The sequence below is a fragment of the Macaca nemestrina genome, chromosome 7 (assembly GCF_043159975.1).
Source record: "Macaca nemestrina isolate mMacNem1 chromosome 7, mMacNem.hap1, whole genome shotgun sequence".
Taxonomy (NCBI): domain Eukaryota; kingdom Metazoa; phylum Chordata; class Mammalia; order Primates; family Cercopithecidae; genus Macaca; species Macaca nemestrina.
The window spans coordinates 101967361-102214810 of record NC_092131.1 but is presented as its reverse complement, the minus strand read 5'-3'; the positions used below and the strand labels follow the sequence as shown (position 1 = coordinate 102214810).

General features: G+C 46.2%; 7 protein-coding genes, 1 non-coding gene and 2 pseudogenes across 25 annotated transcripts; 5 read left to right on the top strand and 5 right to left on the bottom strand.

Moving 5' to 3' along the window:
• Positions 1 to 39029: 39029 nt before the first annotated feature.
• LOC105488324 (TOPBP1 interacting checkpoint and replication regulator) lies at positions 39030 to 93892 on the top strand. Of its 2 annotated transcripts, none has more exons than XM_011752266.3 (22): positions 39030 to 39802; positions 46546 to 46825; positions 48167 to 48408; positions 49593 to 49827; positions 56209 to 56338; positions 58929 to 59068; positions 59896 to 60114; positions 64501 to 64652; positions 65807 to 65907; positions 66523 to 66616; positions 66714 to 66793; positions 66964 to 67203; positions 68009 to 68105; positions 72234 to 72291; positions 74285 to 74431; positions 81860 to 81950; positions 83775 to 83833; positions 85657 to 85791; positions 87305 to 87462; positions 89530 to 91690; positions 91840 to 91965; positions 92860 to 93892. In XM_011752266.3, exons 1-22 carry the CDS (start codon positions 39149 to 39151, stop codon positions 92988 to 92990), a joined length of 5730 nt encoding a protein of 1909 aa, XP_011750568.2. In that variant the 5' UTR covers positions 39030 to 39148; the 3' UTR covers positions 92991 to 93892. The 2 variants fall into 2 exon arrangements, with proteins under 2 accessions (XP_011750568.2, XP_011750569.2); XM_011752267.3 differs by having other exon boundaries at positions 39044 to 39802; positions 48170 to 48408.
• Positions 93893 to 94066: 174 nt separating this feature from the next.
• Positions 94067 to 115385, bottom strand: LOC105488325 (kinesin family member 7). 5 transcript variants are annotated; one of them, XM_011752269.3, is made up of 20 exons: positions 115081 to 115385; positions 112628 to 112979; positions 109759 to 109959; positions 108993 to 109386; positions 108273 to 108792; positions 107622 to 107738; positions 106837 to 107064; positions 105890 to 106026; positions 105333 to 105448; positions 105011 to 105163; positions 102884 to 102904; positions 102209 to 102411; positions 99648 to 99845; positions 99111 to 99236; positions 98790 to 98966; positions 97438 to 97653; positions 96218 to 96424; positions 95310 to 95508; positions 94882 to 95028; positions 94067 to 94663 (listed from the first exon to the last, which is right to left on the bottom strand). In XM_011752269.3, exons 2-20 carry the CDS (start codon positions 112953 to 112955, stop codon positions 94296 to 94298), a joined length of 4056 nt encoding a protein of 1351 aa, XP_011750571.2. In that variant the 5' UTR covers positions 112956 to 112979; positions 115081 to 115385; the 3' UTR covers positions 94067 to 94295. The 5 variants fall into 5 exon arrangements, with proteins under 5 accessions (XP_011750571.2, XP_024650673.2, XP_024650674.2 ...); XM_024794905.2 differs by having other exon boundaries at positions 105011 to 105160; XM_024794906.2 differs by having other exon boundaries at positions 105890 to 106023.
• An 8567-nt stretch (positions 115386 to 123952) lies between these two features.
• LOC105488321 (perilipin 1) lies at positions 123953 to 150654 on the bottom strand. 5 transcript variants are annotated; one of them, XM_011752251.3, is made up of 9 exons: positions 150520 to 150654; positions 137233 to 137291; positions 133072 to 133276; positions 131350 to 131432; positions 129872 to 130136; positions 129386 to 129558; positions 127493 to 127684; positions 126830 to 127075; positions 123953 to 125830 (listed from the first exon to the last, which is right to left on the bottom strand). In XM_011752251.3, the coding sequence occupies exons 2-9, from the start codon at positions 137275 to 137277 to the stop codon at positions 125471 to 125473; spliced, it is 1569 nt and encodes a 522-aa protein (XP_011750553.1). In that variant the 5' UTR covers positions 137278 to 137291; positions 150520 to 150654; the 3' UTR covers positions 123953 to 125470. The 5 variants fall into 5 exon arrangements, with proteins under 5 accessions (XP_011750553.1, XP_011750550.1, XP_070956788.1 ...); XM_011752248.3 differs by lacking the exon at positions 150520 to 150654 and adding an exon at positions 146366 to 146473; XM_071100687.1 differs by lacking the exon at positions 150520 to 150654 and adding an exon at positions 139272 to 139447.
• LOC105488322 (peroxisomal biogenesis factor 11 alpha) lies at positions 139465 to 150752 on the bottom strand. Of its 2 annotated transcripts, XM_011752252.3 has the most exons (3): positions 150520 to 150752; positions 146366 to 146481; positions 139465 to 143865 (listed from the first exon to the last, which is right to left on the bottom strand). In XM_011752252.3, the coding sequence occupies exons 1-3, from the start codon at positions 150720 to 150722 to the stop codon at positions 143294 to 143296; spliced, it is 891 nt and encodes a 296-aa protein (XP_011750554.2). In that variant the 5' UTR covers positions 150723 to 150752; the 3' UTR covers positions 139465 to 143293. The 2 variants fall into 2 exon arrangements, with proteins under 2 accessions (XP_011750554.2, XP_011750555.2); XM_011752253.2 differs by lacking the exon at positions 146366 to 146481 and having other exon boundaries at positions 150520 to 150603.
• On the bottom strand, positions 146488 to 150511 carry LOC139364380 (large ribosomal subunit protein eL42-like; annotated as a pseudogene).
• On the top strand, positions 150685 to 202737 carry LOC105488323 (WD repeat domain 93). Of its 7 annotated transcripts, none has more exons than XR_011626158.1 (17): positions 150685 to 150800; positions 160398 to 160739; positions 161928 to 162120; positions 164544 to 164608; positions 171265 to 171343; positions 174474 to 174589; positions 176449 to 176487; positions 181407 to 181491; positions 186841 to 187012; positions 188695 to 188765; positions 189347 to 189433; positions 191130 to 191249; positions 192689 to 192902; positions 195192 to 195255; positions 196983 to 197139; positions 197517 to 197638; positions 202161 to 202737. XR_011626158.1 is itself a non-coding variant. In XM_071100686.1 (17 exons), exons 2-17 carry the CDS (start codon positions 160437 to 160439, stop codon positions 202276 to 202278), a joined length of 2010 nt encoding a protein of 669 aa, XP_070956787.1. In that variant the 5' UTR covers positions 150685 to 150800; positions 160398 to 160436; the 3' UTR covers positions 202279 to 202735. The 7 variants fall into 7 exon arrangements, 5 of the variants coding, with proteins under 5 accessions (XP_070956787.1, XP_024650672.2, XP_070956785.1 ...); XR_011626159.1 differs by having other exon boundaries at positions 202146 to 202266; XM_071100686.1 differs by having other exon boundaries at positions 192773 to 192902; positions 197443 to 197638; positions 202146 to 202735.
• Positions 173717 to 173823, top strand: LOC112427808 (U6 spliceosomal RNA). The gene has a single exon (XR_003019549.1). It is a non-coding gene; the product is annotated as a U6 spliceosomal RNA (small nuclear RNA).
• A 9436-nt stretch (positions 202738 to 212173) lies between the features above and the next one.
• On the bottom strand, positions 212174 to 213556 carry LOC105488320 (mesoderm posterior bHLH transcription factor 1). Of its 2 annotated transcripts, none has more exons than XM_011752246.2 (2): positions 212803 to 213556; positions 212174 to 212530 (listed from the first exon to the last, which is right to left on the bottom strand). In XM_011752246.2, exons 1-2 carry the CDS (start codon positions 213535 to 213537, stop codon positions 212447 to 212449), a joined length of 819 nt encoding a protein of 272 aa, XP_011750548.1. In that variant the 5' UTR covers positions 213538 to 213556; the 3' UTR covers positions 212174 to 212446. The 2 variants fall into 2 exon arrangements, with proteins under 2 accessions (XP_011750548.1, XP_070956791.1); XM_071100690.1 differs by having other exon boundaries at positions 212830 to 213552.
• Positions 213557 to 213610: 54 nt separating this feature from the next.
• Positions 213611 to 216096, top strand: LOC139364020 (large ribosomal subunit protein uL15m pseudogene; annotated as a pseudogene).
• A 24280-nt stretch (positions 216097 to 240376) lies between these two features.
• On the top strand, positions 240377 to 243627 carry LOC105488319 (mesoderm posterior bHLH transcription factor 2). Its single transcript, XM_011752245.3, has 2 exons — positions 240377 to 241228; positions 242009 to 243627. Exons 1-2 carry the CDS (start codon positions 240377 to 240379, stop codon positions 242276 to 242278), a joined length of 1122 nt encoding a protein of 373 aa, XP_011750547.2. The 3' UTR covers positions 242279 to 243627.
• The last annotated feature ends 3823 nt before the right edge of the window (positions 243628 to 247450 follow it).

The window sequence follows — 247450 nt, the reverse complement described above, 5'->3', positions numbered from 1 at the left end:
TTACCACACTTTATCCAATCATTCATTAATGGACACTTAGATAGATTCCATATCTTTGCTATCATAAATAGTGCTGGGATAAACATATAAGTGCAGGTATCTTTTTAATTTCTTTTCCTTTGAGTAGAAGCCCAGTAGTGGGATTGTTGGATTAAATGTAGTTCTATTTTTAGTTATTTGAGAAATCTTCTTCATACTGTTTTCCATAGAGGTTGTACTAGTATGCATTCTCACCAAGAATGTAAGAGTTCCCTTTTCTTTATATTCTCAACATCTGTTTTTTTGTTTTGTTTTGTTTTGTTTTTGTTTTTGTTTTGTCTCTTTAGTAATAGCCTTTCTGACTGGTGTAAGATGATATCCCATTGTGGTTTTAATTTGCATTTCTCTGGTGACTGCTGATGTTGAACATTTTTCCATATCCATAGCCAACCTATTGTTGTAATTCACCATAGCTCTAACTGGAATGTTGGTTGACACTTATGATAAGGAGAAAGATAAAATGAAATGACAACGACATATGTGTATAAGTCTGTTTTCATGCTGCTGATAAAGACTGACACAAGACCGGGAAGAAAAAGAGGTTTAATGGACTTACTATTCCACATGGCTGAGGAGGCCTCACAATCATGGTGGAAGGCAAGGAGGAGCAAGTCACATCTTACATGGATGGCACCAGGCAAAGACAGCTTGTTCAGAGAAACTCCCAGTTTTAAAACCATCCGATCTTGTGAGACTTACTCACTATCACAAGAACAGTATGGGAAAGACCCGCCCCCACGATTCAACTATGTCCCAACACGTGGGAATTGTGGGAGGTATAAGATGAGATTTTGGTGGGGACACAGCCAAACCATATCATTCTGCCCCTGGCCCCTTCCAAATCTCATGTCTTCACATTTCTTTTTTTTTTTTTTTTTTTTTTGAGACGGAGTTTTGCTCTGTCACCCAGGCTGGAGTGCAGTGGCCGGATCTCAGCTCACTGCAAGCTCTGCCTCCTGGGTTTATGCCATTCTCCTGCCTCAGCCTCCCGAGTAGCTGGGACTACAGCTGCCCGCCACCTTGCCTGGCTAGTTTTTTTGTATTTTTTAGTAGAGACGGGGTTTCACTGTGTTAGGCAGGATGGTCTCGATCTCCTGACTTCGTGATCCACCTGCCTCAGCCTCCCAAAGTGCTGGGATTACAGGCTTGAGCCACCGCACCCGGCATGTCTTCACATTTCAAAATCAATCATGCCTTCCCAACAGTCCCCCAAAGTCTTAACTCATTTCAGCATTAACTCAAAAGTCCACAGTCCAAAGTCCCATCGGAGACATGGCCAGTCCCTTCTACCTATGAACTTGTAAAATCAAAGGCAAGTTAATTCCTAGATATAGATACAAATGGGGTACAGGCACTGGGTAAATACTGCTGTTCCAAATGGGAGAAATTGGCCAAAAGAAAGGGACCACAGGCCCCATATAAGTCCAAAATCCAGCTGGGCAGTCAAAGCTCTAAAATGATCTCCTTTGACTCCATGTCTTACATCTAAGTCACAGTGATGCAAGAGGTAGAGGTGAGTTCTCATGGTCTTGGGCAGCTACACCCCTGTGGCTTTGCAGGGTACAGCCTACCTCCTGGCTGCTTTCATGGGCTGGCATTCAGTGTCTGTGGCTTTTCCAGGCACACAGTGCAAGCTGTCAGTGGATCTACCATTCTGGGGTCTGGAGGACAATGGCCCTCTTCTTACAGCTCCACTAGGTGGTTCCCCAGTAGGGACTCTGTGTGGCAGCTTCAACCCCACATTTCCCTTCTGCACTGCCCCAGCAGAGGTTCTCCATGAAAGCTCCACCCTGCAGCAAACTTTTGCCTGGACATCCAGACATTCTGATACATCCTCTGAAATCTAGGCAGAGGTTCCCAAACCTCAATTCTTGACTTCTGTGCACCCACAGGCTCAACACCACATGGAAGCTGCCAACACTTAGGACTTGCACCCTCTGAAGCCATGGCCTGAGCTATACCTTGGCCCCTTTTAGTCAGAGCTGGAATGGCTGGATGCAGAGCACCAAGTCCCTATACTGCACACAGCATGGGGATCCTAGGCCCAGCCCACAGAACCATTTTTCCTCCTGGGCCTCTGGGCTTGTGATGGGAGAAGCTGCTATGAAGACCTCTGACATGACCTGGTGACATTTTCCCCATTGTCTTGGGGATTAACATTCGACTCCCCATTACTTACACAAATTTCTGCAACCAGCTTGAATTTCTTCTCAGAAAATGGGACTTCCTTTTCTATTGTATTGTCAGGCTGCAAATTTTCTGAACTTTTATGCTCTGCTTCACTTATAAAACTGAATGCCTTTAACGGCACCCAAGTCACCTCTTGAATGCTTTGATGCTTAGAAACTTCTTCCACCAGATACCCTAAATCATCTCTCTCAAGTTCAAAGTTCCACAAATCTCTAGGGCAGGGACAAAATGCCACAAGTCTCTTTGCTAAAGCATAACAAGAGTCACCTTTGCTCCAGTTCCCAACAAGCTCCTCATCTCCATCTGAGATCACCTCAGCCTGGACCTTGTTGTTCATATCACTATTACCATTTTTGTCAAAGTCATTCAACAGGTATCTAGGAAGTTCCAAAATTTCCCACATTTTCCTGTCTTCTCCTGAGCCCTCCAAACTATTCCAACCTCTGCCTGTTACCCAGTTCCAAAGTCACTTTCACATTTTCAGGTACCTACAGCAGTACCTTATTGGTACCAATAGAGCAGTACTCTATTGGTATCAATTTACTGCATTAGTCCATTTTCATGCTGCTGATAAAGACATACCTGAGACTGGGAAGAAAAAGAGGTTTAATGGACTTACAGTTCCACATGGCTAGGGAGGCCTCACAATCATGGTGAAGGGCAAAGGGGAACAAGTCACATCTTACATGGATGGCGGCAGGCAAAGAGAGAGCTTGTGCAGGGAAACTCCCATTTTTGAAACCACTGGATCTCATGAGATGTGGGAATTATGAGATCCCAACATGTGGGAATTATGAGATCTACAAGATGAGATTTGGGTGGGGACACAGAGCCAAACCATATCAATATGTTAGAACTTCATTCATTCATCAATAATGTGATTTGCTTATTTGGTGAATCAGATAATAATTTTCATATACTGGATAACTATTTCCTTGATTTGCTGTGCTATTCAAATGTAATGACTATAGACACAACAGAACTTTAATTTTAATTTGAATTACTAACATTTTTTCCATCACTTTCTTAAGTCTAGACAATCAGTAAAACAATAAACCATGCCATGGTTTATAGCATTTGCTGATTTCCATGCTGTAAATATTTCCACCATGGCTGATTTCAAGCTGCCAACATGATGTCACTGAACATGAAGTTGGGAACAGATGCACAATAACCATTATTAGTATCTCCATCACTCTATAGACCCCTATAAAGAAATATCAAGCAGATTTGAAAAATAACCAAATCGATTTTTATACCTAACCAAAACAGTTAAGTAAAAAATACCTTGGATGACCATGAGGAAGTAGACAAATCCAGAAAGTAGACATAATACACTTTCCTGGTTTAATCAAAAAGCCAATGTCCAAAAAAGGGGGGACTGGGGAAAGAGGAGGGATGATCCTAAATTAAAAGAAATTTAAGGATAAAACAACAAAATACAGTGTGTGGTCCTTGGCTGGATCCTTGTTTGAAAATCTAGCCATCAAAGCTATTTTGGAAGGCCAGGCACAGTGGCTCATGCCTGTAATCCCAGCACTTTGGGAGGCCGAGGTAGGCAGATCACTTGAGGTCAGGAGTTCGAGACCAGTCTGACCAACATGGTAAAATGCTTTCTCTACAAAAATACAAAAATTAGCTGCCCATGGTGGTGTCCGCCTGTAATCCCAGCTACTCGGGGGGCTGAGGCAGGAGAATCACTTGAATGCAGGAGGCGGAGGTTGCAGTGAGCCAAGATTACACCACTGCACTCTAGCCTGGGTGACAGAGTGAGGCCCTGTCTCAAAAAAACAAAATAAAAAAAGCAACAACAAAAAAAGAAAAACCCAAACAAACAAACAAAGCTATTTTGGAGATGACTGGATACATTTGAATGGACTGGACATTAGACAGTATTTAAGAATTATTGTTAATTTAATTAAGTGTGATAATTATATTGGGTTATTTAGGAGAGTGTTCTTTCTTAAAAGAGATACATACTGAAGTACTTAATAGTCTAGTATTTATTTTAATATAGTTCAGCAAAAATATATATATAAATGTAACAAATATGGCAAAACATTAAATTACTTGAATTTAGGTTACAAGAATGTAGGTCACAATCCTTTTCTATATATTGTATGTTTGAAATTTTCTATAATTGAAAAAAGATTTTTGGGCCGGGCACAGTGGCTCATGCCTGTAATCCCAGCACTTTGGGTGGGAGGCTGAGGTGGCAAATCACCTGAGGTCAGGAGTTCGAGACCAGCTTGGCCAACATGGTGAAACCCCATCTCTACTAAAAATATAAAAATGAGCCACACATGGTGGTGAGGGCCTGTAATCCCAGCTACTTGGCAGACTGAGGCAGGAGAATTGCTTGAACCCAAGAAGCAGAAGTTGTAATGAACCGAGATCATGTCACTGCACTCCAGCCTGGTGACAGAGTGAGAGTCTGTCTCAAAAAAAAAAAAAAAAAAAAAAAAAAGACGAAAGAAAGAAAAAGAAAAGAAAAAAGATTTTTCAACAGGGAATAATTTAAATTAGTTAGCTTTTTTTCTTTTGCTTTGTGTGTGTGTGTGTGCAAATGACCAGGTAAGAAATATTTTAGGCTTCATGGGTGATATAGATTTCTGTCACATATTATTTGGTTTTCTTTACAATGCTTTACAAATTTAAAAAACATTCTTAGCTCAAAGACCGTATAAAAACAGGCCAGGTATGGTGGCTCACACCTGTAAGCCAAGCACTTTGGGAGGTCAAAACAGGTAGATGACTTGAGCCCAGGAGTTTGAGACCATCCTGGGCCAACATGGTGAAACTCCACCTCTACAAAAAGCACAAAAATTAGCTGAGCATGGTGGCACATGCCTGTAGTCCCAGCTACTCAGAAGGCTGAGAGGTGGGAGGATATCTTGAGCGCAGGGGGTCAGGGCTGCAATGAGCTGTGATTGTGCCACTGCACTCCAGCCTGGTTGATAAAGACCATGTCTCAAAACAAACAAAAAAAAAAACCTAAAAACAAGCTACGTGCCAGATTTGGCTCATAAGATATAATTTGCCAACCTGTTTCAAATTTAAGATTAGATATAGTAGAAGAAAGAATTAGTGAATTGAAAATACGGAGCTGAAGAAAATACAACAAATACAGCCCAGAAAGACAGTGAGATGAAAAATACTAAAAAGAGGATAAAAAATATTAAGAGATACAGTGAAAAGTCTCAACTACATAAAATCATGGTTTCAATGGGAAATAAGTAATGAAATAGGAAAAAAGGTAATATGCAGAGATGATGGCTTAGAATGCTCTAGAATTGTTCAAAGATACTAATCCTCAAATTCAGGAAGTCCAGTGAATCCTAGGCAGGATAAACGAAAATAAATCCAAACTCAGGTACCTCACAGCAAAACTATAACACAAACACAAGAGTCAGAGAGATAGAATCCAAAAAGCAACTGGAGAGAAACACAGGTCACCTACAAATAAATAGCAATTAGACTGATGGCTGATTTCTCAACAGCAACAACTGAAACCAGAAGAGAGTAGAATAATATCTTTGCTGTCCTAAGAGAAAACAGCTGTCAAGATTCCATGTCTTTCAAGAATAGTGAAATAAAATCATTTTCAGACCAACACAAACAGAGCGTGCTATAAAAAAAAATTATTATTAAAGAAAATTTAAATAATGTACTTCAGTAGATGGAAGAATCGAGATAGAAAAAGAAATGGGACTGGGAAAGTGGCTCACGCTTGAGTCCCAACATTTTGGGAGGCCAAGGCAGGGGGATCACTTGAGCCCAAGAGTTCAAGACCAGCCTAGGCAACATGGCGAGACCCAGTCTCTACAAAAAATTTTTAAAACTTAGCTGAGCATAGTGTTGCACACCTATAGTCCCAGGTACTCGGGAGGCTGAGGTGGGAGGGTTGCCTGAACCTTGGGAGGTGGAGGCTACAGTAAGCCATGTTTGTACAATGCACTCCAGCCTGGGTGACAGAGTGAGAGAAGAAAGAAAAAGACAGAAAGGAAAGAAGGAAGGAAGGAAGGAAGGAAGGAAGGAAGGAAGGAAGGAAGGAAGGAAGGAAGGAAGGAAGGAAGGAAGGAAAGGAGGGAGGGAGGGAGGGAGGGAGGGAGGGAGGGAGGGAAAAGGAAGAGAAAGAAAGAGAAGGAAAGGAAGAAAGAGGGAGAGAGAAAGAAGGAAAGGAAAGGGGAAACGGAAAGGAGGAAGGAAGGAAGGAAGGGGGGAAGGAGAAAAAGAAATAGTGAGCAAAGATGTTGGCAAATACGTGAATAAGATTAAGTTTATATTGTCCTTACAAAAATATTAAATACTATTAAATCTGTGTGTGTGTGACATGGGAAACAGCTCAAATGCTGTGGGAGAATACCATAATAGTCAGGGACGTGTGACTGGCATTAAAGCATTCTAAGGTTCCTATATTATTTGGGAGGAATGTACAGATATTGATTGACTTTTGGCTTCATTATGTTAGGTATGCATGTTAAAGAAAAAGCTAGGGACAGAAGGTAGAATAGTAGTTACCAGGGATTGGGGAAGGAGAGTTACTTCTTAATGGGTACTGAGTTTCAGTTTGGGATGATGAAAAAGTTCTGGAGATGGATAGTGGTGACAATTGCACAACAATGTGAATGTATTTAACAACACTGAATTAAACTCCTAAAAAATGATTAAAATTGTAACTTTTGTGTTATATATATTTTACCACAATAAAAAAATAAAGAGCTAGGGTAACCACTAAAAGACTAGACATAAACCATATAAATTCCAAACAAGTAGGAGCGTTGGGGGAATGAAATAAAAAGTTTTTAAAAATCAAAAGAAAACAAGAAAGGAGGTAAAGTTGAGAGGCAGTCACAGTTAACAGCATAATGCTTAGGGAGGCATGTATAGTGGTTCACAGATAGAGAAAATCAGGGAAATGAGTGACCCAGAATTCAGAAGAGTGATGAGGGGCTGGGCGCAGTGGCTCACACCTGTAATCCTAGCACTTTGGGCGGCTGAGGCAGGCAAATCACCTGAGGTCAGGAGTTCGAGACCAGCCTGGCCAACATAGTAGGTGAAATCCTGTCTCTACTAAAAATACAAAAATTAGCCAGGCGCGGTGGCACGCCTGTAGTTCCAGCAACTCGGGAGGCTGAGGCAGTAGAATCACTTGAACCTGGGAGGCAGAGGTTGCAGTGAGCCAAGATCGTGCCACTGCACTCCAGCATGGGTGACTGAGCCAGACTGTCTCAAAAAACAAAACAGGCCGGGCACGGTGGCTCACGCCTGTAATCCCAGCACTCTGGGAGGCTGAGGCGGTCAGATCATGAGGTCAGGAGATCAAGACCGTCCTGGCTAATGTGGTGAAAGCCCGTCTCTATTAAAAATTCAAAAAAATTAGCTGGACATAGTGGCGGGCACCTGTAGTCCCAGCTACTCAGGAGGCTGAGGCAAGAGAATGGCGTGAACCCAGCAGGCGGAGCTTGCAGTGAGCCGAGATTGCACCACTGCACTCCAGCCTGGGCAACAGAGCGAGATTCCATCTCAAACAAAACAAAACAAAACAAAAAAAGAATGGTGGGGAGGGAGGGGTGTGGAATCACGTGAGGGGGACACACAGTGGCTTCTAGGGCACTGGTAACTTCATTTTTAAAGCTGGATGGTGAGTGTATAGGTACTCATTCTATTATTTTTCTTTAAAACTGTTCAGTTTTTAATATATTTTATATGTATGAAATATTATATAATTACACTCATAACTTTCTTAAGAAAGAAGGAAAACATCATTGTAAAGAAGGTGTTAAAATTAAACTCTACAGAGGACTAGGGGTGAGCAATGCGGGGCACCAGCTTCAGTGCTGACGTCTGCAGCTGAAGGATGATTTAAACCTAGCCTGTTTTGTTCTCTCCCCTTTGGTTCTCCCTGAATGGGGATAGTGTCTTCTCTGTTTTCTTATCCTTTAGTGCCTTCTTTATGGTTAAGGTAGGGCTGTCACAAGCCTCCCTCCCTGGTTTGTTTTGTCGTCTTCTACTTTTTCATGACTTTTGTGACAACCAACAGGTGGCTAACATCCTGCAGGTATTAGTTCAAGGTCAGCACTGTCTGGTGACCTCTGCTTCACCTTGATCTTCAGAGGTTTGACAGTCTCCTCACAGGATTAGCAGTTACGTGGCTTGGAGGCTCTCCATCTTCCCTGTATTTATTACATAGAATATAACTCTGGTGTGTGGATAATGGACAATGGGGAAGACACAGTACAGCTAATAATTACAATGAATACTCATTTATTCTGCGTAAGCACTCTCGACACATAATCTCATTTAATCCTCACAGCAACTCCATGAGCTGACTAGTATTTTCATTCTTGATTAACACATAAAGAAACTGAGTCTCAGCCAGGCGCGGTGGCTCACTCCTATAATCCCAGCACTTTGGGAGCCAAGGAGGGTGGATCATGAGGTCAGGAGTTCAAGACCAGCCTGCGCAAGATGGTAAAACCCTGTCTCTAATAAAAATACAAAAATTAGCCAGGCATGGTGGTGGGCGCCTGTAATCCCAGCTACTCGGGAGGCTGAGGCAGAGAATTGCTTGAACCTGTGAGGTGGAGGTTGCAGTGAGCTGAGATCACACCACTGCACTCCAGCCTGGACCACAGAGTGAGACTCCATCTCAAAAATAAATAAATAAATGAATGAATAAAAAAGAAAAGAAACTGAGTCACAAAGAGGTTAAGTGAACTGTATACCTGGTCACAGGAGAGCCAAGCCACCTCACTAAGACGTCAGGTTCCTTGAGTGCCTGTGGCTGCTTGTCTAGGTGAACACCCAGAGGGCCATTGCAAACCCTTGAGAAGACTGAGAAAAGACTTGTCTCGTGTTCACAGGAAGTCCAGAGAAAAGTCCTCATCCACCAAGACCTTCTCAGAGTGAAAAGCTCACTTGGGAATTATGATACAATTCTACAAACTCACTTTCCATTTTGCCTCTTACCTTTATGAGCAATTAGGCAATTAGGAGCATGGGAATGAGATGGTGTGAATTTGGGCAAGTCACTTAACTTCTCTACCTCATTTAAATGGAGATAATGGTACTTACCTCATGGAGTTATTATAAAAATAAAATGTTAATATATGTGTAGTTCTTAGAACAGTGCTTGGCATACAGTAATCACTATACGTTGACTGTCATTATTAGTAGTAAATTATTATTAATCTGTAGTCCAAGTGACCCCAGGGACTCCTCCTGAGTTTTGGATGGCTGGGTTGCTGGGTTGTCTCCACATGAGCCTGGGGGATTAAGTTCCATGTTCGAATCCCAGAGGAAGGCAGGAAGGTGGGCAGACCCAGGCAGTTAAGAAGGAGATTGGGGTGGGTGAGCTGAAAATGCAACTGAGTAAGGACAGTGGAAGTCTTCCTCTTTCCACTCACTCATTGCGTGCTGTGAGTAGCCCCTGGGCTGATGAAAGGGGGCTCTGAGGTGGATGTTTCATCCCGATTGGTACCAGTACAGATGAGTCAGAGAGCATCGTTTAGACCAGGCGCTGTGGCTCACACTAGTAATCCCAGCACTTTGGGAAGCCAAGGCGGAAATTTTTTATTTACAATTTTTTTTTTTAAATGAGAGAGAACATTGTTTAGACATGGCTGCTATATATCATGTGGCTAATTGATTTGATAATTCCCATGTATTCTTTCTCAATACCAGAATTTGTGGTGTGGCTTTCTTATTTCTTTTTTCTCTGGGAGTCTTGGGAATCAAAGGAACATAGAGTCCCAAGAGCAAGGTGATATTAATCCATTAAGCTCTGGGAGCATTGTGAAAGAAGTATTCATCACAGGAGATTCTTGAGTTTCAAAAGGACCCAAAGGGAACATCTCATAATCTGGCTTGGAAGAAGTTCAGTTCTCATTTGCCCTATCTGATTAGCAAGACTAACTCTTCCTTGTCAAGAAACATGAATCAAATGCTTAACGTCAAGGTAGACAAGACAAGGCTCTTTTTTTCCTTTTGAGACGGAATATCGCTTTGTCGCCCAGGCTGAAGTGCAGTGGCGCAGTCTCGGCTCACTGCCACCTCCAGCTCCCGGGTTCAAGCGATTCTTGTGCCTCGGCCTCCCAAGTAGCTGAGACTACAGGTATGCACCACCACGCTCGGCTAATTTTTTTTTTTTTTTTTTTTTTTTTTTTTTTTTAGTAGAGACGGGTTTCACTGTGTTGGCCAGACTAGTCTTGAACTCCTGACCTCAAGTAATCCACCTGCCTCGGCCACCCAAAGTGCTGGGATTACAGGCGTGAGCCGTTGCACCCGGCCAAGACAAGGCTCTTTTTGGAGATTTCACTAAGATGACAACAGCTTCCTCTTTCAGCACCTTCCTTGCTGATGCCTTCCCAGCACCCTGGGCCTCCACATCTCAGTGGGGGCTGACTCTCAAAATGACCAGGTTTGGGGGAAGTAGAGAGCTGGCTTCCAGGCTATGTTATCTCCTTCATTCTTCACAGTAAGAGGCCTAGAGAGATTAAGTGGCAAATCACTCAGAGTTTTTGGCTGCAAACAACAGAACCTACTCTGGCAAGTTAAGCACAAAAGGCTTTTTTGTGCCTCTCAAGGAATCTCTGTGAAGGCAGAGGTCAGGCTTGACAGCTGTGACAAGGCAGAGCCACTATGAGGAAACAACTCCGCTACCCGTGGGCCATGCTGCCCCTCATGTGGTGGATGCAGGGCTCCACATGCCACCATGCAACCCTGCCACAGCTGCCTTCAGAGTCTGAGTACTTCTGCCACCACCCAGTCAAAACCACTCTTACTTCCCAAATCCTAGGCTCCAAGGTTGCATCTGATTGGTGCAGAGCAGGTCACATGTCTGTGCCCTAGCTGCAAAGGAAGCTGGGAAAGTAAGTTTCCGGTTCCTACTCCCGGGAGGCACAGACTCAAAATGTGAAGGACTCCCTAAAAGAAGAAGAGTGTGCATGGGCAGCCAAGAATAATGATAAATGTTCACATATATCAGCTACCTAAAATCACATGACTGAGACACACCACAGAGCAAACCACACTACCCTGAGAAAGGCCTCGGGGTACTAACCTGCTGCCTGGGACAGAACCCACCTGCATCCCCTCAAGTTCTCATTCAGCCGCAGGAGTCATCAGCATAAAGCTGGTCCCTCCTTCTTACCAGGGGCCTTCCTTCTTCATGTATTCTGGAAGCAATGGCTTCATTGTTGCTTTTATGTTTTATTGGGCCTTTTTAGGCAAACTGAGTGAAGTGGGCAGAGGAGAACTGCTGGGGACCAGAGGGGACCTGAAGGAGCAGTCACTGCTCAGGGCCAGATGTTTCCATTTGAAAATGTGGGCCCAACAGCCAGGTACTCTGATTTTTCTGGAGAAGCCAGGCATCTGGCCAGGCATTCTCAATATGACATCTCCAGATTTTTTTTTTTTTTTTTTTTTTTTTTTTTTTTTTTTTTTTTTTGAGACGAAGTCTCACTCTGTCGCCCAGGCTGGAGTGCAGTGGCCAAATCTCAGCTCACTGCAAGCTCCGCCTTCCGGGTTCACGCCATTCTCCTGCCTCAGCCTCCCGAGTAGCTGGGACTACAGGCGCCTGCCACCTTGCCTGGCTAGCTTTTTGTATTTTTTAGTAGAGACGGGTTTCACTGTGTTAGCCAGGATGGTCTCGATCTCCTGACCTCGTGATCCGCCCACCAGATTTTTTTAATGTTTGAGCAAATTTACCATTGAGCAAATATTATTCTTTTTAAAAATGTTTTAATATGAAAAACTTCAAACATATAGAAAAGTAGAGTGAATACTATAATGAACACCCATCATCCAAATATACTCATTACTCAAATTTAACAGTTTTAACATTTTGCCATATTTTTTATCTATTTTTTTCTGCTTAAGTTTTTAAAGTGACAACATCAAAGGAGCTATTAAAATGTTTTCGTCCTTAAATACTTCAGTAGGCATCTTTTCAAAGTTACCATAACACTTAAAAAAATCAACACATTTCTTATTATCATCTAATACCTTGTTCTTACACAAATTTCTTTTGCTGCCCTAAAAATGACTTCTTTAGATGGTTTATTCAAAGCAGAATCCAACTATGGACCAAGAATTGGATTCGGTTATCACGTAACTTATGTGTCTTTAATCTCAAGGAATCCCCACTGGTTTTGTTTTGTAGGGTGTGTGTGTGTGTGTGTGTGTGTGTGTTTTAACACTGATTTGAAGAACCCACGCTGGTGTCTAGTTGAATTGTTCTGTCTATATATCTGACTCTTTCATTGTGGTGTCACTTAACATGTTCCATATCCCTTGCATTTCCTACAAACTGGAAGTTAGATTTAAAGTCTGGATTGATCTCAGGTTAATATTTTGGGAAGAATATATCCCAGGTGATGTGGACTGCCTAATTCATCACCTTGGAAAGTACAGGATGTCATCCTACTAACATTAATGCTAAGATGGTGGACACAATTCCCTCCAGTATAACTGTATTTTCTTCCTTAATCCAGTCATTTTCCCCCCAGAAACTTTTTACCTAATGGTTTTAACATCCATTGATACTCCTTGCCTGAATCAATTATTTCATTAGGATTAGGGATTGCAAGATGGTGTTTTTCTTTTTTTTTTTCTTTTTTTTTTTTTTTGAGACAAGGTCTCACTCTTTCGTCCAGGCTGGAGTGTGGTGGTTCAATCACAGCTCAATGCAACCTCAAACTCCTGGGCTCAACAATCCTCCTGCCCCAGCCTCCCAAGTAGCTGGGATTACCGGCACATACCACCACGCCTGGCTAAATGTTTAAAATTTTAGTAGAGACAGGGTCTTACTATGTTGCCTAGGCTGGTCTCAAACTCCTGGGCTCAAGCAATCCTGCTTAGGCCTCCCAAAGTGCTGGGATTACAGATGTGAGCCCCCATACCCAGCCTATAATCTATTTTTAAAATTGGGCACATACCCACTGGGAAATAAACATTGTCAGGAACTACAAAACAGGCTTCATAGAGGTTAACTCTGGGTGATGATTTTAATTTATTCAATTCGCTTATCCATATTTTCTAAATTTTCTGTGATAAGCAAGTATTAGCTTTTAGTAAGAAATACAGGTAAATGTGGATGGTTATATATATATATGTATGTGTATGTGTGGGTGTGTATGAATGTAATCAGGATAAACACGCAAGGACACTCAATGAATAAACATAACAGGTAAGGATAAAAGAACTGGGCTGCCCCAGGACCACACCCATGAGGTCACAGACGCTCAGATGAGAGGACGCTAGGCCTGTAGGTGCCTGTGGGGACAATGCCACCTACTCAGCAACTCTGACTTGTGCAGTATTCTCTGTCATCTTCAAATGGATGTGTCTGTGCTAAAAACCAACAATGCTGACCACACTTCCTACACCACTCAGTTCTCACACTAAGTGCACTAATTGCCCATCCCAACTGGCCCTTAGCTGAATGAATCAAATTATCTTCATATTTGACTTGAAATCTTTTCCAACCAACCCTGTCCCCACCTCAACCCCTGCCAGTATGGCAAGAGCAGCTCAGGCTGGACCCAGGCCATTCTCGGGTTAAATGTACAGTCACCCAACTTGGCAGTAAAAGCCAATGGGCCGGGGACAGGGTGATACAGGCAATTACCTGGGAGGGTCCCCTTGGCCTGATGCTTGGTTCCCAGCCCTGGCTCTATGGACACCACCCCAGCTCTGTTCCCCTCTACTTCCCCAGGGGCTTGGATAAAAGGCTTCCCTTTCCATGCCTCCACCAGCTCCAAACCAAAGTCGGCCTCTGCACAGGTGTCTGCTGGGGAGAGCGTGGGGCTTCTAAGCTTGAGTCCCCTTCGGCTGCCAGCACTTGGGGAATGCTGACAAATTTGTCCTCCGAAGGCTACGTCTTTGGGATCCATGCCTTTCCCTTTTTCTTCTCCTTTCACAAATTTTCCTCCCCAGTGAAAACTGAAGTGCAATTATTTCAGGTCACTCCCCCTTCAAAATATTCTCTGGTCTCCCAGCTTCCAGAGAATAAAGATAAAGCCCAGACTCCTGAGCTAGGCAGTTACAGAACCACAACCCACCCACAGCACAGCTTCCCACCCTTATCTCCCACTCTGCCCCACGTGAATGCCTATGCTCAACTCAGCTTCCCACCTCCTTGCTTCTGTCCACACTGCTCTTTCTGCTTGGAACACCCTCCCACAATGCTACCTACAAAAATCCCAAGTCCTGTCTATCCTTCAAAGCTCTGCTCAAACCTCACCTGTCCTTGAGGCATTGCTGGACATTCCTTGTTCCTTCATTAAAGTGCTCACCTCTGTCTGCTTTGTGTTATGATCTAGATGATAAACTCCCAGAGTCATGGTTCTCAACCAAAGTATCTTCCCCATGGATGAGTTTGAGGTAATTTTAAAGTGTAGCATGAGTAATTTGTTACACAATGTTGACTTAAAATCTGCCACTTAGGCTGGGTGCAGTGGCTCACGCCTGTAATCCCAGCACTTTGGGAGGCCGAAGCAGGCGGATCACCTGAGGTCGGGAGTTCAAGACCAGCCTGATCAACATGGAGAAACCCTATCTCTACTAAAAATACAAAATTAGCTGGGCATAGTGGCACATGCCTATAATCCCAGTTACTGGGAGGCTGAGGCAGGAGAATTGCTTGAACCCGGGAGGCAAAGGTTTCGGTGAGCCGAGATCGTGCCATTGCACTCCAGCCTGGGTAACGAGAGTGAAACTCCATCTCAAAAACAAAAACAAAAACAAAAGCAGAAACAAACAAACAAAACAACAAACAAATCTACCACTTACTATCGAGTGACCTTAAACAAGTTATGTGACCTCTCTGAACTTCAGTTTCTCACCTCTGAAAGGTTGTGAAGATTAAATGAGACTGGGTGCGGTGGCTCACACCTGTAATCCCGGCACTTTGGGGGGCCAAGATGGGAGGATTGCTTCAGGCTAGATTCGAGACCAGCCTGGGCAACATAGCAAGACTCCATCTCTACAAAAAAATACAAAAAATTAGTCAGACGTGGTGATGCACACCTGTTGTCCCGGCTACTTGAGAGATTGGGAGGCTAAGACAGGAGGGTCACTTGAGACCAGGAGTTTGAGGTTAAAGTGAGCTATGATTATGCCACTGCACTTTAGCCTAGGCAACAGAATGAGACACTGTCTCTAAACAAACAAACAAACAAAAATATCCATTCTCTCTTGTTTCCTTACTAACAGAAGCCTGATTTCTTTTTAAGATGACAATGTACCCAGACAAAATATTCAACTTTCTAGACTCCTTTGCAGCTGTGGGTGGCCATGTGACACAGTTCTGCTAAGTAGAAATGATCTAGAAATTTCTGGGACAGCTTTTGCTTGCTTTATTTATTTATTTATTTATTTATTTATTTTTGAGGCAAGGTCTCTCTCTTTCACCTAGGCTGGAGTGCCGTGGCACAAACACAGCTCACTGTAGCCTTGACCTTTCGGGCTCAAGGGATCCTCCTGCCACAGGGTCCCATGTAGCTGAGACCGCAGGTGCATGCCATAACACCTGGCTATTTCTTTATTTTCTGTAGAGAGGGGATATCACTTTGTTGCCCACGCTGGTCTCAAACTCCTGACCTCAAGTGATCCTTCCGCCTCAGCCTCCCAAAGGCTGGGGTTACAGGCGTGAGCTACTACACCCGGTCAGCTTTTTGGTTTCTTAATACAGGTGCCACCACTTCCTCCGTCTTCTCTTTCCTCCTTACTTTTGCCTTCTTCCTCTGTGGAGCACAGACATGAAGCTGGAGGTGAAGTAGTCACTTAGTGACCACACAGAGGGTAAAGCCAAATGGCAAGGACCCTGGAATGGAAAGACAGTGGCCTGAAACATTCAGGACATCGTGGAAATGCTACTCCCACACTGGATTGCCTTCCTTTAAACCTCTTGCTATGCAAAAAAAAAACAAACAAACTCGGAATTGGTAAAGCCACTGTTGATGTTTATTTACATAAAGTTGAGTGTTTTCATAAGTGTATGGAAAGTCTAGTTAAGATTCTTGGCTGATGTTGGAGTGATTGCAGAGGGGCAGGAAGGTGGGTAAAGGAGGATGAAAGGGACCAAGGTGAGGCCAGAGGCAGAGGTGGAGGCAGCCCTGAGATACTGCCACAGGGTCCTGCTGCCCGGACAGGAGGATTGTGGTTTTTTTGTTTTTTTGTTTTTTTGTTTTTTGTTTTTGAGATGGGGTTTCACCCTTGCTTCCCAGGCTGGAGTGCAATGGTGCGATCTCGGCTCACTGCAACCTCCGCTCACAAGCAATTCTCCTGCCTCAGCCTCCCGAGCAGCTGGGACTACAGGCCTGCACCACTACGCACAGTTAATTTTTGTATTTTTAGTAGAGGCGGGGGTCTCACCATGTTGGCCAGGATGGTCTCGAACTCCTGGCCTCAAGTGATTCACCCACCTCAGCCTCCCAAAGTGCTGGGATTACAGGTGTAAGCCACCACGCCTGGCCGAGGTTTGAGTTTTATACCTAGGGGAATTTTTCTCTAAGCAATTCATCTTGTTGTTTAAGTAGGATAATGTGGAGTTGCTCATTGGCATATAAAGTTACTAATAATATAATTTTAAGTTTAAAAAGTCAAATTATGAAATAATAAACATACTATGCTCCTATTTTAAAAGAATAGCTACATACACAGATATATACATCAAAATGTGAATAGCAGTAGAATTATGGATGATATTTTATTTGTAACTGTGTGATCTGAAATTTTAAATAATAGCATTTATTTGATTTCTTATTTTCTGATTTAAAAAATATTTCTATTTTGAAAATAATCCAGTAGACTGTAAAATGCCTTTTTTCCCCACTTGAACAATTAATTTGAGCAGACAATATTTCACTGGACAATACTAGAAGCAAGCAACCTAGATTTCTGGTCTCAAGTTCCTGAGCCCAAGTGATCCTCCTGCCTCAGCCTCCCAAGGTGCTGGAATTACAGGCATGAGCCACTGTGCTAGACTCAACCTGAATTTCTGAATGCAAATCAGAAATATTTGCATTCTGAATATATTCATCTTGATGCTATTTCTGAATAAAGAGGGCCTCTAACAAAATGATGATCAGGATACCCTCATTTCTGTATAAAATTTATTATTTTACTTTTATGTCCATTTGCAGCCCTTCTCAAAGGATCCTGGATAAATATGGCTTATGTGTGCAAGCTAGAGTTGAAGGACCTTAGGGGCAGAGGGACTTGAGGGGAAGCAATTTCTACCTTTACGGAAATGAGGGTGCTATCACTAAAAGAAAAGGACGAATGCTGCGCATTATGACAATAAGTGTGCACTGTGGTGACAGTGACCAAGTCATCCAATGCCTGTCTCCACCTTAGTCTCCTCAGATGTTAAAAATAACCACAATGTACCTCATAATATTATTCTAACAATTACACGAGATAATTAATGCAATGCTCCTCGAATCTTTTTTTTCCCAAAGTTCATGTTATGGTTGAATGGTGTCCCCTGAGAAGCTCAAGTCCTAACCCCCAGTACTCATGAATGAGACCTTATTTGGAAATAGTCTCTACCTGTAGAGATGACCACTATCAAAGTAATCAAATTAAAATGAGGTCATCAGGGTGGGTTCTACTCCAATATGACTGGTATCCTTACAAAAAGGGGAATTTGATAAAGACACATATGCGTATGTTCATTGCAGTACTATTCACAAAAGCAAAGACATGGAATCAACCCAGATGCCCATAAATGATAGGCTGGATAAAGAAAATGTGGTACGTATACACCATGGAATACTACGCAGCCATGAAAAGGAATGAGATCATATCTTTTGCAGGGACATGGATGGAGCTGGGAGCTGTTATCCTCAGCAAACTACTGCAGAAACAAAAAACCAAACACCACATATTCATAATTCTAAGTGAGAGCTGAATGATGAGAACACATGGACACAAGGGTTGTGGGGAACAACACACTCAGGCCTGTCGGTAGGGGTAGGGGGAAGGGCAGCATCAGGACAAATAGCTAATGGATGCTTGCTTCATACCTAGGTGATGGGTTGATCTGTGCAGCAAACCACCATGGCAAACGTTTACCTATGTAACACATCTGCACATCCTGCACAGGTACCCCAGAACTTAAAATAAAAGTTGAAGAAAAAAAACGGTGGGAGGCTGGGCACGGTGGCTCACACCTGTAATCCCAGCACTTTGGGAGGCCGAGACGGACAGATAACCTGAGGTCAGGAGTTCGAGACCAGCCTGACTAATATGATGAAACCTTGTCTCTACTAAAAATAAAAAAATTAGCCAGGCATGGTGGCATGCACCGTAATCCCAGCTACTCGGGGGGCTGAGACAGGAGAACCGCTTGAATCTGGGAGGCAGAGGTTGCAGTGAGCCGAGATCGCGCCACTGCACTCCAGCCTGGGCAATAAGAGTGAAACTCCGTCTCAAAAAAAAAAAAAAAAAAGGTGGGAATTTGACAGAGACAGAAGACATGCAGAGGGAAGAGGATGTGAACACACACAGGGAGAAGCTGGCCAGGGGGCTGCAGCAATGCAACTACAGGCCAAGAAACACTAGGAGGGCCAGCACCAGAATCTAGAAGAGGCAGGGAGAGGGTCCCTCCTGTGCCATCAGGGGAGCATGGTTCTGCCAACACTGATTTCACGTCTAGCCTCTAGACTTGTGAGAGGATAAATTGCTGCTGTTTTAGGCCACTTAGTCTTGGGGACTTTGTTGAGGCAGTTCAGGGACACTAATACAGTGTGGCCCTAGGAACAAGAGAAAGTGAGGATAACTCTCAGGGGTCGAAGGGCATGCCCCAAGCAGTCCACAAGGAACACAGTGTGTCTTTGAAGTTCATTGTCTGAAAACCTTGTTGCATTCAATTCAGGAAGGCAGTATTTCCACTCTTTATGGTATGAAACGATGAGTCAGAGAGTTAGTCCACCAAGGGGCAGACTCCAGTCACAGGGGTTTCCTTTTGTTCCCTTTATCCTCTGCCTAAGACAATACTCAAGATATTCACATATTAACCACCCTGTTTTTTCAGCTTCTACGGATACAATAGTGTCTTTCAAATGTCTGAATAGTCCAGCGGGCTGTGGTGGTGTGCACCTATAGTCCCATCTACTTCAGAGGCTGAGGAAGGACAATTGCTTGTGCCCAGGAGTTTGAGACTAGCCTGGGCAATATAGCAATACCCTGTTTCTAAAACAGAACAAAACAAAACAAAACAAAACAAACAAACAAACAAAAAACAAAACAAAACAAAACTCTGAGGAGTCTAGATCTCTACTTATTTCATCTCAATCTTAGGATGTGGACACAGAATTTTGTGTGCCAACCTTCAGCCATGTTGCACACATTAAGGCAGCTGCTTTAAAGGGGAGAGGTGACCTGACCTATTTTATTACTTCTTCCTGGGCAGAAACTATGGGCCTTAGTGACATCCAAATAACCAACCATAACTTGTTTACATCTTTCAGACAAGTGCAGTGGGCAGCCCTCTTGAGTCTGTTAAAGTAGCAAACAGGTAGAATTTCTGGCCACAGAGAGAGAGAGAGACCACACATCAGGCACAGTTTGCTAGCTCATTTGATTCCCAAGAGAAAGGAAGGAAAAAAAAATCAGTAATGGTAGATAAGTGTGGGGAACAGGAGGTGCTTTAGGCCAAACTTATTCAAGGGTCTGCTGAAACACTCCTGTTCTAGCATGGAAAAGTCACATAAATTTTACGTGCTACTCCATGATATAGCAATATATCTTTTCTCAACATTTTTAAATAGAAAATTTTAAACATAATGATTCTACAGTCAAAATTCCTACACCCATCACCCAGATTGTACTATTAATTTTTACTATGTTTGCTACATCTCATCTCTATCCATCCATCAATCCACTTTATTTTTTTTATGGATCCCAAAGTCTATTGCAGACATCAACACCCTTTCCCCTGATTACTTCAGCATGCCTTTCATTAACTAGAGTTCAGTATTTGTTTAATTTTTTTTTTTATATGGAGTCTTGCTCTGTCACTCAGGCTACAGTGCAATGGCGTGATCTCAGCTCACTGCAACCTCCGTCTCTTGGGTTCAAGAGGTTCTCCTGACTCAGTCTCTTGAGCAGCTGGGATTACAGGTGCACGCCACTACACCTGGCTAATTTTTGTATTCTCAGTAGAGACGGGGTTTCACCATTGGCCAAACTGGTCTCAAACTCCTGACCTCATGATCTGCCCACCTCAGCCTCCCAAAGTGCTGGGATTACAGGCATGAGCCACCTCACCCAACCGCGTTTAATTTTTTGAGGTGAAATTCATAAGCAAAAAAATGCAGCATCTTAAGTGCAACTTTTCCAAATTTTGACAAATGAATAAACCGGTGCAACCCAATCCCTACCAAGATATAGAACAGTACCAAACCCCATGACCATTACCTCCTGCCTCTTCCTAGTCAATCCCTGCCCCACCTGCCAGACAAAGACACTTTTGTAATTCTTGTCCACCATAGGTTAGATTTGCCTGTTCTGGAACTTTATATAAATTGAATTATACCGAATATATTCTTTTGTGTAAGGCTCCCTTCACTAAACGTAGTGATTTTGAGAATCACCTATGTTACCACATGTATCTGTAGTTTGATCTTTTTTTATTCTGAGTAATATTTCATTGTGTGACTCTAGCACTGTTACCCATTTTCCTATTATTGATGCACATCTGGGCTGTTTCCAGTTTGGGGCTATTATGAATAAGGTTGCCATAAACATTCTTGTACGTGAAGTATACTCCCAATGTTGTGTGATCACCACCACCATCCATCCCATATCATAGTTTCATCTCACAAAACACTTTTCATCTGACCCTACACTTTTGAATAATGAATTCAAAATGGATCCTCCAGCCCTTTATTCTCAAACCACTTGGCAGCCCTAGAATTCACAGCGTGATAGAAATCTTTGCTTATGCTCATTAGCTGGTCCAGGTCTCACTGGTTTAGCCCAGCTCAAGGTTGTAAACTGTAGGTCCACAGTCCTGAAGGGGACAGTGTGGCTTCCTTGAGGGGTGGGGCCTCAGCTGCAGCCCTCCTCTCTGCTCTGGTCAAGGCTCTATCAGGAAGGTTGCAATCCTGCTCACTCCCCAAAACTGAAATTGAGGTCTCCATTCCTTCTTATTCCTCCACCTGGGTCCTCGCAGCTCCCCTGAACCTCTACAAGCCCCTCTGAGTGTTGTGTTTGTAGTGAGGAGAATTTGAGCTCCTTCCTCAAAAGTGAGGCTACCCCTCATTGGGCGGAGCCAGAGGCTGATGGCCATGAGGGTGTGGCCTGCTCCCACCCTGGCTACCACACTCTGGTTCTTTGTAGCATAACTAGGATTCAGAGAAGGTGTTTGATTTTATACAGAGTTTCAGCCTGAGTCTGTGTTAGCCCCATCTCCTGATGGGCTCCCGTGAGGAGACTGGGCGGCCTCCCCAGGGGACCTGCCTTTTGTCCTTGGGTTTCTGGATCAGTGAATGGACACAGTGTTCCAGATCATTCTCACAGGTGAGGGGTTTCTGGGCTCAGTGCAGTCCTGATAAGACAGGCCTGGGCCACACCTCGCTGGCTGCAGCCACGGCTCAGCTCCCCTGGCTAGAAAAAGGAGGGCCGGTCCCACAGAGGTCTGGGGTTACACTGGTCTGTAGACACTGTTTGGCCAGGGAGTACTACTGGGGTAGGAGGGGGTGGAGCTTGAGGAAGAGCATAGGGTCCCAGGCCTCAGGCTAGCAGGGGTCAGATAGATAACAGGGCACCTCTCTGACCACTTCTGTACCCCAGTCCACCCTCCACAGCATCTCTGAACCACAGCCCTGTCCCCTGCCCTGTAGTCAGTAGAGGGACCACTTCATCAGCTGTGTGATGCCTAGCAACGTATCCTTTCTGAGCTATGAAAACAGGGACTTAAAAAAGTACTCATCCAGAAGATTTTTTGGAGGATCAAATACAAACGCTCCTCAGCACAATGCCAGGGACTCAGAAAGTGTGTGGTCAACTTTATTTTCCTGTTGCTTTCTTCTCTATAACAGCTTTTCACAAATTGCTCTGGCTTTACGAAGGAAGCTAGGCAAGCTGGAAGATCCCGGAAGCAGAAGGAAAGCCGCTCCTGTCTCTTCATGCCCAGAAATACTGCCACAAATGGAAGGCTTCCCCCACAGACCACTAGGTACCACTGGAGTCCTGAGACCCTGAGCAGAATGGATGCTGTAGAGGAAAATCAACGTCCCCAGGAGACCTGCCCCTTAGCTAGACCCGCCAAGGACACATGTTCTTCAAGACTCCCTGCCCAGCTGCAGCAAGAGTGGTCCAGATCCCTTGGTTGCTTTTATAAAGGAGGAGAAGGATATTTTTGTCATCATCACCCTCAAATAGAAACAAGAGTCTTAGAACAAGGGAGCCGTTTACTCACATGCCCAGACCCCTCCCCCAGTCCAGTTTAATTAGAATTTCTGGGGATGGGGCCAGCTTTGGGTATTTTTTTAATGTCCCTAGGTACTTCTAATGTGTAACTAGAGTTAAGAATGACTGGTCTAGTCCAACCTTCTCACTGTAGGGATAAAAACACACAGGGGGGAAAACAGCCCTAGAAAGGTTAAAAGAAATAAAATATTTAAAGTGACAGACTATAGCGCAAAGTACGTGCCTAAAAGATGGACGCCGTTATCATGTCACTATTTCTAATACTGCCCCAGACAGGGCTGGTTTCATGGACATGTGACATGTATCATGGCATAAGCTCGCATGCTTTGCAGGCACCTGTGCTTCATTTCCTGCTCTGATGTTGCCATCTTGAAATTCTTAATTTTTAAACAAGGGGTCCTGCATTTTCACTTTGCACTGGCCCCAGATCACACAGCTCTTATACACAGAGTAGAAAGATGGCTCAGGGCCACTCCTGTCTCTTCATGCCCAGAAATACTGCCACAAATGGATGACTTCCCCCAGAGACCACCAGATACCACTGGAGTCCTGAGACCCTGGGCAGAATGGATGCTATAGAAAAACATCAATGTACCCAGGAGACCTGCCCCAGGGCTCAGGGCTCGGAGGCTGCAGGGTGTGGGGCAGGGAGGGCTGGATGCAGCTTCCCCTGCCCATGTCCCCTAGCCTGGCTCTCTACTGCCACAATGCTGGGCCCTCCATTGCCTAAGGAGCTCCCTTCTCCTGTCTATTGTATCAGGGAGGAGGCTGTCCCTGCATCTCCTGGGGGAAGCAGTGTAGACTGGTGGAAAGAGACTGGGATCAGTCAGGCCTGGGTCATACCTTCAGCACTCCCTCTTATTGGCTATGAGAGGTCCTCTGAGCCTCAGTTCCTCATGTGTAAAAGGGAGGAAGTAGGCCGGGCACGGTGGCTCACGCCTGTAATCCCAGCACTTTGGGAGGCTGAGGCGGACGGATCGCCTGAGGTCGGGAGTTTGAGATCAGCCTGGCCAAAATGGAGAAACCCCGTCTCTACTAAAAATACAAAATTAGCCGGGCATGGTGGCGCATGCCTGTAATCCCAGCTACTTGGGAGGCTGAGGCAGGAGAATCACTTGAACCCGGGAGGCGGAGGTTGTGGTGAGCCGAGATCGTGCCATTGCACTCCAGCCTGGGCAACAAGAGTGGAACTCCATCTCAAAAAAAAAAAAAAAAAAAAAAGGAAGAAATAATGCCTGCCTTGCAGAACCACTGTGAGGAGAACCCAGCATATCATGACTGTCCCACCAGATACTGGAAATACGTGAATTCTCTTCCCTTTACAGGGAAGAGGGAGAAGCATCTTTCTCCAAAAGAATGGGGCCCCAGTGTTCCAGGTGCAGCCTGGACAAAGGACCCAGGATCCTTTGTCTCCCCGGGAGGCTCAACTACAATCAGTTCCCAGGCTTCTGCTTTGCTTGTGAAAACTAAGGATAGGCAGTTCTAGGGAAAGGTTTAATTCCAGAGTGGCATGCAGCTTCCGAGCTCTTTGTAAAAGGGTTGTTGCTGCTGCCCTCTAGTGGTAACTTGTCTGTATCTGCACAAATTCCTAACTTGCTTTGGATAAATAATAAATACTTAATAACATACTACAACTCAATTTAAAAAATAATGTATTGAGTCTCTACTCTGTTAAGAACTAGGGATACAAAGACAAATAAAACACAGTTCTTTCCTTCTAAGAATTCACAGTTTAGAAAATGAGGCAAACTCTTAAAGAGATTGCTTGAATATAACCCAAGGTGGTAAGGTTTTTTCTTTTTTTTTGCCCAAAGGAGATAAGTTTTAATAAAAACAATGATTCCCACAACTTCTGTTTCCACACAAAATGGATTCCTATTGTTCCCATTATGTAAAGCTAAAAATTCTTGAATATCATATATAATAAACATAAGAAGACTCTGAAGGTTGAGGGGAAAGGAGACTGGCTGGGGAACTTGCGACCCAGGGAAAGATACGGCAGTGAGTTCTCTGAGTTTTCCTTTTCTTTTCTTTTCTTTTCTTGACGCAGGGTCTCATTCTTTTGCCCAGGCTGGAGTGCAGTGATGTAATCATGGCTCACTGCAGCCTCAACTTTCTAGACCCAAGCAATTCTCCCACCTCAGCGTCCCCAGGAGCTGGGACCACAGGCATGTGCTAATATATTTTAGTTTTTATTTATTTATTTATTTATTTATTTATTTATTTATTTATTGAGATGGAGTTTCACTCTTGTTGCCCAGGCTAGAGTGCAATGGCACATGATCTCGGCTCATTGCAACCTCTGCCTCCTGGGTTCAAGCAATTCTCCTGCCTCAGCCTCCTGAGTGGCTGAGATTACAGGTGCCTGCCACCATGCCTAGCTAATTTTTTGTATTTTTTTTTTTTTTTTAGTAGATACGGGGTTTCACCATGTTGGCCAAGCTGGTCTCAAACTCCTGACCTCAGGTGATCCACCTGCCTCGGCCTCCCAAAGGGCTGGGATTACAGGCGTGAGCCACAGCACCCATATTTTTTGTAGTGATGAGGTCTCATTCCGTTGCCTAGGCTGGTCTCGAACTTCTGGGCTCAAGTGCTCCTCCCACCTCAGCCTCCCAAAGTGCTGAGATTCTGGTGTGAGCCATGGCACCCAGACTCTAGGTTTTAATTTTGTCTTAATTATATCTTAACTGGATCCTGGAGAAGCTGACAACTTAATACAACAATGGACACAGACAAAAGAAGCCCCAAGAAGGGCTGCTCTCGAGTCAAGCGACCAGGAAAGGAGCAGCCTAGCAAGACAGAAACTTTTAGACAATAATCACTCTAGTGCAGCCAAACTCCACAGAGTAAACATATGGTGGAAAAGCTGAGTGGGAGCCTGGACTTCCACCCTCGCACAGCTGTAATGAGGCAGCCCCTTCTTCTGCCAGGGTGGTGTCAGAGAAGGCTAAGTGGAAGGCTGAGGCTATTATCTCCATCCAGTGGCAATGAGGCCCAGCCCCTGCAAAGTCAGTGGAGGCCACTTGGGGAACCTGGACTTCCACATCCATCTGAAGGTTAGGATGCCCTCTCCCTCCCTGCTGGGGCAGTGGCAGAGGAGGCCTGGTGGAGAGCCAGGACTTTAACCACCACCAAGTAAGAACGAGGCACCCCTCTTTCTCCCTGCCTGGAGATGATCAGAGAAGGCAAAGTGGGAAGCTGGAAGTCCGTCCACCTCTCTGTGTAAGGAGGTTCCCCTACTCGTGGTGTCAGTGGAGGCCCCATGGGGCCAGGCAGAAATGGCACAGTATTTTCAAATATTGTTTTGAGAACTGTTTTGTGTCTAGAAGTTTTATGTCAAGAATTCTACATCCAGTGAAAATATCCTTCAGGAATAAAGGAAAAATTAAGGCATTCTCAAGTGAAGGAAAACTAAAAGAGTTCATCACCCCCAGATACCTACTTCCTAAGAGAATGGTTACACGGGCCGGGCGTGGTGCCTCATGCCTGTAATCCCAGCACTTTGGGAGGCAGAGGCAGGTGGATCACTTGAGGTCAGGAGTTCAAAAATAGCCTGACCAACATGGTGAAACCCTGTCTCTACTAAAAATACAAAAATAAGCTTGGCATGGTGGCACACACCTGTAATCCCAGCTGTCTGGGAGGCTGAAGCAGGAGAATCACTTGAACGCGGGAGGCAGATGTTATGGTGAGCCCAGATCGTGCCATTGCTCTCTAGCCTGGGCAACAAGAATGAAACTCCCATCTCAAAAAAAAAAAAAAAAAAAAAGTAAAAGAAAAAGAATGGTTAAAAGAAGACTGTACAACAGAAAGGAAATAATGAAAGAAGGAATCTCAGAACATCAGGAAAGAAGAAAGAACAATGGGGAGAGTAAAAATATGGTCAATACAATAAGCTTTCCTTCTCTTCTTGAGTATTCTAAATTATGTTTGATGGTTGAAGCAAAAATTGTAATATTGCCTAATGTGGTTATCAATATTTGTAAAGTAAATATTTAAGACAATTATAAGTGGGAGAGGATAAAGAGACTTAAAAGGAGGCAAGTTTGCTTTCTTTCTCTCTCTTTTTTTTTTTTTTTTTGAGACAGAGTCTTGCTCTGTTGCCCAGGCTGAAGTACAGTGGTGTGATCTCAGCTCACTGCAATCTCCACCTCCTGGGCTCAAGTGATTCTCCTGCCTCAGACTCCTGAGTAGCTGAGACTACAGGCATGCACCACCACACCCGGCTAATTTTTATATTTTTAGTAAAGATGGGGGTTTCACCATGTTGGCCAAGCTGGTTTCCAACTCCTGACCTCAAGTGCTCCACCTGCCTCAGCCTCCCAAAGTGCTAGGATTACAGACATGAGCCACCACACCTGGCCAAAAGGAGGCACGCTTTCTGTACTTTACTATACTTCACCAGGAGACCATGATAAGGTATATGTACATAATGAATACTTAGATAAAATACTAAAAGAAAACTATACAAAAGAAATACATTTAAAAACACAATTGATAAATCAAAATGGATCTTTTTTTTAAAGTTCAAGTAACCTGGAGGTAAGCAAGGGGTAAAGAAAGAGAAAAAAATCAGAACAACAAACAATAAAATGGCAGACTTAAGTTCTAATATACAATAATTACCTTAAATGTAAATAGTTTCAATATATCAAAAGACAGATTGGTAGAAAAGATTTTTTAAAAATATATGACACAATATGTCATTTACAAGAAACTCTCCTCAGATATAATAATGTATGTAGGCTGACAGTAAAAAGATGAAAAATGATGCAAGCATCTTAATTCTAAATTAACAAAGTATAGCTATGTTAATATCAGATAAAGCACTTCAAAGCAAATCACCAGGTCTAGAAATGGATACTGCAGAATGATAAAGGGTCAATCTACCAAGAATACAAAGATACACAACAATTCTAAATTTGTATGCACCAAACAACAGAGCTCTAAAAATATATGAAGCAAAACTGATAGAGCTGAAAGGAGAAATAGGCAAATCCACAATTATAGTTGGAGACTTCAACATCTCTCTCAACAATTGATAAAACAGCTATACAGAAAATCAAAATATAGGCCGAGAGCGGTGGCTCAGGCCTGAAAGCCCAGCACTTTGGGAGGCAGGTAGATCATTTGAGGTCAGGATTTGGAGACCAGCCTGGCCAACATGGTGAAACCCCATCTCTACTAAAAATACAAAAATTAGCCGGGCATGGTGGCGGGCACCTGTAATCCCAGCTACTCGGGAGGCTGAGGTAGGAGAATTGCTTGAACCTGGGAGGTGGAGGTTGCAGTGAGCCGAGACTGCGCCATTGCACTCCAGCCTGGGTGACAGAGCAAGATTCCATCTCAAAAGAAAAGAAAAGAAAAGAAAAGAAAATCCTCAAAATCAAAATATAGAACTCAAAAACACCACTAATGAAGAGGATCTAATTGACATTTATAGACGAACACTCCACCTCACAGCAGCAGAATACACATTATTTTCAAGTGCCCACGGAACATTATACCAAGATATACCATATCCTGGGCCATAAAATGAACCTCAATAAATTTTAAAAAAAACTGAACTCATGCAGTATGTATTCACCAACCACAGTGGAATAAAACCAGAAATCATTAACAGAAAGATAACAGGGAAATCTCCAAACACTTGAAAACTAAACACACTTCTAAACAATCCTAGGGTCAAAAGAGGAAGTCTCAAGGGAAATTTTTTTAATGGAACTGCATGAAAATGAAAATAGAATGTGTGAAAATTTGTGAGACACAACTAAAGCAGCGCTAAGAAGAAAATACATGGCACTAAATTCATACATTAGAAAGGAGGAAAAATCAGGTGCTAGGCGTGGTGGCTTACGCCTGTAATCCTAGCACTTTGGGAGGCTGAGATGGGCAGATCACTTGAGCTCAGAAATTTGAGACCAGCCTGGGCAACATAATGAAATCCCATCTCTACAAAAAATGCAAAAAAAGTAGCTGAGCGTGGTGGCACAAGCCTGTAATTTCAGCTATTCAGGAGGCTGAAGCACAAGAATCGCCTGAGCCCAGGAGGCAGAGGTTTCAGAGAGCTGAGATCGCACCACTACACTCCAGCCTAGGCAACAGAGCCAGAACCTGTCTCAAAAATAAAATAAAATAAAATAAAATAAAATAAAATAAAATAAAATAAAAGAGGAAAAAATATATATACATATACATGTGTGTGTGTATATATTTTTTCCTCCTTTATGTGTGTGTGTGTGTGTGTGTGTGTGTGTGTGTATAAAAAATACCATATACAATTGTTTTAAAAGAGAAATATTTTGTAATCCCAGCACTTTGGGAGGCTGAGGCAGGAGGATCACGGGGTCAGAAGATCGAGACCATCCTAGCTAACATAGTGAAACCCAGTCTCTACTAAAAAATACAAAAAATTAGCCAGGCGTGGCAGTGTGCACCTGTAGTCCCAGCTACTAAGGAGGCTGAGGCAGGAGAATCACTTGAACCTGGGAGGCGGAGGTTGCAGTGAGCCAAGATTGCACCACTGCACTCCAGCCTGGGCGACAGAGTGAGACTGTCTCAAAAAAAAAAAAAGTATTTTAGATACAAATCTAGCAAAACATGTACATAACTTGTATGTTGAAAACTACAAAACACTGAAAAAATATCCAGAAGACCTAACTAAATGAAGAGATACACATGTTCTCATACTGGGAGGATCATAGTAAAGATGTCAATTCTCCCCAGATTGAGTTGTAATCTAGATATAGATAAGCTTATTCTAAAATTTATATAGAAAGACAAAGGAACTAGGATAGCTGAAACGATTTTGAACAACAAAGTAATAAAGTGCTAGGAATCGTGCTCCCTGCTTTTAAGATTTATTACACAGCTACGGTAATCAAGACTGTGTGGTACTGGCAGAAAAACAGACATATAGGTCAGTGAACTAGCATTAAAAACCTAGAAATAGGCCATACAAATATGCTCAATTGATTTTTTTCTAGCTTGAAGATTTTTTATTATAATAAATACAGATAATATAAAACTGACCATTTTAATCATTGTATTTCTTTTTATTATATTATATATACATATTTTTACTTTTTTTACACATAGGAACATTTTAACCATTTTATTTACTTATTTATTTTTATTTTTTATTTTTATTTTACTATTATTATTATTATTATCTGAGATGGAGGCTCGCTCTTGTTGCCCAGGCTGGAGTGCAGTGGCGCGATCTTGGCTCACTGCAATCTCCACCTCCCGGGTTCAAACAATTTTCCTGCCTCAGTCTTCTGAGTAGCTGGGATTACAGGTGCCCAACCACACCTGGCTAACTTTTGTAGTTTTAGTAGAGACGGGGTTTCTCCATGTTGGCCAGGCTGGTCTCAAACTCCTGACCTCAGGGGTGATCCACCCACCTTTGCCTCCCAAAGTTCTGGGATTACAGGTGTAAGCCACCGTGCCCGGTCTATTTTTTTTTTTTTTTTTTTTTTTTTTTTGAGATGGAGTCTCGCTCTGTTGCCCTGGCTGGAGTGCAGTGGCACAGTCTCGGCTCACTGCAACCTCCACCTCCCGGGTTCAAGTGATTCTCCTGCTTCAGCCTCCTGAGTAGCTAGGACTACAGGCATGTGCCACCACACCTGGCTAATTTTTGTATTTTTAGTAGAGATGGGGTTTCACCAAGTTGGCCAGGCTGGTCTCAAACTTCTGACCTCAGGTCATCTGCCCACCTCAGCTTCCCAAAGTGCTGGGATTACAGGCGTGAGCCACCACGCTTGGTCTGATTTTTAAATAAAAGTAAAAAAGCAATTCATGGAAGGAAGGATGGATAATCTTTTCAACCAATGGTGATGGACCATAGATATCCATAACAAAAAAAGAGAGGGAGAGAGAGAAACTTGATCTGTAATTAAAATTCAAAAGTTAAAAAGAAAAACAACCAATCCATGTTATCAGCCAACCCATATCAATCTAACACATATCAATCTCACAACCCATATCAATCTCTTGTTGGAACAAGGACTGAACATGTGCAACAAACACTATCATGTACGGGGTGGAAGAAGAGGAAGAAAACTACACTCGCTGGGCCACAGCATACCAAGATCCTGGCAGGGAGATATTTTGAGCTCCCTTGATCTGAGGGTACTTTTTACCCCTGAAGAGGCCAGTTTCTGCTCTCTGATCATAGCTATCCATGCCAGATCCTCAGTTTTTCCTTATCTTGTCTGACTTCATTTGTAGGGCCATTAGGGGTTATGGCTTTCTGGGGATCTTACCATCTATTACACCCTACGTGGGATTCTGGTGGTCCAAGGTCATTATTTTTATGCAAACAAAGATGCTTTTTCTCAGTTCAAGCTTTGTAGCTTTGTGAGTTTTCCAGTGTACACACACACACACACACATATAGACACACAGAGAGACCATTTAAAAATCTATTTGATTGCATTTAGCTCCAAGCGTAATTAAACCTCTCCTCAACTCATTCTGGCTATTCTTTCTTTTTTTCATCTTAATTAAAATATCTTGAGTTTATTAGTTGTCTAGGACAAAACACACACCCCCTGCCACACTTTTTTTTTTTTTCCTGGAGCAGTTTAGCCAACTGAAAACAATTTCAATCCAATCACTATGTAAACCGAAGATGTGAGAGCCATACTCAGGTTCAATTTTGCTTTTTTACAAATATGCTTTTCAGGGGTAGAAAGTCCATGCTGTTAGACTGTTCTTAAATTTTTCCATTAGAAAAATGCCATAGGAATGCAGAAAAGGGTGTGGTAATTCCGCCTGGGGAATTCAGGAAGAGCGAGAGAGAAGCTACAGCCAGGCGCCTCAACACAGCCAGGGCCTTTCTCATGGCTGCCTGGCCAACTCACCTTCCACTCTCTGTAGAAGCTACTTTTAACCTTCTCCTCTTTCCCCCAACTCCCACCCCTCCAACTCCCTGCTCACTCAGTCTTGCCTCCTTCCTCAGAGAAAGTTAAAACTATCAGATTGGGACACCCTCAAGCTCAGGTCATCCTCCTCATGTAGATTTTTAACCCCTTACAGCTCTGCATATCCATAAGCTGAGCCCATCTCCCACCCTTCCTCAGCCTCCCTAGGGTGTCTTCTGGAATTTGCAGTGCACCCTTACACAAACCCCATGTACCCTCGCCTTCACTCTGAGTATTCCCTTCACCTTCTTGCCTGTAGGAAAACTGGCTGATGCCTGCAGGCAACACTTCCCCTATGGCCTCCTCAAATGAGGGCTATTTTCCCTCTCTTGCTCCTCATTCCAGTTGGCCTGCGATAGGGGTAGCTGTCCTCCCTTCCGGTCCTCCATAAACCCCCAGCCTTTTTGAATCAATTGACATTAGGCCACACCCTGCCTCTTTGTTACAGTCCTCTTCAGATCTCTTCCTCATTCACGGAGTATTCTGGTCACGGCTAACGGTGTCTCTCTGCCACTGTCCCATCATCATTCTTCATACCTTCCTAGCACCCTGGGATCTGTGCAAATGATCTATCCAACACCTCAACTCCCAGCATGACAATCTCCCACAATGTCCCAGCCTCCCTTGCAGCTAGGAGTAGCCATGTGTCCCATTTCAGTCAAATGGGATGGAAGTCAAAATCCGAAAGGAGGGGTGGTTTCTGTGAAAGCATTGCCTTGCAGGGTGTATGCAGCCTCCCTGGGTTAATGAGCATGTGTAAATGGGAGGAGGACAGCACAGTCACTGGCCCTGACATGACTGAACCAATGACCCCACACCAGCAGCCACCTATCTCCAATCTACTTCAGCCACTCTGGTCCAATTTCCTGCCCTTGTAAAAGAATTCCTAATAATTTCTCATCAATACCACCTCTCCCTGGCTTCCATCCTCAAGCCACTCACCCTCATCTTTTCACCCCTGTTCCTGCCCAAATCCTAGTGTGTCTAAGGCTGCTAGTTATTCCTCAATATACATTCTCCCCTTCTGTCTTTTGTAACAGAACCCTAAAACTGTCACAGAGCCCACCCTGGACCCAGCTACTGCACTGCCACAGTCCTCTTTCTCCCCAATGCTGTTTTTCTATCAGCAGCTTTTCATTTAATCTCTGTCATTTCCAACCAAGTACAAACACACTGCAACGTCTCCTGCAATGTTCTGATGTTAACAAAACGTCAAAAACCCTTTCCTAAACTCCTCATGTCCCCTAGCTACCACCTCATTTCTCAGCTCTCCTTTTTATATTTAAAAAAAAAAAAAAAAAAAAAAAGCTCTGCTCAAGAGAGTGGCCTGTCCTCATTGCCTTCCTCTCCTCACACCCCCTCTGCCAGTGTCCTGATTCCTGGATGCCCGCCATTCCAGCAGAACTCCTCTTGTCAAAGCAATCTAGTGCCTGTCACCTTGCCCAACCCAACAGTCCATTCTCAACCTTCATTATTTCCCACCTCACAGCAGCCTGTGGCAGAGGGAATCATGCCCTGTGTTCCTCTGCTGCTTCCTCCTTTAATCATGGAGAATATTGAACGTGTACGGAAGGAGAGAGCATGACGCTGAGCGCAGTGGCTCTGCCTGTAATCCCAGCAGTTTGGGAGGCCGAGGTGGGTGGATCACCTGAGGTCAGGAGTTCGAGACCAGCCTGGCCAACATGGTGAAACCCCATCTCCACTAAAAATACAAAAGTTAGCTGGGCCTGGTGGCAGCGCCTGTAATCCCAGCTACATACCCAGAAGGCTGAGGCAGGAGAATTGCTTGAACCCCGGAGACAGGGGTTGCAGTGAGCCGAGATCTCGCCATTGCACTCCAGCCTGGGCGACAAGAGCAAAACTCCGTCTCAAAAAAAAGAAAAAAAAAAGCAGTGTGTGGTGGCTCACACCTGTAATCCCAGCACTTTGGGAGGCCAAGGCAGGCGGATCACGAGGTCAGGAGATCAAGACAATCTTTGTTAACACGGTGAAACCCCTTCTCTACTAAAAATACAAAAAATTAGCCAGGGATGGTGGTGCGCACCCATAATCCCAGCTACTCGGGAAGCTGAGGCAGGAGAATCTGAGGCAGAAATCCGGGAGGCAGAGGTAGTGGTGAACCAAGATCACGCCACTGCACTCCAGCCTGGTGCCCGAGAAAGACTCCATCTCAAAAAAAAAAAAAAAAAAAAAAAAAGGGAGGAGAGAGCATGAAACAATGAGCCTCACATACACACCACTCAGCCCAACCACCTCCAACCCACGCTAGGGAAGTCCTGCCCAGACTCACCTCTGCATCTTCCCCTCCCTATTGTTTGGAGGGAAATCCTAGATACTACATCATTTTGTTGGTAAAATATTTCAGCATTTCTAAAAGATAACTTTTAAAAATGTAAACAACTCTCTCATTCTTTTTCTCCCAGTTTCATTTTTAATTTTTTCTATATCTCTATTACTTATTTATAATTTCAACTTTTATTTTAGATTCACGGGGTACATGTGCAGGTTTGTTACCTGGGTATATTATGTGATGCTTATTTTTGGGGTACAATTGATCCCATCACCCAGATAGTGAGCATAGTACCTAATAGTTTTTCAACCTTTACTCCCCTCATTCCTTCCCCTCTTTAGTAGTCCCCACTGTCTGGTATTGCCATCTTTATGTCCATGAGTATCCAGTGTTTAGCTCCACTTATAAGTGAGAGCCTGTGGTATTTGGGTTTCTGTTCCTGCATTAATTGGCTTAAGATAATGGCCTCCAGCTGCATCCATGTTGTTACAAACGACATGATTTTGTGCTTTTTATGGCTGCATAGTATTCCACCCCCTCGTTCTGGAAACCCATTTTTCACTGGATTAACATTCACCTAATTCTCCTGATTTTAGTATTTTAGTCCTTTGGGGCTGCTATAACAAGATACCATAAACTGAGTGGCTTATCAACAACAACATTTTTTTTTTTTTCTCACAATCTGGAAGCTGGAAGTCCAGGATTAAGGTACCAACAGACTTGGTGCCTGGAGAGGGACCACTTTCCAGTTCATAGAGGTTTCTAGCTGTGTCCTTACATAGTGGGTGGAGCAAACGAGCTCCCTTAAGTCTATTTTTTTTTTTTTTGAGGCAGGATCTTGCTCTGTTGCCCAGGCTGGAATGAGGTGGTGCAATCATGACTCACTGCCCCGACTTCCTGTACTCAAGTGATCCTCTTATCTCAGCCTCCAAACTAGCTGGGACCACAGGCATGTGCCACCACTCCTAGCTAGTTTTTTTTTTTTATTATTTTTGCATAAACAGGGTCTTGCTCTGTTGTCTAGGCTGGCCTCCAAGTCCTAGGCTCAAGCAATCCTCCCACCTTGGCCTCCCAAAGTGCTAGGATGATAGGCATGAGCCACCGAACCTTGCGCCTATTGTAAGGGCACTAATCCCATTCATGAGGGCTCTGCCTTTCAGACCTAATTACCTCCCAGAGGCCCCACCTCCTAATACTATTACCTTGGTAATTAAGTTTCAACATATGAATTCTAGGGGACCACAAACATTCCGACCATAGCATCCTCCTACCCAAGTGGCCACTCCTCTTGCCAACCTCTTATCCAGGCTTGGGGCTTTCAATGACAGCTGAGTACTCATCCCTTTCAAATTATCTCTGTGCCTCAATTTCTCCCCAGAGCTCCAGGTTCATTATCTTTTTGTTGTTGTTGTTGTTGTTGTTGTTGTTTTTTAGATGGAGTCTTTCTCTGTCACCCAGGCTGAGTGCAGTGGTGCAGTCTTGGCTCACTGCAACCTCTGCTGCCCAGGTTCAAGTGATTCTCGTGCCTTAGCCACCCAAGCAGCTGGGATTACAGGCATGAGCCACCATGCCTGGCTAATTTTTGTATTTTTAGTAAAGACAGGGTTTCACCATGTTGGCCAGGCTGGTCTTGAACTCCTGGCCTCAAGTGATCCACTGGCCTCAGTCTCCCAAAGTGTTGGGCTTAGAGGCATGAGCCACTGTGCCTGGCCCAGGCTCATATATCTAACTGCACACACACCTGGCATCTCTGCTTGGAGTCCATTAGGCATCTTCAAACTAACATGGGTTAACTAGAACCTTTGATATTCTGCACCCTCCTTCCCATCACTTCCTCACTGAGTCTTCTCCACCCTTCATTCCATTTTCAGCCCGAAGCCTAGAAGTCATTATTCTGTTCTGCAGTCTGTTTGCAAGTTATGTCACTTCTACATTCAAAATATTATATATCCAGAATTCAACCATGGTTCACCATATCCATCACTTGTACCAAAGCCACCATCATAAGCAGACCAGTGGTTTCCATATTTATTTGGCATTTTCCCTGATGAAGACTTTATGTAATTTGAAATATGTAGAAATAGAAGCTGACCCTGCACCCCTAATATATGTATATTTACTAACTGGCAAATTATATGTAGATACCTATTAATATGTATTATAAAACATAAAAGAGAAATTTATAAAGGGTGACCTAAAGAGAAAATAGACAGTTTTTAAATGTCTTGCTAATTGTGATAGCTTCATACTATCATTTTACCTAACATCTCAAGGCACAATATACACTTAGGTAAGGTTTGTGATTAATTATAATAAAAATACACATTTCAAATAGCCTTTTTATTAATTCCACATTTCACTTGGACACAAGTGTAAGATTTGATCAAATTCTCTTTTTTAATCTTAAAGTGTGGCTAACAAAGATCTCATACTAGGAAAACGAGAATGTCAGATCCACCATTTTCATGTGATTTGCTTGTGATTGTATTGTTAATATTAATAATATGACTTCCAATATATGACTTCTTAGCAGGAATCTTGTAAAGCCACTTGTTCTTTTCTTCTTCTTTTTTATTTTTGAGACGGAGTTTCACCCTTGTTGCCCAGGCTGGAGTATAATGGTGCAATCTTGGCTCATTGCAACTGTGTCCTCCCAAAAAGATATGTTGAGGTCCTATCCCCCAACATCCCCCAGCATGTGATCTTATTTGAAAATAGGGTCTTGTAGAAGTAAGCAAGTTAAAATAAAGTCATTAGGGTGGGCCCTAATCCAACATGACTGGTGTCTTTATAAAAGGGAAGTTTGGACACCGAGACCGACATGCACAAAGGGAACATGATGGGAGGAGACACAGGAAGAACATCAAGAATTGCCAGCAAACATCAGAAGCTAGAAGAGTCAAGGAAGGATTCTGCCCTAGAGCCATGGGGGCTGGAGGGGAGCAAGTGCATGCCAACACTTTGATTTTGGACATCAAGCATTCAGAACTGTGAGACAATTTTTGGGTTTGATCCTTTGTTACGGCAGGCAGCCCTAGAAAACTCAAACAAAAGAGAAAATTGTTGTACATGAGGCAGTAATTGTTGAGGACTTTGACTGGAGAAGCCAAGGCACATAAAGGAAGTTGTAGCCGAAGCACATAAAGGAAGTTGTTCTGTTTCCAAGTGGAAACAGAATTGCTCAACAAGCAGAATTCAGTGGTGTGGAGTATTGGATCAGTCTCCTTAAACACATATTCAGGTAACTGACCTTTATTCTTGGTCTCTTCTTCTTTCCAAATACCATATTCCATTGATCCTAGAAGCACATATCACATCTCTGAAATCAGCCTGACTGTTGGCCAGCGAAAGGAAGTGTAAAAAAGTTTAAAAAAAAAAATCACATGGAGAGACAATCACAGACAACTTGTGGTACACAATATTATATTAACAATTTAAAAATATGCATATAAATGCATTTCTATCTATATATAACTTCTATCTATATGATTATCTATCTACATATACTTTTTTTTTGTATTTTTTTTTTTTTAGTAGAGACAAGGCTTCACCATATTAGCCAGGATGGTCTCGATCTCCTGACCTGGTGATCCGCCCGCCTCAGCCTCCCAAAGTGCTGGGATTACAGGCGTGAACCACCATGCCCGGCCTATCTATATATAATTATATATATTCTATCTATATAGCTATATATAATTTCTAACTATAATGCAAATCTACATATAATTTATATCTATATATATGTAGATATCTATATATATATGTAGATATCTAAATATATGTAGATAGAAAAGTTAGGGAATTCACTGCAGGTGCTGTTTGAGGTCCACTTTTTAAACCTAACATTACATAATAAAACACTATTTTAAGAAGCCGCACCAGGCCGGGCGTGGTGGCTCACGCCTGTAATCCCAGCACTTTGGGAGGCCAAGGCGGGTGGATCATGAGGTCAGCAGATCGAGACCATCCTGGCCAACATGGTGAAACTCCGTCTCTACTAAAAATACAAAAATTAGTCTGGCCTGGTGGCGTGCGCCTGTTGTCCTAGCCACTCAGGAGATCAGGAGGCTGAGGCAGGAAGATCGCTTGAACCCGGGAGGTGGAGGTTGCAGTGAGCCGAGATTGTGCCACTGCACTACAGCCTGGGCGATGGAGAAAGACTCCGTCTCAAAAAAGAAAAAAAAAAAAAAAAAGGAGCTGCACGATGTTCCCCTTGGGCGTGTACCACACCTTATTTAACCATTCCCAAACTGTTTCCATTTTTTTCTGATGTTAAATAAACTCTAAGATGTACAGACGTCTTTTATCTGGCTCTCCGATTACTTTCTGCAGATAAACTCCTAGAAGTTACTGGCGCAAAGGGAGTGAACCTTTAATTTTTTTTGAGACAGAGTCTCGCTCTGTAGCCCAGGCTGGAGTGCAGTGGCGCGATCTCGACCACGGCTCACTGCAAGCTCCGCCTGCCGGGTTCACGCCATTCTCCTGCCTCAGCCTCCTGAGTAGCTGGGACTACAGGCGCCCGCCACCGCGCCCGGCTAATTTTTTGTATTTTTAGTAGAGACGGGGTTTCACCATGGTATCGATCTCCTGATGTCGTGATCCGCCCGCCTCTGCCTCCCAAAGTGTTGGGATTACAAGCGTGAGCCACCGCGCCCGGCCGAACCTTTAATTTTTAATAAAATTTTTTAAATTACAGAAAATTAAAGCCGTAGTCGTCGGATTCTACTTCATAGACGGTCCACAGAGATTTCAACCAGTTCGGTTGAAACCATCCCAAATTCCCTCCCCGCACTAAGTTTTCCTCGGTCTTGGGAAACGTGGCCCGGCAGTCCGCACTCACGAGTGCGCACAAACGCGGGCCTCTTTCCAATGGGGAAACTTCTTGACACGCCCCCGAGGCGCCACCTCTTTAAAATTTAAAACGAAGGCCCAGGCCAATGAATGCTAAGCGTCTCTCGAAACACAGAGACCCGCCCACCATCACTCCCTTCACCAATCAGACTGAAGTTTTCTCCACTGCCCCTCCAATCACCGCCAAAAATGGAAGTTGCTCCCATAACTTACGTAAGGCAAGCAGCCAATAGGAGCTAACCTTGGAAACTAGCTCCGCCAATAGCAGCAGCTCCTGAAGAGCGCGGGAGCCTTTCGATCAGTGTCCCAAAGGAAAGCAGTGAATGGCGCTGGTTCCCTGAAGGAAGGGACTAAGGGACGGTGGTACGGGCCCGGACCGGGGCCCCGGGGCGGCGGCACGGCCGATATGGCATGCTGTCACAAAGTAATGCTGCTGCTCGACACCGCGGGCGGCGCCGCTCGCCACAGCCGGGTCCGGCGGGCCGCCCTGCGCCTCCTCACCTACCTGAGTTGCCGATTCGGCCTGGCCAGGGTCCACTGGGCCTTCAAGTTCTTTGACTCGCAGGGGGCGCGGAGCCGGCCGTCCCGCGTGTCTGACTTCCGCGAGCTGGGGGCTCGCTCGTGGGAGGACTTTGAGGAGGAGCTGGAGGCCAGGCTCGAGGATCGCGCCCACCTGCCCGGCCCGGCGCCCAGGGCCACCCACACGCACGGCGCCCTGATGGAGACGCTGCTAGACTACCAGTGGGACCGGCCCGAGATCACGTCGCCCACGAAGCCGATCCTGCGGAGCAGCGGGAGGAGACTGCTGGACGTGGAGAGCGAGGCCAAGGAGGCCGAGGCCGCGCTCGGGGGCTTGGTGAACGCCGTCTTCCTCCTGGCCCCCTGTCCGCACTCGCAGAGGGAGCTGCTGCAGTTCGTGTCTGGGTGCGAGGCCCAGGCCCAGCGCCTGCCGCCCACCCCTAAGCAGGTGATGGAGAAGTTGTTGCCCAAAAGAGTCCAGGAAGTCATGGTCGCCCGAAAAATCACCTTCTACTGGGTGGATACCACCGAATGGTCTAAGGTAAGGAAGGTTACAGTCGTCTCAGCGTGCGCGGTGCGTTCCTCGCTAACCAGAACTTGGCAGCGTCCTTAGAGCAGCCACAGACCCGGAATGAGACTAACATGACTATGGCTCCCTTCGGAAGGAAATAAGTAAATAGGGACAGTTTCCACAACAAAATGGGTAGTTCCTCATTACCTACTGTTTAAGACCCCTCACTATTTGGGCCCTACCTGCCTTCCCAGACTTGATTTTCCTACACACTACATCTACTCTAGCATATTAAAGTCCAGTCTAGAAAATCAACAGGTCTGGACCGCTTGTTTTGTGTTATGTGTGTTCTTCAATCTGCCTGGAATGCCAGTTCTCACTCTTCCAGGCCAGTCCTAACTTCACTTACCCTTTAACGCTTCCCCCAGTGACAACTGCTCAGTCCAGCGTCTGAATTGCTATACACATTTTTGTGTGGCACTTAACCCTTTCTCCATATGTTTTGATTGTGCACATCTCTCACTCTCCATCTAGTCTAAAAATACCTCAGAGGCAGGCAGCAGGTTTTAACACAATACCCAGATGTGTGAGTGTGTATATATGTGAGTGTGTATATATGTATATATGTGTATACATGTGTGTGTATACATATGCATGTATATATGTGTGTGTGTGTGTGTTTTGAGATAATCTATGTCGCTCAGGCTGGAATGCAGTGTCACAATCTCGCCTCACTGCAACCTCCACCTCCCGGGTTCAAGCGATTCTCGTGCCTCAGCCTCCCAAGTAGCTGAGACTACAGGCCCACGCCACCATGCCCAAGTAATTTTTTTGTATTTTTAGTAGAGACCAGGTTTCATGCTGCCCAGGCTGGTCTCGAACTCCTGGCCTCAGGCAATCCGCCTGCCTTGGCCTCCTGAAGTGCCAGGATTATAGGTGTGAGCCACCATGCCCAGCCACCCAGATGTGTATTAAACATTGTAGGTGTTCAGTCAGTATTTGCTGACTAAATGAGTAAATACTTGCAAACTTAAAGTCTTACATGGCTAATTTGGATTTTTGTTGAAGCCGTGAGGGCCCCTGCTCCTGTTAAGTGCTAGGATAAGTATATATTTTTGCCTTCATCCTTCTCCTCATTGCATTTCATTTAGTCAACAAATGTACATTGAGAAGCCAGTAACATTGAGTGCCTACCACACTGTTTGAGCTGCTGGGGACATATTAGCCAAAGCAGGGAACAGATTAAACAGATAAGCAAGTGACAATTTCAAATCATGCTCTGGAGAAAATAAAACGGGGTGAGAGGATGGGAGTAGAAGGAGGTGGTTATTGTATATAGGGTGATAGTCAGGGAAGGCTTTTTTTTTTTTTTTTGGAGACAGAGTCTTGCTTTGTCACCCAGACTGGAGTTGCAGTGGCACGATCTCGGCTCACTGCAACCTCTACCTTCTGGGTTCAAGCAATTCTCCTGCCTCAGCCTCCCAAGTAGCTGGGATTACAAGCGGGTGCCACCATGCCTGGCTAATTTTTTTGTATTTTTAGTAGAGACGGGGTTTCACCATGCTGCCCACCCTGGTCTCAAACTCCTGTGCTCAGGCAATCCGCCAACCTCAGCCTCCCAAAGTGCTGGGATTACAGGCGTGAGCCACTGCGCCCAGCAGGGAAGGCCTTTTTGAGCAGATAATTGAATGGTGAAGGAGGAGGAACTCAAAGGTAGGTAAAGAACATTCCAGGTGAAGAGATGAGCAGGTGTAAGGATTTCAGCTGGAAATGAACTTCGTTTGTTTCAGAAACAAAAAGGCAAGGAGTGCTGAGACCTAGTAGGCAAGGGGAGCAGTGTGAGAGGAAGTCAGAAAGCAGGAGAGGCCGACCTGTAGGGCCAAGGTCAAAAATGTGGATTTTGTTCTAATTAATTAATGGGAAGTCTTTGGAATGTGGTTTAACCAGGTGAAAGATGCCATTCCACTTAATGGAAATACATGTCACTAACCCAGGAGTGAGTTAAATTGCAAGATTACAGATGGAAAATGAGCAAGTATTTAAATAATGATATGGTGTGTTAACATTTTCAAAGTGCCTTCACATACAAAGCCCGAAAAAGGCGTGGCAAATGCAAAATAAGGCAGCAGTGGTTTGTCAAGAAAAGGAAAGGACAAGAAGTGTTTAAGGAGATGATAAACATTTATGGGGAAAAGAATCTTAGAAATATTAAAATTTAAGGCAGCCAGTCAAGCCTTAGACACAGTATACAACACATTGCTCAGTTTGAAACAATTCATATCACATCAAAAACTTTCTTCTGGAATTGTATTTTGTTAAATATTGGCTAGAAATAAGTTAGATGGGGCTTGATGGGTCTTGGAGATTCTTTGTCTCGCTTTTTTTCTCTTTAATCTCTCTCTGTTTTTTTTTTTTTTTTTTTTTTTTTTTTTTTTTTTTTTTTTTTGAATAGCATTGAAATAAGTGGGTTGACTGGATATTTTTAAAGATCCCTTCCAGGTCTGACATACCGTCGACTGAGGGGATGGGTCTTCTCTGAGGCTTCCCTTCTTACATCTGCTGTTTCCCCTAAGAAAATGCCCATCAGACACTCTTAAGCTTTTCTGGAATTTTCTTCTGCTGAAGATCTAGCATTTCCTATTCAAAAACCTGCCCAGCCATGCTGGGCAAAAGGAAGGTTTAGGCTGTGTCCTTGGGGAGTGCTCCGTCCAGGAGTGGGCAAAAGGGAAGAAGAGAAAATCCAGGTTCTGCCTTGGGGAGCGCACAGTTTGGGAAGTATAACTGGGAGAAACAGAACTTGCACTTACATTGGAGGCGGAGGGATCCAAGCGCATAAAACAGGATATCATATTTTCTAAGATACAGGATAGAATAGAGGATAAGAGACCTCTGACACATTTTCAACTTTACACCTTAGATTTATTCAACACATATTTGTTCCATACCTGCCAGGTATGCTAAGGAATCAAATAGATGTAGTCCCTGCTCTCTTGGAGCTTATAGTCTAGTGGACATTTACAGATCCCCAAATTTGAAACTACCACTAGGACGTGTCTGTCACTTATCCTATAATATACATACGAATGAAAAATGTGACCATACTCTGTAGTATACTGTTCATATTTTTGTTTTTGTTTTGTTTTGTTTGAGACAGTCTTGCTCTGTTGTCCAGGCTGGAGTGCAATGGCGCAATGTGGGCTCACCGCAACCTCTGCCTCCCGGGTTCAAGTGATTCTCCTGCCTCAGCCTCCCGAGTAGCTGGGATTACAGGCACGTGCCACCACGTCCGGCTAATTTTTGTATTTTTAGTAGAGACAGGGTTTCACCATCTTGGTCAGGCTGGTCTCGAGCTCCTGACCTCGGGTGATCCACCCCACCTCGGACTCCCAAAGTGCTGGGAGTACAGGCTGTTATTTTTTTTTAATCACATGTTTTGCTATGGTTTGAATATCTCTCCCCTCCAAAACTCATGGAGTAATGGGTGTCATGGGAGTGGGACTGATGGCTTTATAAAAAGAGGAAGAAAGTGTTGAGCTCACTTGCTCAGTGCTTTGCCCTGTGCTGCCTTGGGATTCTGCAGAGTCCCCACCAGCAGGAAGGCCTTTGCAAAGTGCAGCGCCCTGGCCTTGGACTTCTCAGCCTCCATAACTGTAAGAAATAAATTCCTTTTCTTTTCTTTCTTTTTTTTTTTTTTTTTTTTTTTTGAGACGGAGTCTTGCTCTGTCGCCCAGGCTGGAGTGCAGTGGCCAGATCTCAGCTCACTGCAAGCTCTGCCTCCCGGGTTTACGCCATTCTCCTGCCTCGGCCTCCCGAGTAGCTGGGACTACAGGCGCCCGCCACCTCGCCCGGCTAGTTTTTTTGTATTTTTTAGTAGAGACGGGGTTTCACCGTGTTCGCCAGGATGGTCTCGATCTCCTGACCTCGTGATCCGCCCGCCTCGGCCTCCCAAAGTGCTGGGATTACAGGCTTGAGCCACCGCGCCCGGCCAAATTCCTTTTCTTTACAAATTACCTAGTTTCAGCTATTCTGTTATAAGCAACATTAAACAGACTAAGGCATGCACACATTACCTTTCATAGAAACTTAATGTCCTTTTCAACACTTACTACAGTTACATCTTCTCCCCCCACCCCCGCCCCCCAAGACAGAGTTTCGTTCTTGTCACCTAGGCTGGAGTGCAGTGGTGCGATCTGGGCTCATTGCAACCTCCGCCTCCCAGGTTCGAGCGATTCTCCTGCCTCAGCCTCCCCAATAGCTGGGATTACAGGCACCGACCACCACACCCAGCTAATTTTTGTATTTTTAGTAGAGATGGGTTTTCACACTGTTGACTAGGCTGGTCTTGAACTCCTGACCTCAGGTGATCCACCTGCCTTGTGGATCAAAGTGAGGGGTGCTCCACCACCAGCCATAAAGTTACATCTTAACCTTTCATTTCATTAGCAGGGTTTTTTTGTTTGTTTTCCCGGCTGGTCTTCTGGCTGAAACAATTTCAACAAAATTTTTGCGTCCCTTTGGCAGCAAATCCTAATCAGGATCTATGGCGTCTGAACTAGGTTATCATTCTCTCCATAGCAGTGAACACAGATATAGATACATGGATGGTAACAGCACATACTAATTAATTGGTTAATCTAATACAGCATTTTCCAGATTGATACGCATAACTGAAACAAAAGTTTAGATAGATTAGAAGGTAATGTGCTCCAGTACATTGTTTATCTTCGTTACATGGGATCTTTTTTTGTGTGTGTTTAATGCTGATCATAAACCACTCAATTAATCCATCAGAGAATCTATCAAAGTCCACCAGATGGTCATGATCCAAATTTTAAAAGCAGTCTAGGCCAGGGCTAGTGGTTCATACCGGTAACCCCAGCTTTGGAAGGCTGAGACAGGAGGATCTCTTGTACCCAGGAGTTTGAGACCAACCTGGGCAACATGGTGAGACCCCATCTCTACAAAAAATACAAAAGTTAGCCAGATGTGGTGGCATATGCCTGTACTCCCGGCTACTTACTCAGGAGGCTGGGGCGAGAGGATTGCTTGAGTCCAGAAAGTTAAGGCTACAGTGAGCCATGTTCATGCCACTGTACTCCAGCCTGGGCAACAGAGCAAGACCCTGTCTCAAAAAATAAAAATAAATGAAAGCAGTCTATTCAGAACAGTCCTGGGTTCTTGGACTGGTCCATCATTGCCTTGCTGTGACCATGGATGATACCCTGCTTGTCTTTGAACTTGACTATAATAGGAAGTTTGGGAATGACCTAGTTGACGTTCAAGACCCTTCTAGTTCTAATTCCTCACATTCACATAGCAGTTTATAGTTTATAATTGTTAACTGGCATGATGAGCATATTCTAAGGGGTGTGCTCCTCCTTCATATTCATAGTAACTGAATATTGTTGTTATACTGTGATGCCATGTTAAATATTTTATGTTGGTACTGTTTTATTCACCCCACCCCTCACTTCAAGATCCTAGACATGGCACGTAGAGGTTGCTCAATAAAAGTTTGTTGAAAGAAGGTTGACTGAAGAGTCAGCTGTGTGTGAAGGAGTGAAGCAGGGCTTTTACAAAGAAAGCAGGATTTGAGCCAGATACAGAAATGTAATAACCATTCAGTTGGTGAAGAAGGAAGGGGAGGCACAGGAAATATAAATCAGCAAAAACAGGGAAGCCTTAAAATATGGCATGTTCAGGAAATAGCAAATGGTTCAATATGTCTAGAAGGAGTGGGAATGGATGAGGGGTAGAAGATAATGTGTACCAAAAGCTGGTTTAGGGTTGGATTGTGAAGGGCTTTGTGATTATGCTGAAGAGTTACTTTATTCTGGAGGCAGTGGGAAGCCTTTCAGAATTTCAGAGAAGTAGCATGATTAGAGAAGTGATTTGGAAGAATACTTAGAGCACCATGGAGGAACGATTAGAGGCAGAGCACAGACTTTACAGGCTATGGTAAGGGTTAGGGCAAAAGACACGACGAGGCCTCAGTTTGTCTGGCCTCTGCACAGGGCTGTGGGTGGGCAAGTCAGAGCAATGGCCACCATCTAGGGGAGGTGCTCCTGCCTCACTCCCATGACACCTGGCCATTATTGTATTGTGCTGTATAGGACATAATTATTTTTATTAATAGGCTGGGCACAGTGGCTCACGCCTGTAGTCCTAGAACTTTGGGAGGCTGAGGCAGGCAGATCACTTGAGGTCAGGAGTTCAAGACCAGCCTGACCAACATGGTGAAACCCCGTCTCTACTAAAAATACAACAATTAGGCGAGCACGGTGGCACATTTCTGTAATCCCAGATACTTGGGAGGCTGAGACAAGAGAATCGCTTGAACCTGAGAGATGGAGGTTCCAGTGAGCCGAGATCATGCCACTGCACTCCAGCCTGGGTGACAGATCAAGACTCTGACTCAAAAAAAAAAAAGTTATTTTTGTTAAAGTATAATGGTTCTATGTTCCTTCTAACATTTTATAATCTATACCCAGTGATTTGTGTCACTTCTTTCTGTTCCTTGACAAAAAATGTAAATGAGGTACTATTTTTACTAAATGAATGCTTTCTTAAAGGCATAGTAGGTAGTAATTTGTTCTGGTGCTGCACAGTAGCTTGATGCTGACCATTATTTTTGTTTAGCTCAGCAAATACATTGGTTGTGTAATTCGACCCTTTAATATTGGTTTCAGCTTTACTTTCTCCTGATTTCCTTTACTTTTATTTATGAATGCCTAATGTGTAGTAACCTAAGGTTGTTTGTCATTTTATTTGAGATGTGGGAATCCCCAGACCACCTTGGATACTGGACTGTTTGTGAACTGCTCCACCATGGAGGTGGCACTGTCTTGCCATCTGAATCTTTCAGCTGGGATTTTGCTAAAGCTGGGGAAATGCTGCTCAGGAGTGAAATAAAGCTGTCAAGTGAACCTCATCTCTCTCCGTGGATTTCAATGCTGCCAACTGATGCCACTTTAAACCGTTTGCTCTATAATTCTCCTGAGTATGAGGCCTTGTTTCCACGGATGGAAGGAATCTTATTTCTCCCTGTTGAAGGTAAGCAAATAATATTTTAAGGTTTTTATGGTAAATCTCAGTTACATTAATTTCTTCAAAGAAGCTTTTTAACTTCTTTGGCATTTCTCACAGCCCAGGCACTCAATGAATGCTTGTCATGAAAGAATTAGAAGACATCAAGGCAAAATCAGAGATACTGTAGGAAAGATTTGAACTCTAATTCAGTACAACTGCCAGCCTGTGTACAAAAAAAACAAGTGAATGATTAATTTAAAAGTTTACCAGCTATTCCCAAAGCAGGGTAATATTATTCAGGTGCCCAAGCACATGGGTATAATATTTCATTGTCTCATAGAGGAGATTGATAAATTGAAGACCATAGAGAAACAATGGTCAACTAAAAGAAGAAATAAATTAGTCTACAGAAACCCAGAATGATGCCTGTTACCAGGAAAAGCAAACATGTTGGAATCTTCATTAAATTTGTTTCACCTTATGATTTGCTATATGGTAAATTTCATTTCTGAATACACTGTATAGTCACAGAAATAATACTGCATAGAGATATATACATAAAACTGTGTGGTACATTATGTGCAGTTTAAGGAATTTTCAAGAGTAGTTTTGTTTATGTAATTTCATTACACAGTCTTTAGAATTTAACCTCCTCATAAGATATGATGCACTGTACTTTATGGATTTAAGAAGTGGTATCTTCTTTCTCATAAGTAGTAAACATTGCTTGAATACTTATTTCTTTTCTTTTTCTTTTTTCTTTTTTTTTTTTTTAAGACAAGGTCTTGCTCTATCACCCAGGCTGGAGTGCAGTGGTACGATCATAGCTCAGATCGCAGCTCACTGCAGCCTTGACCTCCTGGGCTCAAGGGATCTTCCCACCTCGGCCTCCCAAGTAGCTGGGACTACAGGCCTGAGCCACCACACCTTGCTCATTTTTGTATTTTTTGTAGAGATGGGGTTTCGCCATGTTGCCCAGGCTGGTCTTTAACTCACTGACCTCAAGTGATCCTCTGGCCTTGGCCTCCCAAAGTGCTGAGATTACAGGCATAAGCCACCATGCCTGGCCTTCAATACTTATTTCTAAGTCATAATTTCTGAGAAGTTCTGCCATTACATATTGCCTTTGTAATTCCATTTGTTTATAGCTTTTTCTATAGAGCTAAATGAACTTGCTGTGATGGCGTGGCAGTAGAATAAGGGTTGAAGTGTTCAACTAAGTGACAGTATCTCAACTGGCAACTTGATTTTCTTCTTATTGTTAATAAATCTCTTTTTAGTATGTATTCCTTATATTTGAATTTTAATCTTTTTTTCTTTTTAATTTTAATTTGGCATTCTGGTCTAATTAATCTTTATTTCTAGCAGGCAAAGAGATTCAGGAAACATGGACAGTCACCCTAGAGCCCTTGGCCATGCATCAGAGACATTTTCAGAAACCAGTCAGAATTTTTCTAAAAGGCTCTGTGGCCCAGTGGTCTCTCCCAACGAGCAGCACTTTGGGCACCGACAGCTGGATGCTACAAAGTCCAGAGGAGAGCACAGCAACTCAAAGGCTGTTATTTCAGCAGCTGGTAAGCAGGCTGACTGCTGAAGAGTTACACCTGGTAGGTATCCTCAACACGGGAAGTTATTCTTGTCTAACAACATACTGGTAAAGTGAAATAAGTGTGTTTATAAATGCCTTACACAATATAGTCTTAGTAAAACTGATTATGCTTTTGCAAATAATATTGTCGACATTATAGTATCATGACAGCAATGCTCATTAGAGAAGAAATAACTTATAAAATTGCATGTATCAAGAATCCAATTAAGTTAAATTATATTCCCATAGGGAAGAAGGCAGTTGGCCAGATGGAGTGCTTATGTTAGGGTAGTAATGTGATGAGTGATTTCTCATTATTTTTTAAGTATTCTGTTATATATTTACTACTTTTATATAAGTATTTAAGAAAAAGCTGCTACACAGTAAAATTAGGTATAATAGTATAGTAGTTGTGTAACTATATACAATGCAATATAATTGTCTGTGTAACTCAGTAGTTGGACAGTAGTTACACAAATGTAGAAATGTCTTCTGAAAAGGAACATATACATATCCAGATTTGATTTAACGGTGATTATTATTTTTAAACTACCAGCGAATTCCTTACCTTACTTTGTCTTTTGCCTTTATACTCTCAGGAGGGGTCTCTTTTCTGGTTCCCATTGTAAAATATTCTGGAGAAAAATAGAGTAGTCTTTGGACAGATGCTGTTCTAAGAGTTGTGTGCTCTGAGGAAAAGAGCACTGGGTTTGGGAGTCGGTGATCTGGATTAGGTCTCAGCTCTGCTGCCTACTGTATGTCTGGATAAATCTCTCAAGTGGTATTTCTGCCTCATGGTTAAGTACATGGGTTTCAAAGTCACATATGCTTGGCATCTTCTCTTACCAAGTAGGTGGCTTTAACAGGTTACTTCTGCCTCAGCCTCAATCCCTCCTTTATAAAATGGGGATAATAATTATTTTACCTCAGGACGATTGTGAGGATTCAGTGAGCACATAGTAAATACCTAGTAAATATTCCTGGTAATGTCAGGTTTTACTTATTTGTAAGTAGAAATATTAGGACTCTGTGATTAATAAATTCCCTTCTACCTCTAATAATTATCAAATCTATCTCTTTTTTTTTCATAGTTTTCACATTAATAATCATTGGGAAAATGGTTATTCTGTCTTTTAGTACACTACATTCTTCTTTAGGCATATTGACAATAATATTCTCAACTAATTAGAACTTCTCACATAGGTTGCTGATGTGGACCCTGGTGAAGGCTGGCCCCCCATCACTGGAGTTATTTCCCCGCTCTCTGCCAATGCTACAATCCTCACTGTGTTCCGCACCAAGGAGGCTGAATTTCAACGACATGTTCTCCAAACAGCTGTGACTGACAGCCCCCGGGACACAGCTTCCCTTTTCTCAGATGTTGTGGATGGTATATTGAATCAGACTCATGATTCACTTGCAGATACTGCTTCTGCTGGTAAGCTCCTAAACCAGTAACTAACATAGTCTAGGGTGGTTTGCAGTCTTTTCCAGCATCGGGACTTTTTCACTGTGCAGTTAGTAAAACCCCAATATGTTATAACACAGATAAAAGAAAGCTACAATACTTCAGGCAGTTTAAATCATTATTGTTTATAGAATTCCTTAAGTACTTCTGAGGAGGCTGCAGGTTCCATGAAACCAGTCTGAAATCGAAGTCATGGTTTTTAATATATTTAATAAATACTGCATATAAAACTGTTGTGATTCTATCTACCCTGCATTGCATTGTTACTACTGGCATTGCAACTAAATGCATTGTTACTACTAAATCTACCTAGCATAAATAAGGTTTGTATCATATTAGTATTACAAACTTTATTTATACTAGGTAGATTTAAATGTCAACTTGATATTTCTTTAATTCATTCATTTATTCAACAGATTTGAGTACCTGCTGTATGTCAGGCACTGTTTGAGGTACTGGGACTATATTAGAGAACAATATGGACAAAGATATCTTCCCATGGAGCTGACTATCTAGTCAGGGGAGACAAAACAGTAAGTCAGGAAAATTACAGTTTATTCTAAAGAGACAAAAGTTATAGTAGTAAAGCAGGAACAAAGGAATGGGGTGTGTTAGGGTAGGGAGGGTTGCAATTTTAAGTAGGGTGGTCAGGGAAGGCCTTGCTGAAAAAATAATATTTGAGCAAAGGCATGAAGGAAGTGATGGCAAGGAGTTGCTGGTAGAGGCAATAGCGAGTGCCAAGGCTCAGAAGGGTGTTAGAGGAGTTGCAGGGAAGCCTGTGGCTGTGGTGAAAGGAGCAAGGAGAGAGTAGGAGGGGGTGAGGTCAGAGAGCCAGCAGCAGACTAAACAGCAGCAGAGAGCCAGCAGCAGGGCTTTACAGGTACTGAAAAGACTTTGGCTTCTACTATGAGTGAGAGAGGAAGCCTTTGGAGATTTTCTGCAGTGACATGATCTGACTTATGTTTTCACAGCATTACTCTGGCTGCCATATTGAGGCAAGGATAGAACCAGTCAGAAATATTGCAATAATCCAGGCAAGAGATGGTGGGAAATGCAGGTAGTTGGAAGTAGTTGTAGCTCTTGGATATATTTTGAAGGTAAAGCCAGCAAAATTTGCTGTTAGATTAAACGTGTAGGGTGAGCTATAGAGAAATTGAAAATGATTCCAGAGACTTTTGGCCTAAGTTACTGGTAGAAAGTAGTTTCCTTCTGAGATGGGGAAGGCTGTGGGAGAACCAGGGGCTGGGGTGGTGAGGACTGGAGGGTTTGTTTTGGGCATGGTAAGTCTGAGTTGTTCATTAGACATCCACACATGGTATTGAGTAGGCATCAACTATGCATGTTTGTGTTTGGGAGATTTGTTTGGACTAGAGATGATGGGAGTCATCAGTGATGTTTAAAGCCATGAGATGGGTTAAGATCACCATGGGGGTGGGCATAGATGGGAAAGAGAAGGGGACTAAGGACTAACCCCTGCATCCCAACGTTAAGCAGTCTGGGGGATGAGGAGAGAGAAACCACAAAGGAGACAAAAGGGGGACAGTCACTGAGGTAAAGAACACCCAGATTGTGGTACCCTGGAAGCCAAGTGAAGAGAGGAAGTGCTTGACTGGGTTATTTACTACTGATAGGCCAAGGAAGATGAAGGCTGGGAGCTGACATTCAACTGAGCAGTGTGGATGCTCGTGATACCATCACAACGTGATGGTTGTGATATCAGTTTTGGTGGAATTGTGAGGGTAGAAATGTGAGTGGGAGTAGGTTCAGGAGAGACTGAAAAGAGGAAAACAGCAAGTACAGACAATTTTTTGTAGTAGTTTTGATCTAAAAGATATTAGAGTAATGAAAACAGTGGCTACAGAGGGAAGAAGGGTCAAGGTTTTTGGTTTTGATTTTTAGAAATAATAATAGCCTGCTTGCATGCTGATGAGATAATATGGTAAAAATTAATGCAGGGGATAGAGAGAATTGTTGGTTAGAGGGCTTCGAGGAAGCGCAAGTGGAGGGGTTGGTCTTGGGAACAAGCACAGTTCATCTGTGACAACTGGGGGAAGGCAAAAATATAAGGGCTGGGGTGCCGAGGTGAGTGATGTTGGTGTGAGTGTATGGGGTTCTCTTCTGATTGCTTCAGGTTTTTTAGTGAGTTAGGAAGTGACATCATCAGCTGAAAATGAAGACTTAAGGAGATGCTGGAGGCTGAGGAGAGAGGGGAGAAGGAAGTGGCTGGTGAGAGGGTGAAGATAGCAGGAAGGTGGAAGGTTGCTGGGATGGTCGTGAAGGTAAAGTGAGATCCCTCTATGGGCTTGCCTTCCTCCAACCACATTCACCAGCTGGCACAGCTGCAGAGTAGGCAGGGAGCTGGATTAACCAGGATTGGGATTTTCCCAAATGAGGGCGGTAAAGCTAGAGAGGGGTCAGGGATTCAAAGGTGTGAACGGGAAGAGATTTAGGATTTGTCCATGGAACAAGGCAGGGTAAGGAGGAAAGTGAGGACAACAAGGACAGGCGATCAGATAAGTGGGTTGTAGGGGTCTCAGGATTTCTGGAGCCAATGTGCTCAAAGGAGAGAGTTAAAAAATAGATGGAGGTGGTCAGAGTGGGGTGCTTGAGATCATAGACAGTGGTGACCAGGAGGAGAGAGTGACTGAAGGATGGCAATGCACCGGGGCACCAGAAGCGAGGAATTCAAGGGGACAAAGGCCACAGTGTTGGTAGCATCAAATGTGTGTATTGAAATAATCCAGAGTTAAGACTAAATAGTACTGGAGAGACTGATGGTGGTGAGTCGGGAGCTAACAGTCTTTGAGGAGTAAGGGGGAGTGATCCAGGCTTGTTAGATGACTATGAGAGTATAGGCTTTGATGTGAGACTCAAAGCTGGGTTTTTGTCATTATTTTCAGCAGGTAGAGGGAAAATGATCTGGAAGAGGCAAGGAGGATACCAGCCCACCTCAGGGCCAAGTCGAAGAAGAGCTTTGTGGGGGAGCAGTCAGCTCTCTCCAGCGCTGCAGGGGAAACAGTGTGTTCAGGGCAGGAGAAGATGGAATTGAGGATATAGGGGATTTTGCTGATGAGGGTTAGTGAGTTCCAGAGGGCAGGGTGGGAGGATTTTATGTGTGGAAGGGCTGGGCCGAGGTGACAGGATGGGAGACGGAAGGAGCAGTGAGGAGATTCCAGTGGGCAGACTGGAGCGACCTAGGGGTCTAGGGCTTCGCATGATGGGAAAAAGCAGCTATCAAGGGGATCATGAGATTAATTCCTGGTGGTTTCAATGCAGCTAATGGTGCTGAACCTGTGAGTTTGGGGGGTAAGAAGTGTGGGTGTTTGGCCCACCCACACTCCTGCCCATGTAGGCGTGGAGACTACAAGGAGGGCATCTAACTCCGAGGGCCTAGGGCTCCCTCCAAAGTCCTGCCTGGGAGGCCAGTGGAGGGTGGCCTTGTTTTTAGCGTTGGGCTCCTGTTTGGCATTTGCTGGAAGAGGTGCAGGTAACTCTGTGAGGGGCACTCTCTCTCCATGCAGAGGGAGGCTTGAGACTTGGAGGCCTGAGGCAGGTATTTCTGGCCTTTCTCCCCTAATCCAGCATACAATGACTTGAGAAGAAACTATCATGTCATATTTATTCTCATAGACCTTTACTGCCCTTGTCTGAATTTTGTAATATAACAGCAGATGCAATTATAGGCATTTATGCTGTCATGTGATGTGAAGTTTCTTTTGCTTGTTTAAAAAATTCTACACAATCTTACACTAAAAATAATAGCTTTGGGAGAACTACAGTTGGGACAGACTTCTCAAAATCTTTGGCAGTGATAAAAACTAAGGCAATCCTGGGTGGGGGGACACGTGCCTGTAATCCCAGCTCCTCGGGAGGCTGAAGCAGGAAGATTGCTTGAGCCCAGGAGTCCAAGACCAGCCGGGCAACATAGCAAGACCTTGTCTCAATTAAAAACAACAAAAAAAGTGCAATCCTAATAAAAATTATAGTTTGATTAAAAGACACATTAAATTCATAATAAGTAAACTCCATAATAAATATACCTTATCCCTTAAAAGAAAGGTGAAGATGGCATGATGAAAGGGTTGAGGCTGTGGTATTATGGAGACAGGGGCCAATGACAATGATAGGGAACTGCATCATAAGCACTTCCAGGAAAGTGCATGTGGCCAAACAGCCAAGGAGAAGAACACGAGTTGAAAGGGCGTAGTTGGCTGGGCATGGTGGCTCATGCCTGTAATCCCAGCACTTTGGGAGGCTAAGGCTGGCGGATCACGAGGTCAGGAGATCGAGACCATCCTGGCTAACATGGTGAAAGCCCATCTCTACTAAAAATACAAAAAATTAGCCGGGCGTGGTGGCGGGCGCCTGTAGTCCCTGCTACTCTGGAGGCTGAGGCAGGAGAATGGCGTGAAGCCAGGAGGCGGAGCTTGCAGTGAGCCGAGATTGCTCACTGCACTCCAGCCTGGGCAACAGTGAGACTCCATCTCAAAAAAAAAAGAAAGGGTGTAGTGTACAGCACTGTGCTCCTCTGGCTGTTTGTATTTAGTTGTGTTTGTGCACTTTGAATTCAGCTGCTGCTACTTGGTGGTATAAAATAATAGCACATTAGGAATGATCACATAACCAAAGCAACATAATATTTTGTACTAATGTCACTACCTTACTTATCAATTGTGTGTAGGCTATTTGTAGAAAGTTTTGTATTGTAGAACAGACTGTATCTTAACTATGTATATAGTCTTGGAAGCAGCTCAGAAAACTGTATTTTGGAATTTGGTAAAGGAAGAACTGCAGTATTTTACAAGTTCTCTGCTGTAGCATGGCCCAGTTTCTTCCAGGTTATAAATCAGTGTGCCAGCTTGTTGTCCAGTCTCCCCACCATGCTCCATCTGGGTGAGATCCTATTCCTGCATTAGAACCTAGCCCAAATACTGCATTCTCCATGAGACCTTCCTTGCCCATCTAGACAGAGTTAGCATATGCTAACATTTATACATATCTCCATGACTTCACAAGAGTGGACCTACTCTTCCTATCCTGGGAGCTCCTTTCGAAGTAGGCATTGTATTTATCTCTGAATTCTCTCACTGAAAGAAGGCCTAAAACTTGGTTGTCTCAATAAGTTTGAATACATTTTAAATATTTGGGTTTTTTTCCCCAAGACTTCATTAATGTCTAACATTTCATTTGTCTAGGGTCTTAGATGGACCTCTCAGAATCACAGAGTTCACTGAAATTTCTGTTACTGTTCCCCCAACCACCTCCTCCATCAGGCTTATTTTAAGAGAACCTTCTACCCTTACACTCCCCAACGCAGAGCCACATCTTCCTATTTCCAATTTACCTACTCAGTGCAACAGAATTGTGATATTCTGCAGTTTTGTTACTGTATATTTATTATTGTACAAAGCCATTTTTTTTTTTTTTTTTTTTTTGAGACTGAGTCTCGCTCTTTGCCCAGGCTGGAGTGCAGTGGCGTGATCTTGGCTCACCGCAACCTCCGCCTCCCGGGTTCAAGCTTCTCCTGCCTCAGCCTCCTGAATAGCTGGGAATACAGGCACCTGCCACCACACCCAGCTAATTTTTGCACTTTTAGTAGAGACGGGGCTTTGCCATGTTGGCCAGGCTGGTCTCAAACGCCTGACCTCAGGTGATCCACCCACCTCGGCCTCCCAAAGTGCTGGGATTACAGGCGTGAGCCACTGTGCGCAACCGTACAAAGCCATTTTTAAGAACAGGACTAAGCGCGGTGGCTCAGGCCTATAATTCCAGCACTTTGGGAGGCCAAGGCAGGCGGATCACCTGAGGTCAGGAGTTTGAGACCAACCTGACCAACATGGAGAAACCCTGTCTTTACTAAAAATACAAAATTAGCCGGGTGTGGTGGCACATGTCTGTAATCCCAGCTACTCAGGAGGCTAAGGCAGGAGAATTGCCTGAACCCGGGAGGCGGAGGTTGCAGCTCATGAGCCGAGATCATGCCACTGCACTCCAGCCTGGGCAAGAAGAGTGAAACTCTGTTTCAAAAAAATAAATAAATAAATAGAAGAACAATATATATTTTTAACCTGGTTAGAGGAACATTTCAGAAATAAGATGAGAGGATTTATAGCCAGTAATAACAAAAGATTTTAAATTGTATCTGTATGTTTTTCAGTAGCATTTTTTATTTACCACATAGGCCTGTAGCAGTTTGTGGTGCCAGAGAACAAATGTTAGCCGGAGAACAAATGCACTTTGTATGTCCTTTGGAGGGATGCAGTCAGTCCAGGGGAAGAGCAAGTGCTTAGAATTCTCTGCTTTGGTTCTTACGCGGTTTCCTCTCCTGCCTCTGTTCCTTTGCTCCAATAGCTTCTCCTGTTCCAGAGTGGGCCCAGCAGGAACTTGGCCACACCACTCCCTGGAGTCCAGCTGTTGTGGAAAAGTGGTTTCCTTTCTGTAACATCCGTGGTGCTAGTTCCAATTTGATGGAGTCATTTGGGTAAAACTTTTTTATATCTCTGAGTATTAATTATTAAAATCAATGTTCATTTATCTGCATTTTTTTCTTAACAGGCCACATTCTCTGAGTACAGTCTAATAGTATTAAAAACTAATTACAAAGATAAAATACTCTCATACTTAGTATATATTGTGAGAGTATGTTAGATAATATGTTAACAATATATAAACATATACATGCTAAAAATTCTTTAAAATTTACCAAAGTAATTCGTCTAGTTAAATATAAACACTCCCTTATATTATGAAAGTGAGAAAATATTTATAACTAAGTATCAACGCAAATAGAAAACAGCAAATTTGAATAATGCAGCTGAATTTATACTTAAAGAAGTATTTGCAGACTATTTTTGTAAAGAAAAATGTTAGTAATCAATTACTAAGAATCCAACATGAGAAGTAAACAAGAGAGTAACCTCCACCCTACAAAAGAAGGAAAGCAATGAAGATAAGAACAGAAATAAATTAAATAGTAAACAAATAAATGTAAGTGATCAAGAGAAACAAAAGATGGTTATTTGAAAAGCCAAATAAAATAATCTATAGCAAGATCAAGCAATTAAAAGACAAACAATATTAGAAATGTAAACGATACGGCAGAAATTCAACCTATTATTATTATTATTTTTATTTTATTTTTTTTTTTTTTGAGACGGAGTCTCGCTCTGCCGCCCAGGCTGGAGTGCAGTGGCCGGATCTCAGCTCACTGCAAGCTCCGCCTCCCGGGTTCACGCCATTCTCCTGCCTCAGCCTCCCGAGTAGTTGGGACTACAGGCGCCCGCCACCGCGCCCGGCTAGTTTTTTGTATTTTTTAGTAGAGACGGGGTTTCACCGTGTTAGCCAGGATGGTCTCGATCTCCTGACCTCGTGATCCGCCCGTCTCGGCCTCCCAAAGTGCTGGGATTACAGGCTTGAGCCACCGCGCCCGGCCTCAACCTATTATTAAGAGGTATGGTTGACATTTTCTCCACACAGATATCCATTCAATTGTTCCAACACCATTTGCTAAAAGACTATCTTTTCCCAGTAATTACCATGGCACCTTATGAAAAATCAACTGGCCACCTTTGTGCAGATTGATTTCTAGACAGAATACAGTCCAGAAACTATGTTAATACGACATTATCTTCAATATTGCGTTACAGCAATACCATATACTGTAACTTTATAGCACTAGTCACTAAATCAGGTAGTATAAGTCCTCTAAACTTTGGTTTTGTTTTTTTAGAATTTTTTTTGGTTATTTTAGATACTTCGCATTTTCATATAAACTTCAGAAACAGCTTGTCAGTTTCCACGCACACACAAGTCTGTTAAAGCTCTAGGAGTACATTGAATCGTAGATAAATTTGGAAAGAACTGACATCTTAACAATGTTGAGTCATCCGATCCATGAACGGATGGTGCAGCTATCCATTTATTTAGGTCTCTCTTTAATCTCCCTCAGTGTTTTGTAGTTTTTAATGTACAAATGTGGCCCATGTTTTTTTTTTTTTGTAATTATCTCTAAGTATTGTTATAAGGTGTAAATATTGAAGTGTTTGAAGATAGTATGATTGTCTTTATGGAAAATCCAGGCCCGACATGGTGGCTCACACCTGCAACCCCAGTACTTTGGGAAGCCAAGGCCAGCAGACATGTGAGGCCTGGGGTTCAAGACCAGCCTGACCAACATGGTGAAACCCCGTCTCTACTAAAAATACAAAAAAATTAGCCCGGCATGGTGGCACATGTCTGTAATCCCAGCTACTTGGGAGGCTGAGGCACAAGATTCACTTGAATCCAGGAGGTGGAGGTTGCAGCGAGCCAAGATCGTGCCACTGCACTCCAAGATGGGCGACAGAGCACCAGCACACTTAGGGAGGATTAACCTGCTTCATATTGGCTGTATGGATGAAACCGATAGACCCAGCACGTATTCCACCCTGTAATATCTGTTCAACTAATGTCACCGTAACTTTCTTCCACTTTTTAATCAGCTATATCAGATAATGGAAGGTATTAAAATACAAATAACACATTTTGAATGTTGTGCCATTTTCATAATTTCGTTAATGACATATTTAGCTCTAGGTGGAAAAGCATTTAATAACTAATCACCCCTCCTGCCTGCCCTACTTCCTCCTCTTCTCATCAATCCCAAATTAGTTTATTACAATGTGAAAGAATTATTCGAAGTCATTGCAATACTTACTACAATGTATTAACATCATTTTTTACTTTGATATATGGAAACTGAGTAAAAAATAACTATGGAAACCTGAAGTGAAATAGTTGCCATAATTAGACTTGTACCCTAATTCATGAAGAATCCTATTAATAAAAGTCAATATTATATGTAATAGTTAATGGTTTTGTAAACAAGACAGCTTTGGTTCCTGCATTCGTTCAAATCAAAAATGAGAGGAGAGACATTTTCTCTCCTAAGAAAATATATTTTTGAAGGCATCTTGTGGGGACATCTTTTGGTTAGCTTTTTAGAGGACAGTGGGTATTTCAGTGTTGTTTATTTCTAAAGCATTTTGCAAAATTAGAATTTTGATTTTATTCTAGACATCTTGACTTTACAGGTCGTTACAGGCTGCCTCAGCTAATAAGGAAGAGTCTTCCAAAACTGAAGGTGAATTAACACATTGCCTTGCCGAGCTCTACCAGAGAAAATCTCGTGAAGAATCCACCATAACTCATCAAGAAGACAGCAAAAAGAAACGTATGCACCTAGAAGGGCTGTTTCTTAAGGCATTGTTTTCTGAGACTACATTTTAAAAGATTGGCATTTCCTGAAATGAGGTTGAAATGGTAACTAAATAAAGAAGGGCAAATTTTTATAATTAAATTTTAAAATAATTACATTAGTTCAATAGTGATTTTTTAAAAATCACCCAGTCTTATCTGTCTAACGAATAAACCATCTTCATTTTTAATTATGATAGAAATTCAAATACAACTTTGTGTTCTGCTTATAAGTATTTTTTCTTTTGCTATCTTGCCTTTTTAGATATTATTCCACCTCATTAACTAAAGTTACAAAATTCTCAGGTTGAACATTTAGATTGCTTTCAGTTTTCATCATTATAAATAATACTGTAGTATACATTATGCATATAATTTGTTTTTTAAGTAATTACCTTAGCAGAAGTTTCCAGGAACCAGTTACTGTGTCAGGGTATGAAAACTGGCTCTTTATGTAGATTGCTAAATTGTCATTCAGAAAAGTTTCATCACCATTTTTGGTGGCCATTGGGTAACAACAAAATAAGTCTGTTTGGCATTTGCCTTATGGGAAAACCATCCATTGAGATGTTTAGTTCCAATCCAATCACATAGAGATGTTTAGTTCCTAAACTTTGGTTAAAAGAAAGGTTCTTTTTCTACCCTGTGTGTGGGCAGAAAGAGATGCAAGTATTTCCTAATTCAAATCATTGTGGAGGGATATGCTTCATTTTGATATTCTTTCACAGTAATCTGAATTAAAGTAGTTCTTGATTCCACAGAAGTGGAAGGCAATTTACTTTCCCTCCTCTGATGTTTTGGTAGGAGGTGTCCCTCGTACTCCAGTGAGACAGAAGATGAATACCATGTGCCGTTCCTTAAAGATGTTGAATGTTGCAAGGCTGAATGTGAAGGCCCAGAAGTTACATCCAGATGGCAGTCCGGATGTGGCTGGGGAGAAAGGAACCCAAAAGATACCCAGTGGGAGAACAGTAGATAAATTGGAAGATAGAGGAAGAACACTAAGAAGTTCTAAACCTAAAGGTATTCCTCTTAGTCTGTAATTTACTCTTTTATACTCCTCTTTTTTAAAAATAAATTTTAATCATAAATCAAAATTTTAATCATAAATTTTAATCATAAATCAAAATTTAGTCATAGTTTATTGACTATCTGCTACATGCCCAAAAAGGTGTTATGATGAATACAATAAATAATAAGATAATGTCCTATTCTTAGATTTATGATCTAGCTACAAAGATAAAACAAATGAACTAATAAACAAATACACATATATATGTGTGTATATATGTGTGTGTGTGTGTATATATATATGTGTGTGTGTATATATATGTGTGTGTGTGTGTATATATATATATAAAATGAACTAATAGAACTAAGAAGAGAGCCAAAAGTCTAAAACAGAAAATACAAGCCCATTTGGGAAGTAAAGTCTAGAGTAGGAGTTCAGACAGGGAAGATAAGGGCTGGATAAGCTGTGAAGGCTTCTAGGAACCACTGGAGTCCAAGCTAGACTTCCAAGAATGGGCAGAGTTAGAAGACAGAAAGATAAAAGAGCATTCCAGGTGGAGAATTAGCATAAGCAAAGTCACAAAGAAGAAGGCCCATGGCTTGGGCATAGGACAAATGGTTAAAGAAGTTTTACATTTGTGAATAAAGGGAGAAGAAAAAGGGTTTATGAGTAATCTAGGGCTAGGTTATTGACATCTTTCAAAGGTGGGAATAATTTAATCCAGCAGCTTCTATTTTCCTATTTTTTTCTTTCCTTTTTAAAAAAAATAATAAATTGAATTGTGCTGTGTTTCGATGTCATCTCTGAGTTCTTTTGAAAATTCTGGAGTGGGCCAGGCACAATGGCTCACGCCTGTAATCCCAGCACTTTGGGAGGCCGAGGCGGGCAGATCACAAGGTCAGGAGTTCGAGACCAGCCTGCCCAATTTGATGAAACTCCATCTCTACTGGAAATACAAAAATTAGCCAGGCGTGGTGGTGCGCACCTGTAGTCCCAGCTACTTGGAAGGCTGAGGCAAGCGAATCGCTTGAACCTGGGAGGTGGAGGTTGTGGTGAGCCGAGATTGCGCCACTGCACTCCAGCCTGAGAGACAGAGCAAGACTGTCTCAAAAGAAAAAAAAAAGAAAGAAAGAAAATTCTGGAGTGTAAGTTTTATGCTCCTTTAAAGATTTTTTTTTTTCCTGTGGAATGTGAGAGCCATAGATGATAATCAGTTTGAATAAGGCAGAACACCTTTAGTGGGCTAGTAAAAGTGTGTGAAATGTGGTTGATACATGCAAGGGAAGGCAGAAACAACAGTACTGAAGACAGTGTGGTGGGAACATAATTTCTGGACTAGATTTTGTCCAGAAATAGACCTGCACAATAGTGGGCAAATGATTTTTGACAAAGATGCCCCAGTACTTCCGTAAGAAAGAGATAATCTTTTCAATAAATGATGCTGGAACAACTAGATACCTTTATGGAAACAAATTAGACCTTACTTTTAATAGTATTTTGAATTCCTGCTATTTTATGTCTAATATTTATGCCTTCTGTCTCTTTCTCTTTAATTGCTCAATCTTGCTATAGAATTTTGTTTTATTTCGCTTTTCTTTTTTTTGTTTTTTGAGACAGAGTTTTGCTCTTTTTGCCCAGGCTGGAGTACAATGGCACGATCTTGGCTCACTGCAACCTCTTCCTCCCAGGTTCAAGCAATTCTCCTGTCTCAGCCTCCCTAGTAGCTGAGATTACAGGAGCATGCCACTACACCCAGCTAATTTTTGTATTTTTAGTAGAGATGGGGTTTTATCATATTGGTCAGGCTGGTCTCGAACTCCTAACAGGTGATCAGCCTGCCTCGGCCTCCTAAAGTGCTGGGATTCTAAGTGTGAGCCACCGTGTCCGGCATTATTTGACTTTTCAAAGAACCATCTTTTGTTTCTGTTTATTGCTGCTGTTGCATTGTCTATTCATTTCTGTTCTTTATGATTACCTTTCTGCCTTTATTTTTGGGGTTTACTCTCTCATAGTACTTAATGTGTTGGACCCTTAGCTAGTTAATTGTTTTTAATTTATCTGCTTTACAAAATAATCACTTAAGTCTAAAGTCTGTACATTTTCTCTTTAAGTGTAACTAACTAACTGCATTATATATTTGCTATTTTCTATTTTCATTGATACTTATCTATAAGTATTTTCTGACATCCATAATATAAGGAAGTGTTTTATAATTAGCTTTGAATATTTTTGGACTCTGCTCAATGTGGTCTGTAAGATTGATTCTTTAATATTTGCTGAAACTGACCTAATGTTTGGTCAAGTTTTGTTAATATTCTATGTGCACTTGAAAATAATGTGTATTCTCTAATTGTTGAATATCTGGTTTTATACACGTCCGTACATTTTTTCTGCCGCTTTTATCTATTACTAAGATGATTGTATTAGTCTTCCACTATTATATTGTCTTTGCTCCTTTGTCAAAGATCTGTTGAGGCCAGGTGCAGTGACTCACGCTTGTAATCTCAGCACTTTGGGAGGCCAAGGGGGTCAGATCACCTAAGGTCAGGAGTTCGAGATTAGCCTGGCCAACATGGTGAAACCCTGTCTCTACTAAAAATACAAAAATTAGCCAGGCATGGTGGCAGGCGCCTATAGTCCCAGCTACTTGGGGTTACTGAGGCATGAGAGTTGCTTGATCCCAGGAGACAGAGGTTGCAGTGAGCTGAGATTGCGCCCCTGCACTCCAGCCTGGGTGACGGAGCAAGACTCTGTCTCAAAAAAAAAAAAAAAATCAGTTTACTATATTTATGTAGGTCTATTTCCAGGCTCTCCTGTTACATTGATCTCTCTATTCTTTTGCTAATACCACACAAACTGTCTTGATTACTGTAGCTTTATAGTAAGTCCTGAAGTTTGGTACCATCAGTCCTCAAACTTTGTTTTTCTCCTTCAATATTGAGTTAGTTATTCTGGATCTTTTACCTCTTCATATAAACTTTAGAATCAGTTTGTCAATATGCAGAAAATAACTAATTTGATAGGGATTGCATAGAATCTATAAATCAAATTGGGAATCTGAAATCTTGACAGTATTGAGTCTTTCTTGCTGTGAATATGGAATATCTCTCCACTTATTTAGTTCTTTGATTTCGTTCACAGAATTTTGTGGTTTTCCCTATATAGACCTTATACAAATTTTGTTAGATTTAATACCTGGGTATTTCATATTTAGGGGGGTGCTAATTTAAATGGTAATGTGTTTTTAATTTTAAATTCTGCTTGTATATTGCTGGTATATGGGAAAGCAATGGACTTTTATGTATTAATCTTGTATCCTGCAAATTTGCTATGATCACTTGTTAGTTCCAGGAGTTTTATTGTTTGTTCTTTCAGATTTTCTAATCATGTCATATCACCAAAGACAGTTTTATTTCTTCCTACCTTTAAATTTTTTGTTTATTTGTTTGTTTTGAGACGGAGTTTCGTTCTTGTTGCCCAGGCTGGAGTGCAATGGTGCGATCTCGGCTCACTGCAACCTCTGCCTCCCGGGTTCAAGCCATTCTCCTGTCTCAGCCTCCTGAGTAGCTGGGATTACAGGCGCGTGCCACTACACCTGGGTAATTTTTGGTATTTTTAGTAGAGAAGGGGTTTCACCATGTTGGCCAGACAAGTCTTGAACTCCTGACCTCAGGTGATTCGCCTGCCTCGGCCTCCCAAACTGCTGGGATTACAGGCATGAGCCACCACGCCTGGCCTCCTACCTTTAAATTGTTAACACTTACACTTGGTATACAGAGCCTTAAAAATTAATCACTTGGCTGGGCATGGTGGCTCATGCCTGTAATCCCAGCACTTTGGGAGGCCAAGGCGGGCAGATGGCTTGAGTTCAGGAGTTCAAGACCAGCCTGGGCAACATGATGAAACCCTGTCTTTACCAAAAATACAGAAAATTAGCTAGGTGTGATGGCACATGCTTGTGGTCCCAGCTACTCTAGAGGCTGAGGTGGGAAGATCACTTGAGCCTGCCTGGGAGGCGGAAGTGGTGGTGAGCCGAGATTGTGTCATTGCACTCCAGCCTGGGTGACAGAGTGAGACCTTGTCTCAAATAAAATAAAATTAAGTTAATCACTTGTCTTTGTACTTTCTCAATGTCTGGACTATTGACATTTTAGAGCAGATAATTCTTTGTTGTGGGGCTGTCCTATGCAATGTAGGATGTTTAACAGCATCCCTGGCTTCTACATACTAGATGCCAGCAGCCACCTTCGCCCCCACCGCCATCAGTCTTGACAATCCAGACATAGCCAAATGTTCCCTGCAAGGAAATATTTTCCCCAGTGGACAACTACTGGCCTAAATAATACACGGACTTGAGCAAGATTTGATTAATCCATTTTATTTTATTTTTTTCACAGATTTTAAAACCGAGGAAGAGCTACTATCATATATATGTGAAAATTACCAAAAGACTGTGGCCACAGGAGAAATCATGTTGAATGCATGTGCTCGAAACATGATCTCAACCATTAAAATGTTCCTAAAATCAAAAGGCACCAAGGAATTAGAAGTAAGAGAATCCGAATATTGTTGTTTGTCATAGATGTAGTGGTTGGTTGGTTGTTTGTTGGTGGATTTGGTTAATGTGTTGGAAAATGTCTGTTATGCCATACGTGATTCAAAAATGGTAAGATGAGTAAGGGAGTAAGTACAATTCCAGATCTCAGAAGGTGGATATGGTGAACTGGTAAGGCAAAAATCAAAGAGATGGGGTGAGCGGGGATAATTACATATAATTGTCTCCTAATGAAAAGCCTTTCCTCATGTGAGCTATATGTTAGCTGCATGATTAAGCCAGTGGTTTTTAACCCTGGCTATACTTTAGAATCACCTACAACATTTAAAAAATATGTATATGCCGACTGGCCGCAGTGGCTCACACCTGTAATCCCAGAACTTTGGGAGGCCAGGGTGGGCAGATCACAAGGTTGGGAGTTTGACACCAGCCTGGCCAACATGGTGAAACCCCGTCTCTACTAAAAATACAAAAATTAGCTGGATGTGGTGGTGGGCACCTGTAATCCCAGCTACTTGGGAGGCTGAGGCAGGAGAATCGTTTTAACCCGGGAGGTGGAGGTTGCAGTGAGGCAAGATCGTGCCATTGCACTCCAGACTAGGCAACAGGGTGAGACTCCATCAAAAAAAAAATAATAATAAAATAAATAAATAAATAAAATATATAGATATAGATAGATATAGATGCCTTGCTCTCTCCAGACGAACTGAAACAGATCTCTGGGGTTGGTACTTTTAAAAAGCCCCCTGGATAATTCTTTGGCACTGGGAGTGTTACAAACCACTGTTTTTAGACCATGTTGTTTTATTCATGTTCAGTGGCCATCACAGAGCTCCTCTAAAGCAAACAGGAGGATTTGTTTATAATACTTAGGTTTCTTAATCACTGCTTTGTGGAACATTTCTTTTAAGACACTTTATTTAGGGCAGGCCTGTTTTATCCATGCCCACTAGCTCTCAAAAGAACTTTTTTACCATGTTCTTTTTAAAGATAGAAGAAGATTCATGTCACTTTTTCATTCAAATGAAAGAATAGAGAAGTTTATAAGGGAATGTATTTCCCTTCTTAGGGCTTTAGTCAACCGTGAAAGAAATTAGAAATAATGACAAGTAACACTATTCTCCTATGTAATAATTTTGTATTTTTAGATGAACTGCCTGAATCAAGTAAAAAGTAATCTCTTAAAAACTAGCAAAAGTCTTCGACAGAATCTAGGAAAAAAACTGGATAAGGAAGACAAAGTTAGAGAGTAAGTAACTACCGTTTTTTAAAAATCATCTCTCCAAAACAAAGCTGTGAGATTAGCTTGTATCAGTTTAAAATAGATTGTTTGTGACACGGTGGCTCATGCCTGTAATCCTAGCACCTTGGGAAGCCAAAGCAGGAGGATTGCTTGAAGCCAGGAATTTGAGGCCATCCTGGGCAATATAGTGAGACCATGTCTCTACCAAAAAAATTTTTTTAATTAGGTGAGCATGGTGGTGTATACCTGTAGCCCTAGCTACTTGGGAGGCTAAAGCTGGAGGATTGTTTGAGCCCAGGAATTCAAGACTACTGTGAGCTATGATCCCAGTACTGCACTCTAGCCTGGGCAACAGAGCAAGACCCTGTTGCAGAAAAAAAAAAAAAAAAAAAAAGATTACCAATTGCATGAAGATGCTTTTGTAGCCAATTCTTTTTGATGTTATAATATGCAGCTTGAATCACCTATTTATCTAATAACTTTATCAGTTTTTAGAAAAGGCACTGGCTTTTCTCCTTTTTGATTGTTGTTTCTTATATAAATAGATCTATGCTTAAGGAAGGAGCTTTTCGTTTAGTGACATCCAAAGTAGATATGACCAAGTTTTTTTTTTCTCTCAAGGTGCCAGCTTCAGGTATTTCTTCGTTTGGAGATGTGTCTGCAATGCCCTTCAATAAATGAAAGTACAGATGATATGGAACAAGTAGTGGAGGAGGCAAGTATATAGCTTCGTGCCATTAAAATAAGCCCTAGATGCTTTGAGCTTCCCTGCAGAGGGCATCTATCTAGTAATGTTCTAAAATCTCCTTCAGGTGACAGATTTGCTGCGCATGGTATGTTTAACTGAGGATTCAGCGTATCTAGCTGAGTTTCTGGAGGAAATTTTGAGATTGTAAGTTTGATGATTACTAACTTAACTTTAAAATCGTTTTGTCAATACCTACATATGGTGTTGTCTCTGAATTTTGGAGTTGTAAGGACTACTTCTTAGGCTGGGTGAGGGAGGGAATAGAGAGGGTAAGATGGTAACTCTGTTCCATATTCAATCAATCTATTCCACAGGTATATTGACTCTATCCCAAAGACACTTGGAAATCTTTACAACAGCCTAGGGTTTGTGATTCCTCAGAAGCTGGCTGGTGTCCTTCCTACAGATTTTTTCAGTGATGACTCCATGACACAAGAGAACAAATCACCACTTCTTTCTGTGCCTTTTTTGTCAAGTGCTCATAGATCAGTGTCAGGCAGCCCTGAATCTGATGAACTGGAGGAACTTCGTACCAGATCAGCCAAGAAAAGAAGGTAAGAGCTCAAAGAATCAAAGGAATTATTTGCACTGTTATAGTTCTGATAAAAGATGTGTTTAAACCACAGTCCAGTCATATTTGTCCATATAATTTGTTGAACTAATAGCTGCCCTTATGTCTGACCAACTATATAGAAGCCAACTATTAGAGCTCCTAATAGGAGCATCTGACAATCTTTATATTATCTAGGAAATATATAGTCATGTTTTGCTTAACAACAGGGATACATCCTGATAAATGCGTTGTTAGGCAATTTTTGTTGTACTAACATCAGAGTGTGCCTACCAAAACCTAGATAGTATATGTTTTTTCGAATGGAAAAGCTAATGTTCCAGCATTGTTACTGAAGAGCAGTCATTTCCCCTACTTGATCTGTAATGCCAATATCAAGTGTCATATATTAGGTTTCTGAATAGGCTCCATTATAACCTATGGGACCTTTGTCATATATGCAGTTCGTCATTGAAGGAAACGTTGCGTGACTGTATAGTGTTTATTTCGTATTTCACAAAGCCTTCTTTACTGTCCACAGGAGGTCTCCAGGAACTAGGCCTTTTATGAAATAAGCTTAGAGTTTTAGCTTTTAAAATTTTCCTTGATGCTTTTCATTGTTCATAACTAGTTGAATTTGTTACTTTTGAAAATTCTGGGGTGACTTGTTTTATTATAAATCCAGAACAACCTTAAGATAACTGGCTTTTATTTAAACCATATTTTATTTCACTTAGACTCTAGTTCCATTTGAATTTAACTATATATAACCTCTATCTAGATGTATTGACTATTTCTATTTTTAAAAGGAAAAATGCATTAATAAGACATAAAAGCATTGCTGAGGTTTCACAGAATCTTCGACAAATTGAAATTCCTAAAGTGTCAAAGAGAACTACGAAAAAGGTAAGTAATCCTTCCAGTTTGAGATGACACAGTAAATAAGAATAAAAAGGCAGTGTCCCTACTTTTAGGAAAATGAACTTTGGAGGATACAGAAATAATATTAAATATTTTTATGAATGTGTATAAAACTATAATCCAAGGAATAGGAAAATATAAACTTGTTAAGAGATTAACAGTTTTACTGAAGAGTGTGATATTTAGAGGTAATGTGAGGAAAAACGGTGAGTAAAAGTTAGGAATGAATTAATTCAAAATCTTTAATGTAGATAAGAAAACTCATAAAACAATAACTAAAATAAGCAAAGCGGTCGCTGGAAGAGAATATATAATCGTAATAGGACTTCGGTTGCATACCAGAAGGTGCTTTTCCATATGTTGTGTTTTACTTCAATAACAAATTTAGGCCAGGCACAGAGGCTCACACCTATAATCCCAGCACTTTGGGAGTCAGAGGAGGGAGGATACTTTGACACCAAGAATTTGAGACCAGCCTGGACAACATAGCGAGAACTTGTCTCTACAAAAAATAAAATTAAAAAAAAAATTAGCCAGGCATGGTGGCACATGCCTATAGGCCCAGCTATTCAGGAGTCTAAGGCAGGGAGATCACTTGAGCCCAGGAGGTCAAGGCTGCAATGAGCTATGATCGTGCCACTGCACTGCAGCCTGGGTAACAGAGCAAGACTTCATGTCTTTTAAGTGAATGAATGAATGAATGAATGAATGAATAATAAGTTTTTTGAAAAAAAAGATGATGACGGTCATGGAGCCGGGAGGTAGAGTAGTCCCCCCTTATCTGCAGAAGATATGTTCCAAGACCCCCAGTGGATGCCTGAAACCACAGGTAGTACTGAACCCTATATATAGTACTGTTTTTTCCTATGCATGCATAAGTTCAATTTACAAATTAGGCACAGTAAGAGATTAACAACAACAATAATAAAATAGAATAATTATAGCAATATAATATAATAAAAGTTATGTGAATGTGGTCTCCCTCTCAAAATATCTTAATTGTACTATATTCACCCATTTTGGGGCCATGGTTGACTATGGGAAACTGAAACCGTGGAAAGTGAAATCACAGATAACGGGGTACTATTGTTGTTTTTTTTCGTGGCAGTTGATATAAGGACTTGAGGTTTTTATTGGTTGAAAAAAAAATAAACCTAGCTGGAATTTGTTTACTGAGTAGAATTAATGTCTTGCTAAGGAAAAAAGGGACTAAAAATACAATGAAACTTTTCAACTGCACGAACTATCTGAGAAGAGTTAAAATTTAATGAGAACTATCTTTAGAAGCATTAATTATTATAATAGTGGTTTGTTGATATTTGTAGCTATCCTTGGGAATTGGAGGTGGGATTTCTTTTAACGGGTTAATGGTGTTCATTTTCTTATACTTTAACTGTGAATAAAATGCAAATCTTACATATCTCACAATCCTTATTGAAGATTGGAAAATTCAAAACTGAATGGCCAAAAGTTGCCAGGCCTTTATTCTCACTAGATTTCATAATGATTTGCAGATCTTTCTAGCACACTTTGAAACTTTTGTTTTAGATTACACAAGATAGTTTTCTTCTCTAAGATCAGAATTACGACTGGGCACAGTGGTTCGTGCCTATAATCCCAGAACTTTGGGAGGCCAACGCAGGAGGAATCACTTGAGCCCAGGAGTTGGAGACCAGCCTAGGCAACATAGTGAGACCTTGCCTCCACAAAAAATTTAAAAATTAGGTATGGTGGCGCACTCCTGTAGTCCCAGCCACTCGGGAGGCTGAGGTTGGAGGATCGCTTGAGCCTGGGAGTTTGAAGCTGCAGTGAGCTATGATCAAGCCACTGCACTCCAGCCTGGGTTACAGAGAGAGACTCTGTCCAAAAAAAAAAAATTTTGAGGTCAGGATTTGATTGTAGTTAGTAACGTTTTTTTATGTCAAAGTTGGTACCATAGATAAGTGACAGTTGTTGAACTGAAAGGACCAGATATTACATTTTTAAAAGAATAAATCTCAGTTCTCCGAACGATCAATATAGTTAACTCGGGAAGCAGTGAACTTACAACTCAAGTGTAGATATGTAGTATTAATTACATTAATGTATATTAATTTCTTTTATGCATCTTAACTCCAGAAGAGCACAATGATTTAAAAAAAAGAAGTTTGATCCTGCCCTAATACCTCCAGGACATACTCTCCTAGTTTTTCATTCAATTACATGGATTAACAAGGGTTGACAAACTTTCTCTGTAAAGGGCCAGATAGTAGATGTTTTAGCCTTTGCAGGCCATACGTCTCTGCAACATCTATTCAGTTCTCCTGCTCTAGTGGGAAAGCAGCCACAGGCATTATGGAAAGAAACGAGCATGACTGTGTTTCAGTAAAAACTTTATTTTCAAAAATAAGAGGTGGTTCATATTTGGTCTATACACTGTAGTTTACTAACCCCTGGATAGGAAATTGGATGTATGACTGTTTTTTTTTTGTTTTTTGTTTTTTGTTTTTGAGACGGAGTCTTGCTCTGTCACCCAGGCTGGAGTGCAGTGGCCGGATCTCAGCTAACTGCAAGCTCCGCCTCCCGGGTTTACGCCATTCTCCTGCCTCAGCCTCCCGAGTAGCTGGGACTACAGGCGCCCGCCACCTCGCCCGGCTAGTTTTTTTTTTGTATTTTTCAGTAGAGACGGGGTTTCACCGTGTTAGCCGGGATCGTCTCTCCATCTCCTGACCTCGTGATCCGCCCGTCTCGGCCTCCCATCTCTCTCTGTCGCCCAGGCTGGAGTGCAGTGGCACAATCTCAGCTCACTGCAAGCTCCACCTCCCAGGTTTATGCCATTCTCCTGCCTCAGCCTCCCGAGTAGCTGGGACTACAGGCGTGCGCCACCATGCCCGGCTAATTTTTTGTATTTTTTAGTAGAGATGAAGTTTCACCGTGTTAGCCAGGATGGTCTCGATCTCCTGACCTCGTGATCCACCCACCTCGACCTCCCAAAGTGCTGGGATTACAGGCATGAGCCACTGTGCCCGGCCGGATGTATGACATGTTTTTACAATTACAGTTTATCTCTTTAAAAGAGTTATTAATCAATATAAATAAGAATGATCACATCTCATTTCTTATCAACAAGACCTTGGTTATATCACTGAGACCATTTTTTAAGTTTCTGCCCATATGTGGTGGCTTCTTCAATTATTACGATGAATTGAAAAAACAAAAAATCTTTAAAAAAAAAACAATTTCCTTGTTTCGATGCATCTGAGGTTTAGACTCTTGAATCTTCTACTGTAATAGCAAGTAAATAGCAGTCTGATAAAGAAATGTTTCTGAGAGTATAGCCACCCTCTAATTAATGTATATGGCTTTTCCTTTCTTAGGTAAAAAGGTATACATGATTATCATTAAAACATATAAAGTTAAAAGTTAGGGTGTTCCTTCTCCATCCATTCATCAGAAGTAATCACTGATGATAGTTTGTTGTGTATATTTCCAGGCCCTTTTCTATATGTACCAATAACACCAAAGATTTCTGCAGATCCATTATAGACATATATATAAATGATATAACTTAGAATACTTAATATTTTCCGTTTTCTTCCCTATCACAGATCTCTATGTTAGTACAGGTTGAGTATCTCTTACCCAAAATGCTTAGGAGCAGAAATGTTTCCAATCTCAGATATTTTTGGATTTTGAAACAATTGCATTACATGTACTTACTGGTTAGCATCCCACATCCAGAAGTCCAAAATGCTCCAATGAGTGTTTCCTTTGAGTGTCGTGTTGGCACTCAGGAAGTTTTGGATTTTGGAGCATATTGGATTTTCAGATTAGGGATGCTCAACCATATATAGAGAGGTCTTCCTTCCTTATTCTTGTAAGGTCCGCATTGGATGGGTGTGTAATTTATTTAACTGTTTCATTTTTTGTGGGCATGTATAGTGTTTTTTATTTTATATTATTACTATATAGTGCAGCAGTGTTTTTGGAACATTTCTGTGGTACATTTTATTATTTCTACTATGGATTCCTATAAATGAATTGCAAGAGTCAAAGGGTTCATGTGAAATCTTTATTCTTTTATTTCAATGAATGCCTATTTAAATTTTCTTTCTGGATTTTCTCATGTTTCAGGAGAACTCTCACCCTGCTCCCCAGCAGCCTTCCCAGCCAGTGAAAGATACAGTGCAAGGTATATTGTTTTCTCAGTGTATATATTTATTCACTAGAATGACAACTTTATTTTTATTGTATGTATTTAAGCAGCTGCTTACAAGTGTAAATTAAGGCATTGTATGATTGTTAGCTAATAAAGTATGTCCAAATACCATGGACATGGTCCCCTAGGAATAGTCTCAAAATACTGTATTTTGCAAAATAACTGGTCTGAAATCTTTAAAAAAAAAAAAAAAAAAAAAAAAATTATCATGAAAGCCGGAAGAAAGGAAAAAGAAAAGAGGCAGTGAAACTGTTTTAGATGAATGGAGTTTAAGCATGACAGCTAAATGCATTCCATGATCCCTGCTTGGCTCTTAAATTTAGGGGAAAAAATACTAGAAAGGATATTATTGAGACAACTAGAGAAATCTGAAGAAGCGATGTATGCTAGATAATATTGTATCAATGTTAAAGATATTTTGAGTGTAATAATGTCATTGGGGTTATGGAAGAGAACATCCTTGTTTTTAGGAGATACATGCTGACCTTTAGGAAGTGAACAGTTGCGATGTTTGCAACTTACTCTCCAGTGTTTAGGGGAATAATGTACATATAGAGAGAAGGAAGGAGAAAACAAATATTGTCAGTTGGTGAAGTTTATTGATGGGCATATGTTTAATTTTATTATTTGAAAATTTCTATAGATATTAAACTTTTCAAAACATTGGGAAAATAGAGAATAACAAACCAAATTTGGCTTTCAGGTCATAAATCAATTTCACCAACAGCCTAAGTTAGGTAACAGGAACTCTTATAATGGAGATGGGGAAACAATTTTTAAAACTTTGGTGTGTGTTATTGATGTCCTTAATAACCTTAATATGAACCTTTATGTCATTGATGGGTAAACACAAGGGTTGCTCCCAGTTTGTGGATGCTAGATTATTTGGTGTGGGTTTAAATGATTAATCTTTGAAGAATTCACCCTTGGTGAATTTTTGAACCACTTCCACCAGGCTATCTTAAGATTAAGGTATCGTCTGGCTAGATTTGCCAAGTACTTCTTGACTTTTCAGCTATTTTTTCTAACTTTGAGTCTAGATGATCAGAACTTTCATGCTTTGGAGTCAAGAATAAAATTTAAAATGTCCCAGCAGCTTAGTAAAGTAGTCCAAAGAAGAAGAAAGAAACCTGTAGAACTGAAAAGAACAGTTCTCTGCTCAATGCTGAGCTGAATACACAGCAGCAAAAAGGTCCAAAATGAGAAGAATAATCATAACATGGGATATATTAAAAGGATCATGACCTCTGTTAGCCATCCTCTTACTTAAGAATTATGTCCATTTTACAATGAGTAAAGTTTCTAACTTACTAAGTGGTGTGGGCCTTCCTCATGTTCCTGAAGTTAGATTTAAATTGAATTCGTAATGGAATACTACAAACCACTGTATACCAACACTTTGGATAACCTAGATGAAATGGACAAACTCCTAGAAAGATACAAACTACTAAAAACAGACTCAAGAAGAAATAGAAAATCAGAGTAGATCTATAACACGTAAAAAGTTTGAATTAGTTATCAAAAAACTACTCACAAAGAAATGCCCAGGAGTAGAAGGTTTCACTGCTGAATTCTATCTAGCCTTTAAAAAAGAAATTAGCACTAGCATTTATTATGGTCAACTGATATTTAGGGTACCAAGACAATTTGATGGAGAATGAATAGTCTTTTGCACAAATGATGCTGAGACAACTGGATATCCACATGCAAAAGAATGACATTGTACCCCCTACCTCATGCAAAATAACGTATAAAATTTTTTTAAATTTGCAAAAGTAGATATTTTTAATGCATTATGGGAATATACTATTTAAGGAAACCTTATTAGCATATGTGACGATAGCAATCTGTAGAGTAGTTTCCTTAAGAAGCTTCTCTGTTTTGGTTATCTTTCTTTTCTCAGATATGGCATTAATTGATGATAATCTTTGGCTTTTTCTTTTTCTTTTTTTTTTTATGCTTTCAGAAGTGACCAAAGTACGAAGAAATCTTTTCAACCAGGAATTGCGTTCCCCTTCAAAGAGATCACTAAAGCGGGGATTGCCTAGAAGCCATTCTGTGTCAGCTGTGGAAGGTCTAGAGGATAAACTTGACAACTTCAAGAAGAACAAAGGTACCACATTTCAGAATAGCTAGGAAAAAGGAAAAGGTTATTCTGTAAGATTGGTAGTAATGTATTGTCTTTCTTTCCTGATTTAGTAATTTGAGTCTTCTTCCCTCTTTTTTCTTTTAGTCTAGCTAAAGGTTTGTCAATTTTGTTAATCTATTTTTATTTATTTATTTTTTTTGAGACAGGGTCTTCCTCTATCACCCAGGTTGGAGTGCAGTGGCATAATCTCGGCTCACTGCAGCCTCCACCTCCCAGGCTCAAGTGATTCTCCCACCTCAGCCTCCTAAGTAGCTGGGACTACAGGTGTACACCACCACACCCAGCTAATTTTTTGTATTTTTTTGTAGAGATGGAGTCTCATCATGTTGCCCAGGCTAGTCTCAAACTCCAAGCTCAAATGATCTGCCCTCCTCGGCCTCCCACAGTTGCTGGGATTATAGGCATGAGCCACCACACCCAGTCAATTTTGTTAATCTTTTCAAAGAATTTACTTTGGTTTATTGATTCTTCTCTATTGGTTTTCTTTGTCTTTTTTTTTTTGAGACAGAATCTCTCTCACTCTGTCTCCTGGGCTGGAGTGCAGTGGCGTGATCTCGCCTTACTGCAACCTCTGCCTCCCAGGTTCAAGCGCTTCTCCTGCCTCAGCCTCTCCAGTAGCTGGGATTATAGGCATGCGCCACCACGCCCGGCTAATTTTTGTATTTTTAGTAGAGACAGGGTTTCACCATGTTGAGCAGGCTGGTCTCCAACTCCTGACCTCAAGTGATCTGCCCACTTCAGCCTCCCAAAGTGCTGAGACAGGTGTGAGCTACCACGTCTAGCCTCTGTTGGTTTTCTAATCTCAGTTTCATTTTTTTCCCCCTCTATTGGCTTTGGTTTTTGTTTGCTATTTTTCTACTTTTTTAAGGTGAAGTTTAAGCTATTGATTTGAGATCTTTTTTAATAAAGCACTGCTTTAGGCATATCCTATAAATTTTGATATGATTTGTTTTTGTTTTCATCATCTCAAGATATTTTCGAATTTCCCTTGTGATTTCTTCTTTGATCCATTGGTTATTTCGGAGTGCATTAATTTCCACATACATGTATTTCCTAAATTCTCTTCTCTATTCTAGTTTCATTCTATTGTTGTAAAACATACTTTGTATGATTTCAGTCTTTTGAAACTTGAGACTTATTTTATGGCTTAACATTTGGTCTACTCTAGAGAATGTTTAATGTGTGCTTGAGAAGAATATGAAAGATTCTGTAGATGTGTGTTTGGTCTAGTTGATTTATGGTATTATTCAAGTCTTCTGTTTCCTTGTTGAGCTTCTGTTTTATTGTTTATTCATTATTCAAAGTGGCATATTAAAGTCTCCAGCTATTACTGTTGAATTGTTTATTTCTCCCTTCAGTTCTGTCAATTTCTGCTTCTTGTATTTTGAGACTCTGTTCTTAGGTATATATGTTAATAATTATTATGTCTTCTTGATCAATTAAACTTCTTACCAGTAGGTAATGTACTTTGTCTTTTGTAACCTTTCTTAGCTTACGGTCTGTTTTGTCTGACAATAATACAGCTCCCCACTCACCAGCTCTTTTGCATAGGATATCTTTCATTGTCCTTTTACTTTCAACCTTAGTGTCTTTGTATCTAAATTAAATATCTTATAGACCTCATAGAATTGGATCATGTTTTTTTAATCCATTCCGCCTATCTCTGCTTTTCAATTGCAGTGCTTAATCCACTTCTATGAATGTAATTACTAATAAGGAACAACTGTCATTTTCTGTGTTTTATGCCTTTTTGTTTCTCAATTCCTCAATTCCTGTTTTTTGTATTTAGCTGATTTTTTGTAGTGTACTAGTTTAATTCTCTTCTTTCTTTTTCTGTATATTTTTAAGTTGTTTTCTCAGTGGTTACCTTGGAGATCACAATTAGCATCTTAAGCTTAAATGAACCTGGCTTTATGAATAAAGCCAACCTCTTTTCAATAATATACACTCTGCTACTATATATTTCTGTCTCTCCTTCTTTATATTGTTGTAGACTGCATCTTTATACATTGTGTACCTGTTAATACAGACTTAAATTATATAGGATTAAAAAAAAAAACCAAAATTACCATAATGCTGGCTTTTATATTTATCTATGTAGTTACCTTTACCATTGCTTTTTATTTCTTCTTGTGGCTTTGAGTTATTGTCTAGTACCTTTCATTTTAGTTTTTCTTATAGGGTAAGTCTACTGATTATGAACTCCCTCAGCTTTTATCTGTTTGGAAATGTCTTACTTTCGACTTTATTCCTGAAGGACGTAGAATTTTTGGTTGACAGTTTTTTTTTCCCCCTTCAGAACTTCAAATGTGACATCCACTGCCTTCTGGTCTCCCAAATTTCTCATGAGAAATCAACTATTAATCTTATTAAGCTGCTTCTCTATTGCTGCTTTCCAGATTCTCTCTTTGTCCTTGGGTTTCAACACTTCAACTACAATGTGTCTCAGTGTGAATCTCTTTGAGTTTATTCTGCTTGGAGTTCATGGAACTTCTTGGATGTATATGTTCATGTCTTTCATCAGATTTTGGAAGCTTTTAACCATTATTTCTTCAAAAAATTTTCTGCTGCTTTTGGTCTCATTTCCTCGTTGGACTCACATGATGTATGTGTTGGTACACTTGACAGTGTCCTACAGGTCCCTCAGACTTTGTTCTTTTTTTTTAATTGTTTTTTCTTTCTGCTTAGGCTGGATAATTTCAATTACCTTATCTTCAAGTTCACTGATTCTTCTGCCAGCTCAAATCTGTGGTTGACCCATCTAGTTAATTTTTTCATTTCAGCTCCAGAACTTCTACTGGATTCATTTTTATCATTTCTATTGCTTTATTGATATTCTCATTTTGTTCATACATTATTTTCCTGATTTCCATTAGTTTCTTAATATATGGTTTAAGTGAGCTCGTTGTGTGTATTTAGAGAGGTTGATTTAACATCCTTGATTAGTAATTCCAATGTCTTGGCTTCCTTAGTGACGGTTTCTGCCAAATTCTCTTTTCTGGTAAATAGGCCATACTTTCCTGCTTCTTTGTATACTTTGTAATTTTTTGTTGAGGACTAGTTATTAGGGATATTATAATGTGGTAACTGCGTGGAGGTCAGATTCTGTCACCCCTCAGGGATTCCTATTCTTTGCTTATTAAGGACTTCAGCTATTCATTTGTGCCTTCTCCGAACTATTTGTGTAAAGTATGTATACCTTGTTACGTGTGGTCACTGAAGTTTCTGTCTTTTATCTCTGTGGTCAGCCAATGACCTAAGAAGGATTTCCTTAAATGTCTGATTCAAGAAAGGAGTGGGGGGAAGGTGTGTCTGTCCCTTAATCTTCTGATAATTGGGAGAAACCCACTGTAGCCTAAGACAGCTAAAACCAAGGCAGTGTGTGCACTGCTCCTACAGGAATCTGCCTGATTGACCAAAGCATGTAACCCCCAATTTTTGGAGGACCAGGTCCTCACTGTCTGCCCTAGCACCAACCAGCTGCTCCTGGAATGTGGGCTGCTATCCCAATAGCTACAGCAGGGCTGAGTTCACGCACATGCACATCATTCCCTTCCTAAAGATCAGCAGCCTCTCCCATCATCAAGCACTTCCCAGATTATTAACAAGTATTCAGTCAAGTTCAGAGGTTCCAAAATAGTGAATTCTGATCTTTTTTTCTAGTTTACTAGTTATTTTGGTTGAGGGACTGACTCCTAGAGCTTTCTTCTCCATCAACCTCACTCCCCCTGGAGATTACAATTATGATATTAACTTATAACAGCCTAGTTCTCATTGATACCAATTTAACTTTGATAGTTTATAAAAACTTTGCTATTGTGTAGTTCTGACTATCCCTTCTTAGTTCTATATTGTCATGCAAATTACATCTATACATTGGATGCCCATCAACACTGATTTATAATCATTACTCTGTCTTTTAAATAACAGGTGGGAACAGTTACAAATAAAAAACACTTTTATAATGTTTTTCTTGTATAGTTACCTTTACCAGTGCTGTTTAACTCTTTATGTGGATTTGAGTTACCCTAGTGCCCTTTCCTTTCAGCCCATAGGACTCCTTTTACTATTATTTATAGGGTAGGTCTGCTGATGACAAATTCTGTTTTATGTTGTTTCAATCTGAGAATGTGCTGATTTCTTCTTCATTTTTGAAGAATACTTTTATTGGGTATAGAATTCCTGGTTGACAGTCTTTTTTCTCTCAGTACTTTGAGTATGTCATCACACTGCCTTTTGTCCTTTGTTTCTGACGAGAAAGCAGCTGCTAATCTCATCAAGGATCTATACACAATGAATAGCTGCTCTCTGACTCCTTTCAAGATCTTCTCTTTTTCACTTTTGATAGTTTGATTATGATTTGTCTGGGTTTGGGTCTCTTTCACTTTATTCTACTTGTATTGAGTTTCTTAGATGTGTAGTGTCTTTCATCAGATTTGGGTCATTTTTAGTGAATATTTATTCAAATATTCTTTCTACCTCTTCCTTTCTATCCTTTCCTTCTGGACTTCTGGTATGTGTGTGTTGTTGCGCTTGATGATGTCACAAGTGTCTGAAGCTCTGTTCATTTTTCTTCATTCTTTTGTCTTTATTTTCCTTAGACTGGATTATCTCAATTAACCTGTCTTCAAATTTGTTGACTCTTTCTTCTGCCACCTCAAATCTACTTTTCATTTTTGTTATACTTTTTAACTCTAGAATTTCTATTTGCTTTTTTTTTTTTTTTTTTTTTTAACGATTTCCGTCTGTTGATATTCTGTTTGGCAAGTCATTGGACTCATGTTTTAGATCTTTAGATATGATTTTCTTTAGTTATTTGAACGTATTTAAAACAGCTGATTTAAAGTCTTGTTCTAATAAGTTCAATGTCTGGACTTTTCTCAGGGACAGATTCTATTGCTGATTTGTTTTTTTCCCTGTGAATGGGCCATACTTTTGTGTTTTGTTTCTTTGCATGACTCATAATTTTGTTGACAACTGGATTTGTTTTATATTATTTTATTTTATTTTATTTTATTTATTTATTTTTTGAGATGGAGTCTTGCTCTGTCACTCAGGCTGGAGTGCAGTGGTATAATCTCGGCTCACTGTAGCCTCAACCTCCCTGGCTTCCTGGCTTAAGCAATCCTCCCACCCCCTTGGCCTTCCAAGTAGCTAGCAGGACTAAGGCATACACCACCACTCTTGGCTAATTTTTGTATTTTTTTGTAAAGATGTAGGTTTCACCACGTTGGCCAGGCTTGTCTTGAACTCCTGAACTCAAGCAATCCGCCTGCCTCAGCCTCCCAAAGTTCTGGGATTACAGGCATGAGCCACTGCACCCAGCATGGATATTTTAAACAATATAATGAGGCAGCTCTAACAATCAGACCCACCCCACCCCTGCCAGGATTTGTTGTTGTTTTTGCTTAGTGACTTTTCTGAACTATTTGTTTAAATTTTGTATTCTTTGTCATGTGTGGCCACTAAAGCCTCTGCTCAGTTGTCTTAGTGGTCAGCTAATGATTGGACAGAGATTTCCTTAAATGCCTGGAACCCATAAGTTTCACAGCCCCTGCTGAGGGGCTCTTTGTGTGTTGGGTCATGCCTTCAACACTCAGCCAGGCAGTTTAGAATTCCACTTCACTTTCTGTTTTGCCAGAGCCTCAAGGTTAGCCATAGGTGGCAGCTTACAGGCTTCTCAAGTCTATCCTTGGCACATGCACAGTGCTACACATGTGTGTGGACTTTTGGATGCCTAAGAATGTCGTCAGAGGTTTGCAAAGTCCCCTGTGATGTCTCATTCCCCAATTTTCCCAGTTAAACTTTTGGCCAGCTTGTTATTGCACCAAATGTTACCACCACCCCAGGCAGCTGTGACATTTAACAGTTGCTGCTGATTGTTTTCAGTAAATGCTGTCAGGGAAAAAGGTGGTTGACCTGTTCTGATTCAGGTCAAATCAAGACAAGCCTCGATTTGAGTAGGATTCTACAGGGAACTGCCTGACAGGTTAATGGATGACAGTTAACTGATAATGGAATTTTGGAGGAGCTCCAGCCCCATTCTGCCCTGTCCAGAGGCTGCTGGGCTGTTGGTTTTCACTGTGATTATGGGCAGTTGATTTTTAAAGCTAGGGGGAAGGGGTGGGGACTAAGGCAAGTTAAAGCTTCCTGAGATTCAACCATTTTTCTTGAACAAATACACCCTAGATTGTTGCAAACCTTTAGTTAATGTTCAGAGTTCTGGAAAAGTTGATTTTTGACCATTTTTCCCAGTGATCTCTGTTCCTTTATGGAGGAGAGTGTTCAGAGGTCCTTACCTCACCATTCTTACTGGCATCACTCTTCTTTACAAGTCATTTTAAGCTCACTTTAAAATCAGTCCTCTCATAAGTAGCTTGGCTGCCTACTCTGCTGAGAAATTTTGTGCCACCTAGGTTTATCTTAATAATTAACATTTATGTGGCATATCAGCATTTTCACATATTTCATTTAATCATAAATATTAGAACCACCAATTAGGTGTTAGTCTTAACAAGTGAGCAGTTTTCATTTTTTCAGAATTGCTTATGAGATAAAATTTTTTATTTATATTGTCCTTTTTTTTTTTTGAGATGGAGTCTCCCTCTGTCGCCCAGGCTGGAGTGCAGTGGCATGATCTTGGCACACTACAACCTCTGCCTCCTGGATTCAAGTGATTCTCCTGCCTCAACCTCCCAAGTAACTGGGCTTATAGGCACATGCCACCTCGCCTAGTTAATTTTTGTATGTTTAGTAGAGACAGGCTTTCACCATGTTGGCCAGGCTGGTCTTGAACTCCTGACCTCAAGTGATCCGCCCTTGTTAGCCTCCCAAAGTGCTGAGGTTACAGGCATGAGCCATTGTGTCCAGCCTATATTTAGATTGTCTTATGTCTTTTTTTTTGGAGATGGAGTCCAGCTCTATCACCCAGGCTGGAGTGCAGTGGCGTGATCTCGGCTCACTGCAAGTTCCACCTCCTGGGTTCACGCCATTCTCCTGCCTCAGCCTCCCCAGCAGCTGGGACTACAGGTGCCTGCCACCACGTCCGGCTAATATTTTTGTATTTTTAGTAGAGATGGGGTTTCACCGTGTTAGCCAGGATGATCTCGATCTCCTGACCTCATGATCCACCTGCCTCGGCCTCCCAAAGTGCTGGGATTACAGGCGTGAGCCACCATGCCCAGCCCTTATGTCATTTTTTAATCTCTAATAGTGCTGACAAACTTCTATCATGTTGAGTCCTGTAACCACAGAACTTAGCCCAAAGACCATTAAGATCCTCTCCAGCTAGGTAATAAGCCATACAGAAGTTCAAACTGCTCCCTTGGCCTTACTGCTGCTTCTTGATGAGGTTAAATGAAATTTATGATTTAAGCTGTTTTTACATTTTAGGTTATCACAAACTGCTGACTAAGAGTGTGGCCGAGACTCCAGTGCATAAGCAGATCTCCAAAAGGCTGTTGCATAGACAAATCAAGGGCAGGTGAGTGACATCCCCATCCAGGCTTCTTCATACACCCACACCACCTCAAAGCGACCTTGTGGGCCACTACTTGGCTTCTCTTGACCTTCATGATTTAAATCTTAACTATGCTGCTTAAAACCAAAGAGCAGTCTATAAGCTCTCCATGGTAGCAGGAGAACCATATAAAATGTACACTTGTCTGGCCTCAATTATTTTGAGATTTATCCATGTTGCTGCATGCAATAGTTCATCCTGTTTTATTGCTGAGAAGTGTTTCATGGAATAGATACTCCACGGTTTTTAAATCCATTCATCTGTGAACATGGGGAAGGTGCAAGTCTGGGATCCCAAATCGGCCTTTGCTGACAGAGGTGTAGGTGGGGCTGCAGTTTTTTCTGCAGCGATTGGTTGGAGTAGGGCAATTACTGTCTCAAAGTTTTCTGTCTTGCTTGGCTGACCCTTTCCTAGTTCTTTGGCTTGAGAGCGCTCCTTCCTTGGGGCATCTGTAGTCTGCTCCTGGTATACCTGAGTTGTCAGCTTCTCTGGCACCCAGTCTAGGGGTGTAGGCAGCAAACAGGGGTGTAGGCAGCAAACAGAAAACCCAGGGAGTTCACTGCCCTCCTCAGTCCCAAAGTCCCCAGCCAGGCTGCCTTCTTCTCTCTGCCTTTCAGAATTGTCTTCTGCTCATTGTATAGATAATATCATGGGTTTTTAGCTTGATTTCAAGGATAATAGAAGCACACCTACTTCATTTTGTCAGGAACCCATCTTGACATTATTTGTATTTGGATTTTACACACTTGTGAAGTTTATAGGTTAAATTGCAAAAAGTGAAATTGGTGGGTCAGAGGCATATATATTTTTAATTAAATTTTTTATAAAGTCCTTGACACATTGGCAGATATTAAGGCTCTTAAACAGAAACTTGAATGTTGGTGCTCATTACTATGATAGTCTGATAGTTTAGTATAAGTTTTTAATACATTAATGGGGTTTATAGTTCTGATGTTGTAAAATTGCTTTCCAAAAAAAAAACAAAAGCAAAACAAAGCCACATTCTAACCATCTCACTCTTTTTGAGTCAGAGTCTCGCTCTGTCACTCAGGCTGGAGTGCAGTGGCACAATCCCAGCTCACTGCAACCTCTGCCTCCCGGGTTCAAGCGATTCACCTACCTCAGCCTCCAGAGTAGCTGGAACTACAGGTGTGAGCCACCGCACCCAGCTGATTTTCTTTTTTTTTCTTTTTTTTTTTTTTTTTGAGACTGAGTCTTGCTCTGTCACCAGGCTGGAGTGCAGTGGCACGATCCCGGCTCACTGCAACCTCTGCCTCCCAGGTTCAAGCGATTCTTCTGCCTTAGCCTCCCAAGTAGCTGGGACTACAGGTGCACGCCACCATGCCCAGCTAATTTTTGTATGTAGAGATGGGGTTTCACCATGTTGGCCAGTCTGGTCTCGAACTCCTGACCTCAAGTGATCTGCCCGTTCAAGTGATTCTTCTGCCTCAGCCTCCCAAGTAGCTGGGACTACAGGTGCACACCACCACGCCCAGCTAATTTTTGTATGTAGAGATGGGGTTTCACCATGTTGGCCAGGCTGGTCTCGAACTCCTGACCTCAAGTGATCTGCCCATCTGAGCCTCCCAAGGTGCTGGGATTACAGGCGTGAGGCACTGTGGCCAGCCTTCTGCTTGGCAATAATCACGTATGAGAGCCCTTTTCCAGCACTGGTGTTATCAGACCCCTTGATCTTTGTGATCTTGTTAAGTGAGAAGCTGCCTTTCTCCTTAATAAGTGTTAATTACAAGTGGTAGGGAATAATCCTTGTGCATGTGGTTCCTCGAGGTCCTCTGATCCTGGTCCTGATATTGGTGTTGTTGAAGAGTCCCCTGAAAAAGGAGATGGTAAGTGTTATCTCTTTTTGTTTTTAATGCAATCTACCCAGCTTCTATGAAAACCTTTTTGCATGTATTGTTACTTGGCATATCCTAAGATATTTTACAGAAATTGTGACGGCTCTGAGTCCACAATGCAGCTCAGTAAATATTTATAAGTGAATGTTCTTTTACATAGAAGGTAGTGAGAGAATTCCTGGAAAAGAAATATTTTTTTTACACAATAGATATGAAATTCAGGATGAGGGCTAAACTGTGTTATACAAAGTACTATGACTTATTTTATTTTTATTTTTTATTATTATTATTATTTTTTGAGACGGAGTCTCGCTCTGTCGCCCAGGCTGGAGTGCAGTGGCGTGATCTCGGCTTGCTGCAAGCTTCGCCTCCCAGGTTCATGCCATTCTCCTGCCTCAACCTCCAGAGTAGCTGGGACTACAGGCCCCCGCCACTGCGCCCGGCTAATTTTTTGTATTTTTAGTAGATATGGGGTTTCACCATGGTCTCGATCTCCTGACCTCGTGATCCACCCGCCTCGGCCTCCCAAAGTGCTGGGATTTCAGGCTTGAGCCACTGTGCCTGGTGACTTATTTTAAAAGTATATATAGCTTTTTTGGAGCTTTTCACTACATATTTTTGCAAGAAGGCAGGGAAATTCTTTATGGGGGAGTGTCTTTTCTGAGACATTATCTTTGCTGCTGCACCTTATATATCTGTGTATTCCATGCTCCCAACACACAGTGCCTGGCACATAGCAGGTGATCAGTAAGCACATGTTGAATGAGGGTGAGCAGCAGGTGTGGTGGTTCGTGCCTATAATCCCAGCACTTTGGGAAGCCAAGTGGGGAGGATCACTGGCCAGGAGTTTGAGACCATCTTAGGCAACACAGCAAGATGCTGTCTCTATAAAAAATTTTTTAAAAATCAGCTGGGCGTGTTGGCATACTCCTGTGGTCCCAGCTCCTTGGGAGACTGAGGTGAGAGGATCTCTTGAGCCCAGGAGTTCAAGGCTGCAGTGAGCTATGATCATGCCTCTGCATTCCAGCCTAGAAACAGAGCAAGACTATGTCTCTAAAAAATAAAATAATAAAAATATACCTGATGAAGGAGGGGTTTTAAAAAAACTAACTTCTAAGTTGCTCAAATAATTCACATTTATTGTGGAAAAATCAGGAAATATAGAGAAGCCAAAAATTTTAAATCACTTGGTAATTCCACAACTCAGAAATACTCTAACATTTTAGCATATACTCTTACTGCTATTATTTCTATACAAATGCATGTAACATATACATATGAAACCTAACATAAATACTTGTTTTCGCCCTACACCATTCTTTTTTTTTTTTTTTTTTTTTTTTTTTCGATGAGACGGACTCTTGCTCTGTCACCCAGGCTGGAGTGCAGTGGCATGATCTCTGCTCACTGCAACCTCCACCTCCCAGGTTCAAGTGATTCTCCTGCCACAGCCTCCCAAGTAGCTGGGGTTACAGGTGCCCACCACCATACCTGGTTAATTTTTGTATTTTTAGTAGAGACAGGGTTTCACCATGTTGGTCAGGGTGGCTACACCATTCTTAAGGTGGAAGTAAATAAGACTTCTGAAGGTGATAGTCTAGTGGGTCAGTGTTTTTTTAATACCTTGTTGGGACCGTGTATCAAACCCCTCTTAGTTTTTTAAGAGACACTTCACAAGTCTCTTAAAGCTAATAGCTTGTTGAATTTCCATCTTATATGTGGTACTATGTAAATTTTGCCCGTTTTTGGACAACATGAGAAAATGTCAAGCTTGTAGTTCTCTTTGGTTACTTACTGTGGTTCTGATTTTACAGAAATAAGTTTGAGACGAAGTCCTCGAATCAAGCAGTTGTCATTTAGCAGGACACATTCTGCCTCCTTCTATTCTGTATCTCAGCCGAAGTCTCGAAGTGTGCAAAGAGTCCACTCTTTCCAGCAAGATAAGTCAGGTAACATACGGGCCCCTCTGCCTTCACAAGTCCGTGCTGACTTGGTGGGAAGTGTTTTTGGGAAAAGAAGCGTGAAATTTGGCATTTTCTTTCTTGACGTTGGAGAAGTAGAATAGGTATGTCTAGTTGAGGTTCAGGGTGATGACTAGATGAACAGTCCATGACCTTTGTAATCAGTCATCCCTTGGACTCCTATAGCTGGTCATCCATGCTATCGTTATAGGTAGTTCGTTTATTCAAAAGGAACCTACCCATAATTTCCCATATGGACAGATCCTACACATCAGTATCTTAAGTGAAAGGTGATATCTCTGTTTATGTTCTTCATTCTTCTATCCATGGTTAGCTTGCTAATAGATTTGTGTTTCTTATTTTATCTTTTTTTGAGACAAGGTCTCACTCTGTCACCCAGGCTGGAGTGCAGTGGCACGAACACAGCTCACTGTAGCCTCAACCGCCCAGGCTCAGGTGATCCTCCCACCTTAGCCTCCCAGGGAGCTGGGACTACAGCTGTGCACCACCACACCCAGCTAATTTTTTGTGTTTTTAGTAAAGACTGGGTTTTACCATGTTGCCCAGGCTGGTCTTGAACTGCTGGGGTCAAGTTATCCACTTGCCTCGGCCAACAAGATATGTATTTTTATATTTACATATTAAATTATTTCAGTTGTCTACATTTTCTAACATAGGAACTGGGGTTAATATGTAGTCTTACCAAAATTCAAAAAGGCAGCAGTTATTGCAGTTGCTGACATAATTAGGTGGGATTTTCCCCTGAGTTGCTCTCAAAAATTGTTGCCTTCTTTCTTTTATGAACTGACTGGGTTTTTCTTATGTTTTGTTTGTTTGTTTGTTTGTTGAGATGGAGTCTCACTCTGTCACCCAGGCTGAAGTGCAGTGGCGCGATCTTGGCTCACTTCAAGCTCTGCCTCCCAGGTTCATGCCATTCACCTGCCTCAGCCTCCTGAGTAGCTGGGACTACAGGTGCCCATCACCACTCCCAGCTAATTTTTTTGTATTTTAGTAGAGACAGGGTTTCACTGTGTTATCCAGGATGGTCTCAATCTCCTGACCTAGTGATCTGCCTGCCTTAGCCTCCCAAAGTGCTGGGATTACAGGCGTGAGCCACCGCACCTGGCCTTGTTTGTTTGTTTTTGAGATGGAGTTTCGCTCTTGTTGCCTAGGCTGGAGTGCAATGGCGCAATCTCGTCTCACTGCAACCTCCACCTCCTGGGTTCAAGCAGTTCTCCTGCCTCAGCCTCCTGAGTAGCTGGGATTACAGGCCCCTGCCACCATGCCCGGCTAATTTTTTGTATTTTTAGTAGACATGGGTTTCGCTATGTTGGCCAGGCTGGTCTCGAACTCCAGACCAGACCTCAGGCCATCCACCTGCCTCAGCCTCCCAAAGTGCTGGGATTACAGGCATGAGCCACCGTGTCTAGCTGGCTGTTTTAATAGTATTGGAAGAACAGGAATTGAGAAAGAATTAAATGTTGCTGTTTTTGACTTGCAGACCAAAGAGAAAATTCTCCAGTCCAAAGTATTCGGTCTCCCAAGAGTCTTCTTTTTGGGGCAATGTCTGAGATGATCAGCCCCTCAGAAAAGGGTTCAGCTCGAATGAAAAAGCGTTCAAGAAATACTTTGGATTCGGAGGTACCTGCAGCTTACCAGGTATAATGTTTCTGTAACGTTTGAAATAATATAATCTCCTGGAACACAGAGACATGGCCAAGGAATTCAGAATCCATTAGGGAAAAGAAAGCGGGTGATCTCTAGATAATACTACAGATTGGAGGTGATTGGGTGGAGCCACATGAATGATTATTAGATATGTGGGAACTTCAAGCAGCAGGTTTGACTGAAGCCATGGTGGGGACGGTGGAGGAGGAGATAGAGAGGATCTCATCTATTCTCTTGGCTTTGTCTACTATTTATATTATATACTACACAGATATCTTTCTGGAGTGTGTGACACTCATCTTTTCCATTTGATTGCCCACTCCATCCAGTCACCAACATTAGAAACCTGGAGTCATCCTTTTCCCTCTCCCCAGGCATAGCCAATCAGTCGAGTCCTGCCCATTTTATTTACAAACTGACTCTTTTTTTTTTTTTTTTTTTTTTTTTGAGATAGAGTCTCTTTTGCACGGGCTGGAATGCAGTGGCATGATCTCGGCTCACTGCAACCTCTGCCTCCCAGTTCAAGCGATTTTCCTGCCTCAGCCTCCTAAGTAGCTGGGATTACAGGCGCCCACCACAACGCCCAGCTAATTTTTGTACTTTTAGTAGAGACGGGGTTTCACCATGTTGGCCAGGCTGGTCTTGAACTCCTGACCTCAAGTGATCCACCCACCTCGGCCTCCCAAAGTGCTGGGATTACAGGCGTGAGCCACCACGCCCAGCCTACAAACTGACTCTTGTACCCACCCCCTCTTCTCCCTGCCTGCAATTCCTACCCTAATTCAGGTCTTCCTGGAACACTTCAACAGGCTTTTCCCTCTCAAAGGGAAATCCTCCGCCCAGAGGTCAGAGTGATCTTTCTGAAACTTTCCTCTCAGTTTGCTTAAAATGTTCACTTTGCCTAAAGCTCTATAGACTCCCCATCCGCTAAAGCAAGGTTTTAAGTTTTCCTAAATGGAACTCTTGGGTTCAAAAATAATCACCTTTGTTTGGAAACTCAATAAATTGCTTGGAGGTTGGGAAAGACATAGAGCTCTGGAGAAGGGTTTGAAAACCACAGATCTACACAACCAAGATCAGTCTCCTCCGCCAGGCAGACAGGGTCTTCCGTGGTCTGTTCCCTCTGGCCTCACCCCTTCCCGCTCCACCTTCCCAGCAACATCAGGCTGGGTGCCAGTCCACACAGCCGCTGCTTTTCACTTCCAGACCTTCGCTGGTATTGTTTTCTATGCCTAAAGGCCCCCACCACCCCACCCACTTCTCCTGTGTTTGCCTTCCCCTGCTGACACACATGCTTGAAGATCTGATCCAGGCCAGGTTAGGCAGCCCTTCTTTGTGCTCTATGATGCGCCTTGCATGTCTCTGTCACTGCGCCAGCCACATTGTATTTTCACCTGTGTATGCCCCACTGAACAGGAAATGCCAACTAGATTGGGAGTCTCCTGACAGGATGAAGAAAGGTTGTAGGAAAGATAAGCATTGATCTCCTTACCTGTTGGAGCTTTTCACTACATATTTTTGCAAGAAGGCAGGGAAATTTTTTACTGGGGAGTGTCTTTTCTGAGACATTATCTTTGCTGCTGCACCTTATATATCTGTGTATTCCATGCCCCCAACACACAGTGCCTGGCACATAGCAGGTGATCAGTAAGCACATGTTGAATGAGGGTGAGTATCAGATGAGGTGGCTTCTAGAGGCTGCTTAAGGCAAAGATCAGAAATAGCTGCCTCATCTGAAAAGAAGGAAGAGCTAGAGAGTAGCTGCAGTGGTAGAATGATTCCATTAGAGGCAAAAAGCATGGTTTAGCAATATGTAGATTATTAAAATTGTTCTTAGGACAAACTAAACTTGGATAGTGTTTGGTCCTAGAAAAAGTGGACAAGTAAAATCTGAGTCATGTTTTGGAGAGGGAAGCGGGTCACTGTTTGAGATTTCCATCTTTAGACCATTCCTTTGGCTGACTATAAATCTCCCGTTTGGTCTTAGAGATTACTAAAACACTTCAGAGATCATGAGTTATAATATTCAAGGACTGAAATAAGCATTTCTCTTTTCAGACTCCCAAGAAGAGTCACCAGAAATCTCTGAGCTTTTCTAAAACTACACCAAGAAGGTTCTCTCATACACCACAAACTCCACTGCATACTCCAGAAAGGCTGCAGAAGTCCCCTGCAAAAATGACCCCTACAAAGCAGGCAACTTTTAAGGAGTACTTAAAAGACTCCTCCTCACCCGGCCATGACTCACTATTGGATTCAAAAATTACTCCTCAAAAACGATGCACCCAGGCAGGAGAAGGTACCTCTCTTGAAACGAAGACACCAAGAACAACTAAGAGGCAAGGTACTCAGCCGCCTGGGTTTTTGCCAAATTGTACTTGGCCACATTCAATGAGTTCCAGTCCAGAAAGCCCCTCCTGTCCAGCCCCACCAACTTCATCGACTGCCCAGCCCAGGAGAGAGTGTCTGACTCCCATCAGAGACCCTCTCAGAACACCTCCGAGAGCAGCAGCCTTCATGGGCACGCCTCAGAATCAAACACACCAACAGCCCCATGTCCTCAGAGCTGCTCAGGCAGAGGAACCAGCCCAGAAACTACAGGATAAAGCTATCAAAACCCCAAAAAGACTAGGGAATTCAACTGTGACTTCTTCCCCACCTGTTACGCTAAAGAAACTATTTACCTCTCCTTTATGTGATGTTTCCAAGAAGAGTCCATTTAGGAAATCTAAAATAGAGTCTCCTTCACCAGAAGAACTGGATTGGAAAGAGCCCCAGATGTCACCCAGTGTAACTGCATCTCTCTCCTGCCCTGTTCCCTCAACTCCCCCTAAACTCTCACAGAGAGCTACATTGGACACTGTCCCTCCTCCGCCTCCTTCTAAAGTTGGGAAACGGTGTAGAAAGACCTCTGATCCCAGAAGGAGCATCCTGGAGTGTCAGCCTGATGCCTCCGCTACTCCTGTTGGCACAGCTGACAGTCCAGCTGCCCCCACAGACTCTAGAGATGACCAGAAGGGACTGAGCCTCTCTCAGTCTCCTCCTGAAAGACAGAGCTACCCAGGCCCTGGTCTCAGGAGTGACTGGCATGCATCCTCTCCTTTGCTCATTACAAGTGACACAGAGCATCTCACTCTCCTCAGTGAAGCCGAACACCGTGGCATTGGTAACTTGAAAAGTAATGTCTCATCAGTGGAAGAGGGTGAGGGGCTAAGGACAGCAGATGCTGAGGAGAAGTCTTCTCTGTCTCACCCTGGGATTCCCCCATCTCCTCCTTCCTGTGGGCCCGGCTCTCCTCTGATGCCTTCCTGTGACATGCACTGTACCATAGACGGGAGACAGTGCCAGGCTTCAGCACAACTAGACAACCTGTCGGCATCAGCTTGGCATTCCACAGACTCTGCCAGCCCACAGACCTATGAGGTTGAGCTGGAGATGCAAGCTTCTGGTCTTCCCAAACTTCGAATTAAAAAGATAGACCCCAGCTCTTCGTTAGAGGCTGAGCCCCTCAGCAAGGAGGAGAGCTCTCTGGGAGAGGAGAGCTTCCTCCCTGCCCTCAGCATGCCCAGGGCCAGCAGGTCCTTAAGCAAACCTGAACCCACCTATGTGTCACCCCCCTGCCCTCGCCTCTCCCACAGCACGCCTGGCAAGAGCGGGGGACAAACCTACATCTGCCAGGCCTGCACCCCCACCCACGGCCCTTCTAGTACCCCCTCTCCATTTCAGACAGATGGGGTTCCTTGGACACCATCCCCCAAGCACAGTGGGAAGACAACTCCAGACATAATTAAAGACTGGCCCAGGAGGAAGAGGGCGGTGGGCTGTGGCACCGGCTCCTCTTCTGGGAGGGGTGAGGTCAGTGCAGACCTTCCTGGGAGCCTGTCACTGCTGGAGTCAGAGGGCAAGGACCACAGCCTCGAACTCAGCATCCACAAGACGCCCATCTTGGAGGATTTCGAGCTCGAGGGAGTGTGCCAGCTCCCAGACCAGTCACCTCCCAGGAACGGCATGCCTAAGGCTGAGGAAGCTTCCTCCTGGGGACAGTTTGGGTTGAGTTCCAGGAAGAGAGTCCTGTTGGCCAAGGAAGAAGCTGACTGTGGAGCCAAAAGGATCTGTGACCTGAGAGAAGATTCAGAAGTTAATAAGAGTAAAGAGAGGTCTCCAAGTTGGAGTGCATGGCAGCTCCCCTCCACGGGAGATGATGAGGTGTTTGTTTCCGGTGAGTTTGTTTTTGAAACCCACTTACCTCATGGTTTCTTTTGGTCAGAGTGCTTGACAAGGAGGCACTTGGGAGTTGCTTCTTGGGAGGCCTGGTCTTCCGGGTTGGGGGTCTGGGGATGCTGCTCTTACCATGTGGGTTCTCTTTAGGCTCCACCCCACCTCCCAGCTGTGCCGTACAGAGCTGCCTCTCTGCCAGTGCCCTTCAAGCTCTGACCCAGTCTCCACTGCTGTTCCAGGGGAAAACACCTTCTTCTCAGAGCAAAGACTCCAGAGGTAATATTTATTGAAAGTCTAGGACCCTTTCTTGTGGGAGACTCTGAATTCATCAGAGTTGCCAGGCAGCTTGATTCTAGAGGAGCTCTGGAGAGTGCAAAGTGTGGGATAGGTGACTTCGTGCCTACAGTGTCATGTGTGCCCTTTCCAGAGAAACTCCACATTAGAACTTGTGTGCATGTGAACAGAAGCCCCCTCAAAATCCTACTAAAATTCCTTGGTCCTCTTGAAGATGGTGATAGTTGTGGGCTTGCCGCAACATACTGTTCATCTGTAGTCTAAGAATCTGAACAGGAAGGTGTTCTGAGCAGCATGAGTCATAGGCCTGTTTAGAGCTAGTTCCCCACAGCGGGTTTATCCCCATGTTCTGTACATTCGGTGGGACACAGTACTGACTGTAGTTATAATCAGCCTTCAGACTCTAGGATTCCCCTTCCCCTTCCAAATCCTATTCCCAAAAGAACAGGATTTGGCCTGTTAACTGCCCTGGTTAGCAATGTTGCTTTCTGCTGCTAGAATCAAAGGGGGAGTGCAGGAGGAGGGGACCTTCGGTGGTTCAGTTCCCTCAAGACCATGGTATAAATCATGCAAAACAGCATAACCCCAGAGATCTGAGACCTAGAAAGAATGTACAGAATATTAACCTGAGGGAATTCAAACCACAGGTACTTTGCATTTTCAGAGCTGCTTCTTGCTGCCAGCACAGTGCATAGCTGTTAAAGGCAGGAGCCTTCTAAAAAGTGTAGGTACCATTTCTGCAGGACGAGCGAACCTCCAAGCAGTGCTGATTTTCTTAAAGTCTGTTTTTGTGTGTAACCCTCTGCAATTTAAGCCCATTTTTTTGATTCGGTCCTCAGTGACTCCTGCCTGCTAAGCCTTTCTACCTTCTTCTAGATGAGGATGTGGATGTACTTCCCTCCACTGTAGAAGACTCTCCTTTCAGTCGCGCATTCTTCAGGAGGCGCCCCATCAGCAGAACTTACACACGGAAGAAGCTCATGGGAACCTGGCTGGAGGACTTATAGCCACAAACACTACTGAGCCCAAAAGATGAAGGAGTCAGCCAGGACCCTATGGGTATAAAGAAGTTGGAGGCCTGGTCCCAAGCCTCTTTTGCCATGGTCAGTGTTCAGATTGCCATTAGAATGCCTTAGGGTTTTCTAATTCCCCTCATGGATCCAATCCATCTCCTGGCCCTGCCCCTTGTTGGGGAAGTTGCAGGAGGAGAGGTGGATGGCAATGTAGTTGGTGCTATAACTCAGGCAGCCTGGGAGTCAGGAAGCCAGACAAGGAATCTCATTCCAGCCCCACCCCAACCATGGCCTTGGCAAGTCAGGGGGCCACTCTGCCTCATTTATGCAAATGGAGAAAGGAGCCCTCCCTGGGGTCCCTTGAGCTGCTATAAGGCCGAGCTGCTGCAACACAGGCAGCGCTTTGTAAACTGTGAAGCCATATATGTGAAACTGAAGAGTGTATTGGGCAGCAGAAGCTGTTTTTTGCCTTCCCTGTGTAACAATAAAATCATCTCTAGTGACTGAGCACTCAGTACGTTTACGTTTAATGTTGGGCCTGAGGTTAACTGTGACCTTGGTCCAGCTCGAGTGGCTTCTGGAGCAGCCACATTTCAAGGACTGTCCAAGAGTCAGCCAGTTCATGGCACAGGCCTCGCCCATTTCCCACTCCTGGGGAGACCATCACCTGGCTCGCCATTTCCACCGAGAGTGCCCCACAGACCCGCTGGACCAGCCTGCTGCCGGGTCCTGGCCAGGGGTCTGGCTGACTCTGAACTCTGTCTCCAGAAAGCATTCAAGCCTATTGTGTTCCCAAATCTGATTCCTCCTATTGTCTTGTAAATCAAACTCTAAGTGAAAACTTCCCATTTCTCCCTTCAGAGATTTTATTAAATGTTTTTTTAAGATCCTAAAAATGTGCTACGTCTCCCAGTTTCCCCTATATACATAAGACCATTTAAACCACAACCTGGTTGCCACCGACCCTTTCATGATGATTCTTGGCCAAACCACAGAACTACAAGCACATCCATTTACGCCTGAAACCAGAATTGTCCTGAGACTCGAGCAAGACACAAGGCAGGCGGCAATTGGGTACCACAGCTTTAAGGAAGTAAGTGGTGGGAATTTGCATATTTTTTATAATGAGGGTCCAGTTCTTTTGGGCCATGACCCAAATTTGTTGATCCCAACGAGTGTAGAGATGAGGGCCTGGATTTAGGGTGTGCAGTAAGGACTGTCCTTCACAGAAGAAAAACAGGCAGCTGCCCCTTTCAGCAGGATCAGGTCTCCCTCCAAGGCAGGGTCTGCCCCGAGGGCTTACAGGGGGTTTTTCCGGACATCAATCATCCCCGGGCTGGCTCGTCGCAGTTCCCGCCGGGGCTTGGACAAAGGCCCAACGTTCCAGGGCAGGCCTGCCTCACCCACAGGAAGCACCCGCCCCACCAGGGGCTCAGCCGCCTCCCGCTGCCTCAGTTCCTCGGGGGATCCCTGCTCCTCACCACACAGGCTCGAGCGTTTCCAGGTCAAGGGTAAGGGAGCGTGGACCAAGTCCCGCGTCTCCTCCCGGGTGCGGGGGGCCCCCTCAGTGAGGGGATACAGCCAGAGAAGCTCGGGTGCCGGGTGGAGCTCATCTTCATTTCCAGGAGCCTGTCTGCCCTCCGAGCACAGGCTCCTCTTCTCCCCACCTGTCATGGAGAATAACGTGTCCTCATCAGAAACAGAGGTGGCAGCACCTTCCCGAAGCCCTAGCTCCCAAGTGCCCCAGCACAATAAGCAACCTGTGAATTGAGCCAATAAAGGCCCAAGGGAGAGTGGTCTCTAAGCTTTCCCCAAAGAAAGGGGACAGGCCTGACTTCAGAGCGCGATGGGGCAGGGCTCAGTGATGGCGACGAGGAGGAATTACCCCTGCTGTGGCCTACAGTGTTCACACCGCCGAGTTTCTGTTTCAGTTCCTGGTTTATCCACATGTAGCGGCCCAGATCCTTCTCCAGAGCTTGAATCCGGGCCTCATACTGCCTCCTGCTGTCTGCTAACCCTTCACTGAGGTGGTCTAGAGTGGAAGGGCCGAGGAGAGGGTGCTGAGGGCCTGCAGGTGGGTAGGCAGCCAGGGCTGTGGGGGCGGGGGCTGTGCGTGGGGTGGGGGCCTGGCCACCAGGGCTGTGGGGGTGGCTGTGAGCGGCAGGGGCCGGGGGAGACTGGGGGCGAGTGGAAGGGAAGGAGGGGGCGGGGGGGGGCGCAGGAGGACGGGGGCCAGGGGGAGAGGTGGGGATGGAGGGGGCGGAGTTGTGAGCCTTGGGCCGGGGCTGTGAGTGGTGGTCTGGGGCTGCTCACCTCGACTCTGCTGCAGGAGCAGCTGCATGTTCTGCTCGTGCTCCTTCTGCTGCAGGGTCAGCTGGCGGTCCATCTCCAGGCGCTGCCGCTCCAGGGCCACCTCCAGCCAGTACACCAGCCTCTGCTGCTCCTCCAGCTGCATCTCCAGTTCCGAGAAGGCAATCTGCTGCTGGTGCTGCTCCTCTCGGAGCGTCACCACCTGTTCCAAGACCCAGCCAGGCTCAGCCCCCACCATGACCCCTCTTCATCTGGCTAATCCTCAACCACAGACACAGTGTTGGCACACTTGCCACCACGGCACTAAGAAATCACCAAGGTCTTCCCTGCTGAACCAAGACTTAGCCTCAGACACCTTCTCAACAGTGCTCTAGTTATCTTCCAACGATCAGAGCTGGCTCTCACCTTATCTGCTGTCTCTTGCCACCAACCCTTTCCTAACCACACACCATGGAGCTGGCAGAGCCTCAAGCTGTGGGATTTCATCTAGACCAACCTCAGCACTATGGACATCTGGGACCAGATAATTCTTGGTTGTGGGGGCCTGTCCTGTGTGTTACAGGATGTTTAGTAACATCCCTGGCCTCCACCCCCACCACTATGACAACCAAAAGTATCTCCAGCCATGGCCGAATGTCACCAAAGGGCAAAAACATCCCCTACTGAGAGCCACTATTGTGGCCATGGACTACCCTGAGGTGAGCCAATCAAAGCAGAAGTGGCAGGGCAGGAAACTGGGTGTTTCACAAATAAAATGGGCTTTAAAGTCAGGCGGCCCTGGAGATGAGTTGGTCCTGATTCTGTCCCCCGGTCTGGGAGGAAACGGGATATCCGCTGGAGCAGCTGCCATAGGGACACCTCCCCGCCATGCTGCAGGAGGAGGAGGTGGGGGCCATAGGCTGGTGGCCCACCTTGTCAAAATACTTGCAGAGGAGGGCTCTGGTCTCTGAGGATGAGAGGTAGCTGAGCTTGGCCATGAGGTTCATCTCGCACTGGGACAGCAACGAGGCTGAGGCCCGAAGCACCCGCTGGCGGCATGTGATGGCCTCATTCTTATACTCAATGGCGGCATCCAGGGCCTCGATGGCCTCATCCAACTGGAACAGCGTCCGCTCCTCCTGCAGGGACAGGGGCATGCATGGAGGAACAGCACCCCCTGCCTGAACGCTGAAGTCCTGGGCAGACACGCAACAGCCAACACGTAGCCACAACTGGGCCTTAAGGGTCCCCTCGTCCCAAGGGCAGAGTCAGCGCATCGAGAGAGGTGCCCCCTGCTCACTGTCACAGCCCCGACCCCAGGGTCAGCTGGGGCCACTGCTCAGAGGCAGCCTGCTCAACTGCAAGCCCCTGTGAATGATCTACATTCAGGAAGCTCGGAGCACCCTAACCAAACAAAAGGCATGGTTGGGACAGCCACGGAGGCACCACGGTGTCTGCTGGGTAAGCTTCTACAGATGGGGATACATTCTAAGAAATGCATCATTAGGTGTTTTCGACATCATGCAAACATCAGAATGTACTCACACAAACCTAGATGGTATAGCCCACCACACACCTAGGCCACAAGCCTGGAGAGCATGTGACTGTACTGAATACTGTAGGCAGTTGTTAACCGTGGTGAGTATTTGTGTATCTAAACATAGAAAATGCACAGTAAAAATGCAGTATTATAATTTTCTGGGAGCACCATTGTATTAGCTGTCTGTTCTTCACCAAAATGTCACACAGCACATGACTGTAGTCACATAGGCCTTCTCTCTGCTCAGGGAACACAGATGTGTGGGCATGAGGTGCACTGAGTATGCTCCTGACACTCTATCCACACACAAAGCCAAGACGTGCGGGCAGGTACTCGAATGCAGCACAGGAGTCGGGGCTCCAGCCAGAAGGGAGCTGAGGGATCATCACAGCCTGGCCCCTGTGTTCCAGCCAATGAGGCCAAAGCAGGGGCAGAAGGGCCAGGCCAGCCCTCCCCAGCCCCCACCTCCACCTAACAGTGCAAACTTGGGTCCACTCACAGCAAGGCCCAGCACCCGCAGAGGGCTGGAGCAGGGGCTGAGGAGAGCAGACAGGCAGATGATAGAAGCCAGGGGCAGAGGCTGAGGGACTGAGCCAGGGGGCCGCAGGGTACCTCGGGGGACAGCAGGCTCCCCTGCCTCAGCTTGCTGTCGATCTCCAGGCGCTGCTTGAGCAGCGAGTCCTTCTCCTGGCGCAGGCTGTCGATCTCCCTGCGGATCTGCTGCTGGCTCTGTGCGCTGCCCTGCCGCAGCTGCCCGTTCTTCTCGGACAGTTCCCTCTCCAGGTGCTCCAGCCGGCTGGACACTCGCACGATATCCTCATTGAGGGCCTGGGGGCAGAATCGCCAGGGATTAGAGAAGGAACAGGCACTGTCCTCACAGGGTGACAGAAAGGGTCGGATGCTGAGGAGAAGCTGGGTCCTTCCCTCAAGAAACCAACACTCCAAATGTTCTGCTCAGCAGGGAGACCAGACTTAGTTCACAGAAGCTCCAGGAGGTGGGGCTAAAGGGACCAGAGCATTCGCAGAGTGGCACTCAGAGATGGCGAGAGGAGGATAAGGACCAGAGGGACGTGGCCCTCCTGGCAAGAAGGGGCAATGGGTAAGGGTGGGAGGAATGACCTGTCACTGAGATGACCGGACTGGACAGTGATAGGAATTGGCCAAGCCCCAAAGGCTTTTCTGGGAACCAGATGCAGGAGGAAGTGAGGGCTCTCCTGGCCGAGGGAAGTTATGGATCATCCAGTAGCACCCTGGATCCTCCTGGACATCAGAGAGATGCGTGCTGGCAGGAGCAAGGCTCCTGGCCTCTGCAGGCCTGGGACATTGGGCGTCTGGCCCAGGCCCCTGTACTGGAACAGGCCCTGCATCAGTGACTGCCATCCCCCTGCAGGCGTCATGGTAACGTTATGATCCCATCTGACAGAAGAGGATGCTGCGGCTCAGAAGCTGACCTTCCTATTCTAGATGGAGTAATGATGCCAGGCGAAGAAGTCTCTTTCTACTTGGTTATACCACCTTCCAGTACCTGTACCTCCTCATCCTTCCTGCACAGGCCCTGAGTAGGGGGTTAATGAGTGAAATGAACTGGAGGAGGGACACTTAAAAGAGGTTCTTCTACGCATACATCTGTAACCGTGTCATAAATATCCTGAAGCCCTACGGCTCATGGGGAGGCACAGGACAGAACCCAGCAGGACAGAGCTTCCTCTGTCTGGAACTTACCTGGCAGAGATACCACCTAGAAGAACCTCGCCTGTCTAGACCTCGCCTGGCAGGACTTCACCTGGCAGGACTTCACCTGGCAGGACTTCACCTGGCAGGTTTATCACTTGGAGGGACCTCACTTTGCTAGACCTCACCTGGCAGAAACTTACTTGGCAGGAACTCACCTGGCAAGATCTGTCCTGGCTGGACCTCACTTCACTGGACCTCACCTGGCAGGATCTCTCCTGGCAGGGCCTCACCTGGCTGGACCTCAGGCGCTTGCTTTCCAGCCCTGTCTTCTCCTGCATCAGGGCCTCCTTCTTGGCCAGGATGGCCTCTCGCTTGTGGAGCTCCTCCCCAAGCTCCTCCAGTGCCCGCCGCTGCTGTAGCACCTTCTCCATCTCCTGGTCCAGCCATTTCTTCTGCTCCTCAATCTTCTAAGGAAAAGCAGCGAGGGAGGGAGGGAACTCAGGGCCCACCTCTGGCTTTGTCAGCCGCCACTCAAGGTTCACTGGGGAGAAAGGTTCACCCACCAGCCAGCCCCCAGGGGAGCCCTGGGTGCGGACGCAGCCTGGCCCCACCTGCTGCTGCTCCAGGCTGACCACAGAGCCGTTGCTGCCACTGCGCCTCTTCCTCTGAAACGCCGCGATCTCTTCCGTCTTAATCTTCAGGATCTTCTGCTGCTGCTCATGCTTCAGCTCCAGCTCCTGGGTGAGGAGCTCAGTGGGCAGGGCTGTTTATGGTGTCAGCATCTTACCAGAGCCTGCCACCGATCCCAAAGCCCCCAGGAGTGCCTGCCCACTCCCAAGACGGCCCTGTGAAGCATCCCCCAGACCCATCCCACACAAGTCTCCCTGGAGACTGGCAAATAGACGCAAACACTTAGAAATAAGCCCGTGCCAGTCACCTCATATACTTCATCTCACTGAAGTCTCACCCTGGCCTTGAGTTTCCTGTAACACTCCGCACTTTCAGATGAAAAAACAGACTCAGGCTAAGTGACCTGCTTTCTAAGGTCACGTAGCTGTGGGTGGCAAACTACCTGGGCTCCCCTGGCTGGGCCGCCAGCTCAGCCTACTGGCCTGGACAGAGGGTCCCCACCCTGCCGTGAGCCTGACCTTGACGCGGTGCTGCCGCTTGCTCATCTCTGCCTCCAGGCGCCGCTTCTGCTCCGTCTCCTCGCGAAGCCGCCTCTGCAGTTGTCCCTGCTGCTGCCGCATGAGCTGCACGTTCCGCTCGAGCTCCTGCAGTCGCTTCTCACTCTGGGCCGACAGTGACACCAGCCGCTCCGTAGCCTGCTTCTTCTCCTTCAGCACCTGGGACCCACACAGTCTTCACTGGGCCATGCACGGGGCTACTGCGAGCCTGCCATAGTGCTTGTTGAGCTGGGCACTCAACAAGGGCAGGCAGGACCAAAGGACTTATAAATGGACAGAGGGACAGATAAAGGGCAAACGGATAGGTGGGTGATAGACCAATAATAACAACAAAGGCTGGGTGTGGTGGCTCATGTCTGTAATCCCAGCACTTTGGGAGGCTGAGGCAGGTGGATTACTTGAGGTCAGGAGTCTGAGACCAACCTGGCCAACATAGTGAAACCCTGTCTCTACTAAAAATACAAAAATTAGCTGGGCGTGGTGGTGGGAGCCTCTAATCCCAGCTACTCAGGAGGCTGAGACAGGAGAATCACTTTAACCTGGGAGGCAGAGGTTGCAGTGAGCTGAGATCATGCCACTGCACTCCAGCCTGGGCGACACAGCGAGACTCTGACTCAAAAAATAATAATAATAACAGAATACTAATAATGGTAAATACTATGACATTCACCATGCACCAGGCACCATACTAAGAGCTCTGTGTATATTAAATGATCCTAATGAGCATACAAAAAGTGTAATTATGATTATCCCTATTTTACAGATTAGAAAACTGAGGCAGCGAGGTTAGGAAACTTGACCAAGGACACATAGCTAGTAAGTGGTATAACTGGGATTCAAACCTGAGCAGTCAGGCTGCAGAGCCCACGCTCTCAACCACTCCATGATATTGTCTCTTGGACATTTGAACTGAGAAAATAAGGAATGAATGATGGGTGGGCACCTGCAAGGATGGACGGATGGAAGGATGGGAGAGACAGATGGCTAGGTGGGCGAGATCATATGAAGGTAAAAAAAATAGGATAGACCAGGCACAGTGGCTCATGCCTGTAATCCCAGAACTTTTGGGAGGCCAAGACAAGTGGATCACCTGAGGTCAGGAGTTCAAGACGAGCCTGGCCAACATGGTGAAACACTGTCTCTACTAAAAAAAAGAAAATACAAAAATTAGCCAGGTGTGGTGGCACCCGCCTGTAGTCTCAGCTACTCAGGAGTCTGAAGCACGAGGATCGCTTGAATCCAGGAGGCGGAGGTTGCAGTAAGCTGAGATTGCACCACTGTATTCCAGCCTGGGCAATAGAGTGAGACTTGGTCTCAAAAAAAAAAAAAAAAGGATGGAGACCATTATGGGCTGCATTGTGTTTCCCCAAAATTCCTATATGAAAGCCCTAACCCCCAGCACCTCAGAAAATGACTATGTTTGGAAAGAAGGTCTTTAGAGAGGCGATTAGTTTAAATGAGGACATTAGAGTGGGCCCTAATCCAATACGACCAGGGTCCTCATGAGAAGAGGAAGAGATACCAGGGCTGCAAGCAGGCAGGGGAAAGGCCATGTAAAGACACAGCCAGGAGGTGGCCATCTGCACGCCAAGGAGTGAGGCCTCAGGGGAAACCAGACCTGTGGACACCTTGATCTCGGACTGACAGCCTCCAGAGCTGGGAGAAAGTAAACTTCTGTTGTCTAAATCCCCCTAGTCTATGGAATTTTGCTATGGCAGCCGTAGCAAACTAAAACAGACAGAGAATGCATGAATTAACGAAAGGGGATGGAAAGGGTGGATATACCTGCAGATAAATGGACAGGTGGTCAATCCACTGATAAAAGGCTAAATCAGCTAGGCGCGGTGGCTCATACCTATAATCCCAGCACTTTGGGAGGCCCAGGTGGGCAGATCACCTGACATCAGGAGTTCAAGACCAGTCTGGCTAACATGGTGAAACCCCGTCTCTACTAAAAATACAACATCAGCTGGGCATGGTGGCGCATGCCTGTAATCCCAGCTACTCAGGAGGCTGAGACAGGAGAATCACTTGAACCCAGGAGGCGGAGGTTGCCGTGAGCCAGGATGGTGGCCCTGTATTCCAGCCTGGGCAACAGAGTGAGACTCTGTCTCAGAGAAAGACTAAACCGATGCATGGATTTGACGGACACATGGACCAACAGGTAGACAGACAAGGGAGTATGGGATGGAGGGGGTAAGCGAATGGAGAGCTGGAAGGGGGACTGGGGGACAGAGAACTGCATGCTACAGGGTAGGTTTCTTTAGATGCCCACCTTTCACCCTCTCGTTGGTCTCCCAGGTAGTCTTCAGGCAGGACCTGCCCCCCTGCCTCTACTATGTGTAAAGCCGGGCAGACCTCCGGCTTCTACACGATACCAGACTCACCCTGGGGGGCCAGGGCTGGAGCACAAGGTTCCACAGTGAACTTGGACCTCAGAGCCCACATGTCCTGGTCCCAAGGATGGCAGCCTAGGAGGCAGGAGTCACCCCAGCAGCCCATCCTGAGGCCCTGAGACTGACCTGCACCTGGCTCTGGGCCGCAGCGACCCTCCTGCGGAACTCCTGGAGCCGAGACCGCTCGCCAGCATCCTGGGGCTCCTTGCCCTCGAGCTCCCGCAGCTGCCTCTGGCCTTCGCTCAGCTCAGCCCGCACCCGCTCTGCCTCCTGCTCCAGCTCCCGGATACGCTGGCTGTGCTGGCGGTTCAGGGCCTGAGCTGCCTTTCCTGGAAGAAAGCAGGACTGTGTCAGCACAGGCAGCCCTGCTCCACCAAGAGGGCAAGCTGTTTGTCCCCCTGGGAGGTTTCCCAGCCCTTGGACATCTGCGTGGGTTTCACCAAGCCTTTGTACCACCAGTACCACGGTTTACTTAATATTTTTCTTCAAATCAACTCTTATTTATTTATTGAGACAGAGTTTTGCTCTTTTTGCCCAGGCTGGAGTGCAATGGTGCAATCTCGGCTCACTGTAACCTCCACCTCCTGGATTCAAGTGATTCTGCTGCCTCAGTCTCCCAAGTAGGTGGGATTACAGGCACGTGCCACCACACCTGGCTAATTTTGTATTCTTAGTAGAGATGGGGTTTCACCATGTCGGCCAGGCTGGTCTCGAACTCCTGACTGCAGGTGATCCACCCGCCTTGGCCTCCCAAAGTCCTGGGATTACAGGCGTGAGCCACCGCGCCCAGCCTCAACTCACCTTTTAAATGAGCCTCATCCACTGCAGCGACCCAAGGGAATTACAAATTAATTAGTTTTATTTTTACCAAATGCATTCTAAAATAAATATATAAGCTGAACCTGTATATAATTAAGCCTCTAGAACTAACTTTCATTTCCAGGAAATCTGGAGGACAAAAGAATGAGCTAAATTACAGCACAAAAAAAGCGAACAGACAAACCCCAAACGTGGGGTTTGGGACATTTCACAGGATGACTGAGAGAAGGGAGACGTCAGAGACCTCAGAAACAAATATAGTTGGCCCTCTGTATCTGTGGGTTCCACATCCATGGGTTCAACCAACCATGGTTGGAAATTATATTTTTCTAAATAAATGGCTGCATCTGTACTGACCATGTATAGATTTTTCTTGTCATCATTCCCTAAACAATACAGTATAACAACTATTTACACAGCTTTTACATTGTATTAGGTATTATACAAAATCTAGAGATGATTTAAATCACTTCCTTTAAAGTGATTTAAAGGAAGATGTGGGTCAGTTACTGTAAATACTATACCATATTATTTACTAAACCCTTTTTGAGCATCCACAGATTTTGGCATTCACGGGGTCCTGAACCAGTCCCACATAGACACCAAGTGATGATGGTATGATGTGTATGTGGAACAAGTTTGGAGCCTGATTCAAGCAATCCAGCTATAAACAGACACTGCTGATAATGGAGAGAATGTGCTTATGCTCTGGTCATTAAGAGGACATTAGTGCCAGGCGTGGTGGCTCATGCCTGTAATCCCAGCACTTTGGGAGGCTGAGGTGGGCGGATCACGAGGTCAAGAGATCGAGACCATCCTGGCCAACATGATAAAACCCCATCTGTACTAAAAATACAAAAATTAGCTGGTTGTGTTGGCACACACCTATAGTCCCAGCTACTCGGGAGGCTGAGGCAGGAGAATCACTTAAACTCGGGAGGCAGAGGTTGCAAGTGAGCCAAGACATGCCACTGCACTCCAGCTTGGCGACAGAGTGAGACTCCGTCTCAGAAAAAAAAAAAAAGGGACATTAGTTTCATTAGGTATGCTGATGTTATTACAGTTAGGTTAAAAAAAAAAGTTCATATTTTTAAATTAGCACACTGGGAGGTATAGGGAAGAAAGGACATGAAGTCTGGCATGTCCTTCAAAATATTCAGCAAGGAAAAAGGGAGAGGTAAAACAAATGTGGAAAAATCTTGGTAACTACTAAGTCTGGAGGGTGGGTATATGGGACCCACAGTACTCGTCTCATGTCTGGTTGAAAATATTTATGATGAATTTGGTAACAAATTCATTAACTATTAAAATAAAAACGCTCAACTGGCCACCACCTAAAATTACCCCCTGTCCCCTCCTTCGCTCATATCACCAGTAATAGACATAACCCAATTTGGAGACACTCAGTCCTCCATGACACTCACTGTGTGCTCCCCAGGACTGAGAGATACTTTGTCCAGCACAATGGCTGAAACATTGCAGCCACTTGATAAAGAAGAAGTGCTGGGTGTAGTGGCTCATGCCTGTAATCCCAGCACTTTGGGAGGTCAGGAGTTCAAGACCAGCCTGGCCAACATGGTAAAACCCCATCTCAACTAAAAATAAATAAAAAATAAAAAAATTAGCTGGGTGTGGCGGTGGGCGCCTGTAATCCCAGCTACTCAGGAGGCTGAGGCAGGAGAATCGCTTGAACCTGGGAGGCAGAGGTTGCAGTGAGCCGGGATCGCACCATTGCACTCCAGCCTGGGTGACCAGAGCGAAACTCTGTCTCAAAACAAGAAAAAAAAAAGAAAAAGAAAAAAAGAAGTACTGCTTACTAAGAGCTATTCTAAGCACTTCACCTGAATTAACTCCCTTTACCCTCACAACACCCCTATTCAATAGGTACAATGACTATCCCCATTTTAGAGATGAAAAAACTGAGGCATGGAGGGGTTATGCTACTTGTTCAGGGTCACACAGCTGGAAGAGGCTGGGCTGAGTATCAAACCTAGGCCATCCGGCCCCCGCTCCTAACCACCTCATTGTTGAAATCCCTCTAGAACGGTGCAGAAGTAACGATGAGAAGTCCCCCTCGGGTGGGAGGCCCACCTGAGGCCCACCCCTCACCTGTGCGGACCAGCTCGCCAATGAGCTCCTCCTTCATGCGGATGTTGATAGCCAGCTCCCGGATCTTCTGCTGGGCCTGGGCCAGCCGCCACTCTGAGGCCGTGGCAGAGGGGACCTGGCGGGCCTGAACCCGGGCCTTGCTCCCACCAACTGCTGCAACAGGCAGCCTGTCAAGGTCGCTGCCCCAACTGACAATGGGGGAGACAGAGGAGTGGAGGGCAGGGGCTGCCAGGGAGGGTGGGTGGACTGTCCCAAGGTGGCTGGCCCAGGACTGTGGAGGGGGAATGGGGAGGAGGCCCTCTGTGCACCCCACCCAGCTTACCTCTGGACCCTGGGATGGCTGCATCCAACTCTTCAAGGCAAAGCTCTGGGCCCTTCCTCTCTGGCAGACTCCCTGGGAGGGCCCCCGCCCTCTGGCTGCAGTTGCTGATCCCATTTCTGGAGGACAGAAGAAGAAGGCCGTGCTCCTCCCCAACCCCTGCCCCAGCCTAGCCACCCCCAGGCCTGGAGGGAGGAAGAGAGGCCACCAGGTCTTCCATCTCCCAGGGTCGATATAAACCCAGGATGTGAGTCTGGCAGAATCAGGAGTCTAGGGGCAGAGTTTTAGGAGGTACAGGGCAGCTGGGGGGCACAGAAGGCCATCCTGGAGGCTGAAGTCAGGAGGCCTGGGCACACCCTGTATCACACTCACTCCGGTGAGACCTTTCGGCTCAGAGCCCACTGCTCTCCCCCAAGGGCTGGCCAGGGCAACATGAGGGCACCCTAGGACCCAGAGGCTTTCCCACTGCTGTCAGGAGAGGAGATGGTGGGACCCCCAGCCTGCCTAGCCCTGGGCCCTGATCAGCCCCTTGTCAGGTGGGGGCAATGGGTCCCACTCACCTGCGTAGGTGTAAGGTCCGCCTGGGCAGCTCCTCCTCCTCCTCCTCTTCCTCCTCCGAAGCAGCTGAAGAGCCACTTCCCAGCCTGTTCACCTCAGTCAGCAACTCAACTCCAGCCTCCCTGCCATTTGTCACCTGCTAGGGGAGTAAGCCATTTCCCATTCCAAGTCATCGTCCCTGCCGTATACCCCGCCTTGCCTGCCCTCCTCACATCTCTGCCTCCTCAAGCCCTGCCTTACCTTCATGATCCAGCCCAAATGACCCCTCTGGCAGCCTTTTGAATCTCAAGCTGGGGTGAGAGCTTCCTCCCTCCCCTCCCCTCCCGCCTGCTTTGGCGCCCATGATACCTGGTACTCCTCAGGTGACAATCTGCCCTTTCTACCTTGCATACAGGTCATCTGCACCCAAGTCCTATCTCACCAACAATTCCCTGCCAGAGTGATGGGGGAACACGAGACTTCTGCCAACCCCCAGCTTTGAGAGCTGAGATGATCCAGGCCTAAAAGCCCCAGAAGACCCAGAACTTTCAGGCAGAGCAGGAGTAACCTTTGTCCAAATAAGGTTCGCCACATGGAAAAGTGAACTTGCAAAGAGAGCCATCCAAAGACAGAGCAGGTGGTCTGAAAGGTGATGAGCTCTCTGTCTGCAGAAGTGTGCAAGGTTTCCACCTGGTGCCGGAAGCCAGAACCCCCTCTGTAACCCCTCCTCATTCCAAGTGATCTTCAGCTACCCCAGGGATGCCCGATGCCACTGGACCCTTCTGAGAGGCCCAGAGTCATTCAAATCTTGGCTCTTCCTCTGGGGACACCTGAAAGCAGCCTCTCGCATCTCACATCCAGTCCCATGAAAACATGAGTGGGGGACACATGCCCCAGTGCCCCCTTCCCCTGCCCCGAGCTTGACCAGTCCAGCTGGGCCCACTGACACCCAGCCTCGCCCTCTTCTCACCTCTCCCCTCTGCTCAGAGCCAACTTCATCTCCAGGGAAGCACGCAGGGGGCACCATGCCCAGCACATGGTCGTGGGCACCCCCCAGGGGGGCTGTATGAGGTCGACGCACAAAGGACCTGGGAGGCAGGCCATTCAGGAGCCCCGGGCACCCCCAGCCAGGCCGCACTAGCTCTAACCGCAGCCGCAGTTCCACCATCTCCTCTTGCTGCTCACGCAGCCGGTCGCTCTGCAAGACATGGTCCAGGTGCCAAGGGGGCATGAATGCCCCAACAGGCAGGAGTGTAGGAAACTGAGGAAGAGGTCTGAGGCCACTCTACCATCTCTGGGCTAAAACTGAGGAGGGTCAAATACTCCTCTCCTTCCTTTCCTCCTCCCCCGACCCCAACAACTCCGTAGGAGTTCAGACTCAAACTCACCCCTCAGGTCCCATCACAATCCTATCCTGCCAGACCGCCACCTCCAACCGCCGCCACCAGAGGGCGCGAGGAGCAATGCTGACCTGGTTACGCCAGGCTCCAAGGTCCCCCGCTGCCGCCCCTGCAGTCCCCTCTTTCGTCCAAGCTCACACCACCCAGCAAAGCTGCCCTGCCTGGCGGTCCTGCACACCCACCTGCGCTGTTGTGATGCTCACCTCCACACTTTCGCTCATGTGCATCTCCTAACTCTACACCCCTACCCCGCAGTATCCCACCCTAACTCCCTCCCATCCTGAGAAACTCAGCTCTGCCTTCCCTCCACCCTCCTCTGGGGAGCCTTCCCTGCACTGTGAAGCGGGCGCCGCACCTGCAGTTTGTACTGCTCCATGGCGTCCTCCAGCGCAGCCAGAAAGTCTCGGTTCTCCTCCTCCAGCCGCGCCACCTGGTTCTGCAGGGTCCGCAGCTGCTGCGCCCCCTCATCCTCCTATAGGGCAAGGAGAGGGGCTTCAGAGGCGGGGGTTCACAGGGCGAGCTGGACACCCGGCCTTTTCTTGTCTAGCCCTGCTTCCAACCTACTCTTCCAAGCCCTGCCTGCAGTGGGAACTCCAGACCCACTGGTGGGGAGGGCACCCCAGACCCCAGCTGGCCTGGGTGCCCTCTGCAAGCCATTTGAGTCATCTCTTGTAATTATCCATCGTATTTGTATTAATAATATCACCACTATTATTAGGAACAATTTACTGCATCTACAGCATGCTAGCCACATGTGACACCCTCAGCCCTTACAACATCCCCACTAAGAGATGGAGTAAGTCCTACGGTTGTCCCTATTTTACAGCTGGAGACCTGAGGCACTGTAAAGTTAAGGAAGTGAACACGGTAATCAGCAGAAGTGACCGAATCCCTAATGTGCCCTGCCAACGGGCAGGAGGCAGGAGCACAGCTGCTGTCTGAAGACCCTCTTCCTTCCTCTCCACCACTCCCCCCTGCCCACAACCACAACCTGTCCCTTGGTCACCTTTCGCCCGCCGGCCCCCTGCGCCGCCTGGCCCTCGACGGAGGCGCTCTCGATGCCGCTGTCGGGCCCGGAGGCGGAGCTCAGGGCGCTGCGCTCACCCTCGACCACGCACAGCCAGTCGCGCACCTTGCGGGCGGTGGCGCCGGGCAGCCCGGGCTCGGCCTGCAGCTCACGCAGGAGGCTGTAGGCCGCGTCGGTGCAGGCTCGGTAGCGCGCGCACTCGGCGTCCAGGCGCATGGCGGCCCCAGCGGAGGCGGTGGCTGGGCCCGGGGCACGCCGGCCGCGGTGGATGATGCGGGTTTCGGAGCGGTGCCGTGGCGGCCCCCGCACGCCGCTCGCCACCTCTTCAGGTGGCCGCTCGGCCTCGGGCCGCCAGTTGACCGTGGCGCGGTTGCGGATGTTCTGGGCGCGGCTGGCGTAGTTGAGGGTGTTGAGGGTCTCGTCGAAGTCGGAGGAGGAAGGGCTGACGCAAGCGATCATCACCGTCTTGGCATTCCCACCCAGCGAGTCTTTGAGGATTCTGAGGGCGCGAGGGGGAGGCTCTCAGGGGCCCTGACACGCCAGGCCCAGGGCCCGCGGGCCAGACCCGGGACCGGCTGGCTCCTGGCACGGCTCCCCGTGGGAGGAGACCTGGGGAGTGTCTGGGCTTCCACCCCCAGTGGCGTGACACTCCCCGCCTCCCCGGCCCCCAAGCCACACAGGAGCCAGGGGGCAGCTCACCGGGTGATCTTGGAGTCCCGGTAGGGGATGTGGCTGCCCCGGCGCTGAGGGTCCCCCAGGGCGCTGATGACGTTGCCCAGCGCCAGGAGGCTGCTGTTGATCTGGATGCTCTCCTTGAGCCGCTCGCCGGTGCTGCCCGTCTTGAGCACCCTCTCTGAGCCCGCCAGGTCCACAAAGTGGAACTTGGAGACGAGCAGCTGGCCGTGGGCGGGGCGGGGCAGGCGGCTAGGGGCGCGCCCCCGCTGCTCCAGAGTCACAGTGAAGACCGTGTGTGAGCGGCTAGACAGGCGGTTGAGGTGCGTGGCTCCCGTGTGCCGCGCCGCGTTGCCCATCTCCAGGAGGCTCAGCACCTCGTCCAGGCCCTCCACGTCCACCTCCTTCACCCCGCACAGCACTGCGGGCACAGAAGGCCATGAGCCCCAGGGCAGGGGCCGCCAGACTGACCAGCCAGGAGGGCAGGCAGAGCAGAACTAGCCCCAAACTTGCCCTTCCTGACCCACCGCTCCCTCCCCAAGCCCACGGGGTACTGCCCTTCCTAGTTCGGGCTTGAGGGGCTCCGGCTTCCCACTGGCCCACCTCAGTGCCTCTCACTCTGGGTATAGAAGCAGTACTGAACTCATTGGAGACAGGAAGCTAAAGCAAAACCTCCCAGGGCTTGGGTTTTCCATGAGGAGTTGCCATTCCCAGACAGGTAAGCACCCCACTCCAAGCAGGTGAAGCCTCCCTAAACCCCTCTCCATCAGTGGAGGACCCCGGAGTTCCTCACCAACATTCCCATGCTCATCTTCCCGGAGCTGGATGTCACGGCTGGCAGTGCCCACCTCGAGCAGGTCCCGGAACTCCTCCTTGTACACTTCCAGATAGGACACATGCACCAGACAGTCAAGCAGGTCATTCTCATCGATGAGCTTGAAGGCCTCGGCCATGGCCCTCGGGACAATGCCCTGCTCATCCTCGAGGAGGGAGGCTGGGGAGACACCGCAGGGCCTCCTGCCACTTCAGCTGAACATGGCCCAAGTCCCCCAGGCCCGCAAGCTCATAGGCCCCTGCCAGAGCTGGAGGATGGTGCTCTAGGATGGAGAAGACAGTGGCCAAGGCCAGGATGGGACAGGTGGCCTGAGCTAGGCCATGCTCCAGTGTGGTCAGGCAGAAATATAAAATTTAAGAGTTGGAAGCAACCTCTCCTGATTCAATCAACCCCTTTCATGATGTAAGCATCCCCTTCACTGCATCCTCAACAGATTATCAAATAACCTTACCTTGATTACTCCTAATCCATGCCGTTATCTAAAGGGCCTCCTAAATTTATCCCAAGGAAAAATCAGAGGAAGTTCAGAACAGCACTCTTCCTCATGACTTCAAAAAATGCAAACATCCTAAGTGTCCATTTGAAGATCAAACAGGAGATCTGGCCAAATCAACTTTTTTTTTGAGACAGAGTTTTGCTCTTGTTGCCCAAGTTGGAGTGCAGTGGCGTGATCTCAGCTTACTGCAATCTCCACCTTCCGGTTTCAAGAGATTCTCCTGCCTTAGTCTCCTGAGTAGCTGGGATAACAGGCATCTGCCACCATGCCCAGCTAATTTTTGTATTTTTAGTAGAGACAGTGTTTCACCATGTTGGCCAGGCTGGTCTTGAACTCCTGACCTTGTGATCTGCTGGCCTCGGCCTCCCAAAGTGCTGGGATTACAGGCATGAGCCACCGTACCCAACCAACTATTTTATATTCACAATGGAATGCCAGGTAGCCCATTAAAAAGTTGGTTTTTGTTTTTTTTTTTTTTAAAGAAACAGGGTCTTGCTGTGTTGCCCAGGCTGGTCTCCCAACTCCTGTGCCCAAGCAATCCTCCCACCTCAGCCTCCCAAAGTGCTGGGATTACAAGTGTGAGCCTGTGTGCCTGGCCTAAAAATTTAGATTGAAGAATATTTAATGATACAGAGAAATGTTCATGATACATTATTTTTTTGTTGTTGTGTTTTTGAAATGGAGTCTCGCTCTGTCACCCAGGCTGGAATGCAGTGAAGCAAACTTGGCTCACTGCAAGTTCTATCTTCTGGGTTCAAGCAATTCTCCTGCCTCAGCCTCCTGAGTAGCTGGGATTACAGACCCCCACCACCATGCCTGGCCAGTTTTTTTGTTTTGTTTTGTTTTTGCGACGGAGTCTTGCTCTGTCACCAGGCTGGAGTGCAGTGGAGAGATCTCGGCTCACTGCAACCTCCGTCTCCCAGGTTCAAGTGATTCTCCTGCCTCAGCCTCCTGAGTAGCTGGGACTATAGGCATGCACCACCATGCCCAGCTAATTTTTTGTATTTTAGTAGAGATGGGGTTTCACCATGTTGGCCAGGATGGTCTCGATCTCCTGACCTCATGATCCACCCGCTTCAGCCTCCCAAAGTGCTAGGATTACAGGCATGAGCCACCGTGCCCTGCTCAGTTTTTGTATTTTTAGTAGAGACGGGGTTTTGCCATGTTGGCTAGGCTGGTCTCGAACTCCTGACCTCCGATGATCCACCCGCCTCCACCTCCCAAAGTGCTGGGATTACAGGTGCGAGCCACCACGCCTGGCCAATGATACATTGTTAAGAAAATCAAACAGGACACAAAAGAATGTATATAATATAATCCCATTTTTGAAAAGTAAAATAATTTTCCCAGACAAACTGGAATGCTAACAGGGCAGGGGATTTCTGAAAGGCAATTATCAAGTACCTTTTATTTTGTGCATGTGTTTTGCTGTATTTTCCTAATTTTTTAACGACAAAGTGTGTTTCTGTAACTGCTATGGTCTGAATTTGTTTATGCTCCCCAAAATTCTCATGCAGAAATCCTCACCCCCAATATGATGGAAGTGGGGCCTTTGGGAAGTGGGTGGGGAGAGCCCTCATAAATGGGATTAGTTCCCTTGTAAAAGAGAGCTGAGAGTGACCCCTTCCGTGTTCTACCATGTGAGTTTAGAGAAAGAAGGTGGCTGTCTGTGAGGAAGAAGGCCCTTCAGTCTGCTGGTGCCTTCATCTTAAACTTTCCAGCCTCCAGAACTGTGAGGAATACATTTCTGTTGAGGAGCCACCCAGTCTATGGTATTCTGTTATAGTGAAGGGAGCAGAGCAAGGCAGTAACCTGAGAGAAAGCAGCTTGTGTTACTTAAAACGGGACACTTCCTTCAGTTGGCCCAAAGGATCTTTCTCGAAACTGCTCCAGAGCCTGGCTGAAGCACCTTGCAGCCCTGCTGTGCAGCATCCAAAGCATGCCTCTTCCAGGACACACGGCCCCCGTTCCCAACTGCTCCAGCTAGAACACAGATTCCTGACCTTCCCTAGCCAGCCTGACAACCTCCAGAGACATGCCACCTTCCCGTACCCTTCCTCTGCTGAGGTCCCCAGAGCCAGGCAGCATGGTGCCATCTCTATGGAGGTGAGAAGGCCACTCACCTCCAATGACTCTTCCTTCCTGCCCTGCCTACCCCACAGACATGGCTGGTCCCAGCCTGGGCCACAGATCTCTGTCTAGGAAATCAACTCTTCCTCCCCCAGCATCCCCACCTTTCACAGGGACAGGCAGCAAGAGGACAGGGGCAGAAATCCAGGAAGGAACTAAGGCTCCTTAAAGTGGGCAAAGGCCCCGAGCAGGGTCACTCACCCACACTGGCCTCCCCCATGGTGTACGTCTTCCCTGAGCCCGTCTGACCATAGGCAAAGACGGTGGCATTGAAGCCCTCGAAGAAGGCCTCAAGGAGGGGCTGAACACAGGCCTGGTACACGGCCTCCTGCCCGGCATCCTCAGCCAGCACCACGTGGAAGCCAAAGTGTCGGTCACGGCCCAGGGTGATGCGGCCAAGCCCTGGCTCCACCTGCAGGCAGCTCTGATGCCCGTGCAGCAGTTCCTTGGGCAGCAGTGGTCGAACTCGCAGGGCAACCCGCACTGGGGCCTCCTCAGGCCCTGGCAGCCTCTGGGCCTCCAGCCCCATGCTGAGGGAGGACTGCTCTGGGCCCTGTGGAGAGAGAAAGAAGCCCTGGCCATCAGCACTTGTACTCCAGGAGCTAGACTCACCCTGCAGGGGACTTGAGCCAGACCCTGCAGCTCCTGACCTTGGAGGGATTGGGGGGAGGGTGGTCAAAGTTCAGAACATCCCCGTGTCCAACCTGGTGCTCAAAAATTGCAAGGGTCATAACATATATAATCCCCCTAAGTAACACGTCATGGCTCCCAGCACTGGCGAAATGAGGCCCTAACTCCTGCACTCCAGTGTTTCAGCTGCATTCTTCCCTATGGCCCAATCTCCTAGAATAACGCACACACACAGCACCACACCACACCAGGGAACTCTTGTCCCTAACACCCACTGGGTTTACCACAATCTCTGTCTTTGTCAAGTCACCCACATCCCCTGCCCCACCTTCTTCAAAAAAGTCAACAGATCCTTCAAGACCAAGCTCTCACCACCAAATCCTGCCAAATCCATCTCCTAAATGTCTCGCAAGTTCACCTGCTCCTTCCCATTCTGTTGCCAAAGCCCTAGTCCTGGCCACTGACACTGTGCCAGGATGACTTTGAGCAGCCTTCCCCTGGTCTCAGTCTCCCTGTCCCCTCCCGTAGGGTAGCCAGGGACATCTTTCTTTTTCTTCTTGAGACAGGGTCTCTCTCTTTCACCCAGACTGGAGTACAGTGGCATGATCACTGCTTACTGCAGCCAAGACTTCCCAGGTTCAAGTGATCCTCCCACCTCAGCCTTCAAAGTAGCTGGGACCACAGACACGTACCTGGCTAATTTTTATTATTATTATTATTATTATTTTGTAGAGACAGTCTAGCTATGTTGTCCAGGCTGGTCTTGAACACCTGGGCTCAAGGGATCCTCCCAAAGTGCGGTGATTACAGGCATCAGCCACTGCACCTCAGGGGCATCTCTCAAAATGCAAATGCAATTATTTCACTCCCTGCCTAACCTCAACTCTCCAAAAAAAGGCTCTCCACTGCCCTTGGGATTCAAAATATTAAGGAAAAAAAAAAAAAAAAAAGACAAGGCTTAAATCAGGCCCTGCCTCCCTGGATTACTCACCTCCCACACCCCAGGCCTTTCCTTGCCGCCTCTCTCTGCCTGCAACGGCTAGGTGTTACCCAAGCCTCCTCATCCCTCCCAGCTAAGGCTGCAGGCACCTTCTTCCTCTTCTTCTTCAGGGAGCCACGGAAGCTCCCCTTCTCTGTGACCCCACCACGACACGCACACAACCCCCAGTGCTGTTCCACCCGCCCATGACCACTCTAGTGCAACTGCAGGTTACTACCCGCTTCTCTCCCCCACCTCCCAGACCCGGAGCTGGAAGGCGGGGACCCTCTGGGTCCACTTTGCACTTCATCACCAGCGCCCAGCACAAGGTCCCACGCTGCCCAATAAACAGTGATGGATAATCTTCATCCAAGGAACTTTCCCCGCCCTCCCTCCTCCTACAGCGTTCTTCACCCCCACCGCCACCCCGGCACTTCATTCTTTACCCTTTAACCTCTCTCTCAGCACAGTAACCTCTCATTAATTCAATCACCCGGCCCCTATTGGGCGCCCGATCCTGGGCACACAGCGATGAACTCTGACTCGCAACACCGTGGGGGCCTTCGCGCACCCCTCCTCCGCGTGAGCATTCCGAGCCCGGTGCAGTCCCGGCTACCGCGCGCCCCTGCTCTCCGCACAGCGCTACCGCTCCGAGGGCGCTCTGACATCCCCGCAGGCGCCATCCGGAGCCAGGGTAGGGCAGCCGGGGCTGGAGGCGGCGGGGCGCGGGACGGAGCTCCCGGAAAGTTGGGAGAAGTGATTACAAATGGGGACCCGACTCACGCGGCCTCGGCGCTCGCCCCTCCTTGCAGGCCGGGGATGCCGGCGTCAGCCCCCAGATGTCGGGAAGAGGGCGCCGGCCAGTCCAAGGAAGAGCTTCCAGGAGGCTGGGGAGCAAGGGTGCTGGGCTCCTCATGCCGGCTCAGGTCTCCCAGGCGTGCCGGCTCCCAGGGCCACCAGGCCTAGGCCTGCGCGAGGAGGGAGCGCGCGCCTCCCTCCACCCACCCGGTCCTCGCCCCTAACCCGCTCTCCGGCCCACACTCACCTGCCTGGGTGCGAGCGCCGTCCCGGGCCAGGAAGTCAGGCTTCGATCCCCACTGCGGCGCGCTCCGATGCCGTCATCGGGACCCCCGCCCCCCAAACCAGCCCTCCGCTCACCCGCAACTCCGCCCGCCGGGGCTCTCGGGGGCGGAGGCGCGAGCCGGGTGGCGTCGCGGAGTCGGCCCGCAGACAGGGCGGGCGGGGCCCGTGCGGAGGGCCCAGGCCTGGAGAGTGTGAAGCATCCTCATGATGGCATCGACTTATTTTCTAGAATGTGTCTCCAAACTGAACTCCAGACCATCCTGTCCTCAGCCCCGAGTCACCTTCGTCCCCCGTCTCTGTTTTCCACTCCCAGTCCCAAACCACGCCCCCTGCACGCCACTCACAAAGCCAGCAGAAACCTCCATCTCCCCACGTTTAAAAAAGTTTTCTCACTTCTGAGACTCTCATTTTCTCACATTTCAGTATTTCTAAAATTGAGTTCCATCTCCCACTCATTGTCAAGGGAAATTTGGCACCAGGAGGGGCAGGAGAGGTGATCTGGCGGTGTCCCCGGCAGCCGGCAGCCTCAAAGAGATGGTTGTTGTCTTCACCTCTGAGACCTCTGATCCATTGTTTGCACTGGAAGCACCGTGAATGGGTGAATTTTAAAATCTGAAAACATATTTGTCACTTAAAATGCCATTAGAAAAAGTAAACTCCAGTGTCGTTTCTAGTGATATTATGTATATAGAAGATTACCTGGCATAGACAGGCAACATAATTAAAGGCTATAGAAATTGCCAGGCTCTTCAGATAAATCTATATTAGGAAACCCTCAGCCTCCAGTAACAGAAACCACAATTTGAAGTGGCTTGAACGATAAGGTCATTTGTTATCTTGGGGAACAGTGAAACCCAGAGGGATGAGGGCTCCTGGGCAGGTTGAGTCAGTGGCAACATTACCAAGGAGCTGGCCTTTTTAACTTTTTTTTTTTTTTTTTGGCATCACCTTCAGACAGAAAATGTCCAGAGGAAGAAGACAGCAATGTGTGGCGAGGCATGCCCTTTGGATCAAGCGCCCTCCGAGCTGATTTCCTTCCCATTCCATGTACCACACAGCTTAGGCCTGTCCACTCGCAAACTACTCGCTGTCAAGGGGATGGAACTACCATGATTGGCTTGCAATACCCGTGTGAGACAGCGTGGATATAGGGAAGTCATCCACAATCTCCACAACCACATCCTCGAAGCTTCATAGAGGAAAGGCTGGCCAGCTGATTCATGTATCACAAAGGACCATGATTCAGGTACCAAGCATCTATCTGTCAGATGCCAGGAGCTGTGCCATTTCCTCCAATAGATAATTCAATTAAGGAGAAACTAAAACCTCAAGCAATTGGAAAGAGCACATGAAACCCCGGTGTTCTCTGACATGCTGTAGAATGACACCGTTGGTCCCAAATATTCTAAATCAGTTGGGGTCCTGAACAAGAACAACACAGAGCAGCCTGCCGCTGTGATACCCAAAGAGAATCATTTTAGACCCTGAAAATGTGAAGAAGCTGAAAACTGAACTTGGATCTTCATGTGTGTAAAATGTAATAAAAGGTGATGATGATTAATGAAACATCATGTTTTAAGAGGTACAATTCTGGGCCAGGCAAGATGGCTCACGCCTGTAAACCCATCACTCTGGGAGGCTGAGGCAGGCAGATCCCTTCAGCCCAGGAGTTTGAGACCAGCCTGGGCAATAGGGCAAAGCTGTTTCCACAAAAAATGCAAAAAATAGGCAGGCATGGTGGCATGGGCCTATAGTCCCAGCTACTCCAGAGGTTAAGGTAGGAAGATACACTGGCTTAAGCCTGGGAGGTAGAGGTTGCAGTGAGCCAAGATGGTGCCACTGCACTCCAACCTGCATGAGACAGCGAGACCCTGTCTCAAAAGAGAGAGAGAGAGAGAGAGAGAGAGAGAGGTACAATTCTAATTACAATTACAGTAATTAAATTGTAGAGAAAATAAAACTTTTATATTACAATAAATTTTTAAAGAATTAGAAAGATGTACTTTTTTTCTTGCTCTTTCTGGTGGATGTGCAGTGTTTTTCTGTGTATCAGTAGTACTCATATGCGACAATCTGGTTTGTGTACCCTAGTGTCCAAACTGTGGCCTTTATCACTATTTTCCATTAAAAGTAGTTGATGCCATGTATTAGGGTAAGAACTGGAATAATTATTTTGTGGTCAAAAAATTCAGATGCTTTTAAAATGTATGTTGTAGGCCTGAAATGACAAAAGCCCCAACTTAAAGGGGTTCTTACCGGCCAACTTGTGACATCATGAGCTTCAGAAGAGCAAAGAATAATTATAGTTACTTGAAACAAATTGAGTCTGTAAAAATTCCTTTTGTGGAATTTGACAAGCTGATTTTACTACTTACATGGAAAAGCGAAGTGCCGGAAGTTGCAAAAGACACTTGCACAAGGGCAGTATGGGTGGACTTGCCCGAGAAGATGTGAAAACATATTTGAAACTATTGTAATTCAGACAATGTGTTCATGCTACAGGAATAACAAATAGAACAAATTTGGAAACCAGATCTGTGACAAAGTAGAGAGTGCAGATCAGTGGGGGAAAGCTATTCAATCCATCAGCCGAACCTGGTCCATTGTTCATCAGACATCAGTAAATCAGAAGTTTTCAGCTGACATTCGAGAGCACTCTTTTTTATTTTATTTTATTTATTTTATTTTTTTTAGACAGAGTCTCGCTCTGTCGCCCAGGCTGGAGTGCAGCGGCGGGATCTTGGCTCACTGTAAGCTCCACCTCCCAGGTTCATGCCATTCTTCTGCCTCAACCTCCCGAGTAGCTGGGACTACAGGCACCCACCACCACGCCCGGCTAATTTTTTGTATTTTTAGTAGAGACGGGGTTTCACTGTGTTAGCAAGGATGGTCTTGATCTCCTGACCTCGTGATCCACCCACCTCGGCCTCCCAAAGTGCTGGGATTACAGGCCTGAGCCACCGCGCCCGGCCTCGAGAGAACTCTTAAAATTCCTGCAGTATACAATTCATTTAGAGAGAAACTCAAGGCTGAGTATGGTGGCTCATGCCTGTAATCCCAGCACTTTGGGAGGCTGAAGCGGGAGGATAGCTTGAGCCCAGGAATTCAACACCAGCCTGGGCAACACAGAGAGACCCTGTCTCTACAAATAAAAAAAAAATTAGCCAGGCATGGTGGTGTGCACCTGTGGTCCCAACTACTCTGGAGGCTGAGATGGGAGGATTGCTTAAGCCTGGGAGGTCAAGGCTACAGTAAGCTGTGATTACACCACAACACTCCAGCCTGGATGACAGAGACCCCATCTTCAAAGAGAGAGAGAGAGAAAGCACAACTGAAAATTCAGTTAGGAAATGTGTAAGACAGTTATCCACATGGAAGAAAAAATTGGATTCCTACTTAAACCATACTTATAAAAATTAATTAAATGTAGGGCTGGGCCAGGCGCAGTGGTACATGCCTATAATCCCAGCACTTTGGGAGGCTAAGGCAGGCAGATAACTTGAGCTGAAGGGTTGCAGACCAGCCTGGGCAACACAGCGAAACCCCATCGCTACAAAAAAAAAATGCAAAAATTAGGTGGGCATGGTGGTATGCACCTGTAGTCCCAGCCACCCTGGAAGCTGAGGTGATAAGATTGCTTGAGCCCGAGAGGTCAAGGATGCAGTGAGTCGTGATAGCGCCACCGCACTCCAGTCTGGGCGACAGAGTGAGACCCTGTCTCAAAAAAAAAAAATAAATAATTAATGAAATGTAAAAGCAAAACTATAAAAGCGTTAGAAGAAATCATCATGGCAAATATTAGGGAAGCATCATCATAACTTCATGGTAGGGGAGAGCTTTTAAAACATAACTCTCAGCGCCATAGGAAAGGTTAGAAACAAACAAAAATCACAACTCAAAATTGCAAACCACAAAGGAAAAAGGTGGTAATTGTGACTAAATCAAAATTAAGAACTTTTGTTCATTGAAAGGATGAACAAAGAAACCAGAAAGAGAATGAAAATGCAAGCAACAAGCTGGAAGAAGATATTTGTGATATTTATCCTTGATAAGAATTAGTATTCAGAAAATATAAAGAACTTCTAAAAATCATTGAGAAAAACTAGGTCTGGCATGATGACTCACACCTGTAATACCAGCACTTTTGGAGGCTGAGGCAGGAGGATCGCTTGAGCCGAAGAGTTCAAGGCTGCAGTGAGCTTTGATTAAACCACTCATTCTAGCATGGGTGGCAGAGCAAGACCCTGTCAAAAGAAAGAAAGAAAGAAAAAGAAAGAAAGAGAGAAAGAGAGAAAGAAGAGAAGAGAAGAGAAGAAAAAAGAAAAAAGAGAAAAGAAAAGAAAGGAAGAGAGGGAGGGAAGGAAGGAAGGGAGGGAGGGAGGGAGGGAGGAAGGAAGGAAGGAAAGAAAGAAAAGAGAAAAAGAAAGGGCAAATACTTCACAAAAGAGGAAATGCAAATATTAAATAAACATCATAAACAATGTTCAATATCATTGCTAATCAGGGAATTGAGTCCATGACAAGATTCCATTTTCCTCCCTTCAGATTTAGGAAAAGTGATTAAATTAGACAACATCAAGTGCTGATGAGGATGCTGAGTAAGAGGACTCTTATACTTCTGGTGAGAATGTAAATCAGAGCAACCACTTTGAATGGCAATTTGTCAGTATCTAGTTAATGATACACATGCTTTATCATTTAGGAATTCCACTCTTAGTCATATTCCCTAAGAAACTCTTATAAGAATGTTCATTGTCACAAAGTATGTAACAGTAAAAATACAGAAACAGGTCGGGCATGGTAGCTCATGCCTGTAATCCCAGTGCTTTGGGGGACCGAGGTGGGCGGACCACTCGTGGTCAGGAGTTCGAGACCAGCCTGGCCAACATGCTGAAACTCCATCTCTACTGAAAATACAAAAATTTAGCCTGGCGTGGTGGCTGGCGCCTGTAGTCACAGCTACTTGGGAGGCTGTGGCAGGAAAATCGCTTGAACATGGGAGGTGGAGGTTGAAGTCAGCCAGGATCGTACCACTGCACTACAGCCTGTGGGACAAAAATGAAACAGTCTCAAAAAAAAAAAAAATTACAGAAACAAGCCAAATGTCTATTGACACGAGAGTGATGTGGCAGAGATTACAAGTTACCCCCATCCCTGGGATCTACTTCCCCTCCATTTAGGACTTCTGATTTTTAATTAGATGCATAGCCACTCCAAATGAAAACTGTATTTCCCATCCCCCTTTTAAACCAGGAGTGGTCATGTGACTAAGTTCTGTCCATTGGGTTATAAGCAGTAGTGTGTAATTTCTGGTGTGGAGGCATGCCATTCTCCTTTCTCCTTGCTCTTTTCTGTGGCTGGAATATGGAGTTGATGGCTGGAGCTGGAGCAGCTATCTTGATTCATGAGGTGACTTTAGGGAAAGAAATCATTCATGACAGAATAGTAAGGTTCTGTCCTTAAGATAGAAGGAACCTCAATCCCTGGCACTGCTGAGTGTCATTCCAGTCTGGACTACTCATCTCTGGGCTTTCACAGGAGACAGAAATAAACTCCTCGCTTGTTTAAATCACTGTGTGCTAGACTGTACTATTGTTCAGCAAATATTTGCTCCCTTCCCCTTCCACTAGGGGAGAAGTCTACTTCCCTGTCCCATTGATGCGGACTTTACTGTATGACTTGCTTTGGCCAATGGAATGTAAGTAGATATGATACAAGGAGAGGACTTGAGATGAGACTTGGTTCTGTGCTCCAGTGATCTGTTGTGAGAAGAGTATGCCCCAGATAGCCACTGCCACTGACCCCTTATCCTGTGAGAAGAGTATGCCCCAGATAGCCACTGCCACTGACCCCTTATCCTAGAGCCCTGAAATAGCACCCCTGGTGCAGAACTGAACCCATGCACAGCCTGGAGCCAAGTTCAGCTGATCTGCAGAGCCATTGGGAGTGCCACTGTGATGAGCCAAACCATAGTTGACCTATGAACATAAAAATAAATGCATGTTGTTGTAAGCCACAGTTTTAGGACAGTTTATTATGCAACAGTATCATGGCAAAGGCTGACTAGTACACATTGTTATTGGGAGCCTTCTGTCTTTTAAAACGGAATCCATTCTAATACAAATGACTGAATAAATTAGGGCATATTTATATATACTCATTAAATATAGAGTTTTAGAATTAAAATCTTTAGTGAAAATGAATGAAGCTCAGAAACATAATTTTGAGTGAAAAGAAGCAAATCTCAATAATACACATAATCACACTTAAATAAAGCTCAAGGCATGCAAAACTCAATCATATTGTATTGGGGTGTATATGTAGGAAGTAAATCTATAAAGAAAAGCAAGGGAATGAGAAACAACAAAATTCAGGACTGTGATTATAGCAGGTTGGGGCTGGGGATGGGGAGGGATTGTGGATGTCATGCAGGATGTTTTAAAGATAGTGCTTGTGTTCTGGATGTAGAGCAGTGAGTAGAAGGGTCCAATAGTACATCCTGGATGGGGAGCTGACCACACAGGCTTGGTCCCCTCTCTGCGCACAGAGGAACTTCTGGATGACCCCACTAGCTCTAATGACATACTAACAAGGTATGCAGAAGTTTCCATTGACTCCGTTTACAGAAAAGCTTAGAAGAATTTGACTTTTTAGCTTGTAATCAACATTTTTTTTCTTTTTCGAGATGGAGTTTTGCTCTTGTTGCCCAGGCTGCAGTGCAATGGCGTGGTCTCGGCTCACTGCAACCTCCGCCTTCCAGTTTCAAGCGATTCTCCTGCCTCAGCCTTCTGAGTAGCTGGCAATTATTACAATTATTACAGGTGCGTACCACCACACCCGGCTAATTTTTGTATTTTTAATAGAGACAGGGTTTCACCTTGTTGGCCAGGCTGGTCTCGAACTCCTGACCTCATGATCTGCCAGCCTCGGCCTCCCAAAGTGCTGGGAATTACAGGCATGAGCCACCTAATCAACATTTAAATATTTAAAATAATTTGATGTATGCATTTTATAAATTTTGATTAAGTGTGAAGTATTTAAATGGTTAGGAAAGTTATGCTTAAGACAATGAGCTTCGAAGCACAAGTCATAGCGGTATCTCTCTCTCCATGCCCAGAAATCCCTTGGCTATTAAGATCCCAGATCATTATTGGGAGGAAGGCTGGGCATGGTGGTTCGCACCTGTAATCCCAGCACTTTGGGAGGCTGAGGTGGGCAGATCACTTGAGGTCAGGAGTTTGAGACCAGCCTGGACAACATGGTGAAACCCCGTCTCTACTAAAAATATGAGAATTAACTGGGCATGGTGGCACATGCCTGTAATCTTAGCTATTCAGGAGGCTGAGGCAAGACAATCACTTGAGCCTGGGGGCGTGGAGGTTGCAGTGAGCTGAAATCCTGCCACTGCACTCCAGCCTGGGTGACAGAGCGATACAGTCTCAAAATAAAATTATGGGAAGAAAAAGAGGTAAATAATTGCCTGGATAAATGTATGTTAATTTCTGTAATTGTGTGCATCTCCAAAAGCTGTGGCTGTGTTAGAAGTGGGTTTTGTAAGCTGGAATGGAAGGCATTGGGTATTTCTCTGAAGGACCCTGGGCAACCCAATGTGAAGTGGAGGTCTTTGCTAGGTCCTGAGCCACACTGGAGATACTGAGTGTGGGTGGGCCTTGCCAAAGGGATGCCCCGCAGAACAGGGGGACGTCCCCCATTGAGCCTAGAGTCAAGGAAGCAAATGTGTGCCATTTAGAGGAGCTACTTTGCCCTTGTTACTGGCCAAAATATGTTCAAAATACTGAGAAGCAGGTTCAGTGTACCTTGCTGCCTAATCAAGAGGTTTCTAACAGTAAAAAGAAACTTACAACTTACACTGTTTGCTTCCTGGGCTGTCCTATTCCATATGTAGCCTCCAGCACCTGTGCGCAGGCCCGGGGCTGGGTGAGGGAACTGGGCCTGACCAGCAGGCATGTTGGCGGCTGCAGCCCTCATGCTGCTGAGGAGGCAGCTTTCCTGCCTTCTGGAGTATAGCCTAGCAGGAGGAGCCACAGGACTGGGGAGGAGTAGATAGCTAGGAATGTGGTTTCTGGAACACTAGGAAGAAAGCAGCATGGGTGGGTGAGGCCCAGGACAGGCAGGCATTTCTTTCTGTACATCTAGGCCTGAGGTCAATTCTCCAGCATCTGTCCCTGGGAGCCCTGCCAAGGCTGTGCTGGGCTCTGTCTGCTCAGCCCTGTTTTATCAGCTTCTAAGAAATCCTCTTGCCAACTCCACCCCTCATCTTCCCTCCCCACCCCCCAGGGAACTGCTGGGTGTAGTTTATATCATGGAAGTGGGGTGGGGAGGGTCCATGGCTGGCTCAGGGGCCTGGCCACATCTTCATGTGTATATCTACCAGCTTCTCTCCTGTCCCCATTCTACATCCTCAGACTCCAAAACCACAGATCGAGGCCCATGACTCATTACACCAAAGATCTGCCAGGGCCCCAGAGTCAGTTGTAGGGCCCCAGAGTCAGTTTCAGGGAGCAGGGCTTCCAGGTGTGCAGTAGAGTGGGAGCTAACAGAGTGAGTGTTTATGTGTCTGAGGGGGACCTGTGGAAAATGAGTATAAATATATGGATGTCTAAAAGGACTGACTGAAGACTCATAATTTTCTGTGCATATTTCTGAAGCTGCAGGTGAAAATAACTAGAAAAATAGGGTTTGGTTTGGCAGGCTACTTGGTATTATCTAGGAATACTTAAAATGCACATATTCTTTCACCCAGCATGTCATGGTTACAAGTTACGTATCTATCACATATGTGTGTATATACATCTCCACACATGTACACTAGACATTTTTGATAAGGGTATTTATTATAGCACTGTTTGCAGTAGCAAAAAAGAAAAAAAAAGGAAACAAAAGTCCATCATTAGGGAACTAGTTAAATCAAATAAGGCGTATCCATATTATGCAGTAGTTATTATGTGGCCGTCGAAAAGAGCGAGTGGGATTTATGATGTGACACAAAAATCTCTCCAAGCTGTGTTATTAAGTGAAAAAAGTAGGCATGTATAACACCCCACAGCTTGTGTAAACACAAGCGGGGAGTGCATACACACGTGCCTGCAGGTGCATAGCCCTGTATACACGAGAGATGGCACCATGGTGGTTTTTAATGAAGGGGAACGGGGGGCTCAGGGAGAAAGACACATACCCTTTTGCAATGTTTGAATTTTATAGTTGTATCAATGCATTTTCTTTTCCTTTCTTTTTCTTTTTTTTTTTTTTTTTGAGACGGAGCCTTGCTCTGTCGTCCAGGCTGGAGTGCAGTGGTGTGATCTCGGCTCACTGCAAGCTCTGCCTCCCAGGTTCACGACATTCTCCTGCCTCAGCCTCCTGCGTAGCTGGGACTACAGGCGCCCACCACCATGCCGGGCTAATTTTTTGTATCTTTTAATAGAGACGGGGTTTCACTGTGTTAGCCAGGATGGTCTCGATCTCCTGACCTCGTGATCCGCCCGCCTCGGCGTCCCAAAGTGCTGCGATTACAGGTGTGAGCCACCGAGCCCAGCCATGAATGCATTTTCTAGATTTATCAAATATTAACATTTCCCTTGGAAAATGGGATTGGTGATGAACTGTGGCTATAAAGTCTATATATGATCACCATTTTTGTTCCCCAGCATCTGGAGGGCATCAAAAGAGTGACTATGCAGGTGCAGGCAGTAATGATCCAAATGGAAATGTGGCTGTGAGCAAGAAGCTGGCTCTATGAAGCACAGGCCTGGGACTCAGCCTGTGAAGGGGCGAGTACTCAGAAAGTGACACTAGTATTTTAAATAAACATGCAAGAGCTTTTGCATCTGATTGTTCCCTTCAAAGTAGTCTGCTGGGAGCCTAGACATCAGAGGATCTCCCAGTTCAGTGCTAAGAATGTGTCAAAATCTTCTGTTTGGACCTTCAGAATGGTGACAGGAGTTACTCATTCATGACAAATATTTACCCACAGAGGCAGAATCTGAATTTTGGAAACAGTCAAATGTCTTTTGGCCACAAGTTTGGTTAAAGAGATGAAAAATCAAGTTAGGCAATTACTCTTTTAGTAAAAACCGAGCCATAGAATCAGAGCAGGCTGCGGCTCTGGTGTCCCTTAAAAACTGGCTCTGAGGGTGAAGCCCCAAAAGGATGCTAAAAAAAAAAAAAAAAAAAAAAAAAAAAAAAAAAAAAAAAGTGTGCCTCGGCAGCATCATCGGGATGAGGCTGGGGTCCCCAGGGGACCATTTTGAAAGCGGCAACGCTCGCCTGGGCTGTGCGGGTTCTGTTTGTTAGAGAAACCCGCCCGCCCGGGGTGCGGCGACGGATGCGGCGACTCAGCTCTTCTTGCGCAGCTGGCTGTACTGCGCGCGGCCCAGGATGGGCTCCATGACGCTGGGCCGGAAGAAGCTGTCGCTGACCCTGCGCTTCGGCTTCTCGCGGGGCACTGCCGGGAAGGCCGGGCGCGGCGCTGCGGGCGTGGCGACCTTGTCCTCCAGGCCCGGGCCGGGGGGCGCGCCGGGGCTCTGCGCGCTCCGCAGGCTGCGGCGGGGCTGTGCGGCGCGCGGGGCGGGCTCCGGGCCGGCGGAGGGCGCCCCTGACGCCCTGCGCTCCGCCTCCCGGCGCTCGACCTCGGCGGGCGGGTTGTCGATGTCCCGGAATTCGCTCTCGGGCTCCATCAGCGACAGCCTGGGGAGCTGAGGGCCCGGCAGCCGCCTTAGAGTCCTGACTTGGCCCTGGTCCCTGCGCCTCTCACCCACCGCCCCTTCCCGGGTCCCTCGATTGTTTCCCCGGGAGCGGCCGTCAGGAGGCCACAGGCTGGGGAGCGGTTCAGTAGTTTGGGGGGCACCGGGGAAAGCCCTGAGGTCCTACCCACTCTGAGCTTCTCCATGGACCAGGTGGCCGCTCAGGCAAGCCAAGCCTCCCAAAGTTTCAGGATCCCCTAGGCCTCCCTGAGGGGAACCCTCAATGGGAGGTCATCAGCTTTCCTAACTCTTCCTTGCAGCCCACACAGTGACCTGGCCAGGGATGGGTACACTTTCTTGGGGCTGGCCCGAGCGCAGGGTGAACAGGAGGGCTGCTAAGATCCCTGGCATGCTGCTTGCTGGAGTGACTGAGTAACCCACCCCCTTACCAGCTCTAAGGGTGCTTTCTGCCCTGACCAGCCCCCCTCAGGCCTGCATAACCTATAACTTGATTTGGAAAGGGGTTCCCAAAGGGATGGCATTGGTATCCCCTGGGTTTTTCCTATTGGCGACAGGTGATAGAATTGGGTGGAGCCTGCTGCTGTCCCCTGGAACTCATGGCCCACCCCTCAGGGTGCCCTGGAAGTCTTTTCAACCCCTTCCCGTGCAGCAGCATGCAAACCTGCCTAGCACCTGCCCGGCCCTTCAGTTGGGAGCAAAGGGGTGAAGGTGAGTCACTGGGATCCCGGAACTAATGGCTGGAGACTCCTCTACCAGCAGGTGGGAGGGGCTGTGGGGAGAGGCCTCAGGCCAGAGCCATGGGCCTCTATACTCTTGGGGCTGGGAGGGGCCCAGTATGTCAAAATGTTGCCAGGGCACTGAGGACTGCAGGGAGGTCTCCAGAGGAGTAGGGAAAAGGAGGGGGACTGCATCCCCTTCAGTCAAATCTACTTTATCTGCCCTGTCCGGGCCCCCTTGGGACACTAACAGTTTGCCAGGGGTGGTACTCACCGGCACGTAATGCACCACCGTGTCCACCACATTGTCAGTAACGCCCTTCAGGGCATCTGATAGAGACATGGCCCTCCCCTTGGTCGAGGAGACAGCAGGAGCTGGTGTGAGGTGCAGCACCCTCCCTGCCATGCCCAGCACAGCTGCAGGTGCCCATGTCACAGCCGAGATGGTGGTCTGGAGGGCCTTCTGCAGGTTATGTGCCACACCGCCCAGGAGCCCTTGAGGGCCTGGCAGGGCTGCTACCTGGGGGCCAGAGCAGGGTCAGTGCCTCCTGCAGTAACTCCCCTGACCCTTCCCTCCTCACCAGCCCCAGAGCTCAAGGGAAAAGCATGAGAATACCAAATTTACAAAACTTCAGGCTTATTCTGCCACTAGCAGTGTGGCCTTGGACAAGTCACATTCCCTCTCTGAACCTCTGTTTCTTCTGCAAAATGGGACAATAATCTCTGCCCTGCCTATTTACAGAGTGTTGCAAGGATCAACTGAGAGAATGACATGGAAGTCCCTCATCAGCTGGGCATTTGGGGGTGGGGTGAAGGGTGTTGCACACACATGCCATGCCCCTGCATCTGGGCCAGAGTTCCTGAGTTCACCCTATGCCTCTGCTTCTCACCACTTCTGTGAACTGGACGACCTTGAGGTTCCCACTCTCCCCCTCACCTCACTGAACTTGTTCTCCTCTGTCTCCAATTCTTCCTCCTCCTCCACGTCCTCTCCCTCCGTGTCTGTCTGGTCCTCATGATCCTCCTCCTGGGCGGCTGCGAGGCTGTGTAACCAGGGCACCCGCACTTCACTCCTCCGCCGGGACACTGCCTGCATGGCCACTGAGGCACCCCACTGGGCCAGGCTGCTCTGAGGGAGGATGGCAGCAGATTGCTGGCTCAACTGCCCCTGCTGATGACCAGGGAGCCCCAGCAGCCAAAGCCCCTCGCCCCCAGGGTCCAGGCCAGGTGGTGAGCAGGGCTCGGCCCCAGCAGACTTTTCTTGAAACTTTTTATTGAATGGTAATCTACATACACTAAAGTGCACACATCTTTAGTGTAAGCTTTATGAATTTTTATAAGAACACACCTGTGTAACCACCACAGGTCAAGACATAGACCATTTTCACACCCAAAGACTCCCTGTGTCCCCCACTCAGTCCATAGTCCCTCAAGAGTAACCACAATCCTGGTCTCTGTCACCATGCCTTCGTTTTGCCTATTTTTGGACTTCATATAAGTGGAGTCACATCATGTGTATTCATTCATTAATAGCTCCTTTAGTTAAATATTATGGTGTAAGTTTCACCCATGTTGCTGCAAATGGAAGTAGTTCCTTCTGTTTCATTTCTGTGTAATATTCCATCATACGCATTTCCCGTAACTTACCCATCCTACAGTTGATGGGCATTATCATTGCTTCCAGTTCTTAGCTAAGGATATCGCTGATCTGAACATTTTTTACTTGTCTTGGGAGACTTAAGTGCTCATTTATGTTGGGTATACACTTAAGAGTGGAATTTCTGGGCCATAGGATATATGTTTGTTAGCTTTGGTAGATACTCCTCCCAGATCTCTAAAGAGTGAAACATTCAATGAACCAGAGTGTCCCATGGGAAGAAATTGACTGAGCAAGTGGGCTGGTGTCTCCTGAGGCACATTCTAAACCTCTAGGGAGCCCCACAAACAGAGCCTCCTTATTACACAGCTTTTGGGGATGCCACTCTATTCCATGTGAATGGTGGCATGTGAGGTTCTGCCCACTGCAGGCCGGGCCCAGGCATGTGACTCAGTCTCAGTCGTTATTGATGCAGGGGACTGAGGGGAACTGCTACTCCTGTATCCCTGCAGGGGCAACACTTGCTTGAATGAATGATCCAGGCCTGATGATGCTTTTAAAAGTACTGCTCAAAAGATGGCTGAAAAGTAGTAATCTTGTTTGCTGACCTTTATGCTTTAATGTTGTTTTATTTTCTTTTCTGGCGCTAGTTTCTTACTAAAATTCCTTATGAAAAAAATCCAGCCTATTTCTGCTAAAATACAGAGAGGTGGAGGTGGGGAGTGGTGGGAAGTTAACTCTCCCTGGGCCTAGAAAGGGCAAATTTACCTTGGGTGCATTGGTGCTGGGTACACTCTCCCTGACAAAATGGGTTGTGTACTTTGTTTATTTAAGGACGACAGTCCCTAGTGCTTGCATAGCAGATGGAAGTCCTGCTGTCTTATAGGTGGGAAGACCCATAGAAAGAGGCCGACTTGGGGGGATGAAGACTGGGGCTTGGGGGAGACTCAGAGGGAAATGGGGGAGATAGAAGTGAGTGGTGGGGCAGGAGCACTCTAGCAAGGCAGGCCTGCCCTTGCTTAACATCCTGTCCCTTCTCTTTCCCTGTGGTCTGGAAGGCCATCCCTCTACCCCTCTCAAGGCCTCTTGTCCTTAGAACTAAAGTCCTAGCCCAGGTTGGAAGAGAGAATGTTCTCAGGACAGGAAGGGGCGATGGGTGGGGGATGGGAGGGACTAAGAGGCCCACAAGGCTCCCAGGCATGGGACCAGTCAGAGCTCAGGGCAGATACTCACCAGGGGCGCCACTCCTGGGATCCACATGGCCAGGGTGTGGCCCTGCTCCAGGGCCCGGGCCATGGTCTGCATGGTGTGTCGAGAGAGGGTGTTGGTCAGAGCCCCAACCCTGCTCATGAGGCTCGGCTTGGCCTTAGGAGACTTCTGGGCTTGCTGGTGTCCAGGAGCAGGGGCTGGGTAGCGATTTGGGGCGAAAGAAGAGAAAACAGGTAAGAGAGGGGCCGGGGAGATCTGGGTCATGTCTAGGACTGGAAAGCAGGTGTTCTAGCTCCACCACAAACTCACTGGTGAGTTCCACAACTCACTTTCCCTCTTTACAGATGGGGTGGGGGCGGGGGGGGGTAAATGATTATGAATCCATCTGACAATCCCACTGGCCTTCCCTATTCCAGAGCAGTAGCTGGATGAGCCCTGCCACCTCCTGCTGATTCCCAGGCAGTGTGTGTGATAACTCACTCCCAGGCCGAGCCTCCGAATGGCAGGTACCTGACTCTTCCTTGTCTGGAGGGAGGAGGTACTCCACCACCTTCTCAATGCTGCCCAAGGCCAAGTCGGCCCCTCCAGAAGCCAGTCGGCCAGCTCGAGTGTTGGCAGCAAATTCCGCAGTGTCTCTGGCCACTCCCCAGGCGAGCTCGCACCCAGCCAAAGCGGCCCCCAGGACCTTGTCTGAAGTGCTCGCGATGGGAATGCTGATGCTGTTTCTGGCACTGCGGAGGCGGGTGGAGATGGTGTCCTTCAGCTCAGAAGCAATCTGGGGGAAGTTGGTGGGTGTGTTAGGCATGTGGTCTTGCAGGCCCTGGAAGGGCCACCCTTTCGGGGTCTGGTGGCCTGAGCCCAGGTCCCAGGAAGGCGTCATCTAAAGGCCCAGGGAACTGGCACTGATATTTGGGTACCTGGAATTAAGCTAGGCTTTAAAGGGAGAGGGCTCCAACCTTCCTTGTGCCAACTGTTTGGATCTCCTGGCTTCTTCACCCCCATCACTGCCTGTCAAGAGCCCTCTCATCCTGTGAGGATGACCCCAAAGACTCCTCCTTGGTGCCACCTGTCCTGATACCCTCATGCTCACAAGGAATCTCCTTCATCCTTTCCTCAGAACACAGCGTTTCTATTGATTTATAGGTGTGCTTGATCTTCCTACAAGTTCTGCATTGAAATAATTTATCTTTTTCTTCATTATCCTGGGAGCACCTTTGTGACAAAAATGTTGCCTTTAATCTGGAAAAATGGGGAGCAAAGGACACAGGCCTCACAGCTCAATGGACCTGCTCTCACTGTTTCCACTTACTGGTTTCCTTTCTGTAAAATGGAGATAACAACCCCTATCCCAGAGGGCTGACAAGAGGATTAAGTGAGAGTACTTGATAAAGCATAGGTGATGGCCCCGGGCATAGGGTAGGGCTCAGTACATGTTTGTGGGAAGGGTAGTTGGTCAATGAGATAGATGAGGTCAGAGACTGAAGCTTATTCCCCAGAAGCACCAAAAATGAGTCCTTATCATAGCAACTACCTAATAAATATGTAGCCAGGTAAAGTGACTTTCAATCTCATGGTCCATAAAATGTTGGATCTTGAGGATATGGGACGACACTCCTGGGATCTGAATGAGTGTGACTCATGACCTTAAGCAGCTGTAGTCGCCAAGTGGTCCAGGGCAGACGGTGGAACCTCAGATCCCAGGGTGTGGTATCCGGAGGCAGTAGGACTTGCCAGAGCTCCTGTTTGGGTTTGCCTCTGGGCTCGTGCCTGCTGGTCCCAGAAACCCCATCTCCATTTAGCTTCACAGGGAGAAGAGGAGCCTGTTGTGTGGTGTGGCCTTGGGAGCAGGCAGCCTCTGCCGGTCTTGGACAATGCTCACCATGGGACACAGACTTCCAGTCACGGCATCAGCAGCCCCTGCCCTCTCCACCCTGAGAGGTGGTGACGACAGAGTGCAGGGAGGCTTCCAGAGGTGGGAAGGGGCTTACCTTTTCAGGAGGGTACTGGAGGGCTGGGATCTTTTCCTCCAGGTGGTCCAAGCCTCGGCAGGCCAGCTCATTGGCAGCTGTGACTGGAAGGAAGGGGTCAAGTTTGGATGAGTCCTGCCTGTCTCCATGAGAATCTAGCAGTGGCCTCTGTGCCAAAGAAGTGACTTGGAGCCCTCAAATCCCAAGGCCTGCTGCCTCCCCAGCATCTCTGGGCCCCAGGCCCTTTGCCCTCTTTAGCCCCTGTCCGCAGGGACTCCTCGAGACCCGGGCCAGTTTCTTACATCTGTGTGGGAACTCTGGAGTCACTCAGACCTGCACTCAAAAGGCCAAGTGACCACGTCTAAGCAGCCTGTGGCCTCAGCAAGTCACAGCCTGTCTGAGCCTCTGCTTCCTACCTTGTGAAAGGTGAATTAATGGTGCCTGCCTGGCAGAATTTTTATGAAGAATGATGGGAGCTATATGAATCACCAACAAGTACTGTTCTTTCCTTCCTTCTCTTCCCTCCGGACCTGCATGGGGGCTCTGAGTGAGCATAAGGAGGGAGAAGAGAGGTGTGAGAGGGAGGCAGATGGCAGTGAGGCCTTGGGGCTGGGCCTGCTTAGCTCTCAACATGACAAACTCCCAGCATAGCCAGTGCAGGCCCCAGGCTGACCATGCTCTTCTTTTTAACCACTCAGTGTTGAGATGGTCAGCTGTCTGAAGAGGGTCGCAGGGAAGGGAAAACAGTTGCCCCTGGAGAGTGGGCTTGCATCAGAGATGCACCTGCTTCAAGGGGATCCCGCCTGGGTCTGCCGGGACATTGGCTCTGCAGCCATGGCCACTGGGGGCCATAGCTTTCAAGGAGAGTTCTTTGTACTCTTTCATATATTCTTTCTCCAGATACCTTATTTTTCTTCACAAAATTCTCAAGCAGCAGAGAGCCCAGATGACTTAGCTGTCTTCCGGTTGGGCAGAATGAGACTCAAGGCAACTATTTAAGGAGCTTGCAGCCAGGCACAGGGCCTGGGCCTACTTTACATCTGTCCTCTCCTGTTTGCTGTGTGGAGTCCTCAGCTACCCATAATTCTGTAATTAGGATGGTGGAAAGTGCTAGACTTTTTGGCATTACTGCGATTTCCCTCAACCCTGTCAAGAGCTATGCCTTGGAGACCACATTTTCGGATGCGGCAGAACAATTTGAGTGGAGCACACCTGGTAAGGCCCATAAGAGAACCGTCTTCTGCCTCCAGGGCCCTGGCTAGTGGCTCTCTGCCGCCCCCACCCGTCATGAGCCGCTACCATCAGCTGCTGGGCTCAGCCAGCTTTCTCCTCCCTCCATGCCGTCCAGCCCTGCCAGGCCCCCTAGTGTGGCTGCCTCTGCCGCTGCCAGACTGCTGGTTCTTGCTGCTGCTGCCTGTGCTGCTACAGTGAGTGTCTGGTCTGCCATGGGCCCCAACCTCACCACTGCCTGCATAGCTCTGCCTTCCCTTCCCCTGCAGATTCTCTGGCCATCATTGTTATCCTAGGCAAAGGCCAGCTGGGCCACAGATAGGCATCTATAGATGAAAAGAGATCTGTATGTATACCATTATATCCATAGATAAGACCATGCAATGGGATGTGGGCAGTTAAGCAGACAGACAAGCAAGTTATCAGACAGTCAGACAGACTGAGAGGCAAACAGACAGACTGGCAGGTAGGCAGTGAACAAGCAGGCAGCTGCTGAGTGCCACCAGGACTCACACTGGGTGGACAGCCTGCGCACCACCGGCTCCATGCTCCAGGCAGCCAAGTTACTGGCGCTCTGCACGCCCTTCTCATAGGCATTGCACACAGAGGCCACCAGGGGGTGGGCTTCCTTAGTGCTGGTATAGGTCTTCTGGAAGCACTCGCAGGTGCCACTCACCACCGGCAGCTGCAGGACCCGCTGTAGCACATTCTCCTGCTCCTGGTGTGGAAGGAACACATTCAAGTTGTCCCACCTCCCTCTCCAGCCTCCCAGGAAGGGGACCTCAGGGTCATGGAGTCCAATGGTGCAACTAGCCTGAGTCCAAGTGACCTGGGAGGAACCAAGGCCAAAGAGGTCTCCAGATGCCCCAATCATGAGAGCATGGGAGAGCCCATGGGGAAAACAAGGCCATGTCCTCCTGGTCACCATCCAGGTTCTGGAGAGCTGCCAAGGCAATCTCTGTTCTCCAGGGGCCAAGTCAGATCCCATCACCCCCACCCCCACCCCAACTCACTCCCCTGATACCTACTAGTAGAGAGCAAGTGTTGTTAATGTCTAGAGTTTTAATCCACCTTTGATTGGTGGCTTCTCCAAACATTTTTCTGGTCTTTCTGAGGTACTGCCTCCCCGCCTGTGTATCCTGGCCCCACTGCCTAGAACGCTCACCTTCCTTCCTACAGCCCTTGCTGCCTGGCAGAGTGCCATTCCCTCAAGACTCCACTTGACCAGCACCTCCCCTGTGAAGCTTCCAGACTCTCCTCCATTGCATCGGAAACCACTCCCTCCCTGGCTGTCTCCACATTCATTACACAGTGCTGTGGTTATGGGTATTCATCTCACTCCCCGTAGACTGTCATCTCTGTATCCCCAGAGTGTAGCCTAAAGCATGGCACAGTAATGTTAGCTGAATACCTGAACCACAGTCAGGGCTGTGCCTAGTAGAATGCGTAGGTTTAGATCTGCCCAACTGCACAGAATCACAGAATCTTAGGCCCCCAGGGGACTTTGTGGTAAGAATCCTTTCCATCGTTTCTCTGGTAGACTTGTATTTGTTTTTATTTATTTATTATTTTCCTAGAGACAGGGTTTCACTCTGTTGCTCAAGCTGGAGTGCATTAGTGCCATCATAGTTCACTGTAACCTCCAACTCCTGAGCTCAAACAATCCTCACATTTGTGCCTCCTGAGTAGTTGGGACTACAGGCATGTGACACCATGCCTTGCTAATACTTTTATTTTGTAGAGGGGGCAGGTCTTGCTGGTCTTGAACTCCTGGCCTCAGGTGATCCTTCTGCCTCAGCCTCCCAAATCACTGAGATTATAGGCATGAGCCTTTGTGCCCAGCCAAGACTTATATTTAAATATCTGCCTGAATGAGAGCTCTCCCCCTCATAAAGTGACCTGTGTCCCTTGTTGGACAGCTTTGCTGAGCTGAAATTTGCCTCCATCCCCCTGTTCCACACTCTGTCCTCTGGAACAAAACTGAGCAAACCTATTTCATCATTCATGGGTTGGCCCTTCACATATTTGAAGTCAAATATGTCTCCCTTAGGAAGTACCTCCATCATGTTAAATGGCTCCAGTTCCTAACTTCGTTTACAAATGGTCCACACTGTGGTCTGGTGACCCCCTCTCCTGGACATGCTACAGTTTTACATTATCTTTCTTAAAAATATACTACCCTTGCTTGAGCCCAGGAGTTTGAGGCCAGCCTGGGCAACATAGGGAGACCCCGTCTCAACAAAAAATAATGATAATAATAATTAGCAGGCATGGTGCTGTGTGCCTGTGGTCTCAGCTACTCGAGAACCTGAGGTGGGAAGATCACATGAGCCTGGCAGATGGAGGCTATAGTGAGCCATAATCATGCCACTGCACTACAGCCTCGATGACAGAATGAGACCCTGTCTCAAAAAACAAAAAAAACGAACAAACAGAAAACACTCAAAGACAGCACTCTGGGTGTGATCTGTGCGTGCTGAGTGTAGTGGAACAATCGTTTATCATTTCCAGGGTGCTATGCTGTTAGTAATGCACCTTTGGCAGCAGTCACATAATTAAGCTTTAGGTCACCTAGGAACCTTAGTGAAAAAACACTGGTCTTTGAGTAAAAGAGTGAATTCTAGGGCTAACAGTAGAAGCTCATGCCTGTAATCCCAACACCTTGGGAGGCTGAGGCGGGATGATCATTTGAAGCCAGGAGTTTGAGAACACTCTGAGCCACAAAAAAAAAAAAAAAAAAAAAAAAAAGCTAGTCATGCTAATATTTGATGGCATGTGGACTACAGAGTCCCAGCTACTGGGGAGGCTGAGGTGGGAGGACTGCCTGAGACCAGAAGGCCGAGGCTGCAGTGAACTATGATGGTGCCACTGCACTCCAGCTGGGGTGACAGAGTAAGACACTATATCTAAAAAATAAATAAATAAAATTAAAAGAACAAATTCTAGGCATGCAGAGGGAAAGAGCATTTGTCAGGTGCCATTATGCTGCAGGCACTGGTCTGGGTGCCTTGGTGACATGAGCTCACTTAATTCTAACAGCCATCCTCTGGGGTTAGCACTGTCACCAACACTGAGTCAATGAGGAGACTGACGATCAGAAATGGGAAGTGATTTACCCAAGATTCCACAGCTGGTAAGTGGCAGAGCCAGGATTCCAACTCGAGTTGGAAATAGCCTGCCTAGGATTATCTTCAAAATAACACAAAGTGAAGGAATTAATGGAAGTGAGGATGAGGCAGGATTGGCCATGAATTCATGGTCTTCAGGGCTAACAAAGGGTACATGGGGCTTATTATGTTCTTTTCTGTCTGTTCTTACGAATGTTGAGAATTCTCCATTCTGAAAACTCCTGAATCTGACCTGAAAACTCCCCAGGTCAGATTCAGATGCTCAGGCTCTCTGTAACTTTGAATATGACACTGTAGCATGGTTTTGCTCATGAAGTGAAGACCTGGCCTGTTCTGTTTGTAGGAGGGAGAGTTCAAAGATCCCCATCAATGAGACCTATGTGTACACTAAGACAGAGCAGCCCACAATGTCTTCGGGTTTTTTTGTTTTTGTTTTTGTTTTGAGACGGAGTCTTGCCGTCTCCCAGGCTGGAGTGCAGTGGCGCGATTTCGGCTCACTGCAAGCTCCACCTCCTGGGTTCACGCCATTCTCCTGCCTCAGCCTCCCGAGCTGGGACTACAGGCGCCCGCCACCATGCCCAGCTAATTTTTTGTATTTTTAGTAGAGACGGGGTTTCACCGTGTTGGCTAGGATGGTCTCGATCTCCTGACCTTGTGATCCGCCCACCTCGGCCTCCCAAAGTGCTGGGATTACAGGCTTGAGCCACCGCGCCCAGTGAAAACATTCTTTTTAACAGTTTGGACAGAGCCTTCAGAGGTTGTTTTAGACAAAACCAAAGGGGGAAAGAGATCCTGGGAAGGGAATAAACCACCGTGTGTTAGAATGGCTTCACTATGTACTTGACCATTTTACGCCTCTCTCTTCTATTATTCAATACAAAACAAAGTGATTCCTAGTGCAAGAGTTAGTATAAGCCTAACTTGGGCAAGGTGGATATTGTACAGGTCCACAATTTTTAAGTTTCACTATCTGAACTGTGTGCAAATCTGAGATGCCTTGCCAGGAGCCATCAAGCATTCCTAAAAGTATCAAACCACTTCAAATCACAGTGAAAACCAGGTCAGAGATAGAACACCAGACACACGGAATATCCCACCCTTCCCCTGACACAGCAGCACAGGCTGTGCACCGTCTGACTCCGGGAGGTGCCATTTGCCATATGAATGATGCTGGAGACAAAAGAAAGCAGTGGCTCTGCACTGAATACACATCCAGCTGGGTGGCGGACAGAGCATGGGCTTCTGCGTCAGGGTTTAAACACAGTCATTCCCTTCCTCTCCACTCCCCACTGTCCCTAAGCCAGGATTTCTGTCCCTTTTTTCCAAGGTGCTTGGTTTTTAATAAGCGTCTTTTTTCCTCTCCCAGATCCTCCAACTGCCCTCTACAAAAGGTGGTGAGGGCAAGAATAACTAAGCCGTGGTAGTCAATGAACTAGGATTATAATCTGGGCATATCTTGCTCTAAGTCCCCTGCATCTTCCCTCCCTGCTTCTTCCTCCTCCCTCAGTTGTCCATCCCCTGTCACAGATGAGCCCAAGTTACTTACAGGGAGGTCTCCATCCAGCAAGGTGGGGCCTTTGTTGACTGCCATCCTAGCTCTTCAAGCTGCAAAACAGAGTCCCAGGTCCCATCAGAAGCCCTCAGGCTTGAGCTCCACTGGGTCACTTCCCTACTTCTCATGGCCACCAACTAGGCCCAGGCTGCCTGGGGGTCCATTTGCCCTGAACGGAAGGCATTAGGTTGGAGGGTGAATGTCACACACAATAGCCCCACTCCTTAGGGTCCCATAGGAATGAGTTGCTCCGTAGCTTACTTGTCAAGACTGATGTTTCTTTCTTTCTTTCTTTTTTTGAAATGGAGCCTTGCTCTGTCGCCCAGGCTGGAATGTAGTTGCACAATCTCAGCTCACTGCAATCTCTGCCTCCCGGGTTCAAGGGATTCTCTTGCCTCAGCCTCCCCAGTAGCTGGGATTACAGGCGCCCACCACCACGCCCAGCTAATTTTATTTTATTTTTATTTTTTGTATTTTTAGTAGAGACGGGTTTTTTTTTCTTTTGAGATGGAGTCTCACACTGTTGCGTAGGCTGGAGTGCAGTGGCATGATCTCTGCTCACTGCAAGCTCTGCTTCCCGGGTTCACACCATTCTCCTGCCTCAGCCTCCCAAGTAGCTGGGACTACAAGCGCCCGCCACCACGCCCGGCTAATTTTTTTTTTTTTTTTAGTAGAGACGGGGTTTCACCGTGTTACCCAGGATGGTCTCGATCTCCTGACCTCATGATCCGCCCACCTCGGCCTCCCAAAGTGCTGGGATTACAGGCATGAGCCACCATACCGGCTAATTTTTGTATTTTTAGTAGAGATGGGGTTTCATCATGTTGGCCAGGCTGGTCTCGAACTCCTGACCTCAAGTGATCTGCCCACCTTGACCAAGCCAAGAATAACGTTTTTTATAAGAGTTCAGGTTAGGAGGCCAGGCGCAGTGGCTCAGGCCTGTAATCCCAGCACTTTGGGAGGCCAAGGCGGGTAGATCACCTGAGGTCAGGAGTTCGAGACCAGCCTGGGCAACATGGTGAAACTCTTGTCTCTACTAAAAATACAAAAATTAGCCAGGCATGGTGGTGGGTGTCTGTAATCCAGCTACTTGGGAGGCTGAGGCAGGAGAATCACTTGAGCCCAGGAGGCGGAGGTTGCAGTGAGCTGAGATCATGCCACTGTATTCCAGCCTGGGCGACAAGAACAAAACTCCGTTTCAAAAAAAAAAAAGAGTTCAGGTTAGGAAATAAAAAATGCAGGCAGCCATAAGGGATAAAAAGTTTTAGCTAAAGTCTTAAGGCTCTTTAATGAGGGTCCAAAAGAAACTAAAACAACAAGTTTCAAGCTGGGTGCATTGGCAAGCACCTGTAATCCCAGCTACTAAGGCTAACATGGGAGAATTGCTTGAGCCCAGGAGTTTGAGATCAGCCTGGGCAATATAGTGAGACCCCCATCTCTAGAAAAATAAATACTCAAGTTTCAGGTTTCATCTTTGAAAAGGCTCTGGGTTAATTCCTCTATTTCTCTCTCTCTCTCTCTCTCTCTCACTCTCTCTCTCTCTCTCTGTGTCTGTCCCTCTCCCCCTCTCCCTATCTTTTTTTTTTGAGACAGGGTCTCAATCTGTTGCCCAGGATGGAATGTGGTGACACAATCATGGCTCACTGTAGCCTTGATCTCCTGGGATCAAGGTACCGTCCCACCTCAGCCTCCCAAGTAGCTGGGACTACAGGCATGTACCATTATTCAGGGATAATTTTTTTCTTTTTTTGTAGAGACAGGATCCCACTATGTTGCCCAGGTTGTTCTTGAACTCCTGGGCTCAAGTGATCCACCTGCCTCGGCCACCTGCAGTGCTGGGATTAAAGGCATGATCCACTGTTCCTACCCAATTCTTCTATTTCTAAGCAAACATATCTGTGTTCTGGAAAAGACAGTAGCCCCAGAATAGCTATTCTATACTTCTGGTATAGAGTATCTATACCAGAATCTCTCCCTCAGTAGTTTCCCTGCAGAGCTTTTCATCCCAAGCAAAATTCCCAAGAGGCCCTTACCTTCAACTTCTTCCCTTTAATGTTCATAAACAAGCCATGTAAGGCAGGTGCCCCAGGACCCCAACACTCACTCCAGCTGACCGCCACGTCAGTCTCACAGAGCCCAGGCTGCAGAGCGTCTCCTCAGGCAGAAACAATTCCTACCACTCCTGGGAGTCTTGGGCAATGCTACTAACGCCTCCCAGCTAGAGGAGGGCAGAGAGGAAGAAAGCAGGGTCAGCAGTTGTCATGGTTATCTGACCCAGGGTTCCCCGGGCATATCCTAACTTCTCTAAGGACATTTAGCAAACAAGGAGGTAGGTGGCAGAGCTGAAGGAGATCCAGGCTCAGAGGACTTAGTATTCCAGAGCCATGAAGCATCAGTTCTATAATGTTCCTGCCCTCAATTCACAAAAGTCTGCTTTCCAGAAAGAAGGTATAGGGATACACATCGTTAAACTCAAAAGCTCTAAAGTTCTATATACCTCTGCAATCTTTTGGCTCCTTTTCTGTAGAGGGTCTTGTGGGACAGTTCTCAATCCATTTCTCTCATCTTTTCTTATTTACTAGCAAGAGTGAATGTTGAACAGTAAAATTTAAACCCACACAGAAGAGTTCATCTGAATGTATTCGTCTTTGATTATGGAGATAAATTGCCCTCAGTGAAGAAGCAACAGAGCCGGGAGTTGTTTTTGACAATATAGCCTTTGAGGGAGGAATTTCCACTTCTTAGAGTTCAAAAAAATTTATTGAACTTTACCTGGCCTAAGATGCTACCAGAATGAAAAGTGGGAGAGCCAAGTAGATTTTTGTTCCCCTAAGTCTGGATAAGCGACAGTGTTGACTAAGATTCTATCACTAATCAATAGCAAGACAACCAAGAACTAGCACCACTCAACCCTTCTTTAGCCAGGACTCAAGCACAAGCCCTTGTTCTAGTTCCTGGCTTCAGATATGATGGAGGACTATGGTGTAAGCCATAGCTTTCAGATTAACTAAGAAGGGCCTCTTTGTGAAAATGGACAATAGGAAAACAAAACGTATTTTCTTTGTTGCTGGTGGAATTACATGTATTGTTGACTCTTCTAAGTCACACACTGTGGGCAAGAGAAGAAAGAGATGGGAGTGGGGAATTATGAAAGATCCTTGGTAATAAATTACATATCTGTGATGCAATAAAGTAGGGAATGAGAAGGCAGGAAAGGGAGGAGTCAAGCGGGGAGGCTTCAAAGGAGTAATATGCTATACATTTAATACTTATTGATCCAACCTGGGCTTTTCAAATGTAAGGCAGTAGAGAAGACAAAGTATTTAAAGAAGTGGCCTCTGCCCTCACCTCAAGGTTCAGCACAAATCATCTGTGAGGCTGTGACTGGACAGCAATCTGAGCCAAAGGGCAGTTTTCAGCCTTCAGAGTAGTGGCTTTGGGCCAGAGGGAGTATAGGGCTTTGTGCCTGAAAGTTCTGCCAAATCAACTAGTCCTTTGGCTGCTTTAGCTGGGAGTGCAGAATGTGGGTGAGAGGTGAGAAGTGGTGAAAGGGCCTAGGAGAGTCCCGAGGGAAGACAGAAGTGTTAGTTTTCTAGCAGTAGCTTGCAGGGCATAGAGTTCTATCTTCTTTCCTTCTCCGTCCCTACCTGCTTTCCCTACCCCTCCACCACATGAAAGCAGGGACCTAGGTCATCTTGCTCACAAGTGGATCCCCAAAACCATGCATGGCACTCAAACATTCATTGTTGAATAAATGAATTATCAGGCAACAATGCTCAGTTGTGAATGTGCTGGGCTGTACATCTATGAAGAACTTCAATTTTTGGCATCCCTCATGAATGTGGAGGCTCTGGGGTGGAAAACATTAGTTAGAAAGAAGGATTCACAGGGAGGTACCAGGACACCATTAAGATGGATACCACTGTAACATACCACCATGAATTCAACGCAGGCTTATCTAGGCAGAAGCCAGCCAGCCATTGACAGGGCTACTGTAGAGCACCCTCTCCATGGCAGCAGTCTAGATGAGCTCATTCAGAGGTCCCTTTTAACCCAGAGGCTCTACATCTCAATCTTTCTCCATCCTCCTCCTCAGTCTGGATCTTCCAGCCCAGAGCTCGCTGTACCAACTGTGTAGGCTGATTGAGGATTATCTGCTGGATTGCCTTACATTTAACTCTTCTCTATTCCCAGAACATACTCACAGACACAAGTCAATTTTGTCTAGAAATTTATTGAACATAATTAATCTATTACAGTAGAGGATCTGGACAGTAAAAATAGCTATTTAAGCTTTTAATTTGCCCTGACCTAGTAGCTTTCATGTCTCTTAAAATTTCCAAAATTTTATTTCTCAAATTCCATATCTTGATTGGTTAAACAGACAGCCAAGAATCTGAGTCTATTTTTTGAGAATCTCAATCACATTTCTGGGAAATATAACTTATTGAGTACATATTTATTTTCTCATTTCCATTCAGATAAATGACACGGCTTTGCTGGGAGGGCTGACATCAGCCTCCTACCTGCTGGCATCCTATTTCCCTACCTCACCTCCCTCAAACTAAAGGATCTGTAACCACATATAAAGACCCACACCCAAGATGGGAGATAGGAACACGAGTCAATGTCATTGACTCAGCATTCCAGTGTCCTCTTCACTGGCTTCCTCCTGTGCTTTCCACCTCCCTCAATCACCCTACAAATAAGATGTCTGATTTATCATAGAAAATTGTGACCCTGTTACATCTGGAGTATCATGAAATTTTTTTGACTAGATAAATTTTGATAAAAATTAATGTAGTATTGCCTAAATTGTTAGAAGGATTTAAATAAAACAATCTAGCTGATGAGTCTAAATACTGTTATAATTTTTTTTTGAAGACTCAAGGTCTTGCTCTATCACCCAGGCTGGAGTGCAGTGGAAGCTCACTGCAGCCTTGAACTCCTGGACTCAAGTGATCCTCCTGCTTCAGCCTCCAGAGTAACTGGGACTACAGGCATATGCCACCATGCCTGGCTAATTTTTTAACACTTTGTTGTAGAGATGGGGTCTCACTACATTGCCCAGGCTGGTCTTGAACTCCTGGCCTCAAGCAATCCTTCTGCTTCAGCCTCCCAAAGTGTTAGGATTATAGGTGTGAGCCACCACACTCCACCCAGTTTTAGTTTTTCTAGAAAAGAATATAAACCACTGGACAAGGAAGGTCCAAATTATGGGAGAGTAAGAGGCAAAAGACAGGATTCAGGAGGGGATCACATTTCTACTCAATTCTGAAGACAGTGGGAGAGCATGGAACAAACACTGGATTAGGAGTCAGAGGAATGAGGCTCTAGCCTTAGTTGTTTTTTGTCTGTCAGCTTCTTATCTGTCACAGGCTACATATAGGCACTCATTGTGACCCTCTGCCTATTTTTATAAGTCCCTCCTGTCTGCTTCTGATTTTTGCTTATTCACTGCACCCATAGACACAATTTATACCATGAAGGTGCCTGATGCTTTTCTGATTCTACTTCTGGACAGAGCAAGGACATGAGTATAGTGATGGTATAAGGGCCAAAAAGTTGAGAGGCTGTCAGCCCAGCTCTCCTCCACCCTGCTACTGACATCAGAGCCTCTACTAGATCTGAGAGTGCCATGCACCAGACCTACTGTAATTATGTGAAACCAATGATCCATATAACCCTAAAGTTATTGTATATTAGTGTTAAATGATCAGTGTGATTGGGTCTTTTTAAATTTTTTCCTTTCAATTTTTATTCATTCAGCAAATACTAAGCTCCCACTATGCACATAAGAGATGTTCAATCAATGTTAGATGAAGGGAAAATATTCAGAAATTCACAAGTCACTCCAGCACTCCAAAAACATACAAGTCTTCATGTTCCTCCCTTCTCCATTCTTGGCCTCATCTCTGCCCACATCATAGGTTGTTAAATGCTCACATGAACAAGAACTTAAGCACAGTATGACATGGCCTTGACTTACACAAATTTCTATTCCACTAAGAGGCCATCTTTTAAAGTAGGTACTAATTCCAAGCCTAAAAACACCCTAACGGGTCTTCAACTTCATCTGAGGATATGCCACAGTGATCATGCCTGCTATAGAGGACACAAGACCTCCAAGTCCAATGATGCCAGGATTGGACTTAAAGATCCCCAGCTGGTCCAAAGGGTTCAGGATATCACAAAGGTTCTTCACCGTGTCCAGAAGCAAGGGAGGATGCTGCTTCAGAGATTGGAATAAGAGAAGTAGAAAGGATTGGAGCCATTCTGTTTCCTCATCAGCCACACTGTACCCAAGAGAATCCTGGGATGCTGATTTCTCTTTCTTTGCCCTGTCACGTGTAACTCGTTTCATCTGCAGGGAGATTTCATACAGATCCCTGACCAGGCTCAGCAGAAGAGAAAAGCAGTAGTGGTGGGCAGCCCTCGTTCGCCATTTCTCTTTGTTGATGCCAGAGGTGAGACCTACGCTCCTCACCCAGAGGATGGTGTCACAGATGAAATAAATCACACGGTTCAGGTTGGCTAATGTTAAGCATAAGCGAGGTACCAGGTCAGTGGCATGAATGCTCTGCTCAGTTGCCTGTATAGCATGTACCACATTGCCTAGTCTGAACCCTGCAAGTAGAACCCACAATAATGAACAGTTATTTCATTAGTACACAACGGGAAGATAGAATCCTGTATCCGGATGAGGAGCCAGCTTTTCGTTGTTTTTTGTTTTTTGTTGAGACAGGGTCTTGCTCTGTCACACAGGCTGGAGTGCAGTGGCACCATCATAGCTCACAGCAGCCTCAACCTCTTGGGCTCAAGCAATCCTCCCACCTCAGCCTCCCGAGTAGCTGGGATTATAGGCATGAGCCAATGTGCCCAGTTTAGCACTGGTGTTTTTAACAACTGATGGTCATTCAAGGCTCAGCCTTTGTTCAGAAAAAGAGAAAGATTTTACAGTACATTAAGGACACCTAAAATGATCTTGGAAGGCAAAAAAATACAGTGACTCTTTAAATTTACCTCCTTCATTGTAATGAACACCTTAATGTTGACTGATGGCATACTCCAGGCAAGGTCAATCATGAGTGTGGACAGTTACATCTGATTATTTACCAGCTACACTTCTTTAGAAGGAAGGTACTATGATAACATGAACTCTAGATGCAATACTCTCTTGGAGAGTTTGATGCCTTACATTTTATTTATTTTCCAGACAAAAGACTGTCTTTTTAAAAAACACTATTATCATTTTGCCATTTCTCTGGTCCAAACCCCTTTTGGCTACCTATTGTCAAGAAAATAAAGTAGAAATGGTAGAATTTAATGGATAGAACAATTACTAACATTGTCATAGAGCTCCTAGTTGAATTAAATCAACCATTGCAATGGCATGTCCTTATGTGAGCATGTAATTCAATTCATCAGGGATGCATCAATCAATAGGTACTTACTGAACACCTTCTGAGAAAGAGTTATAGTACTAAACGTCATGGAGGATGCAAAATAAGTACTTTTCCTTGAAGGACCATACCTTAGACTCAGGAGGCGCTCAGAAGTAGCTACCGTCAGAAAACTTATAATCTCAGAAGGGGCCGGGCGCGGTGGCTCATGCCTGTAATCCCAGCACTTTGGGAGGCCAACATGAATAGATCACCTGAGGTTAGGAGTTTGAGACCAGCCTGGCCAACATGGTGAAACCCTGTCTCTACTAAAAATAAAACAAACAAAACAAAAATTAGCCAGGCGTATTGGTGCACGCCTGTAGTCCCAGCTACTAGGGAGACTGAAGTGGGAGAATTGCTTGAACCCGGGAAGTGGAGGTTGTAGTGAGCCAAGATCACGCCACTGCACTCCAACTCCAACCTGGGCAACAGAGTGAGACTCCATCTCAAAAAAAAAAAAAAAAAAAAAAAGACTGTTTGGTATTATGTTATCAAAAATAACATAAAATAGTAAAATAGTATATGTAATGACTGTTTAGTATGTAGATTCTGGGTTCCAGTTGTGGCTGTTGCACTAACTGGCTGAATGACCCTGGATAAGCCCCTTCTGGACTTAGATATTAGTGACCTCTAAAGGACCTTTCAGCTCCAACATTCTAAATAATCTAAACAGAATTTCTAATCTTGGCCTTCAGTGCCAGCCAGAAAAGCTCGACCCACCCTTCCCATCCCTCTGCTTGACAATTTAAATCTTCTCTCTGTCAAACTAGTTTTGTAGTTTGACAATGATCCTCCCATACAATGGTTTGCTCAGAACAGTTCTGAGCTTTTACTAGAGGAGAATGCCCTTTGAAACTCTTCTTCCTTCTCTCTAGCCTCACCTCAAGTTCCACCTCCTCTAAAACACCTTTCTTTTCCTCTACCTCAGCCAACAAGTTTGGCACTAAATCTTATATATCATTATTTAAAGCACCTTACTTCTCCCATAAGGCTCAGGAATATACCTATATAACATAGGTGCTCAAAACCAACTGATCAATATGTGATGCTCTACATTCCATTCTAATGCCTCTGCTAACCTCCTATAGCAACATCTGATTTTCATCAAACAACAAAGAGTCAGAAAGGCAACTGCTATGAAAAGTACTGGATTTCCCAGTATGATGTATTATTAAAGTGATTAAATAAGCACAAAACATTGATTTCACTTTTTACCTTTAGCATGAAACCTACCTCACAAATGGTCTACAAAAATGTATCCACCTATATATACTCTAGCACTCCTCAAGAAAGGAAAAAGGCAGGTGGTCTAGGATATAACTATTCCACTCTTGTTTAGAACAAAGGGGCTCACAGGAGTAGAAGCTCATGTCACAGACTGCTAAAACATACTGTGATTCTAAGAACTAAAGGTGAACTAACACGTTGTCTGTCTCACTGGTTATGATTAAGCAGAAAGACAAGGTGTAGCACCAGATGTGAACATAACAGGGTGTTTATGAATGGTCTGCAGCAACACATTCAAACCTGTTGTACCATGAGGACAGTCTCACTGGTCAATTTCATCAATAAACTTGATTGACTAGAAATTAATGACCTAGAAATTACTCCACGAATTACAGGATCTGAGGCTGAGGATTCTAAACCAGGAGCCACTGTCCCTCAAGAAACAGGGTACTTACATTTACGACCAGTGCTCACACTGGACTCCAGTTTCTTGAGCTTCATTACCACCTTCTCTTTGCCAGCTTTAGGCTCTAACAAATATCTAAGCAACATGCATGTGTACTGAGTGGCTCTGAAATGCAAAAAAAAAAAAAAAAAAAATTGAGAAGAATGATTTACAAACCAAATAAAACTTAATTCATGAAGTAAGGGAAAGAGAAACACATGCCTACAGACAACATTTCCAAGACCATTTCTCATGTAGCAGCTCTTACAAAAGCAAAATTCTGCAACAGTCATTCCACAGGAGAGCCAAAGGGTAGAACATGTCATGGAAATTTAACACAAAGGTAATGAAAATGAACTCTGCAATGATGCAGCCAATGTGCGTCCAAAAGGCAAATGGCACAGAGAAATGGATATAGTCGAAGTGAGAAACTGCACAACATCTCCCTCATGTTAAGTCTACAAAGATCCATACTCCTTCTCTTCCCCAATGTAGATTTCTTTCTTTTTTTTTTAGACCGACTCTCGCTTTGTTGCCAGGCTGGAGTGCTGTGGTGTGATCTTGGCTCCACTACAACCTCTGCCTCCGGGGTTCAAGCGATTCTCCTGTCTCAGCCTCCCAAGGAGCTGGGATTACAGCTGTGCACCACCATGCCCAGCTAATTTTTGTATTTTTAGTAGAGATGGGGTTTCGCCATGTTGGCCAGGATGATCTTGATCTCCTGACCTCGTGATCTGCCCTCCTCAACCTCCCAAAGTGCTGGGATTACAGGCGTGAGCTACCTATAATCTGGCCTGATTTTCAAATTTCTAAAATGAACTTTTCTACCATGTACGTAATCTACCATCTATGTGACAGGACACAAACTCAAACCAGAACCAAATGAAAAGTCCACAGTTTAAAGATTGTTTAATTTTTTATAAACAAAAGAACCAAATACACATCAGTACATAAATTAGTATAAATATGTTTTCATAGTTGTCTTTCTAAACTCATTGGTATTTTATATAAAATACAGGTAGAACCCTGCTTAATAATACTATATATTTAATAAAGTGATTATTGTCATGCTTACAAATAACAATGGCTTACTAATATAAATGTATGAGAAATTTTACATCACATAGTCACACATTCAAATCCATTTGGCAATCTACTAATAAAGTAGGTGCCTGGTTCCTACTGTCTTGTAACTGCATTTGAATCCCTTTATGCTATAAATATTATTCTCAATAAAAATGTGGTACATTTTCCATTTTCTAAAATAGTGAACTTGGTACTAGGAATGAAATAAAAAGAGAAGACTGGAATCATAAACAATCGCTTTCTCTTTTTTAAGTGTGCTTCCTGGTTAGAGGGCTGGTCATGTCAATGACTCTGCCTTTCTGAGCTTTGGTCTAACAATAGGGATTAGGCCAACAGTAAGACATTACTTTTATTTATTTATTTTTGAAGTGAACATAAACTCAATATTTTATTGTCTTCATAATAAAACAAAAGAGGACACTTAGAACTGGATCTTCTCTTCTTATCTCCTCCCAATTCAAAATGCTGGCATCTTTTAATAGCCAGGACTCTTTTAGATCTTCACTGGGCTCAACACACTCAAGCTTTAGCAAAATCTTCTTCGTAGTTTTAGCCTTTTTCTGGAAAATCGGCTTAGTCTGCCCACCACAGCCACTCTGCTTCCTGTCATAATGCTGCTTTCCCTGGGCATACAGAGAATCTTTGCCCTTCTTGTACTATGTCACTTTGTGGGGTTGGTGCTTGCCACACTTCTTACAGTCCGACAGGTTTTAGGAACGTTCACCATGTTTGTGTGAGCATTACTGGCACAGAAAGCAAGGTATTATTTTATGAATGCCAGTGTGGTCATAAAGGTTATACAGATCATCAAGGAGGCTGGGAAATGAATGCTAGAGATCTCAGATCTTTTGGAATAAACATATCTTAAATTATTATTATTATTATTTTTCGAGACAGAGTCTTGCTCTGTTGCCCAGGCTGGAGGGTAGTAGTGCGTTCTTGGCTCACTGCAACCTCTGCCTCCCAGGTTCAAGCAATTCTCCTGCCTCAGCCTCCTGAGTAGCTGGGATTACAGGCATGCGCCATCACGCCCAGCTAATTTTTGTATTTTTAGTAGAGATGGGGTTTCACCATGTTGGCTAGGCTGGTCCCGAACTCCTGACCTCGTGATCTGCCTGCCTCAGGCTTCCAAAGTGCTGGGATTACAGGTGTGAGTCACTGCACCTGGCCTAAATGATGATGATGATGATGATGATGATGATTATTATTATTATTATTTAGATGGAGTCTTGCTCTGTCGCCCAGGCTGGAGTGCAGTGGCGCAATCTTGGCTCACTGCAAGCTTTGCCTCCCGGGCTCATGCCATTCTCCTGCCTCAGCCTCCCGAGTAGCTGGGACTACAGGCGCCCGCCACAACGCCTGGCTAATTTTTGTATTTTTAGTAGAGACGGGGTTTCACCATTTTAGCCAGGATGGTCTCGATCTCCTGACCTTGTGATCCACCCGCCTAAGTCTCCCAAAGTGCTGGGATTACAGCCGTGAGCCACTGCACCCGGCCTAAATGATTATTTTTTTAACCAACTTCCTTGATAAACCTTGCAGGGTACATTCTAGGTACACTGGAATTACAGGTTTCTATTTAATGAAATTTCTATTTAATGAAGCTTGTATATAAAGCAACCATTTAAAAAACCTATCAAACTAATGAGAAAGCCAGTATAGCTTGGTAGTTAAGTGGGCACTGGAGTCATTTGCGTGGACATGAATCTCTCAGTTCTGCTGTGTGGTACTTATTAACCTCCTTCTGCTTGGTTTTCTCCATCTGAAATGGGGAGAATATTTAGAGTATCTACCTCATAGGGTTGTGATGAGGGTTAAATAAGTTCATAGTTGCAAAACACTGGGAACAATAGCTGGTATAAAGATGGCTTCCAAAAGCCTCATTATTGGGGCCATTCTAATTGATCTGTTTGTATCAGCACTTGCACACCCAGAAGAGAATGAAGAGCTGTTAAATAAAACTGCAACTGTAACTATTTTTTAATCAAGCAAGAATCAAACAAATCTCTAAAACATCATGAACTAGTACTGTATTTATATTAAAGATACAATCTCTCAGTTCTTTTTGTTTCATATGGAACCGAAAGAAAAAGAGACACAATCTCTGTTTAATATTTTCAGTAGCACAGCATGAACCTTAGAGGTGCAGTTAGTTCTTTCTGAGCTTCTCTCCATTGTATTTCCCCCCCAGTCCAGTTGGTGTGGTCTCATCCCTGCTACATTTTGTTCTACAATTTACAAAACTATTCCACATGCAGTACCTCAACGATACAGACTGGGCAATAATGGAAGAGAACTTGTCTCTACTCAAACATTTCAAGAGGTATTTGAGAACGGGCCCGGTGGCTCACGCATGTAATCCCAGCACTTTGGGAAGCCGAGGTGCGCACATCACCTCAAGTCAGGAGTTGGAGACTAGCCTGGCCAGCATGGCAAAACCCCGTCTCTACTAAAAATACAAAAAGTAGTCGGGCGTGGTAGTGCACGCCAGTAATCCTAGCTACTCGGGAGACTGAAGCAGAAGAATCGCTTGAACCTGGGAGGAGGAGGTTGCAGTGAGCTGAGACCGTGCCACTGCACTCCAGCCTGGGCGACAGAGCGAGACTCCGTCTCACAAACAACAACAACAACAAGAACGAGAGATATTTGAAGCCACACCAAGTGGTTTGCTTTCCTGGCCACAAATAGTAACCCGAAGTTTCTCTTTAAAGGAAATCCCTCGGAAGAATGTTGAGTGGAGAGAACCCAATCTTTCTTTGCCCGGAGAGCAAAGTTAGGAGGGGAGGAGGATCTGTCAGCCGGTGTCACGTCATAGGCGGTCTCGAGGCGGCTAGGGTGCCAGGCACTGGGGCTTTAGTGCACTAGGCTAGGACCGGATGCGGGTGCGTTGGGCCCACCCACGTTGAATTTAGGGTGAGGAGGGGCTCGGATACCAAACTTTCCCCGTAGGAGCTGGCAACGTCCTTCCAGCTTCCATCTACTAGGCTATCACCTCCTTTTTCTCGGGTGCCGGGGAATAGGCACCGGAGCACCCAGTTAGGGCGAGAAAGGGGCGGAGGCCGCTGGCACCTGACTCACCTGAAGAGTCGGTCCCGGCCCTGGGTCTGGTTGGTGAAGCGGATGAAGGCGTCCATGGCTCCTAGCCCAAAGGCCACGAGTCGCACCGGGTTCAGGCGTGGGTCCTCTGGGGCCCGCCAGATCCCTAGGGAACGGTCAGTCCCAGGGTATCGGCTGAGAGGGAGGGGCTGAGTCTCTCCGCCCCAGAGGGGGCGGGCGCACATTTTGTAGAGCAACTTCGCTGACTTCCGGTTTGAGCCGGAAGTTGTGGCTACCAAGGCGACGCAACGCCGCCGGGCCAGGTGAGCAAAACTTTTGATCCTACCTTCGGGTGTCGCGGCTCCCCTCGAGTCCCAGGACTCCCCTTTACCTGTAGAGTCTCCTAGAGGAAAGTCTGAGGGCTTCCGTCTCCCCAGACTCGGGCATTTCCGGATGCCTCGCGCCTCCCCGCAGATCTCAGGTTCTCAGGAACGCGGGGTGAAATCCCGAACGGTCTCTCCCAGCCTGAGAACTCTCCTGAGCTCTTGCTTGGGACGGTGGGGCCTAATCATTTCCCAGCGCCGTGTCTCTTTCCCTTGAGCTACACCAGCTCCATGTATGGTGAAGGAAGTGGTTAGGGCAGAGATAAGCCAATTCATATTGTGAACCTAGCATGAGAGCCGGATGAAGTGAGAGAATTTTCTGCTTGGATTATTGAACACTGAAAGAAGATTGTTACCTGAGGTAATCCCTAAAAGAGTCATTGTGAGCAAAGTGAAGCAAAAATAGATTGCAATAAAATTGCACCGCTGAACATTCGTTCTGTGCGGCTTGAAGAAATGGAGCCTCACCCACTGCGTGGCAGTAATTTTATAAAATGTACCCTCTATAACCACAAAATAAGGTCGGCGGGCGCGGTGGCTCACGCCTGTAATCCCAACACCACTTTGGGAACCGAGGTGGGTGGATCACCTGAGGTTAGGAGTTCCAGACCAGCCTGGCCAACAGGGTGAAACCCTGTCTCTACTAAAAATACAAAAAAAGTAGCCGGGCGTGGTGTCGGGCACCTGTAATCCCAGCTACTCGGGAGACTGAGGCAGGAGAATCGCTGGAACCCAGGAGGCGGAGGTGGCAGTGAGCCGAGATTGCGCCACTGCTTTCCAGCCTCAAAAAAATAAAATAACGTCAACATTTTTGTAATCCTTATTCCCTTGGTCACGCCAGCTCATAACATTTGCAGGCCCTGGGTAAGAGTACAAATGGAGTCCAGCATACCGTATGTTTAAATATTTTAGTTATAAATCAAGTAATAAATTGTTAAGTAAAATATAGTCTGTTTTCCTACATTGACAAATAAACCCTCATAGTGATGTAGAAGGCCAGGTTCATTTTCAGAATTCTTAGACTCCTTAGAACACCTGGAAACACAGCTGGAATATGGCAATGTAGGGAGAAATGGCCCCCAGTCTTTTCCCACTTCCCTTTCTTTTCTGGTTTCTGGTGCCCACCTACATTCCCTGCCAGGGGCCTTGCATACCATCCTGATACTCCAAGCCACATCCAACTTTTGCCCAGACCCCTGCAAGCAGCCGTGCCTTGGCCACCTTTCAGATCAAGAAGTGCTCACAGTAGCAGCTGGGTCTGCCCTCGGGAGAAAGCTGAGAAAGGCTCATGCAGGCCATGGTGTCATTTGGGCAGTAAATTCCAGGGGTATTGGTACCCCGAACATGGTCTAGACTCCAAAAGAGGGAAACTAGGCTTTGGGTGAGCATATCTCCTTGGCCCCATGGGTTACTCATTTTTTGCAGAGGAAAGAGCCTGGAAGAGATCCAAAAGTTTTCTCTAAGTGCATGGCCCTGGTCAGGGAAATTCTGCAAGCAATAAGAATTTATTGAGTGCTGGCCGTATACCAACCGCTGTGCTGAACTCTAGTCCTAGGGTAAAGGTTAATAAGGAACACAGTAAACTGATAAGTACAATACAGAGATATGTTAGATGATAGAGGTGAGCACAGGGTGCTTCTAAACACCGATTTATGTAATCTGTTTTTTGTTTTTGTTTTTGAGATAGAGTTTGGCTCTTATTGCCAGGGCTGGAGTGCAATGGCACAATCTCAGCTCACTGCACCTTTTGCCTCCTGGGTTCAAGCGATTCTCCTGCCTCAGCCTCCTGAGCTAGGATTACAGGCATGCACCACCACGCTCGGCTGATTTTTTATATTTTTAGTAGAGATGGTGTTTCACCGTCAGGCTGGTCTGGAACTCCTGACCTCAGGTGATCCACCTACCTCGAGCTCCCAAAGTGCTGGGATTACAGGTGTGAGCCACCGTGCCCGGCCTCATCTGTTTTTTATACCTACAATTCTGCTTTTTTCACAATATCATATAAAGTGAATCATATAGTATGTAGCATTTTCTTTTCTTTCCTGATTTTACTTAGCATAATGCATTTGAGATTATGTTGTACACATCAGTAGTTTGTAATTTTTTATTCCACAATGTGAATGTATTATAATTCATTATCCATTCACCCACTGAAGTATATTTGTGTTGTCTCTAATTTGAATCAATTATAAATAAAGCTGCTATAAATATTTAAGTACAGATTTTGATGTGAAACATAAGTTTTAATTTTCCTAGTGTAATATGCAGGAATGTGATTGCTGAAACATATGGTATGTTTAACTTTGCAAGAAACTACCAAACTGTTTTTCAAAGTGGCTATACTATTTTTTATTACCACTGACAATGTGTGAGAGCTTATCTGTTTGCCTATTGATGAACATTGGGTTGTTTCCACTTTGGGGCTCCTACAAATAAAGTTGTAATGACTGTTCGTGTACAAGTCTTTGTATGGACATATGTTTTCAGTTCCCTTCTACCACTCTTAAGAGTGGAATGACTGGATGTGATGGTAGGTGTGTGTTTAACTGTCCTGCAGTGAACAGGCCTATGCAAACCTACCCTCAAAAGTCTGAGAAAGCTGAGAGGCCAAAGCAAGAGGCTGACATACCCAGTTTCTCAGAAACAAACATTTAATAGGGACTTACAAACAGAAGCCATGTCTGTGTCTCAGGAAGCAAGACAAGATGGTGGATCCCTGCCATTATCCACCAGACCCTGGGTTTCTGTACTATAGAGAAAGGTGCCTCAGAAGGAATGTGTAAGATAATTGCTTAAGGGCAGAATTTATGGCAAGGGTGATAACATCAAGGTTGTTTTGACCTAAGGGCAATATTTACAGTAAGTGGTGCTCTTACACAAGGAATGAGCCCAACTGGAAATCTTAGAGGTTTTTCTGGAACTGGGGATAATCAGAAGTTAACATGGAGGATTAGCATCCAAGATGGAGTTGCTTTGGCCTCCACATTAGCATTTTAAGAAATTGCCAAACTGTTTTCCAAACCAGTTGTACTATTTTGGATTCCCAACAGTGTGTATGAGCATTCTTATTGTACATCTTCAACAACACTTGTATGGTCTATCTTTTTAGGCATTTTAATATATATGTAGTGGTATCTCATGATTTTAATTTGCATTTCACAAATGACTAATGATGCTGAACATCTTTTTATGAGTCTGTCTGCCATCTGTATATCTTCTTTGGTTAAGTATCTGTACAAATCTTTTGCACATATTTAAAATTTGGGTTATTTCTTTTTTTTTTTTTGAGACGGAGTCTCGCTCTGTCTCCCAGGCTGGCATGCAGTGACACTATCTCGGCTCACTGCAAGCTCCACCTCCCGGGTTCACACCATTCTCCTGCCTCAGCCTCCCAAGTAGCTGGGACTACAGGTGCCCACCACCATGCCCAGCTAATTTTTTGTATTTTTAGTAGAGACGGGGTTTCACCGTGTTAGCTAGGATGGTCTCGATCTCCTGACCTCGTGATCTGCCTGCCTTGGCCTCCCAAAGTGCTGGGATTACAGGCGTGAGCCACCATGCCCGGCCAGGTTATTTCTTTTTGAGAGTTTTGAGAGTTTTAAAAATACTCTACACGCAAGTAGTTTATTAGATAAGTGACTTGCACATATATTTTCTCCCAGTCTGAGGATTACCTTTTATTCTCTTAACAGTGTGTTTTGAAGAAATACAAGTTTATTTTCGAAAAGGTTTAAATGACCAGTTTGTTTTTTTTAGGTTATACTTTAATGTCATGTCTGGGAAATCTTTGTCTAAGTGAAGATTGCCAATGTTTTCTTCTAGAAGTTTTATAGTTTTCAGTTTTACATTTAGGTGTATGATTTTACTTTGAGTTAATGGTGCAAGGTATGGTGCAAAGTATGGATCAGCATTCATTTTTTTCCTATATAGATATCTAATTGCTCCAGCATTATTTGTTGAAAATAATATCCTTTTTCCACTGAATTGTCTTTGTGCCCATGTCAAAAATAAGTTCTCCATATATGTTTGCATCTAATTTAGGACTCCCTATTTGGTTTCATTGATCTATTTGTTTATTTTAATACCAATTCCACACTGTCTTGAATATTGTGGCTTTGTGATAAGTCTTGAAATTAGGTAGTGTTAGTCCTCCAATTATGAGTTGTAAAATTAGCTTCTTAATTTCTGGAAAAGAAAAAGCCACCTGGGATTATCATAGGGATTGTGTTGAATTTGTACATGAATTTGAAAAGAATTGACATTTTAACAAAATTGAGTCTTCCAATTCATAAATAAGGTATCACACTCTCCATTTATTTAGGTTGTCTTTAATTTCTGTCAGCAATATTTTGTGGTTTTCAGTATATGGGTGGGTGTTTTTTAGAGAAGGAGTTTCGCTGTATTGCCCAAACTAGAGTGCAGCAACATGATCATAGCTCACTGCAACCTTGAACTCCTGGACTCAAAGCAATCCTCCCACCCACCGCAGCCTGCTGAGTTGCTAGAATTACAGGAGCAAACCACCTTGCCTAGCCCAGTTACAGGTTTTATATATCTTTTGTCAGATTTATCCCTAAGTATTTCATGTTTTTGATATTGTCGTAAATAGTATTTTTATTTCAGTGTTTGGTTTGTTGTTGCCAGTACATGGAAATACAATCAGTTTTTGTATATTGAACTTGTATCCTACAACCTTGCTTTCCTCATTTATTATTTCTAGAAAATGTTTTTGTAGATTTCATCAGATGTCCTATATAAGCATATAATCTGGAGATAAGGCAGCTTTACATTTTTCTTTCCACTGATGAAATAGTTCCATAACTCCCAAAAAACTCGCTCATGCTGTCCATTTTTTTTTTTTTTTTTTTTTTTTTTTTTTTTTTTGAGACAGAGCCTCACTCCATCACCCAGACTAGAGTGCAATGGCACAATCTCAGCTCACTGCAACCTTTGCCTCCCAGGTTCAAGCAATTCTTGTGCCTCAGCCTCCTGAGTAGCTGGAATTACAGGCACACACCACCACACCCAGCTTATTTTTGTATTTTTAGTAGAGGTGGGGTTCACCATGTTGCCCAGGCTGGTCTTGAACTCCTGACCTCAAGTGTTCCACCCGCCTCGGCCCCCCAAAGTGTTCAGATTACAGACATGAGCCATCGCGCCCAGCCATGCTGTCCTTTTTGAATAACACCCTTCCCTGCTTATAGCTCGTGACAAACACTGATCTGTTCCCCATTACTCAGTTTGCATTTTTGAGAATGCTGTATAAATGGAATTACACTACATATAAATTTTGAGACTGGTTTATTTCACTCATCATAATGTCTTTGAGATTCATCCATATTGTTGTGTGGATTAATAGTTTTTTGCTTTTTATTAGTGATATGGATATACCACAGTTTGTTTATCCATTGATAAACCTGTTGAAGGACATTTGGATTGTTTATCATTTTTGACAATTATAAAGTAGAGCTGCCATAAACATTTGTGTAGAGGTTTTTGTGTGAACTTACATTGGTGGTGGCGGTTGTTGTCGTTGTTGTTGTTTTTGTTTGAGACAGGGCCTCGCTCTGTCACGCAGGCTGGAGTACAGTGGTGTGATCATGGCTCACTGCAGCTTTGACCTCCCTAGCTAAAGCAATCCTCCCACCTCAGCCTCCCAAGTAACTAGGACTATAGGTGCACATCACCACACCCAGCTAATTGACACCTTTATAATTTTTTTTTTTTTTTTTTTATACAGAGTCTCGCTCTGTCACCCAGGCTGGAGTGCAGTGACGCAATCTCGGCTCACTGCAAGCTCCACCTCCCAGGTTCACGCCGTTCTCCTGCCTCAGCCTCCCAAGTAGCTGGGACTACAGGCGCCTGCCACCACGCCCAGCTAATTTTTTTTTTTGTAATTTTAGTAGAGATGGGGTGTCACCATGTTAGCCAGGATGGTCTCGATCTCCTGACCTTGTGATCCACCCGCCTCGGCCTCCCAAAGTGCTGGGATTACAGGCGTGAACCACCACACCCGGCCCACCTTTATCATTATTAAATGAACTTCTTTATCGCAGGTATTATTCTTTGCTCTGAAATATACTGTGTCTGATATTAATGTAGTCACTCCAGCTTTCTTCTGACTAGTGTTAGCATAGTATACCTTTGTTCACCCTCTCAGTTTTGGCCTACTTGTGTCTTAATATTTAAGTGGGGTTTTTGTACACAGCATATATTGAGTCTTATCTATTCTGACAACTTCTATCATTTGATTGGAGTGTTTACATTTGATGTGATTATTGATATGGTTAGGTTTTGCTACTTTCTCTTTGTCCCATCTGTTCCTTGTTTCCTTTTTCCTCTTTTTTGCTTTTTTAAATTAAGTATTTAAATTAAGTATTTTTATGTGTTTTATCGCTTTTGTTGGCTATAACTCTTTATTTCCTTAGTGGTTAATTTAGGGTTTAGAGTATGCATCTTTAACCTAGCATAGCCTACCTTCAAGTGATATTAGTATACTTCCATTTCTCCACTCCTAGCCCTTGTATTATTATTGTCATACATTTTTCTTTACATATGTTATTAATCCTACACTACATTTTTATTTTTTGTTTAAGCATTTTAAATGTCTTTTAAAGATATTTAAATAATAAGAAAAATCTTTTAATTTACCTAATACATCCAGTGTTTTTCACTTCTTTATGTAAATTTCTATTTCCACCTGATACCGTTTTCTTTTATTTATTTAATTAATTAATTTGAAACAGGATCTCTGTCACCCAAGCTGGAGTGCAGTGACACTATCATGGCTCACTGCAGCCTTAACCTCTTGGGCTCAAGTGATCCTCCAAGCACATGCCACCATGCCTGGCTAATTAAAAAATTTTTTTTCTCCCTTTGTTGCCCAGGATGGTCTTGAACTTCAGGGCTCAAGTGATCCTCCCACTTCAGCCTCCCAAAGTTCTGGGATTATAGGCGGGAGTTACTATACCCTGTTCCTTTTCCTTTAGCCTAAAAGCCTTTCTTTTACATTATTTATTTTAATGCTAGTTTGTTGATGATTAATTCTTTTAATTTTTGTATGTCTAAAAAGGCTTTATTTCACTTTAATTTTCTGAAAAATATGTTTTCTGGATATAGAATACCAGAGTGACAAGTTTTTTTCTTTCAGTACTTTCAGATGTTGCTTCACTGTTTCTCACTTGCATGGTTTCCTTCAATAAGTCTGCTGTTATTTTTTACTTTGTTCCTTGGTACATGGCATGTCTTTCTTCTTCTGGCTGCTTTCAAATTTTGTCTTTATCCATAATTTTTATATAGTTTTTCTTCTCAAATCTGTGGGTTTATAGTTTTAATCAAATTTAGAAAATTTTTGTCCATTATTTCTACAATTTTTTTTTTTTTTCTGTTTCTTCCCTCTTTTGGGGATTTCAGTCACGCTTGTATTAGGCCACTTCAAATGACCTCACACCTCAGTTCTTCTCTTTTTTCAGTCTTTTTTCTTCTTTTGTTTCATTTTGTTTCTATTGCCGTGTCTTCAAGTTTGTTTCTATTTTGTTTCTATTGCTGTGTCTTCAAGTTTTCTTCTGCCCATCTAATTTGTTTTCCTCTGAAATCTTCATGTTAATCTAATCTGATGTATTTTTCATCTCAGACCTTACAGCTGTGTCTCTAAAAGCTCATACAGATATAGATATAACAGTTATAACTTTATAACTTTGTGGCAAAAGTTGTAACTGTTTTGTCTGCTAATTCTAATGTCTATATTGACTCTGGTTCAGCTTTAGTTGATCAATGTTTCTCTTTATTATGGCTTATATTTTCTTGCTTTTCTATAGCTCAAGTAATTTCTTTATTGGATCCTAGAACATTGCGAATTTTACTCCATTGAATGCTGGATATTTTTATATTCCTCTAAATATTCTTGAACTTTGTTCTGGGATGCAGAATGTTACTTAGACATAGTTTGATTATCTAACTTCTAAGATTTGATGGGTGATAACAGAGGAGCATTTATTCTAGGGCTAATTTTTCCCACTACCAAGGCAAGATTTTTCGGAATACTCTACATAATCCCTGTGAATTATGAGGCTTTCCAGTCTTGCTGGTGGAAATAGGCATTATTCTTGGCCCTTTGTGAGCTCAGCTTACTCTCCCCACTAATTAATTCAGTGGTTCTTTCCCCAGTGTCAGCTAGTGTCTTCATACTCACACATTGAAAGCATCACAAATGTACTCCAGCCAGTAAGCAAAGATGACGATGGCAGCGGGGTTTTTACAAGACTTCATGACCGTAGGCACTCATACAGTCCAAGACCCTACTCCACTATATATTAAGCACCTTAAAATGTATCCCATGTTCTACATTAAATATTTTTTTAAAAACTGTGACATATGAAAGGCTTTTTATATTGTACAATTTTGAGGTTTTTTTTTTTTTTTTTTTTTTGAGATGGGGTCTCACTCTGTTATCTAGGGTAGAATGCAGTGGCACAATCTTAGCTCACTGCAACCTCAAACTCCTGGGCTCAAGAGGTTCTCCCACCCCACCCTCCCAAGTAGCTGCAGATGCATACCACCATGCCCAGCCAATTTTTAAATTGTTTGTATAGATGGGATCTTGCTATGTTTCCCAAGCTAGTCTCCAACTCCTGGCCTCAAGCAATCCTCCCACCTTGGTCTCCTGAAGTGCTGGGATTTTGGGCATGAACCACCCCACAGGCCCTACAATTTTGAATTTTCTGAAGTAAAGATTACTCGTTCTCTTCTTGTAGACATGAACTTTATTTGTATACATATACAGACTTTCATATATTTATAAGTTGATATATACATATCTATGTGTGTGTATACACACACACACAGAGTGGAGATAATACACTGTAAATGTTTTTGTAAATATTTAATTATCATCCACAGGAGCAATAAGTATTTCATTCCCCAAATCTGTGGCGCAGATAGAAGTGGAATTTGATGGGTCTTATTTTGGTCAATTCTTTTTTTAATGTCTCAAACATTTCTGGAGGATCTTGAAAAATCTCATGGGCCCTGAGCACTGTGTCTGCAGAACTCCTGGGCAGCAGTAGTGGGAAAGGAGAAAAGGGAACAAATCAGTCGGGATTGGGAGTGCTTGAACTGCATCTGATTGGGGGTGAAGGAAAGAAAGGGAGGAGAGTTGTGGCTCACTGCCCACCTGGCTTGGGCACAGCCATCTGTAGAGAGAAAGGAATGAGGAGAAAGCATAAGTTGTAGGAGAGAGAGTGAATTGTATTTGGGACAGAAAGACATCCTCCCTCCTATCAACAAGGGTATCAAATTCCTCTTTCCTTCTTAGTACACATCATCTAGGGTTGGCCTGGAAAATACCGCCTCCTCTAATGTCCTTACTAATATGAAGAGCATATCCTAATAATGTGGTAATAGTCCTCTGGTAATTAAGGAAAATGCCAGTCTGTGGAATAAACAGTCCCTATTGGCTATTGTGCTAGAAAAGGGTGGTGTGCTATCTTCTCATTGTTTCCTTTTTTCCAGAATTCCTTTGTTTACTTCTCTTATCAGCTTTTCAGAGTTTCGTAGAGATTCCCAGTGCCACCTTCTATGATGTCATTCCCCAGAGGAAGTCAGACCCAGAAGATAAGGCACCCCATTGGTACACGAAAGGGACCATTGGAGGTGCCACCCCCAACAGAGGACTGGCCTAAAGACGATGAAGAGGATAATGTCCTTGTGGATCCAGATGAGGAGCTGGATTCCTTGCCTCAGCCTTATCGTATGATCAACAAACTGGTGAACCTTCTGTTTGACCAGTCTTGGGAAATTATTGAAGAAAGGAACGCACTGAGGGAAACTGAGAGCAGCCAGATCCAGCCCACTGTCTTCCCTCCACTTGGAGAAATCCAGGTATGGAGTAAGCAGTTGACCAGGAGTCCCTGTTTCTCAGTTGAGTGTTAATAAATGAAAGCCCCTGATCCAGGAAGGAATTCCTACCAGAAAGCTGCATTCAGTAAGTCAGTGCATGTCTGAAAGATTAGAAGCATGCTGATGTTGATTAAAATGATCTGGTAATTGCCTGGGGAAATATGGGGCATTCTGGTTAATTGAATATTATCCTTTTATATTCAGTGGTTGTTACTGAAAAAGCTTCTTTTTTTTTTTTCTCTGTCCCCCAGGCTGGAGTGCAGTGGCCGGATCTCAGCTCACTGCAAGCTCCGCCTCCCGGGTTTACGCCACTCTCCTGCCTCAGCCTCCCGAGTAGCTGGGACTACAGGCGCCCGCCACCTCGCCCGGCTAGTTTTTTGTATTTTTTAGTAGAGACAGGGTTTCACCGTGTTAGCCAGGATGGTCTCGATCTCCTGACCTCGTGATCCGCCCGTCTTGACCTCCCAAAGTGCTGGGATTACAGGCTTGAGCCACCGCACCCAGCGGAAAAATCTTCTTAATGTATTCATCTACTCTCTTGCTAGATGGCTAAGGATCTGCCAGTGCCTTGGCTACCGTTCTTCCCACAGTGCACTAGCTGAATAAAGTACAGGGCCTGTGGTCATGCCTAGTGTTGTGAATATGCATTTATTCTCAACTCCCTTGTTTTCTCTGTTCTCTTTGACCTAACAGTGAAATACTATGAATTTCTTGATGTTTAGGCAAGAGTTTTAGATGAGCACTATGTTTGGGAATATTGTTTTTTCGGGGTTTTTTTTTTGAGACAGTTTCCCTCTTGTTGCCCAGGCTGGAGTGCAATGGCATGATCTCGGCTCACTGTAACCTCCACCTCCCAGGTTCAAGCATTCTCCTACCTCAGCCTCCTAAGTAGCTGGGATTACAGGGATATGCCACCATACCCGGATAATTTTTGTATTTTTAGTAGAGATGGGGTTTCACCATGTTGGCCAGGCTGGTCTCAAACTCTTGACCTCATGTGATCTGCCCACCTTGGCCTCCGAAAGTTCTGGGATTACAGGCTTGAGCCACCACGCCCTGCCAGGAAATGTTATTATTATCTAGGAAGGGCCCCTGACTGTCTCTGAAAGCTAACTCCTATTGTTTGAAGATAGTGACAACTGAAAATAATATTTTTCCTTGTTTTCCCAGCTCAACAAAATGCCAAACTGTATGGCTGTGTCCCAAGACTATGTGTTTATTGGAGGAGCCAAAGGATTTGCAATTTATAATATCTACAATGCTAAACAAATATATGCATGGGAGAAGCTTAAGGTTGATGTCACTTCCATCTGGGCCACAGATTTGGGGAATGAAATACTTATTGCTCCTGTGGATGAAATGGGTATTGTTCTTCATCTTTCTTTTTAGCCTAATTTACAGGTACCTGTAGACTGTTCTCAGTTTAATCTCCTTTCGAGGTATGGGTGGGGCCAGGCATGGAGACTTCTCCCTGGTCATGTAATAGTAACTATACGTACAGAACAGGTATGGTGGGTCAGGTACTGTTCTACCATTCCACATGTGCTAGCCCATTTAATCCTCACGGCAGCCCTAGAGGGGAAGTACAATTTTTTATCCCTGTTCAGAAGAGGCAGCTGACTTAATGGAAGTTAAATAACTTACTTGAGGTAACATGGAAAGTCAGGCTTCAAACCAGGCAGTATGGCCCTGGAGTCCACACCCTTCCAGCACTCAGCAGTCCTCTCATACAAACCAGAGCTTGCTCTTTTTCCTTCAGCCTGAGGATGAACCAGGCCTCCATGGGGAGTATGGTATGGAAAACTGTAGACAGTGTCCTAGATAGGTGAGCTGTTACTCTTGGTTGCCCCCCAAAAGCTAGGCTCCCTCTAGCCTGTCCTTATGTTTGGGTGAAACAGACTGTTACCTGTGGATATGAGGAGCTTTCCTGCTTTGTGGAGGATGAGAAGGCAGATGTCAGCATTGGAAGTGAGTGAGGAGGCTGTGTCATATTGTGGCAGACAGAGTGGAAAGTGTCTGCTCACTTGGAGATCATCTGTGAAGGCATGCATCTCTCTAGACATCAGGCTCTGCTCAACCAGCACAGGCACACTGAAGAACTTTCTGCAGGGGAGTGACCTGACCAGACTGGCATTTAAGAAGGGCACTCTGGCAGGAGTTTGAAAAAGGCAAAATGAGAGGCAGAAAAACTATTGCAGTCATTGAGGAGAGAAAATTGTGAACAGCGGAACTAAGGCAGGGGCTGTTAAAATGAAAAGGAAGGCCAGGTGCAGTGGCTCATGCCTGTAATCCCAGCATTTTTGGAAGCCTAGGCATGTGGATCACTTGTGGTCAGGAGTTTGACACCAGCCTGGCCAACATGGTGAAACCCTGTCTCTACTAAAAATACAAAAAAAAAAAAAAAAAAAATTAGCCAGGCATGGTGGTGGGCGCCTGTAATCCCAGCTACTCGGGAGGCTGAGGCAGGAGAATTGCTTGAACTCAGGAGGCAGAGGTTCCAGTGAGCTGAGATTGCACCATTGCACTCCAGCAATGGTGACAAAATGAGACTCCAGCTCCAAAAAAAAAAAAAGAAAAAGTGTACTGTGGTTATGTAAGATGTTAACATTAAGGGAAACAAGACAAGGGATACAAAGAAACTCTACTATTTTTGCAACTTTTTATAAGTTTAAAATTAGTTCAAAATAAAAAGCTTAAAAAATGAAAGGAATATTTAATGGAGAAACTTAGGGAATGATGGAATATGCATATGGGTCAAGTAGTGGGAAAGTGTGCTGGGGGGCAGTGAAGAAGAATGCCTCCCCCTTTGTGCCTTAGATAACTGGGTGGATTATGATGCCATTTCTTGATAACAGTTATGGGAAAATAAGATTTCAGGGTTCTGTGAGTTGAAGAATTCCATTTGAACATGTGCAGACTTGAGGCATCTAGGGATATATCTCTGTGGGAATGTTGATACTCAGAAGGAGTTTGATGTAAAGATAGGATCACACATTTATCACACTATATTATACTAGTTGATTTCAAGTCTGTGTAGCCCTCAATATGATGAATCTGAAGGTAGACTGTCTTGGTGTCCCTAGCACATTTGTTAGCATGAATCTGATATCCCATGAATCTGTATTGGGTTGAGTTAGACGTTCACCTACAGTGGGCCAGATGCCTTTACAAGGTTATATTATAGTGTAGAAAGGCAAGTCATAAGTATGTGGGAGGCACCTCAAGAAAGAAGTAAGAAGTCATGATGGGTGATGTTTGTATACTGGAGCCATTAGGTTAAATGGGAATTAGATTAACATATTTACTTACTAATTCAACAAAATTAACTGCATGAGGAGCTTGTTGGGATTGAGAGGCAAGACAACATCCAACAGTGAGCTATGATCCTTTCCCTCAAAGAATCCATGAATTCTCAAGCGGAATACAGTACATTTGCAGCAAACAGTTGGATAATGATGTGAAGCAGTAAGGGATGGTATGCTCAGACAGATAGGAGTCAACAAGTGGATGGATGTAGCCCATGTCTTACAGGAGATGTCTGGGAGATGCTGGTGGAGTTGGGGTAGGTGGAGAGGACCCAGGAAGGAAAACAACCTGAACATTTCAAGTGAGGGGTGGAGGAAGACAGGGAGACCAAGAGCAGCATAGGCAGTGGAGGGGCTGGGAAGGAGGCCTAAGAATGAGCGAGCTCATCATGTTAAGTTCACAAAGTCAAATATAAAAAATTCCAGTTCCTCTTCAGCTCAATTGTCTGTCTTACATTCTCACTTATTTTTTCTGTTTCAGGTGTCATTAGACTCTTTTATTTTTATAAGGAAGGTCTTTACCTAGTCAAAGCCATCAATGAAGTGGTGAGTTCCTATTCTTTCACCATTAGCTGGGCCAAAAGCTGTAGCAAATTAAGTTTACTTTTAATATGGAAGCAATGATAGCTGGCCTAGATTAGAAAGAAATAGAGACTTCCTTGGCCAGAGAGCCTCCTCCAAAATATCCAATTAAAAGATCCCCCACCATCAAAGGGTGCATGCTGAATTCCTTGGATTTAGTTACCCTGTTGTCAAGAAAAGAAAATTAACAAAGGAACTCCAGATTTTTCTTTTGAGAATCAGACCAACATATCTAATAAGTACTTAAAAGTCCCTAAATGTCCTAGGCTGTTTCACATTCCCCATCCCTTGCCCATGCTGTTCCTTCTGCTTCAAATGCTCTCCTCATCTCCCTGCCTGCCTTTTCTCCCCACCAAAATTTCCCCCATTCTTCAAGACCAGCTCAAATACCTCCTCTAAGATACTTTCCCTTATATACCCAAGAGGAGCTGATCTCTTTCTGCTTTGTGCCACTGACAAAGAGAACATAATTTCTACCACAGTGTTTCCCACACCCTCTACCCTAATTTGTTCATACGACTGCTTCTCCTGAGGGAAGAGGACCTGTGTTATTTACCTTTTGAATCCCCTTTTCCCAGATCATTGCCTATAATACTGTAAGTTTTCAGAAATTATTTTTTAAATCAGTGAATTCCCAAAAGAGAGGGTGTTGCTCAGAGTATGTTTTTTTTTTCTTAAATAGAGACAGACTCTTGCCATGTTGTTGCCCAGCCTGGTCATGAACTCCTAGCCTCAGGTGATCCTCCTGCCTCAGCCTCCCAAAGTACTGGGATTACAGGTGTGAGTCATAGTAGACTTTTTATTATAATTTGTCTTCTAAGAAATACTATTGATGGGCACCAAGGCAATTCAGTGGGGGCCAAAAGAAAGTATTTTCAGCAAATAATGCTAAAACACTGGAAAAGCAAATATGGAAAAATGAACTTCAACTCTGCTTCACACTATACATAAAAATTAATTTGATAGGGATTTTAGATCTAAATGTAAAGGCTAAAAACATTTCTTCTTGAAAAAAAAAACACACACACACACAGAGGAATTTTTTTTTTTGCCACCTTGGGGCAGGCAGAGATTTCTTAGGACCATGAAAAGCACTAATCATAAAATAAAACATTAATATTGGACTTCATTCCTCACACCATATACAAAAAGTAACTCAAAATGGATCATATACCTGTATGTAAAACCTAAAACTATAAAACTTCTAGACTGAAACATACGAAGAAAGTGATCCTGGGTTAGGTAAATATATTTTAGCCACAATACCAAAAGCATGATCCATAAAAGAAAAGGTAAACTGGACTTTATCAAAATTTAAAACTTCTGTAAAAGATATTGTTAACAGAATGAAAATACAACCCATAGACTGGGAGAATTCATTGAAAATGACATATATGATAAGGGACTTGTAACTGGACTATATAAAGAACTCTCAAAACAAGGAAACGATGTAACTTTTTTTTTAATGGACAAAGGATTTGAAAATAATTCACCAAAGAAGATATATGGAAGGCAAATAAGATGCTCAAGATCATTAGTCATTAGGGAGGTGGAAATTAAAATCACAATGAGATATAATTACACATGTATTAGAATCCTCAAATTAAAAACACTCACCAAAAATAGGTCAGGCACGTTGGCTCATGCCTTTAATCCTAGCACTTTGGGAGGCAGGCAGGTGGATCACTTAAGGTCAGGAGTTTGAGACCACCCTAGACAACATGGTGAAACCCCATCTCTACTAAAAATACAAAACTTAGTTGAGCATGGTGGCAGGCATCTACATCCCAGCTCAGGAGGCTGAGACACGAGAATCATTTGAACCCGGAAGGCAGAGGTTGAAGTGAGCTGAGATTGCGCCGCTACACTCCAGCCTGGGTGACAGAGCAAGTCTGTTTCAAAACACACAGACACACACACACACAGACACAGACACACACACACACACACAAATAAAAAAAATAATAAAAGAAAAAAATAAAAAAAGGAAAATAAAAAATAAATAAAAACACTCACCATACCAAGTGTTGGCAAAGATATGCAACAATTGGAACTCTTCCTATGCCCTGCTGGTGGTAAAGTATAATAGTACAACCACTTTGGCAGTTCCTTCAAAAGTTAAACATGTACTTACCATGTGATCCAGCCATTCCACTCCTAAGTATTTACCCAGGAGAAATGAAAGTGTATGCCCATACCAAGGCTTGTACATGAATGTTCATTGCAGCTTTATTTGTAATAGCCAAAAACCGGAAACCATCCAAATGTCCATCAACAGGTGAATGGATAAGTAATTGTGGTATATCCATACAGTGGGATATACTATTCAATAAAAGGGAGTGAACTATTAATGCATATAACAACATGTATGAATTTCAAAATAATTATGTTAAGTGAAAGAAGTCAGATAAAAAATACATAACTGTATGGTTCCATTTTTATAAAACTGTAGAAAATGCAAACTAATCTAGTGATGGAAAGGTGATGGATATGTTCACTGTCTTGACTGTGGTGTTGGTTTCAAGAGGTACACATATGTCAAAACTTATCTAATTGTACACTTCAAACATGCTGTTATGTCATGATACCTCTAATAAAGCTGTTAAAAAATTTTAAATTTCTGCTCATCAAAAGATGCTATTAGAGTTCAGTCAGTAGCAGGAGCAGAGAGCAGACCCCAGAGAGCCCTGAACAGCCCCACCTCCACCTGGCCTAGTGACAGTCACACCCTGGAGGAGCTACAGCTGTCGCAGCTGGCCCCAGTCACCATCACCACAACCCTGAGCAAGGAGGCTGAGACCCAGCAGCTGCCAGTCCTCAGCAGTGCCCACATCCGTACCACAAAAAGTGGTTGCTAGGGTGGCTAGGACAAGAGGGTCATTGCAGTGAAAATTTCAGAAACAAATAATTCAATGTCAGGAATGGATATGGTTTCATCAACAGAAAGGACATCAAGGAGGTGTATTTGGACAGCAGACAGTCATAGAAGAATAACCCCAGGAAGTGCTTTCCCAGTGTAGTAGATGGAGTTTGAGGTTATTGAAGGGTATGGAGGTCGCAAATGTTACAGGCCCTAATTGCATTCCCATGCAAGGCAGTAGATCTGCAGCAGACTAACCATTATGAATGCTGTCTGCATCATAGGGCCAGTCCTCCACTCACTCACCAGCTGAATTATCAGAATAGTGAGAGTGGGGAAAGGACCAAGGGTCAGAGAGTGTTCCTGAAGGCCAGGCTCAACAGCTGGCCCAGGCATGGGTTTCTAGCTTGTGGCGACCCTGTGGGTACCCACGTTATTGTGGTGCACCACTATTGTGGCTGTGACAACCAGGTGCCCACCGTATTGCAGCCGTCCTTTGCAGGGAGAAGTGATGGAGGTGCTGACAACCAGGGTGCAGGAGAACAAGGTGGACCAGTGACACAATCCTAGACCACAATTCTCCAGGGCCCCTTCTCACCAAAGACAGCTTAGAGAGGTCAGCAATGAAGAGGAGAAGGAAAATCAAGATGAGACACAAGGTCAGCAACTGCAACTTCAGTTACAGGTGTAGGTGTCCATGAAATCCTAAACCCCAATGTGGCAGAGACAAAAGCAAGGGATCCACCAGCTGAGAATGCCTTGGCTCCTGAGGCTGGGCAAGGTGGGGGTGATTTATTTATTTATTTATTTATTTATTTTTTGCCTGTTAACCAGATAACCAGAACTAATTACATTATCAGTGCAGCATCTGGTTTTTAAAAAGCCAAACTACAAACTGTTAATAAAGGCCTTAAATAATAATAATAATAATAAATAGAATAAGAAAATATAAAAACAAGCCACAGACTGGGAGAAAGTATCAGTTTTTTGTTTTTTTTTTTTTTTTTTTTTTGAGACGGAGTCTCGCTCTGCCGCCCAGGCTGGAGTGCAGTGGCCGGATCTTAGCTCACTGCAAGCTCCGCCTCCCGGGTTCACGCCATTCTCCTGCCTCAGCCTCCCAAGTAGCTGGGACTACAGGCGCCCGCCACCGCGCCCGGCTAGTTTTTTGTATTTTTTAGTAGAGACGGGGTTTCACCGTGTTAGCCAGGATGGTCTTGATCTCCTGACCTCGTGATCCGCCCGTCTCGGCCTCCCAAAGTATCAGTTTTTTATATATCCTTTATATATATTTCTATATCCTTTAATGTATTTGTATCCAGAATATCCAAAGAACTCCAAATCAATAATAAAAAGATCCAATAAAAGATGGCAAAAGACTTAAACTGACATTTACAAAAGGAGACAGGGTTTCGCCCCATTGCCCAGACTGGTCTTGAACTCCTGGACCCAAGCAGTCCTCCCACCTTGACCTCCCGAAGTGCTGAGATTACAGGTGAGGTAGTTTCTTACAAAGTTAAACCTGTGATACATCAAGCCCATTGTTAGAAATTTACCCAAAAGAAATGAAAACATTTGTTCACAAAAAAATTTGTACAAGATGTTCTTAGCAGCTGTATTTGTAATTAAAAAAAAAAAAAAAAAACATAATCAAGGCCAGGTACAGTGGCTCATGCCTGTAATCCCAGTACTTTGGAAGGCTGAGGTGGGCGGATCATGAGGTTAGGAGAACAAGACCATCCTGGCTAACATGGTGAAACCCCATCTCTACTAAAAATACAAAAACTTAGCCGGGTGTGGTGGCACACACCTGTAGTCCCAGCTACTTGGGAGGCTGAGACAGGAGAATTGCTTGAACCCGGGAGGCAGAGATTGCAGTGAGCTGAGATTGCACCACTGCACTCCAGCCTGGATGACAGAGCGAGACTCCATCTCAAAACAAAAACAAAAAAAAACATAATTAGAGAACAAATAAAAATTTGTGGTAGACTAAGTCAATGGAACACTAATCAGCAATAATAAATAAGAAACAACTGATGATTAAAAACAACACAGCAGATGAAACTCAGAAACATCAAGTTGAATGACAGAAGCCAGACACAAAAGAGTACATTCTAATTATATGAAACTTAAGACCAGGTGAAATTTATCTGTGTTAGTGATGGAAAGCAGAACATTGGTTGCATATGGAAGTGTAATTGGCTCAAATAGGCATAAGGTAACTTTCTAGGATAATGGTAACGTCCTAAACTTTGACTGGGTATTAGTTACATGGATGTATAAGTTTGTCAAAACTCATCAAGTTATGCATTTAATACCTGTGCCTTTACCTATATTTAAATTTTATCTTTAAATAAACTCTCCTAAGAAAAAAAAATACTGGGAATGTCCCACAACTCATTTTATGAGACCAGCATAACTATGATATTCAAATTATCAGCGACGTTACAAAAAAAGTACTGTTGGTGGATTAAAACACCCAAAAATGTTTAAAATCCATTAATTCATAATCATATATTTTAAATACATTATTATCGCCTTTGGAAGTTGTGAGGGCACACACTCAGTATTCTGAAAACTGATAAGGGAAAGAATCAAGCTTTTATCCTGACTTTTTCATATGGGCAACCAAATTTCAAGGCAACCAAATAGTTGATGATGGAAAGATCTTCCTTATAGAAAAATTCTAACAAATGCAGAAGGAATGATAGAACTGAGGTATCCTACTCTTGTTCCCTATTACAAAGAATGGTCTAGGCAATAACCACCAATGGCTGATGGGGAAGTTTGTAATAAAGGAGTCAGGATGATAACTGTTCTCAATTGTCAACCTTAACATTACTAAAAGAGAGACAACCAGCTATTATGGGCCTTCTGATATGATGCAGTAGGAAGGACACAGTGCACCTGTGGAGTGTTCTTCCCAAAACATTGAACCTAAACCTAGTCAAAGCTGTAGATCTGATTATCAGTTTACAGGAAATACAGGAACCATGGAGATGCAATCAGTTCAGTTCACAATGTGAAAAATTCCATAGGGCAAATGACATGGTTTCTTCAACAAATAAATGGCAAACAGAAAAACAAACAAGGGAGCTAATATAAATTAAGAGACTTAGGAGATATATTAGTCGGGGCATGGTGACTCATGCCCCTATATTCCCAGCACTTTCAGCGGCCAACTTGGGAAGATCACTTGCAAGCCAGGAGTTCAAGACCAGCCTGGGCAACAAAGTGAGACTCCATCTCTCCTAAAATTTTTAAAAATTAAAAAAAAAAAAAAAGCATAACCATTCACATTGAGCCTCTCTGACCTTATCCACAATTTGAGCAGGTTTCATACTAGGGTTACATTCAGTCTCTACCACAGTCTAGATAGAGCCTTTTGTCCAGCAACTACCAGAGTTTTCAGTGTCATGTAGAATTTATTTCAATTCAGTTGAATAATTGGATGCCAGCATAGGCTTTAGGGTTTGCACACCTGACCAGGAGATCCAATAGTATGCCAGAAGTCACCAGGAGTATTTAAGAGACCAGGAAATAAGTTCAAAAACCTTACATAGAAAAGCGAGTTCTACTTCTTTACATACCATCTTGTCCAATTCCTGTACAAAAATGGGAAGTATGAAGCAGTTTGAAGCATCTTTTCATGTCCCAAGCTTTAAAAGGATCTCTGCTCCTGGGTGCAAACCACAGAGAGCCCTGAAATACATTCTCTGTTGGCAGGCTATGCCTACTCTATCGACATCTCTCTTGTTTTCAGGATGATACCAGCAAGCAAACTACCTGTATAAAGATGGAGGTCTCTCAAGGAGGAGACTTTGCAGCCTTCCTCCTACAAGGTAAGATTAACCAAAGACTGTTAAGGTTCAGATTTTCAGTCTCTTCCAAATGATTGCTTTTGTCCCTCCAAATCTTTTATTTAGAAATTATTTTCAATTTAAAGAAGAGTTGCAAAGAAATTACAGAGTTCCTTTATGCCCTTCACCCAGCTTCCCTAATATTAATGTTCAACATGGCCACACCACATTTGTCAAAACTAAGCAAATGACATTGGTACAGTACTATTAATTAACTCTTAACTACAGATTTTGTTTTAAATTTCACTAGTTTTTCCACTCATCTTTTTGGTTTTTTGGTTTTTTTTGCTCCAAAGTTCAATCTGGGATACCATATTATATTTAGTCATTGTGTCTCCTTAGTCTCCTCCTATCTGGGATGATTTCTTGGCCTTTCCTCATTTTTCAAGGCCTTAACATTTTTAAAAAGTACCAGTCAGGTATTTGGTAGAATATCCCCCAATTTCAACTTGTCTGATATTTTTCTCATGATTCAACTGGGGTTAAGGATTTGGGGGAAGATGCAACAGAGGTGACGTGCTTTTCTCATTGCATCATATCAAGGGATACATTATAGCAGCGTTACTCACTACTTCTGATATTAACCTTGATCACTTGAAGTGGTGTCCGCCAGGTTTCTCCACTGTAGAGCTACTGTTTTTCCCTACATATCCTCTGTAAGGAGCAAGTCACTAGGTCCAGACCACACTCAAGGGGAAATGATAGAAATACCACCTCCTGGCCGGGCAAGGAGCACTTTGGGAGGCCAACGCGGGCGGATCACAAGGTCAGGAGTTCGAGACCAGCCTGACCAACATGGTGAAACCCCATCTCTACTAAAAAAAAATAATAATACAAAAATTAGCTGGGCGTGGTGGTGCACACCTGTAATCCCAGCTACTCAGGGAGCTGAGACAGGAGAATCGCTTGAACCTGGGAGGCGGAGGTTGCAGTGAGCCGAGATTGTGCCATTGCACTCCAGCCTGAGTGACAGAGCAAGACTCCGTCTCAAAAAAATAAAAAGAAGTACCACCTCCTGGACCGGATGTGGTGGCTCACGCTTATAATCTCAGCACTTTGGGTGACCGAGGCAGGCGGATCACCTGAGGTCAGGAGTTCAACACCAACCTGGCCAACATGGTGAAGCCCCATCTCTACTAAAAATACAACAATGAGCTGGAGGTGGTGGTGGGCACCTGTAATCCCAGCTACTGGGGAGGCTGAGACAGAAGAACCGCTTGAACCTGGGAGGTGGAGGTTGCAGTGAGCTGAGATTGTGCCCCTGCACTCCAGCCTGGCCAACAAAGAGTGAAACTCCATCTGAAAAAAAAAAAAAAAAAAAAGTATCACCTCCTGGAGGTAAGAGAATCAAAGAATTTTTGGACACGTGTTAAAACCACCACAGTAGTTAATAAACACTTGAGGGAGATACTTTGAGATGATGCTGATGTGCTGTTTCTCTTTAATGTTTTACCCACCAATCTTAGCACTCATCATTGGATCTTGCCTGCTGCAGTTATCACTGGGATAATAGAACATATTTTATACAAATGCTTGTTGCCTTGATTTTTAACCTTTAAATATTTAGATATATGGTATATGGGCCTCTATTTTATACTGTTGTCCAAGCCCCTTCCAATGTCAGGTATTTAAGGAAGATATGCATTTTATTTATTTATTTATTTATTTATTATTATTATTATTGTTTTGAGAAGGAGTCTTGCTCTGTCACCCAGGCTGGAGTGCAGTGGCATGATCTCAGCTCACTGCAACCTCTGCCTCCCAGGTTCAAGCGATTCTCCTGCCTCATCCTGCGAAGCAGCTGAGATTACAGGTGCCTGCCAGCACGCCCGGCTAATTTTTATATTTTTAGTAGAGACAGGGTTTCACCATGTCGGCCAGGCTGGTCTCGAACTCCTGACCTGAGGTGATCTGCCCGCCTTGGCCTTCGAATGCTAGGATTACAGACATGAGCCACCACACTTGGCCAAGGATATGCATTTTATAATGCTTTATGTATTCAAGGAAACTTTTGCACCATCTGTACTGGTTTCCTGAGGCTGTCATAACAAAGTACCACAAACTGGGCAGCTTAAAACAATAGATATTTATTCCCTTTGAGTCCTGGAGGCCAGAAGTCTGAAATTAAGGTGACCAGAAGATTACTTTTTAAGAAAAAATTTAGCCAGGATCCCATACCGTGGGAGAACAAACTTTCCCAGGTTAACATCTCCTCAAATATTGGTCAGAAGAATTCTTTAGGTACATCTTTCCCAATTCTAACCCTTCCTCAGACACACTCCTCTCAGTTACTGATTCTGTATGTGCTGCCTTCCTCCCCAGACAGGTAAAACTAAAGGCAAAATGTCAGTGGATGTGATCGCTTCAGCAGCACATACACTAAAGCTGGAACGATACAGAGATGATTAGCATGGCTCCTCTGCAAGGATGACACACAAATTCATGAAGCATTTCTTTTTTTTTTTTTGAGACAGAGTTTCACTCTGTTGCCCAGGCTGGAGTGCAGTGGCCTGATCTCGGCTCACTGCAACCTCTACCCACTGGGTTCAAGCAATTCTCCTGCCTCAGCCTCCTGAGTAGCTGGGATTACAGGTGCACACATCACCACGCCTGGCTAATTTTTGTATTTTTAGTAGAAATGGGGTTTCACCATGTTGGCCAGGCTGATCTTGAACTCCTGACTGCAGGTGATCCGCCCACCTCGGCCCCCCAAAGTGCTGAGATTACAGGCATGAGCCACCATGCCCAGCCCCATATTTTTTTTTAATGTCAATGGAATTTACCATTTGCAACATAGAAAACGTGGGGGCTAGGCAGGGCAATTTGGTTAAAACATCATGTTGCGTGAGTGCTGTTAGTGTGAGAAGCCCCTGTTTCCCTTAGATAGGTGATGGTGGGTTGAGGGGATAACTCTCCATGGGAAAGTTATGTGGGGCACGAGGACTTGCAATAACCATTGCAGAACTACTTTTCCTTCAGTGTGTCAAAGTTGCCTGCTACGGAGGTGGCTGATCTCTTTCCCAGCAGTTCTGAGAAGAAAACAGGCCATTTCTCAGAGGAAACTTGTGGCTGTCTTACAGTTGCTCAATGGTTCTCTGGTTTCCCAATGCAGGAGCCGGAGATATTTGGCTGGATGTGTATAAATTGCCCAAGGAGACTTGGCTCAAGAAAGTAGAGAACCCCCAACTCACTTCAAATCCAAAGAAAAAAGTCAGACAGCTGCAACTGGTAGGAAGTATCTCTGCTTTCAGCCCATATGTTTCTCCCTACCCCTGACCCACATCTAGCCCAAGTCCTTGGAAATTTATGATGAATGAGGCCTCTGGGCTATTATAGAGAGGACAACAGGAATATTGGCCCCTGTCTGCCAAGTCAGTTTCCTTTGGTTAAAATAATATATTAAAAAGTAAAGGTGTCTTCAGTAGTGGGAATCTCAGTATCTCTCTAGTCTAGGAGTTGCCTCTCCACTGAGACCACTCCCAGGCATTTCTCTGGAAGGAGGGTCTTTTGTCCTGACTCCTGCTTCACTGGTAATCTTTTTTCCCTCCTGGCTAAAATAATCTTTTCATGCCTCAAATTCCATTAAATTTTCCAGACTATGATATAAAGAGGTTGTTCTCAATATACAGAAATATATATATATTTTTTTTCTATTATCCTTAGAAAGTAGAAAGTCTACCATTTCAGTTTATTTACATATGATGCCTGAGCCTTGTGCTATTTTTTGTTTCTGTTTTTGTTTTTGATTTTGTTTTTTGAGTCTCGCTCTGTTGCCCAGGCTAGAGTGCAGTGATACTCACTGCAACCTCTGCCTCCCGGGTTCAAGCAATTCTCCTGCCTCTGTAGGAGATTCTCAGCAATTCTCCTGCCTCAGCTACTCCTGAGTAGCTGGAACTACAGGCACACACCGCCACGCCTGGCTAATTTTTTTGTATTTTTAGTAGAGACGAGGTTTCACTGTGTTAGCCAGGATGGTTTCGATCTCCTGACCTCGTGATCTGCCCGCCTCGGCCTCCCAAAGTGCTGGGATTACAGGCGTGAGCCACCGCACCCGGCCTGTGCTTGCTGTGTTTTTAAAATGTAATTGCTCAGTAAATATTAAGACTTAATTTGCTTATCTATACAGTGTATGCTTATTATTTTTACTTTTAAACCACCAACATGAATATATTGATATTAACTGAGCACCCCTTTAAAACACATTGTATTGGGTGCTAAATAAATTAGTGAAATTATTAATGTAGGAGACCAAGATTGAGAGTTACATTCACTGCTGAGCACAAGTGGCTTTGAATAAATGCCTTTCTCCTCAGTGAATGTCTTCATAATGGAGTGTAGTCCTATGTCCCTGGGAAAGTTACTAGCCCAGAGATCTTCCTCCTCTAAGCTATTATAGAATGTTATTATTTGTACCCATTTTTTGACACCTCTCACCTACTACCTAGGTTTTTAGTTATCTTGTTATACAGGAAAATCCTCTTGTCTTCAATGGATAATAAATTTCTAGATTGTTAAGACCATACCTTTTGCTTTTTATCAACAAATTCCATAGTATCATACTTGGTACTCAAAAGATATATTTTTGTTTGGACTAATTTGTTATCCAAATAGGAAAAGCACCTTGAATAGGGTGGTTTCTCACCATAATTCACTTCTTTTTCATACACCAAGAAGCAGCCAATGAATGCCAGTTACAGTGGTAGTTCTTTTACTATGAATTATATTTAGAGTTACTTAAATGTAATTCTCAACATCACCGTTATGTTTTGACAATCAGAAATATTTCCCTCAATTTAGATTCTTGAAATGGTGTTCTGACTGATCTCCTCAACTCTATTCATTCAGATTTCCTCTTATTATTAACTATTTCCTATTTCCCCAACTACTTTTTAAAATCCTGGAAAATAGGGATCGTGTGTTGAATTTCTGCAGACCAGAGGTCCACACAAATACTGACCCTCTATATCTATTGCATGAATTCACTCACAAGAGTAATTGAGGGGAAGAGAGAGCATGCCAGAAGATTAAAGGGGATGGTAAACATATATCAAACCTATTGTGAATTAATTTCTCATTTTTCTCCTCAGAACACCCTTGGTCTCACTTCTGCAGATCAGTTAGAAATGGTAAGAAACTTTAAAGAAAATCTCCAGAGAGACTTAAGGTTGCATTTTAGAGATTTTAAAAAAATTATTAATTCTTTTTTTTTTTTGGAGACAGAGTTTCATTCTTGTTGCTCTTGTTGCCCAGGCTGGAGTGCAATGGCACAACCTTGGCTCATTGCCACCTCTCCCTCCCAGGTTCAAGCGATTCTCCTGCCTCAGCCTCCTGAGTAGCTAGGATTACAGGTGTGCACCACCACGCCCAGCTAATTTTGGATTTTTAGTAGAGATGGGGTTTCTCCATGTTCGTCAGGCTGGTCTTGAACTCCCGACCTCAGGTGATCCGCCTGCCTCGGCCTCCCAAAATGCTGGGATTACAGGCATGAGTCACCATACTGGGCCCAAGATTTTTATTTTTACTTGAAATTTACCTTAAATGTCAAATATGCTAATAAAATGTCACACCTGGGCACTATTTTCAATTCTCAGTGACTTAATCTTGTGCCTCATATTCATTGAAGATGACCTCCCGACCCTGAGAATAGTTGACCCAAGTCATTTGGCCAGACGTGGCTTTACCTGAAGTTAAGGGAGCTTAAATTTCAGGGCGCCTCACTTGGGCCTCTGGAAGGGGCCCTAGCAATGTGTTCATATGGTTATACGTTTTTGTAAAATTAGCAAAGGTAACATATTTTAACTGTAATCACTTAATACCACTACCTCTTCACTCTAGCTTTCCTCTGTCACAATTTCCCCCATATTAGATGGAATTACAGTGGCTATGGGCATTTTGTGTTTATAGTTCTGTCTTCTTTATCTTAAAAAAGCGTCCCATGAATCCTGGATTTGCCCCTACCAAAATAACAGCCCAATTCACCAAGCCGAGTGACTTGGGGATTTTGTGTTTGTTTTGGAATACCTTAGAGAACAGCGCAGGTTTCCTGGAGCTTCCTGGCTCTTCCTCTGAGACCAGGAACACACCATGTCTTCAGAAGGCATGGCTCTTGGAGGACTCAGGCATGTCAGTAGAGTAGTGGTGAATTTCTGAAATGGAAGTCTCTCGCTAGAGCCCTTTCTTTTTTCCCTTTTAAAGTTACATTAGGCCAGGCGGGGTGGCTCATGTCTGTAATCCCAACACTTTGGGAGCCTAAGGCAGGAGCATCTCTTGAGTTCAGGAATTTGAGACCAGCCTGGGCAACATGGCGAAACCTTGCCTCTACAAAAAATACAAAATATGGCCAGGCGGGGTGCCTCATGCCTGTAATCCCAGCGCTTTGGGAGGCCAAGGCAGGCGGATCACAAGGTCAGGAGTTCGAGACCGGCCTGGCCAACATGGTGAAACCCCATCTCTACTAAAACTACAAAAATTAGCCGGATGTGGTGGTGTGCACCTGTAATCCCAGCTACTCAGGAGGCTGAGGCAGGAACATCACTTGAACCTGGGAGGCAGAGGTTGCAGTGAGCCGAGATCGCACCACTGTACTCCATGCTGGAAGACAGCTGTCTAAAAAAAAAAAAAAAAAAAAAAAATTAGCCAGGTGTGGTGGCACGTAGCTGTGGTCCCAGCTACTCAAAAGACTGAGGTGGGTGGATGGCTTGAGCCCTGGAGTGGAGGCTGCAGTGAGTCGAGATTGCACCACTGCATTCTAGCCTGGGCGACAGAGCAAGACCCTGTCTCACAAAAAATAATAAAAATAAAAATAGTTACATTATATTTCACATTATACAAATAATATATGAATGTATCACTCTTAGAAAAGTCCAGGAATTCAGATAAACAGCCCTCTCCAGAGGTAATCACCATTATTAGCTTGATGTGTGTGTGTGTGTTTGTTTTGTTTTTTGTATTTTTAGTAGAGACAGGGTTTCACTATGTTGGTCAGGCTGGTCGCAAACTTCTGACCTCAGGTGATCCACCTGCCTCAGCCTCCCAAAGTGCTGGGATTACAGGCGTGGACCACCGCGCCCGGCCCCAGTTGATGTGTGTTTTCTAGATCTTTAGTGTATATTTACATTCTTATATTTATTTTGAAAACTATAGTTTTGCTTCATGGAATTGGAATTTTTTTTCTACATACGTGGCATCATACTGTGTATATTTTCTTATAAACTTGCATTTTTTTACTTATCAATTTGTTTGCACATTTTTTTCTTTTCTTCTTTTTTCATTTTGAAACAGGGGCTCACTCTGTCACTCAGGCTGGAATGCAATGGCATGATCATGGCTGACTGCAGCCTCAACCTCCTGGGCTCAAGCAATCCTCCCGCCTCAGCTTCCCAAATAGCTAAGACTACAGTTGTGTGCCACCATGCTTGTCTAATTTTTAAAATTTTTTATAGAAAAATATATTGCCCAGTCTGGGCATTATTTCTTCTTAAAATATTAAGTAGACTTTACTACTAATGTGTCCATCTAGTCTTGGAGCTTTCTTTGTGGAACTACAGATTCAACTTCTTTAATACTATTCAGGTTACCTATTTCTTCTTGAGCAAACTTTTTTTTTTTTTTTTTTTTTTTTTTTGAGACGGAGTCTCGCTCTGCCGCCCAGGCTGGAGTGCAGTGGCCGGATCTCAGCTCACTGCAAGCTCCGCCTCCCGGGTTCACACCATTCTCCTGCCTCAGCCTCCCGAGTAGCTGGGACTACAGGCGCCGCCACCTCGCCCGGCTAGTTTTTTGTGTTTTTTAAAGTAGAGACGGGGTTTCACCGTGTCAGCCAGGATGGTCTTGATCTCCTGACCTCGTGATCCGCCCGTCTCAGCCTCCCAAAGTGCTGGGATTACAGGCTTGAGCCACCGCGCCCGGCCAATGAGCAAACTTTTGTACCTTGTGTCTTTTGAGTAATTTGTTCATTTTGTCTAAGTTGTCAAATTTATTGGCTTAAAGTGGTTCATAACATTCCATTATTATCCCTTCATTGTCTTTAAAATCTATTGTGATGTCATCCCTCTCATTCCTGATATTGGTAATTTGTGTCTTTTCTCTTTTTTTCTTAATCAGTTTGGCTAAAGGTCTGTCCATTTTATTCATCTTCTCAGAAGAACAAGATTTTAGTTCCCCATATTTTTCCCTATTGTTTTTCTGTTTTCTATCTCACTGATTTCCAGTTTGTTTTTATTATTTCCTTTGTTCTGCTCACTTTGGGTTTAGTTTCCTCTTCTAATTTCTTCCTTTTTTCTCTTTTCTTTTTTTTTTCTGACATGGAATATCGCTCTGTCGCCCAGGCTGGAGTGCACTGGCGCAATCTTGGCTCACTGCAACCTCCGTCTCCCAGGTTCAAGCAATTCTCTGCCTCAGCTTCCTGAGTAGCTGGGATTACAGGTGCCTGCCACCACGCATGGCTAATTTTTGTATTTTTAGTAGAGAAGGGTCTCACCATCTTGGCCAGGCTGGTCTTGAACTCCTGACCTTGTGATCTGCCCACCTTGGCCTCCCAAAGTGCTGAGATTATAGGCGTGGGCCACTGCTCCGGCCGACTAGTAGATTTTTAGAAGTATGTTATTTAGTGTCCAAATATTGGAAATGTTACAGATAGCTTTTTTTTATGGGCTTCTCATAAAATCCATTGTGATAAGAAAATCAATTGTGATGGGAAAACATACTTTATATATTTGAATTATTTTAAATTTATTTAAATTTATTTTATTCCCACAATGTCGATTATCTTGGTAAATGTTTATATGCATTTGAAAAGGATGTTTCAAGACCAATAAAGCTGTTATTGGTTAGGCTATTCAAGTCTTCTATCTCTTTCCTGTTTTTCCTTTTATATCCTTACTATATTCTTACTGCTTTTCTGTTTACTTATTCTGTACTTATTGAAAAAGGAGTTTCTAAGATTGTAGATTTATCTTTTTCTTCTTTCACTTTTACAAATTTTTGCTTCATATATTTTGAAGCTTTGTAATTAGATGTTTAACAATTTGGAATGTTTTGTCTTCGGATGAATTGATTGTTTTGTCATTATTTACTGACCCTTTGATTCCTGATATTCTTTGTTCAGAATTCTTCTATGTCACATACTAATATGGCCACCCGAGCTTTCTTTTGATTCATTTTAGCAAGATATATCTTTTTCTGTACTTTTGTTCTTCTACATATTTGTGTCATTATATTTAATATAATCAGTTTCTTCTTTTTCCCTATGGTTTCAGATAGTGTTTCATAAAATGAATTTCTTGGCCATGTGTGGTGGCTCACACCTGTAATCCCATTACTTTGGGAGGCAGAAGCAGGAGGATCACGTGAGCCCAGGAGTTCAAGATCATCCCGAGCAGCATGGCGAGACCTTGTCTCTGCAAAACTAAATTAGCCGGTTGTGGTAGTGCACACCTGTGTTCCCAGCTATTCAGAAGGCTGAGGTGGGAGGATTGCTTAAGCTCAGAAGGTCGATGCTGCAGTGAGCTATGATTGTTCCACTCTACTCCAGCCTGGGTGACAGAGCAAGATCCTGTCTTAAAAAAAGAAAAAGTTTCTTTTTGACCTCATATAGTTGGGTCTTGCCCTTTCTAAAAAAGTTGTTTCAAAGATGGAATCTCGCTATGTTGCTCAGGCTGGAATGCAGTGGCTATTCACAGGCACAATCATAGCATGTTGCCACCTCAAACTCCTGGCCTCAAGCGTTTTTCCCACTTCAGCCTCCAGAGTAGCTGGGACTACAAGTATGTGTCACCAAGGGTCTAGCCTTTTTATAGAGTCTGACAATCTTTGCCTTTTAATTGGGGTTATGTAGACCATATACATTTAATGTGATTATTTACATGTTTGGGTTTAAATCTACAGTCTTGCTATTTACTTTTACAATATTGCTATTTACTTTCTATTTGTCCTATCTCTTTTTCTTCTTTTTCCCCTCCTTTTCCACTTTCTTTTAAAATTAGTGTTTTTAATTATTCTATTTCCTCTATTCTCTTGGCTTATTAACTATGCCTTTTCCTTATTTTAGGATACAAATGCTTGTTTCAAAGGAGACATTAAATTGAGTCTTCCAGTTTACATAATGAAGATCAAACCACCTAAGCCGGTTACAGGTAAGTGTGATTCAAATCTCTCTCCTTTTGCCATTGATTTATCTGTTCTTTCCACCTTTCTCCACATGTCTTATCTTTTCAATTTATTAGCAACAATATCAAAATTACATAGTTATGAAGAGGAAATTTTTTTTAAACTCATAAGCTCTGAGACATAAAAACAAAAAATGTAAGTAATGCATTTGTATTACATACAGTTAACTAACAGAATTGGAAGGTCAGGAAAGAAAGGTGTCTTTTCTGAATTGCCAGGATGAGTTCATTTATTCCTACATTTCTGTGGTAATTCATTTGACTGCTAGTTGTAATACATTCATTCCTACATTCCTGTGTTCATTTATTCATTATTATTTGCTGAATGCCCATAATGTACCAAGCACAAAGATGAGTAAAACACCTCTCCTCTCCTGCACTCTAGAAGCTGATAGTCTGCTAAGGGAGAATGACAAGAAACCACCATAGTAGGATGTGATAAGTACAGCAGTGGGGACCATCAGGGACTGTGAAAACTCAGGGTAAGAAGCGACTGACTTGCTAGGGAGTAAGCAAAGGTTTTATCAAAGAAAGGGACATTTGGGCAAAGTTTCAAAGGATGGGACTTGGTCAAGAGGAGCAGAGAGGCTAGCTATTGTAGGCAGCGAATACAGAGGATATCCTCTCAGCATTCACACAAGATCACAAAGACATATCTATAAGAATGTTCACTCCTGGTGGACTAGTAGTTAGGATTAAAAAAAAAAAGAAGAAGAGGAATGTTCACTGTAGCATTATGCACAGAGGTGAATAATTGGTTAAATAAAATCTGAGCAGTGCGCGGTGGCTCATGCCTATAATCCTAGCACTTTAAGAGGCCAAGGTGGGCGGACTGCTTGAGCTCAGGAGTTCAAGACCAGCTTGGGGAACATGGCAAAACCCCACTTCCACAAAAAATACAAAAATTAGGCAGAGTGGCTTGCACCTGTAGTCCCAACTACTTGGGAGGCTAAGGCAGGAGAATCACTTGAGCCCAGGAAGCAGAGGTTGCAGGGAGGTGAGACTGTGCCATTGCACTCCAGTCTGGGAGACGGGAGTGAAACTCTGTCATAAATAAATAAATAAATAAATAAATAAATAAATAAATAAATATTTGGTACACTCATACAAAAGAATACTTTGCAACCATTAAAAAAACAAAAGAGAGGCCAAGTGTGGTGGCTTAGGCCTGTAACCCTAGCACTTTGAGAGGCCAAAGCAGGAGGATCACTTGAGCCTAGGAGGTTGAGGCTGCAGTGAGCTATGATCACACCACTACACTCCAGCCTGGGTGACAGAACAAGACCCTCGTTCAAAATCAAGAACAACCCCCCAAAAAGGGAAATGAGAAAGGTGAAGAATAGACAATTTTCTCTTGTAAAAGAATGTAGTGGTCAAACTTGCTCTATCAATATTTATTATAAAACTGCACTTATTAAGATAAAAAATAGATAAGTGAATAATAGAAATATAGATGAAATATAGAAATATAGATAGATAGAAATAGCAGAAAGAAAAATAGAGGAAAAATAGGTGAATGAAACAGGATATAGAGACGAAAATAGACCCAGGCATAAATGGACACTTGATGCATTACAGAGGCAGCACTACGGAGCACTGGAGAAAGGGTGGTCTTTTCAATAAGTGGTGGTGGTGGTTTATATGGAGACAAAAATAAAACTTAACCCCTGCCTCATGCCATACACAAAACTAAATTCCAGAAGAACTGTAGAAGTAAATATATGAAAGGTAAAGCAGTAAAGCTTTTAGAAAATAATACAGCCTTTAGGCCCGGTGCAGTGGCTTATGTCTGTAATCCCAGCACTTTGGGAGGTCAAGGCAAGTGGATCACTTGAAGCTAGAAGTTCAAGACAAGTGTGGCCAACATGGCAAAACCCCGTCTGTAGTAGAAATACAAAAAAAAAAAAAAAAAAAAATTAGCTGGGCATGATGGTGTGCACCTGTAGTCCCAGCACTTTGGGAGGCCGAGGCAGGCAGATTGCTTGTGAGCTCAGGAGTTTGAGACCATCCTGGGCAACATGTAGAAACCCCATCTCCACAAAAACCAAAATACAAAAATTAGCTAGGCATGGTGGCGTGTGCCTGTAGTCCCAGCTACTTGGGAGGCTAAAGCAGGAGAATTGCTTGAACCTGGGAGGCAGAGGTTGCAGTGAGCTGAAATTGCACCATTGCACTCCTGCCTGGGTGACACAGTGAGCGAGATGCTGTCTCAAAAAAAAGAAAAAGAAAATAATATAAACAATACCTTTATCACCTCTGGGTAGAGAAAGACTTTTCAAATAAGACACAAAAAGTACTTACAATTCTAAAACATTGAATAAATTTGGCTACATTAAAATTAGGAATTTCAAATCATTCAAAGACATCATTAAGAGGATGAAAGATCATCAAGCCACATAGATAGGTAGAAGTTATTTGCAAAACACATAAAACCCACTAATGGTTTGTGTCCAGAATATATGAAAAATTACTACAGATTCTTTTTTTTTTTTTTTTTTTTTTGAGATGGAGTCTCGCTCTGCCACCTAGGCTGGAGTGCAGTGGCCGGATCTTAGCTCACTGCAAGCTCCACCTCCCGGGTTTACGCCATTCTCTTGCCTCAGCCTCCCGAGTAGCTGGGACTACAGGCGCCCGCCACTTCGCCCGGCTAGTTTTTTGTATTTTTTAGTAGAGACGGGGTTTCACCGGGTTAGCCAGGATGGTCTCGATCTCCTGACCTTGTGATCCGCCCGTCTTGGCCTCCCAAAGTGCTGGGATTACAGGCTTGAGCCACCGCGCCCAGCCCAGATTCTTAAGAAAAAGAGAGATAATCCAGTACAAAACAGGCAAGAGTATTGCACAGGCTATTCACAAAAAAAGATTATTTAAATAGCCAATAAACATGAAAAGGTGCTCACCATCATTAGTCTACAGGGAAGTGCAAACTAAAATCACAGTGAAGTAGCACAACACATTCACTAGGATGAGTAAAATTAAAAAGACTGACCACACCAAGTGATAGTGAGGATGTGGAGCAATCAGTACTCCCATACATTGCATTTAGCAATGAAAACTGGTACAACCACTTTGGAAAATGGTTTGGTATTATCTAGTAAAGTTGACAATAATTTGTATCCTATGACACAGTATTTACACTGCTAGGTGATAGGGTGACAAACCATACCTGTTTGCCTGACTGAGGGGTTTCCTGGGATGTGAGATTTTTCAGTGCTAAAACTAGGAAACTCCTAAGCAAGCCAGCTTGAGTTTGTCACTCTACTTCTAGGAATGTACCCATAGATTTGCAAGCAAGTGTGTTCCAGGAAACATGTGCATGAATGGTAATAGCGACATGATTTTGAATAGCCCCAAACACAAAACAACTAAATGTTAATCAGTAGTAGAACAGATAAATTGTACTATATTTATTCAATGGAATACTATACAGCAACAAAAAATGAACAAACTGCAGCTACACACAGCAAAATGGATAAATCTCGTGAACAATGTTGAGCAAAAGAGGGCAGCTATAGAGTTAACACTGCATGGTTCCCCTTATGTACAGTTTAGAATCAGGCAAAATGAAACTATGGTGTTGAGGATGCACGTTTAGGTGATAAAAGCATAAATAAATGCAATGAAGTGGCTGGCTACCATAAAAGTCAAGAGAGTGGTTGCCACTCTTCCCAGAGAATTGTGATTAGAAAGGGGCCCCTGGGAAGCTTCTAGTGAGATGGCAATATTTTTTTTCTTTTTTCTTTTTTTTTTTTTGAGACAGGGTCTCCCTCTGTCGCCCAGGCTGGAGTGCAGTGGTACAGTCTCAACTCACTGTGACCTCTGCTTCCCAAGCAATCCTCCCACCTCAGCCTCCCAAGTAGCTGAGACTACAGGCACATGCCATCAGGCCTGGCTAATTTTTGTATTTTTTGTAGAGATAGGATTTTGCCATGTTGCCCGGCTGGTCTCAAATTCCAGGGCTCAAGCGATTCTCCTGCCTTGGCCTTCCAAAGTGCTGGGATTACAGGCATGAGCCACCGCACCCAGCCAATGTTCTATTTCTTGACCTGAGTAGATGATACCAGAGGTTTGCTTTATAATAACTCATTAAAATATATTAAGGTACATATTTTATGCTCTTTTCTGCATGTGTGTTACACTTCACAATAAGAAAAATGTTTAATAACTAAAATAAGCAACAATGAAGAGGATCTATAGTACTAATATGAAATAATCTCCAAAATATTTTAGTAAGTAAAAATATAAGGGGTATAATTTATAATAGCAATTCTCAAACTTTAGCTGCATCATACTCATTTGGAGAACTCATTAAAACCCAGATTGTTTGCCTATAGTGCCAGCTACTCAAGAAGCTGAGGTGGGAGGATTGCTTGAACCAAGGAGTTCAAGCCTAGCCTGGGCAATATAGCACAACCGCCATCTCAAAAAACAACCCAGATTGCTGGGCCCCACCACAGAGTTTCTTCTATTCCAGTAGGTCTGGGGTGGGCCCTGAGAATCTGTATTTTTAGCAAGTTCCCAGGTGACTCTGTCACTGCTGACCTGGCATCATCCTTTGAGAACTAGTGTATCATATGATACTATGTGTTTATAAAACAGGTGTCGCCCTCTAGAAAGTTATGCAATTGTCTCTGAGGAAGCAGTCAAGGGCACTGTGGAATCTCCTGGGCAACTTGAGGGACCCAGACACCTTCCAAAGTGAACAGAATTCTGAAACTTGGGGTGCAAATCCAGAAAACAAGTCAGCCAGTTTTACTGTGGATTTAGGAACCCATGAAAAAGAAGGAAATGAAAGGTTATTGGGAAGAGAAATAGTAACAAAAGTGACTGATAAGAAAGTTTGTTTTGAAGGAAGGAATTGGGTAAGTGTTGGCATAAGAAGAGACTGAGACTGCCTAATTATGTGAGTCTTCAGCAGTGGCTGAAAAGTGATGGTAACTGGCAGATTTGGGGCCTTCCTCAGCTGGGGAGACAGGGACAGTGATTTAAAGTCTCTAGTGGCATTGTGAACATTTCCCTGCCCCACCGCCCCCCACACCCCGGCCTTTGCAAATATTCTGTAATCCAAAAGCAGAGAGAATGATGTTGGGATGAAGATACAGAAGAAGGAGGACAGCAGCTGCTCTCTGCCTGGGCTCTGTGAGCTGGTGGGGTACAGGAGAGACTGGGAGAAGACTGAATACAGACCAATTGCAGAGCAAGAGTGGATTTCTGAGGATGAGGGATTCTGCAGAAAACTGGGGAATGTGGAGGAAGTAGGGGAAAATCAGGAAAGGGGAAGTCAGATGGCTTGACTAATTCTGTATATTTTCAACCTAGGCACCACATTCAAAAGCCCCCTGGAAGTCTTTGCAAAGATCAAAGACTGCTACGGACTGGGCTCCGGGCAGAATCATTTCATCAAGGATAGTCAGTGGGAGCAGCAAGCTGAGATCTTCCAAGCTTCCTACAAGAAGTACCTAGATGGGGAGTGGGAGGAGGAGCCACTCAGGTGAGCCCCCTAATCCCAGGAAAGCCAGGGAACCTCCCCAGGCTTCTGCTGTCTTGGCACATACAGGAATCAACCCAAGGACCTGAATTAATCTGAGATCTAAAAGCTCTTTCTGGGGCCAGGCACAGTGGTTCACACCAGTAATCCCAACACTTTGAGAGGCTGAGGCAGGAGGATCATTTGAGCCCCCGAATCTGAGACCAGCCTGGGCCACATGTCAAGACCTTATCTCTGAAATAAATAAGCTCTTTCTGGTTTGGGAGAATTGTCAGAGAACATCAGCAGATATTTTGAAATGTTGTGTGGAGATTGTTACTATACAGTTAGAACAAAGGTTGATAATATGGAGTTAAAAGAAGAAATAGATATCTATGTAAATGAGAAATATAATTTATTTCAATTTTATATATGACATCTCTTTAAAAAAATTTTTTTTCTGGTTATCTAAAAAACACAGAGGCCAGGCACAGTGGCTCAGGCCTGTAATCCCAGAACTTTGAGAGTCTCAGGCAGACGTATTACCTAAGGCCAGGTGTTTGAGACCAGCCTGGTCAACATGGTGAAACTGTCTCTACTAAAAATATAAAAACTAGCAGGGCATGGTGGCGGGCACCTGTAATTCCAGCTACTCAGGAGGCTGAGGCAGAGAATCACTGGAACCCAGGAGATGGAGGCTGCAGTGAGCCGAGATCACGCCGCTGCACTCCAGCCTGGACAGAGAGACTCCATCTCAAAAAATAATAATAAAAATATAAATAAATAATAAATAACACAGAAGATCCAAAAGACAAATAAAGTCACCACTACTAAAATTCTTCTCCATTTCCTTCCTGTCTTTCTAAATGTAATGTAGCATAGGTGTATAATTATTATAATATATGACTTTCCCATCTTGGTGAGCAGTTAGGTCTCATTAGCTCCAAATTGTGTTGGAGAGCCCCAGTCTTTGAAGTATCGATGAGGAAGCTGGTTTTAGGAATTAGGTTTCTTCATAGCTACTGTGGATCTCAGGAATGTTCTTGTTCTCACACGGGAAGGGAAATCTCTCGTGCTGTCAAGTGGACCTTAAATTTTCTTACTTCAGGACGCAAAGTCCTAAGGCTGCCCTGACAATAGCTCCCTGTTACTGTCTGAAACCATGACAAGATTCAGTGGTGTGCTGGGGCTGGCTCCTATGGCATAGTGAGATAATTAGGGTTTTGCAAGCCAGTTGTTAAACTACCGTTAGTTGTCCATTGTGGGAGCATTTACACCATGAAAATCTGCAAATCCTACAAATTGGGGCCTCTTTTATTTAAGAGACCCAGTTTATCAGTACAACACTGGCTGCATTGCCCCTGGGATAAGAGAACATCTGTGTAGATCACCTAAGTCTGCTCTTTAAGGAGATCTTCCCCAAAACAGAAGTGGCTCTCCAAAAGACAGCTCTCTCTGGCAAGAGCTTTGCACACCACACTGGCCTAGGAGTGATTCCCAGCCCCACCCAACCTGCCCTCACCAGCATCCAAGGTCAGCACATCCCACCAGGACCAGCACCTAGAATGTGATTTGCTTCATGGCCTTTGTACACCTGGGAAGGTCCATTCTAACTATGTATTCTGGTTTTAGGACCAAGACTCTGCCAGCATCTCTCCTTGCCAGGGAGTCTACATGGCTCTGACTCATGTCTCTTTCTTTCCCAGTACAGCCACCTTCTATTTCCTTCTTCCTAGCTGCCTCTTTGCAATGCCAACGGAAGTCAAGGGCCCCACAGGTAATTGAACATGAAGTGGGTGGTTGTCCTAGCAAGGGGTCACCTTGGGGAAACCCCTCAGCAAGCCCTCCCAGAGATGTTCCCCAACAAACCTCGCATGGTAGGAGGGAATGAAGAGGGGAGTTCAGTTGCCAGCTGTAGCCTGCCAGTTTCTGTTTGCATCTGTGGCCCTTGAGCACAGCTTCCCTGATCACAAAGGCTGGCACTGCCTTCAGGGAGTGGTTGCCATAGGAGAAGGCATGAGCCCACATCCACCAGGCTACTTCTGGGTATGAATTTGTCTTGTAGAAGATGTTACTTAAAACACGGAGGGTGTGAATTTTCTAGATGTGAAAGCAGCCAAGGGGGAGTTGAGACTGTCCTCCCTATCCAAGAAGGCAAGCGGGCCCCAGGAACAGCCCTCATGGGGCTGCCCAGTCCCTCTCTCTTGGGAAGCTCACTCTTCTCTTGGGTGCTGCCCATTAAAACAAACTACTTCAGACTTCAAACCAGCTTCCTCTTGCGCAAACACCTTCTGTGCAAACCAAAGGCCACCCCTATTTATTATGTAACACCCATTTTCTCTCTTTTTTTTCCCCCAGGAATGACCTGTGTCCTTGGTATACACTGGACCAGAAGTCACAATTTCTTCCTGTATTCACTAAACCGAACTCTAAAGGATAAAGCTGGTACTCTACTGCTGAGATGGGAGTCACCTAAGCTCAGGACTTGCAGACATGTCCTTCTCCAGCTTAGCTGAGAGCATGTGACTGACATACATCAAGTGTCACTTTAGGGACCAGATCTAGGCAGGCAGTAGGGGGCTTGGTGGGTATAGTGTGACCCCAAGAATCTGTCTCTGAAATGTCATGTTCCTTAAAGACAACAGGTCAATAGGGACAAAGTCTACAGTCAGGTCCACAGGGCTCCTTAAGCAGCTAAGGTAAAAAGAGAGTAGGCTTGGCTGGGCGTGGTGGTGCATGCCTGTAATCCCAGCACTTTGGGAGGCCGAGGCATGTGGATCACCTGAGGTCAGGAGTTCAAGACCAGCCTGGCCAACATGGTGAAATCCCATCTCTACTAAAAATACAAAAATTAGTCGGGTATGGTGGCACGCGCCTGTAGTCTCAGCTACTCAGGAGTTTGAGGCAGGAGAATCACATGAACCCGGGAGGCAGGGGTTGCAGTGAGCCAAGATCGTACCACTGCACTCCAGCCTGGATGACAGAGTGACACTGTCTCAAAAAAAAAATAAAATAAAATAAAGAGAGAGAGAGAGAGTAGGCTTGGAATCAGAAGGTCAGTGCTAATCCTAGCCCAGCTGTCTGCAAACCATGTAGCCTCAGGCCAGTTGCTTCACACCCCAACCAACTTTTCATGTAAAACATAGAACTAATTAATTACACCATTGTTGCCTAGTGCATGAGTTTGTTGAAAATAGCAAAATCCAGAGAGTTTCTCTATGTGAAAGCTCTTTGAAATTGAAAGGCACTAAGGAAATACAGGTTGTTGTTGTTTTACAAATTTATGGAGGTGACCAGGCGTGGTGGTTCATGCCTATAATCCCAGCACTTTGGGAGGCAGAGGCTGGTGGATCTCTTGAGCCCAGGAGTTTGAAACCAGTCTGGGCAACATAGCGAGACCCTGTTTCTACAAAAAATAACCAAGCAAGGCGGCATGAGCCTGTAGTCCCAGCTACTCAGGAAGCTGGGCCAGAAGGATCACTTGAGCCCAGGAGGTTGAGGCTGCAGTGAGCCAAGATCGCACCACTGCACTCCAGGGTGACAGAGTGAGGCCCCGTCTCAAAAAAAAAAAAAAAAAAAAAAAAAAAATTAATGGAAGCAGTTACATGAGCAAGTTTGCTTTGTGAATATTCCTTGAACTTTACTCTTGTTATACCTTATATTACACTTCAAAAGTAACATTAAAAAATTCACAAAGGAGGAGTTTCTTTTCTTCCATCCCTTTCCCAGGCAACCTGGCTTCTAATCTCCTTCTATACTGACTGTATGGCCTTGAGCAAGTCACTTCTCTGCCTCGGTCTCCTCATCTTTAAAAAGAAGATACTAATAGGACCTACTTCATAGAACCCTTGTGAGAATGCAATGAAATTATGTGTGGAAAGTGCCTAACACAGTATCTCGCACCTAGGACATATTCATTAAACATTAGCTGTAGAGGAATAACAGTGTGACATTATCTTATCATCCTAGGCAAGGAGAATAACACTTCATAAAGAGAAGGAAGATGGTGAGTCCAAACAGGTGTTCCTGGTTCCCATTCCCTGAACAGGGAGACCAGTCTGAGTCACAGGTTGTCCAGGTAGAAGTGATGGGTAGGTGCAGAGTCTGGGGGGAACTGGTTGAGTATTGTCCTTCCCCCTAGACCCTGAGGGTGTGTGGCCCTGTGCTGCGCCCATTGCAGTCTCTCAGCTCAGCTGCTCCTCCTCCTACCTGCTGCTGGCCTGCGAGGATGGTGTGCTCACGCTGTGGGACCTGGCCAAAGGTGAGCCCTCCCTGCCTTTCTACCTGATACTCTGGGCAATGAGTCTGGGAGCTCTAGAATTCCCACAGGCCCTGGGGCCTTCTGTTACCTCTGTGTTCTTAAAGTCACCTTGGAGAACTGGTCCTGCTCTCCTCTCATTCATTTATTCAACAAACATTTATTGGACATAATATGTGCTAACGCTTCCCACTGCCAATGTGTTTATTGAGTGACTTCTCTGAGCCTGGCACTGTACTAGGCTCTGAAATATGACCATTGCCTTCATTCTTACACTCCAGTGAAGAATTATGTCTGGCACAGTACAGGTGATCATGGTGACCTCAGCCCTTCTCCTTGCCCCAGCCCCCAAGCTCTAAATAAGTGAGTCTTCTTCCCTGCTATTCCCTCCCATTCCCAGTCAGCAGGAACTCTATTGTATTGGAGTTAAGAGACCTATAAAGCAATCAAAGCGAGACCAGAAGCTATTCTGGATGGGTGGCACTGTGGTGGAGTTCTAGGGTCCTGGGTCCAGCTTTGCAGATACAGAAATCAATGATACTGCTCCCTAAATTCTTCAGCCTCTAGGGAAGCAGCTCCCTCTAACCAGACTTTGTAAAAGGCCATTAATAACTCAGTGGTTTGCCATTTTGCAGTTGGAGATGTATTTTCCTAGAGAGTGGAGGTGGGCCACCTTCACTGGGCAGCCCTCCTGGCAGGTGCAGAGCATTAGAGATAGTACCCTGTTTATTGAGCAGCTTGTGATCAGACCGGGTTGCTGACTGTTCTCAGGGAGGCATCTGTCAAGCTAGCAAATTGCCTTCCTCACTTGGCTATCACTTTCTGAAGAATGCAGTGGTTATTTCAACTTCGGAGGATATTTTCCCCACACACTGCCAAGATAAACACCACTAAAGACCCTCCTTTATTTTATTATTGAACCAACAGCATTATTATAGAAGCAAAAGATATTACAAGGAAAGAAGAATGATGATGATTTCATAAGCCCTTGACCAAAATAGCTTGTTTTCATTTTTTTCTGGATATTAAGTTCTTGTTTGGCTACACACACACACACACACACACACACACACACACACACAGCCTTCTGAAACAGCTATGCCTCCCCCTGCCCATATGCCTTTGCATCCCATGGTCAGCTGTGCCTCAGTCCCTGGCTGGGTTGTAGCTTCCTTCCACTCCAGAGTTGACCCTGCCCTCCTCCATGTTCTTGCTTCTCCCCCTCCCCAATTCTTCTCCAGACACAGCAGCATTCCCCTGCAGGGGGCTTTTCTCTCCCATTGGGCACTGGGTTTACTGGTTTGCTCTCACAGGGTGCTCATTGCTTGATTTTGCCTTCACATCCTACAAGTCCCTCACACACTTGCTGGTCACAGCCCCTGTGCCCATGGCCCCCTCCCCTATCCCCTTTTCTGACCGGCTTGTGTGATTACTTTCTCCAGGATTCCCTCTTGGGATCGCTGCTCTTCCTCAGGGATGTTTCTGCCAAAGCATTCACTTCCTAAAATATTTCTTGGTCCACAAAGGACAGAATATGTATCCTGAAGGTCCAGTGAAATCCCAAATGAAATGTGTGGTGCTGTGCACAGATGCCTCCCTCCATCTGTTGGAGGCTAGTGGGACCCAAGGACCCACCATCAGTGTGCTTGTTGAGAGGTCAGTAGCTTGAGGGCTGCATGGGGTAAATAATCAGCCAGACAGATTATTTTAATTGCTATTTAATAGTAAAATCTGACAGCCTCTCTGACTACAGTCTACCTTTTGTATAGTCATCACTCTCCTGGTGAGTTTCTGAAGATCGCCAATGTCATATATATATTACAATTTTTTCTAACAAAATTGTATGATGGCACATCTGCTATGGTTTGACTATCCCCTCCAAAACTCATGTTAAAACTTAATCCCCATTGTGGCAGTACCGTGAGGCGGGGCCTTTAGGAGCTTATTGGATCATGAAGGCTCTTCCCATATGAACGGGTTAACCCACTCATGCATCAGTGGATTCATAGGTGAATGGATTAATGGGTATCATGGGAGTAGAAATGGTGGCTTTATAAGAAAAGGAAGAGATACCTGAGCTAGAACATGAGCACACTCAACTCCCTCGCCATGTCACACCCTGTGCCATCTCGGGACTCTTTAGAGAGTCCCCACCAGTAAGAAGGCTCTCACCAGCTGTGGATCCTTGACCTTGGACTTCTCAGCCTCCAGAACTGTAAGAAATAAATTCCTTTTCTTTATACATTATCCAGTTTTAGGTATTCTGTTACAAGCAACAGAAAATGGATTAAGACAACATCCTTCCTATCCCATACACCAAGAAGAGGCTCATTTCTCCCACAGTAACCTTCCATCAGTTTCCCCAGGGATCTCTCTCTCTCTTTTAAACATTTTAAAATATTTAATGCATGCAAATGAAACTGTATAATGTGTGTGTGTGCGCACGCATGTGTGTACGTGTGTGTGTGTAATAAAGAGTAGTGAGATCAACTCCCCTGTAGCCGTTGGAAATCGATAATCTCCAGTTCCATTTGGGCTCCCTGTATGGCTCTCCCTCATCAGTCCTTCTTGTTCCACCCCAAACACCTTATTAATTACCTAATGCTAAATAACAAACCACCCCAAAACTTAATGGTTTAAGAAAATAGTCATTGTTTAGTCCTTGAGTCTGTAGGTCAGCAATTTGGGCTGGACTCAGTCCATTTCTTCTACTGGTCTCACCTGGGCTCTCAAATGTGCCTTCAGGCAGCTTGCAGCTCTTCCAAGATGGCTTCACTCACACACCTGGCAGTTGGCAGGTTATTGGCCAGGGCACCTCAGTTTTCCTCATGGTCTCTCCTGCAGACTAGTATAGGCCTCCTCACATGGTAGTCTAAGGGCTCCCAGCAACAGGAGAGGGCAACCCTAGCACACAAACGCTTTTCAAGCTTTTGCTCATGTTACATTTGCTAATGACCCATGGGGCAAAGCACATCCCACGTCCATGCCCACATTCGAGCAGTAGAAAAACAGACTCCATCTTTTGATGAGAGTCACTGCCAAATACAACCAATTGCTTTTCAATCTACCACACCATTTTTCTAAATTCATCATTCCTTTGTTCTCCTTTAAGAATTAACCACATTTAGGCCAGGCACAGTGGGTCACACCTGTAATCCCAGCACTTTGGGAGGCCAAGGTGGGAGGACCACTTAAGCTCAGGAGTTCAAGACCAGCCTGGGTAACATAGTGAGATCCCTTCTCTGTGAAAAGAAAAAAAAAAATTATTAAAAAAAGAAAAAGAATTAGCCACATTTGTATGACTGTATTTCTAGACAGTACATTATTTAGCTTTGCATATTTAGGAAACTTATAAAGGGAACCATATTCTATACATTTTCCAACTTGCCTCCCTCCCTGCCTCCCTGCCTCCCTCCCTCCCTCCCTCCCTCCCTCCCTCCCTCCTTCCCTCCTTCCTTCCTTCCTTCCTTCCTTCCTTCCTTCCTTCCTTCCTTCCTTCCTTCCCTCCTTCCTTCCAGTTTGGTTTGAGACAGGGTTTCCCTCTGTGGCCCAGGCTGGTCTTAGGCTCCTGGGCTCAAAGTGCTTGGCCCCCAGAGTGCTTGGATTACAGGTGTGAGCCACTGCACCCAGCCTCCAACTTGTTTTTCAATGGTATTTATTCTGCATCTTGCTTTGCAACATTGTTCACAAGAGCCATACATGTTGATGCATGTAGCTCCAGTTCTTTTATTTTCATTACTGTATTATATTTCATTGTATAATATACCACAATGACTTAAGCATCCTAATAGATATTTGGATTGTTCCTAATTTTTTGGACTATAACAGCCTCCTCACATATTTCTTGATTTATCTGAATTTCCCCAGGATACATGCCTAGAAGAGGATATCAAAACTTTTAAACTCTTAAAGTAGGAGAATGCCTGTGTGTTTTCTGTCCTATAGGCCTGTAAAGCACCTGGATAAAACCATCTGTGCAGTGGCCCCAGTCCCAGCCTTACCTGGCATGGTAGGTTCCCCATGCCTCTCTGTGAATGCCCCATGCCTCTCATTTGAATGTGTGAATGTGTCTATCTATCCTTTCGAAAATGCTTATTGAAGGCCTGTTACGTGTTAGGCACTGGACTAGCTTTCGGGCTTACAAATAGAGAAAGAACCTGCCTTCATGGAGCACACAGCTCATTTGGGAAGACAGAGAAGTCACCAGACAGCTGCCCTAGAACATGAGAAAGGCTGTAATAGGAATTTTTTAATGGATGCATGGAATAGAGAGAGGGGTCACCTAACTCAACCTGCAGAAGTTGGCAGCAGGGCAGGACAGTGTGTTTTCTGGAGGAGGTGACAGCTGAGCTGAGCCAGAGGAGTTGAGAAGGCAACACCATGGAGGCAAGAGAGCACTATGTGTGTCCCGGGCACTGCAGGAAGTTCCAGCACCTGCCACATGAGATTGCTGTGGAATGTGGAGAGGGAAGAGGCTGGGGTGGGAAGACAGGTGGGCCAGACCGTGGAAGGTCCTGTACACTGGGCAGAACAATACAGATATGTCCCCGTGTGGGATGGCGCTCAAAACAGAGAGATCAGAGAATGGGAACAGCATGTTTAGAGCAGGGATGGAAAGTTGAGAGATCTCAGTTCAGAGATGGACTCCACATTCTGGGCTACCTGTGGCTGTTGCCAAAGGAGAGGGAAGCGTGCACGGTTGATCCTCACTTGCAGAGCTGACTCCCCAGTCCTTACAGGGCCCACTGCAGGCCTGGAGAGAAAGTCTGTGATTCCTGATGTGGCCCTGCAGAGGGTGAGGGGCCTATAGGACCCCCAGGGGAGGCTTCCAGAGAGCCCAGGGCTGAAAATGTAGATTCTATGCTCACCAGCCAGGTACAGTTAGTGAGTGGTGGTTGAAGTGGGGGTACAGCAGGTTCCCCTAGTTAAAGAGAGGGAGTGAATAGAGAAGAGGTTCCCATGGGCACTACCATCACTTACAGGACCTGGAAAATCAGTTCACAAAGTGACCGAGAGGGGCCCCAGGGAAAACTGCATGGGGACAGTCCTGCAAGCAGAGAGGAGAGTCTGAAGAAGGTGAGAGCAGTGTCCTGTGCTGCAGAAAAACCAAGAGCATGGTGGAGACAAGTGGCTGAGGCTGGAGACAGAAGCAGGAGGTCGGGAAGTGGACAGGGTGTGGAGAGACCCTCTTGTGTTGGGGAGGGGAAAGTAGTGTGGCAGCTGGAGGAGGATGTCGGGTCAAAGTGGGCTTTCTAAGGATGGGGAGAGTTTAGTATGTTCACTACAGAGAGGAAAGAGCCCAGGCAGGAGAGAGTCCCCAGCTCGGATCTCAGGCCAGGAGGGGCTGTAAGATTGAGCAAGGTCCCTGAGGCAGTGGGAAGGAAAGGCATTGGGAGCACAGGTAAGAAACTGAATCTTGGCCACATGGAGAGTGAGCTCTTCAGCAGAGATGCAGAGAGCTTGGAAGAGAGGTTGGGGAAAAGGTGGAGAAATGCATCGCCCTGGAGCAGACAGCATGTGGAGGAGGGCCTGTTGGCTGAGGGGGACTGCGGAGGAGTCAGCATACATGTGTGTGCAGGTCCCCAGCAACCCTGGATGGATCCAGAGGCTGGGGCCCAAGAGGTTTTATGTCCAGCTGCTTCTCTCATTCCTTACTGGGGTGACCTCTACACTCGACCTTCCTGTGAGGGACGGTGTCCAGTAGAAGTCCCTACTCACCATCTATTTGCTTCCCAGGTGCTCATCTTTTCCAAGAATGGCTCTGTGTGCCTTATGGACGTGGCCAAGCGTGAAATCATCTGTGCCTTTGCCCCCCCGGGAGCCTTTCCTCTGGAGGTCCCCTGGAAGCCAATGTTTGCCGTGTCTCCAGACCATCCATGTTTCCTGCTCCGAGGTACAGAAAGGGACCAGGGCTGATGCCCACTGACCATTTCCCTGACTTAGTTCTCTCACAGAGAGAGCTCCTCCGATCTCCTTCCCACTCTATGCCCCCTCCATCATAGGCCAAAGTGAACCTCAGCTCAGTCCTCACAGCACACTTCGATAAAATGCCAGGGTCTTCTCTCTGAAGTCACAGCTCAACCCAGATGACCCAGCCTTTATAAGCAGAGAGCAGCCCCCACATGCTCACCTGGACCACAGAGCCCACTGAGAAAGCGATTGCTTCACAGAACATGGTGTTCTTGTCTTGTCACAGGAGACTATTCACATGAAACTGAGTCCACCGACGATGCTGGAATCCAATATTCTGTTTTCTATTTTAATTTTGAGGCCTGCCCACTCCTGGAAAATATCTCAAAAAATTGCACCATTCCTCAAAGGGACTTGGATAACATGGCCTTCCTGCAAGCACTACCATTGGAGAAAAGATGTGAGCGTTTCCTCCAGAAGAGGTAAAGAGCTGTGTCTTCACCCCCTCCCGCATCTGAGGTTGTATCTGGATTGAGGGATAGTGGAGTTTGTTTTATGGTAAATCCTTTCAGCATTGAAATTTCCGCTGGCCGGGCACGGTGGCTGACGCCTTTAATCCCAGCACTTTGGGAGGCTGAGGCAGGCGGATCACCTGAGGTCAGGAGTTCAAGACCAGCCTGGTCAACATGGCGAAACCCTGTCTCTATCAAAAATACAAAAATTAGCCAGGCATGGTGGCACACGCCTGTAATCCCAGCTACTCGGGAGGCAGAGGCAGGAAAATTGCTTGAACCTGGCAGGCAGAGGTTGCAGTGAGCCAAGATCGCACCACTGCACTCCAGCCTAGGCGACAGATCAAGACTCTGTCTCAAAAAAAGAAATTTCCCCTAAGTGAAGGGTTCTACCCCATGATAGTGCATGAGCTGCACTCCACCTCTCATGTGGATTGGTAGAAAAGGAGTCATTAATTCAGGCTGGGAGAAAAGAAGGGCTTCCAGCTGGTGTTTTCTTCCTGTCAAGACCATCTTTTTAACTTTCTCAAGTCCCTCTTAAAAGTATGTTTAGGCCAGGCACAGTGGCTCACACTTGTAATCCCAGCACTTTGGGAGGCTGAGGTGGGCAGATTGCTTGAGCTCAGGAGTTCGAGACCAGCCTGGCCAACGTGGCAAAACCCCATCTCTACAAAAAACACACAAAATTAGCTGGGCGTGGTAGCATATGCCTTTTGTCCCGGCTACTCTGGAGGTTGAGCGCTTGAACCTGGGAGGCGGAGGTTGCAGTGAGCCAAGATCGTGCCTTTGCATTCCAGCCCAGGTGACAGTCAGACCCTGCCTCAAAAAAAAAAAAAAAAAAAAAAAAAGGAACAAAGTATGTTTGGGTTATTAGACACAATCATTAAGATGGGGTTGGCAAACTATATGGGCCATATCCAGTCCACTGCCTGGTTTTGTAAATAAGGTTTTATTTGAACACAGCCATACTCACTTGTTTATGTATTATCTATGGCTACTGTGTGCTACAGCAGGAGTGAAGGCTGTAGAGGAGACAGTGTGACCTATAACGTCTAAATTATTTACATTGTGGGCCTTTACAAAAAATGTCTGCCAACCCATGATCTAAGCCCCCTTTCTTTTACCCATCATTCAGATAAACCGTGATGCATGTGTTTCTCCTCTTCCCCTTCCTCTTCCCACTCTCCCTAATCCTGCAAGCACCATTTTCTTGCCCTCCTTTCTGCTATCAAAGCATAAGGCACAGTACTCAGGCTGTTCTGGAGAAATAGATGTATCTTCTAATCCTTCTCACAACAAATTTCTGGGGATTTGCAAATCCTTGTTGATGATTCCTTTTGTGATCTGACCACACATTTGGGTGGATTGGGGTCATCACTGGAGCCCTGGATCCTCATCCCGGGCCTGCCATTACAGAATTAGGTGGCTCTGGCAGGCTCCTTTCCTTCCAGGGCCTCGATGTCCCTATGTATGTAATGTGACCTCTGAGATTCTGTGATCTCTCCAATCACCATAATGTCCCTTCACGACTGTTTCCCCCTTTCTCTATGTAGACTCTTTACTCAGGGAGGATTGAAGTAGAATGGTTAAGATATGCAGGTCTGGAGCCAAACAGACCTGAGTTTGATTCTGACACTACCACTTACAACGAGCCCTTGGGCGAGTTACTTAGCCTGTCAGAGGCTGTTTCCTCATTCAGTCAAAAAACACATATTGTGCACCTGTGAGATGCCAGGCTGTGTTCTGACCATTTTAATGATGGCTGATTTTTTGGGCTTGAGGTATTAATGGGATGATACACGGAAAGTACCAGGCACAGAGTGGTTGCTCAGTAAATGGTAGGTATGACCATGATGATGGCTCCCTGCTAATCCAAGTTCATGCCTGGGAAAATTCTAAACATCACCATTAGGTGGCACCATAGCTCCTCTCTGCTTCCCAGCTCATACCTGCACTTAACAGGGGCGTTCAAGTCCTTCCTGCGTTGTAGTTTGGGTCGATGGGAGGCTCTGGATACCTCCTGGAGGGAAATGTGCCTATTCGTCAGGAGACGAATATGGTCTCATGAGTCTCTAGGGAGAGAGAGAGACAATGAAGAAGGTGACGGTTGACATTGGCCCTCTCTAAGAATGTTCAGCTATTCTTCACAGGGAGGGTTTTTTTGTTTTTTGTTTTTTTGAGACGGAGTTTCGCTCTTGGCGCCCAGGCTGGAGTGCAGTGGCGCAATCTGGGCTCACTGCAACCTCTGCCTCCTGGGTTCAAGCGATTCTCCTGCCTCAGTCTCCCGAGTAGCTGGGATTACAGGCATGCGCTACCACACCCGGCTAATCTTTTTATTTTTAGTAGAGATGGGGTTTCACCATGCTGGCCAGGCTGATCTTGAACTCTTGACCTCAGGTTATCTGCCTGCCTCAGCCTCCCAAAATGGTGGGATTACAGACGTGAGCCACCATGCCTGGCCTGATTTTATTTAAAAGCAGCAAATGTATAAATTACTTTTTTTAAAAGTGTTAAATTGGCCGGGCGCGGTGGCTCACTCCTGTAATCCCAGCACTTTGGGAGGCTAAGGCGGGCAGATCACCTGAGGTCAGGCGTTCGAGACCAGCCTGGCCAAAATGGTGAAACCCCGTCCCTACCAAAAGTATAAAAATTAACCGGGCGTGGTGGCAGGCACCTATAATCCCAACTACTCAGGAGGCTGAGGTAGGAGAACTGCTTGAACTAGGTAGGTAGAGGTTGCAGTAAGCCAAGATCGTGCCATTGCACTCCAGCCTGGGCAACAAAACGATACTCTGTCTCAAAAAAAAAAAAAAAAAAAAATGTCAAATATTCTATTCTCTTTCAATAAGTAAAAGGGATTTATTTTATTTTTGTTTTATCTATTTTTTGAGACAGGGTCATCCAGGCTGGAGTGCAGTGGTCCAATCACAGCTCATTGCAGCCTTGACTTCCTGGGCTCAGGCAATCCTCCTGCCTCAGGAGCAACTGGGACCAAAGGCATGCGCCACCACACCCAGCTAATTTTTTTATTATTTGTAGAAACAGGGTCTCCCTATGTTGTCCAGGCTGGTCTTGAACTCCTAGGCTCAAGTGACCCTCCCACCTTGGCCTTACAAAGTTCTGGGACTATCGATGTGAGCCACCATTCTCAGCCTAAAAGAAACCATTTTAGATACAGGGAATTCTACTTAGATTGGCAGAGTTAAGGTCAAAAATACAAAGTACACATTGCTACTTTATCTTCAGCCCTTTCCTTTAAGAGGCAAATGAACACAAAATACGGTGCATCTTGCTTGGTTCTGAGACAGTGAAGGAATTTCTCCAGTGTTAAATATATTCATATAACCAGTTATATAAATCTAAATATAAAACCTATCTCCAATACTTTTTCTTTTTCTTTTTTTTTTTTTTTTGAGATGGAGTCTCACTCTGTTGCCAGGCTGGAGTGCAGTGGCACAATCTCGGCTCACTGCAACCTCTGCCTCCCAGGTTCACGCAATTCTCCTGCCTCAGCCTCCTGAGCAGCTGGGACTACAGGCACATGCCACCATGCCCAGCTAATTTTTGTATTTTTTAGTAGAGACGGGGTTTCACCATGTTGGCCAGGATGGTCTCGATCTCTTGACCTTGTGATCCACCCGCCTTGGCCTCCCAAAGTGCTGGGATTACAGGCGTGAGCCACCGCGCCTGACCTCCAATACATTTTTAAGATAGCATTCACTATCTTTGTAAAAAGTTGAACATTACCAGCCAGGTGCTGTGGCTCACGCCTGTAATCCCAGCAGTTTGGGAGACTGAGGTGGAGGATCACTTGAGGCCAGGAGTTCAAGATTAGCCTGAGCAACACAGTGAGACCCCATCTCTACATCTACATCTATAAATAAATACATTAATTAAATTAATTAATTAAAATCTTATCTCCACATAGATGTCCCACATGCAGAGCCTCAAAACAAATCAAAGCTATGGTCATTGTCTTTCCCCCCCAGAGTACTCCTCTTCCTGTTTGCCTAAGCATTTTAACGTCATTCAGCTGCACCCCCTTCCCCACCACAACCCCACCAACAGCCCCCTCCACCCTGCTAAGCATCACAAAAAGTGTCTTTTTGTGACTGGCGTATTTCACTCAACGTAATGTCCTCAAGAGTCATCCATGGTGGAGCACGTGTCAGAACGTCTTCCTTTTCAGTCTGAATGTTCCGTTGTGTGTAATCCCACAGCTTGTCTGCAAATAGCCTTTTAGTTCCTCAGTTCGCCATCCTGTCTACCCACATGCACCTCACAGGTTAGAATGCTAGACCCTCATTCCTCCAGGAAAGGCTTTCTGAGCACCTGCTGTGTACCAGGCCGAGTCCTGAGGACACAGAGGTGATGCAGGAGTGTCCTCTTAGAGTTTCTCAGAGGAGCAGAGGGTAGTGGAGCTCTGCCCTGGGGGCTCGGGAGCTGGGGAAGTGAGGGGAGATTCCTCTCATCACAGTTGTGTGGTCCTCAGCTATCAGAAGCTGGAGAAGAACCCAGAGAAAGAGCAGGCCCCAGAGAAGGAGCAGGAGCCCTGGGCCCGGCTTCAGAGGTACTCCTTGTTGCTCCAGAGACAGAGCTTCAAGAAGTGAGGCTGCCACCGCCCTGGCTCTCTGAAAAGGAGGTGTCAGCCACTAGGCAGCCGTTCCCAGGATGCTGAGGCCAAGAGAAATGTGACAGAGCCAGAGCTCCACAGGCCTGCACTCGGAGTCTGGGGCCTCTGCAGAGCCAGCAAGGGGAAAAGTATAATCTGGGGGACCTTCAACCACTAAGCCTCTTGTCAGAGCCTCAGGCAGGCAGATGTGTCACCCAAATAAACAGTGATATTGTCTCCAGACTCTCACGTTGCTGTGGTATATAACCCATCATTCCCACCGAGTCCAAACCCCAGCAGAGCCCAGATGATGGTTTCAACCAGAGTCCTTGGCCTGGTGAGGACCACTCACCTCCTAGGCCCTGGAGAGCCACTGTCCTCAGATGAGCAAGACGCCCCGCCCACCAGCAACAGTGAGGCCCCCTGTTCTCCCCACCCACTTCTCCCTCCCCCGGCTGGCTCACACCTTTATAGAATAGTTTGGAGGAGCTAGGCTCAGGGTGGTGGCATAAGGGCCTGAGGTCACACAGGTATGAGAGGCAGAGTGGGAGGGAGAGGCGGCAGGCAGGAGCTGGGCCACTGCTGCCCCGGCCTGCTGGCCTGGGAACGCTAGAGGCGGCTGGGCAGAGAGACGCCTTGCTCTTCTCTAGAAACTGTCCTCCCAGAAATACCAGATGGAGGGGTCCCCAGCAGCCCAAGGGATCCGTGAGGACACTGTGTGGAACCTTGGAGGCTGAGGGGGATCAAGTGTCCCAGCCTGGTCCTAGGCCTGCTTGGTCTCTTGGGTGAGAAACTACCTGGGAGGGTGACTGCACAGAGTTTGTGATGGCTGCTGCTTTTGCGGCCCCATCCACTTCCTCCCCGGGTCACACACCACACTCCTTGTTGGCCAGACACCTCCCGTGTGGCACTGATGCTGGCGGGCTGACTGTCCCCCTGGATGAGAGGATCCCCGCCTGGAGACACTCTGGCCTTCTCCACACCCCACCATGGGAATGAAATATAACCACCAACATAGCTCTTGGCAGTAATTCCCTCTGTACAACAGGTGCTCTGGCAGCTCTCTGGAGATGAGGGAGGAGAACTTAGGAAGATGGTCTTGGTTTACACACCACCTAAAGGTGATGGGAAACCAACATTTCTGTGGTTAGTGTATTTTCCACTTAAGCTTTAAGCAACCTTGTGAAACACAGATGTTATCCCCATTTTACAAAGAAGGGAACTGAGACTCAGGTGAGACAGTGTAGAACAGCCTGTGTCAAGTCCCCATGGGCTTCTCCATAGCAAATGCTAGAAACCCAACGCAAACTACCTTAGCAAAAAGGGGGATGTGTTGGCTCAGATAACTTAGCCGTTCAGGAGTCATGCTCTCGGTGTGGCTGGAGTCTCCCTCCGCCTCTCAGTTCCAATTCCCCCTTCAGGCAGGCCTTCCACTTGGATGACACTAGAAGCACCTGGTGGACCACCCCTTCCTAATAGTGCTGGCAAAGCCCTGAGCCTGCTCCTCACTGGCCTGCATGTGGTCTCTTTCCTGAACCACTCACTGTAATGATGGTCAGGCCTGCAGCAGGTGTCCATCCTTGGAAGGAGGGAGAGGTCTTGCCACCCCCAAACCAAGGACTGACAGGGGAAGAGCTCTCTGGGGAAAGGAGATGACAGGGCCATGAGGGAGGAAGGCAGGAGGAATGCTGAGCAGGCAGACAACAGAGGCACCTGGCCTAGGAGAGCCAGCAGGGAGCCCCGCCCACCCTCTGCCAAGACATGTGCTGCCCACACCTGGCCACCTTCTCCTTTCCCAGCGTGTGAGGGGAGAGCAGGTGGGGAGAGAGGAGCTGAGGCATTCACAAGGTGTCTTATGTGCCAGGTCCCACCAGCGGGACGAGGGAGAAGGAACCAGGGCTGGTCAGCACTAGGCTGGCACTCCCCAGCTGGTAGGCTGGGCTGCCACGGCTCCAGTGACCTCCGCCTATGCAGCCCCAGGCAGAGCTGGCCATGCCTGTGGGCCCAAAAGAGATCTTTGCCTTCTGGGTGACAGACCCCATGGAAACATCAAGAACCTTATGTCGGCCAGGCGCACTGGCTCACGCCTATAATCCCAGCACTTTGGGAGGCCAAGGCAGGGGGATCATGAGGTCAGGAGATCGAGACCATCCTGGCTAACACGGTGAAACCCCGTCTCTACCAAGAATACAAAAAATTAGCCGGGCATGGTGGCGGGCGCCTGTAGTTCCAGCTACTCGGGAGGCTGAGGCAGGAAAATGCGTGAACCCAGGAGGTGGAGCTTGTAGTGAGCCAAGATTGCGCCACTGTACTCCAGCCTGGGCGACAGAGCAGAGCAAGACTCTGTCTAAAAAAACAAAAAAACAAAACAAAACAAAAAAACAACCTTAAGTCTTCTCAGGGACTGTTGGAACTAGAGTAAGGCAAACCAGTGCCCAGGTGCACCATCCACACATCCACACAGCATTCATACCTCCACATAGAACCCAAACCTCCACACATTCACACCTCCACACAGCATCCACACCTCTACACAGGAGCCACACCTCCACATATCCACACAGCATGCACACCTCCACATGGCATCCACACCTCCACACATCCACACAGAATCCAGACCTCCACACATCCACACATCCACACAGCATCCACACAGCACCCACACCTCCACACAGCATCCACAGTGCTACACACCATCCACACCGCTACACAGGAGCCACACCTCCACACCTCCACACAGCATCCACACCGCTACACAGGAGCCACACCTCCACACATCCACACAGCATGCACACCTCCACATGGCATCCACACTGCCACACATCCACACAGCATCCACACCTCCACATGGCATCCACACATTCACACAGCGTCCACACAGCATCCACACCTCCACACAGCATCCACACTGCTACACATCCACACAGATTCCAGACCTCCACACACCATCCACACCGCTACACAGGAGCCACACCTCCACACATCCACACAGCATGCACACCTCCACATGGCATCCACACTGCCACACATCCACACAGCATCCACACCTCCACACATCCACACCGCATCCACACCTCCACACGGCATCCACACATCCACACAGCATCCACACCTCCACACATCCACACTGCATCCACACCTCCACACGGCATCCACACATCCACACAGCATCCACACCGCTACACATCCACACAGAATCCAGACCTCCCTACACAGCATCCACACCGCTACACATCCACACAGAATCCAGACCTCCCTACACAGCATCCACACCGCTACACACCATCCACACCGCTACACAGGAGCCACACCTCCACACCTCCACACCTCCACACCTCCACACACCATCCACACCGCTACACAGGAGCCACACCTCCACACATCCACACAGCATGCACACCTCCACATGGCATCCACACTGCCACACATCCACACAGCATCCACACCTCCACACCTCCACACGGCATCCACACCTCCACACAGCATCCACACCTCCACACCTCCACACGGCATCCACACCTCCACACAGCATCCACACCTCCACACCTCCACACGGCATCCACACCTCCACACAGCATCCACACCTCCACACCTCCACACGGCATCCACACCTCCACACAGCATCCACACATTCACACAGCATCCACACTGCTACACACCATCCACACCTCTACACAGGAGCCACACCTCCACACAGCATCCACACCTCCACACATTCACACCTCCACACGGCATCCACACCTCCACACGGCATCCACACCGCCACACATCCACACAGAATCCAGACCTCCACACAGCATCCACACATTCATACAGTGTCCACACTGCTACACACCATCCACACCTCTAAACAGGAGCCACACCTCCACACATCCACACAGCATGCACACCTCCACATGGCATCCACACTGCCACACATCCACACAGCATCCACACCTCCACACCTCCACACGGCATCCACACCTCCACACAGCATCCACACCTCCACACCTCCACACGGCATCCACACCTCCACACAGCATCCACACCTCCACACCTCCACACAGCATCCACACCTCCACACGGCATCCACACCTCCACACATCCACACCGCCACATATCCACACAGCATCCACACCTCCACACCTCCACACAGCATCCACACCTCCACACCTCCACACAGCATCCACACCTCCACACATCCACACAGCATCCACACCTACACACATCCACACAGCATCCACACCTACACACATCCACACAGCATCCTCACCTCCAACATCCACACAGCATCCACACCTCCACACATCCACACCGCATCCACACCTCCACACATCCACACCGCATCCACACCTCCACACATCCACACATCCACACAGCATCCACACCTCCACACATCCACACAGCATCCACACCTCCACACCTCCACACCGCATCCACACCTCCACACATCCACACAGCATCCACACCTCCACACATCCACACAGCATCCACACCTCCAACATCCACACAGCATCCACACCTCCACACATCCACACCGCATCCACACCTCCAACATCCACACAGCATCCACACCTCCACACATCCACACAGCATCCACACCTCCAACATCCACACAGCATCCACACCTCCACACATCCACACCGCATCCACACCTCCAACATCCACACAGCATCCACACCTCCACACATCCACACCGCATCCACACCTCCACACATCCACACCTCCACACCTCCACACAGCATCCACACCTCCACACCTCCACACAGCATCCACACCTCCACACAGCATCCACACCTCCACACAACATCCATACCTCTACACAGTCACACCACATCCACACCTCTACACATCCACACAGCACCCACACCTCCACACATCCACACAGCATCCACACCTCCACACCTCCACACAGCATCCTCACCTCCACACATCCACACCGCATCCACACCTCCACACATCCACACAGCATCCACACCTCCAACATCCACACAGCATCCACACCTCCACACATCCACACCGCATCCACACCTCCACACATCCACACCGCATCCACACCTCCACACATCCACACCGCATCCACACCTCCACACATCCACACCGCATCCACACCTCCACACATCCACACCGCATCCACACCTCCACACATCCACACATCCACACAGCATCCACACCTCCACACATCCACACAGCATCCACACCTCCACACCTCCACACCGCAACCACACCTCCACACATCCACACAGCATCCACACCTCCACACATCCACACCGCATCCACACCTCCAACATCCACACAGCATCCACACCTCCACACATCCACACAGCATCCACACCTCCAACATCCACACAGCATCCACACCTCCACACATCCACACCGCATCCACACCTCCACACATCTACACCTCCACACCTCCACACAGCATCCACACCTCCACACCTCCACACAGCATCCACACCTCCACACAGCATCCTCACCTCCACACAGCATCCACACCTCCACACAGCATCCTCACCTCCACACAACATCCATACCTCTACACAGCCACACCACATCCACACCTCTACACATCCACACAGCACCCACACCTCCACACATCCACACAGCATCCACACCTCCACACATCCACACAGCATCCTCACCTCCACACATCCACACCTCCACACCTCCACACAGCATTCTCACCTCCACACATCCACACAGCATCCACACCTCCACACATCCACACATCCAGACCTCCACACAGCATTCTCACCTCCACACATCCACACCTCCACACATCCACACCGCACCCACACCTCCACACATCCACACAGCATCCACACCTCCACACCTCCACATAGCATCCACACCTCCACACCTCCACACAGCATCCACACCTCCACACCTCCACACAGCATCCACACCTCCACACATCCACACAGCATCCACACCTCCACACATCCACACCGCATCCACACCTCTACACAGCCACACAGCACCACACATCCCTGTCTCAACGTGGAGTGGCACGTGTGTTCCGCAAGTAGAAGCTGATTCCCTGCTCACCATGACACTGGTGGCCAGTGTGCCTTAGGAACATTATTTCACAGACAGGGCCTCACCACTCCCCCGCACACACACAGCCCAGCCACCACACAGACACACAGCCTTGTCTCCACACACACACACACAGCCCCGCCACCACACACACATGCACAGCCCAGCCTCAACACAAACACAGCCCCGCCTCCACACACACAGTCCCACTTCCACACACACACACAGCCCCACCTCCACACACACACACAGCCCCGCCTCCATGCACACACAGCTCCGCCTCCACGCACACACAGCCCCAGCACCACACACACACAGCCCTGCCTACACACACACACCCAGCCATCACACACACACAGCCCCACCTCCACACACAATGCCCTGCCTCTACACACACACACAGCCCTGCCTCCCCACACATACACACACAGCCCTGCCTCCACACACACACACAGCCCTGCCTCCCCACACATACACACAGCCCCGCCTCCACACACACACAACCCCGTCTGCACACACACACAGCCCCGCCTCCACACACACACACCCACCTCCCTACATACATACACACACAGCCCCGCCTCCACACACACACACAACCCCGTCTCCACACACACACAGCCCCACCTCCACACACACACAGCCCACCTCCCTACACACACACAGCCCACCTCCCTACACACACACAGCCCCACCTCCACACACACACAAAGCCCCACCTCCACACACACACACACACACACAGCCACCACACACACAGCCCCGCCTCCACACACACACACACAGCCCTGCCTACACACACACACACACACACACACAGCCCCACCTCCACACACACACACACACACACACATAGCCCTGCCTACACACACACACACAGCCCCACTGCCACACATACAGAGCCCCGCTGCCCCCCCCACACACAGCCCCTCCTCCACACACACACACACAGCCCCACTGCCACACACACACACATGTAAACACACACACAGCCCCGCCACCACACACACACATACACACACAGACACAGCCCCACCACCACACACACAAACAGCCCCGCCGCCACACACACACAGCCCCGCCACCAAACACACATGCACGCGCACACACACGCACACACACACACAGCCCCACTGCCACACACACACACATCTACCTTGCTGCCAGGACTCTTGCAAAGACAGCCTTCACCAACCACCAGCACGCAGTTGGCCCTTCCCCAGGGGCTGCACTCTAGCCTCATGGAAAAGTTCCTTGAGCTCCCTGTGCTTCAGCTTCTGCCTGTAAAACAGGGGGAGTGCAAACCTACCCACCTCGCCAGTGGCCCTGAGCCCAAATTTCAAGTCCTAACTAAGCACACAGCCTGGCTGAGGGTCACTGCTCTGGAAATGCTGGTTTCCCTGCGCTGGCCTTCTCACTAGGTGGTCCTGTGAAAGCAGCTCCCAAGAAGAGGAGGGCGGCTGGGGACCAGCGGGGACCAGAGGGCAGCTAGCTGGCCTCAGCGGGCACCCCCATGCTGGTGCAGTCTTTCTCATTACCCCCTCCACGGCACATGGGGCCTGGCCCAGACCACTCCACAGTGGGGCACCCTGCCTGGGCCTCGGGGGAGGTGAGACACCCCCCAATACCCTCTGTTCTTGAGACAAGCTGGTGTTCAGCCGTAGTGAGGGCAGCACACCCAGTGATTACACACACAGGTCTGGAGTCACAGCTGGGTCCAAATCCGAACACTGCCATCCACCATTGCAGCCTTTTTCTTAACCCTCCTGTTCTTAAAGTGGCTCTGCAGCTGGGGTTACCTCGCAGCGGGGCTGAGAACTGAGGTGAGGGAGGCTCCGCTACCATCTGGCACGGGGTGCCTACCTGGACGCTGGCTACTGTTGTCGGCTCTGTGAACAGGCACACAGGGTTTCCTCCGGGTGCGGGATGGCGCTGGCCGAGATGGGGGATGGGGACGCTGGAGCAGTGGGAGGTGTCCCCTTCCTATCTCCAGTCCTGAGTCTGGGCAGCTATTAGCAGAAGCTTGTTAATGAAAATTCACACCTAGGTGCTAATAAACAGCGGGCCACTCCCAGGCTCAGGGCCGGAGAAGAAGCCCTCTGCGGGGAAGGGGGCTGGCCAATGAGCCCCACTTATCTGTGAAAAGACTTGCTAATAACTTTAATTCCCCATTCTGAAACGCAGGGCCTTTGCCATGCAAATAGATCTTCTAAGCTGGGTCGGCTCCAGAAAACTTCCCACTCTACCCCAGTTAGGGTCCTGGGAGGGGAGTGAGAGATGGGACAGAGGAGCAGGAAAGGGGGTGACCCGCGGAGGTGTGAGGTCCCACCCCGCTGCAGGCATGACTTTTGGAGCACATTCTCTGTGGCCAAGCGCCAGCCCGGGTGTGCCCTGCCTGGCCTAGACCCCTGAACTGCAGATCAGGGACTCCATCCCACTCTGCATTACAGCCCCTCCCCGCGGGGCTAGAGTACTGGAAGGGATCTCTGAAGCAGTTGAAAAGCAAACCCAGCAGCATCAGCGGATGAACGGATAAACCAACTGTGATGTAGCTGAACAATGGAAGATTATTGGGCAGTAAAAAGAAATGAAGTTCTGACACAGGAGGCAGCATGGTGAGCCTTAAAAACACTGTGCTCAGTGAAAGAAGCCAGACACAAAAGGCCATATTTTATTATTCCTTTTATATGAAATATCCTGAAAAAACAAACCTATAGAGACAGAGACTAGATGAGTGAGTGCCAGGGGCTGGGAGTAGGGGAATAATGGGGAGTGATGTTAACAGGTACACGTTTTCTTTTGGGGGGTGAAAATGTTCTAAAATTAGTGGCAATGGTTGCAGAACTCTGTGGATGTACTAAAGCCATTCAATTGTTAAAAGAGTGAATTGTATGGTATGTGAATTATATCTTAATAAAGCTTTTATAAAAACAGACACTAAGGCCTGTGTTTCAGACACTTGAAGGAGAAGAGAGGAGAACTAGGTATCTATCCATAGAGGGTAAAGGACACTTGGCAAGGAGCCTACACATCCCTTCTTCCCACCCCACCCTCCAAGGATAACTGTTCCCTAGACACCCTGGCTGGATGAGGACACACCTTCTGGGCTCAAGGCTCCTGTCTCTTGCTCCCTGATGTGACTCCAGCCAATGCAGACAGGAGTGCAACTGCCTGTGTGGATTCTGATGCAACCCCATGGGCGATCATCTCACCCCAGCTAGGCCTCTAGGAGGTCATGGTTATATAAACTCAGGACCGCCACACTGTTATTTTTATCTCTAAGCCACAAGGCCAGGAAACCAGAGAAAAGGGAGATGGGAAAATGTCGGAGTAGGAGGTGGGAGGTCCAAGGCCAGGGTGCTCCAGTCTATGGAGAATAAGGCCCCAGGACACAAGAAAATGACCTCTTGTAGCTGTTTTCCCTCAGGCCCCAACATGCATGAAGCTGGCAAAATCCTCCAAGAGCTGAGCGCTGGGACTCTGGAGGCCTACCGGGGCTTGAGTGCTGATCCTCATCCTTCTGTAAAATGGTTACTTGAATATAATAGGTACCTGATATACATACAACAAATACTCAATAATGGAGTTGTATTTCTACACAGATATTTTGGTTTTAACCAGTTCCCCACCAGGTTCAAAGAAAAGATCAGCAGATTCTACTTGCCGCTGCCTTCTCAAAGGACGCCCCTCCCCACCCCTTCCAGGCTGACCCATCTGGACTAGATGCTGAGCCAGGGCTGGGGGTAAGGTCAAAGGGGGTTGGGCCTGTGGGGGTGGGAGGGCTAAAGATTGCAAGAACCCCTCCCACCTCTCCCATGCTCTTCTTTAGAGGGAGAGAGGGAGTTTTGTGTCCACAGGTAGGAAGAAGAAATTGCCAACTGACACCAGCAGTTTATTCACAAATAAATAAATTCACATTAGGCAGAGCCTCCTGCTTGCTTCAAAGTGTCTAACTCTATAGGTCCCTCCATGGAGGGGGGGTGCTGAGAAGGGCCGCTGTGGTGGGCAAGGCTCTCACCCGCAGGAATGCCCCTGCCGGGATCGCCGGTGCCCTCTTCCAGGAAAGGCAGTCTGCTAAGGAACCACTTCGAAGGGGCTGAGGCCAAAAGAGCCTTGGTGCTCATAGAGACGGCGTCAGTTGTCCGCTGTCACTTGGGCTCCTCAGGCAGCCACTCCAGAGGCGAGAGGGGCATCCAGGTCTCCAGCAGGGCCAGCACGTCGCCGGGAAGGAGCTGTAGCGACAGAAGGAACAGGGCAGCCCTCAGCACTGGTGACCTTGTGCGGGTGTCCGCGTTCGTGGGCTCCACCCTCAGGGGGCCCCTAGCGAGGGGAGACCCAGTCCCCTGCGTGGCCTTTCCCTGCCCTCGCCTCTTGGCGCCCTGGGCATACTATGGAGGCCAGGCTGCTGGCGGGGAGCGGCAGGGTGCCTGGTCCTCGCCGTGGGGGGCGGTGGGGCTGTGCGCGGGGGCACGGCCGAAGGGGGAGCAGGGAAGGGGGCACTAACCGGGGACGGTGGGCTCGGCTCCATCACCTGCCCTTCCGAGCACGCTGCCTCGGCGAAGAGCGCAGGCAGGTCGCGCGGCTCGGGCACGGCTCGGGCTCCGGGGCAAGCAGGCAGGGACCCCCAGGACGCCCCGGCGCGGACGGCGGAGACCAGACCCAGCCTGCGCCCCTGCCCCTGCCGCTGCCCCTCCGCCTGCGTCCGTGTCTGCGTCTGCGCGGGGCAGCCGTCAGGGCACAGTGGGCAGCCCCGAGGGGACCCCGCGTCCCCGCGCTGCCGGCGCCGGCGCTGGCGCTGGAGACTCTCCTCGCTGAGGCCCAGCACGGCCGACAGGTGGCCGATGTAGCGGATGGCCAGGCGCAGCGTCTCGATCTTGGTTAGGCTCTGGCCGGCCGGCGCCACGGACGGCGGTAGAAAGCGGCGCAGCTCGTGCAGGGCGCGGGCCAGCGTGCGCATGCGCAGTTTCTCCCGCTCACTGGCGCTCTGCCTCTGCCCGCTGCCCAGGCGGCTGCTGCGCGCGCCGCGCTTCCCTACGGTGGGGGCGCGGGGATCCAGGCGGGAGCCGGGACGCGCGGCGCTCGGCACGGGGCTGTCGGCTGGGGTGCTGCCGCATGAGTCTGGGGACGAGACGAGGGAGCGGCCGCAGTCCCTGTCGGAGGGCGGCGGCCGCCGAGTTGGGCCCCAGGCCGCGGAGAGCATCCAGGACTCGGAGAGCGGTGGGCACAGGGGCCGGGCCATGGCAGCGACGGCGCGTCTGGGGGCCGGCGACCGGCGGCTGTTTTATGCCGAGCTCGAGGTGTGAAGTGGCCCCTTCCAGGCCGCATCAGCACATCAAAGTGGGCTCGGGGCTTCGAGGGGGTGGAGCCCGACCCTTTGAATCCACGGCGGGGGGCGAAGGTGCCAGCCCCTTGGCTGCGCCTGTTTCGCCCCACCTGGGCCCTCGCTTGGGTGCCCGACCCAGCCTCTCGGACTTACCGCGTGCGCCCAGTGTTGGGTGAAGCCCGGGGCGTTGGGCCAGCCCTACAGGTTAAAGGAAGCTGGGTCAGAAAAACGAAGTCTAGAGCCTAGGTTTGGGGCCTGTCTTTACCTGTTGGGGATCTTATGCAAATTCTTAGTTCTTTTACACCTTAGCTTCCAATCTGTATAATTGAAGCCTCAGGGCATACGCCAACTGGACAATGGAGTAGAGTAAGGACCAGGAGCAGGGGCCCTCATTCCCTCTAGAGGTGGGGAAAGCAGTAAACCACTTCTCCTTTGAGGCAGGATGGCCCTGGGTAGACCCTTCCCTGTTGAGGACGTGTGGACATGCAAGGAAGCTTGCACCCTGGCAAATCCAGTCTGGTCAGGTTGCTGGACCTTCTGAGCAGAGGGAGGGGGCAAGCCTGCTCCTCCAACCCCAGGACACCTCTAGCCTGGCAGGGTCTGGGGCTCGGCCTGTTGCCACAGCTGTCACCACTGGACTCTACCTGATGTTCTGCAGCCTTTGGACAGGTATAACAGGTTTTCCCAATGAAATGTGAGTGGAAATGATGCAGCAAAGGCATTTGACAAAACCCAACACTCCTCGTGATAAAAATTCTCAGCAAACTAAGAATAGAAAGGAATTTCAGGCCGGGCGCGGTGGCTCAAGCCTGTAATCCCAGCACTTTGGGAGGCCTAGACGGGTGGATCACGAGGTCAGGAGATGGAGACCATCCTGGCTAACACGGTGAAACTCCGTCTCTACTAAAAAATACAAAAAACTAGCCGGGCGAGGTGGCGGGCGCCTGTAGTCCCAGCTACTCGGGAGGCTGAGGCGGGAGAATGGTGTGAACCTGGGAGGCGGAGCTTGCAGTGAGCCGAGATCCGGCCACTGCACTCCAGCCTGGGCGACAGAGCGAGACTCCGTCTCAAAAAAAAAAAAGAAAGGAATTTCATCAACCTGATGAAAGGCTTCTACAAAGAACCTACAGGTAGCCTCATACTGAGTGGTGAAAGACTGAAAGCTTCCCCACGTCCCCCGATTTCAAGAACAAAGCGAGGGGTGTCTCTCTTACCATTCCTATTCAACATTGTACCAGATGGAGGATCTAGGCTGTGCAATTAGGCAACAAATAAAAGACATACAGGTCAGAAAGGAAGAAATAAACCTCTTCGCAGGTTATGGCAGCTCTGGGCCCTGCTGCACATGAGCCTGATCAATTTAAAGCCGAATCCTGGCTCCAGGAAACCCATGAGACTACCAAAAGGTCGGAGAAGAGGTAGAAAATGTGGCAGAGGCCATAGAAGAGAAAGGCAAAGAGGAAACTGACTCTGCTGGGCTTTGAGGATGGCCAGACTCTATTTTACATCAGAATCCCAAAATACAGATTTAATGAAGGAACTAGCTTCAGGCACCAGTATCATCCTTTAAGTATCAATAGACTGCAGTATCTTACTGATTTGGGTCCTGTTGATCCTACTCATCCTATTGACTTAAAGCAGCTTGTCAATGGAAGAGGTGTGACCATTCAGCCACTTAAAGAGGATTATGGTGTTCAGCTGGTCGAAAAGGCTGCTGACACCTTTCAGGTGAAAGTTAATATTGGGCCAGGCGCGGTGGCTCATGCCTGTAATCCCAGCACTTTGGGAGGCTGAGGTGGGCGGATCATGAGGTCAGGAGATTGAGACCATCCTGGCCAACATGGTGAAACCTCGTCTCTACTAAAAATACAAAAATTAGCTGGACGTGGTAGTCCCAGTTACTCAGGAGGCTGAGGCAGGAGAATCACTTGAACCCAGGAGGTGGAGGTTGCAGTGAGCTGAGATTATGCCACTGCATTCTAGCCTGGTGACAGAGTGAGACTCTGTCTCAAAAAAAAAAAAAAAAAAAAAAAAAGTTAATATTGAAGTACAGTTGGCTTCAGAACTAGCTATTGCTGCAATTGGAAAAAAAAAAATGGTGGTGGTGTCACTACAGCCTTCTATGATCCAAGAAGTCTGGAAATTCTATCCAAACCTGTTCCATTCTTTTTGGGGACAACCCATTCCAAAAAGAATGCTTCCATCTGAAGCACTGGTACCATATTCCACCAATGGAAAGAATCATGGGAACCTGGCAGATCCTGCCAAATTTCCTGAAGCACAACTTGAGCTTGCCAGGAAGGACAGTTCTAATTTACTGGATATCACGAAAGAAGAACTCTTCAAATGTTCAGTACTCAGAAGGATCCAAGGCAGATTTTCTTTGGGTTTGCTCCAGGATGAATGCTGAATATGGTAGATAAGAAAATCCTAAAATCTACAGATGAAAATCTCCTCAAGTACTAGAGCTCATGAATTCCCATCCAAGAAAGCAGAGTTGTTAATACTAGAAAAGGGCCAGGCGCCGTGGCTCATGCCTGTTATCTCAGCACTTTGGGAGGCTGAGGCGGGCAGATCACGAGGTCAGGAGTTTGAGACCAGCCTGGCCAACATGGAGAAACACCGTCTCTACTAAAAATACAAAAATTAGCAGGGCATGGTGGCAGACACCTGCAATCCCAGCTGCTCAGGAGGCTGAGGATAATCGCTTGAACCCGGGAAGTGGAAGTTACAGTGAGCCAAGATCGCGCCATTGCACACCAGCCTGGGTGAAATTTCACCTGGCCCCTCAGGGGTTTGAGTTGGCACCCTGGTCTTAATAGGTACTTCATGCATGGCTATCTGCTCTCCAGCCAGACTGTGAAGTACCTGGTGTCTGGCATCATATCTTTATGCGTTTTCAAGTGGGATGGTTTCTTTCAGTGCCAGACGTCTGATTTTTATTTTTATTTTTTTGAGACAGGGCCTGGCTCTGTCGCTCAGGCTGGAGTGCTGTGGCACTATCTCGGCTCACTGCAACCTCCACCTCCTGGCTACATTGAAAGACGAAGAATTTTCTTGAATCACATATAAAATATGGTAATTCGGCTGGGCACGGTGGGATCATGCCTGTAATCCCAGCACTTTGGGAGGGCAAGGCAGGGGGATCGCTTGAGGTCAGGAGTTTGAAACCAGCCTGGCCAATATGATGAAACCCTGTCTCTACAAAAATACAAACAATTAGCCTGGTGTGGTGGCCCACGCCTGTAGTCCCAGCTCTTGGGAGGCTGAGGCAGGAGAATCGCTTGAACCCTGGAAGTAGAGGTTGTAATGAGCTGAGATCGTGCCACTGCACTCCAGCCTGGTGACAGAGCAAGATTCTATCTAACAGCAACAACAACAAAAATACACTAACGAAAGCTGCTGCACTAACAAAATTGCAAAAAAAAAAAAAAAAATCTTGTAATGTTTTAAGAAGTTTATGGATTTGTGTTGGGCCTCATTCAAAGCCGTCCTGGGCCACAGGTTGGACAAGCTTGGTGTACACCAAACCACTCATCGTCTCCTCCCTCCTCCACCTCCTTTCCTCCCTACCCCTCCATTCACCTCTCACCCATCTTCTTTGCTTAACTTTCCTGGTTCTCAGCAATACCAGCTTTCTTCATGGTATGAAATTGCAGGGATGCCCACTTCACCTTCTCCTTCCAAGCAGTCACCAGATGACATCCCTTCTTTCTGTATTTTCTTCAGGTGCACCTCTTACTTTGCTTTTCTTTCTTTTTCTTTTATTTCCATTACCTAAATCCAGTCTTTCCCCCAACTTCCTTCACCCAGTCTAATCTTCTGTAGGAAACATTTCTTCCATCTTCCCTTCAATCTATATTCTTTCCTCCGGCCTCCAAAGATCTCTGGAATGTGGATCCTCTCAGCCCTCAGGCTGTCTCTGCTCTGGGACACAGACCCCTTGGCCCATGAGACTTGTCTTCCTCTGTTTTCCACACACACTACACCAAGTCCCACCTCTCTGCCTTTGCCCATGCCACTGCCCCACCCTGTAGTGCCCTCATTCCTACTTAGCAAGCTTTCTAAACATCAAGACCTAGCTCAACTTTTTTAATTTTTTATTTGTTTGTTTGTTTGTTTGTTTATGTTGAGAGCCTCGCTCTGTCACCCAGGCTGGAATGCAGTGGCGCCATCTCGACTCACTGCAACCTCCACCTCCCGGGTTCAAGTGATTCTCTTGCCTCAGCCTCCCAAGTAGCTGGGACTGCAGGTGTGTGCCAGCACGCCCAGCTAATTTGTGTTTTTAGTAAAGACGGGGTTTCTCCATGTTGGCCAGGCTAGTCTCGAAGTCCTGACTTCAAGAGATCCTCCCACCTGGGCCTTCCAAAGTGCTGGGATTACAGGCATGAGCCAGCGTGCCCAGCCCCAGCCCAACTTTTACCTTTGAGGAAACTTTCTCTGAACTTTGGTATGGTAGTTTTCCAAACTATTTGTCTTCTTGTTCATGCTCTCATGTTTTACATCCTAATTGTTTCTAGTAGATTGTAAACTCCTTTGGAATAATGTCAGTATGTAATACTTAGTTACTTATCCAAGCAGTACAGGACACTCAGAGTTGATTTGCTGGTGTGGAATAGATATGTGTCCCAATTTGTGTTTGTTTGTTTTCTTTCTTTTTTTGACACAGAGGGTTTTGCCCTGTTGCTCAGGCTGGAGCGCAGTGGTGTGATCTAGGATCACTGCAGCTTCTGCCTCCCAGGCTCAAGCGATCCTCCCACCTCAGCCTCCTGAATAGCTGGGACCACAGGTGCATGCAACCATGCCTGACTAATCTTGGTATTTTTTGTAGATATGGGGTTTCACCATGTTGGCTAGGCTGGCCTTGAACTCCTGACCTCAAGTGATCCACCCGCCTCAGCCTCCCAAAGTCCTGGGATTTCAGTTTTGCTGGTCTGATGTTTGGCATTCCCCCATGGCTTCCAGCCCAGTGAGCCTGATGCGTAAGCTGGTTTGTAGCAATGATGGCCCCATGACATGGTACCTTCTCCCTGGGCATGTCTCCCACCCCTCCTTCCTGGGATCTCTTCTGTCTCCTGCTGCTCTTGGCCTCCTCTGACACCTTCTGTGCCTCCTCCTCTGCTGTCTGTCCCAGCAGCCCCAGAATGCCTGTGCCCAGGGTCACATCCAGGAGAAGCAGTGCCAGCCAACCCCTAGAGTGGGGAGAAGGGGAGAAGCCCCCTCCCTGTGCATATGCCCTAGGACCCCATCTACACCCAAGGACAACCTGGCCCAGGAGGCACTTCCTCAGCCTGCAGCTGTCAGCAGAGCCCACTCCTTCTGGACTGCAGCAGATGGATGCCTTCCTGGGCTCCAGAGCCAACTCAGGAAACTGGCACGGGGGCCCAGTGACCGTGCCTCTTTGATGCCACTAGGCCCAAGGGAACATGTGGTTGGGAATTGGTAAAGTGTTCTGTGTGCCGGGGTGGGAGCGGGTGCCAAGAAAAGGCCAGAAAGCGGCCGGGCATGGCGGCTCACGCCTGTAATCCCAGCACTTTGGGAGGCCGAGGCAGGTGGATCACCTGAGGTCAGGAGTTCGAGAGCAGCCTGGCCAACATGGTGAAACCCCATAGCTACTAAAAATACAAAAAAATTAACTGGACGTGGTGATAGGCACTTGTAATCCCAGCTACTCGGGAGGCTGAGGCAGGAGAATTGCTCGAACCCGGGAGGCAGAGGTTGCAGTGAGCTGAGATCATGCCATTGCACTCCAGCCTGAGCAACAAGAGCAAGACTCCATCACAAAAAAAAAAAGAAAGAAAGAAACAAACAAACAAACAAAAGAAAGAAAGAAACGTAAAGAAAAGAAAAGGCCAGAAAGCAGGAGGGCTGGACTTCAGGAGGCTCCAGGTACCCTGTGGTTCAGGGATTGCTAAGCTTCTCAATGCCAAGAAAGCCGATTCTCGCATGATTGTGACTTCGTTTCATAGCTTTGAGTAAACTCAGAATGACCACAAACTCGTGTTTTATCATCATGTCTTTATTTGCAAGTAGAGCATTTGCTTTACACATAGTTACAAAGTCAACACGTGCAGAGGGTACAGCAAATCTCTTTACCATGCTCTGGGGTTCCCAATTGCCTGTGCCAGAAGAAAGCGCCATTACTAGGTTGTCAACAATGCTTTGAAATGAATTTGGTTTTGGGTTTTTTTGTTTGTTTGTTTGTTTTCTTTTTCTTTTGCAGGGTCTTGTTCTGTCACCCAGGCTGGAGTGCAGTAGCACAATCTTGGCTCACTGCTGCCTCAACCCCCTGGGCTCAGACAACCTTCCCACTTCATCCTCCTCAGTAGCTGGAACCACAGGCACAGTGTATCACCACACCCGGCTAATTAAAAAAAATTTTTTGGATTGGGCGCAGCGGCTGATACCTGTAATCCCAGCACTTTGGGAGGCCAAGGTGGGTGGATCACGAGGTCAGGAGATCGAGAGCATCCTGGATAACACAGTGAAACCCCATCTGTACTAAAAATACAAAGAAATTAGCCAGGCATGGTGGACGTGCCTGAGTCCCAGTTACTCGGGAGGCTGAGGTAGGGGAATTGCTTGAATCCAGGAGGCAGAGGTTGCAGTGAGCCGAGATGGTGCCACTGCACTCCAGCCTGGGTGACAGAGCAAGACTCTGTCTCAAAAAAAAAAAAAAAAAAAAAAAAACCATACATACTTACATACATACATACATATATATGTATATATACATACATATACATAACACCATACATACATACATACATACATACATACATATATATATGTGTCTATGTATATATATTTGTAGAGTCTGGGTCTCACTTTGTAACCCAGGCTGGTTTCAAATTCCTAGCTTCAAGTGATCCTCCCACCTCAGCCTCTCAAAGTGCTGGGATTATAGGTATGAGCCACCGTGCCCAGCCTGTATTTTATTAAGTACAAAATCAACTAGACATATTCGGACAAGAGATCATATGTGTGGGAAGCACACTGTATGTTGAAACCACAGCCCCTAGAAGCTCTCAGATCTGAAACTTAATAGCTAATGTTAAGCAGGTGGGAGCCACCGAGAGATCTGGAGCAGGAAAGGGACATCAGGAGTGGCCCATGACAGGAAGATCCCTGGTGTCACCACTGAGGAAAGGTTAGAAAGACACAGGGGCAAGTGTGAAGACAACCCACAAAGATGGCAAGAGAGAGGTGGGGCAGACTGGAGGGTTCTACCCCCAGTCCCATCTCTGGGGTCTTCAGCCCTCAAGGCTGACAAATTGGAGGGAACACGTGGAGTCCCTCCCTCTCTTGTTGCCGCTGGGGTCTCAGGAAAATCACCCCAGGGGCCCAGCTGGTGCAAGGGCAATGGTCAGTGGGCCTGATGGAACCAAGTTGGGGGATGGGAGGCACCCCAACCTCAAGCCCAGTCCACGCCGCCTCCCACCATCAAGCCTCCTCTTCCCTGTCCCCTGCCTGTCTCCCCTTTGATCTCCTTATTGTGGCCAGCCTCTCCGGTGGGTTCACGTGGGGGCTGCCTGAGTTAATGAGTTCTCCGGACGGCAGGGCCCACACGCTCTCCCACTGGGGTGAGGCCTTCACACCTCTGCGGCCTGTGTTTTGACAAGTGCCGGAGCTGGTGGCCTCTGCTCCCCTGGCCTGAGCCAACCCTCTGCCAAACGTGTAAGGCTGGGAAATGAGGCCTTGGGGCAGCCCCACAGGAGCGGAGGTGAGACAGCAAGCTGGGGCCAGGATGGGGGGCAGGCTGGACAGGGCAGCACCCTCTTCGGCTCAGGCCTGGGCCTCAGCCTCCCCACTCTGCCCAGCCTGCTTCCTCATGCCAAACCTGGGTCCTGGGCACTGCCCGGCCCCCCTCCCAGCCCCAAGGCCCTCATTTCCCGGCCAGCCCCTCTGACATAGGAGTGCTAATCAGAGGTGCTATGTAAATAGTTCCCTTGCAGCCCCTAATTCTGACCCTGCCGGAGCCAGAGGCCCCAGGAGAAGGAAGCGGCTCTCCTACTGCCAGCCTACTTAGCATCTCCTGGGAAGCTCCTAATTTGGGTGTCCCCCACAGCCAGGGATCTTCGCGCCACACCTCTGCAGCAACCCTCTCAGGGGAGAGATTGTTAGTAGTGAAGCCTCCACCTTCAGACAGCCCAGGACACCCCTCTGGAGTCTGGCCATTGTGGGCACGAGGCCCTCCCTTGCCAGGCACCACCTGTGCCACTTGGGCACCTCGCTTTCCACCTCTGGCCTTAGTGTCTTGTCTGTTGCTGTGCCACAGGATAATTCATGCCTTCTGGGCTGAGCATGCGCGGATCAACTCAGGTTGCACGGAGCGTGCGTGCACACTACCGCCCTCCAAGGTCTGGCACTGTGCTGGAACTTGGCAGGGTCGCTGCTCACAACACACTTTGATATAAGTATAGCAGCACTTGCTTTGTAGATGACGAAACAGAGGCTCAGAGAGATTGTCCCACCTAACAGGGTGAGCAGGGACTGAACTGGCATCCATCTGGCTCTGTCAGAGGCTGAAGCCTCTGTTCTGTCCTCCCTACACCTCCCATGTCTCCTTTGGAGGATGAGTAGCTCCTTCCATCCTGGAGGGAAGTCCTAAGAGTGAAGGGGTTGGGGACCCCTCCAGTCACATTAAGCCTTGCTTCACATCACAGAGACTAAGAAGAAAAAGAGGCCGGGCACAGTGGCTCACACCTGTAATCCCCACACTTTGGAAGGCCCAGGCGGGTGGATCACCTGAGGCCAGGAGTTCGAGACCAGCCTGGCCAACGTGGAGAAACCCCATCTCTACTAAAAATACAAAAAATTAGCCGGGCGCGGTGGGGGGAGCCTGTAATCCCAGCTATTCAGGAGGCTGAGGCAGGAGAATCGCTTGAACCTGGGAGGCGGAGGCTGCAGTGAGCCGAGATCAAGCCCCTGCACTCCAGCCTGGGGAACAAGAGTGAAACTCTGTCTCAAAAGAAAAAAAAAGAAGAAGAAGAAGAGGAAGAAGGAGAAGGAGAAGGAGAAGCAGCAGCAGCAGCAGAAGAGGTTTGCAGGCCCCATCTGGACTTGATGGGCCAGATCCCTGGAGGATGCAGCCTGAGGATAAAAAATAAAATCTCCCCAAATTATGCAGCAGTGCCCCATGATGAACACCCCACCCCAATCACCCCCATTAAAAGGTGAGAAAGGCCCTGGGGAGCACCCAGCCCCTGTGGGTCTCAGATAGTGAGGCCTGGAGACCATGCTTGGGCTGAAGCCCAGAGAAGTCAGAGGGCCCAGCAAGGCGGGCTCACCTTCCCCCACCTGTGTGTCCTTTCCTATCAGCCTCCTGCTGAGGCTCCGCAGCTCCCAGGGCAGCCCCTTCCAAGGACGATCACTCCCTCCCCTCACACCTTCAGCTCTCGGAGCCACTGAGCTGGCAAGCCATATGGAATAGATTATTCTAGACCCACAATAATCTGATTATCTGGCTACAGATCAGCTGGGTGCTCAGCCAGTGGAAGTCGCAGGCAGCCCAGGGGTGATGAGGAGGGAGGGGGTGGGAGAAAGGAGAGAAACTTGGCAGATTCCAGGAAAGGCTCAAGAGGAAGTGCCGCATCTTGGTGAGTCTAGAGGTGGCTGACAATGCAGGGTAAGCAGATAGCACATTTCTCCTTAGGGATGTAGCATTTATGCTCCTTCACTTCCTCCAGGAAAGTGCCGGTGGGTCTCAGCCTTAGAGTGAAAAGTGGGGAAACTGAGGTATAAAGGGAGGAGGGATACTTGTCACACAATGCCACCTGCGAAATGGAGCAGGGGCTCCTGACTGCCTGCTGAGATGTCCTGGGGGACTCTGCCTGCCTTGGAAGGCCCCGCTCAGCACAGAGGGTTGACCCCTGGCTTTCCAGCGTTCACACACTCCCAACCATAGCCAACAGAGGGCGCTGCCCAGCCATCTGGGATCTTTGGGTCCGAGCTGGGCAAATCTTCCTCTAACCCATAAGGACGTTTTTCTGGGGCTAGGGCCAGAACCCAGGCTTGGCTCTACTTGGGGGTGCGCTGGGAGCTGTGTAGATGTGTCAGGAATGCTAGGCTGGCTTAAGAAATATATGAAGGCTGGTTCAGTGCCTGTGTGACAGGCCATGTGACCCCAGACAGGCCACTTGCCCTCTCTGGACCCATTTGCCCATCTGTCCACCAGGAAAAGCATGCATCCATGTGCAGACACGTGGAGCAGGACAGGAGCCCAGCAGAATGAGGAAAAGGGTGACAAGTTCAGGAAGGCAGGAGCCAAGCAGGGCTCAACCCCCCTCCCCAACACACACATGCCCCAGGTGCAGCTGAGGTAGAAAGAGGCCAGACCACAAGCTGACCGAAACTCAAAACTCTTGCCAACTCTCGAGTGAGGGTTTGCAGACCTGGTTCAGCTGCCAACTTGGGTGCGCCCAGCCTGCTCAGACCCTCCAGAAAAGCCCAGGATGGAGCTGTATCCAGGCAGGAAGTGACAGCTTTGGGCCCTCTCTAAGTGCCCTGTCTCCCCTACTGACTGCTCACAACAGAGGGTGGCTAGGCCTGGGCAGAAGGATGAAAAGTGTGGGGCCGACCCTGGTCACTAGCCTGGGACCCCATATGAGCCTGCCTGGTTCAGGCCCTTGGCCAGCTCCAGGTTCTCCATCTGAGGTTAGGGAAATGTCCCCGAGGTATCTTTTAGACCCAATAAAAAGCAGAGCAGGGCTCCTGGGGCCTAGCCGGAATGCCTGGGCAGGACCTGGGGAAGTGCAGCGCCAGTGGGTGGGGGTCCTTTGCCAGAGGCTGGGGACGGGGCATCCCTGGACAGGCTGGAAAACATTGAAGGGAAGGGAAAACATTGAAGGAAACATTGAAGGGAGAGAGCTTAAATTGGCCGGATGCGAAATAAAAAGAGGGGTCTTACGTGATCTGTACTGACCATGTGCCAAAGACCAAGGATAAGAGGAGCGCTGTCCTCAGCTCCCAAGGCCCTCACCAAGAGAAATCCATGATCCAGCCCTTGGCCTAAGCCAAGGAAGTTTTCTTCAGCCTCATACATTATGCTCCACCCCAGGCCCTGAGAGCATACAGGATGGCCAGGTGCCGTTGCCGAGGTGCCCCAGATGTGTGGGCAGTGCTGCTGGCTGCCATTAACCAAGTCAGCCTCAACCACCCACCTCCTGGACTCGACAGGGCTGGGCTCGAGCTTCAGAACAGCCTCACCATGCCGTTTGACCAGCCATTCCCCCGACAGCAATTAATCCTGATTGGAAAAGATTAAAAGTGCAAGTTTAGACAGACTGCTTAGTGACAAAACCAAGGTGCAGAAATTTCATTCAGTATGGCACCATTGATAAAAGTAAAGTCAAAAGAAAATGAAATTTGAAAAACAGCCCCTCTACACAGAAAGTCATCGTATGATACCACGTATTCTGTAAGGGTCTATCATATATATGTGTATATGTACATAGACAGAGGCCTTGGGTATACACCAAATATAGAAAAACATACCATGACTTGTTTGGAGTGTGGGTGGGGGCACGTCTGAGTTCTGGGGGTTGGTCAAACTTGAATTTAGTCTTCAGTGTTTAAATTTTTCACAAAAAGGCTGCATTCATGTATTACATGCGTGATTTAAAAATAAGTTCTGGTCTACCGCCATACCACCCTGAACGCGCCCAATCTTGTCTGATCTCAGAAGCTAAGTACTAGGATGGGAGACAGCCTGGTAATACCGAGTGCTTTAGGTTTCTTTCTTATTTTTTTTTATTATTATTTAAAATTAAAAAGGCTGGGCGTGGTAGCTCACGCCTGTAATCCCAGTACTTTGAGAGGCCCAGGAGGGTGGATCACTTGAGGTCAGGAGTTTGAGACCAGCCTGGCCAACATGGTGAAACTCCGTCTCTACTAAAAATACAAAAATTAGCCAGGTGTGGTGGTGCATGCCTGTAATCCCAGCTACTCGAGAGGCTGAGGCAGGAGAGTCACTTGAACCCAGGAGGCAAAGGTTGCAGTAAGCCGAGATCGTGCCATTGTATTCCAACCTGGGCAATAGAGTGAGACTCCATCTGAAAAAATAAACATTAAAAAAAAGAAAGTTAAAAAAATAGAAATAAGTTTTGGCCAGGTGCGGTGGTGCATACCTGTAATCCCAGCACTTTGGGAGGTGGAGGTGAGTGAATTGCTTGAGCCCAGGAGTTTGAGACCAGCCTGGGCAACATAGTGAAACCCCATCTCTACAACAAAACTTTTTTTAAAAAATTAGCTGGGTGTGGTGGTGTGCACCTATAGTCCCAGCTACTTGGGAGGCTGAAGTGGGAGGATCACTTGAGCCTGGGAGGGCAAGGCTGCAGTGAGCTGAGATTGTACCACTGCACTCCAGCCTGGATGACAGAGTGAAACCCCATCTCAAAAATAAATAAATAATAAAAATTAAATTAAATTAATTTTTATTGCTGGGCATGGTGGTACATTACTGTAGTCCCAGCACTAGGGAGGCTGAGGCAGGAGGACAGCTTTGAGCCCAGTAGTTCGAGACCAGCCTGGGCAACATAGCAAAACCCAGTCTTAAAAAATAAATAAAAATAGAAATAATTTTTTAAATATAGGCATAAGGATGTATTTATGTGGAAAATTTTATGAAGGAATCTCAGAGTATACAGTTTGTTAACTAAACTGTCACCACCACATCACCAGTGGAGTACAGAGCATGCCTTAAAAATCTGGTTGCAGAAGTACATCTACTGGTATGGAAAATGTTCTCAATATATAAGTGAGAAAAGTTGGTCATGAAACAGCACGCTGTCTATATACCCAGAGGAATTGAAAGCAGGGACTAGAACAGATATTTGTACACCAGTGCATAGCTCTAGTTACAGTAGTCAAAAGGTGGAAACGACCCAAATTTTCATTGAAGGATGAATGGATAAACATAATATGGTCTATCCATTCATGGAATATCATTCAACCATAAAAGGGAGTGAAGTACTGATACATGCTACAATGTGGATGCACTGGAAAACCATTATGCTAAGTGAAAGAAGCCAGAAGCCAGAGGACAAAGATTGCATGATTCCACTTATATGAGGTACCAAGTACAGGCAAATCCAGAGGCAGGAAGCAGATAAGAGGTTATCAAGGAATGAAGTGGAGAATAATGGAGTGTTATTGCTTAAGAGGTACAGATTAGCGGGGAGGGATAGCATTAGGAGATATACCTAATGTAAATGACGAATTAATGGGTGCAGCACACCAACATGGCACATGTATACATATGTAACAAACCTGCACGTTGTGCACATGTACCCTAGAACTTAAAGTATAATTAAAAAAAAAATAGAAAGAGGTACAGAGTTTCCATTTAAGGTGATAAAAACGTTTTAAAAACAGAAATGGTCATAGTTGCACAACATTGTGAATGTAATTAATGCCACTGAATTGCACACTTCAAAATGGCAGAGATGGTAAATTTATGTTATTTATATTACCTTATTTATTTATTTATTTATTTATTTTTTTTTTTTTTTTTGAGATGGAGTCTCACTTTGTTGCCCAGGCTGGAGTGCAGTGGCGCAATCTTGGCTCACGGCAACCTCCACCTTCCAAGTTCACGCGATTCTCCTGCCTCAGCCTCCTAAGTAACTGGGATTACAGGCATGCACCACCACACCTGGCTAATTTTTGTCTTTTTAGTAGAGATGGGGTTTCGCCATGTTGGCCAGGCTGGTCTTGAACTCCTAACCTCAGGTGAATATTACGAATTTTAAATAATTAAAATGTAATATACAAAAACCTTGAATCATACACTTTGCTTATTTATTGAGACAGGGTCTGGCTCTGTCACCCAGGCTGGAGTGCAGTGGCGCAATCACGGCTCACTGCTGCCTTACTCTCCCAAGCTCAAGTGACCCTCCCACCTCAGTCACCTGAGTAGCTGGGACCACAGGCGTGTGTCACCACAGCTGACTCAGTTTTGTTTTTTTTGTAGAGACAAGGTCTCGCCATGTTGCCTAGAATGGTCTCGAACTCCTGAACTCAAGTGATCCTCCCACCTTGGCCTCCCAAAGTGCTGGGATTACAGGCATGAGCCACCATGCCCAGCCAAATTGTATGATATGTAATTCTATCTCAAAAAAGCTGCTAAAAAAAGAAAAATAGGCCAGGCATGGTGGCTCATGCCTATAATCCCAGCACTTTGGGAGGCCGAGGCGGGCAGATCACGAGGTCAGGAGATTGAGACCATCCTGGCTAACACGGTGAAACCCCGTCTCTACTAAAAATACAAAAAATTAGCCAGGCGTGGTGGGGGGCACCTGTAGTCCCAGCTACTTGGGAGGCTGAGGCAGAAGAATGGCATGAACCCGGGAGGCAGAGCTTGCAGAGACTGCGCCACTGCACTCTAGCCTGGACAACAGAGTGGCAAGACTCCTTCTCAAAAAAACACACACACACAAAAAGAAAAAATATATATATATATATATGCTAGAATTTTCAAAAAACAGAAAAACAATCCCAGAAAGTGACATGCTCCCTCTCAGTGCCTCTATCTCTATGTTCCTGTGCTGGTAGAGATGCTTAAAAAAGGTTAGGATGCAGTGACATGGGCCCAAGTGCTTCTCTCTGGGTTGATGGAACCGGAGGCCTTTTACATTCCCTCCTTTTTGCATGTGTATATTCTCTCCCTTTTCTGTAATGAGGATGTGTTGCTTTGGTGAAAAAAAAAATAAGGAAAGAAAAGGAAGGGAATGGGAAGGGGAAGGGGAAGGGGAAAAGGAAGGGAGAAGGAGGAAGAAGGAAGGAGAGAAAGGAGAGAAAAAGGAAAGAGGAGAGGGGAGGAGGAGAAAACACTTTGAATCTCCCCCCCATCCCGCTCTCTGCCCCCCTATCCAGCTTGTTCACACTCCAATGGATAGGCCCAAGCCTGGAGACAAGGCCTGGGAGGCTGGGTCTTCCTTCCCAGAGCCTGCAGCCCCTGGAATGGGCACTGCCCTTTGTCCTCCCAACAGCTGCAGGGCCTTAGGTGGTCCTCTCCAGCAGGGCAGGCAGGCAGGACTTACAGAGTCCCAGGTGGCCAACATGTGGTCCTCCATCTAATCCTCCCAGCAAGGACACCCATTTCATAGATGAGGAGACTGAGGCTTGGATGGGGAGCTGACCCCAGGCACTGTTGGCTCTAGGCCTGAGCTGCCTCCATGGGCCTTGCTGTCCCAGGAGCTGGACCAGGTAGTCCTGGGGACTCCCTGGCTCAGCCTTCTTGAAGGAAGAGCAGAGGGTGAGCTCTGTTGGGCAGCTCCCCATGCCTGTGGCCCCCAGCCCCTCCTTTACTTCCCCAGCCAATAGCAGTCAGTCCTTCCCCCTTCTCCACATTCTCTCCAGTGGTGGCTGGGCCCACTCCCAGGCCCCTGCCAGGCTGCAGTCAGCCCTTGCCCTGAGATGAGCGCAACCTCTGGACCAGTTTCCTGCCTCAGGATCTTTGCCTTCCAACCTCTCTCTTTCCTCAAACCTTCTGTGGATCTCATTGCCTCCCTGAGTCTGAACTCCTCACTCAGCAGGACCTCCCCACCCCATCCGGCTCCCACCTGCTTGTCCACATCATCTCCCGCTTATCCCCACCAGCCTGGGGCATCAGCCCCCTGGGCACTGCCAGCAAGCTTGCCCTGGGCTTCCCTGTTTCCAGCCTTGGGCTCACACCTTTCCCTCTGCCAGGAACACCCACCCGCCATCACTTGGAGAAAATCCACAATCTCAGGCCCTTTCCTTCCCCCTGGAACCTGCCCTGATGGCCCTGGCAGGGAGCACCTCCCTGCCCTCCACAGGCACCCTGCACACCAGGCCACCATCAGACTCAGCACTGACTTGTCGGTCCTTCTCCTTCCACTCCCAAGTGGGCAACTCGTCTTCCTGGAGACTCAGTCCCAGCCAGGCAGTGTTCCCATTGGTGTTATGCACAGCCTTTGACTCAAAGCTAGATGCCAGTGGGCTGGAGTCCCGGCTCTGGGGACCTTCAGCAAGTGATGTGACCTCTCCGGTGACCATTTCCTGAGCTGAGTCAGGGGAAAGCTGAAGGGTGCAGGGCATGGGGTTTGAGCAGAGCAGGCTCAGCTGGCACAAACTTGGCTCATCTGTGGAAAGGGCTCAGTAGACGAGGTTGGCCTGACACACAGTCGGGGTGAGTGGCAGTTCCAGTGGTTGCTCTGTGACCTTGCCCCAGTGGCTGTCAGTCTCTGGGCCTCCCAGTGACACCTCCCAGTGAGATGCTCTGCTTGGCAGGGCCTCCATGGCTATGCCCATGTACCAGCCCCTGGGGCGAGGGGATACTGACTCGGGCTCCCCAAGGGAGCGGTCCATCCAGACCCGAGTCCTCCCACACTCCTTCCATCCCCAGCCGAGGGACACAGGCCCTGGCCTTACCCTGGCCTCCTGGGGCTGGGACCTGCCGCCTCTCACCCCCCACCCCAGAAGCACTTTTTGGGGCTTCTGAGGGGGCCTGCTGCTGGGCTGTTTTGGAGGCCCCTGCACACCCTGGTTCCCAAGTCAACACCTTCTGCCCTGAGGGAGGCGGCCTTTGTGTCAACAGGCAGCCAGGAGGTGTGAAGGTAGCCACAGTGGCCCTAGGGGAGGCTGGGCTGGCCCTCTCTGCCTTGCCGGTAATGAGAATACCACACGGCCCTGCAGCTCCCTCTGGGCCCAGCACCCTCAATTCCCTTCCACATTCCCACAGCCTGCTCACCCCCTAGGGCCTGGAAGGGATCCAAGGGGAAGGAAAGGAGAGGAGACCCATGGGTCAGGGCCAGAATTTAACCTGGCTCCAGGGTCTTGGACCTGCTCCCAGGGCCCTGCACTGTCTGGCCAGGGAGAAAGAGCAGGTGCAGAGCTCCTGGGCGCAGGGCTGTGGGCAGCCAGGTGGCTGTAGGGGCCTGTGCTAAGCCACCAAGGGCGGGCTGGATCAAGGGCACTGCCCTCTCTCACCCTGTAACAGGGCCAGGGCCGAATAAGCACATCTTGGGGGCCAACCTGAGGCCTCTGCCCTCCCCACCCCACTGCTAGTTGGGGAGGAAGTGCTGGGAGGCCCATAAAGGGATAGTGGGATAGAGGTCTCAGTTTCCTCACTATCTAGAAGGAATACAGACATGGGCATTACCTGCTTCAGGGCCAAGCTGACCCATGCCACACAGGCAAGCCCTGCACAAGATGATGGCAGCTTTGTGCTTCCAGCTCTGACAGCGGGCCCAGCCGAGCTACTGAGCTTCAGGCACTGACAAGAGTAGGAGTGCAGGTGGCCTGAGCCTGGGCACCTGGGAGGCCTCCCTCTGCGCTCCCCCAACTCAGGATGCCCTGAGGGCTCCCCTGTGCTCCCCTACCCTGGGACTACCCGGAGTCCTGAAGCAGCCATCTGCTCCAGCTCCTGCTCGTGCCTAACATGTCGTCATCTGACCTCTTCTTGATTAGCTCCAGGAACAGGCCACTCCCTCCCCTACAAGACAGCGCCTCTGACTTAGAAAGTTCTTCAGACACTCCCTGGAGGGTTCCCCTGTGTCTGTGCCTCTGCAGACAACCATCACACCCCCTCCACTTTTTTCTTTTTGTACTAAATGCCCCCAGGTCCTCCAGCTATTTCTCTGGTGACCTGGCTTCAAGCCCTCTCACCAACCTCCCTGTCTGAGCTGGGATTTGTCCCCATCCCTCATAAACAGTGGCCTCCGGTTCTCACCACTTAGTTTAGGTAGGGCCCATCCTGTCTGGAGAATAAGGAACCATCATCACTCCTTGGTTGAAGATGCCCCGCCCCGCTCCCACCCTTGCTTCTTGTGAATTTTTTTTTTTTTTTTTTTTTTTTTGATACAGAGTGTTGCTCGGCTGCCCAGGCTGGAGAGCAGTGGTGCGATCTCAGCTCACTGCAACCTCCGCCTCCTGGGTCCAAGGGATTCTCCTGCCTCAGCCTCCCAAGTAGCTGGGACTACAGGTGCACGACATCACGCCTGCCTAATTTTTTCGTATTTTTAGTACAGATGGGGTTTTGCCATGTTGGCCAGACTGGTCTCAAACTCCTGGCCTCAAGTGATTCACCTGCCTGGGCCTCCCCTGCGCCTGGCCTGCTTCTTGTGAATTTGCATGCAGCTTGGATCACATTTACTTTTATGCCCCTGACACTTTGAAGGCGATGACCGCCATGCCCTCCCACATGTGCTGATTTTACAGGATGCCTCCTGATGTGAACTTGGAGAAGGGTACATGGGACATGCTGGTTCTATTTGATTAGGTCTGATGGGTTGTTCCAGCCTGTCAGGATCTCTTTAGATACTGGCTGTTTCCTAAGTCACTTCTGGGTTTGGGTCTTACCCTACATTAGATCAGTTCATATCTTCATTCAAGATCATAATACTGCCCAAGAAAAGGCTGTGCCTGTGGCCCCTCACTAGAGACCTATCTCCCGGTGAACATCCATCCATTCATTTATGGGAGCCCTGAATCTGTCGTGAATTCACTTAACTGAACTGTCATCCAGCTCACATGGCCCCACTTGGTGATAAGGAAACCCTGGGAACTTCCGTATTATGTGGGTAGGAATTGTGTTTGGTTGCTCATAGTACCTCCTAAAATGACACTGACCTAAATAAGATGGTGATTTTTCTTTTTATCTTCTTTTCTTTTTTTTTGGAGACAGGGTTTCACTCTGTCGCCCAGGCTGAATCATAGTGGCATGATCATAGTTCACTGCAGCCTTAACCTCTTGGGCTCAAGCAATCCTCTCGCCTCAGCCTACGGAGTAGCTGGGACCACAGGCATGTGTCACCATGCCCATCTTTTTGTTTCATTGTTTTTGTAGAGACATAGGTCTCCCTATGTTCCCCAGGCTGGTCTTGAAATCTTGGGCTCAAGCGATCCTCCCACCTCGGCCTCCCAAAGTGCTGGGATTACAGGCACAAGCCACAGTACCTGGCCTATTTTTCTTTCACATTAAAGAAATTCAGGGGTGGACAGTCCAGAGCCAGAGTGGCATGTCTGCGTTCTCATCAATGCCGCAGGCTTCTCTCTACTCTACTGTCCTTAGTGTGTGATTTCTGTCTTTGAGATTGCTTCAGAGTCACAATGGAGTTGCTGAAACTCCAGCCATCATATGTTTTCCAGGTAATGAAGAAAACATAAGGGGCAGAGCCACAGGAGTGTACTTCTCAGCACTAAAGAGCTCTCCGAGAAGCTCCAGCCAGTGACTTCCACTAATATCTCATTGGCCATCCCATCTATAAAAGAAGCTGGGAAATGTAGGGTTTTTTTTTTTTTTTTTTTTTTTTTAGCAGGGTGTATCACCATGTACAACACAAGATCACTAAAAGAAAAAGGCAAATAAAGGCTGTGTGGGCAACTAGCAGTGTCTGCCACACTTGTGAAACCCACACACATTCTTCTGACCATATTTCCCCCTAATCTAGCCACCATTCCTATCACAGAAAGGAAGATGTGAACCTGGTGCTACTAGCACACTGAAGCCCAGAATGTAATCACCTTACCCAACGGCACACAGCCACAGGCCCTCTTTTTAACAGCGAACCACATGAAGCGTGGAAACACTGCAAATGGGCTGTAGGGTAGGATCCAAACCTGGCTGTCTGCTCAGCACCTAGGGCAGGTTCCAGCACAGAGTAAATACCTGGCCCCACACCCATCCAGAAGTGGACGGCTTAAGGGCCCCAGGGCTGTAGGCAAGTTGAACAGGCACTCCTGCCAGAGCCCAAGAGAAGACAAAGGCTGGATATGGAGAAGTGGGGAGGGCAGGATGCCCTGGTCTGGTGTGGCATGAACGCAGACATGCCACTCTGACTCTGGACTGTCCACCCCTGAATTTCTTTAATGTGAAAGAAAATGATTCCAGAAAGCAAGGAATCATTTCCTTCTTCTGGGACTGAGGCTGAAAATACCATTCCCCTCACTCACAATCCAAGCTATTCCTTTAATCACTTCTTTCTGCTGTTCCTGAACTTGCTGTAAGCATAACATCAGCCCCGTTCTAAATGTTATCACATGCATTACCTTATTTTACTTCAGTTACCCTGGAGATCAGAATACCCACTTATAGATGGGAAAACTGAGATTGAGTAAGTTGCCCAAGTTCTCCCAACTGGTAAGAAACCAGGCCTGTCTCACTCTGCAGCCCAGACGCCTGACCACTAAGCTGCACTGCCTCCCTGGGCTAAGCGGAGGCCCAGTTGGGGGACCCACTTGGGTTTCCCTCCTGGTGGGTGAGGCTAGCAGATGGAGTGCCCCTGTGCTTCCAGAGCCTGGCTGAGGAGTGCAGGGAAGAGCCAAGGGCCACAGCAACCAGGCCCAGGGGCCCACCTTCCAGAACTTACACTGTACAACCCACAGTCAGCCTGGGGTCTGGGCTCCAGGCTAGCTCAAACCAAGGTAGAAGGAGACCAGGCAATCTCTGAGAGGAAAGGATGTATGTACCACGTGCAGGGCTCTGTGCCTGTGGTGGAATCCCATTATTCACCAAATCCCTCCACAAGAAATCCCTCAGGCTGGCTCTAAGGAGGTTGGGGGAAATAATTCTGGATATTCAGAAGCTTCCTGGAGATCACAAGGCCATCCAGCAATGCATATCTAGCTGTTCATGCACAAGGCAGCACTGCTGGGCAAAAACTAAAAATACAATAAAGGTGCATCAGTAAGTGGCTGTGCATACTATGGAATATCATACAGCAGTTAAAAGGCATGAGTCATGCCTGTAATCTGAGCACTTTGGGAGGCCAAGGCAGGCAGATTGCATGAGGTCAGGAGTTTGAGCCCAGCCTGGCCAACATGGTGAAACCCTGTCTCTACTAAAAATACAAAAATTAGCCGGGCGCGGTGGCACATGCCTGTAGTCCGAGCTTCTTGGAAGGCTCAGGCACAAGAATCACTTGAACCTGGGAGGCGGAGGTTACAGTGAGCTGAGATCACATCACTGCACTCCAGCCTAGATGAAACAGAGAGAGTGTCTCAAAAAAAAAAAAAAAAAAAAAGGGGTGAATCAGAAACACCAATAGAGGCCAGGTGTGGTGGCTCACACCTGTAAGCCTAGCACTTTGGGAGGCTGAGGCAGGTGGATCACCTGAGGTCAGGACTTTGAGACCAGCCTGGCCAACATGGTGAAACCCTGTCTCTACTAAAAATACAAAAAATTAGCCGGGCATGGTGGCAGGCATCTGTAATCCCAGCTACTTGGGAGGCTGAGGCAGGAGAACTGCTTGAACCTGGGAGGCGGAGGTTGCAGTGAGCCAAGATCACGCCACTGCACTCCAGCCTGGGCAACAAGAGTGAAACTCCATCTGAAAAAATAAAACAAACAAACAAACAAAAAACAAACAAAAAAAAACACCAATAGAAAAACAGAAACAGCACCTGCTGTATCTGAAATGCAGCACCTAGATCAAGACATCTCTATGAAGCCTGATGAATTTTGTTTACAACTGTTGAATTCATACATGTAAGTTCCCTGATAGATAGCATGTCAAGAGCTTTATAGTGATGTGTGGCCTTGGACCAATAAATGATGTACCTATACTACATGTGCCATTATTTCAACCCAAAAAGTCTAGGGGTGAATGTTTTACAAGTTGTCCTTTATCTCCCCTTAGGAAATAGGTTTTTTTGTTTTTGTTTTTGTTTTTTTGTTTTTTTTTTGGTTTAAACCTTTTTAAGTCATGAAATGTTCCCATAACTAACTGCTTCTTTCCAAAGAAAGCCTGTTTGAAATCTATCCCACCTTCTTTTCATGTTATGGACCAATCAAAATTTTCTCTTCTTTATTCATAGCAGCTGGAATAAACTGAACAATAGTTGTCTACCCAGTGTTATTCAATGCCAAGTGTTACTTCATCATAATGTTACAGCAGTGACTTGGGCATATTTTCTCCAATATATTTCAAAATAAATTCTGAGGAGAAAAAGTGATATAATTCCATTATTGAAGGTGTATCTGTACCTCCTGCCATTTTACCTTTTTTCCAAAGTTAAAATTATTTACATGGGCTGTGGACAGTGACTCATACCTGTAATCCCAGCACTTTGGGAGGCCGAGGTGAGTGGATTGCTTGAGCCCAGGAGTATGAGACCTGCCTAGGCAACACGGTGAAACCCTGTCTCTACAAAAAATACAAAATTTAGCTGGCGTGATGGTGCACATCTGTAGTCCCAGCTACTTCAGAGGCTGAGGTGGGAAGATTACCTGAGACTGGAAGGTGGAGGCTGCAGTGAGCCATGACTGCCCCACTGCACTCCAGCCTGGGTGACAGAGTGAAACCCTGTCTAAAGAAAGAAACATTATTTAAATGGATAAACATTTAAAACATTTAGATCAACTATAACCAAGGTTTTGGTTAAATCTGTATTCACAGTCAGTACCTTTTTTTTTTTTTTTTTTTTTTTTTTTTTTTTTTTTTTTTTTTTGAGACAGGGTGTTGCTCTGTGGCCAGGCTGGTGCACAGTGGTGCAATCATAGCTCACTGCAGCCTCAAACTCCTGGGTTCAGTGGATCCTCCTGCCTCAGCCTCCCAAGTGGCTGGGACTACAGGCCCACACCACCATGCCTGGCTAATTTTTTTTTTCTTAGATACGGTTGCCCAGGCTGGTCTTGAACTATGACTATATTGCCCAGGCTGGTCTTGAACTCCTGGGCTCAAGCAATCCTCCCACCTCAGCCTTCCAAAGTGCTGGGATTATCTCCACTAAAAATTTGATGCATTATTTTTTTAAAGGGTCAGTCAGCAAAATATGTCCTGACATGGAATGCTCTGAAACATGCTGCTGAATGGAAAAAAAAAAAAAAAAAAAGAAAAGAAAGAGAAGAAAAACAAATTACAAGCTGACATTTACTCATAACAATGTACATAATGTAACTGGAGGGTTACTGTGTGTTTGCTAAGGATATACATGTTTATGTTAACCCACTGGCCAGGTCTGGAACTACACACACAGCCTAACAACAGCTGTAACTTTTTGGGGGTTTATGGGGTTGGTTAAAGAGACTCCAACTTTACCTGTTATGTTTCCATTTCTCACAATGAAATATAGTGTTTACATAATTTGTGTAATTAAAAGTTAATTTTTGAAAATAGCCACGATGTCCCTGAAAGAAAGAAAGAAAGAAAGAAAGAGAAAGAAAGAAAGAAAGAAAGAGAAAGAAAGAAAGAAAGAAAGAAAGAAAGAAAGAAAGAAAGAAAGAAAGAAAGAAAGAAAGAAAAAAATTAGCCAGTCATAGTGGTATGTGCCTGTAGTTCCAGCTACTTGAGAGGCTGAGGCAGGAGGATCACTTGAACACAGTTTTTTTTTTTTTTTTTTTTTTTTGAGGCGGAGTCTCGCTCTGTCGCCCAGGCTGGAGTGCAGTGGCGCGATCTCGGCTCACTGCAAGCTCCGCCTCCCGGGTTCCCACCATTCTCCTGCCTCAGCCTCCCGAGTAGCTGGGACTACAGGTGCCGCCACCACGCCCGGCTAATTTTTTTGTATTTTTAGTGGAGACGGGGTTTCATTGTGTTAGCCAGGATGGTCTCGATCTCCTGACCTCGTGATCCGCCCGTCTCGGCCTCCCAAAGTGCTGGGATTACAGGCTTGAGCCACCGCGCCCGGCCTGAACACAGTTTTAGGGTACAGTGAGCTATGATCGCATCACTGCACTCCAGCCTGGGCAACAGAGTGAGACCCTGCCTCTAAAAATAAATAAAGCCTGGGCACAATGGCTCATGCCTGTAATAACAACATTTTGGGAGGCCGAGGCGGGCAGATCACTTGAGGCCAGGAGTTCGGACCAGCCTGGCCAATATAGCGAAACCCCATCTCTACTAAAAATACAAAAATTAGCCAGGCATGGTGGCACGCACCTGTGGTCCCAGCTACTCAGAAGGCTGAAGCAGGAGGATTCCTTGAGCCTGGGAGGCGGAGGTTGCAGTGAGCTGCCACTGCACTCCAACCTGGGCGACAGACCCTGTCTCAAAAATAAAAGAAATAATAAAATAAAATAAAATCAGCCACAAAAATATTACAAGGCAGCTGGGCCTGGTGGCGCACGCTTGTAATCTCAGCATTTTGGGAGGCTGAGGCAGGCAGATCACTTGAGCCCAGGAGTTAAAGACCAGCCTGGGTAAAACCCAACTCTACAAATAATAATAATAATAATTAAATAATTACAAAGCCATTTGCTACTTCAGGTTGCTGCAGGTTAATCTCTTCTTGAACACCACTGTCATGTTGATCTTTAGTTAGTTATTAGCTAATGATTTTTAAAATTGTATCACCCTTCCGCTCAAAAGTCCCTATGGCTCCCAAAACCAACTCCTTAACCTGGCCCCAGCCCAGGTGTGCTCTGGCCTTCCACATCACCACCCCAGTGCCCTGCTCCTGAGGCATCTTGGAAGGTCCTGAGGCCAGGTCTTTGCTTATGCAGTTCCCATCTGGAATGCACTGTACCTGCCTCTCTCCCTATGCATAAATCCTATGCATAGTTCAAGGCCCAGCTGTGACTTCTTCACCTCTGTGGCCAGAACCCTAATGTCCCTGGCCTTCTTTTGGCTCTTAGCCTCAGGACTCAGCCCTTTCCCCAAGACCACACAGGACATTGACAAACTCCTTTAAACTGTAATTCTTGCTAAGAAGATCATTTACTTTATAAATTTTACTATCTCAACTATCCCTCACACAGTCCCACATAGATACTACCATTATTCCTGTTTTACTGAGCAGAAGCTCAAGCTCAAACAGGTTAAAGGCCCTGCCCAAGGGCACACAGCTACTGTTATACAATGGCCTGTTCACTTTTCTTTCCCACAAGACTGAAATCTCATTAGAGCCGAGACCGTGACTAGCTCATTCACCCTGTGTGCTTGACATTTACTGGTTGCTAAATAAATATGAATTCAGCCAGGCGTGGTGGCTCACGCCTATAATCCCAGCACTTTGGGAGGCCAAGGCGGGTGGATCACTGGAGGTCAGGAGTTTAAGAACAGCCTGGCTAACATGGTGAAAACCCGTCTCTACTAAAAGTACAAAAATTAGCCGGACATGATGGTGCACACCTGTAGTCCCAGCTACTCGAGAGGCTGAGACAGAAGAATTGCTTGAACCCAGGAGGTGGAGGTTGTGGTGAGCTGAGATGGTGCCACTGCACTCCAGCCTGGACAACAGAGCAAGTCTGTTTAAAAAAAAAAAGAATAAATAAATATGAATTAAATGAATAATGCCCATTAGTGCCTTGAAATGTAAGTACCTTCTTTTCTTTTTTTTTTTTTTTTTTTTTTTTTTTTTTGAGACGGAGTCTCGCTCTGTCGCCCAGGCTGGAGTGCAGTGGCCGGATCTCAGCTCACTGCAAGCTCCGCCTCCCGGGTTCACGCCATTCTCCGGCCTCAGCCTCCCGAGTAGCTGGGACTACAGGCGTCCGCCACCTCGCCCGGCTAGTTTTTTGTATTTCTTAATAGAGACGGGGTTTCACTGTGTTAGCCAGGATGGTTTCGATCTCCTGACCTCGTGATCCGCCCATCTCGGCCTCCCAAAGTGCTGGGATTACAGGCTTGAGCCACCGTGCCCGGCCCCCCTTCTTTTCATTTTATTTATTTATTTATTTATTTATTTTTGAGACACAGTCTTGCTCTGTCACTCAGGCTGGAGTGGAGTGGCACGATCTCGGCTCACTGCAACCTCCACCTCCTGGGTTCAAGCAATTCTCCTGCCCCAGCCTCCTGAGTAGCTAGGATTACAAGCGCTTGCCACCACACTCGGCTGGTTTTTGTATTTTTAGTAGAGACAGGGGTTTTACCATATTGGCCAGGCTGGTCTCGAACTCATGACCTCAGGTGATCCACCCCTCCTTGGCTTCCCAAAGTGCTGGGATTACAGGTGTGAGCTACCACACCTGGCCAGTACCTTCTTTATAAAACGATCATGGCAAACCTTCAGCTCACTTGCCAGGGCCTAAGTGTTTTACAGGGATTGTTGTATTTAGTCCAGGAACCATCCTAGACAAAAGTATTTTGTATCACTATTGGTACCGATGAGGGAATCTGAGGCTCAGAGGAGCTAAATAACTTAACCAAGGTCACAGCCAATAAAGAGGTTGGCTTGGGGACCGACCTTTGCAGGTTTCCATCACCTAGGGTACAACTCTTCTTCCCCCACTTGACCTATTCCATTTCTCAAGACCAGAAACAGACCATAGGCAGTGAGATGCCTTTCTTGGTGTCACTCAACAAATCAGAAACTGTGGATTTTGGGGACCCCAGAAGGGCCCACCTGCACTTCTGCCTCAGTCACCATGGGTAGGGCCCTCCGGGCTTGTCTTGATGCCTTATTTAATACAACAGTAGGCACCGCGTCCTGGGCACAGACCTCCGGGAGGTTAGTGATAAGAGAGGCACCCACTCCTCACGGGGTCCCTGAGGCACCCACAGACCATGGCACTACCCGCCACTGCCGGGTTCCCGGGCACTCACCGTGAGCAGTGGACGGGGCGGGGGCGTGGGTGGGAGCATGGTGAGAAGCTTAGCAGCTCCATCCAGATGCGAATTGTTCCTCCCATACTTCCCGGGCTGCAGGGGCCTCCATTTAGAGCTCCCAAGGAGTCAGAATCCACACCTCCGCAAATGGGCCCGCTTTCCCAGGGGCCCCCTGCCCAGACCTTCCCTGGGCTCTGTGGGTTTTGACACCTCTCTGTAACCTGGCGGGGGGCCACCTCACACCTTTGGGCAACATAAAAGCTCAAGCCTGGAGGTGGCTAGCCCAGCCTCCCAGAGCCTGCAGCCCGGCCATGGCCCAGTCGCCTCCTCCGCAGAGCCTCCTTGGCCACGACCACTGGATCTTCGCCCAGGGCTGGGGCTGGGCCGGCCACTCAGACTCCACGTCCCCGGCCTCCTCCTCGGATTCGTCGGGTTCGTGCCCCTGCGACGGCGCCCGCGGACTCCCGCAGCCAGCGCCTGCGGGCTGCAGCTCCCGAGCCGCAGAAGCACCCGCGACCACGCTCAGACGAGCGCGCAGCGGGCCAGCGGGCGGACAGCGGCAGAGCGCCAGCGAGCGGGAGAAACTGCGCATGCGCACGCTGGCCAGCGCACTGCACGAGTTGCGCCGCTTTCTGCCTCCCTCCTTGGCGCCCGCCGGCCAGAGCCTGACCAAGATCGAGACGCTGCGCCTTGCCATCCGCTACATCGGCCACCTATCGGCCGTGCTGGGCCTCAGCGAGGAGAGTCTGCAGTACCGGCGCAGGCAGCGCGGGGACGCGGGGTCCCCTCGAGGCTGCCCGCTGTGCCCCGACGGCGGCCCCGCGCAGGCGCAGACGCAGGCGGATGGGCAGGGGCGCGGGACAGGCCTTGTCTCCGCCGTCCTCGCCGAGGCGTCCTGGGGGTCCCCGTCCTCCTGCCCCGGAGCCCGAGCCGCACCCGAGCGCCTGGGAAGGGGGGTCCACGACACGGATCCCTGGACGACACCCCCTTACTGCCCCAAGATACAGTCGCCTCCGTATTCGTCCCAAGGGACAACCTCCGACGCGTCTCTTTGGACGCCACCCCAAAGCTGTCCCTGGACGCAGTCGTCCCCAGAGCCCCGGAACCCGCCAGTGCCCTGGACGACGCCCCCAGCAACCCTGGAGCTGGCCGCAGTGTACCAGGTATGTGTGGAGGCTCTTGCTGTGTTGCCCAGCCTCCAGTCTGCAGAGAATCTCATACGTTTTCGATCCCAGCTTATCTACTCCAGGATTATCTAATGGAGGGGAGAATGGAAAGAACCCCCGGCTCCTTGGGAGAAGAGGTTGGACCCTGGGAAGTTAAGGCCACCTCCACAGTCACCACAAGTAGTCTTCACAGCCATGGGAAAGAGGGGGAGCCCGCCGACTTCCTCAGAGGGTGGAAGGTAGCAGGGTGGCTTACTGGCTTCAAGTGCTATTAAGAGTGCAGTGGGGGAAGGAAGTCCCAGGGTAAGGGCAGCTTTTCCCCAGTGCATGGGCCTGGAGCGGGTGATTTCAAGTTTTCTTCAAGCTTCATTCATTCATGAGGCTCATGAATGACTCATGGTCCATAAAAAATCTATTAACCAAAATTTGTTGAACACTTTCTGTGTGCCCATCATCATTCTTGGCACCTTACATGTATTATTCAGCCCCAGTAATGACCATGGGAAGTAGGTATTATCAGCTTCCCTAGTTTACACGTGAGAAAACTGAGACAAAAAGAGCTACCTGAGTTCTCATTGCTAGTGAGTAGCAGAACTGGGATTTAAGCCTTAGCAGAGTGTATCCTAAGCCAGTGCTCTTAACCAGTTGGCTTTGCTGCATCCATTGCACCAGGGCTGCCTAGATGCTGCCAGCCACACCATGGCAACGAGCCAGATTCAAGATCTCTGGACATCAGGGAGCAGCCCACTAACCAGGCTGCTCTTACCTCTCTTGCAGGGTCTCTCTGTGTCTCCAGAGTCCTGTCTTTCGCTGGGAGCTCCATCTCTCCTGCCCCACCCATCATGCCAGAGACTGCAGCCTCAGACCCCCTGGGGGTGCTGGAGCCACAGTGCAGAGGTGGTGCCCAACTCAGAGGACCAGGGACCAGGCGCCGCCTTCCAGCTCAGTGAAGCAAGCCCTCCCCAGAGCTCAGGCCTGCGGTTCAGTGGCTGCCCTGAACTTTGGCAAGAAGATCTGGAGGGGGCCCACCTGGGCATCTTCTACTGAATGGCTTTGACTTCCCTCTCTCCATCCAGGAATCAGACCTGTAGCATGGGTGCCTCCTCATTTGCTACTTAGTGGTTGTTCACGCTTTCCTTTAGCCAAGGCTCCCTTTTTCTAAGTGATGTCTTTCAGGGAAGCAGTGTTTGAAATAGATAGTGGGTATCTTCCCTGGATGGAGTCAGGGCGGGGGCAGTGTCCTCCACTGCTAGACACCCCCAGAATGCCTGGCGCTCTGCAGAGCACAGTCTGAGCTGCTCTAAGAAGAGGTCTCCTTTACCCCAAAGGCAGCTGGGCAGGGACAGGTGGGAGAATGGGTGTAGGAGGCAGGCCCCATACTCTGCTTCTTGGTGACAGTTGGCCAGAGCCCTGTGTGCTTTGATATTTTTTGTACTTAAAAAACACACACACACACAACAAAAATTTAGTTTGGTTTTGTTTTTTGTCCATCAACCTGGGTTTTTCTTGCCTCTGGAAAAGGAAACATGTTTTCCTTCTGTGGGGAACAAGTTCTGCTGCTCCTTCCTTCCCGAATCCAGGCCTGCTAAGATATGTGTGGGCCCTCATTTGTCAGTTTGACCATATTTATTGCGCTGGTGCTCCAGGGCCAAAAGCTCCACCTGGCTTGCTGTGCAAGGTAGCACAGGTGGGCTGAACTTGGGCCTGCCCACTTGCCCCAGCCACATCACCACTGCCCTTTTGTGTTCTGGGAACATTCCTGGTGACTGGTGGGGTAAGCGCATGCAGCTGTGGACAGACAGACAGGACCCCCAAATGGGGAGACCACAGTCCCAGAGACCTGTGATTTAGGGCTCTTTCACAATGACATGAAATTTTCTTCAAAGAATGCTAGGAGTGGTTCCTATGTGCTAGGCCCAGTGTATTAGTTTGCGAGGGCTGCCATACTAGAATGCCATGGGCTGGGTGCAGTGGCTTATGCCTGTAATCCCAGCAGTTTGAGAGCCTGAGGCGGGAGGATCCCTTGAGGCCAGGAATTCGATACCAGCCTGGACAACATAGCAAGACCCCGTCCCTACAAAAAACTTAAAAAAAAAAAAAACAACCACAGACTGGGTGGCTTAAACAACGCAAATTTATTTTCTCACAATTCTGGAGGCTAGAAGTTCAAGATCAATGTGTAGGCAGGTTTGGTGGCTTCTGGGGCCTCTCTCTGTGGCTTGCCTGTTCATTGAGCCCCCACACAGTCACACATCTGACTCTATTGTCTGTGTCCTGATTTCTTATAAGGGCACTAGTCACGTTGGATGAGGACCTACCCTAAGGGACCCATTTAACTGTATTTACTCTTTTAGGGATCTTTCTCCTAACACAGTCATACAGTTACATTCCGAAATATTGAATGTCAGGGCTTAAACATAATAAATTTTTTTTTTTTTTTTTTTTTTTTTTTTTTAGACAGAGTCCTGCTCTGTTGCCCAGGCTGGAGTGCAATGGTGCAGTCTCGGCACACTGCAACCTCTGCCTCCCAGGTTCAAGTGATTCTCCTGCCTTAGCCTCCTGAGTAGCTGGGATTACAGATGCCTGCCACCATGCCAGGCTAATTTTTGTATTTTCAGTAGAGATGGGGTTTCACCATGTTGGCCAGGCTGGTCTGGAACTCCTGACCTCAAGCGATCCACCTGTCTCAGCTTCCCAAAGTGCTGGGATTACAGGTGTGAGCCACTGCACCCAGCCCAACATAGGAAATTTTTTTTCTTTCTTTTTTTTGAGATGGAGTCTCACTCTGTCACCTAGGCGGGGTGCAGTGGCATGATCTCAGCTCACTGCAACTTCTGCCTCACTGCAACTTCAGGAGAATCACTTGAGCCACTTGAGGCAGGCGATTCTCAAGTGATTCTCCTGCCTCAGTTTCCCTAGTAACTGGCCTAGGTGCCTGCCACCATGCCCGGCTAATTTTTGTATTTTTAGTAGAGATGGGGTTTCCCCATGTTGGCTAGGCTGGTCTTGAACCCCTGACCTCCAATGGTCCACCCGCCACGGCATCCCAAAGTGCTGGGATTACAGGCGTGAGCCACCACGCCCAGCCAAACATAGGAATTTTATGAGAACACAGTTCAGCCGCCTTGGCCTCCCAAAGTGCTGGTATTATAGGCATGAGCCACTGCACTCAGCCATACGGGAATTTTATGGGGACACAGTTCAGCCCGTAACACCATGTGTTAGGTGCCAGAGAGTAAATATTCCCCAACTAATGTGAATTACAGGGAAATAAATGATCAAAGCCCAGGTCCTAAACACAAGGATGGGGATTTGTGTGAGGTGCTTAGGGACCAGGATGCAGTAGCCTGGTGGGAGGCGAGGTTGGCAGTACCATCTCATTCTTGAGTTACCTGATTGCTTAGTCCTGCTGCCTTGATTGCAGTGTCTTAAGAGTAAGAGGCACTGCCAGGATCTTGGGAAAAGGACGCCAAGATCCATTAGTAAAGGTTCCTGTGGGCATGGGAGCCAGTGGTGGTGGTAACTTCCTTCTGTATCTGCTGACTCAGGGAGGAGAGAGTTGCAGGAGAGGTGACCTTAGAGCTGGGTGTTAAAGGATATGCAGGAGTTTGCCAAGAGGAATGAGGGAGGAGAGGTCCAGGCAGGAGCAACAGCATGAGCCAAGTTGAAACAGAAGCATCTAGTGTCTAGAGTTGACAGAGAAAAGTGGCAAACAGAGCCAGAAAGGGGCTTGGAGGCAAGACGGGGGAGTTCCACGTGGTGGTTGATGAGGTTTTGGCCTCCGTTTCCTGAGTGATGGGCAGCACTGAGGGTTGGGAATTGGGGGTGAGCTGGTAAGAAGGCTGCTCTCTGTCCCTTCGGCCACTTCATAGAAATGGAACCAGGCAGGAGGCCATTGCAACAGTCCAGCTTGAGAGAAGGGGAGAGGCAGCACAGAGCGTGAGCTGCCTGATTTCCTGGGCCTGGGCTCTTGACGTACAAGGCTTTCCCCTGTCATTCTGCAAGGTTGCCTGTTGCCTCTGACGTGCCCTGTGGCATCGGGCAAGTCACTCTGAGTTTTCACAGTTCCTAAAGGAGGAACTATCTTGGGTGGTGCTGAGGTACCTTCTTCCTTTAACCTTCCAGAAGTGCTCTGGTTCTGCCCTTAGGGCCCTGCTGTCCCGAGGGGCTGTCAGCCACAGCTGGAAGGATGAGGAAAAATCCAGGCAAGCTTAGAGCAGAGACACAGCAGGTTGCGCATTCTACTCGGCTCTTACTTGCCGTGTAACCAAGTGAGACTGACAGGCATCCTTTGAAACCTCCCTGAGCCTCAGTTTATTCAACTGTGAAGTGGAGACATAATAGACCCTACCTCTCAGGGTTTTAATACTTGCCACATAGTAAGTGCTCAATAAAATGAGTACTGAGGCCAGGCGTGGTGTCTCATGCCTGTAATCCCAGCACTTTGGGATGCAAAGGTGGGGCGATCACTTGAGGTCAGGAGTTCGAGACCAGCCTGGCCAACACAGCGAAACCCCATCTCTATTAAAAATACAAAAATTAGGCCGGGCGTGGTGGCTCAAGCCTGTAATCCCAGCACTTTGGGAGGCCGAGACGGGCGGATCACAAGGTCAGGAGATCGAGACCATCCTGGCTAACACGGCGAAACCCCGTCTCTACTAAAAAAAAAAACACAAAAAATTAGCCGGGCGAGGTGGCGGTGCCTGTAGTCCCAGCTACTCGGGAGGCTGAGGCAGGAGAATGGCGGGAACCCGGGAGGCGGAGCTTGCAGTGAGCTGAGATCTGGCCACTGCACTCCAGCCTGGGCGACAGAGCGAGACTCCGTCTCAAAAAAAAAAAAAAAAAATTAGCCGGGCATGGTGGCAGGTGCCTGTAATCCCAACTACTAGGGAGGCTGAGGCAGGAGAATCACTTGAACCCGGGAGGCGGAGGCTTCAGTGAGCCAAGATTGTGCCACTGCACTCCAGCCTAAGCCTGGGTGACAGAGCGAGACTCTGTCTCCGAAAAAAGAAAAAAAAAGTACTAAGTAGAGTCACATTACCTAAGATAACCTAGTCTAGTGGTTCCCAAAACTGGCAGCGTGCTGTGCCATCTGGTTCCGGGATCGTCCTCTGAGAGCATGATTCAGTGAGTTAGCTTCCCAGGGTAAAGTCTCAGGTTCCTAGGTTTTAACAAGATCCTCTCCAGGGGATTCTGAAGCCCAGCCAGGTTGCGAAGCATGAATATTCTTCGCCTCCAGTTAGGTGTGGACATTAGGCTCATCACTCCTAGTCCAGTGCTCTCTCCTCCCAAGAAGACCCAAGGTCCTGGCTCCACGGTCTCTTAGCATCTGCACTGAAGGCAGAACTAAACAACAACCCTGTCTCCTTTCTTTGGCTCCCACCTATCTGGAGTTAGTCCTTGTGGCGGCAGAGGGAGGTCCTCCCTGGCCATGTTTCTCTAACTCTGAGGCCCTGTGAGGGCTTGAGTGGAGCCCAGGAGAGTTCTGGCCTTCGCCAGCAGCAGCCAGAGATAAGCATCTTCTGGAACTTGGAAGCCTCGTTCTTCGGTTCTCCTCAGCATGGGCCTCTATGGCGAGCAGAGGCAAGAGGCCCCATGGCCCCAGCCAAGGGAGCATGTGCGGATGCCCAACTGGGGTTGCCTGGGCCGTCCTAGATGCTGCTGGAGTGAGGGGAGCTGGGTCCAGGTGGACTCCGGCGAATATCCCCACGCCTGTCCTCCCACTCTGGGAGCGAAGGCTCAGCCCTGCATCTCAGAGCAGCAGACCCTTACTGTCTCCAGTCCATCTGTCCGTCCATGGCTCCATCCCAGGCATGCTGCTCTGGGCTGTACCTCTCTGCTAAGTGCCTGGCAGGGGAGGGAGAGGGACTGATGCTTGTACCCTGCCTGGGATGACTGGTCCCCCCACACCTTCTTCCTGGGAACCCCAGTCACTGTCTATAAGAGACTGAACACTTGCTGAGTACCTCACCCAGGCCTTTCAATGACCCTGCAATGGAGAGAACATTCAGTTTTTCATATGGGTAACTGAAGCTAGGAGAAGTGAAATGCTTGGCCCACGTCCAGAACTGTGCTGAAAGGTTCTCTCAGGGCCAGGTGCGGTGGCTCATGCCTGTAATACCAGCACTTAGGGAGGCCAAGGCAGGAAGATACCTTACAGCCAAGAGTTGGAGACCAGTCTGGGCAACATAGCAGGGAGCTGCCTCTACAAAAAATTTT

Coding starts and splice junctions, on each gene's coding strand:
- LOC105488324 (XM_011752266.3), top strand. CDS start 39,149: ATGGCATGCTGTCACAAAGTAATGCTGCTGCTCGACACCGCGGGCGGC. Junction 67,204..68,008: donor AGATCAGCCAAGAAAAGAAG/GTAAGAGCTCAA, acceptor TATTTTTAAAAG/GAAAAATGCATTAATAAGAC. Junction 87,463..89,529: donor AGGTACCTGCAGCTTACCAG/GTATAATGTTTC, acceptor TTCTCTTTTCAG/ACTCCCAAGAAGAGTCACCA.
- LOC105488325 (XM_011752269.3), bottom strand. CDS start 112,955: ATGGGGCTGGAGGCCCAGAGGCTGCCAGGGCCTGAGGAGGCCCCAGTG. Junction 109,387..109,758: donor AGATGAGCATGGGAATGTTG/GTGAGGAACTCC, acceptor CTGTGCCCGCAG/TGCTGTGCGGGGTGAAGGAG. Junction 102,905..105,010: donor TGGCGAGCTGGTCCGCACAG/GTGAGGGGTGGG, acceptor GGGTCGCTGCAG/TGGATGAGGCTCATTTAAAA.
- LOC105488321 (XM_011752251.3), bottom strand. CDS start 137,277: ATGGCAGTCAACAAAGGCCCCACCTTGCTGGATGGAGACCTCCCT. Junction 130,137..131,349: donor TCCAGTACCCTCCTGAAAAG/GTAAGCCCCTTC, acceptor AACTTCCCCCAG/ATTGCTTCTGAGCTGAAGGA. Junction 125,831..126,829: donor CGGTGGTGCATTACGTGCCG/GTGAGTACCACC, acceptor CCGGGCCCTCAG/CTCCCCAGGCTGTCGCTGAT.
- LOC105488322 (XM_011752252.3), bottom strand. CDS start 150,722: ATGTGCGCCCGCCCCCTCTGGGGCGGAGAGACTCAGCCCCTCCCTCTC. Junction 146,482..150,519: donor GGCCGGGACCGACTCTTCAG/GTGAGTCAGGTG, acceptor TTTGCATTTCAG/AGCCACTCAGTACACATGCA. Junction 143,866..146,365: donor TGTGAGCACTGGTCGTAAAT/GTAAGTACCCTG, acceptor TTCTACTTGCAG/GGTTCAGACTAGGCAATGTG.
- LOC105488323 (XM_071100684.1), top strand. CDS start 160,437: ATGATGTCATTCCCCAGAGGAAGTCAGACCCAGAAGATAAGGCACCCC. Junction 192,903..195,191: donor ATCAGTGTGCTTGTTGAGAG/GTCAGTAGCTTG, acceptor TCTGTCCTATAG/GCCTGTAAAGCACCTGGATA. Junction 197,140..197,442: donor TCCATGTTTCCTGCTCCGAG/GTACAGAAAGGG, acceptor GTCTTGTCACAG/GAGACTATTCACATGAAACT.
- LOC105488320 (XM_011752246.2), bottom strand. CDS start 213,537: ATGGCCCGGCCCCTGTGCCCACCGCTCTCCGAGTCCTGGATGCTCTCC. Junction 212,531..212,802: donor AGCCGAGCCCACCGTCCCCG/GTTAGTGCCCCC, acceptor CTGTCGCTACAG/CTCCTTCCCGGCGACGTGCT.
- LOC105488319 (XM_011752245.3), top strand. CDS start 240,377: ATGGCCCAGTCGCCTCCTCCGCAGAGCCTCCTTGGCCACGACCACTGG. Junction 241,229..242,008: donor AGCTGGCCGCAGTGTACCAG/GTATGTGTGGAG, acceptor CCTCTCTTGCAG/GGTCTCTCTGTGTCTCCAGA.